The sequence below is a fragment of the Anas platyrhynchos genome, chromosome Z (genome assembly GCF_047663525.1).
Source record: "Anas platyrhynchos isolate ZD024472 breed Pekin duck chromosome Z, IASCAAS_PekinDuck_T2T, whole genome shotgun sequence".
Classification (NCBI taxonomy): Eukaryota; Metazoa; Chordata; class Aves; order Anseriformes; family Anatidae; genus Anas; species Anas platyrhynchos.
Window position 1 is genome coordinate 72,590,278 of NC_092621.1, and position 288,358 is coordinate 72,878,635.

The 288,358-nt window shown below is 38.7% G+C and overlaps 6 protein-coding genes and 2 long non-coding RNA genes across 10 annotated transcripts; 5 read left to right on the forward strand and 3 right to left on the reverse strand.

Moving 5' to 3' along the window:
- Nucleotides 1-4,452: 4,452 nt before the first annotated feature.
- On the forward strand, nucleotides 4,453-32,820 carry LOC106015500 (uncharacterized). The gene is made up of 18 exons (XM_072031387.1): nucleotides 4,453-9,963; nucleotides 10,483-10,648; nucleotides 11,142-13,259; nucleotides 15,670-16,718; nucleotides 17,258-17,350; nucleotides 17,906-18,077; nucleotides 18,860-19,002; nucleotides 21,414-21,548; nucleotides 22,043-22,139; nucleotides 22,385-22,447; nucleotides 22,979-23,125; nucleotides 23,525-23,632; nucleotides 24,208-24,281; nucleotides 24,533-24,643; nucleotides 24,918-25,033; nucleotides 26,445-26,583; nucleotides 27,886-28,006; nucleotides 31,429-32,820. Exons 3-18 carry the CDS (start codon nucleotides 13,103-13,105, stop codon nucleotides 31,515-31,517), a joined length of 2,814 nt encoding a protein of 937 aa, XP_071887488.1. The 5' UTR covers nucleotides 4,453-9,963; nucleotides 10,483-10,648; nucleotides 11,142-13,102; the 3' UTR covers nucleotides 31,518-32,820.
- Nucleotides 32,821-35,434: 2,614 nt separating this feature from the next.
- TEK (TEK receptor tyrosine kinase) lies at nucleotides 35,435-78,295 on the reverse strand. Its single transcript, XM_013095202.5, has 23 exons — nucleotides 78,067-78,295; nucleotides 65,592-65,903; nucleotides 59,779-59,889; nucleotides 56,471-56,623; nucleotides 54,080-54,211; nucleotides 52,953-53,093; nucleotides 52,109-52,237; nucleotides 50,239-50,393; nucleotides 49,206-49,347; nucleotides 48,653-48,814; nucleotides 47,680-47,814; nucleotides 46,706-46,999; nucleotides 45,363-45,662; nucleotides 44,792-44,949; nucleotides 43,335-43,545; nucleotides 42,165-42,275; nucleotides 41,619-41,809; nucleotides 41,099-41,212; nucleotides 39,714-39,784; nucleotides 39,061-39,101; nucleotides 38,235-38,331; nucleotides 37,653-37,752; nucleotides 35,435-37,543 (listed from the first exon to the last, which is right to left on the reverse strand). Exons 1-23 carry the CDS (start codon nucleotides 78,116-78,118, stop codon nucleotides 37,469-37,471), a joined length of 3,387 nt encoding a protein of 1,128 aa, XP_012950656.2. The 5' UTR covers nucleotides 78,119-78,295; the 3' UTR covers nucleotides 35,435-37,468.
- Nucleotides 78,296-86,815: 8,520 nt separating this feature from the next.
- IFT74 (intraflagellar transport 74) lies at nucleotides 86,816-128,607 on the reverse strand. 2 transcript variants are annotated; one of them, XM_038170174.2, is made up of 19 exons: nucleotides 128,224-128,604; nucleotides 127,630-127,765; nucleotides 127,068-127,116; nucleotides 125,460-125,558; nucleotides 125,223-125,283; nucleotides 124,737-124,796; nucleotides 123,630-123,691; nucleotides 112,330-112,468; nucleotides 111,199-111,261; nucleotides 110,169-110,312; nucleotides 109,463-109,503; nucleotides 108,207-108,286; nucleotides 104,917-104,970; nucleotides 98,857-98,954; nucleotides 97,721-97,847; nucleotides 93,905-94,068; nucleotides 93,049-93,174; nucleotides 91,093-91,153; nucleotides 86,816-88,791 (listed from the first exon to the last, which is right to left on the reverse strand). In XM_038170174.2, the coding sequence occupies exons 1-19, from the start codon at nucleotides 128,338-128,340 to the stop codon at nucleotides 88,676-88,678; spliced, it is 1,797 nt and encodes a 598-aa protein (XP_038026102.1). In that variant the 5' UTR covers nucleotides 128,341-128,604; the 3' UTR covers nucleotides 86,816-88,675. The 2 variants fall into 2 exon arrangements, 1 of the variants encoding a protein (XP_038026102.1); XR_005261575.2 differs by lacking the exons at nucleotides 86,816-88,791; nucleotides 91,093-91,153; nucleotides 97,721-97,847 and having other exon boundaries at nucleotides 128,224-128,607.
- On the forward strand, nucleotides 115,731-124,286 carry LRRC19 (leucine rich repeat containing 19). Its single transcript, XM_072030712.1, has 5 exons — nucleotides 115,731-115,861; nucleotides 118,240-118,332; nucleotides 119,777-120,287; nucleotides 120,470-120,679; nucleotides 121,943-124,286. Exons 1-5 carry the CDS (start codon nucleotides 115,829-115,831, stop codon nucleotides 122,266-122,268), a joined length of 1,173 nt encoding a protein of 390 aa, XP_071886813.1. The 5' UTR covers nucleotides 115,731-115,828; the 3' UTR covers nucleotides 122,269-124,286.
- A 92-nt stretch (nucleotides 128,608-128,699) lies between the features above and the next one.
- On the forward strand, nucleotides 128,700-146,009 carry PLAA (phospholipase A2 activating protein). Its single transcript, XM_038170173.2, has 14 exons — nucleotides 128,700-128,957; nucleotides 129,457-129,650; nucleotides 131,343-131,443; nucleotides 131,530-131,650; nucleotides 131,973-132,140; nucleotides 133,164-133,299; nucleotides 133,809-133,978; nucleotides 134,890-135,047; nucleotides 136,003-136,222; nucleotides 138,290-138,358; nucleotides 139,470-139,541; nucleotides 140,209-140,310; nucleotides 143,676-143,840; nucleotides 145,331-146,009. The coding sequence occupies exons 1-14, from the start codon at nucleotides 128,806-128,808 to the stop codon at nucleotides 145,894-145,896; spliced, it is 2,394 nt and encodes a 797-aa protein (XP_038026101.1). The 5' UTR covers nucleotides 128,700-128,805; the 3' UTR covers nucleotides 145,897-146,009.
- A 2,045-nt stretch (nucleotides 146,010-148,054) lies between these two features.
- CAAP1 (caspase activity and apoptosis inhibitor 1) lies at nucleotides 148,055-164,277 on the forward strand. Of its 2 annotated transcripts, none has more exons than XM_027446470.3 (6): nucleotides 148,055-148,288; nucleotides 149,434-149,634; nucleotides 151,154-151,238; nucleotides 152,144-152,219; nucleotides 158,509-158,582; nucleotides 163,182-164,277. In XM_027446470.3, exons 1-6 carry the CDS (start codon nucleotides 148,157-148,159, stop codon nucleotides 163,523-163,525), a joined length of 912 nt encoding a protein of 303 aa, XP_027302271.1. In that variant the 5' UTR covers nucleotides 148,055-148,156; the 3' UTR covers nucleotides 163,526-164,277. The 2 variants fall into 2 exon arrangements, with proteins under 2 accessions (XP_027302271.1, XP_038026669.1); XM_038170741.2 differs by having other exon boundaries at nucleotides 148,151-148,288; nucleotides 149,391-149,634.
- Nucleotides 148,297-148,889, forward strand: LOC119714455 (uncharacterized). Its single transcript, XR_005261685.1, has 2 exons — nucleotides 148,297-148,598; nucleotides 148,696-148,889. It is a non-coding gene; the product is annotated as an uncharacterized lncRNA (long non-coding RNA).
- Nucleotides 157,230-183,746, reverse strand: LOC140000676 (uncharacterized). The gene is made up of 3 exons (XR_011805800.1): nucleotides 183,592-183,746; nucleotides 158,769-158,916; nucleotides 157,230-157,546 (listed from the first exon to the last, which is right to left on the reverse strand). It is a non-coding gene; the product is annotated as an uncharacterized lncRNA (long non-coding RNA).
- Between the last annotated feature and the right edge of the window lie 104,612 nt (nucleotides 183,747-288,358).

Genomic DNA, 288,358 nt, shown 5'->3' on the forward strand with positions numbered 1-288,358 from the left:
CACCTCCCTGGGCAGCCTGTTCCAGTGCCTAACAACCCTTTCAGTAAAGAAGTTCTTCCTAACATCTAACCTAAAACTCCCCTGGCGCAACTTTAGCCCATTCCCCCTCGTCCTGTCACCAGGCACATGGGAGAACAGGCCAACCCCCACCTCTCTACAGCCTCCTTTAAGGTATCTGTAGAGAGTGATAAGGTCGCCCCTGAGCCTCCTCTTCTCCAGGCTGAACAAGCCCAGCTCCTTCAGCCGCTCCTCGTAGGACTTGTTCTCCAGGCCCCTCACCAGCTTCGTCGCCCTTCTTTGGACCCGCTCAAGCACCTCGATGTCCTTCTTGTAGCGAGGGGCCCAAAACTGAACACAGTACTCGAGGTGCGGCCTCACCAGAGCCGAGTACAGGGGGACGATCACCTCCCTAGCCCTGCTGGCCACACTGTTTCTGATACAAGCCAGGATGCCGTTGGCCTTCTTGGCCTCCTGAGCACACTGCTGGCTCATATTCAGCCGACTATCCACCATCACTCCCAGGTCCTTCTCTGCCTGGCAGCTCTCCAACCACTCATCTCCCAGCCTGTAGCTCTGCTTGGGGTTGTTGCGCCCCAGGTGCAGGACCCGGCACTTGGCCTTGTTGAACTTCATGCAGTTGACCTCAGCCCATCGGTGCAGCCTATCCAGATCCTCCTGCAGAGCCTTCCTACCCTCGAGCAGATCGACACACGCACCTAGCTTGGTGTCATCTGCAAACTTACTGAGGGTGCACTCAGTGCCGTCATCCAGATCATTGATGAAGATGTTAAAGAGGACCGGCCCCAGCACCGAGCCCTGGGGGACGCCACTAGTGACTGGCCTCCAACTGGACTTGGCTCCATTCACCACAACTCTTTGGGCCCGGCTATCCAGCCAGTTTCTAACCCAACGAAGCGTGCGCCAGTCCAAGCCAAGAGCAGCCAGTTTCTTGAGGAGAATGCTGTGGGAGATGGTGTCAAATGCCTTGCTGAAGTCAAGGTAGACCACATCCACAGCCTTTCCCTCATCCACCCAGCGCATCACTTTGTCGTAGAAGGAGATCAGGTTTGTCAAGCAGGACCTGCCTTCCATAAACCCATGCTGGCTGGGCCTGATCGCCTGCTTGCCCTTCAAGTGCCGCATGATGACTCCCAAGAGGATCTGCTCCATGAGCTTCCCTGGTACTGAGGTCAAACTGACCGGCCTGTAGTTCCCCGGGTCTGCCCTCCGGCCCTTCTTGTAGATGGGCGTCACATTTGCTAGTCGCCAGTCAGCTGGGACCTCCCCCGATAGCCAGGTCTATTGATAAATGATGAATAGTGGCTTGGCCAGCTCTTCCGCCAGTTCTCTCAGTACCCTTGGGTGGATCCCATCCGGCCCCATCGACTTGTGCACATCCAAGTGCCGTAGCAGGTCACCAACCAGTTCTTCGTGGATGGTGAGGGCCACATCCTGCTCCCCATCCCCTTCCACCAGCTCAGGGTTCTGGGTATCCAGAGAACAACCGGTATTGCTGCTAAAGACTGAGGCTAAGAAGGCATCGAGCACCTCCGCCTTTTCCTCATCTCTTGTAACTAAGTTTCCCCCCGCATCCAGTAAAGGATGGAGATTCTCCATCCTTTTGTGTTGATGTATTTGTAAAAAGATTTTTTGTTATCTTTAACGGCAGTAGCCAGATTGAGCTCCAGATGAGCTTTGGCCTTCCTAATCTTGTCCCTGCACAGCCTCGCTACATCCTTATAGTCCTCCTTAGTGGCCTGCCCAATTTTCCAAAGATTATAAACCCTCTTTTTTCTCCTAAGCTCAAGCCACAATTCTCTGTTGAGCCAGGCTGGTCTTCTTCCCCGCTGGCTCATCTTTGGGCACATGGGGACAGACCGCTCCTGCGCCATTAGGATTTGCCTCTTAAAGAGCGCCCAGCCTTTCTGGACCCCTCTGCCCTTCAGAACCGCCTCCCATGGGACTCCACCAACCAGTGTCCTGAGCAGCCCAAAGTCAGCCCTCCGAAAGTCCAATACAGTGGTTTTACTGGTTCCCTTCCTGGCCCCGCCAAGAATAGTGAACTCCACCATTTCGTGGTCACTCTGCCCAAGACTGTTCCCGACAATCACATCCTCCACCAGTCCTTCTCTGTTTGTGAAGAGAAGGTCTAGCAGGGCACCACCCCTGGTAGGTTCACTAATCAGCTGCGTCAGGAAGCTATCTTCCACTTTCTCCAGAAACCTCCTAGACTGCTTCCTCTGGGCTGTGTTGTGCTTCCAGGATATGTCAGGGAAGTTGAAGTCCCCCACGAGTACAAGCGCCGACGATTTCGCAACTTCTGTCAGCTGCCTGTAGAACTCCTCATCCGTCTCCTCATCCTGGTTCGGCGGTCTATAGCAGACCCCGACCAGGACACTAGCCTTGTTGTCCCTGCCAATCCTAACCCAAAGGGACTCGACCTTGTCATTCCTAGCCTCGAGTTCTACAACATCGAAAGACTCTCTAATATAGAGAGCCACACCGCCACCCCTTCTGTGCTGCCTGTCCCTATATACGGCATAGTAATTCGTGTTAAGAAGATGGTTGATATTAATGAAGAAGGGGGAGATGTGGGAGTGTGGCCATGGGGGTCAGCAAGCCCCATGCTTGGTGGGAACATCCGACTTAATGATGAGGCCATCAGGAATGAAAAAGAGGTTAGAGGGAATACAGAAAGGTGATTCAGGAGAGTCCATGCAGTCTCGGGTTGCTTGTTCTCCAGCCATTAAGGCATGGATGTTGCTGGGTGTTTGCCGTTGTTGTTAGATGCAAAGTTGTTTAACCAATGAAAAGCTGTTTTGGAAAAGGACTGCTGTGGGGAGAAGGGTTTAAGAGGGGAGCCTGTCCTCAAGATGAAAAAGGCAACCCGAAGAAGTTATGGCATCAATAGAGAAGTAGCAAGGAGGAATGAAAAGGAACAGGCTAGCGGGACGCAGACCAGGATGGGAACAGGCACACTGATCGCCTCATGAAGATGGGTTCGGCCAAACTCAGCAAACAGCTCCGAGAAGCTCGTCCAGAAAGTCGCTGGAAATGGGCGCACCGGAGCTGGGAAGAAGCTCCAGTTGAGAGAAGCGGAGCCGCGCACACAACTGCCCCTCGCTGGTCAGCAGTTGCGCGTTAGGGGGAATCGTACGTCCTTAGGAACAAAGACTGTCCTGGTAACCTTACAGCTTATTCTCCTTCTTAACAATCAGACAGTTTATGAGCCTGAAACATGGGACCAAACTGAGGTCAAGGTGTGGGATTGTGCAACTAAAAACAACAAGGTTGCAGCGGGATTGCTCGGCACCTGCGAGCAGCCTCTGAGGCCTTAAAGAGCCATGTGGGCCCACAGTCAGACACGTGCGGTTTGCCAGACAGTGAGGGAGCTGTGCGCTCCTTTACTGATCCGACTGCTACGCCATTGGCCCCAGAAAGAGCGTGCAGCCTCATCCATGGCAGGGCTTGGAGATGGCACGGGGTAAAGCCCTCAAACACTGCGTCTGACTCTGCTTTGAGCAGGAGCTTCAAGCAGAAACCTGTGCAGTCGCTTCCAACCCAACTATCGTATCCTCCTCCGGATTCACCAGCTCATTGGCTAGAAGCCAATGCCTTGCAAAAGGCACAAACCGCTTTCTTTTTATGGGGAAAAGCTCTTTGGAGACAAAGATCTCATCAGCTGTCTGTCTGGGATATTGCCTGAGCTCCAAGAGTGTGCTTTTCTCAGAGATATCAGCATCTCTACAAACAGCAGGGGGAAACACTTAAGTCCGACCACTTCACCTAAACCTTTCCACAAATTTTGTATCCAATACATCACATTCATGTCATGGGTGCTACAAATCACCCAGGGGAGATGGCAATGATTTGGGTGTTCTGGTGTCCCACAGACCTTGCTGAAGCTATTTGAAAATAATTTAAAAAGTAAGGTAGGAATTCAAGTTATTTCACTTCTTGCGAACACGGAGGAGTGGCTTTTAAAATGGGGGAGAAAATACAGCACAAAGAGCTCGAGGTTGGAGATGAGAATGGTTTAATGATGAAAGGGAAGGGGAATGGGGAGAAAAAGAAACCAAAGAAACAATAAGGCCGCGCGGAAGCACAGAGAGAAGGAAAAAGAAAAATTCTCTACTTCCCATCAACGAACCATGTTCGGCCACGCACGTCCTGGGAAGCAGGGCCTCAAAACGCGTAGCGGTTGTTCAGGAGGACAGCCCCCTCCCCCACGAGAGCCCCCCTTTTATTGCTGAGTGTGACATCAGGTGCTCTGGAATGTCCCTTTGGTTGGTTTAGGGCAGCTGCCCTGGCGATGTCCCCTCCCCATCACTTGCCCACCCCCAGCCTGCTGGCTCCTGGGGGCTGCAAAGGAGTCCTGATGCTGTGCCAGCACTGTGCAGCAATAGGGTTTGCTGGTTGAAACTCTTAAAATTTGCTGTTTAATATTATATGATAATCACATTATTATTGTGGTCTCAAGGGTTAAGTAAGCGCAGGAAGAGGTGGCCTTTCAAGCATTGGTTTTGATCACGTTTTGTTGTGGTCAGGAACGTTGTGGAGGGCAGAGCATGCGCATAAGAAGAGGGAGGCCGTCAGGGCCTCCCTGTGGTTGGGACGAGATCCAGGAACCCGTGGGTTCCTGAGCCTTCATCCCCACAACCCAAAAGACACTATGAAGGCACCAAAAGGAGGAGTTTGTGAAAATACTAATTATTATACCAAGCGGGGATATGTCATACATATGTATAGGCATACTCAGGTTTCTTATGAATATGTAAAAGCAGTGTTATATATATTTTAGAAAGCTCAATGGTTGAGTGTGCGTGTTGGTAGAGCTTAGGCTCCCTGTGAACCCAGCACAGTTTACTTGCCTTTTATAAACACTACTAAATTCAGATTGAGTTGTATCTTCATTTATAACACTCAACAAGCCTGGAGAATGGTATCAAAGGTCAGCTTGTTCTCCCTTTTTTGGCACCCTCACTACAGGTGCTGGGAAACTCCGTGGGTTCAGCTTGTCACTTCTGATGCACTTCTGTGAGTTGTAACAGGTCAAACTGGTCTCTGAAATGAGATTAAACCACTGGAACAAAAACATACCCGAAACTGCATGTGAATTTAACCAAATGTATGAAAATTTGGCCTCTGTAAAGGAAGTGATATAGCAAGCCTTATTGCAGCAGTTTACTCATTAAACAGATTGGAATAACAAGTGGGACTAATTTTTACTGACATTTCCTCTTCTTAGCTTTCAGGTGGCTCTGCAGGATTCACAGTGGGCCTGGTGCATTCACTCAAAACGCTCAAGTTTTCCAGCAGGTTGGCTGTTCCCCGAGGCTTTCATCAGATCCAGACAGGGTTTGTTGTGCACCACCATTAGAAGACTGAAAAAGCTTCTGTTTTTGTTAAAAGAAATGAGAGAGGCATAGAGCAGCGCAACCAGCACCGTGCATGAGTGAGGGAGAAAGACTTATGCTTCATCCAATGAAAGAAAGAAGGATCATGAAGTGGGAGATTTATCTTCTCCTTGTGAAGCAACTGGAAAGTGTTACCTCCTGCTCTGAGCCTAGGGTGATGTGGAAAAAGATGAGGAAATATTGAAATCAAGTTTTTTTTCAGCAGGTTAAAGTTATCAAGCCTTTTTCTTAGTTGTCAAACCCCTGTTCATAAGAGCAAATTCCTAAAACCCTGCTCAGAGTAAACCTTTGGCAAGGTATCGGCATGCTGGAAATGGCACTGGAGCTGCCAGTGCTTGAGGCTGCTATGCAATCACTAGTTTGCTTTTCAGTTTTGAGATGAAAAATTGTATGTCTTTCAAAGTCAAATACAACAGAATTCTGTTGCAAGATTTTAACTAGAAATCTAATTATCTGATTGATGAGCAAAATGAAATAGAGTTTTCTAAGCAGTTAGTATGAAACTCCTCACATTATATTTTGTTCTGGGGTTTTGATTCATTTGTTTTTGTTAGAACCTCCTCTGGCACTTGTTATGGGAAAGATCAGGTGAGGAAATCATAGAAAATGATCTAATTTGGGCCAAGAACACCCTCCAGGAGCAGGAGGTGTCCACCAGCTGTAGTGAACATTCATCTGGCCCCTTCTGGAGCACTCAAGGAGGGTAAAGAGACGAAGAGCTGGCCCTAAATAGAACATGTTTTTATGTGTAGGAAGTAATGCATTTTCAAAGGCCATGACATAAATTGAAGAAGCTAGAGGTCATTAACTTTGATCTTGTAGCAGTGCTTATTCATTTAAATGACAGGCAGTATAATTATTTCCTGAAAGGTGAAAATAGAAGAGAATCTGTGATCTACGGTTAAGTGAGAAAAGTACGGAATAAGACAATTAGGTTGTTGCTAACCAATTGCAGGAGAGCCAAGAACGAACACGCTGAAATTAAACATGTTTTACATTATATGTGTAATACAGTTATGCATGTGTCTCCTTCTCCATAAGGAAGCAAGATGCATACATAACATACACTTGGATTTAACTTCAATATCCTGTGGTTGATGCTAGAAGATGACTTAGGCTATATATATGAGCTAATGTCGGTTTTGAAAATATTTTTGGACATTGCTATGTAAGGGATAATCTAAATCTTCTCTGCTACCTCTAGCAGAGACGTACACCATGTGACTTCTACTTTTGACACCTGTCCCTTCTGCAAGAAAATGAAAGGTACCTCAGAATTCATGGCGTGGGGCCCAGGCTGCCATTCATCGATCACCCAGCATGTTGGCTTGGCTGGCCTCAGTACTCCAGCTGCACTACTGCAGTAAGCAGTACATGCTGCGTGCAGAAGTACAATGGTATGTCAGACGATCCAGAACATTGCCTATGCTTGTACTCCAGCACAACAGAAATTTAAACATGAGTGAAGATGTAAGAATTAAAGTTGTGTTTTTTTGGAGTGGAAAATTCCACTAACCCTGCATTTTTAAAGGTGATTGTGGAGGCATAATGATGCAGGGTGTGTTAAGCAGATAAGGGGGCAGGGGAAGGTCCCACTGTCCTGAAATAAGGAGGATGGCTAAGAAAAACAAAACAAACAGTGATGGAGTCAGCAAGAACAAGAAGCTATGAAATCATGGGCCCCTCCAATTTAAAAACAAAACAAAACAAAACAAACAAACAAACAAACAACAAACAAACAAACAAACAAAAAACTTTACATACAGGGCATAGTAACAAGTGTCAGGCAGGTTGTGAACCTGTAGTACTCAGCCACTGAGGAAACAGGAGGAAGCAAGCATCAGACAGTAGGGAATATAGGGCTACGCTGTACTTCTGTGCATTGCTGCTTGCAGGATGCCCACTATTGCAATCATGAATAAAAATGGTAATTCACTGAGATCCTCACCTGAGCCTTTGCTTTTGGCTGCAGATTATCCCTCACAGAGATGCTTGTCCAGATATTTTACCATGAATTTGCAGAAGACAGTATGCTCCATGTCACCCTGGCAGCATCCCTTGGGACAAGAGGGAGGCTGCTGGTCCCAGTGCTAGACAAGCAGCAGCAATCCCTCCGCAATGTCCAAGTCCTAGCAAGGAGCAGTCTACCTCCACAGCAGGTCACGTCACCGGGTGGGATACTTGTCCCTGCAGCAGGAGCTCCCTACTAGAATCACCTTCCACGTCTTCCTGGTGCTGCTGCAAGGCTCCGGCACTGTGGGCTTGATGACTTTGTTGGACACAGCTCCTAGACCCTCCACTGCTGCCAGGACACTGAACATGATCTGTAGCTGCAGCTCTACAGATGGCGCAGGAATGAGCCTCCTGGTGCAAGACGTCACCAGCTCCCAGCCTTCAGCATTGAAGGAGCCACCATTTCCCAGCCTGATGAGCACTAACTCCTCTGGGACAGCTGGCAGCTCAGACTTTTGTTTGGAGATGGTCCTGTCAAGCTCTTTCTCATTGGATCTGGAACTGCAGAGCCTGCTGACCTTCTCCTTCGGCTCCTTACTTGGAACAGAGGTCCTCCACCAGCACACACCTCCTGTGAGTGAAGGCAACACTGGCCCAACCAGCAAGGCATCAGAGCTGGATGGCTGTGTTTTGCCTCATTTTGTTGCTCTGAGCTCTAAATAACATTTGCTTTTGTCTTGCAGCACAAATTTCCTGGTAGCTCTTGACGTTGACTTGTCAGTTAATCACATGTAGGCTGCTTTGGATATGAATTCTAACTTTTTCCTGTAACTGTGCTATGCTCAGTTCAATGTCTGCCATTCTGTTTAACTCAAAATTCTTGCAAACAGGTTTGTGGGCTGTTGGTTATGACTGTGCAGGGAATTTAACAGTCTCCTCCGTGTTACTCCTCTCATCTGTATTGGGTGATTTATCACCTGAATACAGTCTAGCTGGGAGAACACTTGGACTTCTCTGTGTCTCCAGAAATCAAAGCTCTTCTCCCTAAGGTCTTTCACCAAAAAAAGGCTCACATGCTTACGTCAAATTGCAAATTTTAAAAATTAGTGACTGTTTCCCTCGGAAAAGAGTGTTTCTAGGCAGGGCGATGGCGCTCTAAGATCACAGTTCACTTTATCCAGCTGTGAACTGCCAAAGCTACGGACTGGGACCTGTATGTGCCACACCACAAATGCTGTTCCTTCCAGTCTTTGAATTATTCCATCAACTTTAAAACTCTTTCTTACATTGATAGTGTAATGATGTTTTCAGCCTTTGCTTTTTCCTCCACATTCTTCTGCAAGACCCTTTCCCCGCAGCACTTATTTTTTCATTTACCATTGTAAAAACAGAATGACTTTTCTTTTTGTAGTCAGCAGAGGGAGCTTTGTCACTTCTGCTTTTGAGGCCGGCTCTGTGCTTGTGTGAACTACAGTTCTGCTAGACTTCTGCTAGACGGCGGGGACTTCGCTCACGTGATAAAGCACCGAAGCCAGGCAAAGAACACAGGGTTTTGTGTTTTGAATGGACTTTTTCGTCATTTTTACGTTGTTTAGTTCACATAAGTTAGATTCTTTTAGTTCACAGGAATTAGCTTCTCATGCCCTACCATTTCTTTAAAAGATTCTGGCACAGTGACAGTCACATACGAAGTTTGACAGATATTGGTGGATCAAGACCTTTCCTAGGTTTTTAATCTGTTTATAATTAGTCACAACAAATACTACTCGAAGACTGCGCTCTGTTCTATCTAAACAAAGAACACTGCGTTTTGAAGCAACAGAATCTTCATTGAGTATGGACAAAGATGTTATAATTGTAAACATGCATTTGTATCAGTTATAACATCCTATAATTATTAAGGTTGGAAAAGACCTCCAAGATCATCTGGTCCAACTGCTCCCCTACCACCAATATCACCCACGAAACCATGACCCTAAGCACAATGTCCAACCTCAGTGAGGAGTTAGAGCGGAGATTTCCATCCTCGCACGTCCACAGGGCCCTCTGCACGTGAGTGTGCCAGAGGGAGGAACAAGTATGATGTCTCCAGGACATGACATCTTCATTGAGTATGGACAAAGATGTTATAATTGTAAACATGCATTTGTATCAGTTATAACATCCTATAATTATTAAGGTTGGAAAAGACCTCCAAGATCATCTGGTCCAACTGCTCCCCTACCACCAATATCACCCACGAAACCATGACCCTAAGCACAATGTCCAACCTCAGTGAGGAGTTAGAGCGGAGATTTCCATCCTCGCACGTCCACAGGGCCCTCTGCACGTGAGTGTGCCAGAGGGAGGAACAAGTATGATGTCTCCAGGACGTGACATCTTCCCCGCCATGTCCCCTGTGGATCCCCTGTCAGGCCAGGCTCTGGGGACAATGGTGACATCACAGTCCAGGAGGTGGCTGGGGACAGCAGCCACAGGAACCATAACCCCTGGGAAAGCAGCACTGTTTCTGCTATGAGGGGCACGTTGCTCATCTTTGTACCACTCCTAACCTCAGCAAGGATGACCAGACAATTTACTTTACCTTCTGATGGTATGTACCAATCAAAACCTGTTTCTGGTGAAATGGATTACCTCAGATACCATTGAAGTGATGTGGTTCTCCAAGAAATGCCAACTAACAATATGGAGCAGCAGTCTTGATACCTTTTGGACACAGAAAACTAGAAATATGCAGAATCTATGGTTCTGCAGATAACTTCAGGCACGCCTCTCTCCTCATAGATGAAAAAACGAGTTTTAATGAAACTCAAAATACAAACCACAGCTAGTAACTCAAAATACTACAGTTGATGGAGCTGCTAAACTTCTGTCAGAATTTCCCGTGATGGTGGATAAAAGTCATGTCTAGAAAATTTGGAAGAGGCGTACTTTGGGCCAAGTCATTGACAACTAAACATGGATCTGTGTTTTGGTAGAGGTAGTCATTTTACTAGGACGCGCACACATTTATTTGCAAAATGCATATGTATAATCTGTTTCTACATATGTCCAATTGCACAGTGCACTACCATTTCAAATGCTAGTGGTGTGATGTCCTTTACTGTTGTAGTGTCAGAGAACGCTGATTTGCTCCAAAGGAACGCAACCGAACAAACCAGCCAGGAAGACTTTAAAGTGCAAGCAATGCTTATTGCATCATCTACAGCTCTTGTCATCTACATAATATTTATTATATTATTTTGTGTGATTTTTATCAAGCACAGAATTCCAAAAGGGTAAGTTTTCCAGTCATGTACCGTGTCTGATATTTAGATCCCTTTACAGCACCTCTGAACTCTCAGTGAACCAGAGGCAGAAACTGCAATATGGTCCTACAATATTCTATCAATTACTAGATTGTGTGTTGGTTGGTAGAACACCTCCCCTTATAAATAACAGCCATTGACAGGACTGTATGCTTTTGGATAACGAAATTAAGTTCTACTGCAAACATCAGATTACAAAATATGCAAAAATGTGAAGAAAGCTGGGAAAGGCTGCACAGGCAAATGAAAAGTAAAAGTAGAAATTATTAAAAAAATATAAATTATGTTATTTCCAGGAGTCTGTGTACTAAGTATTTCATTATAAGATGAAATGCTCCTCTTTGTCAGTTCAAATCTTGAAAAAATTGAAGTTCAGTAATTTGTTGCCATCTTCAGTGGTATCTGTTAAGTTTCTGCTGAATTCCTCTAATCAGAATAACGTTTTTTTTGTTCTGTGTTGTAGGAATTTTTGTCGTATGTTCAGATGCTCACGTGAACAACAGAAACCAGCTTCGGAGGCACGGGGTGGGATAAAAGCATTAGATATGCAGAGTGACTCACACAAGACAGGCTCAATCTCAGAAACTGTACCCCTCATGAGTTCAGTAGTTGATATGCCATCAGTTTCTGATGAACCAAATCACAATGATAGTCCTTCATCAGAGGACTAAATGAAAAGTAATAATCTTAGTGAAATGATATAATCTTAGTGAAAAATGAAAACAAATATATCTAATAAAATATAAAGTTACCATGACCAATAAGCTCTCAAACTCATTTGCTGGCTTATGTGCAACTATGTTTTGAGAAATCAAGGGGAAGTTGAGGTTGGAAATTAGGAGACATTTCTTTCCAGAGAGAAATCCAGTCAGGCACTGGAACGGGTTGCCCAGGGAGGTGGTGGCATCACCATCCTTGGGGGTGTTTAAGGAAAGGCTGGGCATGGTGCTTAGGGACATGGTTTAGTGAGTGATATTGATGGTAGGAGGGTGGTTGGACCAGATGATCTTGGAGGTCTTTTCAAACCTTAATGATTCTATGATTTTATGAAATAGTGCTTGTGATTCACTAAATAGGTAGCTTGAAGTCTCATGACAGAATAGAATAAGCTTTATGCTTTGACAGGAGCAGGATATAAATTTCAGTTCTGAACACAAATGTTTGCAGGCAAGCATTAACTACTTCAGAATAAAGCACCAGGGGGTACAACTCTGGCAAGCTCCACATTCAAGTTGAAAAGGAAGAGCTGAAACACTGTCACAATTACTTTCAGAAAGGAATCCAACCAATCCAACATACGTGGCTTACACTGAGTAGAAATCTTGTGGTGAGATCTCTGAACAGTAATTATTTTCTAAACAAATATTTTCTGAGTGAAAAGTAGCAAATGGAATTTTGAAATATATCTAGTTGTTATTGTCTTTGGCATCCAATATAGCAGATTTCCTTTTTCCTGCCATGTTACTGGTCATCAGGAGACAGTTAACATTAGCAGCCCGTTCTCAGTTAGTTTTTTTCACTCTTTTTATAGTTATTACTTTCATGTTTTTGGTGTTTTGAAACTGTGTTTGATCACCTGAAATTAAAGTGTTGCCTTAAGGATGGTATTGAAGCTCACCCCACTATGTGTGTGTTGACAATATAGATGACATAACCTACAAGAAATAATAGGAAAAGAATGCAGAACAACATATAAAGATGCTATAAAGGAAACAAATTTCTACAAATATATTCTATGTTATATACATATATTCTACAAATTCCCAGTTAATTCACACCGTGAATATTGAGAGCAATGCTGGTCCCTTATTCTTGTTTTAGAAAAGGTTGGATGTGGTGCTTAGGGACATGGTTTAGTGTGTCACATTGGTGGTAGGGTGATGGTTGGACCAGATGATCTTGGAGGTCTTTTCCAATGTTAAGGATTGTATGATAGTATATGACAAAAACAAGAAAAAGGTTCATGGCATGGCAGCAGAGACCACCATACATCATGGAAATGCTTCAATAACGCAACCATAAAGCCAGCTAGAAAAGAGCAAGTGTTGGAAGGAGAGTGGCTTTAAGACACTCATAGTAAAACAGGTAGCCAACAACCACCTGTGCCAGCAAGAGGACCGGTGTGCTCCAAATGGCATAGCTGGGAGCCAGGCTGGAGATACCCTTGTAGAAGACCACGGGCAGGCTGGACGAGCCACCACATGCTGGCAGCGAGAGACTTTCACTGAAATCCCTCAGCATAAAGCTCTCAAAGACCCTGAGGGCTCTGTGGTGAAGGTCTCCTCACCTCGCTCACCTCTCAGGGCAAGCCCTCTGCCACCTCCCCTCCGCGGCAGCCCCGCCCGCTTCTCCCCATTCTGCAGGCGGTAGGGACGGGCTGTGGCGACGCGGTGCCGGGTCGCCCCTCGCCCCCCGACGGCTGTCATGTTTCGCCCCGCCGGCTACTTCTCCGGCTTACCCTGCCCGTTCCACCAGGCGGAGGACGGCAGCTGCCGGCGCCCGCACTGCCAGTACCTGCACGAGTCGTGGCGGCAACCAGCGGCCGAGAGGCATCCGTCTGCCGTCGGGGGACCCTCGGAGGGTGAGGATGCCGCGGGGAACAGGGGCAGGGGAACCTGTGCTTCTTCCATCAGGTGTTTCTGTGGGGTAGATGTCATTTGGAGAGGTAGTAGAGTAATAAAGCTGAATGGGTGAGGTGCAAGGGGGAGGGCGCTAAAATGATCTCCTGTTACAAATTACAAAGCTTAGTGACGATAACAGCCCTTATTAATGGGAAAAAAATATGCTTCTGAACTGGACTTAGAAAGTGTATTACTAAAAACAAGTGGTTCTCAGGTTATTTTGAACGTTGCTGGGTCTCTTCGACATCATTTGCTGTGGACTGCACTGATAGTGTACCTGTTACAGCTGCTTAACAAATCAGTAATTATCAAAGTATTTATCATCTGTTATATCTGTGGATTTTAAGTAGGTGTGACTGAGTTTCTGGCTTGATGCTAAGAGTGCCCACACCCCTGTTACAGTACAGGTTTTCACTGGGCATGTAGTGTCTTTCTGTGCATCAGGAGCTTCCTTTTCACAGTCAGTGCCTGGGTTTTCACACTTACCAATAAAGGGTAGCATGTACTAGATGTTTTATTTCTTTCTCCAAGTTTGCTGCACTTGAGCATAAAGACCTGCAGCCTAGTAGAAGGACTTGGATAATATGATGGTTGCAATGGGCAGTGGGAGTCAGGGTTAAAACAACCTGTGGCATGGAGTCCTTCCCTTCCTGACTTCCACCTGTGCAGCGGGATGTGACTTGCTGAAGGCTGAATCTGTTGGCATCTCCTTTTTAGTGGCCAGAGTGCTTCATTAAATGGCTTCTGCAGTCTCTAGCCAGCTTGAACCCTGAAGGCTTGCTGATTCTCATTTTACTCAAAGAATAACCCTATAGCATGGATTACTGTAAAGTTTAAAGGATGTCTTCTATAAAAGTCATAGAAATGTTACTAATGTTAGGCTATTTGTATTTCTGTTAAGAACAATTGCCACCTCAAAGTGGCTCAGACGATTTCTTTGAGGTACGTAGTAGTACTGGTTTGGGCAGGAATGGAGTTAATTGTCTTCATAGCAGTTTGCACGGGGCTATGTTTTGGATTTTGGGCCAAAACAACCTAGATAACACGTCAGTGTTTTAGTTGTTGCTGAGCTGTGTTTGCACAGCATCAAGGCCTTTTCTGTTTCTCGCTCTGCCCCACCTGTGAGCAGGCTGGGGGGTGTAGAGTAATTTGCCCTGTGATGTTGTGCTCAGCAATGAAATCTGGGGGGGGAAAGAAGGAAGGGGGCTGTGTTTGGAGTTCCAGTGTTTGTCTTCCCAGGTACTAGTTGTGTGGTTCATCAGGTGTGATGAAGCCCTGCATCCCTGGAAATGGTTAAGCACCTGCTGGCCAATGGGAAGCAGAGTACACATTCTTTATTTTGCTTTGCTTGTATGTTTAGTTTTTGCTTTTCCTAGGAAACAGTTGTTATTCCAGTCCATGGGTTTTCTTGGTTTTGCTCGTCCAATTCTGTTCCCTGTCCTACTGGGGGAGTGAGATGGGTTAAACCACAGCAACTGGGTGCTGAGGTTTTGTGGTACCTCCCTGTGCTTGCATGTTGTTATGTTAATGCCAAAGCTATGGATTTCTGAGTAGCCTGGAAAGAATGCTGTTCACCAGCAAAATGCAACTTTTTAGTAGGTCCCTGAAATGTTCTGTAATTATGGGTAGAATTGTTTTTGAAAAAAAGTGGTTACATATGGTTTTAAAAGTACAATTCTATTACATGCTATTGTTAAAAACACTAGATTGATACTAGCAATTCTCTGAGACCCTGTCAGCCAGTGAAACTTTGGGAAATAACCACTAGACTGTAATCAGTGAGAAGATGCAGGAGAGGATAGAGACAGTGCCTTGAGAAAATATTAGCTTACCATAACTCAGTCTCTAGTCTGTAAAAGCTGAAAAGATGGAGGTTAGTTTCTCACATGTCCAGTTGGAAAATTCAGCCTTCAAGGCCACTTAAAGTTTGTGCGTGACTGTAAATATGTCTGTCTTGAAATGTTACTGGGGACATTTGGGACAATGAGATTTGTTCATAATCAATAAAGCAGATTACGTATTTTAGCTGAGAAAAAAGAAGTAGATGGTTTGCGACTTAATGTGCTATCATTTCTTTCCTTGACATGGGCTGGTGATTTGCAAAAACTTAAAAGGGCTGAAATAGCAGGAGATAAATTCAAGATTGAAACTGAAGAACTGAAAGAACTTTCTCAATACAGTCTTCCAGGTTAAATGATTAAGAATCCTATAACCCTTGAAAATAATCTTAAGATACTTTCTTGTAAGGAGGCCATTGTAGTGCTTTTTTCTAGCACTTTTATCATATGATTTTGGTTTTCTGGTACAAAAATAACATCTCTTCCTTTAATTGGGAAAAATAGAAAATAATATTTATGAAATTATTTTCAGGGCTGTCTATCTCTTCCATAACAACAGAAGATGAAAATGCTAAGCAGCAGTTGGCTAAGCCAACAGAACTATTTCCATGTGAATATCAAGAGGCGAATTCAGAAGCATCTCCATTTAGGAGGAAATTCAGAAAGAGGTCAAGAAGCTGTTCCCCAGTGGAACCTGAAGAATCTGATGATGAATGTGATCTTGTCATTGATGAGCCAGCACTTGTTAATAAAAGACCAAGAAAAAATAGGAACTATAAAAACTTGAATAGAGAAGAAGAACTGGATGATGTAATACATGCAGAAGAATTGCGTGGTAGTATCATAGCAGATGGTCCTGGGTATACACCAGGAAAATCAGAAAAAAGAGCTGATTTGGAGAAGAGTGGCAAATGTTTAAATGAATCTGAAAAAGCAGGGAGTGTTTCTCTGAAAGCAAACAAAATTTATTTGCCTGATGTAAACACTGAAACACAGAAGATTTCTGAACAGAGAGAGAGGCATGGTTGTAACTCACAGAAACATAAATCTGCTTCAGCTGAGGCAGATGTGCAGAAGAAGATTCTGAAGCAAGAGAAAGCAGAAAGCAATATATTGGTCAAAGAATTTGTTCAGAAATATACTGGTAGTGAAAAGGGTGTGGGCAGTGGAGGAGTAACAAAGTCTGTCTTGTGTTCTAGTCACTCCTCTGGAAATGAAAGTACAATAAAAAGACCTGGAAAGCAAATAATACTAGATACAAAGAAAAGTTGCAGCACTGATAAAAAATTGGGGAAAAGCCCAAAGGATACATACTCGTATCCAACTGATTTCTTAAACGTGGACAAGGAGGCTTGCTCTGGTACAATTTTACAGACCAAAAACATTGATAAAAGCAGTTCTGTTCAACCTGTGTGCAGAAACAAGAAAGAAGGTGAAAAAATTCTGAGTTCATCTGCTGAAGACATGGAATCCAGTGGGGAGGACACAGAGATCTCAGAATCAGATGATCCTATAGAGGAGTGTCGGAGGATTTTCGAGGAGTTTGAAAAAGAGGCACAAAAGAAAGACAGTGATAAGCAGGTATTATGCTTCTCTTTAAGTTCTTGCTTCTTTTTTTTTTTTTCTTTTTTCCTGAGCATATGGAGGAGGAATGTTATCTGTATAGTCAAGTTCAAATGCTCTTTTATGTGTTAATAAAGGTTAAATAGTTGAGCCTTCCATGCTAGTAGATGAACTAATGAGGAACACTTACGACTCTAGTCTTGTTTGACACTGGGTGATCTATACGTTTCCAAAAGAAAAAAATCACCCCAGTGGCTCACTTCCTTGTAGTAGACTTCGTTTTACTGTTCTAAGCAAAGTTTTAGAAGCAACTGTATGTTCAGTAGTCTCCTGCTCATCTTATAAATGAATGTGGGAACTTTGAGTACCACTACCCTGCTTTGAAGCACTGTGGCTGAGCTGTGCTGAATGTAGAGTACCTGTTTAGTACTGGTGGAATTGTACTTTCCTGGTGACTTGTTTTGGCTTAATATCCTGAAACATTGGAGTGAGTGGGTCATGAGGGTATTAATGAAATCTGGAAGTTGGTCTAAGTAGCCTGTTCTTATTTTTAATAGACTCATGAAAAAAATGTGGATGCCAGTTTATTAGAAACCGAAGTTAATGTTGCTGGACAAAAGAGAAGAATTACAGACATCCCAAAATTTGATGTGAGTTTTAATCTTGTAATAAAGTGAAGTTTAACATAGCTTCACTTAATCTGAGTAGACTCATTTTGACTTCGGGTTGGCTGAATCTTGTAATTTTAAAAGTATTTTAAACCAAAATAGAACAAATGCTTCATCGTCTCTCCTTCTAAAAATGGAAGCAGATATGTGATCACCTAGAACCTGGAGTTAGTTCCTGATGCAGGTGAAGTAAGTTGCTGCCGAGGGCCGCTGAGGCTAATGAAAAGAGCCTTGAAAAATCACTTTGTTAAGGAGGCTTGTTCTGAGATTATAGATACAGCAGTGGGAAACCAGAAGTGATTTATACTTTCTCTGCTCTTAAAATGCTTTAAGTGGCAATGTTAATAGCAGCAGGTATAATTCTTTAAGCTCTTGCCCCTCAGTCCTCTTCCAGATTGGCCTTTTTATTCTGGGGCAACAAGTAGAGAGAGCTCTGAATCTGATAGCAAAATTCAGTGTTAAAAGTTAACACCGTCTTGCTGTGGTTTGGAACTGCTTGACTGCTAACCCATCTCTTTCTGTGTGTATACATAACAGGTATGTAACAAAAATGAAATGGAGCCTTTCAAAAGATCTCCTGTGCAGCAGGGTCCGAAGAATCCAAGAATCCAGACAGCACAGTTGAAAGCAAGGGAATTAATAGCTTCTATTGCTACTGATTCTGGACAGGAGAAGTCTATGTCTAAACAGTCAGCTATTCAAATCCAAAGTAAGAGATCAACTGGTATGAAAACTTGGTCTTTAGGTTTGACAAACTAAATTTCATTTTGCTTGCTAGCTGTCTTGGAGTATGTTCGCTTTGTGGTGATTGTCAACTGACTGATGGTGGACATTTAGCTTGGGAAATAGATGTCCTGTCCAACTACAAAGTTATTTGAAGTCCTTTAAAGTACTTCAACTGAGCTGAAGTGGTAACAGAAAAGTCTTTCAACATTTACAGTTTTGACCAAAATCCTGAAAAAACATTTGTTTCCTTGTATCGATACATGAGTTAAAAGAATGAAAATGTACCAAGTTTGATTTTGGTACTGATTTCAACTGTTAGGGTTCTGAAATAATTTGTTTCTGAAACACTTATTAATTGCATTGGAAAATTAGGTTAGAATGATGGCTTCCCTGATTTTTATTTTTTTTAACTTGTTACCATTTTTTTTGTGGGTTGAGGAGGGAGAGGGGACAGGGAAAGCAGATAATTATGTGTTTAAAAATCACTATCACTACAACTTCTAAATTGCTTTTTAACTTGACTTGTATGGTTGTTTCTATCTAAGGTCTTCAAAAATACTGGAGGATGCTTTGGATAAAACTTGTTGGCAGAAGTGAGGTCTTAATGTGTTTCCTGAAGCTCCAAGTTTGCTTCTGTTGTTTAGGTTATTTTTACCCTGCTTTATGTTAAAGGAGCAGTGAAATAACAGTATGGCAGATTAATGGTAACTGTTATTTAAATTCCATTACAGTTCAGATTCAATCTGTATTTTCTCTGTGTTTCAGCTTCTTCAGATTTGCTTGAAGTTCAGCCTGTTGAAATCGTCAGTGGTCAACTGCATAAACCAAGTAAAGGAAATGCTGAAATAGCAATGCCATGCAAACTGTCTGTTCGTTCAATTGAAAAGACCGCTCTCATGCTATTTGAGGTACCGTAGAGTTACAGAGCTTTGGTATATAAAAGGGAACAGAGGTAGAAAAACTGCAATTTCAGACACTATGTTAGAATGTAAACCCAATAACATGATATACCAATTAAGCTTTTTTTAAAAAAAAAACAAACACAACTGATCATTGAATGCATTAAATCATATTTAAAATCAAGATTACATGTATACGCTTGTGGAATGTTCTGCGGTAATGTTCGATGTGATGCATGCTGGTAGAACTTGAGTTAAATTTGTACTTGTTTGTCTTTGTAGCTGCTGCTTATTTCCTATGATGTATTTTTCTTAACAAAAAACGATTTTATATATATATATATATATATATATACTTAATATGATAATGTGTGAGAAATCACACAAGACTCTCCTAATATTGCATTATGCAGCATGTCTCAGTTGTTAAATATAGTGCTTTCACATGCTGTCAGTACCCCTTCTCCCAGGAATCTCTGAAAAAAGCAAGAATTTTTGCTTGCAGCAACTTCTCCAAAAGAAATTGTACCCATATTCAAACTGCTTCAGACCAATCAGCACATCCACAAGAAAACAGGGAAATGACATGGTCAGCAAGGTGAATTCCTTGCAGTGAGGGTGTACTAAATCCTGTGGTTTTCCAAAGGTGAAAATTCTTTAAATTCTCTTGAGATTGGAGACAATGTGCAACTCCTGTAGTCTTTTAGTGCTTACTTAGAATTACTAAAGAAATACTGATCATAGTAATGGCAGCTAATAAAAGTGCTGCTTTTCTCCATGGCTAAATCAAGTTGCTATACAAACTGTGTTTTTGTTTTCATGTTTGTACTAGCTTGCACTGTACAGATGTAAGCAATTCGTTGTATAAATTGCTAAGTCACCTGGAGAAGGCTTTGTGGAGACTGCCTTGTGGCCTTTCAATTCTTTAAGGGGGCTTATGAGAAGAATGGAGAGAAACTGTTTACAAGGACAGGTAGTTTTAGGACAAAGGGAAATAGTTTTAAACTGAAAGAGGGTGGGTTTAGATTAGAATTAGGAAGAAATTCTTCACTCAGAGGGTGGTGAAACAGGTTGCCCAGAGGAGCTGTGGATGCCCCATCCCTGGACATGTTCAAGGCCAGTCTGGATGGGGCTTTGGGCAGCCTGATCTAGAGATGTCCCTGCTCTACTCAGAACTTCAGACTCTAATCTTGAAATTTCTTTAAAGCAGATGTCACTGAAGATTTTCTGAGGGAAAATTAATTACAAGGTCGGTGCTTCATTTTCTTATCAAAAATGTCAAATCATATAATGGCTTGGGTTGGAGGAGATCTTAAAGATCATCTAGTTCCAACCCCCTGCCATTGGGGGATTGCCTTAACCCAGGTGCAGCACCTTGCACTTGGACGTGTTGAATCATACGTGGTTTGCATCAGCCCACTTCTCCAGCCTGTCCAGGTCACTTTGAATGGCATCTCTTCCTTCTTTGGTATCAACTGCACCAGTCAGCTCTATAACAAACAAATGTTATGTCTTTAGTCAGTTTGGTTATTGATGTTTTTCTAGTATATTAAGTATGGATTACTTCATGCTTTATATCTCTAATATCTAAATTCTTGTTTCCTGAATAGCTTACTCCATGGCTCAGGAAAGGTAAAACTAGCTTGTTACAATAATACGTGTTGCCTTTGCTACTCATATGCCAAAACTACTACTTTTCTTGGTAGCAGTATACAAATATAAATGCCACTCTAAAGTGAGCTTTCCTAGATTACAAAAGGGAGGTACAGAAATACTACTGCTTGCTTGATACGCACCATGTATCTTTTTTAAGTGTCTGGACCTTTTCAGCTGCAACAGTGCCAGAGTTAATCTAACTTACTGTTGAATTTTTAAATGTGATGATTTTAACTTCTGTGTTTTGTTGTAAAATAAGCATTTCAGGGTTAGCAAGACCTTAGTGTTACATTGGCTATGAAAGTTTATAAATTCCATCAAAACAAACTTTTTCAGTCTAGTTCATTTTGTCCTTAGTTTATGCTATGAATGACATACTACCTGCAATGAACACCAGATGGAAACCCTGACTGTTAAATTGTTGCTGAACTGCCAGTGCTCTCTGAAAGACTGAACTTTTTCTAACAAAAATGAAGTTGAAAAGTAGTTTTAATGTCTCACACAACTTACTTTGAGTCAAAAAGTACTTTGCTTAGTTCAAGCAGGAAAAATCTCTAGCTAGTATTTCTGATGGCTGTTTCTGGTTCCTTGTGTAACTGTTGTGTAAGTTTTTGTAATGACTTTTCAGTAATGTATGACTTTGTCTAAGGATGGGCAAAAGCATGCCTGGTTTTAGTTCTTTGGACTGTTAATATTGATCAGATTACTGTGTTTTTTTGTTTGTTTGTTTGTTTGTTTTGTTTTGTTTTGTTTTCTTTCTTTAGGGTTACGTTAAGAAAAAACCTTTCATTCCTGAATCAGCATCTAAAGTACCACGGGAGATAAGGCAGCGATATTTCAAACTTTTTTTTGAACATTACCTCAAAATTTGTAGCACGGTGGATGAAGCTGGTGGCAAGGTTTGTAATGTTTTACAGGTCTTTACAGTTCTTCCTCTTAAGTCAGTAGGTTTTAAATTGCACAACATGTTTTGTTTGTTTGTGTTTAGGACTAATATTTCAGCCTTTTCAGGAAGCAAAAGTTAAAATGTACTGGATCTTACACTTTCCTCATGTTATCAATCAGTTGCAGTTTTCCACCAGCAAAACCATTTTTCTTAGCACTGCTAATTATCTTTTAAAATTATGTATGTTAGTATTAGAAGGGATTTTTTTTTTTTTTTACATATGCATTTCTGTGTTTTTTTTTCTTGTTTGTTTTTGTTTTTTTTTTGTACTTCAGATTTAGGACACTATTTGAATGTGTGTCTCTAAATGTAGGTTCAGAATCTCAGATTCTAAATGGCAGTTCTTCCTGTGTTTGGGGTGGTGGGGGGGGAACCACAGCCAAACAAAAAATAAACACCGACCACATAAAGTACCCCACTAACACTCAGTCTTTCTTTTTTATACAGGCCCGGATAGAAGAGCAATCTATTTATGATCGTTGTGGCAGTAAAAACATGTACTTGAATTTTGCTGTAAAGACAGTGAAAAAACTGAGAGATCATGGTAGTTTTGCTTTCAGTTAAGATTATTAAATGGGTTCCATGTATAGAATTTAGGATGGGAGAGGGATTATAAGGATAATTTAGTTTCTCTTTACTGTAGAGATTTCTGATTATTTTCTTCTTCCTTTGTAGAAGTATATCATGAAAATAAAAATTGATATTTTCATTTATAAATACATGCATAGCACCTTAACGGGAAATCTGAAATTCAGAATTAATGCTAAAAATATCCTTTCCTGAATTCAGGGCAATCTAGTGACATCAAGACTCCCAGTGGTGCTGGATCTGTAAAGGCAGACAATGAGAAAGGTAAAGAAAGGAAAATGGAGATGTTGGTTGTGCACTTTAGCATGTAAATGGGCTTATTTCAAAATGAGAATGTTGGAAGTGTGAAAATGTTGGGGTTTTTTTTGGTTGAGTTTTATCTATTAACTACTACAAGGGTTCCGATGCAATTTGCTGTTTGTTTTTAAGGTTCATTCTTTGGGGAAAAATACTGAACTTCTGTTTGAAAAGAGCACATTCTTCGGTGTTGCTTGCCTAGCCTTTCTGGGATATCTAGTAATTTACCATCTCTATTGTTTTGTGCCTTTGTTTTAAGCAATTCTTCACCTCTGATAGCTTCCAATTGCTTTGATGGATAAGCATATAATTTTTGCATGTAAAGCAAGGTGCACATCTTCCAATTTCAGTTTTAATTTATTTTGGAAGTGCTGGGATATTCAAGTGCTGCTTATATTTGGTCTAATATTGTTTAAACTCTCGGTTGGTTTATTTATTTTAGGGTGTTGGTGTGTTTGTTTTTTTTTTTTTTTTGCCTTTTTTTTTTTTTTTTTTCAGAACTCACAGGTGATGTTCTGTATGAACTTTTAAAAGATTACCTTTTAACTGAGCAACAGTTGATTGAAAATAACTTCCCTCGACCAAATCCTGAAAAAAATGGTAGTGCTATATTTCGTGGAGTTAGAAAAAAAGTTGTTTCAGATAGTAAGTATAAAAAAAATGACTTTGAGTCATTGTTACACAGGAAACTAAAATATGCATGTGTACAAAATACAAAGTAGTTTCATACTTAGTTCCTGAACCTCAAATAACTTCACAAGCTTTTATAACTAAACTGTGATCAGCACAGCAGCTGATCTTGCACGTAAACCTGACACTGAAAGTGCTAGAGAGGAGCTTTATTTATCTTAAACTCATGGCAAGTCTTGGGAGACTCTGCTTATGTATTGATTTGCTGGTCTTGCAGTTACTGTTCATGTAACTTTCATACTTCAATGCAGTATTTTTCATCTTTTTTCAACTTGCTGACAAGCTCGTGAGGAAATACTGTTTTTTTTTTTTTTTTTTTTTTTTTTTTTTTTTTTTTTTTTTTTTTTTTTTTAGAGTTCCGAAGAACATGCTGTAGGTGTGGTGAAGTATTTACTGTTAGTTCAGGAAAACATAGACTTAAAGAATGCAACTACCATTCTGGTAGGCTATTGGAACAAAGAGGTAAGTACTCTTTGGTATTCAGTCTTTGTGGAAGCTGTTACAAGTCATGACGTCTCATCTCAAGACTGAATAAAATCAGTGTAAACTCTTTTGCACGAGTACCACAGATGAGGTACATTCTGCTGTTCTCTAAGTAACGTGTCTAGTTACTGGAGCTTGTTTTCTCTGTATATGCCATAAGTTCAGGAAAGTTGATGTTGATAAAACCCCATGTGAAGAACGGAGAAAAATACTCCTTGTGTGGCCCAGTATTGACTTCTAAATGAACCTTGTCATCTCTGCTAAGACTCCTTAAGAACTCAAAGCTATACTAAATGCTTCCCACAGTGAGAACCTCACAGGGAATATTACAACTTTCTCCCATTTGTTAGCATTTTCTTTGATTTACAACCTTTTATTGAGGTACAAGTGACATAGCACCGTCTTGATGGTACCGAGCAGTACTCAGGCTTACCTCTTTCCATAGTGCAGTCTCAAGAGAAAGTGGAAAAGGAGTAAAGGTGCTGATTTTTTTTTTTCCTTGCCAGTGCCATTTGCTGCAAAACTGCTTCACTTTCAACTTCTCTTTTTGGCAGTTGCTGGTGGCTTGGAAAAACACTATAGCTGTTGTGAAGGAATAGTTGGGTCTCCTGGGTGCCAGATTGCAAAGGTAGGATTAATGTTCTTTAATGCAGTATCTCAGATTTCCTTAGCATCCTGTTGACTTGAAGCTGGGTTGTGTCTTTTTGCAAGCTACCTGGTATAAGATTTTTGGGTTTCCTTGCCTAAGGCTTAATAAATTTGTTGGCACCTACTGACAGGAAATATATGTGCTCCTTAATCTATTAGAGAAACAGATTGGCAATTTGTTTAAGATAAGTTTAGCAAGCCTGCATGTAAACACTAATGGAAATTTTGCAGCTTCACGTTCATGATGGGAGAAAGGAGACATTGGATGGCTTTGTGAAGACATTAATTAAATCACCGCCTTCTGATAAAAAACATGGTATATATGCCCTGGACTGTGACATGGTATGAACAACCTAAAAATTTGGTTCAGTTAAAAGTATACTGCTACTTACGAGGCAATTTCCTGGGTGTAGTAGTTTGGCCCTCATAGCTCTGAGAGGCCTGCAGAACTCTGGCTGGTTACTGTAAGTGAATGGACCTTCTGTGTTAAATACGCAGCGAGCAAAGCTGTTTGGATTTCTTGATGCTGTAGCTGGTTCTACGTTTTGTATAGCCATGTACTATAAAGAAACACTGGTGTTGAATAAATGCTCATTAAATTTATTTTTTTCTTCAGTGTTATACAAGCCAAGGCCTGGAACTTACTAGAGTCACAGTGGTTGATGATAAGCTACAGGTTGTCTATGATACGTTTGTTAAACCCCATAATGAAGTTATAGACTACAATACAAGGTATGCTATTCTGTCTATACTACTTGAGGATTAGGCTCCCTAAATTGGCAGATGTGAACTTCAGATGTAAGCAGAAACCTGCATCTATTAAATGCCTATTACTAGTTACACAACTTGAAGACTTTCAGTCAGGAATGAGGCTTTCATTCTTGCAGACTTAATTAAGAAAGACGTTTCTCTTTGAACAATTTGTTTGTTTTTACACTGAAGACTCCCCACCTTCCTTCAAAAAAACAAAAAACAACAACAACAACAAAACACAACACAAAAACACAATAGGTTTAACCTTACAGGACTTGCTGCATTCCCTAAGAATTAAAGCAATTTCAATTTTTCAAATTTCATCTGTAAATGTCTCACTGAAAATCAGTATAGTCATAAGTCATCTAATAAACCTGTAAGAATGTTGTCCTGGTTTTAGCTAGGATAGAGTTAATTTTCCTCCTAGTAGCTGGTAGGGTGCTATACTTTGGATTAAGATGAGAAGAGTGTTGATGACATACTGATGTTTTAATTGTTGCAGAGCAGTGCATACACTAAGCCAATGACTTCAGCTCCTCTCTCTGTCCAGCGGGCAGGCTGAGGGTGCATCGGGACCTGGGAGGGGACAGACCCAGAACAGCTGACCCAAACTGACCAAAGGAGTATTCCATACCATATGGGGTCATATATAGGGGTGGCTAGCTGGGGTGGTGGGGCTGGCTGCTTGGGGATAGGCTGGGCGTTGGTCAGCAGGTGGTGAGTAATTGCATCGTACATTACTTCTTTGTACACAGTACTAGTAGTAGTACTATTATCAATATTATTATTATTATTTTCCTGTCCTAATAAACTGTCTTTATCTCAACCCACAGGCTTCACTTTCCTGTTTCTTTCCCCCATCCCAGAGAGGGAGTGGGGAGGGTGAGTGAATGGCTGTGTGGTGCTTAGCTGCCAGCTGGGTTAAACCACAACTGTACAGTTTAATAAGATTTGGCTGTATTTAGCCCACTTGTATTCTGTCCTCCTACTGGGTCTTATTTTTGAGATCTGGAAAAAAATAAGTTTTAGACTCCTGTTAGTTCCTTGAAGTCCTGCAACTGCTCTGAGAAGAAACAAGTTTTGAGTCTGCCTGTAAAAAATATATATATAAAAAATAAAGGAGAACCAGCATAATGTGTGCCTGCTTCCTTGACAGCAATAACAGTTTGCTCAGAGACTTGTTTTCAGTCTGTACCTAAAACATAGGCTCAGTTGCTTGTAGTGATACAGTGAAGTTGAACAAAGCTACATGATATTAAATTACCTCATACAGTCTAAGTGAAAAGGAGTAGAATGGAAAAAATGCCTTGTCAACTAGGGTTTACTTTAGGTGTTCGGGAAATATTTCTTAATGTCTCTGTTAATGATGTTGTTCTAAACCTGTCCTTAGTTTCTCAGGAGTAACAGAAGATAACTTGAAGAATACGAAAACAACTCTTCGGGACGTACAGGCAGTACTGCTGAACTTGTTCAGTGCAGATACAATTTTGATTGGACATAGCTTAGAAAATGATTTCTTCGTTCTCAAGGTAAAATAAGCTGTTTGAAGCAGATTTTAGGAGTTGAGTACTTGTCATGTTGTGTTATAATTACTTTCAAAAAGAATTTTGTGTTTCAGCAGACTAATACATGAAAATGAAATATACTTGATTGTATATGACAATTGTACTGAAGATAAAATTACTTTCATAGAAGGAAGAAACATTAAGATGTGGCATGGTAAACTTTCTGAGACTTGGGCTTTCTACTCTGCTGTTTTGTGTTTCTAACTAGGTAACCATGCATCACTGTAGAAGAATGATATCCTTATTATTGGGTTGATAGAAACCTGAAATTTATTGCTTTCTGATATTGCTGAACTTGTGACTGCAAAACTGTAGGAGGCACACTCAAATAATACCAGTGTATTGCTCTTAGAATCTCTGGAAACAACAATGCTGCCTGTCAAGTAATCACCAGTAGCTGCCAGAAATACATGGATTATGCTATTATATATCAAAGGTAGCAATATTCCATGAAGAACACAACCATCTGCAAACTTTTCTCAGCCTAGAGAAGAAAAGGCTTATGGGGAATCTTACCAATGTCTCTAACTAATAGAAGGGAAGATTTCAAGAAGACAGACAGGCTTTTTCTAGTAGTGCCCAGTGACAGCATAAGAAGCAATGGGCACAAACTAGGATGGGAACACAAGGGATGCCCTAGGCGTTCTGAACATCAAGCAAAACTTCTTTACTATGTGGGTGACCAAACACTGGCATGCCCATATAGGCTGTGAAGTCCTCCTCTGTGGGGGAAGCTGCCTGGACATAGTTCTGGGTAAGCTGTTCTAGGTGACCCTGCTTAAACAGACTGTAAGAGATGATCCCCAGAGAACCTTAACAACCTCAACTTTTCTGTGATTCTATCATTATTACTAGTGAAGGAATTAAAATTTAGTGTTAATAGAATTTCATGCAAGTGAAACCACAGAATCATGGAATGCCTTGTGTTGGAATGGACATTAAAGATCGTCTAGTTCCAGCACTTATGCCATAGGCAAGGATGCCACCCTCATATATACACAACTAACAAATGTCAATGCACAAACGTACAGCAATCACTGTACAACACTATTTTTCCACAGTTCTTGCACCACAGCTTGCTGTTCTACGGTGATTAGAGCAACATAGGACAGATGAGATAGTATTAAGAGTTCAAGGATTAGCTTGGATGTATTATTCAGAAAGTAAATGATTTTGATCCTTCATATTTTTTCTTTAATAAGTAAAAGGAGGTGCCAGACTGTAACTGGATATGTCATCATTGATGTGGCCTTTGCTTTTTTCCAGCTGATACATGACACAGTAGTGGACACATCAATATTATTTCCTCATCGGTTAGGTCCACCTAACAAAAGAGCACTTCGGAGTCTGATGGCTGACTACCTCATGAGAATTCATCAGGGTGATGGTAAGAGCATGGGTTTTTACTAAGCAATCAGTATGTTGTGTCATGAATTGGTAGACAGGAATAACCCAGGAAATTGTAAGATAAAGTAATACACTTGCTGTAATTTAAAGCTTTGTCTTGGGTACATTAGTTCCAGTAAATGCAGAGGATGTATAAGGTGATTGACTTGTCAAAGTGATCATCACATAGAAGTGTTACAGTTGCTTTGTCTTGTAGAAGGGACATTGGAAAAAAATCCTGAAGGTAGTGTGAAGAGGCTAACTTCTATTACAGATTCAGTTGCTAAATCAAGCTGATAGAAGAACTCTTCAATTCAAATACTGTGCTTTTCAGTAATAATATTAGAGTAAACTTCTAGGCTGTAAAAGACAAATGAATAAGCCTATTCTATGCCGTGTGTATAATACTTAGGAAATGGTACATTTGACAGATGTATATTGCATTGACCATGTACAATTGTTTTGAGTCTGATCTTACATACTCAAATTCAGTTTCTTCTAATGAACGGGCAGTTGCCTGTTTGCTCTTAATTGTTCTCCAGGAGGCTTCACTGATGAAGTTCTATTCTGCTAATGTGTCTTCTTTCCCAGGGAATAGATAAATAGTAGCAGTGAGCAAAACTAAGACTGTGGAGGAGCTGGGTTTTGCAACCGAAAGCTTGTAACATCTTCTGACTTACTTTGCACTAACAGTCTTATGCACAAGGCTGTGGTGAGAATGAAAGGAATGTCAAAGTTATTTGTACAGAATTTTAGATGGCTATCTCAAATAGTAAAAACTGCCATTTTCCAGACTGCTCTGTTGGAGTCTGGATTTAATCATTCTTTGATCACCAGTGAGCTAAATTTGAAATGTAACCTATAGAGCTGAACAGCTGCCATTTCTAGAAAAAATAATCCTGACACATAACTTCCCCTCCTTGTGTTTATGCTGTTTTTGTTTGTTTGGTTGGTTGTTTGGTTGATTTTTTTTGTTGTTGTTTTTTTTTTTTTTTTTTTTTTTTTTTTTTTTTTTTTTCTGCTGATCTGTCTCTTAGAAGAGGAAAATAACTAAATTGAAATTTGAATTATTTTTTTTTTGTTGTTGTTATCCCAAGGATTGTTAGAAGAGCTGCCATTGCTGAGGTAGCTTGTCTTACAAAATACCAAATACTTGATTTGGCTGGAAAACCATGGCTTTAATAACTGAGTTTTGCTAGACTGCTTGAAAACAAAACAAAACAAAAAACTGTCTCGTGCAGGCTACACTTCCTTGGGTAGTTAAAATAGCATCTGAAAAGTGGAATAGTAAGTCTGGGGTGTGAAGCAGATGCAACTTTCTCTGGCAAAAGATAATAGAGGGTCTGGAAAGGTCACAGGATTATGACTCCTCAGTTTGCTTCTATGGCTTTTTTAATATGTCCAGTTTTTATAGAAGCTGTACAAGTATAGAAACTTTTGCAGAGATATTTCTTGTATTTGCAGTGACATTGGTGTGTTACGTGAGTGCTTTCACCAGCTTGTCTGTCACAACTGTTTAAATTATGTTTTTGTTGGGAAGGAAGCATAGCCACATACACATCCAAGGAAATACTTCACTGCTGTATGCCAATATATATCTGAATTGCAACTACCAGTCTGAAGATCTTTCCTTTTGAGTCTAGGCTGCTATATGGAAAATGATCTAAAATCTCTGGCATTTAAGTTTTACAAGAGAAAGCTAGAAAGTGGTACCTCTATTAAGTCATCTTTTGTTATGATAGCACTTAAATCCTCTGCTTCTTTGGAAAATGGAACACTGTAATTAAATCTAAGAATTATTTTGTCCTTACTGTCAATGTATTGTATTGTTTGTTGTTCTCCCCTGCCTGAAGCATGTGGAATCAGTGCATTAATGCAGTGATATAACGCAAAGAAGCCATACTGTTTGCTTATTGAGCCATTAGCTCAAAACAGAAAGGGGATAGGATTTTTTACCACCTTCAAATTAAAAAGCTAACTCTATGATGTCGGGGTTTTTTTCCTCGACTCTTTGGGTTTCTGAATCACCAGCCCATATCCCAAACCTGTTTAAATTACATCTTCTGTACCTTTATTAAAACTTCCACTCTTGGAATCACAGAATCATAAAATGGTTTGGGTTGGAAGGGATCTTAAAGGTCACCTAGACCAACCCCCCTGCCATAGGCAAGAATACTTCCCACTAGACCAGGTTGCTCAAAGCCCCATCCAGCCTGGCCTTGAACACTTCCAGGAATAGGGCACCCACAGCTTCCCTAGACAACCTGTTCCAGTGCCTCACCACCCCTATGGTGAAGAATTTCTTCCTTATATCTAGTATAAATGTACCTTTTTTTAGTTTAAAGCTGTTACCCCTTGGCCTGTCACCCTGACAGAGTTCTTCCCCAACTTTTTTGTAGGCCCCCTTCAGGTACCAGAAGGATGCTATACAGTCTCCCCAGGGCCTTCTCTTCTCCAGGACTAATTTGCCTTTGTTTAGCCTGTTTAGGATTTAATGAGGTAAATGAGGTACACAAATTCAAATCTCTCAATTTGAAACCAATTTCTCTGTATGGAGATGGCTGAATACTATACTATAGCCTATACTATACCTATCCTAGACTTGCTAGAGTCTAATTTCTTCAACATGCAGCTTTGACTTTCATTACGGAGTGCTCAGAACTTGCATACTTAATAACATACATAATTACATACTGTTATCCTGATGGCCAATGTTTTCTTTTATATTGACTTAATGTTAGGAAGGGTATTCTGGTGCCTACATAAAGTGACAATTAATGAACATTGTGCGGATAGTTTATTTGTGTGGCTATCACCACTTTGCAGCCAGAATGCATTGAAACTTTGTTGCTGTACTAATGTAGTTACAGGAATGGTATAAAATATATGTAGACTTGTTATTTTAAATTGTTGACTTTGAATAAACATGTTCTTAAAACGTATATCAATATATAATTTAATTCCTTTAACACCATTTAGTTCAGATATTGTTGGTTCTTTCAGCAGATCTTTATCTCTGAGGAGAAAATTACCACCTAGTTGTAAATCAGTTTGTCTTCAGTTGCTCTTTCAACTTCTGATTTTGCACAAGATTTGGAGAGGCTGACTTTCCAAAGACAGTTATGTTGGATGCTCTAGTTTACTAACCCAGGCTCAATTGTATATTGAAGCTAGAGGACTAGAGGATGTGGCAGGAAATGGAATACTACCAGACAATATTGAGCTTCTAGACACAGTTATCTAGACACAGTTATCTTGAGTTTAGCAAGAACTTGCACCAAAAACAGTCTGGATGCTAGGTACTCTTTCAACGTTATTCACAGTTGTTCAGCTTCTTAATAAACAAGCCTACCATTATTCCTACCATTATTTTATAAAGAAATGTGTAATCTGACACTTCTAATATTTTTTATTCTCCCTTAGTTAATGGCCATAATTCAACTGAAGATGCAATTGCATGTATGGAACTGATCTTCTGGAAAATAAAGGAGGACAAAAAAAGGAGAAAATAGTGATGATTTTGACTTTGAAGGAACTGGATGGTGGGACTAAAATTCTACTTTGGTTTGACTCGCTAATGACTGTAATTTGACTCTAAAGCTTCAGTAGCAATTATTTTTCATGTGTAAAAGAGTGCAGTGGGAAAACTTAATGTAAAAATCATACTTCATCTACTTTTGATGCTTAAGATGAACATAAATGCACAAAATAGAAGTAGGATACACTGAGCGAATGCTTTTGTGTTAAATAGCAAATCTGTTCTGTTAAAATAATACTTTCTGTAATCATCTATCATTAATCATTAATTAATCATTAATCATTACTATTATACGTAGCTGTATATACCAATCACAGTGACTGAAAGCACTTGTTTAAAGTTCTGGAGATAATTTGATTATTTCTTGTTCAGCCTCCAGCAAATAATGCTTAAGTGCTCTAATTACTATTGTGTGATGAAAGGTTGATTTAAGATTTTTTTTTTTTTCTCCCTTTCCCTATCTGCTTCTCTCCACCTCTCTGTGCTTCCTGAGAGAGGGAAAATAAACCTAGCTACTTCAATGAACTACTATGTTAATTGACACAAAAAGGCACAGTACTAGAAATTGGATCATTTATGGAGCATAATAAACTGGTCTCTTTAAAAAATAAATAATAAATAAAAAAGACCATGTAAGACCATGGAAGCTTTTCAACTGTGAAAATTCAGTGTGCTTTTCTGGCTTTATTGGGGTTCCTAAAAGCACAGTTATCTCAAGAAATAAGCATGCTTATTGCTTCAGCTAGAATTGGACTATACTATAAGCTGTAATTCCTTGCCTCCCTCTTAAAGCAAAATGCAGCATCTGCTACCTTCACAAAGGGATGTAAGTTCAAGGTTTTAAAGTCTTGTTGCCACTTCCGTGTGAAGGAAATCAAATACAATAAAAAGAAAATGTACAAAACTGTTTTTACAGGATCGTAAAGATGAAGATATGGCTTTGCATTGATTCCTGAAAAAATATTCTGTGTGTGGGGAAAATGGTCTTGACTGAGGTGTCTGTAACATGAGTAGCATAGAGAAGATCTTGCAGTTGTCATGGACATGCTGTGCATAATAACAACAAGTAAACTGCATGACTAGATTTATATTGAAAAAAAAAAAACAAAAAACAATGTGCTTGTTTTTATGCTTTTTCAGTGTCTAGGGCATGCCTCATGTTCGGTAATATACTGTGAGGTAGTAGCTGTGGTTAGAAGTAGTGTTACTTGTTAATTGTCCTTTCTCCAATACTCAGATTGTGGCTTAAATAAAACACCTTACTACAGCTTACAGAATGGCTTTGAAGTTTTTTGTTTTGTTTTGTTTTGTTTAAGGAGGATATATTTGCTCCTGGATCCTGGAATGTCTAACTTTGAAAGTAGGTCTTTTTTGTGAAGATTGATGTTATTATTTGGCTTTGAGTGAATCTGAGGAATTAGATGAAAGCCTACTCTACAGAATTTGTTACTCTTTGTTGGATGACTAACACAGGTTTCTCTACTAACTGTTAGCGCTGACCAAGCTGATAACTCAGATTTTATAGGCAACCTAAAGAACATCCATTGTCTGATTTGTCCTCTTCATACCTTTTTTGTGTAGTTGACTATTGATAAAAATACTATGCACAACATGTCAAAGAATTTTAGTTTGTTTTTTTTTTTTTTTTTTTTGAAAAAGTGGCAAAGGGGAGCAATCCTCTGATCCTGGAAGTAATAAAGTTTCACCAAAACTGAAAGGTGTTGTGAACAGAAGAGCAGTTAGGCTTAAGTCATTGCTCCAGGGATTGAGTCATCTTTCTGCTGCTCTAAGCACACTTTTTCCTGTGTATGTTTATGATGAAGACTTTACCGCAAAACATGACACAGCATCTTCAAGAGCCAGAATTTTAGCTCATGTTTGTGAGATGTGGGAGACTTGGCATGGTCTGATTGTAATCTGAAGTTTGGAGGGACTTGCTGAAGCTTCTGCCTCCTACTGTGAGGATATCACCTATATTGTACGTTGTGCTGGTAAGGGAATATGTGAAATAGCTCTGAAATGTTATAAGGAAACATAATAGTAAATTTGATATATTTGAGGATTTTGATTTAGCAATCCAAACTGCTCCAGGCTGTTTGTTCCAACTGTTGTTTAATCTGAATTCCCCTGTGACCAAGCAGTGGCATTGCAGATGGTAATGGCTGATTAGTATGTGGCTTAGTATCACAGAATGGTTCAGGGAAAGACAAAACGGTGTGTTGGAAGCAGGAATGTCATGTACCAGCACAGGGAGGGAATTAACAGTAAGAGGCAAAACTTGTTTTGTTGAACTAGGCCTATGTAATTTAGTTGCTTTACATGGGCCTCTGCTTATTTTCTGTATTTCCTCTTTCTCCAGTCTTTCAGAGATCACAGAATAGCTGAGACTGGAGGGCATCTTGGGAGATCTAGTCTAGCCTTGGGACATATAGTCTAGCCTTCTGGTCAAAGCAAGGTTGTGTCCAGTTAGGTTTTGAGTATCTGCAGGGATGGAGACCACAACCTGTTTGGGCAACCTCTTCTATGGATTGAACACCCTTAATGGAATTTCCTGTATTTCCATTTGTGCCCAATACTTCTTATCCTGTCGCTGGATATCACTGAGAAGAGCACATTTCCATCTTCCTAACTTCTTTCTACCAGGTACTTATGCACATTCTGATATAATGGTCAACACTATTTTATTTTTTTTAAGCAAATGCCCAACCATTATGTTTTGGGCAGTGGAGAAGAGGCCATGTGTGACTTCAAACAAAAGTTTAAAGTCAACCTGTTCACAGAGAAGTAGGAATTGAATATACCTATCATTTGAGACGATGCATTTTTTCTTTTTTGTTACTGAGGAGTAAGGAGTAGGAGAAGTGCAGCCTTTGAACACAGTAGTTGGATTCAGCCTCAGGGCAATTATGCTTTACTTTTTGGCTGATCTAATGAGGGTAAAGGTTCTTGTTTGGACACTTATTTCCCCCCCCAACACACACACAATGGTGTCTGGTGGAACTTTGTTATCCTAGTATGTGATATCTGTTCTCAGATCTCTTCTTAGCTTTCCTGTCAAATATGCTGTATGCTTCTGTAGCTCTTGAGATTTCCTTGGAGTGTTAAGGACTTGTTTTTTGTCTAACTGAACTCAGTGTTGAACAATCAGAACTGTTGCACTAAACCAAAGTGAGAGATGGGGAGAATTTCTGCAGGAGAAGTTGTATGCAAGTATTTCTTCTATGTTTTTTTTTTTTTTTTTTTTTTTTTTTTTTTTTTTTTCTTTAAGGCTCCTCTGTCTCTGAATAGTTGTCTGATAATTTCAAACTATGGATAATGCTTGACTGTAAACAGTTACCTTTCCATTGTATATCACATACTCCTCAAAGCACGTCCAGCTTCACTTGTCTGAAACTCTATTCTTTCCCAAGCATATACTTGTCTTGAGTATGAGCTTATTAACAGTATGTGAGAAAATGTGGGAAAACTAAGGAAATACTATCAAAAAGCAATGTGTAGAAGAGTTGGTAACAGAGTAAGCTTGTGCAAAGAAGTAGGCAGGTGTAAATATGTAGAAGTGTATAAAGGATGTTAGGATGTGAGGTATTTGGACTAGTAACTGTTGGGAGTAGATAGTGTTATGCTCTTAACAGCAGAGAAACAAATAAAGACATCTTAGCATACAGGGGGGACATGGGATCTGATATAATGTGTTGTGGAAGGCAGAGCATACAACCACTAATGGGTAGGCTGGAAACCTTTTTATGCCACCAACCACCATAAATCAGATTTTCCAGTCCTGGTTAACAGAGTAATATACTGAATGTGGAACGCACAGTGTGTGTTGCAAGTGGAGAAGCAAGCAATCTATTAATAGCTGTAGTTCTGTGATGTGTAGATCTAATAGAGACATTTCAAGCTGTGTATTGAGTTTATTACTTCTGTATATTTTCAAATGACAATTTAAAAATAATCTTTAAATTTCATTAGAGCAAATCAGAAAGTCTATGTATACCACAATGTTACCACAATGTTAACTGAGGTTCCGAAGAACATTTACAAAGACATTTAAATGACCTTCAGATAAATTTACAGAGGACTTCAACACTTAAAATGCAGACAGCTTTAAGACCTACTGGGCTGGTGAATGACTGATCTTTCCTTACATGACATTGCTTAAAATAAAAGCTTGCCACAGAAAAATGGGCTTACATCAAGTAGTAGAACAGTCAGTAGTGTCTGCTTCTCAGGCGTGTGGGACAACAAGCTGTTTTGGACACATGAAAAATTCTTTACAGAAAGTGGAGAACTTCTACCAGAAGTTATTAGCTAGCATTGCCTGTCAGCCAGGGCATCTATGGAGGTCCCTTCGTGTTCATTTTGCAGACCTATAGAAACCTGGTCAGACAGCCAAATGCAATCCCCATACTTCAAAGGTGCCTTACCAAGTAATCTTTTATGAAAAATACCTGGAATTCATGGAATTTTTCTTCTCTTCCATTTTTGAAGAGTTCTGCTGAGGTTCCCTTAGTCCAGTGAGTCTGTGCAATCTCTGTAAACTCAGCTTGTAGCACTTGTAATTACAGTGCAAACTCTGCCAATCTCAAGGCAGTGCACCTGATCTCAGTGTCATTGTTTTCTGCTGGACTCCCTTTTAATGAGGCTTTTAGTGCTTTGTCTATTTGAGTCAGGACTGATACATGCCAGTTATGTATGTATTCTGCTCTGGTATCCCTGCCTTGTAACCAAGCCACCTACAAAGTAAGCATCAGAAGGAAACCTTTCTATTTTGTTCTCTCTAGCCTCTTCCAGGTGCAAGGGATCCACTCAGCTAGAAAGTCACCGTGATCCAACAGGCAGTTATGAGCCGGTGAGTCCCTGGGGGATAAGAGGAACATTTGTGCAAAGTATGAAATTAGCAGATGTGTGAAGTTTGGATGAGATAAGTCTGCAGGATCCCAAGTGACTGACTTCATGCCAGGAGGTAATGCCAATCCTGTCTCTGTTTGTCTCACTTAAGGGCTGGAAGATCTTTCAGGCAGACCAGATACCACAGTTTTGAAGCATTTTTGTAAAGCATTTCTAAGAGGCTATACCATACAACAACCTGTGTAACAGATAAAATAAGAAAAAGTAAGTAAATCCTGCTTGTACATAATAAGTAGTAATTTTTAATTATGCAGGGTAATTATCAAATGAAAAACAAATTGAAAAAGCCTCATTTATATCCAGGCTGATGTATTACGTTCTTCAGTCCTGCACTTCATGATAATTGCTGTATGGCTGCTTTAGATAGCATCAAACACTTCAAAATATATGCCTGTTTTTAGAAGTTAGGCAAATACTGTCAAACTGGACGCTGGAAAAGCAATATTATTCCTTATATCTTCCAAGTGTATTCAGCAGAATTCTTGAACAGATTATTTCTACAACCTTACTTTTACTTTCAAATAGGAACCTTAGTATTCTTGGTGACAATACTGGATTGGCATCTGCTTGCAAATACCACTGTCACATAGAACATAACATTCTTGTTTGAATCACAATTAAAATGTATATGAAATACTGCTGTAAGTTACTGACTTTGCTATCAGTAGCTCTTGAAAAGTATCAAACATGTCTAAGATGGCAACATGTAATTCACTACAATAATTGTAATGTATACACTTCACCTACATGACTAGAAAAGAAGAATACCCTGCATATGAAACAGATTTTATGACTTCAGTCTATTCCTACTCAGAGCAGTATGTACACTTCTACAGTCTGTGGAGGCAGGGGTTACTGTGTGATATACACATAGATATCTGTAGTAAAACAGTATAACTGTATTATATACAGTTAGAACTATACATGATTCTACACAGCACATCACATTTTGGGCTCCAGCAGATTGAGTTTTGGTTTTATTTAATACATCGTTGGTGGATGTAGATTTCTTCTGTCTTAAGCAGCTTCTTCAGCGGAGCAGTCAATGCCTGCATAGGTAAACTTCTCGTATAGGGTAGTGTTCACATAGGTCTGGGAAGGAAGCAAGCAAAGAGTGTGATACAAGTTGCATTACCTCAAGAATCCTAAACTGTATTGAAATTATTCATGGCGTAATTCACTTCTGTGGATTAATTCTTACCTTTCTTTCTTCTAACATCCTGTTCAGTGACACCAATATCTGAGCAAATGATGGTCTTTCATATGGTTTCTCTCTCCAGCACTGTCTCATTAGGTCATACCTTTAAAAGCAAACACCAACACAGGATGTTTTAGACACATAGGTTAGAGCCATTAGTTCTTGTAAATTTATTATTTATAAAATAATTTTATAAAATTTATATATAATAAATTTTATATTTATTATTTTTAAAAGGACTTGTATACATATCTGGATCTATATTTTCAACATTTGGTTTCTGTCTGGAAAAAAAATATTTTTCTATGGAATAATCAAGAACCTCAAGTGAAAGCCCAGCCATATTGCATTGAGAACAGTATATTTGGCAGGAGCGGGAAGCCTCAGAAAGGGCTCATTGCAAGTAACAGTGCATGCTGGGCAGGAAGGGCCTGAAATAATTATTTCCACTTGTGCACCCTTCAATTTTTAATGTAATGTTTGTTTTTATAAAAAAAAAAAAAAAAATCGTTTCTTGTAGACATTTGTTTATTTCCTATAGATTATGCTGTGTTTCATTTTGTGTTTGCCGAGGCAGTTACTTACACTTCATCATCACAGTTGAGAGGCTTTTCCAGTCTGTACCCTTGAGGCAATTTTTCATAGAGTTCTGCACATGTCATTCCACAATATGGTGTTCCACCTAAAGCAGGGTTTAATCATTGTGATGAACACTATTTTTTTTAATTAAAAAATGTAATTTCATAGCAGATAGGAAAAACAATGACTGACTCAGTAACAAGTGAATTAGTCCAACATTAGACAGTATGTTTTTATACCAGCCCTGTAGGTGATAAAAATTTATACTGGCTTTCATTTTTCTCTTCTAACTGCACATTATGCATTATGGAAGCAGTAACAACAAAACAGCTTTTCAACTACTCAAGAACAAAACCAAACCAATCAAACAAACAAAAAACCAACAAATCCTTCAAATTTCATTAATGTTCAAAAATTTTCTTTGACAGTACTTGGTGAAGTTTATCAAAAAGAAGTATTTACAATGTAAATATTGACTTAAAACTGAGGGGGATGATCAAAAACTACCCATCAACATGACAGCATTTTGGATTAAGGCTACAAGTAATGTGATATGCTGAATCTTACATTTAGATATGCCCTGGGTTTTACAGTGCCATGAAAATATGGTCATGATGTTTTTCTCATTTAGAATGGTATCTGAGCTGAAAATGTGATGATTGTATTTCCAAGAATACTGAAGCTAAATAAGGCTCTGTAAAATGAAACAGGAAAAAAAAAAAAAAAAAAAAAGCGGAGTGATGCAAAGCAAGGAACTGTAAGCAGACTGAATGAGTAGAGGTTGCTTGACCCAGATGAGTTTATTTGTGCAGAACAAAATCCACATACTTACCTAAGCTAACAATTTCCCATAATAGGACACCATATGACCATCTACAAGAGAGGAGTATTATTGAATGCCACCAGAATGCAACAAGATACCATATTTTAAAATGGTAGGTAATTTTGCTAATAATCGGAGAACATAAAGAAATGTGAATCAATCTCCCTATTTTTTTTTCTTACCAATTTTTGTTTAATTTTAGGGTTCATAGAACTGGAACACTTGGAACGAGATCTTTAGCAAAATTAATTCCCTGTATTTCCATCTGAGTTCTTGACTAGACTTAAGCGTTCTCAGCAAAAACAGCGTTCTTACTGAATTGCTTTGCTAAATATCAGTTCCAGGTTCCTGACTAAAATACTGATTTTCTTTGACTCAACAGAGAATTCAGAAGAATTTTTTATTTCAAGTGAGAAATGTACCTCTATTAGTAACCCAAATCTAATTAGCTTGTGGACACTAGTTCAGACATTTCTGATGAAATAGAAGTAACAATTTTTGTTGTTGATTTCCATTTTTTCTTGCCATTTACTTACTCATACTGACATAGTTTGTGAGTTTTTTTTGGTTCAGTGCATGTCTTTATACTTGCTATCAAACTTTCCTTGATATTGGAAAAAAAAAAGATTATTTTAAAAAAAAACACTTTAAAACATACTTACACATCACTATTAGTGGTATAAACGCTGTAATTCAAAGATTCAATTGCCATCCATCTCACTGGAAGCCGTCCCTGGAAATTATTTCATGAAAGTTGGTTTGTTGGTGGTTGGAATAACAATATAGAATCATAGCACGGTTTGGATTGGATTCTTTAAAGAACATATAGTTCACCCCACAACCCTGCCATAGACTGGAACATCTCCCACTAGACCAGATTACCCAAAGCCCCACCCAACTTGGCCTTGAACACTTGCAGGGATGGGGCATTCAAGACTTATCTGGGCAACCTGTTCCAGTGCCTCACCAATGTTACAGTGAAGAATTTCTTCCTTATATCTAATAAAAACCTCCCTCCTTTAGTTTAAAATCACTACCCCTTGTCCTGCCACTGCACTCCCTGAGTCTCTCTTCATCTTTCCTGTAGGCCATTCTTCGGAAGGCCGCAATGAGGTCTTCCTGGGGCCTTCTCTTCTCCAGGCTGAGCAGCCCCAGCTCCCTCTACCTGGCTTCACAGGAGAGGTTCTCCAGCCCCTTGATCATCTTCATGATCATCTTCTGGACCCATTCCAACAGATACCACAATTTAATCCCCAGCAATTGTTCTACATGTTATATTTATGAAAACTGACTGTAAGCGAGTAAACTTCATTAAGAAATTAGACTTATTACTTGTTTCATGACTTGATTTGTATGTTTACATACTGAAGGGACGGTTCAAGCTAAAGCTAACAAAATTTATCTAACCAGCATCTCAAGACAAATTGGAAATAATCCTTGAGTAATGTCATGAGTCTCTAAGCAGTCCCATTCCCTTGATCACCCAGTGTTATTACTGGTCTGTGGTTATCTGATGTTTATTAGACATCTTTCTCTTCTATGTCTTCCAAAGCATTAGCTCTGGAGGGCTGTTTTGTCAACTCATAGATCCTAGTGTGTCTGTTATTACCGTTTTGTTAACTTTGTGCTTGTTCAATAAAATTAAACTAGATTACCCCAGCCAGATAAACTCTGGCACAAAAATATAATTCTCACAGCTCCATTACACATCCATCATACATCAAATGTATATTCTATGCATTTCTATATAGAATTGAACTAAATCTCATTACTGATTACAAAATTGGTTATTTTACTGCCATCCATCTTCACAGAAGTAATTGTCAATTATATATATTATAAACTTGTTATAGAGCAGATTTACAGGTAATGCAAGTGTATTAATAGTTAATATAAATATTTCTACGTTAGTATATTCTAAGTATTTATACATGTATATAATTAATTCTGTAGTACCTATGAGTTTACATTTTTGTTTATATTACAATACAAAGTAAGAAACAAGAAAGCAAAAATGAGAACAGACTATATGGCTTTTGAGTCTTACCATGGTCTTCTTAACATAAACTTCTTGACCTCTGGATAAACCAAAGTCAGCTATTTTTGCAACATAGTTTTCTCCAACCAAGATGTTTCTTGCAGCCAAATCTCGATGAATAAACTAAAATTAAAAAACAAACAAACAAACAAACAAACAAACAAAAAACAGAAATCACTATGGTATCTGTGAACTTGAAATGTGTTATTTCAATGCTCCACTGAAAATTGGAAGCATTTAGAATAAAAGTGAAAACCAAAACAAATGTCTTAGTATGCCATTACCAAGAACATTTTAAACTGTAGCTAAAGATGAGAGCAGTTAGTTACATGATTTGTAAGTTTGAATGCCTCCTCCTTGATTCCCTGTGACATAGTATTTGATAGCGCTGAGTGAACACAACAAAAAAATGGTCACTCAATGTGTGCTATCGAAGCTAAAATTAAAACCTTATATTGATCTCATTTAAAAGCATAGTCCCTGAAAAATGAATACTCTGCCCGTGGTGGGTAGAAAATTTAGGACTGACCTGTTTCTGGCTCAGGTAGTCCATCCCTCTGGCAACATCTGCTGCAAAATGGAGAAGTTGCTGAGAGGAAAGTGTAGATGCGGTACTGTTGGCAATGGCAAATGCTGGATCTGTCTCAAGCACTCTGCTTTTCCGAAGGAAGTCCAGTAAATTTCCGTGGGGGGCATATTCAATGGCAAGGTAAAGATATCCTAATGAAAAATCAGATAGTAAGTGTATCACAAAGTAAAAGACACTCAGCAATAGTATTTGGAAACCTACACTGATGTAAAATAACAATAAAATAAACAAATCAGATTCATGGGGAAATATCAAACGGTGTAACTCCTACGTGTAATAGAGAATTTAGAACTACTGGTGAACATCATTTCTGATGGATTAACATGGACTTGTAGCTTTAATGTCAAGTGTATTTGGCTTTTTAAGTGTTGCACAGAAAAACCTGTTCATGAGCTGGTGTTTCTACGGACAATATGAATCTATACTGTTTTTGTTGTTGTTGTTTTTAATGATTTTTTGAAGTACATGTATTCAATAGTGTCTTACCCCGATGTTCACATGCTCCCAGAAGATTTATGATGTTGGGATGATGACCAAGTTTACAAAGGACTTCAAGTTCTCCAGCAAAGTCTCTGTGGTCATCTTTTGAGGCATACTCTGAAAATCAAATCAGTGTTCATTTATGTTTTCCTTTGAACTGAATTTAGGATTATATTGTTAATTGTGAGGACTCTGGGCTGCCTGGGGCACTACAGCTTCATTCCCAAAAGAAAGAGGAAATCTCTAAGATACATTAATATTTACTTGAAAAATATGATTTTTCATTCAAAGAGGAGAAAAAAAAAAAAAAGGAGAGAAAATAATGTTTGCAGCAGCCATCTCCAGAGAAAGAAAACATTTTAATATTACACATCTGTCACTTATTTCAAAAGTTAAAAAGTCATAGCAGATCATACTGCAGCTAGCTGCCTAAAAGTCTTTCCTTTTGTGTGCTTGTGATTATTTCTGCCTGCATGCAGACCTTGGCTCATTTTTTAATGTTGATTTTATTTGAGTGACTCCCAATTTGCCTACGTAACAATCTAGTGAATCACAAAAAATACATGTGTTCTTGCAGTATTCCATGCGTTGCAGTTCTCTCTGGAACATGACAGTCAGGCCCAATGAGGACAAAGAAAGCAAGTGACCTTTGATTTAGTGTATGTATGTACAGATGCAGAGATGTATTTATCTGTGACTGGATGAGGCAAGCGAGATACCTAAATGCTGTGCCCCAAGGCTAGCTTAGTGCACCTGTTTCTATCAAATGCATGTTTTAATGGCTCCTCCTCTGCAAATAAATTCACATGTGAAGTTTGTACTAGTCTGTGAAGTACAAAATTCATAATCCTCAATGATGTTAGCATTTAAAGAGAAATATAGACCAACATGACAGAGCAGAAATGTAGTCTTTGCTGGAACAAAAATCTTGGCCTAGTATCAGCCATTATAATGTCACTAGTAATTTTGAATATTTATTTAAACATTAGGAGGGGGCTACTAAGCACTTCTTAAGACAGAGGAACACTTGGAAAAAACAAAAACAAACAAACAACAAACAAACAAACAAACAAAAAAAAACAAACAAAAACACAAACAAACAAAGAAACAAACAAACAAAAAAACAGCCAAGAGAGCCAAGAGAAGTCTACAGTCTCGGAGTCTGATCTTTACTACCTTTCATCCTTTTAATCGCAGCATCCATGCGTAAGCCATCCTTCTTAATTCGTGCTTTCAAGACTTGTCCAAAGTTACCTTCCCCGATCACATCTTGAAATTTGATGTCATTCCACTCAAGAACTGGATAAATGGTGGGATCTGGGCTGTTTTTGGCTTTTCTGCTCAGAGTGAGAGTACCTGAGTTAAACTGTACAGCTGGCTCTTCCCTCTGTAACAGAGTTAAGCAGATGGTGTTAAGTATGATTTCTTCTTTACTGAGCAATACCATGCTTACCCTCCCTGAATACATATGTGCTCACTGGTGTATGCATACACACAACCTGAACCATCTCCTGCTTACACACGAGTGGGTACATTAGCAAACTACATCTACTTTAGACACTGGCTGCATCAAGCACTTGTGCCTAGATCTACAAAATTAATCAGACTCCTAATTTATCCATAAGTACCTTTGTACTAGGCGTCCTGAACAGTTTTCCAATTAGTGAACGTGAAAGAGATGGACAAAACTCATTTGAAAAAATTGATCTTAGAACCAGTTTTAAGTCTCAGGACAAGATTTATCTTTTTGTTTGTATTGAGTAAATTCTGTGTTAATCAGGCTCAGTAAGAAGACTGAAGAAAGACAATGCAAGGAAAGAAAAGAGACAGGAAATGATTCTCTGCTGTACTTGAAACATCTTCACTTCAGCCACACATGCCCAATAAACACTTTTTTGGGGAAAAGTTTCAAGACAAGGAGCAGGACCTATTCTGTGTGGCCTGGGGACTCTTTTTGTGGCCTGGAGACCATTCATCTTTTTGAATGAGTCCCCTTTTTAAGAAATAACCTGTGGAAATCCAATTGGAGGAGTTCCTTGTCCCAGCTTCATTCTCCTTTGTGGGTTCCCCTTTGAAGTAAGAGATAACACTGGAAAGCTGAGTGAGGCAGAAGCTACAGCAGGATACAAGTATATGCAGAGAGAGCTCTACGTGATACTACAAACTTCAGCAATTTCATCACTGCCAAAGATATGATGTTGCCATTCACTGATCCCTGCTGTCCTCTCCCCAGGTTAAAAAGATGTGGCAGATCAGTCACTGATGCTCAAAAGCAATGGTTAAAAGTACTGCAGTTTTCAAAATGACACAACTTCACAAAAGGAAAACAAGCTCTTCTATTCTGCATGGCTTGATACTTGTCATACACAGGGGCAACAAGACAGAAAAGAGAAGGATGAATTGTGTGTATCTTTTTTCAAGTCAGGTCATCTGTCTCGTAGCCTATAGCTATGATTGCTTTAGCTCTGGGTCACTAGCAACAGCACTAATGTCATACATGAAGAGGAGATTGTATTTGGAAAGGCCAAAGAAAAGGAAGTGAAAAAAAAAAAAAAAGAAAACCAAAAACCAACACTGCAAAAGATGGGGCAAAAATGTTTAGCCACACTGCCAGAGGAAAGCTAGAAACCCACCACCACATTTTGGAAAGCCTGAGCCATTCTGCGCTGGAAGTTGGCTCGCTTTAACTGCAGCATGATGAGAAAGGCCAGGAGAATAGTTACACAGGTCATCCCTGCAGAGCCAAGGATAGCAATAAGCAGCATTTTGCCTCCTTTGGATTCATATGGAGCTGTTGAGGAAGCACATAAAGAGTTTGTCATTTCCAGGTATTTCTGAAAAAGCCATGAACAGTGCATAGCTAGACACTCCCATCTTATAAACAGTGTAAAGACATGTAGGTATATCCCCTTGTTTTACAAAAATGTCACAGACATTGTATGCTCTGATTTTCAGATTTGTGAGCACCTGCTTATTTCAGGGAGAGCAAAGCTGAGGTCACATTCAGTGATCTAATTAACTCCATTAATTTATGAGCTGTTGGGCGCTTGCTAGTGAATACACACAAATGCTGTATGTTGCCACTTCACTGATGCCATGTAGGGAACTGAGAGTCAAAAAAAGGATATTGTGACTTTGCTCTATCTAACTGGTTTATACCATCAGCCCTGGTTTGTGCAAGCCCGGCATGCTGGAATAACTAACCTTTAGTTTCTGGAAGAGTCTTCAGTTCAAAGGATGTGTTTGGATTGCTCAAGCCGATGTTGTTCTGAGCGTTAATCTGAACCTGGTACACAGTGTTTGGCTCAAGGCCCTTGAGATGGTATTGAGTAATGGTGGTGTTCTTAATGATAATGTCGATGTGGTTGTACTCAGCCTTGCCATAAATTTTGTAGCTGATGATGATGGAGGAGATGGAGTGACCCTCGGCAGTTGTCCAAGAGATGACTGAAGATGTGTCAGTGATGTTAGAAAACTTGATGTTGTATGGTGCAGGAGGGATTCCTGGGAACAGACATAAACACACATTAAGTGTTGGAGAGCACATCACCTCTTCTGCCTTCCCTCAGAGGCCAAACACTTTACGCAGTGTTTTTGTTGTGCTAAACAGAAGAATTTTGTTGACAAGCTTTGGTAACTGAGCACAACTGTTTTATGAACCATGTGCAGTCACCCATATTGCAGTACTCCATACTTCCAGTAGAGGTTGGAGTAGTATTCAGTGTAGCCCTGTCCTTGCAAAAAGGATATGAATGCTCTAAGCTGTTCTGCAAGGACAGCATAATTGCTTTAAAGTTAATGACCATAACCCCCATTCCCCCGTGCCGCTCGGGGGGAGGAGGTGGAAGAGGGCTGATGGGGGGAAGGTGCTTTTGGTTTCTTTTCTTTGTTTCTCACTTCTCTAGCTTGTTATTAATACGTAATTAACCATATTACCTGGTTAAAATGGTAATATGGTTAATTATTTAACCATGGTTGTGACCATGGTTACTGTTCACACTCAGGAATTCAAGCACAGGTACTGATCTTGAGCGTAGCTACACTGAAACTACACTTTGCTCACAGGGATGTGTACCTTTCATTGCATCTTCTTTTTGTTCCTTAAAAGCTGACTCTTCCTGTATTGACATGGCAGAACTGCAGGGTCTGAGTGTTGTTTTTTTTTGGAGTTAGAAAAGAGCTTAGATTATGAAAATCAGTGTGTTCATCACTACAAGGAGAAAAAAATGCTATGTGTGTTAGAAGCACAAATCACACTGATATTAAGATGTGAATTCCCAAGCTTTTCACTTATTTTTCCTTTTTTTTTTTTTTTTTTTTTTCCTTCATAAAACTCATCATCAGTTCCTGACAATTCCCAAGGTAAGAATTCCTTTGAATACAGAGATTTTCTTTATAATAACAGTAATAGCAACCATGACAGGTTGTCATCAGGAACTGAGTGTTACCAAAACAAAGGATTTGTTTTAATGTAGTAATTAAGAAACAATCATTCTGACTGCTGGGGGAAAGAGGAAGAATTAAGCGGAAGTGAATCAGCTACTTACTGTCACTGAAAGTCCACGCATACAGGTAGTTGCTCCATTCTCCTTGGGACCTGGTGTTCACCCGTACCCTGCACATGTATTGCTGTCTGGGCTCAAGATCTTTAATGATCAGCGTGGACATATTTCCTGGCACTTGAGTAATAACACTGCTCTCGTCACCATTGTCATTCACGCTCTTCCTTTCCACTTCAACACGAATGTCGTCCTCTGTCCTCAGCGTTAAAGGATGCCATGACAAATTCAGTGATGTTGTGCTTTTTGGAAGGAGTGTGAGACCTTCTGGTGGAGGAAGACCTTGGAGAAGCCACAGTGAGACAGGGAACAACACTTCACATCTGGTATGTAAACCAAAGCAGGGGTACCAGTTATTCCCAGCCACTTGCTCTAGCTTAGAGTGACAAAGGGCAGTTCTCCCCTCCCACACCCCACCCAGTTACCAGAAATTTGCTGTCTTGTTTGGTAATTCCTAGTGGAATTCTCATTTATTTTGTACGTCAGTATTCAGTTTGGGCTGTCTCCTCAGTGATCTGAAAACTTATCTGCTTGTTCAGACATTTTAATTTTTAAAGTTTTAATTTTTAAAGTAAATTGATCTAATAGTAAGTGAAAGGACCGATCTGGTGTTAGAAGGAAGGACTAGCACGCAAAAGAAGTGTTTTCGATCTCCAATTCTGCTGCTTAGTCAGGCAAATTATGCATATTTTCCTTTCCCAGATCCTTCACCTCTAAATCAGGGAGCATAATAGAACTGTCTTACATACAGGGTGGTTTTCTTCACCCCTGTTTTTTTTTTTTGTTTGTTTGTTTTGTTTTTCCCCTTTGCCTGAGATTATTTCAAAAGGCTCTCCATATTTTTCACATCTAGCTGCTGACATTGCTCAAATGAAAGTGCTCTGGACGATCAGGGAGTAGACCACAGAAATAACCCTCCGAAATGACCCTTTTCTGAAAAGCCAAGGTGATGGATGACTTACCAAGTGCAGCTGTTGTGAAGCTAGCCTGTGGTCCGGGATGGCCTTCCCCACCTTCCCCTTGCCGACTCAGCTGAACACAGAACTGATACTCTGTTTTTGGTTCCAGATTGTCCAGTCTTTTGGTTGTGCCTTTTACTGAGATGGAGAAAGAAACAGTAAAGTTGAATACCCCATACTGAAAAATTATAAGAAAGAAAAGAGCAGGAAAATACATGTATTCCTGAATGACTAGACACGGAAAGTAAGATACTCAGGCTCTTCTGTTGTTCCAAATTCACTAAGATAAGCTATTTGAAGCATATAATATGTGGATTTTTAACATAAGCAATGTAAGCCCATAGTAACCGCTGGGTTCTGACCCAGCCCAAGGGATGTTTCCATCAACCCTTCCTTTGGGTCAGAGCAGGACTGGTTACTTCAGCAGTATGTATTTTGTGTGCAGATCTTGGGGTACCATGGATTAGAGTAATGATTGTTTACTTGTTTAATTTCCTGTAATGTTTCCTGTAGTATTTTAGACAAAGTGGTCATCTCACTCACAAGCAGGCTTCACTTTACCCATACCATTCCTGATCATTATTTACGTAAAATATTTGTTGCAGTGAAGGGCACAATAAGCATACAGGAATACAGCGGATGCTTCAGTACCTCTTCATCTTGCTCACTGCTTTTGAAAAACTGGAATTTGCACAGGACTTCAACAGCTGGGCCCAGCATTGAGTACTGTTTATCTTAGGGCAGAAGGGGGGAACCTTTTGATTACTGAAAATTGAATAAACACTTCCAACCACTGTCAGTGTACCACACTCACATTAACATTATACAGTACTGTTATGCAGAGCCACGTGGCCAGTCATAAAAGATTTAGCTTTTATGGGTTACAGAGACTTTTGAATCTGGGTCAAGGGCAGACACCAAATTATGTTTCAGTAAGTACGTGAAATTTGTGTTTGAGAGAATTAGAGAATCTTACCTTCTACAGACATCCAGGACTGATACCGCTTTGCTGGCTTGTAAAGGAGTTTTGTTGACACAACAGGTCCATCTCCAAGATGTAACTCAGCATTGATATCAATAATGAGAAAATTATGTCCACTGTCTGTCAGCCGTGGGGCATACTGTGGCACAGGAGGAACTGAGCAAGAATGCAAGTATTAAACCAGCCTTTTAATTCCCTACATCAGTAAAACTCTGGTATCTTCCTACATTTACAGGAAAATGGGAGATGCTCTTCCAAACTCTTAAAAAGTAGACAGGGGTTTAGACCCTAAAACTCACCATTTGTATTCTTCAAAAAAAATTTATAAAAAAATGCCTCTTCTTTTAATCCTTACCATCACACTTTTATACCCCAATACAGTTAATTAGGGTGCCACTTATAAGAGGCTTCTGTTTATATTCTGACTATAGATATTTATTCAGACATTTTTTTACAGCTCAGGAATGGCAAGCCCTGCCATGTTAGACTATAAATCTTCTTTTAAAAATAGACAGGCAAAGATATTAGAAAAGATTTATGCTCTTACCTTTAACTGTAACTTGAAACGGTTTCTCTGCCATTCCTGCTACTGTCTGCACGCTGCAGACCCAGGTTCCTGTATCACGGGGCTGGACTCGATTAATTGTAAACATAGCTTCTGAGCGATTACTGGTGACAATTAAGGAAGGCTGAAAAGACAAAAGACATGGACCTGAAAACTGTGGGCATTACGGATTTTTTCCATTCCACTTTTCTCGGTCTAGGAATTCATTTAGGGTTTAGTGGTGTCACTAGAGAGGTTCTATAGAAGTCAGTTCCATAGATTCACATATGCTTCAGTCCGTGAATTCTATTTCTACAGTTGAGGAAGCTCACATGGTGACTGCTGTGTTTGATCATGTATCTGATTTCATTCTCTTTAAATCCTAATCCATGTATCTGATTTCTATCTCTTTAAATCAAAGGCTGTATATGTATTCCTTCTTTTAGTATTTACATAGTAAACATAACTTCAATACACAACGTAGATTCAATAATTGAAAAAATATTTAAAATTATTTAAAAATAATAATTGAAAATTGAAAAATAAATAATCACTAGTATTTCAGAGACTATGATTAATTTCTACCCTATTTAGTAACATATTTTACATTTTTACCAGTTAGTCATAGAGGAAGAGCAGGATTAAAAGTAAGTTACTTATATATATTTCAAAGTATAATTTATCATTTTATCAACAAGTCAAGATTTTTTTCTCATTTTCAGGAATGTCAACATGATCTGATTTGGTTGTTCAACAGTTCCTAGCCTATGTGAGAGCCATTCATCTAAATCACTTTTTTTGTCTGTTTGTTTTTGCTAGCCCTGTAAGTCATGTGGATTCTAGCAAAGTTTTAAACTTTTTGGAACAGGAACTCAGTAAATAAAGAACAGCAAACAATGAGCAGTGTGATAAGCAATATGATAATCTCAGAATACTGGAATTTCATGTTATGCTTATAAAGCACAGTGTGCATTAAATACAGATAAAGTCAGTATAAATATCAGAAATAACAGGAAGCAATTAATCAGCAGCCCACCCTTAGGACAGTTCCATCTTGCTTCAAAAGTTTAAATTCTTCAGATTTAGGAAGTGGCATTCCAGTAGCTATACAAAAAGGCTTGAACTCCACACCAGAATTGAGTTCCACAGGGTCTAGTAAGTTTTCTATCTGAGGTGAAAGATCTGCTGAACCTGCAGAATATATATAATATTTTAATGTCATCCTTCAAACAGAACTTTCAAAAGGCAGCATCAAACACGCTTAGGCATATAATGCACATGTACACTGGAAAGCTTAGGCAGCATACGTATCTGATCCTCCCTCATGTATGTGACCATACCCACGGATATCCAAAGCTTACCAAAGTCAACACTGTTATAACAGAGTAAAGAGCATGTGAGAAGAAACAACCCCTCTATGCATTCTTCATTTCCTCTTTCGTTCCCTCTCTTTCTTGTTCCTTTTTATATTCTAAGCACACACACACTACTTATGGCAAAATCATGCACACAATTTGCAGTGAATGTGTAGTAACTATTAGCTCTCCATTATGTCTTTTCACAAGAGCAGTTGGATCACAATGGTGTAGTTCAGCTGGTTGGGTCAATGGCTTTGTTTCTTTGGCTGTTTTATTTATTTATTTATTATAATTTTTTTTACTTTTTGCGTGCGTGTGTTTGAAAACTTTTACAAGTTAACAATAAATTCATCACTTTATTTAACAAGCAGAAATGATAGTTGCTGAGTGCATTTCATAAAATGCTGTGTGCCCACCTTGCCTGAATCCAAATGTATTCTGAATGAAGTACATCCAGCTTTGCAAGCCTAACTCTGTCAAAGAGGCAGAGCTGCTTTAAACTCTGGGGTAGTCCTAGTGTTTCTGTCATCAATTTCAGATCATGAACCTGGTGGTGTAGGAGTGTGTGCAGCTGAGTAACAGGTATGCAATAAACCTTAAAGGTAAAACAGCACAAACCTATCCAAAAGCTGATAAAGAAAGTAGGATGTCCAGCTCCTTTCAGTAACTGATATTAAGGCTGATGTCAAAGCTTACAGAGTAAGGACTGTAACACTACATTTAATGAAAGCAAGTCACAGAATCCCTGAATGATTGAGGTTGGAAGGGACCTCTGGAGGTCACCTGGTCCAACCCCCTGCTCAAGTGACACCCAGAGCAGGTTGCTCAGGCCCATGTCCAGGCAGCTTTTGAAGACCTCCAGGGAGGGAGACTCCACAGCTTCTCTCGGCAACCTGTGTCAGTGCTTGGTCACCCACACAGTGAAATGTTTCCTGATGTTCAGGGGGAACCTCCTGTGTTTCATTTTGTGTCCACTGCCTCCTGTCTTGTCATTGGACACCACTGAACAGTGCCTGGCCCCATTTTCTTTGCACCTTCCTGTCAGGTATTAACACACACTGGTGAGATAGCCCCAAGCCTTCTTTTCGCCAGGGTGAACAGTCCCAACTCCCTCAATCTTTCCTCATGGGATAGGTGCTCCAGTCCCTTCATCAACTTTATGGCCATTTTTGGGCTCTTTCTGATATGGTTGCTGTTGTACTGGGGGTCCCAGAACCAGACCGAGCACTCCAAGTATGGCATCACGAATGCTGAGCAGAGCTGAAGGATCACCTCCCTCAGCCTATTGGCAATTCTTTTCCCGGTGTAAGCAGCAGATACAAGTCTGCTCTAAGTCAGATGTAACTGTAGCATGCCGGCCTATAAAATGCAGCATATAGCGCTCAGAAACACTGCACTACAGTAAAGGTATACAGATACATGTGGGCCCTTGGAATGTAATTGACAGCATAAGGATACCAGCCTGAAGTGGAAATGCTACACCATCATGAAGATCAGTTTCAGTTACACTGGGGAAAAGTCATTTACTACCGTGTTACCTTGCTTTACCTTCTTTTTCACATTGCAGACCATGCCATCCAAGGGAGCAGATGCAGCCCTTAAATCTGTCGCACGTCCCTCGATTGTGACAATTACATCTGAGTTTGCAATCTGACCCATAAAAACCAGGTTTGCACTCTGCAAGTACATACGTTGCCAGTTAGTATAAAGGTACTAGATAATGTCTTCCATAAATTTTCAATTTCATGCATAAATTCTCTCCAGTAGAGTTTACTTCCCTTAGTTGGGTTGAGTTTGAAACTCTATGTAGCAGCACTAAGTCATCCACAGAGCATCCAGAGAGCAAATAACATGAAATATAGAGCATACTTATATCCAAGCCTGTCATTTGTAAGCTAGATGGAAATATGGAAGCTTCTTCAACATCCACTGTGGTTTCACACTTGCACTGTGGTAGTGTCAAAACTTCATCAGCTTTAACAGGACCAATGAACCATAGAACTTACATGTGCATGAAGATGTGCATCATGTCCCAAAGAGATTTCAGTCTAATAGAAATGAACAAGGCTAATTATTGCCCAGTAGTTGGATATGTGATTGACAGTGAATAGCTCAGTGTGACATGTAGAAATATGGCAGGGCTATAGCTGTTATCAGAGCTGATGTTACAACATCAATTCATTTTGCTGAAAAATTTGAATAGTTTGCAACTTTGCTTAATCTTTCTTTTGAGGATCTGAAGTACTCCTCTGAGGTAATTAAATGTTATTATCCCTTTTTTTACAGAATGGAAACATTTCCCTCTCTTACTCTTCTCTGTTAGTTTCCTTCTGTGTTTCATATGTGTAGCACATTAAGGACTCTTCACCATTCTCCATATTTTTGACTATACCTTTATCACATTCCAGTCCCATCCATCCTGTGGCACAAGAACAACCATATGGATCTGGCAGACAGAACATATAGTTTTTGCAGCCATAGTTTTCTTTGCAGCTCTCTTCACATGTTTTGCCAAATGTATTGGCTCCACAAGCTATTGAAGAGAAGAGAGTGAAAGAAAGATCCAAGAGCAGTAAGTCTGCAAGAGAGCTAATGCTTCCAATGATACAGCTTTAGACAATAGAAAACATGAATTAAAATAAAAGTTATATTTTTACCATCCAGATACTAGATCTATTAACTTCCAAAACATCTTAAGGCATTGCTGCACTAAGGGTAAGTTCCGGCAGCTGAAACAAACATTGCTTTCTGTCATATAAGAACCCGTCATCAAAGCCTCTATTGCTTTGGATATTTGGGCATAGAGCTTCAGCAATAAATCCTCTTTATAAGCCTTTCTAATATTGAATGGGCAAACAATGCTTTGAAAACCAAATCTCCTTCTTAGAAGCCAGTGCATATAAAACTGCTCAAGGTTTTGCTTCTCTGCTATGACCAGTGAGTAATTAGAGTGGTTCAGGTGTCATCTATTCCAGTAGTTCAGTTGTAGTATTTACAGCACTGCAATTTGGTCAGAATATTTAGGTACATATTTAGCATTGTACTCATAAGTTGCTTGGACAGATCAGTGTGCAGTGTGCTCCTGCTCCAATTACTCCAGAATCCAAACTAATTGTCACAGACACAGATATGCCCAAGCAGACATATATTATTGATACGCTCCTCCAGAGACAATTCACCCTCTGACCAGGTGGCAACTTGTTCAGAAGTAGCCTCGGAATCTGTCACAGGACTTCATTTCCCAGTGCCAGCGTATGCTTAAGATCCCGCAGTCTATCATGCATTTAACAGTCAGTCAGCAGCTTCAAGCATGCTTATTTTGGAGGAATTGGAAACATTTGTCTTAACTACAAGAGCTGCTATGGTAATTCCAGGTTCATCTCACCCAACACTGTCTTGTCTCCAGCACCAGCTGTAAATGTGATAGCTATAAAGAGTGAAACAAGGCTACTGCATTCTGCCAACTTCTATTACAGTGCACAAATTAATAAGCAATCTGTGAAGAGAATATTTGCTTACCTTTCTCACATGTTTTTCCCATAAAACCTGGAGGACAGATGCATTCCCCAGTATCTTCATGACAAATGCCATTGTTCATGCAGGAAGGGCAGTGGGAGCTACAGGAAGGGCCCCATTTCTGAGCTTCACATCCTTTTATGCAGAAATATAATGACATGTTTGTTGTCTCCTCATTCAATAACCAGTCAAGCAGTAAAATAAGTGACCGTGTGATCCATATGCTCCCACCCCAAAATGCTGGCCAACCAGCTTAGTATGAAGAGACACTTTTTTCATTGTGGAAGTTTTCCTGTTTCTGGAGCAGATCAACTGTGTAGTACACAGATACACCACCTACCATTTTCAGAGAAGGAACTGTGAAAGTTTTCCTTTTTTGAAATCAGAGGTAGATTTATTTCTTTATTTATTTTTAGTTTAGGAAAGTAAGTTTGGAAGTTGGCAAAGATGTTTCATGTAATCATGTTTCATGTAAAAAACATGTTTCCCTGTTCTTATAGCAGGGATTTGAGACCTACAAAAGCTCCAGGCTTCACCTGCAGCTGGATGTACCAATATTAAGCCAGCAGGTCCAACCTTGCAATCACTGGCATTGTACCAGCATTTGGCAAGTGATGATTTTTTTCTGTAGCAGTATTTTTCTTGAAAGCTCAATAGAGCATGTTCACCTCTGTTATATCTTTACTGTCTTCACCGGGCCTGTATAAGGATCAATCAGCTGATGACATGTTTCTAGAAAAAATGGACTAATAGCAGTCAGTATATATATCAGTTTTGATGCAGGATGTCAGGATTTTCTTTCCCACTTCCTAATTTAAAAAGATACTGCTACCATGAATCCTGCCAGTGAGAGTTTTGCTACTGATTTAAAAGAAGCAAAACTTAACCTCTTAACTTCACTACAGGAGTGTGTTGCCTCATCATGCAAATGCTTAACAAATCCCTGAAAGATACAAAATTCACTGAGTTGCTTTTGAAATCAGTGTTGAGAGGACTCCACAGTTTTCAGTATTTGATTTGTAACAATGTTTTTTACATCACAGAAAGTGATCTTCATGACTTCCTCTACTGTAAAACTAGAACAGAGAAGATGGTAAACTGGAAACTGAAATAGGCTCACTAAAACTGGAGTAATTTAGCTAATTAAATCTTGGAACAGCTCTTTTAGATTTCAGCATACATTTAATGAGTCAACACGGTATTTAGAGTTTTGTCTCCCCCTTCTCCCAGAATGAAATTACTAAATGTGCATACTTAGGGAAAAACAAACAAACAAACAAAAAAAACAACCTTTGTTAAAATCATCAATCTATGCCTATAACTGTAACTCAGAGAAAGCCTGAACATGTGTCTGAGCAGTGGCTAAATCATTCCTTCTCTTTACTGTTAGTGTGCTCCCTACAACTCTCCCAGACTACACCCAAGGAGTTTTCCTAATAGGCAGGATGCACAAGGCTTTTGACCAGTTCCAAGGGATGGGAGAGAATTTGTGGGCACTATATGGGCAAGTCATCTGCTGTGCAACTTGGCACTGGAGCAGAGAACAGACGTTTTTATATTTTATTTTGTAAGCTGGTCATAGCTTCAGAATCCAAATCTGGGGCTTTACATTGATTCATTTGCAACTCCTGGATATCCTGTGGATGCTAGTAAGTAAAGTATGTTTTTACTTAAAAGAAACATTTTGTCCATCATATAAAATGCTTTAACAGCTATTTATTTTCACACATCAATTTTACATTTCTATTCAAGTTAATAGAATATAATTTTCTTTATATCTGATGAAATAGGGCATGGCAGCATGGGCTACCAGACATCTATAATGCTTAAGAAAAAATATCCACTTGCATTGTGAAGTGGTCCAGTTTTCCACTGGGAGTTGAGCTTTAATGGCTAACTATGGCAATTTTAAACAAACTGGGGTAGTTTGTGAAATTGCAATGCTGTATGCTAAGATTATTTTAGAATAGATGGAGTTTGGATATAACTTACCATAGAGAACAGAGACATTTGAAAATTTGTAATTTTTGCTCATAGCCACATCATATATTCATGAGAGACCCTGTGCTGCCTTCTTTGTTCCTAATTGCTTGATATTTGAAAAGCTGAGTTGCTGAGAAAAGAGCTGTCTCTCTTGGCAATAGTTAGATGAATTGAAACTAAATCTGAAGGTTGTGGGTTTTTTTTGTTTGTTTGTTTGTTTTGTCTCTCAGCTGCTTAAATCATGATCAGCTTATACTGAAGATTGTTGGGAAAAAAAATTCTTATGACATAAGCTGATGGCAGCTCATGCCAAGGAAGACTTTGGGCCTTATTTGGGCACAGTGTAGATTTCATGTCAGATTCATTACAACATTAAACAATTAATCATTAGCACACAGTAATGGAACTTACGTCTTACAATAAGCCTTGTGTAAGCAGAAGTAAAAAGGTTTCCTCCTATATATCTGGCAGAGTAAACCCCTGCATCCTGTGGTTGAACATGAGGATAGGAGACTTCCAGCTCACCCGGCACTTCGTGCCTGGGCACGGAGTGAATGAAGGAACCTGGGGAAGGAGCACACAAAGACAGAGGACAGAAGTCATTCAGCATATACAGCCAGAGCAAGGTTGAGTTGGTCACTGAGGAAGGACAGCTGGGATGAATTAAGCAGCAGAATATATTCATGAGTTACGAATTCGCTGGCAGCTCTTTAACTGTGCTAATTCTTGGTAGTTGGAGAGGTACAAGTGAAAAGGAAGCTGGATCTTGAGATGTAGCAGATGAATGGTGCAAACAGCTTGGAGTTAAGCAGTGCTTTACAAGAATGTTGCTAGTAGTCTTGTGGTTAAAAGCTTTTTATTCCTTGGGCTTCCTTGAAGTCAGGGTGATTCCCTGTGAGGAGCCCTAGTGTGGCTGGGAGTTAAACAGCAAATGCTGGGCAGGTCCTATTTAATCTCAGTAGCTCAGAGATTTACAGAAAGACAACAGCACAGCTTTATCATTTCTTCACAAACTTAATATGATTCTCTCTCTCTCTCTCTCTCTTTTTTTTTTTTTTTTTTTTCCACCATGGGAGCTTGTCTGTATTATTCTAGGTTTGCTGTAGTTGGTCATGCATGCTTGCTAAGTAAGGTGAAAACATTTAGTCTTCTCCCATCCCTCTGGATCACCAAGTAATAACATTTGAACATGGGTTGCTGTCAAACAGAAGCTCCATCCAGTGCACTTAGGACCCCAGGGAGTCCTCCCACCCCAATCTGTTGCAGCAATGCTGCTGCAGCCTGCTGATGCCTGTTCCAGCCGGCAATTACCAAAACATATGTGTTTTGCTCACACACACTGGCTCACAAAGGTCCTTGCCGTAATTGGACATAGACACCCAGTGTCACCGGCTGCTGGCCCTACAAAGACCCTTTGATTCCAGGCATGCATTTCCAGTTGTGAGGAGTTAGTCCTGTTGTGCTTCCTGCCTTCTGATCTGGCCTGAAGGTCACCAGCAGAATATAGACAAGCACAGACATGTTAGATGTGCGCATACATGTTGAAGGATAATTAAGACTACAGTTTAATAAGATCAGACTAGCTGTAGAGCAAGGCTGTGCCAGGTGAGTGTCCTGGCTCACAGCATACACTGGTGCAAGTGACACCTTTTGCCTGCTCTCTGTACCTTTCTCCAATGCTTGTTACTTTCCACTTTGCTTTCCCCCCATTGGGTCTGTCCCCAAACATACAGTTATTTCACTCATTCCCATTCCCCCTTGATCATCTCATCATAAATTTGCCCTTTTTTCCTTGAGAACCATGATAATCCCCCTTCTTATCAGCTCTGGTTGAAGCTCCTCAGTGTGTGGTGTTCTTCCTCATGTGGCCTCTCAGCAGCTGGAGAACTCCAGCCTTCAGTGTTGTCTCTGTTATCTGCTGCTTCTTAGGGTTTGTGCATCTGGTTATTTATTACTTCTCTTATTTCCCATCTTAGTCTTTTATGTTGAGTGGCCGTGGACCAGATAATACTACCACAAACCAAATGCTTATATGTTCTGCATCTCCTTACATTTATTGTGGTAATGGAACCTGGTAAGGAGCCACAGACCTTTTTTCACTATGCTGAAGTAGTGCACAGGCTGAAGATAAGCAGGTGCTCACTGTCTGGGATCACACTACCTAGCAGTCAAACTTCAGGCAGCCTCAAAAGATTAAAATTTGTTGAGAGTCACAGTCAAAACAGCAGGAAGACCATGACAACAAGTCTGATGTTTCCTTCTTCAAGGAAACAAGGCCAGAGAAGATGAATGCAAGGGATTAGTTCTGGAACTGTTTTTGTTTGCTTGCATGTCTTTTGAGTCATAATCTGCAAACAATGCTGACAGCAAAGTATTAAGAAAGCCTTATGCTAGCATTGCATTAGCAAGGGTCACTTTCTGTGGCTCTTTTTCTATGATGGCCCATGTTATGTCAATGTCTTAACACAATTTTGCTTAACAGACCAGTTTTGTTCACTGGAAAACCTTTGTGAGGGTTTGCAAGGGGGAAGCATTACTTTAAATGACTGAGGCAAAAGACAGCAACAGTTAAATGTATCAGGACATGCTTTTTCTGTTCTCTGCCAGGTGCTGTATCAGGAATCCTCCGGGATGATATTTCAGCTGCAGTCTCAGGTGGAGGACTTGACCTACTGTCCAGAGTTAATTTGAGGCTTTTTGCCAAATTTCCAGTTGGAGCCCCAGCTAAGGCAGCACCAGGATGTAAACACTCCTGCACCAACATACCAGCTGGAACTTGCATGGGAAAATGCTGACAGGGGGGTCACAAAATTTCCTTGGGGACCCTGAAAGGACAAGTGATTTTTTTTCTCCCAGCCTGCAGAAAGGAGCTGTGAGTGTTCAGTAAGTGGGACTGAAGCAGACTGACTGCATGCAGTCTTCTGCAGTGTGCTGGCACATACTGATATAATCCTGCTCTACTTACTCCCTGTCTCCTGGTAGTTCACTGTGAACTAGACTGTCAGTAGACAAAGATGGAGCAGAATGTTGTTACATGTGTTTTCCGCAGCTAGAATTTGCTGACATTTAACATTCTGGTTAAATATGATTGCACTGTGAATTTTAGCTACCTCCATTTCTACAGGAGGTACACAGCAAACTGCACATATTTCCAAGTGCTGGGCAGCAGCAATGTGCAGCTGAGCACTGAGTTAGTTACATGTGATTTAGGTGCTATGTTAGACAGAAAAGCTGGTGTCATAAATTCTACAACCTGACTGTTTTTGTAGTTGGATGAAGGGAAGATAAGGTTCTGTTCACAGTTCTGCCTTTCTATCAGCAGGTTACTAGTGCTTAATTTCTTAATCTAAAAAGCGTCACAGAAGCTCAATGGCCTATGAAAGCCATTTGAAGAATGGTAAGCAGTTAAGAAGCAGTAGAAATGCAAAGACAGATTCAGTAAATAAACCTTCAGAGGGAAAAAAAAAAAAAAAAAAAGAAAAAAAAAGAAAAAAAAAAAGGTATGAGGGGATAGAGAAAGAAATGAAAAAGGAATGAAAAAGGAACCAAGCAAAGGCATTGAACATTCTGGTGGAAAAGAAATAAATCAATCAATTTCACTATTTAGATATTGGAAATAATTCCTTTAGGGAACATTAGATGCATAAGGAGATATGCCTCGAGTAATGTCTTAGCAGGTGGCTAAGACAACGATAGTAGGAAGAGGAGAGGTTAATTACCATTTTTGTAGATCACTGCATCTTCCTCTTTTGCTGCCATTCTGATGAAGGAAATATTCACGTGCTCTCCCTTGTTTGCTGTAACAGTTAAGGCCACTGGGTGGAATGAAGCTAAAAAACAGAACAGGACATAAGTTTAGGATAAATAGCAGCAGTTGTTATCTCTACCTGATCTCTGGGCTGGAAGCTGGGAATGGTTTTACTGGATGACCCCCACTCAGATTCTGATGTTTAAATTGCCTTATTGCACACACTGACTGTTTAGCATCAGCCATCTCTACCCTGTGCTTTTGCAAACAGTAATAATAATCTAACAATAATCTGAAACATCAGAGTGCTACTAGAACCTGGAGCATTAAAATAGAAAAAAGAAAAAAAAAGAAAAGAAAAGAAAAAAGAAAAGAAAAGAAAAGAAAAGAAAAGAAAAGAAAAGAAAAGAAAAGAAAAGAAAAGAAAAGAAAAGAAAAGAAAAGAAAAGAAAAGAAAAGAAAAGAAAAGAAAAGAAAAGAAAAGAAAAGAAAAGAAAAGAAAAGAAAAGAAAAGAAAAGAAAAGAAAAGAAAAGAAAAGAAAAGAAAAGAAAAGAAAAGAAAAGAAAAGAAAAGAAAAGAAAAAAGAAAAGAAAAGAAAAGAAAAGAAAAGAAAAGAAAAGAAAAGAAAAGAAAAGAAAAGAAAAGAAAAGAAAAGAAAAGAAAAGAAAAGAAAAGAAAAGAAAAGAAAAGAAAGAAAAGAAAGAAAAGAAAAAGGGATTTTGGTTGAGTAGTTGGAAACACTTCCTAACTAGGAACTCCACCTGGCTGTAAAATGCTTTCCTAAGTTTCTTCATCCCTTGAGACATTTTTCAAACAGACTGGATAAAGTACTGGAAAATGTATTGTAAGGAACAAGCAGTCGTTGGCAGACAAATAAATAGGCTGAGTGACTCAGTTCTTTACTGGTTCAGCTTTCTGGTGCAGAACAGTTGAGACAGATCAGCATACTGCAAGGGTTGGGGGAGAGGGGGGGGAGGCAATAAGATAGAGTGGCCTGTCTTCGTGTTTGTTCAACTGCTGTCTGTAAATGCTGAGGGTGTTAGCCTGCACTGAGAATAAACGAAGAAACTGTTCTCAGAGCCAGTGTTGTTTTTACCAAAATACTCTCATCTGAAAATGTGACTTAATTAAAATAGAGATTTTGTGGGAGGAGCTTTCTAGGTCAGTGGTATTTTACAATTTTCTAGTGGATTTTTCAACTGGAATTGCATTCAACATTAATAATTGAATTAAACTTCCAAATATTTATTTTTTATTTTTAGTTTCCAGGGAAATAGAAATTCATTTGCCTGCTCAAAAAGGAAAAGAAAGTACTTTTATGTGTTTGTTTATAGCTCTTGATTTAAGAAAAAAAGGTTGTAGTAGATAGAGGGATTTTCAGAGAATTTTTGTCTTTTAGATGTCATTATCAGTAGAAGAAAGGTCAAAAGACCATTGGGGTAGAGGCAGAAGAATCTCAAGAAACTGTATTTTTTGTAACCAGTGAAATGTTCGTTTTAATTGCAATATATTACTTTAAAACAAGGTAGGTGAGATTAAAGATGCTTCCTTTTTTTTTAGATGGAAAGTTCCTAGGGAAAACTGAGGGTTTTTTTTAGAATAAATTCATATTTTCTTATAGTTTTAGTCCTGAGATTTTATGTCCTACTGTTATTAATAGATATGTCATGTGTCCAGAAAATTCTGAATTTTCCTGGAAGTTGCCTAATCAGCTCCTTTTCTGAGTCTTTTACATCCTTGTACTCTTCTTTGTACAGTGCCCAGGGATGTGAAGCATTGATTTTTTCTAGGCCATTTTCTCTTTCTACTATCGAGGCTGTTTAGCCTTAAGTGCCTCCCATGCATGCTGCTCTTAGGTCAGCCTCTCCTGCATCTTGTTTCTGCCAGCTTGCAGAAGCTCAGTGCTACTGCCCTTCCTTCCTTGCTAGGAAGGTGCACGGGACCTCTCCAACAGAAAGACTCACCTGAGCCTCAGCTGGGAGGGATTGCTTCAGAGCTGTTCATGGTCCTGTCCTGGTTGTCTCTGTACTTGTTACATGTACTTGTACATTTTTATTAAAGTCAGATTAAGTCAGATTTATTTCATGGGATATTTTGTTTAAGGAACACCTACACAAGTTAGTATAAACTGGTAGGCAATTTAATCATAAAAAAAAAAATCCGTTTATCTTTAATTTCTCTCTCTTTTTTTTTTCTTTTTTTTTTCATTTTTAGAAAGCTATCAAGGAACTACTTTGGTTCTTGCCAGTGGTCGCAGAAAACAAATCTGGAGTCTGTGACTGAAATTTGGTTGCGAATAAATATAGAGGGATAGGATCAGAAAACAGGGGTAAAAATCAACTAACTTCCTGTTATATTTTACATGTTATAGAGTTGTAAATAAACATCAGGTAGATGCTGCTCCAAAGCTAATATGAAGCTATAATGGTGTTAATATCTCCAGAATAGTATTTTGTAAAATCTGAGGAAAAAAAAAAAAAAAAAAAAAAAAAAAGTAGTATTTTTGCAATATTTATGGAAATAATATATTAATACTTTCATTTCAGAATGGCATTTTAATTTTAAATCAAAATGATTGTGTATCATTATGTGAAATAATAATAAGTAAAATTTGAGAAAAGATTAAAACATTTCTGTCAATCCAAGCCAGCCTTTCTGCCAGAATTTTCTTTCCTTGTGAATGTTGATGTTTAAAAGTTTTATTTCTAACTGAAATGAGCCTCTGTCATATGTTTTCACAACTTCCTCAGTAAGTGCTATCTAATTGATTTCAGCAAGACTCTTCCTGCATGCTACAGCAGGAATCCATCGAGCTTCTGCCAAGTTACCAAGGTACTGGTATCTCTGCTTATGTCTTAGAGAAACAGAGAATTTTCATACAGAATAATGAAAGAAGTTCTCATTAAAAACGGGCAAGCAAAAACTAAGAGCAGTCCCAACTTCTGTCAGCTGCTGAATTAGATGTTATTTGTGAATAACAAATACCTGTTGAAAACCGTGAAATATTTAGGAAACAAAAATTCAAGAGCTTTCCTAAAAACGAATGGTTAGTTACAAATGATCATAAGTGTTTTAGTTGTAGTGGTTCTGGACTAAATCTTGTGAAGAATTACTAATTGTTTTAACAAGATATTAAACTTTTGTGTTTCCATTTTCTTTCCTTTGTATGTTGTTTAGCTTAACCACAAGCCTTTTTATCTTCACAGTATTGTTGCAATGGAAAGGAACCCACGGTCCCTGGTAGGCTCAGTTCCAAAGTATTTTTAGACTGTGAGTTGTATTTCATGATTTCACATCTTGAGTGTGCCAATTCCTTATAGAGACATAATGAACTGAGTTGCAGGATAAGTGTTGTAACGTTCTCTCACTAGTGTTTCCATTATTGTCCCTTTGCCTGCTCTGGAGAGTTTCTGTGGAAGAAACTCAAAATCATATATGTGAAAAAACATATTTATGGTGTAGAGAAATTGAACAAACTGTGTATGACTAGATGCAGGGCAAACTATGTAGTGTTCTATTCTAGGTGTGTATGCTATATACAGTATAATAGTTACTCCCCATCTACATGAAAAGCATAGTCTGATCCTTATTATTGCATGCATGAATATTACGTGTGTAACCATAATGCTGAAATACTAAAATATGCAGGAAAATGGACTCCTTACTTTCAGAATGGCACATGTGTAGAGTGAAATAGGAAAATGAATATGTTATTCTTCCTATTATTTAGTGAACGTCTTCACTGTATCTTCACATCTGACAACAGGTACATAATAAAGCAGGTGGCTGTTTCCCCTGCCATGAAGTCAGAGGGGCTACCCAAGTGATTGATGCTCAGTGAGTGTTTCAGTGGCTTCTTGGCCAGAGGCTGTAACACAGTGGCTGGATTTTCAAAAGTGCTTCTTCTTCCCGTGTCTTTTGTGTCCTCAGTTGGAAACGGCATGTTTCAACTCTTGCTTAACTTTCAGTGTTGGACAACAGGCTGCGTCTTTAAAAATTATTCAGACAACAACAGTAAAGGGCAAAAAGGCATGTTTTCCAATTACAGATGCTCTGCCAAACTGCACAGTCCTTCACTGACCTTTTCTTCCTCTTTCTGTGGACTTAATAGCTTTGAGAATGTCTGTCATGCCTCTTTCTCACCCATCTAAGCTGATTAGACTGTTCAACACTGTTTCTAGCTCAAATTTTGTTAGTCAAGCTTTTGCAAGGAAAATCTGAGGAATAGACTCAAACTCAGAAATGATTCATAGAAGCATACCTACAGCTGACATGAATGCTGCATTATTTCTGGTTAGAACAACTTTTTGTTCTTTTGTTAGAACAAAATAAGAAGCTCTCAAAGTTTGATTAATTTCTCTGTTGCTAGCTGCACAGATAGCGACTGCAAAAAATTTATCGATTCAGAGGACACGCATCCACACATGAAGGTTGCTGTACACGGCAGCCAGAGCTGTGCTCAGCTCATCGGCATTCTGCCAGAGGGAGGGTCAACATGAAGATGTCATTCCCTCCTCCAGAGCTTTCCATGGGCTGTTATCTTATGTCCCCCTTCCCACTGCAGCTTCCTCTGAAATAAAAGAATTAACTGCCATGCAAATGAGGTGGACACTCAGAGCTTTCCTGGTGAAAGAAAACCCTTCAAGACAACATTGGGCCAGAAGAGACACAAGACAAATAAAAATGTGCTTGTCCTGCCCACCTTTCTTGGAACATTCCCATACCAAGAGAAACAAATAGACACCAGCCATAACTCAGACAAAAGAAAAATCTCTTTTTCTAATTTTTTTTTGTTGTTTTGTTTTGTTTTCCTAGGACTGTGTCATTTTGGGAGATGATAGTTCCTCTTCTTACTTTAGAAATTAAGACAAAAAATGTCAATTGCCCTAACAGCCCAGCTGCTGTGGTGTAAAGTGTTAGCAATACAGTAAATTGTGCTAAAATCAGTGGAAGTTCTAAAAACTTGATTTGCTTTGGGATACTGGCCAGAATTCCTTGATTTTTTCTGTAGTTTATGGTAATCTCTGTGCTTTATAATTTGTCCTATAAATATTACAAGGCCATATACAGGACAGCGTGATGGTCTTTGGGAAACCCACCTTTGCGCCCCACTATCTATCTCACTGCCAAAATTATTTTTTCTATTCTTCATAGCCTTACAACACAAAGCAAATCCAAAGTGTAGCGTGCAGTGTATTTTTGTGAATAACCTTCTTAGAATCAGAGAAACTTCCCTGGAGTCCCTTTCCATTGTTGTGCTGGATTTTTTGTGCTGACAGACTGTGCAAATCGGAAGTGTTTGATGTGTTGCTATGCCGAACTGTGGGCAGTTATTTTCCAGGCTTAGGTTTCCTACCAAGGAAAAGGACAGCAATGTATGTCTGTCTACATCCCAAACCTGTCAAGATTTGAGGTGTAACTGTGTTTAGAAATCAAGGGTCTAGAGTGTGAAAATTTCAGGGAAGGGGTTTTCATGTGCATTATTTTGTGGCATCAGTGAGTCTTTATCACCTGACTGCGTGTTCCTGGCAGTAGCCAGATGCAGGCAGAGCACCTATAGATGTCTGACTAACTTCCACGAGGAAATGACTAGCAGCTAGTATCAATCAGTTGTCTCTGCACTTCAGAAGAAAAACATGGACTTGAGCCCGGTCTATTTTTGTTGACTCCAGGCAGTCTTGCCAGCTCTGGAGCCACTTTCATGCCCACTTGTGTTAACCATGGACAACTGCTGGTGTGCACACAGTGACATGCAAAATTCAGCTCTGATCCCCATGCAGTACCTCCCAGCGGCATCTTCATGGTGTGTATCCTCGTCACCTCATCCTTGAGCTTGCCTTCACAGTAGTATGCTCCAATAGTCTCGCTGGCCTGTTCCCTTTTCCACACCACCGTTTTGGCTGTGGCTCTCTTTGAGTCTTCACTCACTTCCAGCGGCTCTCGGTGCTGGTTTGTCACATCCTCGTGGTCTCGGTCAATTGTGATGGACTCACGGGAGCGCCACTTGGAAGTAATACAGATGAGTGATGTCTCTGAGTTGCCCACCAGAGGGAATGAGTTGATCAGTATGAGGTCCAGTGCTGCTTCCACTTTACCTAAGAAAAAAAAAAAGCAAACAGCAAGTGAAGAAAATTTACTGCAGATTTTGAGTTCACAGCTAATCAAATCATCAGAGGAACTGTTTCATCCAGCATGCAGGCTTCCTCTGGTTGAGTCTTACACAGCTTTATGGCAAAATAAAATGACTGCTGATTAATTGTTCTGTTACAGCTAGTAAGAGTTTAGGATTTACTTAATATGTCAAGAACAGATAAGCTTTGTTCTTCTCAGAAGAAGAAATAAACCTGCCAGGCTTGTGTAAGTACTTCCTAAAGCTGTTTCAGAAGCCCAGGGAAAATCTTGGGCTGCAGAAGCAGATGGCTCCTTGATTAGCTGGACATGTACACAACTGCCTCAAGTGTGGTGCTTTACCACTGAGAGGACTGGTTATCATCAGGTCGTCAGCTTAACAGAGTTTCTGCTATGTCCTCTACATGGGTTTAATATGTATGAATTCGTATTAGGAGGATGTGTCATTCAGCTTTACGAATTAGCAGTATTTTGAACACTTGGAATACTTTTTCAAATATTTTGAAAAAATTTTTTTTTACTGCCAGACTTAGTTGTTCGAATGTGGATGGCAGCAGGGGAGTAAAAGTCTCCTATAATCAACGCTTTGCAAATAATAGGTGTGTCCCTTCACCTTTGAAATCCAGGGTAAGGAGAAGGGAAACGGTAACATTTTTTCCAGCTGAAACAGGAAGAATAATTGATTTCTTTTATTTATCACATCTATTTTCCTGCTTTGGATACAAGCATGCTTTGTATTTATACAGAGAGACTCAACATTTTAGTGCCATTCGGCTTCCAAAGGTTTCTTTCGTTGGAAGGAACGGGTATAGTCTTAGATAAGGGAGGCCAAAAGGTCTCAGTGCTTACTGCAGCCTTTGCGTGTGTCCCTCCAGCTCGGGGCCAAGGGAGGAGGTCCTTCTCTGCTTGCCATGCCAGCAGCCACTCTGGGGACCAAAGTATCTCAACAGTGCGCTGACACTCACCACACCCAGCCCTGCAACAGCCACCACCCCGCGCTGTGCCAGCCCAGATAACTCGCGGTTACACAATGGAGAAATGAAACCTCCTGGAAAGGATGCAGCATGCCGTTACAGTAAACACTGCATAAAGGTAGGGGTCAGCAGAGTCAGTTCATCCTGCTGCACGTCACAAAAGTAAATCCTTGGAGTGAAGCTAAAGAGCTGTGTGATACAAGTGAAGCCAGACTTGTGCATTTGTTCCTAGGTCATTTGTCTAAGTATGTTTCTTATCTGAGGAGCATTTGTGCTCTTAACTGTGGGTCTGACACACCAGCTGTAGGCAGATGTGGTTCAAAACTCACCAACATTGAAGGCAGAGAGCTTTATGTTAGCAGGGATCTGTCCCATGGTCTCACATGCCAGGTGGAGATATGCTTAAAATCATAAATCGCAAGGTCCCGATTTTGGCAGACTTCCATGGATCTCAGAATCAAATCTGGATCCAGACTGTGTGACTTGCTACAGTGATCTGAGTTGAGATCAAGAAGGGTGCTGCAGGTTAGGTTGCAAGTATTTTGATGTTTCTGCCTAGCATCCACAGGGCACAATATGCAGGCTGATGGACCCACATTGCTGGGGTCCCTCGGGAGCTGCTGTGTATGCAGGCCTCTGGTTCCATTTCTCTGCTCCCAGCACTTCTCTGTTCCTTCACTTCCAACACAAAGTGAAAGGTGACAATAACACTTCTTCTCGCCCTGTATCTCAGCCTTTTAACATGCTGAGAAGTAGTAAGAGAAATCTGAGTTGTAAGTGAAATCTGAGGACTAGCTTTTGTGTTGCCTTGAGTCCCTGTGCAAGATAGAGCAAGGCATTATCAGATTCGGTGCATTTGCTGCACAGTTTTCTGTTTCTTTGGAGCGATACAAATTGTGTAAGTCAAGGTGTAGAACAACCTTAGCTCAGGCCTATCACTCATTTTTACTTGTGATTATTCTGGAGGAATCCAAATCTAGTCACAGCTGGATGAGCAGTGTTGGTGGATTGTCTAAATATAGGCGTCCTTTGGCATATTAAACCCTGTGGAGCAACTCAAACACCTGTGTGATGCTGATGTAACACAGATGGAGTCTCATGTCTTTACGGAGCAGCATTTAAAGTCCTTTCTGTGTCTAATACGGAGTAATATTTATGCTTAAGTACTGAATCATTCCCCAGACATGATTTGGCAGCTAAGATTTCACAGTTGGAGTATATTGCATGCAGAAATTAAAATACATCCAGGTGAAAGTTTTGCACTAAGTAAAGGTAGACTTCAGGTGTATTTTGAAAAGATTGACCCCTGCAGCGTGTTTACATGAATGCATTTCACTAGTTCAGCTCAAGAGTCTAGCAGGACTGGCCTTTTGAAGTCAGCCTAAGGCCTCTGAGGTGACAGGAAAGCTATCCTTGACTCCCCTGGGAGTTCCTGTGCTCAGGTTATGGAAAAACAGAAACAAAAACAAACAAACAAAAAACAACAACACAAAGAACAACAGAAAAGTGTAAAATCTACATATGCTTTGTGCTTAGGGTTTCCTAGAGCATGTCTTCCTGGTAATGCATCTCAGTAAGGACCCAACCATCCTTGCTGAGAAGTAATTTTCATTACCTAGGGCTGCAAAAAGTAGACAAATCCTGCTCTTGGTATTAGTGAATACTTTGAGCATGCAAGGACCAAATAAGGACAACAGGATTTGGCTCTCTGAGAAAAGTACAACAAATACAGACAGGAAACAGCCTGTCCCTGTATCAGTGACAATACTCCATGTTTCCTTGAAAAAGTCCTTTGACTCCTGCCCTGGTCCTTAAAGGACTGACCTATCAGGAAGGCAATTTGCTGTGTGTGCAAATACATCTAGAGAAGGGAGAACACTCACAGAAGCTGGTGTTGAAAATGGGAGATGCCATGCAGAGAGGATTAATTGCCTGATACTTATGGCACATGTTCACTGTTGCATAGTGCTTTGTGCTTTCCTGGCACAGAGAAAATGGCATCCTCCCGAGCAGTAAGTTTAAATAATAGTGCACCCACTGAAACCCAAGTAGCAAAACATATGCAGGGAGACCTTTGCCCCTGCCTTAACTACAAGACTGTGCTCTCTCTTATAAATTAAGACTGGGCTGTACTGACTGGGGCAGCACCAGCAAGACTTTTTCCTTGGTCTTTCATAGCTTCTCCGGTACATAGTCCTCTGGGGAACAGAGTGGAACAGAATAAGTGTGTATCATGCTTTTTCTGCAGCCTCTATGCATTCTCATTCCCTATCAAAATGCCATTTGAACAGGCACACAATCAACGTGTTTTCAGTGCTTTGTTGCACCAGCAAAACTTGACAGAAGCTTGATCAAACACCTCTGGGAAATTCCCTGGAACATATCCCAGACACAGGTCTGCTCAAAGAGCAAGACATTCTCTAATAAAATTTGAAACATCACTTCCCTAGACCAGAACTGGTGCTAGACACTAGTTTGGGAACAAAACAATGAGGCAATCTCAAGACGAGATAACTTAATGCCATAGATGAACACATACAGCAAGTGCTATGAAAATAGAAAATTGCAGAAAACTGCTCAAGTATTTCGTGATTTATACTTAACATTTGTCTGGTTCCCGGGAAATCATGGAAATACTCATTACAATTTCTGCCTAACACGAGGCCTTTGAAAAGTTCCCTGTTAACTGGAAAACTGTCAGTACTGTGCAGTGGCTAATGCACCTCCACCACAGCAGTCATCCACAGCAATCAGCTTCATCAAGGTGAACAATGACCGTAACCCACTGCCCCCCAAACACATATTAACCATCAGTCCAAATTTGCAGAGTTCATTGTGAATGCAAAGTTCTGAGTAAATGTTAGTAGGGTAGTAGTGGGAGGAAAAAAATTGATTCACAGCACTACAGCTATTGAAGATCTAATGATGCTTTCATTTTCATGATATTCATTTTAATGATATTTTCATTTGTAGAGCTTTGTTATTAATTACTTGAGGTGGCTATGAGATGGAAGTCCTTCCCTTTGCATCTGGAGCATAATAAAGAAAAAAGAAGAGCTGTTGTAGGAGGTGGTTGGAAACATCAATTAATTAATTAAGAGAGGAGGTGAGGAGAAAGCAGAAAGGTTTTTACCTAGTAAATTCCAGCTCTTTTTTCATCAGGTATAGTGAGAGGAAAGAAAGGTGATGTAAGTTTGAACTGCTTACTTGTTTTTATTACTGTTATTGCTTGGATCGCAAATTATTTCTATTAGCTACTACCTGAAAATGTGAGTATAAATCATAGAGGTACTATACTAGAATCTGTGCTTAGTGTATGTTTGGTGTTATGTTGAGAGCAAAGCAATCAGTTTCATATTTCTGTTCTAATACTAACCACAGGGCTGAATAATTATTTTGAAACTGGTGAAAATGTGTATCACAGACTGTCAAGCCACCAACCCTGCTCTCTTTCATGTTTCCTAAAAAAAAAAAAAAAAAAACAACAAACAAACCACAACACCAAGAGGTTGAAAGTATGCGGTTTTGATATAGAGCAAACCTAACTTGCGAAATCACCCGTACTTCAGATTTCTCCTTGTATCTTGTTTTGTACTTATCTGTTCAGCTGCACACTCCTTGATTCTATTTTACTGCATAAAGCCACCCAACAAACTAGAATAATATAAGTAAGCTATTTAGGAAAACAAATATCAAAAATACAAGCAATATTGCTGAAAAAAATATAGTATTTGATTAACTCTTAGTGAACTACTGAATGAATTACATTGAAATCTATTTATTAACAAATTCATCAATTTAGAAGATTGAAATAATGCAGCTGAAATATGAAGAAGTTAACAAAATAGAGACCTGATCCGTTACTCCTAAGAAAGAAGAAATGAGTACTCCTTACTTAATATTAAAATTAGTCAGAAACTGGCCCCAAAAATTAGCTGTTTAGGAATATTTTTTATGTGGAGAATAGAATATATGTTGCACCCGAATTTGGCTATTATTATTATTATTATTATTATTATTATTATTATTATTATTATTATTATTATTATTATTATTTGGTGTGCGCTCAATATTTCTTATATAAATATTGATTATTTTTTGGTTCATTCTCCAAAAAAGTAAGTGATTTGGGGAGCCTTTGAAATCACATATTCATTTTATTTGATTTTATGTGACTCATTTTTCTTTTGGTGTCCTGGAAGCTTCGCCTGGCATGCAAAGACAACAGCAGCTTGGGTGACTTCTAACAATGAGTCAAATTCTCCTCTGAGAGCTCAGACCTCAACAGGAAGACACTGCAGAGATTATTGTTACTCCAAACAGATTAAGGCACTCCAGCACATAGCAGCAGCAGCAGGATAAAAACATAAAATAAAATGCAGAAATGTTCCTGAAAAACAGCTCATAAAAGAGCAAATAGGTTTGCCAATGAAATAATTTCTGTTGTACCAGGTGTCCAAGGAGAGGCTCATACTTTGTGTATCTCATGGATGCTACTAGGCAGCTGTGGGACAGCTTGTAGCTCAACCAATGTGTCTTATCCTTAGAAACAGGGCATTGTTTTGGGAGGAAAGGCATTGTGAAACTAAAAAGAGGCCAAAATTAGTGACAGAACATCATTTTGCTACTTAGTAGAAGTGGGAAAACCTGAGCACAAATGTGACAAATGTCATAGTCTGCCAAATCTCCTAGGGCTAATACTTTCTTAAGGGCCCTAGGGTACATCTGGAGCAGCTGAAGGAAATGTGTCTACTTTCAGAAGAAAGCAAAACTGTTTTCTCTACATTCCAGTAGTTTCACAACTTATCAAATTTTTTTAAGATGATAAGGCTAGAAAAGAAATACTCGTGCAATTTGTTTCCTGTTTCCCAACTGAGGGTGCCTAAAGACTTTTGTGTGGAGTAATCCAAAATAAAGAAAGAAGAAAAAAGCTTTCTCATGACTTCTCCTTGTGCATGGTTTTGTCTTCTGCAAGTAAAGCAGAAAACAAAATGTCAGCAGAAATTTCTTGAGCAAGCAGCTGACAACATGCTAGGTAATACTGAAAAAGGATAAAGAATGTGGGACAGCTTGGGCAGAACAGGCTAAATCCAGTGGGGTTTGCAGCCAGCCAAATATGGGTACTGTCATCAGGGAAGTACTTGCAGGCAAGAGTAAGTTTGTCCATATCAAGGATGGTCCTTGTCAGTTGCTTTATGAAGCTGCTCTGTGCACCATGTAGGCATGTTTTTTGGGTGCATGTGCTAAGATGAAGTGTACAAAATAACATATGCAATAATATTGCTTTCATAGGATGTATCAGAACAGATAGCACATGTAAGGTACTGTGGGCTTTGGCTGCTGGATGGCCATAAGCTGTTATGTTCTTGCCTGTCTAGTAGTGTATCCTCATGTTGCTGCTTACTGACTTTTCTGAGCAAGGTTTTTGCTGTTTCTGAGTACACTTTTTGACTGTCCCTGAGCAGTGGCAGGTGTAGGTTGAACAACTAGCAAATAATACAAGATAAAATTATCAGCCCTGTCAGAAGTGCAGATGGAACTGCATTGTCTTGAGAAACTTGCTAGACTGCAAAAGGGAGATTAACCAAGCCACCACATTAGACAAGGTGACACAGTGCAAAAAATAGATGAATATCAGATAAGCAAAAAACTGACCTTGAAGCAGAAAGTTTAAGTACATCACCCCTGAACAGTGAAATGTCAGATTTGTGAACCTGTCTTTCAAAAATCCCTTCAGAACTTAACAATGACCCAGTATCCCTGAGTTATAAAAGTGCTTGCGTTTTCTAGTGATGAATTAGAAAACGAATTTTCATGGGATTTGTTACTTCATTTTGATATGACCCTTTACCGATGTTCTTAGTACTTGTTCTTAGATTGGGTGTCAGAAACATAGAACATTGTAGAGCATTGTAGAATATCCTGAACTGGAAGGGACCCACAAGGATCATAGAGTACCACTCCTGGCTCCACAGTGGACAACCCCAAAACCAGACCCTGTGTCTGAGAGCATTGTCCAAATATTTCTTGATCTCCATCAGGCTTGATGGCATGACCACTTCGCTGGGCAGCCTGTCCCAGTGCCCGACCACCCTCTGAGTGCAGATCCTTTCCCTAACCCCCAGCCTGACCCTCCCCTGTCCCAGCTCCATGATGTTCCCTCCGGTCCTGTCACTGTCCCAGAGAGCAGAGCTCAGCATCTGCCCCTCCGCTCCCCTCATGAGGGAGCTGCAGGAGTTACCAAATCTGCACCCTAAAAAAACAGTCAGCATTTTAAACTCTCCACAGGAAAGCCTATACTTCAGACACGGTTTGGTTCATTGGCTCATTCAGTGAGTCTCCACTGAACTTGCAGTGGAACAGCGTCCTTTACATGATCTTCCTAGTAGCTTAGGGTAGATAATGTCTTCAGAGAACAGTCCTCCACTGCAGTATCTTTAATCACATTTTGTTTTCATCCCTCAGGTCCCAGGTGCATCTTACACAAATACGACATGAAGGACTTCCAGAAGCAGGTCTCCTGGAATAGACAACCCAGAACTGGTCATGGTGGGAGCTGACACTGGACCTGTATGTCCATCCCAGAGAGCTAGTAGAAGCATCCATTTTTGAAGTATTTGTTCTGTGCCCACACAACACTCTCCACACCGGAATGACTGCTGTGGAAATCTCTGTTTAAGTGACAGGACTGGGCCAAGCAGGCTGAAGTCTACCTGACTGATACAGAGTAGATCTCCCACACAGGTGGATCCTCCCACACGAAGGATCAGCTCCACATCTCCCCTGTCCTAAAGCCTGCTGCTCAGCTGCAGTCAGTCTCTCTGACTTGTATGCTCCCTCTTTTGCACCTAAAGCCTTCCAGATGAAATATATGTGGGGATCAGACAATCTCTGTAAAATGTTTCAGCTTCATATTTTTCCCCCCTAAAGTGAAATTTCAGCAAAAAAGTAATCCATCCAACCAACTTAATCATGACTAAATATCCAGACAATCAAATATGTATGTACATAATCTGTATCTAAACCAACAGCATATGTTAACACTTGTGAATGTAGCATGATTTCATTTCTCCCTTTTAGGTTTGATTCCTTTGGGTCTGATGCAATGCCTCTACACCCCTGACTGTTCCCAGCTGCTGGAATGGCCTTTGGGCACAGACGCTTGCTGAGAGCCACCCTGCCTCTCACTGGGGCTGAACTAGGCACACACCAAAAGCAATCTATATAGCTATAAAGAAAACTGAAGACATTTGGGCCACTTTTGTAATTCCATGTAGGGTAGGTGCACAGAGCTGCTGCCTGCACAGGCTGAAGCTGTTGGTTTTGGCTCCTAGCTGCAGAGTCAGGGCAGTGAGTTAGGTCACAGCTGGAATCTTTTTCTTTGCAAACATATAGTCAGCAGTGTAACTCAGAAAGAACAGCTCTCCTTTCTCCCAAAATGTAGATATATCCATTTGTAGTCATGACTGTCTTAGCAGACCTGTGTGGAGGTACCAGGAGTCAGCAGGTCACCAAGGTTCAACCAGTGATTCCTGTGGCAGGCCTTCAATTCTGGGTTCAGTGAACGCTATATCTCAGCAACAATCTAAATTCTATCTAAATTTGAGGCTCATGAAAAAGACAACAGGACAATTACATAAATGTGGCCAGCAGATGCAACTGCTGGATCTCACAAATCAAATATGCTTCAGGAGCAAGAGCCCTTTTTAGATTTTTTTTTTTTTTCTGGAATTTGCATTAGTAATTGTTTGATTGTAGAGTCATGGGGTCACAGAATGGTTTGGGTTGGAAGGGACCTCAAAGGCCATCCAACCTCCTGCCATGGGCAGGGACACCTCCCACTAGACCAGGTTGCCCAAAGCCTCCTACAACCTGGCCTTGAAGATGTCTGACTTGTAGGTGTTCGAAATGTTCTGTGTCAGTCTAAATAGTTTCAGAATACTTGAGATTGAAACCTCAGGCATGGTTTGTGTCTGCTTCTAGAGTTTTCAAGAGGCTCAAAAAAACAGCACCTCAGCCACAAGAGAGACTGTGGTCAAAGTTCAGGTGCCACTGCAGTCAGATGACAGCCGATCTGAAGATGCTCATGCAGTCCTAGTCTCTATTTATGGGAAGAATGATAGTCATGCACATTGCCACGGACATGTATGTGAGAAAGTGTATCAGAAAGTGCACCAGAGAAAGTGTTGGTTTTCTATACGTTAAGTTAAGGTTCATAAAGAAAAAACACATCTTGAGACAGAATTGTTAGAACTTTCCAGTCTGTAACTAGAAAATGCAATTTCTTTGTCATTTTGAAGGGCATACAGCATCATAATTGTGCTTGTGTGCATTTTTTAATGTATATTAAAAGCTGCTTCACTTTCTGAATATGTAAAGGAGTCATGTAATAATAATATTTATAGTTATATGTATGTTTTTTATGATAACACCTACTGATCCCATCATGGGATATAGTACTGAATTGCACTACACTGTTAGTTCCACTGTTACCCTTTCTTTAAAGGCTAATGTAACCTTTTGAGTCTTTTACAATATATGGATCCAGAAGCAAAATCACCCAGCAAAATAAGAAATCTAATGATCTTAGAAACCCGCTGGATCTGATGTTACTGGTAGCGCAGAGCTATAGCACCAAAATTTCCATCTTTGAGAATGGAGACGTCTGACAATGTGTTTGTTTCCTGCCAGAAGCACTCAACAAAAAGTGCTTGAAACTGGGTTTAATTGTCACCAGTTTCCACAAATCTTTCTCAGGGTGGCTGATTTGCCTAGACAAGGCTCACACACCATAATTTCTGAGAATTATCCCCCTGTGAGAAGCTGCAAGCAGAATTCCAGACCATTTGAGGAAGCTTGCCTCTTGCAAGGGGCAAGTTGTGACACTGGGCTACTTGTTTTGGAGTAGGTGACTCTGGAGCACTTTTCTGGTCCGTGCTCAGCAGGGGCTGTACCGCAGTGTGGCCCTGGGGCTCAAATCCCCATTGCAGGGCATGCTCCAGGATTGCTTTGATTCTACAAAGCGTTGCCTGGAGCAGAACCAACCGAAAGACACACAGGTGGTGATGCACAGTTTAGTTTCAAGAATCCCTCTGGAATTAAATTCAGTTTGTCAGTTTAGCTGGAGGCTGACCGTGGCAATCAGTGGCTCTCTGGGCACCATGACAGGGGGTGTATAGGGGTACCGAACACCAAACTTTGAGCTCTGGCTGCGAATGGAGTACTGTTATCAAAAAAAGGAGTTAAATCAAAGGCCATTCTTTGTAGCTGGGGGCATGCTGATGGTGGAAGAGGGTGGGGTGGTTTTGGAGCCTGCCCCGCGGCAACCCACGGGCAGCAAGGAGGTGAAGTGGTAGTGGGAGCAGAGCCCCTGCTGTGGGGCAATATCAGTGCCGCTTTCCTGAGCTCCGCCTGTGGTATCTGGAGGAAAGCGGGCTCGCATTGTCTTCTACCGCTCGCCCCAGGAAACATGATATCATTCCCAAACAAAAGCGGGAAAGCTGACAGATCTATTGAGATGGGTGTGACTGCGATACACACCTAACCAGCCAGCTCCTGTGGAAAGGGTTGTGACGGGCAGCCCATCAGCACCCCGCTGCCGGCACTGTCCACCCACGCCGCTTGTCCATACAGCCGGCTGCTTGTTTCTGCCATGCCTGCAACTTCATGGGCACTGCCTGCCCTCCATGGCATCGTGGTGTGTACAACATGAAGGGTGAGGAGAAAGAGCTGGGGCAATCGGTCTGTCTCTCCTTCTCCATCCATAATGCTTAGAGCACCAGAAATTGCCTTAAAGCGACGAGCTGGAGGTGAGCTGAGGGCCACATAGCGTGCAGCTAAGCAGTCATGAAACTTAAGCCACAGAAGAGGAACTGGTAAACAATGTACAGCCTATTACAGCTCTGGCTAGATAAGAATACTTACAAACACATATTCAACAGATTGTAAATACATTTTTTTTTTTTTCCTTTGTTAATCTCTTGCTTTTTCTAGGTGCCAAAATAATTAAAAAATCAGAAACATCTCAAGCTCATTAGTTCACTTAGCTATTAACGCGCTGCTAATCATGAAGGTCTAGAAACTGTAAAGTGAGTTACCCTGCAAGGAGGACTTCTGCCTCCTCATGCTTCTTTCTGTTTTTCACTGCAACACAATCTGCTGTTTTACAGTGCCTTGTATTTCTGCTGAGAGATGGACTGGAAGAACCTATGTGTGTCTCGGTGACATGTTTTGGAGTGAGTCTGAGGTTACTGTCTGAGATGTATTTCTGTTTAACAGATTATGCATGGTGTGTGAAAAGAAGCTGAAGAAACTGTCCAGAAAATCAAAAAATGAGAGGTGATAGCAATGCTTAAACGCTGAGCAACCGAGAGTCCCATGGGAAAAGAGCAAATCTTCCTCAGGACTATGCTTGTGATAGCTTCAGCAATGATCTCCCACTTGCCTGTTCTGAATGCTATAAACCAGATTTGCATTAGTATATTTCTGCTGTGTACCCTTCTGCAGATGTCTCTAATGACTAACTGCTGACTTGCTAAAGTAATCTCATTTGCTGATAATACTGAACCATTCTTCAGCTGTGCTTGAAGTGTTATTAATTGGCCCTATACAATGTGCATTCTTCCGTCCTTTTTGTCCACTGACTTTCATGCGGATTCCAGTTGCAGAATCCAGTCTAGAAGCTTGTACTGGAATAATACTTGTCTAAAATCTGGTACGGGAATACCTGGAAACGTCAACACTTCCTGTGGCATTTCCAGTTCACAAAGTGAGGCACAGAAGGAGTTAACATTTAGTCTGTGTCTAGAGCAGATAATCTGGGGGAATGGCACTGATAATTTCAATGTAATGAGCTTTAGGAAAAAGTTAATACCTTCAGACAGCAGAGAAAACCTGTTGCTGTGTGCATGCTCAGCACATAGAAAGAAGTAGCAGCAGCTTCTGGCCATAGCAGCATGCTCCCTGGTAGCTTGTACTCTGTCCTCCCCTCACTTGCTGTGTTCACCAGGGTAAGTGGTCCCACTCAAGCAAACACAAGTAGTTAAATCAATTAAGATAACTCCTAGAATGAGGAGCAGGGACTTGTGTTTTGCCTGTGTGTTGGAAGCAAGAACAGCATGACAGGTCGACTACAGACAGTAAAGCAAAAGCTTACCTGAAATCATCAGGCTGAATCCATAGAGAACCAGATGTGCTAAAGGGTCCATGCTTTCCAGGATATATCCATGCAGTTCTTGCAGCCACTCATGGAGTATCCTTTTCCTGGGGCAGGAGTTTACCAGCGACTCTCCTCCAGCATGCTACGCCGCAGCGTGTTTACAAGTCACGGGCAAGAAACCGGCGCAGCGGAGCAGGCTGGAACAGTCTCATTGCTGTCTGAGTACAGGGAGTTTAAGTTCCTTTTTCCTGTTTCCTTTGTAGATTAGGATGGGAAAGGCAGGATCTTAAAGGCATTTTTATATCAGCAGGGCTGCAGGGCAGCGCGAGCCCCGTCCATCCAGCAATACATCAAAACGGTTATCGAGAGCTGCTGGGGGAGCAGAGGATGGCTGCTGGCCACCGTCAGCAAAACAGGAACAGCGGTGGCATCCTCCAGCCGGCAGGAGACTGTGAGCAGAGCCTCCTCCTCTGAGCTACTGTAGGTGGAAAGTGTCACCCCCTTCCCTCAGCACAGATTTGCTGGATTCTCAGGCCCCTCTCATCTTTCCAGTTACTTTTCGACCCGTGTGGAAGCTGCTGTCTGCAAAGCGTCTCAGCACCCAGCAATAAAATTATGAAATAAACCCTGATGAAGCAACCAGTTGCATCCAGCACAGAACAACTCCAGCCACCATCCAGCCAACCACCCCATTACTTGGTGTGCTTTACTGGAAACAATTTTTCTTTACTTCTGACAATTGGAAACAGATTGAAAACTTGTTACGATAATAAATCCTAACTAGAGTTTTTATGACTTCAGTGGAATCAAAATGCCACATTACTTGGGGGGCTCAAAACTCAGAAGCTGAAGCAAAACAAGAGGAAAAAATACAAAGAAAACCACAAAAAAATAGTAAAATTAATGAAATAAATGCAGAGGCAGCACTCAGATAAATTAGTGTAATTGCAAATAAAGGGCAATCATATTTACCAGTTGACTAAATATAACCCATGACAATGCACCATTTGAAAGTCCTGTAGTTCTGCCAAGATGCTAACACCCAGAATGACTTTTACACAAGTATGGAAAAGCAAATGTTCAGCATCGTTTTAGAAAGGGGGTGCGGATTCATCCTACCTCAGTTTTATTTCCTTTGGAAGACCTTTTCCACTTCAGTTGGTGCAGATTTCACAGAGGAAGTCATTCACACCCAAGATCTAGTGACTTGTGGTCAGAAGGGTGTCACCTACAATGATTCAGTACATTAACCCAGAACTGCTCCTTACAACATACCCCCAAAATAAAACAGAAACCAAACCAGGTAGGAACTTAGATTGAAAATCTATTTGGAAAAACATGCACCACTAAAATTCAATTTAAGGCTTTAAGGAGGCAAAATATAAAGTATTTCCCTGGTCTGGTTCCTCTGACACACATACATGTGTTTTGTCCATATTTGATTTTTGAGAACATTTTCTTCCTCTCTGAGACATGAAGAGGAAGTGATTATTCACACTCCAGTTGCATGTTATCCTATATAAATCTAGTGGTATAGGTCCCTCCATTATCAGAACACTTAGTATATTGCCAGACACTGAGTAGTATTACCACAGTTCCCATCTACTTATAACTTCGCCTTTCCTCATTTTTTCTTCATTGGCTTCTGATTTGCTAAGAGGGGAGAGGGGATAACCAACATTAGTAAAGACTATGCTTCTCCACTGTTATTCTGAATTTAGCGTTCTTTCTTCTCTTCTCTTCTCTTCTCTTCTCTTCTCTTCTCTTCTCTTCTCTTCTCTTCTCTTCTCTTCTCTTCTCTTCTCTTCTCTTCTCTTCTCTTCTCTTCTCTTCTCTTCTCTTCTCTTCTCTTCTCTTCTCTTCTCTTCTCTTCTCTTCTCTTCTCTTCTCTTCTCTTCTCTTCTCTTCTCTTCTCTTCTCTTCTCTTCTCTTCTCTTCTCTTCTCTTCTCTTCTCTTCTCTTCTCTTCTCTTCTCTTCTCTTCTCTTCTCTTCTCTTCTCTTCTCTTCTCTTCTCTTCTCTTCTCTTCTCTTCTCTTCTCTTCTCTTCTCTTCTCTTCTCTTCTCTTCTCTTCTCTTCTCTTCTCTTCTCTTCTCTTCTCTTCTCTCCCTTAAATCTCATTCCCCAGTGCATAAAGAGGTCACTGAGAAGGAATGTGCACATTTCCCTTTATAATGCACCTAGACGGACAACAGCACATATGGACTGCAGATGATACTGATTTTATAGTATGTATAAATGACTGGGTCAGCTGTGGGAGAAATTCACTATTTTTTGAATGAGTATTCACCCTTATTCAAAAAAAGCTTATGCCTACTGGTCATTTAATGTGCCCTGACAATGTAGCTATCTCTGGGATACAAACAGCTAGCCTAGACACATAATATTTCACAGATACAAGAAGAATGCAAATTCGTGTTGAAACTGGAAGGGGTAGAATTTGATTGGGATACCAGCCTCATCAGGTACATGCATTTGGTTTTGTTTCATTCTATCATTTCATTGTTGAAATTTCGAATAGCATCTATTTATATGTGTATATTTTAAGATTCAGCAATTACTTAATGCGTAATAAGTGCTTAAGCTCACATCTGTTTCTATTTGGAACACATTTAAACATCACAGTTTGATTTTTGCTCCCATTGAAGTTAGAATTAATCATGTGACAAGCTTTTGGAATTTAAACTATTTCACTGTTCTGGCTTGATTTACCCATATGTAGATGTCTGACATATTTAAGTGTCTTCCCTCACCCCCAAAACCATATTGTCAGTAAAAGAAACAAGGCTGAAAGTGAGGATGGCAGGCAGAGTAAAACAAGGCATTGAGTTACTCCCACTTTCCTTGCACATGGGGCTAATAGAGGCTGTTGGCTTCTGGGCTGACCAATGGACATGCCTGTGGGACATCCTCAAGTGGGTTCACAGCAGTGTTTGCACCCCATAAGCAACATCCGTTGGCTATTCCGAAGGCACTGGGGGAGTCGGAAAGCCTGCCCAGCCCTGTGTGCTTTCTGAAGCATTCCCTCAGGAGCATCAGTCTTGTTGGTGAACACGTATCAGCATTCACATCTAGCCACACACCCATCAAGGCAGCGTGCACGCATCTTTAAATTAATTAAAGCAGGGAAACAAGTTGTCTTTCGACACGTAGATATAATCCTAACGTTAAACTTGGGTTTTCATAACTCTGTTTGCCGAAAGCTAATTTTATGATATGTCAAGTGCTGTGAACTCCTGACACCAGGCTTTCCTTTCTAGATAAGCAGCACGCTTGTCTCAAGGACAATCCATTCATGCACACTGCAGCACATGGAAATATGTGAGGAGGAAAAAGAAACAATGCTACTCTGCACTTCTTTAATCAGGTAGATGTGTTAGCAGAAAACACATATCCTCCCGCAGTGTCTGAATGTATTATGCTTTTTGGAAGCAAGCCATTACTTTGTCCTTGACATGATGTTAATATGTGCTAGCAGGAGGCCGTAAAGCACCTTTAGGAGTACTGCTCGCTGCCATCAGCTAAAGTGGAGCAGAGGCTCATAACTTATGGGGTTTTAAGCTGCCTTCCTTACACAGACCTGGCTGTCCCCCACAGAACAACCCATGCCACTGGGGCTGACCACAGCCTGACAGCCCCCTGGTTTGGGCCCTGGCAGTGGGGGCAGCAGCCGGGGACACGAACTGTCCCTGTGCTGTGTGCTGTGGACCCATGCCAGGCACTGGTGGTACAGAAGATGGAGGGGGAACAGGTTTTGTTGTGGTGTGTAGGTAGAGCTATATTTTTTTTTTGCTCAGCTTTTTTTTTTTTTTGTTTTGTTTTGGTTTGTTTTCTTGTCAAAAAGGTCCTTCTCTTGGGTCTTCAGGAGACCACAGTGTTGGAAGTGGCTGAGTCTGAGCAGTCTGCAGGATAGCCTTGGCCAAAGGGAGCTTTTGCTCTTTTGTTTTCCATGTAAATGAAACAAAATGGCATTTTCTACAGGGGAATCGTACACGGGACCCTTTGGGAACCTCAGGTTTCTCTCAAGGGGAAGGTTCAGCTGATGAAACAATACAGGAGTCCTTTAAGTCCTCTGTATCAGTAAAGGCATTGAGAAGGATATCAAGCGTATTGAATAAGGCATGATGCCTGCATTCTGGAAGCTTTGTGAGTCACTTGTATTTTGCTGAAAGAGGCTTTGTGTAGATTTTAGGGTGACCAGCTATTAGCAGAAGACAAACAAAATAATTCCTGTTTCCCAATTCTTTGCTGATGGATGGGATCAACTCTGTTTAAGAATTTCTTGGAGAGTGAAACTGTAAGAAGTGAGGGACCAGCAGTGATGCTGGCCACTGACGGTTCCAAATGTGTACAAAGTCACATAAATAAGAAGAAAGTTTTATCCCACTGTGTGGGTGAAAAGGACAAACCTGCATACTTGATGTCAGTACTTTTTGACCCCATTCTTTCCTTGTTTTAGAGCATGTCTGCTCTCTTTTTTAAAATGCATGCCAAAAGGGGTGATCCTGAACATGTGCTAAGTTAACTTAAGTGCTTGTGTATCTCTGCCAAGATTGGATCAGGTTCTAGGAGTACAAGCGTAAGGGAGTTTAATACTCCTGCTGCCCTAAAGTTAAAAGAAGTCTGGAGACAAATGGGATTCTGCAGCCTAGAAGAGAAGTCATCCCACATGAGGTGAGCAGAAACCACAGAGCTTTTATTTTTTCTCCTCTCTTTTCTTTATTACTGTTTTTCTACTTAATTTTTCTACAGTGCATTTTGAAGGATGAATGAGGCTGTAGTATGTTTAATGGTAACAAATGTAGATCCAAATATCCTTTAAGATGTTAACACTGAATCATCGCAAATTATGTCAGGCAATTAAAATAAGTCTTCAGAGAATAGCTGTAACTTAATGAGGCAAATTTCTTATCTGTGCAGTTTGGAGAAATAAAGATTAATTGTGTAAGCCACTTAATGTACAAGATGTTTGCAGATCTGACTATGGCTTCCAAGTCCCAGGAAATAGGTCACGCTAAAGAGATCTCAGGGGTGGTGTTTTTGTCCTTCAACATGACAAATATTTATTCTTAAAATCCTGTTTGCAGGATCCATTATTTTTCACTGAAATCATCTCTCTCTTGATTTGATTCTAATGATAACTTTGATTTGAATGGCTGCATTACTAAACTTTATAGTGATTCTGCCCAAGATTTGAATCAACTTTTAACTCATTTGTTATATTGTCAAACAATTCCCCCAAAATATAAACAATCCCTTTTTCATTCAAAAATACAGCGCAGATCACCAGCCTTTGGCAAGTGCAACTTAGTGAGAAATTTGCTGTCTCCTTCCTTGGCTTTCAAATTTACATCCCCTCAGACTGGCTAAAATCTTGTACTGGTTAACAGTAGAGTCACTGTTGGTGATCTGTTCCTTCACAGTTCCTTGACTGGAAAGCTCTGGCTTTAAATTCAGCCTCTCCTCTCTGAGATGAAGATTTCTAAATGGTAATGTTTTTGAGTATTTGAACAATACAGTTTTAGACATTCTTGAAATAGGGAAGTGTGAAAGAAATACAATTCTTTTTATTAAGTTGAGAACTTAAAATGCAGATTTACGTATAAATAAAGGACTTCAGTATTGTACACTAAGGTCAATAATGCTGAATAATTTTAAATACAGCAAACCTGAACACAAGTCCACCCATTAAACACCATTTCCTCATTTAATTTAGAGGAAAAACAAGGAAAAGGAAGGATAGTGAAAATCTGAAGGCATTAATCTGGTGTTTTGTCTCTCATGCATAGTATGAATGATAGTACTGTTTGATACTTTCTACTATAAGCATTTTTTTTTTTTTTTTGCTTTCTAATTTTCAGATGTATTGAGTCCCCCTTACCCTTACTGCAGGTGGGCAAACTCATGTTGTGTGTCCAAGACAGACCTCTTGCACCCTACTTGTTCTTTGATGCAGAGCAGAAATCTTGGTCCTGATCCAAAGATACCCATGGTCAGTGAATCAAGCTTAGTCACTTTTAATGAATGTAGCTTTCAAGGAATTAGTTTTACAAGAGGAAACAGAGCAGGTCATTTTACATTTCTGGCTCATTTTTTTTTTTTTTTTAAATGTGGGAGGCTTCCTCCATTTCACTTTTCTGGCATATTGTCTGGTTAGTCCTTCTTCCTGAAATGAGAATCAGTTTAGACTGCAAGTAAGGGCAAGAAATGCTTCTTCCTCTGCTCTAAATGTCTGCCAATCCCAACAAATGATTGATCAAAGCTGGAATATGAATTCCAATCATCTATGTGGTTATGAAATGCTGAATGGCTTCCTTCCTCCTAACTGAAAAAGATGACAACTATTTGTTTTGGAAATAATTCAGTTCTCCTTCCCATTGATTAACCTGCACTTTGCAGCATTTCTCTGGCTGGAGTTGCCACCTACTGCTGTCTACACCATTCGGCTAGTATTCACTGTTGTGAATGTATGCATATAAACTCTAGTTTTATGATCTCTTTTCAGGATCCAAGATTTTTTTATTATTTTTTTTTCACTCTAGACAATTGTGATGTCCACTCCACCCAGATGCCTTATCAGTGTGAGGCAAAAATATTTCTAAGGCAGTCACTTCAAAGCAGATACTAAGAAGAATGGTATAAGAAAGACATAAAACTATTAGCAAGCATCCAGATGCTTTCTCAAGGGTCTGGAGGGGGAGATGTATGAGGAGCAGCTGAGGTCCCTCAGTTTGTTCAGCCCAGAGCAGATCAGGCCGAGGGGAGGCCTCATGGCGGCCTGCAGCTCCCTCAGGAGGGGAGCGGAGGGGCAGGCGCTGAGCTCTGCTCTCTGGGGATAGCGACAGGACTCGAGGGAACGGCATGGAGCTGGGACAGGGGAGGGTCAGGCTGGGCATTAGGGAAAGGGTCTGCACCCAGAGGGGGTCGGGCAGTCGGACAGGCTCCCCAGGGCAGTGGTCACGGCACCGAGCTGCCAGAGTTCAATAAGTGCTTGGACAATGCTGCCAGGTGTAGGGACTGTTTTGTGGGTGGTCCTATCTGGTGCCAGGAGTTGGACTCCATAAGCATTGTGGGACCCTTCCAACTCAGGATATTCTGTGATTCTATGAAAGCAAGCATTTTAATATCCACCTGTCTCCTCAAAATAAGATTTTCTCATTGCTATTGCCTCATTGTGGTCTGGTTTGTTCCTTGTATTTTTGTTTCATGCTTGCAGCAGAAAAATGGAAATATCCTGAAAGACTTTACAACCACTTCACCTTGGGAATGTGTTCCTCCAGTTGTGAAGCAGCACATTGCAACATTAAGAAGCATTAACCAATACTATCAGACAGAAATAATTAAAAATGTATCAGTGTTCCGCGTGTCTGAAATTGCTCACAGGAACACTGCATATTGTTTTCTAAGCCCACTAACACAAGGAAAGAAACAACACAATTTGAAAGAAACAGCTTTGATTCTCTTTTATCTGTGGTGACTGGGAGTGGCTCCTGAAGACAGAAAGAACGTCACTCCTATCTTCAGGAAGAGCAAGAAGAGCCAGGGAACTACAGCCTCATCAGTCTCACCTTGATCTCTGAGGTGGTGATGGAGCAATTAATGCTGGAATCATTTCCAGACACACGGAGGATGCAAAGGTGACTGGGAAGAGTCGGTATGGATTTATGAAGGGGAAAATGTATTTAACCAACCTGACAGACTTCTCCAATGAAGTAATTAGCTCAGTGGTCAAGGAGAGTGGTATAGATGTTTACCTGAACAAGGCTTTTTTGATGCTGTTTTTCCATAACTTCCTTACAGATACAGCATGGGTTAGGTAACTGAGCAGTAAGATGGACTGAAAACTAGCTCAGGGCTCACTGTGCGATCTGTGGCCCAAAGTCCAGCTGAAGGCCAGTCAGTAGTGGTGCCCCCAGGGGTGGGTACTGCTGCCAGTACTGTTTAACCTTTTCACTAATTACCTGGATGGTTGGACAGTGTACCCTCAACAAGTTTGTGGATGATGCACAGCAGGGAGGGGTGGCTGATACACCCACTGGTTATGTCACTGGGAGAGGGACCTTGACAGGCTGGAGAAATGGTCAGAAAGGAACCTCAGAAAGTTCCAGAAAGGTAAATGCCTTTCTGGAAAAGGTCCTGACCCGAAGAGCAACAGCTCAGGCACCACCACAGGCTGGGGGGTGACTGGCTGGAAAGCAGCTTTGCTGAGAAGCACCTAAGGGTCCGGGTGTACAAGAAGTTGACCATGAGCCAGCAGTGCACCTTCACAGTGAAAAAGGCCAATAATATCCTAGATTGTATTAGGAAGATTTGTCTTCAGCAGGCTGAGGGAGGTGATCCTTCCCTCTACTCAGCCCTCGTGAGACAAGTGAGCAGAACAGTTTCTAAGTTGCTTCAACCCATACATACCACCACTTAATCCACGTCCTCTCGGGTTAGAGGCATAGCATAAAATGGGTAAACTATTGCCAGGTAGTGAGACCTGTGATATTGTCCTAAGAGTCTTGATATACACACAGTAGCTCAGATCATAGCTGGGAATGATTTATTAATGAGGACGGGATCTCCTGACGGGAGATTAGTACCCCCTTCATGGCTCAAAGATGAGCCCCTTCATGAGCCAAAGATGTTATGAGCATGACTGAGGACCAAAAGGATGAGTTATTAAAAGAAGGATTGATCAATAAGGTTCTCAGACAGAAATAGGCAACCCGGAGGCCTTCAAAAGAACAAAAGAAAAATCAGGGTGCTAGAGAAAGCATTTTTATCACAAGGGAACATTACAAAACACAACCAAATCCTGTAAATTTTATTCTGCTATCCAACAGAATCACTGCTAAAGAATAAAACCATTCCCTGCCTTGAGTGAAAGCGAATTTAAAGCGGCCTGTTTATTCAGTCTGCAACTTCTTTCCATTGTTCATTAAAATATGTTATTGTAGCAGAAGTGGAATTCAGGAGGCGATCTCACTAGGTGATGGTTTGATTGGTGAGAATATCAGACTTCAACTTTATCTCAGCAAATAATGGGCTCTCTCTGGAATAGCTGAAACTTTGTCAGGAAGGAAGAGACATTAGTGGGAATTTCCCCTAGATAACATCCCTTGGTTTATAGAAATCCTGTTCCATTATCTCTAAATATTATACAGACATAAATATAGAGGACAACAGCATTTACTGAGCTGAAATTGGAAACATGGTGTTCTCTGCAAAATCCTTCAGTATGTTTGTTTTACATATTTCTGCTATATACTCAAAATGATGGTAACAGATTTGGAGAAACTGAAGGACAAAACCACACTTATATTTTATATTTTATAAATTATATTGTAACAGACAGATAATTTTCTAATTCTTTGTGAACCCCAGTTTTATGAAATAAAGCACACAGTAGTCTTCTTTTACATGAGAACTCTTCTAAGGTAGTAGTAAGATTATATCCAACACCTCATTTTTTTTTTTTTAACTACTTTTTCTACTTTTTAAGACTACTGTCTGTCTAGGATTTTTACCTAGATTTTACCTAGTTTTTGTTTGTTTTTTTTTTTTCCCTTGGTCAGGACTAGTTTACAACGTGGAAGGTAGAGGAAGTTACCAATAGGTAGTTTATAATTACATTACATGTACAATGTGAGGGAAATACACACTTGGTAATTTTGTTTAATGTTTTCTGACATGTATATATCATAATGCACATTATTTATGGATCAGTCCTGTTTTTGTTCTACGTTGAATCTCTATTCAATGTTCTTATCTTGAAGTTGGGTTTACATATGACACTGCAGCTTGAGAAAAAAGAAAAAACTTGGAAAAAAAAACATTGCAGAAAATGCAAGTAATTTTCCCTTTCACTTCCTTTACTGGTGAATACCACAAAACTAAAATGCTCTGCACAAGGTCAGTATTAGCTATATTTCACTACATTTTATCATAGTTCTGCTCTTATATTAAAAAGATGAAATAAGGACATGCTCTACAAGTTAGTCAGTTTTCCCTTGGGAAATGAATATTTGCTGACAGATCCTTAAAGTAAATTTGCTTTAAGACTTTACAGTATGAAAGAATTCTGTCATAAGAGGCTGCTTATTGTCCTTACATACTTCCTTTACTTGTTATGAATTGCTATTTAAATAGCGAAGGCATATTACTACTTAATTTACATGCTTTCATTTAAGATAATGCATCTGAGAGTCCATTGGGCAGTCCTTATTCAGGGAAAAATCCCACTGATCATCAGGGGTAGGACTAAAAGACAATTAGACATTCATTGTGTAAAGCATGTGTAAAGCATTGCCTACAGCAAACTTCATCTTCACAATCCAGCAATGAGCTTCAGTAAAACATTCTGATGATTTTACACTTATTATGCAGTATTTCTAGTTCTACATGTTTCTACAGTTTGTGATTTTTTTTTCTAAATATTTTCAAACCTTGCAAAAAAATAGGAGTACTACTAAAATCTGTGATTTTTATAAACTTGGAAAAATAGTTTTAAGAACATCTGTCACAGTTGTCGTGAGCACATGAGCTCAGTGGCTCAGCTTTCCATGCTGCCTCTGCACATCCCTCATTGTTGGTCCATGGGGGCAGGAAGGAAGTGCCTGGGTTCAGCTCTTCGTGTTCTGTAAAGCTTCTATGAGAGCTTTGTTGTATTCAGTGACCAGCTTTCTCACGTTCTTCATTACTGGCTGGTAGTCACTCTCCTGACTCTTTGTTGCTATGACTGATTAAAAGAATTAAGGAAACAAACTGCCAGTATAAATATTAGCATAATTAGAGATCATAAGAGAAACATAATACAGTAAGTTTCCTTCTGCAAAAACTATCAAGAGTTGCAAATAATGGAAAAAACTCTGAATGGCTGTAAAAAAATTACAGCAATTTACTAGCTACCATCCCATGCCAAACATGATAAAAAAGAGCTTACATACTTGAGTCAATTTTGTTTTCATATGTATAGGCAATAGGTCCCTTGTGGAAGACTGCCCATTGTTACACTGCAAACAAAACCATTCCAAGGCACTCAGCTATTTAAAACTATATGTTTTGGCACTTCAGGTCTCTAGCCAGAAAAATCCCAGTCCAAAAAAACAGGACCCTTCTTTCCAGTAGCCAAAGCAGATGTAAAAACCTGTTTAAGTAAGCATCTGCACTTGCATAGGTAGGTGATACATTGTACCATGTTAGGCAAAACTTTTAATATTCTGAACATTTTTTCTCTTGGGTTCTTCTTAAGTTTTTCTTCTTTTTAGACTATCATAGGGTCCAAAATTCTCACCTTAATAAAATATTCCTGCATAGCCTTCTCCACAGAGGGAGACAGCTGCAGTTCTATTCTGTTAATGTCAGCAGTCTCTTCTGGTACTTGCTGGTGAGCCCTGTTATCTGTCAAGGAATGACTGGGGCCATGAGGTGGTGAGCCACAGCTCACTAGAAGGCTTCACTTCACTGACAAAGGAAGACCATTTTTCTACAAGCGTAGAAAAGGTCTGTCTGCATACACTCACCTAATCCTATCTCAAAGAACAGAAGGATGCCCACAGGTCAAAGGTACATAATATCCTAAGATAGCTGTATTTTCTCCTATGAACCTGAAAAAGCAAAGTCAGTAACATTTGTTCCTTATTGCTTTGTGCAAAGAACAATCCAACCTGCACTAAACTATTACTGTTTTTAATGTAAAAAAAGGAAAAAAAATTACTTCACTTGAAATAAATCATTCTACTAGCCTTTAAATGCAGTAGCAATTATTAAAATTATATATTTTCCACATAATATTCTGAAATAATTAAAAAACAAAATATATAAACATATATCAAAAGAAAATCACTACTAGCAAAGAGATTGATAATAAAATACACCTTTGTCCAAGATGTATTATGTTGCTTCTTTTTTTTTTTTTTCCTAAGAATTAGAGCACTTATCAGATGTAAGAAATGGGATATTTGTTATATGAAAAAATAAAGTTATATGCAGATCCTACATTGCATTTTTTTTCTCATCCTGATGGCTAGACTATTATAGAATTGCCTGAAATATTTTTTTTGGATGTTTTCTCAGGTGCATAGCAATATCCATTGTCAAACACACAGAGCTGGATGAAACAGTCTAGTTCTGCTTTCACTTTTACTACAGTACTTGTACTATAAACATATAATGATTCTATTCGTCATTGAGATTTCAAAATTTTTGTTTTCTAAATAATTTTTAAAAAAGGAATTTACTAAACTGAATTCAAAGCCCCTAACTTTGAATTTAAATAAATAAAACAGATATGCCACACTCAGATCTCTATAATAGCTATGGAAAATAGTGCAAGATAAGAACTATCAAATCTAAGAAACTTCACTTCTTTTGATAGCTAAAAACCTATCTTATGAAAATCACTTGCAGCAAGTTTTTGCTGGTGTTTTGGAAGGTCTTGCACAGCGAAGGATTAGTCAGGGAGACAGTGTAATGTACCTCTAATTAGCAGCATGTAATGAGAGAGCAACAACACAGTTTACCATCCCAGCCCACTTTTTTTCCTAGCTAAAGCATCTCCTTGTCAGATCTTACTGTGTTTAGCTGTTGTTTTTTTTTCCCCCTCTGATATGAACTTCCTCTTTTATGTTGTAAGAAACACCTAAATGCATAAAACACATTGTTTACTTTTTCGTCATTCACCATTCCATATACATTTTCAAATAATTCAAAACGCTGGATAAATTCAGATAAGACTGTACAGCTACAAAGTTGATCTTTATATGAAACCTAATTACAAAACTGACCCAACAGGAAAAATGCAGACAGCAAGACAAATCTTGTACTTTGGGACAGCTTAAAATTGTTTCAGACAACAGATGCAGGTTTTGCCATATATAATGTCTAGTGTTTAAACAGATATTGCAAAGCACAGCCTTTCCCGCCCTCCTCTGTCTTCTGCTCCCCATTCTGTCCTGTCTTATTCTGATGGAGGAAACAGCCTTCTTCCTCAATTACTACAGCGTGTGAATTTTACAGTATTTCTTAAATAAAAGGATACATTCCTTCATCATAAAGTTATTTTGCTCATGGTGCTGCCACTTCCTCTCCAAATTTGTAAGCTGAAAACAAAAAAGAGCCAAAAAAGAAAATAATTACACATGTACTTTCTACAAATAATCTCCCCCCAAATGCTTCAATACCTTACATTCTGTCACCTGATAAGATCAAGGTTACTTCACAAACAAAGATAACCAATGGCTAAATGATTTTTAAGCTGCCAATGACACAGTGGTCTGTATATAATTTAGCACTTCATACATTTACTTTTTCTCTATTTATATAAAAGCACTGCATAACTACAATGGTACATACAGAGAAATGTGTATGCAACTCTGAGGAAAAAAGATGGACATGGTAGAGAGATATTAATTCTCATTAGACTTCATATCATTAAAGTGATGTCTTCTTAAAATCAGTAAGATCTAAAATCACTGAAGATACAGTATTTCCTGACAATGTCTTGGACTTTGAGCTATACAGAAGAAATTTCCTTTCTTCCATAGTTAAGTTTCCTGTCTGATGCCAGAAGCTGTGATAAGAACGGTGCTGCAGTGAGAAGATTGCAAGAGTGTGGGTTAACTGCTGGCACTTCTTCAATAACTTCAGCATCAACAGGAAACTAATGTGGACATTATATCGATGGCTGCTTCCTTACAATACAGTTTTATAATATTTGTTTTTCTGATGCTACTGTTCAGGATTCTGCATTTCAAGATATGTAGATGTTATTTTTAAATAGAAAATCTGAAAATCATTCTGAGACTAAACTTTCTGTGAGAACTACTGCAGCAATTTAGGAAGCTATTGCTACACTTTATTTAAAAGCTTATTCTTAAACTAGAAAACATGAAATAGTTGCTATCTCACTTCAAATAAATTTTACAGCAAAGAATCAGTTATCTAAGTGCACTGGTTCACAGCATGAGACATTTGTGAGACGTTTCTGACTAAAAATTTTTCTTGTAACATTTGTAGGTGTAGCTACTTGCAATACAGCCAGTAATGGGGCCTAGGTTTAAAACGTGATACACATCAAAGGAAATAATCAGTGCACTTTTATAGTAATTCTTTGAAGGCCAAAACTTATACAGTTGACTGCTAGCAAAATCACCCAAACCCTCAAGATATGTAAACTCTATTTGTACTTCAAAATGTTTGATTTATATAGAGCAATCAGCTGTTTTAAGAATATACTTTATTTGCCCTTCTGTCAATGGCAAAGCTCTCAATAACCGAAAGCAATAAAAATGAGTGAAACACAGAAAATAATTCCCATTCTCCACTTATTTTGAGGTTATGCATTTTCCTTCTGTGCATCCGCACCTAGTGAAGTTCTGTTGCCAAAATGATAAGAATTAATTAGTGTTTATAATAGAAGATTCAAAACTGACCACAAGTTTGTAAACATATTCCTTTCTGATTCACATTTGAAATTTAAATGTAAATATATATGAAAGTTATTTGGGTTTAAAGAAACCTGAACAAACCCTAAAGTTTTAGTGGTCTACCAGGACCAGGAACAGAAGGATTGGGAAAAAGAAGGAAAAATAATAGCACAGGTTGCAAAGAAAAAAGTTAGCAGCATACCTTTTAAAAGGAAGGTGATCTGATATAATTATTAAGGACTTTTTTTTTTTCTTCTTTAGTTGCTTTCTATGTTAGTTCTCAAAACTTCTTAAGTAATGGAAGAGAGAGAATTCTGAGCAAAATCAATGCAAACACTTAAAAGATTCACACAATTCTTAAGCTCAGAAAGATCTGCTCTTAGTAACTTTGAAACCAAAGCTTGTAATAGATTTATTGGCATGATACTAATTTCTGTTTAAAAACAGAACAACACATGCTTCCAAATCTCCCTTAGAAGGAGTAAGCTGATTCATCCCATACAGCGCATATGAGGAAACAATGATAGGACAGAAACAACTGAAGTGATGATACATTTCCTGAGCTATACCTGCGAATGTGTCTCATTCTCTTGAAGCTCTCTCTTCAGGGTCTCATACTGTGCATTCAAGTGTTCCATTATTTTCTTGAAAGCACTACTACGTTTTGTTAATTTTTCTTTGTCATCCTGTAGTCTCTATTTGAAAAAGAAATACAAAGAGATTAATTGATGAGTTAATTTGCTGTGGGCTAAAAAGAGATTATTTTTATTCAACTTTCAAGACGATAGTTTTAATTCCTTTCAGAACAAGATCATATCAGAATGGCTTGGTTTGACCTGAAAGATCATCTGGTTCCAACCTCATATGCATAAATAAGTCACAGCTTTTCTCTAACAATGCATGCCCTATCATAATGATAACATTCAGCGGTTATGATGAACAAGTTGTAAGCTTAGACTGTACTATAAGAGCACAAGTGTGAATGATGATGTTAAGAATTTATAGAAAATTTATCACAAGTGAAATGGGAACTGTTCTAGATGGAGTTTGTATTAGAGCAAAGAAAGGACAGGATTTCTTTTTTTTGGGGGGGGGGGGGGGGTTCTGTGGTTAGATCGCTACATTCTCAATCTTACGGGTAGTCATAAGTTACAGCAGAAAGATCAGATAAATCGGTAAAATAAATGGGAAATTTTGTGGGAAGGAAGTTATCAAAAGGTATCCAGCTGATAGCCTGCCACATGTACCCAGTTAATAAGTCACATATATAAGCTAAGAAGCATTTGGATTCATTTGCACTGCTGTGCAAACCCTGTTTCAGTCACGATCCCCAGTCATAGGCCTGGCTGCCCCCCTTGCAGGTGCTCAAAAACACATAAATCCCCATGTGTTTCATGTATTTCTATGCTTCACTCCTAATATTACCTTTTTCTTCTCTTCTCCTGATGCTTTCAGAGCTGGCAAATTATTATAGACTTCTAACTCTGCTGTTGTTTGTTCAATTTTCTCTTTAAGAGAAGCCACTTCATCAGTCATCTTGCCCTCTAGGAGTTCCATCTTCTGCAGGTCCATCTGCAATTTTTGACTCTCTAGGCCAACAAATGCACAATCACTAAATAATAGGACTTTTTTTTTTCCCCCATAATACATTATCCAGATATAAAGATTTATGCTATGCTATACTTGAGTAATACAAACAGCTCTTGCTATCTTGATATACATAGGAATGTTAACATGAATGAAAGCACAAAATCCAATCTTCACAATCATCCTATATTTCAAATTGTTAAATTACAGTTACGGTAATTTACATAAGTTAACAATAAGTTACATAAGTGAACAATAAGTTACATAAGTGAACAATAATGGAAATGTGGTGATTTTCTACATCACACTGTTGTATTTATATTGTTAAAGTTGCACATAACTTCAGTCAATTTCAAGTTTTAAGGCAGTGGTAATACCTTACCAAAAGTTGACTTACAATGCAGACAGATTTTGAAATTTATTTTTGTTAGCTTTTTAGTATCATATTGCCTTTATTTCTGTTGTTCTAAACCCTAGTTTTATGAGATTAAATTGCCAGCTTTTCCTTGAGGAAAATTCTTCCGTATCTCCACAGTAATAAGAATTGTCGTATTTTACAAACTGAGCATGTGTTTCAATATTCAGCATTTACTTCTGACAATCCTCTAAAAAGAAGTAAGAGAGATAGGTAATGAAAGGAATTAGAAGCGTGGAAGGACTAGATAGGGGTAGAACTGTTTTGGATGGGTGTTTGCCTTCCCATTCTTATATTTTCCTGAATTTTTAAAGACATAGCTACATAATCCTATGATTCAGAGCTGTGTTTAACTCTGAATAATGATACAAATAATTTTTTTTTTCTAAATTCTAAAGTACCAGGTGAAGAGAGTTATTGGAAGGGATGAGACAACACGAAGAAACAGCACTTGGCATACACTGAACATTATGCTTACACACTCAGGTATGTGCAGATCCCCTGGAAAAACAGTAGAAATTTGTTTCTCCCATCTTCACCAAAGCAATAGAAATCTTTACAGCAGAAGGAAATGGATGTGCGTATGTGACAGGGGCTCACCTTTCTAAAAACTGTGGGTTTTAGAAACTGCGAACAAGTTCATTGTTGGAAGTATTTGGAAAACCTCCCCTGATCAAAATCCTAATATAGCAAGATTTTGGTACTCATTTCTCTTCCTCTGTATTTATGCCATATATACATTTCTTAGTGTGAAATATTAGCTTTAGTCAACTTTTTTTAAACTTTTTTTTTCTTATAATAAAGTACATTTGTGATGTCTTCAGAAACCTCAAAATAAGCAAACAAAAAGGGAAGCCAAGATTTTTGTGTTGCACATCCTGAGTAGCATGGTTCAATAAGGTAAGACTGAAAGGTTCCTACATGTGAAAAGAGCATATATATAGACTCTAAACATTTCTATACTGGCAAAAAGAAGGATTTAAAATTAAAAGTATTGGAACTAAAATGCTTGTCTGTGAATCAATGTTTATGCCTTCTTCCACTGTAAAGGGTTTAAGAAAAGAAGTTGCTTGCATCTAGAATAACTTACTATAGCTTCACTTTGCAGTGGCTATTATTGGGCAATATCAGATCCTAAAACAAAACTGAACAGACCGCCGAACTAATTCTGTTCCTATGGCACTGTGGTTTAAAGACAAACAAATGCTTAGCAACCTCAAGAATTCAGAGCTTTAACATTCGAAACAATAAAAAAAATGCATAAAGAATTCAAATCAGAGGGAAACAGCTGAAAAACAACTTTACATTTTAAAGACTTACTTAGACCTAATGAAAATATTTTTGCTTTTAATATAATTAGTCTAATATTAATATTCTATTACTTCAATGTAACATATAGTTGACTAAATAGGATTTATTTTACATGTAATGAATAATAACAACATACAAGCCAAATACCCAAAAGGACTAAAAAACTGCTCTGTCTATAAACTGATATTCTGTGGTGAGACAGCAGTGGGCTATTCCTTCCCATTCACACTTTTTGGAGAAAAGGGAATAAACTGGAAGGGATGAATGTTATCCTTATCTAGCGACAACCTAAATGAAAACAAAACAAAACAAAACAAAAAAACCTCTAAACTCCTCTAGGGGAAGAGACAGGAAGAGGATGCAGCCCAGTTCCTTCTGATACGCCATGAAGTTGCAGCGTCTCGCAGGCAGTGTGTACACAGTAGCAAACTCTGAGACCAAACTACTGTGACCCAGGGAAATGTTTTTGGGAAACTATGCCATCAGCACTTTTGTTTACTCTTCATGGTTTCCTTTCTTCCTTTTTTTTTTTTTTTTTTATTAAAAAAAAGGGGCTTGCCGATGGACTTTTTATATCTTTGTTATGGCACAAATATATGGAAATTCAGATTTTAGTAACAACAAAAAAATCCTGAAGATGACCATGCTATAATTCAGGGGCTACAAAGAACTTCAACTGTGCAAATGGAACATTCACTCTGTTTTTGAAAGAATCTAATGTTTATTACAGTATCTGTGACTCCTTGCTTTCAGAAATGTACTTCTAAATAATTTAAATTATCTGCTGAAAATTATATACAGCAACTTCTTTCTATCCCCTTGCAAAGAGAGAACTATGTATTTCAATAATGTCATCTACAGTGCTATGTGTTTCTGGAACATCCCTATATTGTAAAATCCAAGAATTACTGCTAACATGAAAGAACAAAACGTCATATTTGAACCTGTAAGGTCTGGTCCAGTTCTTTAAACTATAACTGCAAATTGCTTATTTGCAGACAAATGAACACTAAATGTTCAAATGCACAACAAAATCAGTTTCTGCAGTATTTTGTGAATAACAGCTTTTCATTTGCACGTATCTGCTTTAAGTTACAATATAAGCCCCTATTTTGAAAATTACTACTAAGTACAGCACGTAATAGCCTTCTAACAAAAAGATTTATGGTTCTTCATTCCTGCCCCTTCCTTTCAGCCAAACAAACAAGGAAAGGCTTGCTGAACCAATAATGATATTGGCAAAGGTTTACAATTAGGAGAACAATTCCACTATAAACAGTACAAATAAAGAACTAAATAGATACCTGTTGCGGAAATGAAAGAAAAGTATTGTCTGCTTTCTGAAACTACAAGTCCTACAAATTCCTACACTGAAAATTAATTGCTTGAATATTTCCAAAATTAAGTCAAAATGAAAATTCAGAGTCAAAGAATCAAAACCTGACAACATGAATTTGAGAGCTATTCACCATTGTTGCCAGTTAATTCTCCCATGGGAAGTTTCCCTTTAGAAAAGCACAAACTGTAAGTGATACTAAGAATAACATTTACAAATAATATGTGGTTAGGTGCAAGTCCCTAGTTGTATTTCTCAAAAACTGTTTTAACATTGCGAAGAATGTTTACTTCAAGGTGAATATTAATAAAATCAAGTTTCTGTCTCAAGAGACATTTTGCATATATACTAAAATACATCTATTGAAAACGTATTTCTGCAAGCAAGCTCATCTTTTATTGCTAATAGTAAGTAAAATACTTTTGAGGAATATAAACCACTTGTTACTCATACAAATTTATGTTTGTCAACTTACAACAGCATTTCAAGTTCAGTACAGAACTCTGATCTTGTACTTAGTGTAATTTTTCTTTTGCTTAGGTCATTTTAACTTTTTTAAGGAATGAATTTGAAAATTCAGTGTTGGTCGCACCTGTAATCAGATTCTTAGCAGTGCTCTGTGACTTCTGCATTTCATTTGATTTGAAAGTGAGGTCTTCCTGCATAATCTTCAACTCTTGATTGGTAACAGATGAAATTTGTTTCATACAATTCACATTCTGTGTAGTATAAATAACAAGAACATGCTGTATCTTTGAATCCACAAATGGTAACTGGACAATTACCAAACCCTCTTCTCTCCAAGTTCCTAGTCTGTTATTTGGCTTTTCTAACACAAGGACTGAAAATACTGGAGAAAGTCTGAAATAATTTAAATTTAATGACTTTTCATTCTGTCAGCTTTTGATAAAAAAATGTACTGATAGACCAATGAATATGAAAGAGAAATGCAATAAGGATAAACTGTTGTGCCACATAAATCTCTTCTAAACTAAGTATTAATTGCTTTACACATACCTTAACAGTATATTACATTGAATAAGACACAATTGAAGCGATGATATAATCAAAATATTACTCAGCTAAAAGATTTCTCTAACAACAACCACAATAACAAAAAAATCTGCAGGAACAAAAATGTTAATAGGAAAAATGTTTTGAAAGTTCAAAAAATGTCAGACTGCAAGTGGGAACAATTTCTGAAGTGTTTACATTAAATATACATGGTAGGGTATTTCAGGCATAATTCAAATAGTGAGGAGACAGATGAAATATTGTTAGTTTTACCTCTTAGTGATGATAAAATACCCATGAACTGAGATTTGCAGACTTTAGATAAACAAAATGTTGCAGTAGTTTTATTTGCAACATTCTGAAATGTTTATCATAAATAGAATGATATTGATTATATCAATGATAAGTTACAGGAATGATATATGCATTTCTTTTACTCCAGTCACATGCATAATCTAACATTCAAAAGAATGTTACCCCCAGGGATAAAGAGAAATTAATGACATCTTTTTACTACAACGATATATGGTACTTGTTTGATCTTCCTTAGAGATTATTATGCATATATTTTCTGGAAAAAAACAAACAAAACAAAACAAAAAAAAACAAAAACAAACAAACAAACAAAAACAATAACCTTGCTTTTACCATTCATTCTCCTGTTCTGTGGTTCTAAATGCCTAGGTTGCCATGGGAGGACAGAAATGCACTTACCCTGCTTGAGTGCTCCAGGAGTGCAATAATATTGGCTTCTATTTGGGCCTTTCGTTCTAGTTCTTGATTCTTCACATCTTCAAAAGTCTCAAGAAAATCTAGAGATCAACAAACATGATAAAGAAGACTGCTGCTAACAGAGGTATAGCACAAACCCTTGTAATTTTCAGTTAAATCTTTGTATTAAATTGACAAGCTGTACATATTTAGACTTTGAGATTAATAATTTACTTAAAAGGCAGGTGATACAGTCCTTGAAACTTGTCAACTTAAGAGGCTGGAATGTAAAACATTTTTTTTTTTTCACATATACACATATTTGACTCATTAATGATATGAGGTCACCATTTGCACAGAATCACACAGAATCACAGAATTGTAGGGGTTGAAAGGGACCTCGAAAGATCATCGGGTCCAACCCCCCTGCCAAAGCAGGTTCCTTACAGCAGGCTGCCCAGGTAGGCGTCCAGACGGGCCTTGAATATCTCCAGAGAAGGAGACTCCACAACTTCCCTGGGCAGCATGTTCCAATGCTCCGTCACCCTCACCGTGAAGAAGTTCTTTCGCATGTTGGTGTGGAACTTCCTGGGCTCCATTTTGTGGCCATTGCCCTTTGTCCTGTCCCCAAAAACCACTGAAAAGAGGTTGGCCAAAGCCCTCTGTCTCCCACACCTTAGGTAGTTATACACATTGATGAGATCCCCTCTCAGTCTTCTTTTCTCCAGGCTGAACAGACCCAGGTCTCTCAGCCTTTCCTCATAGGGAAGATGCTCCAGGCCCTGTATCATCTTTGTGGCCCTCTGCTGGACTCTTTCCAGGAGATCTGTCTTTTTTGTACCGGGGAGCCCAGAACTGGACACGGTACTCCAGGTGAGGCTTGACCAGGGCAGAGTAGAGGGGGAGGATCACCTCCCTTGACCTGCTGGCCACGCTCCTCTTAATGCACGCCAGGATCCCATTGGCCCTCTTGGCCACCAGGGCACACTGATGGCTCACAGTCACCCTGTCGTCCACCAGGACCCCCAGGTCCTTCTCCTCAGAGCTCCTCTCCAGCAGGTCGTTCCCCGACCTGTAGTGATACACGTGGTTGTTCCTTCCCAGGTGCAGGACTCTACACTTCACAGAATCACAGAATTGTCTAGGTTGGAAGAGACCTCCAAGATCACCCAGTCCAACCTCTGACCTAACACTAACAAGTCCTCCACTAAACCATATAGCTAAGTTCAACATCTAAACGTCTTTTAAAGACCTCCAGGGATGGTGACTCCACCACTTCCCTGGGCAGCCCATTCCAATGCCTCACAACCCTCTCAGTAAAGCAGTTCTTCCTAATATCCAACCTAAACCTCCCCTGGCGCAACTTTAGCCCATTCCCCCTCGTCCTGTCACCAGGCACGTGGGAGAACAGACCAACCCCCGCCTCGCTACAGCCTCCTTTAAGGTACCTGTAGAGAGCGATAAGGTCACCCCTGAGCCTCCTCCACGCTGAACAAGCCCAGCTCCCTCAGCCACTCCTCGTAGGACTTGTTCTCCAGGCTCCTCACCAGCTTCGTCGCCCTTCTCTGGACTTGCTCGAGCACCTCCATGTCCTTCTTGTAGCGAGGGGCCCAAAACTGAACACAGTACTCGAGGTGCGGCCTCACCAGAGCCAAGTACAGGGGGACGATCACCTCCCTAGCCCTGCTGGCCACACTGTTTCTTATGCAAGCCAGGATGCTGTTGGCCTTCTTGGCCACCTGAGCACACTGATGGCTCATATTCAGCCAACTGTCCACCATCACTCCCAGGTCCTTCTCTGCCTGGCAGCTTTCCAACCACTCAACTCCCAGCCTGTAGCTCTGCTTGGGGTTATTGCATCCCAGGTGCAGGACCCGGCACTTGGCCTTGTTGAACTGCATACAGTTGACCTCAGCCCATCGGTGCAGCCTATCCAGATCCTCCTGCAGAGCCTTCCTACCCTCGAGCAGATCGACACACGCACCTAACTTGGTGTCATCTGCGAACTTACTGAGGGTGCACTCAATGCCCTCACCCAGATCATCGATAAAGATATTAAAGAGAGGCTTCTCAAATGGGTATTTCGATCTTGGGCAGCCAAATCCTTGGTCCAGACATCACCCCCTCAGCCAGTCATTCACCTGTCCCGTTCTCCTCCTTCTTTCTGGGTCCCCGTCACCCAGACGGAGGACAAAGGAGAACACTACCTGCACCCCTGATCCCTTCAACAACCTTCCCACAGATGCAAAGTCCTTTTTAGTATTTCTCATTTTTCTAGTTGCAGCTTCCCGGGATCCAACCTGAATGACAACAAGAGGACAGTACTCCTCCAGTTTAATGAGCCTTCCTAATGTGTCTGACACTTGCTCCAGGAAGACAGCACACCTCTCTAGATAGGTTATCTCAGCGACAAATGAGGGCCTCAGTGCCCCTCAGCAAGGAGTCTCCAATCCCTAAGACTCTCCCTTCTTTTTTTGTGGCAATGGTTGTGATGCAGTGCTCCACCCAGCCCCAATCCCTATGCTCAGTACTTCCCCCAACCTTGACATGCTTAATATTTGATATTCTTTGATATTTGATATCTTCTTTGATATTGTTTAGGTGAGGGTTGCCAGTCAATGGGAAAGGAGTTTCATCACCATCATTTCTGACATCTTTCTGAATGCTTGTCCCAGCAGCTGTCAGTCTTCATTTTTGTGAGTGCTATTGAAATGGGCTACCAACTAATGGAAACAGGTAACTTCACTATCTCTAAAGGCTTGGACTAAATAACATGCACTGCTAAGCACCTGAGACTATTATCCACCTGGTATTATCTCCTACTTGCTATGCTATGTCCCTTTGCTAACATCTACCTTTTATCATCATTCCTGTAAGTGTCCAACTGAATCTGACAAGACAGCTGTAATGTTGCTGTGCAGTCTGTACTTGTGTCCCAGGCATATGAAATCATATTCCTGGTGACAGACATAATGATAAAAGGTGCTGGACACATCACATGGACAGCAAGATGACACCCAGGTCTGTACCTTAATGACCACCTGTCACCTGGTGGCTCTCCACCTGAAATATATTTAACTATATAGGAGCATAGAGGAAATGTAAAAGCTTGCTAAATTTCTAGTTGGACAAAAAATGGGAGAAGTGCGTAATTGAACAAGGGGGATTAGATGATAGTAAATGCAAGATGGATCATTTGGGAAGAGAGATATATAACAGGAGGGACTACTAAATGGAAATACTAACAAATCCTGATGGGATGAGGACTGACTAGAGCAATGTGGATCACGGAGCAACCAGTATTTTTCAATAATATCTTTTAAATTATCAACTAATTTAAGATTTATAAGTAAGAGAGCTGTTGCAATATCTGAACATGATCTGCATTGCTTTCCATCAAAGAATTAATACAAAAGCTTCACAGATTACAGCTTGTAAAACTTTCAGGGAGCGTGCTTCAATAATTTATATTATTGGAGCAAGGGGACAATACTTACATACTACAAAGGCTATCCCCGAGGCAATGATTTCAGGATGAAAGATACTTGGAATTCTTAGAGGCCAATTAGACTGCACATCTGTAATGTGCACAGCTAATTGCTAAAAGTAATTACTAGTTCTAATGCAAATTTAGTTAGCTCAAAAAGTTGAGATAAAGCTTTGGTCCTGCTGACAGACTGAAAAACACCTGTAACAAACAGTACTTGACAAGAATATAAGAAAGTTTACCTTTTGCCAGTACTGCTGTGAACTTGTAACTGGAGACATAGTTAAAGCCAAACCTAATTTAATTTCAGGCCAATAACCTGAAATTAAAGCACCTCCATGAAAAAAAAAGTTTTCTCAGACATTCAAAAACGTGAAATAAAGATAGACACAGCAGACTTTATTAGCTAGTAATTCTCTAGAGACTGAACTAGTGCACTATATATCCACAAATAAACCATTTTATAAAACAGAGTCTGAAACTGTGGAATTAGGACCTAGGCATTGCACCTATATGATTTCATCAGCATTTCTTTCCTTTGCCATTCTGGACCTTTTTAGGCTGTTTTTAAACCTTCTTTGCATTTATTCAAAGACTTTCTATAGGGTCCATATTTATCTCTAATCTCATTGTCTTCCTGCAAGAAAGCCTCTTTCCTTTTTATCATACCTGTCTGATTGATCTTGCTTCATCTAAGTCCTACATGTTCTACAGATTCACAAAAGCATGTCTCAGATGTTTGTATGCACTTGTCTTAACAGAGGGTTCATGAAAGACATTTTATAATCCTCCTCATCAACCTATTCCAATGCTTGGTGAGTTTTAACCTTATAAAGGGTTTCCTAACATTCAACCTGAAGTCCTTCCATGACTATATGTTTATTACTCCTTTTCTCCTTTTCTATCCCTCATCTATATGTACAGATACATTATTCACTTATTCTCTGAAACAGCCTTTTCATGTATTTGATGACTTTCCTAAATTCTCTATTCTTTAAAATTTCCTCACAGGTCATGTTTTCTGTATCCTTTATCAGTCACACCTCAGACAGACAACCTCTATCTTCACGTGCATTGAGCAGAACTAAAAACAATGCTCCGTCTGAAGCCTTCCTTAATGCACAAAGAACAAGATCACTTCATTCAACAAGATCATGTGATTTGTGCCTGAGGAACTGCTCCTTGTGGCTGATTACCCCTGCCCAGGTATGATCTTACACTTACCCTTGTCAATTTTTTTCTACATCTTTTAAAATCTGTCATATTTTAAATTCTAACCTTGTTCTCCATCATGACTTCAGTTTTTCCAATGTAGCTATTTTTTGTGAAAATATTTATTTACTCTATATCTTGTCATCCAACTGACTAAAAAAAATTGAACCAAACACCCTGCAAAATTCCACTCAACACATCCTTCCATTCTTCTTGACAATGAATCCTTAATAATCAATAATTTGTTAAGGAAATGCACAACATAGGCTAATAATCGGACCATATTTCCATTCCTTGCTTCTAAGAAAATTACCTGAGACAGAACACCTGCTTCTCCCCCCTTAGTCTGCTGTATTTTTCAGTCAAAAAAGGAAATTAGTTGTTTGTTCTTGACCAATCAATGTAATCGTTACTCATAATCATGTTTTGTAATATTAACGTTGTTTGCTTGATTATTTTTTCCACAGTCTTTCTGGAAATTGATGCTAAGGTGCCTGATGTATATTTTTCTGGCTACTCTTCTTCAAGACTGTTAAAATACTTGCTCTATTCCCAGATTTGTATATGTTAACCACAAATCTCTCAATTAATCTCAAACAGCTCTAGAGCTGCATCAGTATCCTCTGATAAAGTTCAGGTAATTTGAAAATCCAGTGACTCTGTACGTATGCTGCCACCCATATTCCCTCATTGTCATCTGAGACCTTGTTTTCAATCATGCTAGCCTTAAGTTACACTGAACAGTATTAGAGAGCACTGTTATACTATTAGACACTTCATGGCATATTTGTTGATCATTTTCCCCTTTGCTGAGTAGCAGACCAACAGTTTTTGTAAATTTCCTACTGTAATATAGTAGCTATGGAATATACTTTAAAAACAGTTCTCTCTTCATTCTTTTGCTAGACGCTGCTGAGATCTTCATAACATGAGAATTTTTTAATATGGAGCAGAACTTTAGTAGCATTCATCTTGAATAAACACATATGAAAAGCCTTAATTTTAAAGGTTTATGTGATATTTATGCATCCCAATTCTAAAGTTTTGCTTCTATTAATCAGACCTGACCAGCTGGTTTTATGTCTCTCATTTAAGTTCACTTTAAAATTAATTTCAGCACTATTTCACAAAATAAAGCTGTTCCTAAGACACTTAACATTTGATAAAAAGCCTTGAAAGACACTTCAAATATTTGTGAGTGTCCTGTAAATCTTAAATTATCAATTATCTTGTCCTGAGACAGAACACAGAAACTTTTATGCAAAGATCAGGAGATCAGTTCTTTTCAGTGCTAAATTAACAAAGTGAAAACAGTACAAGAAAACCTGTATTTTAGTGGAATTAAAGTATATTAGACATCTTACTGTCCATGCTTTCTTCTCTCTTCTTCAGCTCCTTGTATTTCCAATTTTCCTCTCCTGCAAGAAATGTAACATGTAAAAAATGTAAAAAATAAGATAATTATCTTAATAAACCAGTCTCGGTGCAATTTTTAGAACCTTTTAGAGGTCAGGATTTTTCATAAATAAGAGTAGGATAAGTACTTGGTTTGAACAAAGGAAGTCGGCACGATTTTTCTTAAGTCAGTTGAATTTCAACAATAGAGAAAGAATGCTTTCATGTTTTTGGGCAGCATGGTTAGTTAAGCTTTGTGTGTCTTCATTTAACACAAGACAATTCAATGGCACTTTCACATATTAAAATGGATGTTCATAAGGATAAGCAGCTTGTAAGCCAGCATGACAATCTCAGGAAATAAACAAGAAAACTGGTAGAGGAAAATGAAATGCACAAAAAGTTTTAAAAGACCCTTTCCAACATGTTCTTTACATTGCTATTAGGAGTAATGACTATGATATAATCAGTCCATCTTTGTGTCTAACAATTGACTATAAACAGCTCTTAATTAAAATGTACTAGTAAAATGGTAGAGTTGCTGTATTTGCCACAGGTTTCATGAAGCCAAGAAAATTCAACTGCTATCAACAACCTTAAGTTGCAAACATCTAAATTTTTAATTGTTTGAGTTTTATTCATTGATTAATTTTCAGCTTGAGGTTGTGACTTTAAAAAAATATAAAGAAAAAGAATAACAATAGATATAGATATAACAGAGCAAGCAAATTTACCAAGGTCTTTTTACTTATATACTCCCCTGCTTTCCTTTTTATCTAGTATATACAAACACCCACAAACCCCTAAGGGACAGTAATTTTTCTTCAGCTTCCTTGTAGCTGCCACTTTGTTCCTTGCTAGACTCTCTTTCATTTTGCAAGGCAAGTATCCAATACTTGATAACTTAAAGTCTGTTCTAGTCTTCAAAAAGTCTAATTACAATGAGCCATGAAATAGATCTATGCAATCATCCAAACTTTTAAATAAAAAGATATTTGAATTAAAGACCTTTATCTTTAAAATGCCTTTACAGATAATTTTTCTTTAAAAGCTGGCATTATTCCATCAATGGTTTAGCCTTTCATTCAATTTATGAAATACTATATCTATTCCATTATCAGGTAATGCTGACTTTGAGTAATCAATAAAACTAGATGCTAATATATGCAGCATATAATTAAAAATACAATAAACAAGATAAACAAGTGAAAAACTTACCCAGTTAAGTGAAAACTGAACAAAAAACCCTACTTATAGTTTACTTACTTTGTTTTTCCTATTCTTTCAAAATGTTCCAAGCACTGAAATATGAATCCTGAAATATTCAAACACTTCCTAGTTGTAACTTTTTTTTTTTTTTGACTGGTTAATTTTCCTTAAATTTTATTCAAAAAACTTGTAAGACCTGAAATTTTGTGAATGCTTTGAAATATGCAATTTAAATACTGAGCCTGAAGTAAGTTGACTGGAGAAGGAGGGAGGACAGGAATCTCAAGGACAAAGAAGTAGACAAGAGAGAATCAAGTGCTTTAGTACATAAAAGAATTATTGATTCTACTAACAATTTAAGAAAGGTCTTTATGAGTTAGTTACTCTTTTTGTTGCTACACACAGCATTCATGTCATAATCAAGTTATGCATGTTAACCATTTCCACAAATATGTTATAGGCACACATTCTTTATGCATAAATGGGGTAAAACAATGCAGATGAATACAACTAATGCAGGGTAGTACAATGCTGGCACTGTCAGATATAACTGTATCAACTGCAGCCTCAAACGCTAGGACAACCAAACTTTGAAAGCAGACGCTTTCCCACTCTGCATACTGCACCCTTTGTAGACTTAATATAAGGCGTTTGACCATGCCACAACTCTTATATTGAAACAGACCAGGCAGAACCCACTTCTAAACTGTAGCTATTTGCAAGTTGCAACTGATAAGCCTTAAACCTATTTTCTTCTACAACACTGTTGCAAATCAAACTCTGGCTCAACACACTTTTAGATAAAATCATGAGGTAGCTTTATTCTGCATATCCTGACTGTTACTTGTATGTTGAAGGAGAGCATGTGCCTTCTGCTGCCTGTGTGTTAAATCCTCTTTGTCAATACAACATCTAGAATGCCAAAAGAAGTACAGACCAGCAATGAATTACTTTATGTGCAAATCTAACTATAAAAGGTGAAAAGCAACTCACTTCTTACCTTCTGCATTTCTCCAAAGATACAACAACAACAACAACAAAATAAAAGCAGGATAGTAAAACTAAAAATTATTTTGTCTGGAAATAGCTAATAGAACAATTTTAATAAATTATTTGCATTAAAATAATGAAACATATGGAAAAATATTAAATACTTCATAATGCAAAATATGAGAGGGATCATTTAGGGTCATTTTTAGGAATACCTGTTCACTTTGAATAAATTCACAGCTAACTTTAACATTGTTTACCCATGAAAATGTATAAATTAAAAAAATCAAAATCATCAATTTATCAGTTCCACGGAAGTTAAATAGCTTGTTCTAAGGTTTTCCAAAATATATACACATATTTATCTAACTCCTACCTAACCAGAATCCACTATAATTAAACAATAGGTTTCCCAAGGTATGAATTTCCATTTTAAGGAGAATCTTCCAGAGCTGTTGAGGGCCTATACTCAAACTAAGCTACTTCTCCTGAACCATAACTTCCAGTGCTAAAACAAATCCCAACCTATGTTGGGATTAGCCTAATATAACGACACTGGGTGTTTGCAGAGTAAAGTTTCTAAGCTAACACCATTTTTAGGCAATTCTCAAACTGTTGCAGAGATCAACATAAGGAGTGTCCAAGACAGATAAAAAATCAAACTGAGTTCCAGCTACTTTACACATTGGTATTAGTTTAAACATTCTCACACTTTCAGACAGGTATTAGGACAGAAAGCCAGAGAACTGCACTATTTTTTTATACAGTAGTTTACCAAGCACAACAACGTTGATGAATGCTCCAGTATTAAGTGTGTACTGGTCATTTTTCAGCTTCTCTGAGAAGTCTGCACAAAACTTTCACAAAACTTTCTTCTGATAGTGATGAATAGGTATTTGCATAAACTCAAAAGACATGAAACTTTCTCCTGATAGTGAACAATTGGGTATTTGCATAAATTCAAAAGTTTTCAAGCACTTAACATTCACAGTGTAACACGGGCATGGCATCTTTTCCAAGTAAATCCCTGCATGGTATACCACAACTGAAGTGATATTACCTTGATGATTCTCCAAATCCGTATCAAGTCGTTGAATAACCTTTTTAAAGTGGTTTGTTTTTTCTTTTACTTCTGCCAGCCTAATAAAAAGATTATGAAATCCATGGTTAAAACTGCTTTGTAAAATACTTACATTTTTAAAGAAAAATGGAGAGAAGAATCAGAATCAAAATAACAAACCTAAGTTTTTCAAAAACAAGATAACATTAGGATTAACGTTATTATAAAACATACGTGCAATGTACCTTTCACTTTAGTCACAATCTGTATTTAATATACATAGTCCATCTTAGTAAGTATAAGTACTGCTGCTCTTTTCCATTAAAAGCAATTTTGCGTCATCAGTAGCTTTTACCTTACTCAACTGGCCCCTCTTCTGGTTGCTATGCAGCTCTGCAACGTACAATGTAATTGGCAAACTCCATCAAGTGACTGTATTATGTAAAAATTACCTATGTGCTCACTAAAATCTGTTAAGAAATTGCCAGATAAAACACTGTATCTATGGATAATTAATTGAAATGAGGAAGAAAAATACCTTAGAAACATTCTTCTGTAAATTCTCAAATAAATTTCTCTGTTACTGCTTCTTACCAAGAATTCTGTTAAGTAACTTATTAGCCAATCAAAAGGTGACAATGCATTAAAAATTAACCAATGATTAAAACTGAAAGTACTTGTAAGAAGAGTTTAAAATTGTTTCTAGGAGAATACAATAATTATTTAAAATCTTCTTTAAAGAAAAAAAAAAAAAACCCTCAAGATTACAGAAATATACTACTCTATCTGTCCCTCATAACATATTACTATGTATTATAATATTAAAAGAGCTTCTTGCAAATCTACAGAAAGGTGTAGTAACTGAGAAGTAAGAAGCAATGCCCTGTTACTCTTCAGAATTGAAATTTCTGTAAGCAACTTTTTAATTCTACAGGCTTAAGAAACTGAAACAACAACAACAAAATCTTAAAAATGGGCTTGCAATGAACAGCTCTTGGAATGTGTTCTGCAGCCCTAAATAAATTTATGTTAGTGCTATTATTAAGGCATATTCATGAAGATAGGAAATATCTTATGCTGACCTAAATGGTCTAGTACTACAAAAATCATTTAGCTGCAGCAGAAGGATATGTCCTGTTTATTGTGGAAGGTTAAAACCAGTAGAGGATGTAACATATGGTGAAATTGTTACAGGATTAATCTCTCTCTGTAGGGGCTAAGTGGAATATGAACAACAATAAAATGGGATTACTCACTGTCTTTCCATGCTTGCTATTTCTTGACTATCTTCTTTAACCTATAGAAAAGAATACCAACTGTAACATATGAAATAACATCTACAAATGAAGAAAGGAGAAATCTAAAAAATAATTCTTAATTCAGTACACGAGGAATAGAAACTAAGCATATGATTTCACAAACTTGTCGTCACGTTTTCCAACAACAGCTCTTCACTGAGAGAAGTGTTATTATTTAAATTTGATCTCTTCCAAATGCTCCCCTGCTTCCTCCATACATATTTAAAAATCAGACATACTTATGAGTGCTGTTCAGTACAATAATCCACATAGTATATATGCATGAATGGCTATATAACATGGCACGCTCCCTTACAAAGTAATAAGATTGTTTCTTGATTAGTACATCTGCACACTATCCCAAAATGATGCAGTTTAGAGTTACGCTATAATATCAATAGGATCATTTTTCCCATCCCAACAGGACTGATGAATTTGAACAAGTCAACCATCTGAGAAACTGACTGTGCCAATTTTGTTATGGCTGAACCTGAAGCATCCCTTCCAGCCCATTCATTACCTGTACTTAATTCCAGATGGTTTGTGCTGGTTAAAGACTAAATAATGGCAAGGTTCAAAACCAAGTATTTTTCTTTCTCCATCATCCATTAATATACTGACTGACTTAGAGAATCCTTTAAATGATACCATTTTATGTTCTTGCCTGCTTTAGTAATCTCTCTCTTTCCTCCTGTGGAGATTCCATGTTCTTGTCCTCAGCAATCATTTGATTTTGACGTTCCTCAAGCTCATGGAGCTTTTCATACAGCTGCACAGCCTCCTGTCTCACCAGGGAGTGTGCTATTTCCTGTTGGGAGAAACAAAACACCTACTACCAACTTCCAGACTGCAAGAGAACATTGCAGAAATTGTTTTAATTGAATGACACTTAACCATACATTGAAAGTGAAGCTCACTTGTTACAAACGGTACAGAGGCAGTATAAAGAATGAATATAACCTGTAATCTCAAAAATGCACTTTTGGAACAGTATATACCAGTCGGCATTTCTTGCTCAATGAGTTCATTCTCAGGCCAACCTTTTGAGTAGATTTACTGCTATTTTATCATTTCTAGGGAAACACAAACAATATACAGCATTCCAAAGGAATAGAAAAATGTCTACAAGTATTCAAAAGTGGTGTTTTCTGAAGACATACATGACTGTAGGTTTCAGCTTATGGATCCTTGCAGATCCATGAGAGACCCAATGTGAGAAGCTTCTAATTCTAGTAATGTAAAACAGCGTATTAGAAGTGTGTGTTTACATGTTTGTGGGAGAAAAAATATCTCAGCTGGTACCACTTTGTGCTTCAAATGACATTCGCGTTTGAAACAAGAAAATCATGCTCCCACATTATATTGAAAAATTAGGTATCACAAATTCCTTAGAAAAACGTGAGCGGTAATTTCACATTTATCTTCGGAGAGTAATTCTAAATCAGTCACACATCACACAAAACATTTGAAAACCATATGGCTAACTAAAGCTAGTAAGTTTTGTACTTGGTATCTAACAAAAACATTTTAACCCACAGCTAATTATAAATTATTGGTGGAAAACAGAGAGGTGGCTTTGCCTTCTCATTCTAGAGCACAAACCTACAGCATATGAAAATTTAATGAGAAAGGTATTATTTATTACAGTAGAGTTCAGCAAAAATTGGTACAGAAACAGCTTTTATCATACATACAGCTCTTAGAGACTCCTCCTTCATGTTCAGTGCGTCCAATTCCTGCTGTTGAACAATCAATTCCTAAAGAGGAAAAAAATGCAACATTTAGATAAAAAATTACTGCGAGATTAGATTGCTTTTTAAATTCTTCATTCTAGCATCCAGAAGATGCTGTAAAGTATCTCTTCTTAAAAAGAAGGTATCTTCTTAAAAAGATATCTCTTAAAAAGAGAAAATCTCTTCTTGGTCTTCTTAAAAGTTTAAAAATCAAGACTTCTCCAAATAGCTCAGACATAATATCCATTTATTTTCAGAAAACAAATTTTCCAATAAACTCTTATTCCTCTCACTTGCTGTTGGGCAATAACCAAGAATTGCTTGCCTTTTTTACACTTTTTTTTTTCTTTTTCTTAAAATCAGTACTGAAGGTGGAATTTATCATTTCTGCTTTAGAAATTTAAAGTCAGATTTTAAAATCTGAACTAGTCACCACAGTTTCAGTCAATAAAGGCACAGATAGGCCCTGACTAGTGATTCAGTTCATCCTGTGACAGCTAGGAAGCACTAGATTTAAAAGATACCAGTCTCTCTGGTATAGACTTTACAGGGAAATATTCCAAGACCACATGCCTGAACCTAGGTGAGGTTATTCTAACCCTAAAGATTTTATTGGTTTTGTTAATATTATAAGTAGCAAAGCCACAAACATTTTAAAAGGCCCAGCTTAATTTTCTAATATATGCAAACATACAAGAAGCACAAAAAATCGCAGATTCATTTTTAAGCATGGTAAGAAAAATTTCTACTAAAGTGAATGAAAAAACACTGTGATTCTCTTTTCCCTTTTGCTTGCTTTTTACATGTGATCAAACAACCAAGCACCACAGAGGGTTTTAAAATATGCATGTCAATCCCCAAACAAGAAAAGAAAATGATGAAAATAATTTGCTCTTAAGGAATACAAAATCACAAAGTATTTGTTTTCAGTCCATTGTTGTGTTTATTTTTCAGACACTTACAATTGCTTAAGATACCAGCAAGTTTTTTTATTATATTGCTCAGTTTTCACTTTAATATTTAAATTGTATCTGGAACTAATAGGACCAGGTTTAGAAACATTTTATGTTAAGTACTATGAAACGAACCAACCTGGGAGAGTTTTTCATTTGCAGTCTTCATCTCCATATACTTAGCCTGATTTTCCGGAGACATGTCTTTTATGATGTCATCTGCTGCAACTTTTTCACGTTCAGTATCTTCTTCCACAGCTTGAATTAACTTTTCTGTGCTGTAAAAGGTACAAAATTGTGCTATTTTTACTAGTTCATGTTTACTTTAAGAACACATTTAAAACTCTGCTATTCCTTCAGCCTCCCTAAAATGATCCTCTAACACAGAAACTTCACAGATTTCAAGAAAACAAGTTACCTACTTGTATCTGATCTCCTTGGAGTTGCATTAGCTATATAAACATTCATATCGTGGAATGCAGAAGATAAAGAATTCTTTGCCCTTACTGTGCCCATATAGTACTTCCCAACGTGACAACACTGTCAACCTGGATAATCCTCAAAACTGGCAGAAGTATATTTTTCCCCTTTTTCCTCTGCATCAGTGAATTCTTAGAATGAGAACAGACAGTCTGAAATAAAGAACCTGGAGATAATTTGTGAATGCATGTGAAGAGAACATACTATTCAGTTACCACAACTGCAATAAGCTGCAGCTAGCAAAGAAGGCATAAAGTGTTGTTCTCACTGCTTAACATAGAGTCTACTGATTTCTGTGAAACTCCTGAAAGCTAGTCAAGAAATTTGAGAGCGTAGCTGAAGATAAAGGAAATGAACTAAAAGTCCTGAAACACTGAACAGTAAGTCTTTTTCCTCAAAAGGCTTTCCTTTACGGTTCATAAAATATTGTTTACACTGCTAGCTTTCAGAATGCCTCCTGCAAAATTAGCTCTATTTTTCTCCATTTTTCATTAACTCTTCCTGAGTTGCAAGACACCAAAAATTTTAAATTGTGTGACTGATGTTATTAGATCCATGACAGCAGGCAAGAATGCCCTAAGGCTTCAAAGACAATGCAAAATAATGGAACTGCTCAAGGACAACCTTGGGATAAAAGAATAATGAACATTTCATTGAAGCATGTACAGTTGATGTTGGAATGGACCTCTTATGGTTGGCTTGTGCAGCGCCATTATGCAAAGCACAATCACATAGAACAGATTGTCAGTGTCTTGTTCAGGCAGCTTTTGATTACATTGAATAACGTAGACTCCACAACTTGTCTGGGAAACGTTTCAAAGTATGGCCACCTTTACCATAGACGAGTTTTTTTCTGCTTAAATGAAATATCCTGTACTTCAATTTATGCTTACTGACTCTTATCCTGCCCTTGGGCATCACTGAGAAGAGACCAGCTCCATCTTCTTTATTGCTGCATATGTGATAAGATACCCCCTAACCCCTCCATCAAACAATTCCATCTCTCTCAGCCATTTCTCAGAGTTTCCACCATTGCTGAGGATTGCTGAGGAAAGATTCAGAAGTGTAACCAATCTTGCAACTGACTTCAGGAAAGACGTATAATCTCCAGGAATCTGATGACGTTAAGTATAAATTGTCAGGATAACCACCTGTGTTGCAAGGAGTTTTGGAACCTGACGACGACGAAGCAAGTGGAAGTGATGATCTCCCACATCCCATGGCAAATTTGCAGTGCAGTGGGACTTGATGTATTGGATGGTTTTAACATGAAGGTAAATGGAACAGCCTCTTGAGAGTAACTATAGTTTGTTCAAACCTTGTCCAAAGAATGAGGCCCTTGCTGTAAGTACACCAGTATGTGAATGGATTATTATGTTATGCTTGGGAAAGGTATAATTTGCTAAGTGGAGCATGCTTTTAAATTATGCAAGTAGTTTGATCCAAGATTCTCTAGAAGGCATGGAACTAGAATTGGCAGGAAGCTTTCATGTGTCTTTGTTATTGGATGCTCCTCATGCCTTACCTTGGGCCTGTGAAAACTGTTGCAAGGTCCCAGCAGTGACAATTTCTCACAAATCAAGCCCAATTGAAAGCACAGCTGAATGAAAAAAGAAAAATTCCAAGGAAGAATTCAAGAAAAACTTAAGGTTGCTAATTTCCAGAACAAATGCCCACACCAGATGCAACTCCTCTGGAGAGGCTGATCATAATTAGTATTGATCATAGGGAACCTGTCTCTACGTACAAACAAGGTGGATTTTCCTGGAGCTCATTGGGGCATTCATAGAGGAAGAGAAGAATACAGCTTGATATATTCCCCGTGTTCCAAAACAGCATCTGGAAGCAGCTGTCACTGTTGAGGGCAGTAGCATCTCCATGCTCTACTGAACTTTTCTCATCTATGTCTGAGACTGCAAGTATGCCTGGTAGAATATGGAAAGAGTCTACTTTTCTAGCCTCACTGATGTAAAAGTAGGTGCAGACACATAACAGAGTAGTGTCTTTACCTGCAGCAAGTCTCTATTTTTAATGTGATGTGGACTTCTGGCTAGATAGCTAGATCAGTATCTTCATGAGACTAGAAATGACAGATTTAGCTGTGATGCACCATCTCTGATAGCAGTGTTTTGACAAAAAATTAAAGATTGGTGCTTTTCTAGGATGACTAAAGCTATCAGCAATGGCTGTAACAGGAGGATAGTTCATTACCATAGGCAGTGCAACACTTGAAGATTACTGGGGAAGCTGAACCAAGGTTGAGCCTTGTAAGTCACAGAACTTTCTGAGATATTAAGCAAAAATCAAAGTGGCAGTAACATTAAAGACAGATACTGAAGTAGAAAGGTTTCTACTCAGACCCATATCTGAGAGGAACGCAGAATAAGAGGAAGGTGAATCCTTCTGTAGATTCATGCTGTGCATTGGGTAGAGTGAAGTTGAGAGAAGGAGCATCATCAGAAGAAAAAAAATAGTGGACATACTGTTAGTGTATCAATATAATCCCTTTGTCAAACTGCATAAAGACATGCTCTCAGATCAGAGCAAATACTTTTTTTTTTTTTCCTTTTTTAGGATTTCTTCCTGAAATATAGCACATACAACAGATGTCTTTAAATGCTTGCAATCCTTTGTAAATAATGAGCTTTATTTTTAATGTACCCCATAGCTTTTCTTATGCTAAGATCTCTATTTTCTTTTCTAAGATCTCTACTACAGATCTTTACTAGAAATCTACTAAAGGTCTATTAGAGAACTCTACTAGAGATCTTTACTTCAGTATGCAAATCTCACAAAATTTTCTTCATTTGGAGATAGGTCTCATTAAAAAAAAAAATCAAGTCTATCTGTCTCCAACGTTTCTTTAACTGACAATATAACACAGCTTGCTTCTAAATACTCTGTGGCATTTTAACTCAGTGCTTCCTATGTGATCTGGAACTTGACACTTGGGCATACTTCCATTACTCTTCCCCATTGGCTGTGGAACCAATTAAATCTGAGATGATTATATGGAATTGCTCAACCTAGTCAATCGTTTGCTAAAGATGTTCTAGCTTCCTTATTTTTTTACACTGCCTGCTTATTCATTAGGTACAAAGGTTGGACAAAAACGAAGTGCTGTTACATGATATTATTTCTTGTCAGTGCACTGAAACATGTACATGCTGCCTCTAAGAAGCAACAGAAAGGTAAGACACTTGGCACACCTTTTTCAAAATGTAGGTGAAGATTTATTAGTATAACTTTTCTGCTAGACTGGAAACAAATATATCTCGAGGTATGTTAAAAGTTCAGGAATTACTGTGAACCTTCAACATGCAAAGCAAGTAAATTGTGCTTCAGTTAAAAGCCAGGGAACAGTCTGATTGTTTTCTGGAAACCAGAGTACTTGATTATACAAACCCCATTACCTCCCCAGATACGCCATTTTCTTTACAAATGCATCAAAAGCAACAGAAGTTACATTATTATTAAATGGTAGAAGTTTCAAAAACTCTCTGAGAAAAACCTTTTAAAGAAACGCTTCCGAGTTGAAATGACAAATGTCAAAGTATTATCAATGCATTGCCAGGCTCAGTTTCTTTCCAAGAATTTAAGCAGCAATTCTTAAAATCTTATTTTACTAAAAAGATATAGTGCAATTAAAATTACAGATGCTCTCCTGTTTTTCTATTGACTACTTGGGTTCCCCCATACACAATGCAAGAAATCAACATTGTAAGAACAACCTGAATTTTTCAACAGTATTAAAGTAAAAAAGAAGAAACTCTGTTTTTGACTTAGACATTTGTGCAGTACTTTTTTAGACAGAAAACAGATTTTTCCAGTTAACGGCATCCCTGTTACTCAACTATGCTAATCCTTCCTTTGAACTTCTGGAAAAAAAAAAAATCTTTCATTTTTAATTTGATTGTTATTAACTTACAGACTGAGCAACTTTTAAAAAAATCTTAGTATATTTTCCCACACTCCTAATGACAGCATGTTTTTTCTGAAACCTGCAAACTACAATATTGCTATTAATCTGTATTTCTAGATAGCATGGTTAAGGTCTTCTCTGTTTCTGAACATCTTGGAAGAGGTATCTCAGAAGTCCAAGTGTGTCACAAGTTCCAACTCTTACCATATTTGATATTGGGAGTTCACAAACTGCCACTAGCAATATGCAAATTGTCTCCAAAAATCACGCAGCCACCAATACTATTATTGACAAAAACAGTACCTAATACAGGAACTTAATACCACTGAGGCTAGCACCCCTTGCCCCTGATAATGTCCTTTTTTGTTTAATGTAAATTTCCAATAGCACTAAACCTACACAATGGATCAGAGTAGTAGATCAGGATACAAACAACCTCTTTCCAGGAAGTTATAAAGTTTCTGATTCACTGAGGTGAATAAGGTCAGTCTGTAGAGATACAAATGCATAGAAGCAAACAGATTTTTTTTTCTTTTATCTAACTGGCTATCTATATTTAGCATTGTTCCTTGTTGGTACAATTGAGCTTCCTTATGTAATTCTGTACCCATTCCCTTTTCTGTTAAATTCACTTAATGCTGCTCAAACTACAATAATCACTTTGAACACTTTATCTTTTTTGCCTTTTTTAATCTGGAAGATTGCAATCTAGGAATGAGATATTGAGGTACATTTAGTATACTGCCTTTTCTCTATGAGACTTCAGAGGCTTAAGCAAAGTGGAAAAATGTTACCAAAGGAATAATTACAAAAGGAATAATCTACCTTTTGCATAACATTTAATTCATATCTGGCATAAACATGGATCAGTTTAACATCTGAAAGACAAGATGCAGATCTTGCAAATAATGCCTGATTTCTTTCAGAGAAGTTAATATTGTAGTCAATACCATTTGTCAAAAAATCTTTCCTGACTCTCAGAAAACAAGGTACAAACCCATACAAAAACACCAGCACAAGAGACTGAACTGTGCTTACTTCGTTCCAAAGATCAGAGCAACCACTACACCTTTGTAGCACAGAGGTACATTGCTTATTTAATTTATTATAGTATGGATAACAAAGAGATTAGAAGACTATCCTACTCATTAAATGTTCACAAAACCTGTGACTTCACTTAAGAATATATGAGATACCTGGCCAAACAAACCAACAATCTAGTACAGCATTCTGCCTCTAACAGTGGCAAGAAAACAGGGACAGTAACCAAGCCCGGATACTTTTCTCAGATGATTCCTATTGTAGACTTCCAGTACCCATAACTGCTTTAATAGGGTATTAATGTGTATACCTCTGCCTACGGCTATTTGCCATATGGATATTTGTGAAACTCATCTACTAACTTGTCTACTCAATCCATTTGCTGTCTTCTGATACTGTCCACTGGATTTTAGGTTTGTCTTGATTCAGTGAAAGCTCAATGCATTAAAGCTGGTAACATGATTTTTCTCTTAACATTTCATGATATTTATGTAGAACAATTTTTTTTTTTAACCTTATCATGGAAATAATTTTATTATTTGCTAAACTGCTGATACAGAAGACACTGGTACTCAATATTTTAAAGCGTTATTTGCTTATTGCTAGGCTGTGAACATGAAGTTCTCTTGTCTCATGATCTGGGCTGGAACACTGTTTTTGAATCCAGTCACTGCTGACTGCAATGTTACATCTCAAACTGTAAGTTCCATGTGCATGTAAATTACCCTTATTTTTGAGATACAGTAGAAATTAAAGACTTTTAAAAGCCTGCAAACATGAAATTCCTGAGTATAGAAGCAGACAGAGATAAATAAAATGACACATTCTCCTGTGAAAAGGAAATTTGCTGCTACCAATCATTCTAAGCAGGGGAGTAGCACTGAAACATATTTGAGACGGTTTTGTATTTCAGTCAAATCCCTGCAGACAACAGGAGTGCCTCCTTTATATCTGCACAATTTTGCAATAGGCCTAAATCACAACAGCTATTTGGACAAGGCCAACCACTTGTTGAGAGATTGTTTTGAGAGATTTTTTCAGTTAGCACTTGCCCAAGTCAGGTCCAAATGTGTACAAGATATTTTGAAATATCCTTTTAGAGAATAGTTTAATGGATTTTGTATTTATATATAGGGGGATTAGGAGTCTGGCAAAAAAATGTTATTGAACTGTTTGCTCTTACTCACTGTCTACTGGTCCAGTACTGTATTTACTGTTTCATGGCTGGGACAAACATGAAGAAAAAAAGTATATGCAGACACTACACCTAATTTGTTTTAAAATAAGCTACCTAGACTCAGCCTGATAACAGCAGTAACGACTTGAGCATAGGCTACTCCCCTAGCAAGCGGAACAATAAACCAACCTGTTTTCAGTGCATACAATCTCCTTTAAAGCAAGTTAAATTACCTTGACAACAAACGGTAAGCTGCAGTGATGCATACATAAACCTATATGGAAATCTAATCTTTTCAGAAAAGAAAAATGTTTCCAGGTATTAAGAATATAAACACTCTCAAACCTGAGAAGTCTACAGCTATGCTAAACTTCAACTCAGAAAACCAAAATGAATTTAAATGCCACATTTATAATTACATATGTAGTCAATCCGGTTGAAGGTCTGCTCCAAAGATGTTTTCAATAGCAAACACAGCTACTTTAAAGCAACTCAATCCGTTTGAAAAAACACACATAAATTAATTGTCAGGCTTGAGTCCATTTTCTCTATGACAACTTCACTTGGTGGCTTCTCTATTTTGTGGCAAAAGAATCCTTTTCCTACTCTGTCAGACTTCATTAGAATTCCAAAATGGACAGCCCTATTACCTCCAAAACACCATGTCAGACTGGTTATATTCCAGGTATTATTCACATAAGCATTGCAACTATAACAGAGTTTAAGCACTAAGTTTACTGGCACTTCAGGTCTCTACACAATCGGATGATTCATTCCCCTGTATCACTAATCGACAAGCATATTAAGAACATCATAAACAAAAAGGCAGGAAGGCCAGCAGATTTTTTCTTGTAAAGGGCTGACATTAAATAGATTTTTTTTATTCCCTTAAAAGTCATAACTGGGACTCCATCACAAGATGTCCTTACACTATTTTAATTGTTGACATTCTCTTTTTTTCAACAGGTCATTTGTGAGGACTCTGGAAAGAACCTCTCTCGTATCCCCACTGATCTTTTGCCAAATGTTACCATATTAAGCCTCAAAAATAATAAAATCACTTTAAAAGACAATGGCAAAGATATTCTTCAGAGGCTTACTAACCTCACTGAACTTTATCTGAATGAAAACATGATTACTGTACTGTGTAATAACAGCTTCTACAATTTGACAAAACTTATAATTCTGGATATCAGCAACAATCTTATTAGCATAGTTCATCCAGCAGCATTTGCAGGACTAAATCAACTGTCAGTGTTGAATCTGTCCTATAACAGGATTACTCAATTAGATTCAGATGTATTTTCTTCTCTAAAAAGTCTCAGAGTTTTGAATCTACAAAATAACTTTTTGAAATCTTTTCATATAAAATCATCTTTTAAATTGGCTACAATTACCTTAGCTGGAAACCCATGGAACTGCTCCTGTGACCTCCTTGATTTACAGATATGTCTAACTGCTTCCAATGTGACAATGGGTAAGTTCTGCTAAGAGCAGCATTTCATATCTGTTTGCATCTTGTCTTAGCTTTTCCTGATGTGAATAATATCCACCACGTATTATGTATTTTTCAGTAATAAATTAGTTATCGGTGATTTTTTTTTTAGATAAAACTGTCAATTAATGGTATCTAATAGGCTCTCCATTGCTCATTCACAGAAAATGAAAACAACACTACATGCACATTCCCCAAAACAAAGGAAAAATTGTCCATCAGGGCTGCAACTATACAACTAGCTGACTGTGAAACTGAAAAAGCTTCTTTAGAAACCAGTATAACTTCCAATTCTGCCATTAACCGCAGAAGCACAGCCTTCCTAGCAGCTCCAACTCCAAACAACATCACTGAAAACAACGGAACACATGCAGGTAATATAATGACGCTTCCCTTCACTGCTTGCAATGTTTTATTTGCTGATCCATGATTTCATATGCTTTTGCATATGTACTGTAATTCTTCCGTAAAAGTCAGGGCTATGGAACAAGTGTACTTTCAGATTTTGTTAGACCATGTAACATGCTGCAGTGAATGTTATGCTCTACTAAGTAAGGCTGCAAAACAGATAAACCACACCTTAAACGACACTAAAAACTAAGGTGTGAAAATTTCTAGGGCTTGAAATTCTCCAGATGTCTGCATAAAAATAAATAAGTAAATAATTATTCCAAACTAACTGCTCACAAGATGTAGTCTTCTTAAAAAGTAAAAGATTGAGTGTATTAATTTTTATCCAGCTCTCAACTGTGTTCAGTGTAAGGGACACAGCTGTGCATATCCCATATTCTTTTAAAAATTCAGTAATAGCCTCCTTACATTATTTTTTTTGATGCTAGTTACAACATTGTTTGGTAAGATTTTACGTTTCCTTCTGGTAAAAATCAAATTTCTCTTTTTCTTCCATCCGAATTAATGTTCTCCACTTTCCCATAACGAAATACTCCACTTCCTGCTTTTGGCTAAAGCAGGAATATCCATCTTCTGGTTCACACACAAATCGTAAGCCACCACTGCCACTGACTTCTTTTGCTGTAGCCAGCATCTACAGTGTGACATCTATTGTGTGACAGTGGCCAGCACACAAAGTTAACTTGTATATAAAGACTACTAGTACCTACAGTCTATTGAAATTTACAAGAAATAAATAATACATAAATACATAATACATAAAAGAAATGTAACTGAACGGATTACACACAAACAATGTGGTATTTCAGGATACAGACATCACCACCATGTAGAAATTTAAGCCTGGGAAATATAATTTAATGTCAATTACTGATTTTTTTTTTCCATTCTCAAAGCCAGTCCTGGAATTATTTTTGAAAAAAAAAATAAAATATTTTATCTACACCTCCAGAACTTCAGATGACTTTTAAACAATTGTTTAATTTTAATAAATATGCATGGTGGGTTTACATTGCTATCAAATGTGAGATGTATGTGCATTTTTATTTTACTAGCTCTCCAGTAACAGCAGAAACTAACACTTCGGAGACATTTATTCCCATATAATCTTTTATTTTCTGAGTTCTCAATCTAACTATTCATAAATTAATGACAAAGTTCTTTCAGATATTACACATAAAGGTGACTGTTCTTTTTTTTTTTTTTTTCTTCTATCTGTTTTCAAGAGCTTCCACTCCTTGGCAAAAGTTGGACCTTCCTCGTGGGAGTCCTAGGGTTTGTCCTAAGCACTACATTCCTGATTTTTACTGCTATAAAATGCCCAACATGGTATCACTATTTGATCAGCTACAGTCACCGTCGTCTGGAAGAAAACGACCCAGAGATAACTGAACAGGAGTTCTCAGCTGACATGAATTCTTTTCCTGCAGTATCAGATACAAGCAATGAAGATCCCATAGTAATATTTGAGAAAACTACTGAATTTGAGCACGGCGAAGATGGATTTATTGAGGATAAATACATAGATTCATATATAACTGAGGAGAGCTGATATCCTATATGGTGGATGATGACTGACTTTTCAAACCCGTAGTATACTTGCTCCATTTACTTAGCCTTCCATGTTATGCTACTTAGGTACAATACAAATGGAACCTAAGCAGTCCATCTCCTTTCATCTCATCAAGTCTGAAACAAGCTATTGCTTCATGAATCATGAAATAAGTATTTCAAAACATGAAAGATCACTGATCATGTTACTATTTACTGGGGATAAAAAGCATACTGTACACTGCTTAACACGACCAAATGTTTAAAAAGCAGCTTGTGAAGCTGCCGTAATTACTGACGTTCAAGAGGTGAAGAAGACAGAGATGAAAAAATATTTATTTAAAGCACTGAAGAAGCAGACCACAGTCAGACCGGGGACTGAATCCGAATCAACAATGTCAAAGCTCAGTAGTTTATTAGTCAAAATGAGTATCTATCAGAGAATAGAGTTGCTTTTTTTTTTTTTTAAACCTGAATTAGCAGAGTAACAAAGACTGATTTCTCCACACCCTTAAATGTGTCTACATACAGTAAAATGATAAATATAATTATTGCATATAGAATCATAGAATCACTAAGGTTGGAAAAGATCATCTGGTCCAACCATCCTGCTAGCACCAGTATTATCCACCAAACCATGCCTTTATGCCTTAGTTTGATACTGAACCAAGTCTCTTCTCTGCACATTTTGTTAACACTTAAAAATGCATTTAGGGGTAGAACAGACATATTTACAAGCTATTGAAAACCACAGGATTAGTGAAAAGTGCATATTAAATGGAAATTGGTATTTTGAAAAGTATTTATTTACACATAAAACGTTATTGTTCTTCCTGGCGCCCAGTAGGATCAGACCTACTTCTTACATCTGCTGTCCCCAAATTAAACATCTCAAACTCAGCCTCTCAGCTTATCAGTACACAATCCGTTTTCATGGCTTTCAAACTCTCACTACAAGCATCTCGCTGATTTCATCTTCATTTCCACACATCCTTACTTTACTAGACAGGAATCTTAGTTCTAGCCCCCACTTCTGCTTACTTTCTCCACTCTGCTACTGAAACATAAGCTCCAAAATCCGGGACCTTAAAAGTAAGTCTTCACAAGCCAGAAGACGTCACTGCCACCTAGCTCCTCCTGAGTGAAATAGTAAGTATCTCCACAGCAGTTACTCAGAATAGTTTAAAGCCAGGAACCCCAGCTTCATCCTGATACTGGTACAGGATCTTGAAATTGTTTGGGGATGTCTCTTGTTGTATGGATTGTACTGTTAACAATTTCTTAATCAGATAACCTCTCAATTTTACCAAGTTCATGTATGATTTTAACAGCTTTTGAGAAGCATATATATTATGTACTTACGCTTGTCTTTCGGTGAAGATTTTATCCACACTCTGAGCATCTCGGTCATTCTGAACCTTTAACTTTAAAAAAAAATAAAAAATAAATGTATTTTGATATAATACATAATAAAAAAATACTTATACACAAGGGCAAAGTTTCCTTTAAGGTATCAAGAAGCTGCTAAGGATGCAGTACAGAAAGAAGCAGCAGATGTCTCCTGCTCCAGAGATGTTCCCAGGCTGTACTGAAGAAACAGCTTCTAAAATTGCAGTCTTCCACTGGAAACCTATGGAAGTAAGAAGACATCTCTCTCTCTGTTTGAAAAAGAAATGCTATCAAGTTTGTAACAAATCAATTCAATCAGTATTACTATCTATTAGCAATTAACTGCTTAAGCCTACAGACAGAATGCAAATATAATACTTTAAAGAGCATTCTTTATGATGCGGATTATGAGACTTTATTTTTCAATAAAGGAGAAAAATAAATGGCCAAGAAATACTCAGGTGGTTTTTCAAGCTACCAAACTAACCTTTTCTAAGACTAGCTGCTTTTGCTAAAGGACAACGTGATCACAAGAAATGGAAAGTGCTTAATACATCTATAGCCTTAATGCTTGCATGAAAACTCTCACTATCTTGGAAAATAAAGAAAACTAAAGAAGAACAAAGCTGATTCATTTTGTGGTTGTCCATGTTGCAGACCTAGTTCATGTTTATTATGCTGGAGGCATTTAGAAGGCAGAAGGAAAAGAGAAGTAAATAAATTTCCAGAGGATCAGGCAGCTTTAAAGGCAGTGCAGTCCAGTGAACTTGCCTTTCATAAGACTAGCATTCTATGCTTAGTCACATAAATAATGTATTTGAACACTTGAAATTTGAGGTGGGAACACAGCCTTCTCAGACCTAATACACAGAAGCATTGTCATGTGGTTTTGAAGACAATGCTTTAGATAGCCGTCTCACTACAAAGAACACTGTCAAGTACTATGGGCAATTTAACTGGAAAAAAATGTGTAAGTTTTAAATGAGTGATTTGTTTTTTTATATATGTCATGTTCAAAGTATCAAAAATTTAATATATGCCATTTCATTATTAAAATGTAGCAAGCACCCTAATTCTTACCATATTGTAATCATGAATCAATTCCGCCACATCTGTATTGGTGTTAAGTATATCCACAACCTGAAATGAGATAGAATTCCAACCTGTTGGCACTCTTCGTTGTTTTGTAATTATACACACAGAGAAAAGGAGCAACTTGCAAAACACTCATAAAAACACAACAGATATCTATTATTGCAAAAGGAAAAAAAAATGATTTGTGAATCTGCATAGATTACACATAGTTTTCAGAAGTAATTCTCATATGTAGCCGTACAAACCCACAAACAATATGCAGCAGTCATTTCTTAAATGCAACTGCTTCTCCTATCTTTCTTGTTTTCTTTAGTTCCCATTTTTTCTTTCCCAGTAACTGAATAAACACAGTACTAACCAGTAAACTTTTAAACAGGAACATCAATAAAAAAGATGTTGAATTTAAGCAAAAACAGGATGAAGAGAAGGAGACAAGGGAGTGTTCAGTATCAGAAGCTGATAGCAGCATACCATGTTGTAGTCTGCTAGCTGACCTTGAAATTCTTTGATTTCACCAGCTAGAGCCTCTGCCCTAAACACAAAACAAGAAGCCAAAATTAAGACAGGAAGCATCATATAATAAAAATGAAATAACAAAAAAAAATAATTATGTAATGATTTCCTGAAGGCTGTGAAACGTGAAAACAGCCTAGAACAAAGTCTTGTGGCTGAGAAAGCTAACTTCGTATTAGCTGCGACACAGCTCACCTTTTTTCATACGACAAATAGACTGATTTCTCCTGCTTGTACATTTCTACTTCTTCCTGCAGCTTGTTAATTTCTGTTGTGAGTTCATTTGTTTTGCTCCTGCAAAAATAAACAAAAGATTTACTCAAACTTAAATATACAGCTAAAACACAGCTAAAACAGAAACAGCATTTTACTCTAAGTGATGTGCAATAAGTATCTCTTTATCACAGAGTACCAAATTTCTAACAACTATTTCTGAGAAAAGCTAGAGAAATGAGGGGAAAAAATAAAGTGGTTCTATCACATAAAATTGTAAGAATAGCTGCCTGGAAGAGAAGGACCTGGGCCTATTGGTTAATAGTTGGCTGAATATGAGCCAGCAGTGTGCTCTGGTGGCCAAGAATGCCAACAGCATCCTGGCTCGTATAAGCATTGTGACCAGCAGGGCTAGGGAAGTGATTGTCCCCCTGTACTCGGCTCTGGTGAGGCCGTACCTCGAATACTGTGTTCAGATTTGGGCCCCTCGCTACAAGAAGGACATCGAGGTGCTCGAGCGAGTCCAGAGAAGGGCAACGAAGCTGGGGAGGGGCCTGGAGAACAAGTCCTACGAGGAGCGGCTGAGGGAGCTGGGCTTGTTCAGCCTGGAGAAGAGGAGGCTCAGGCGCGACCTTATCGCTCTCTACAGATACCTTAAAGGAGGCTGTAGCAAGGTGGGGGTTGGTCTGTTCTCCCACGTGCCTGGTGACAGGATGAGGGGGAATGGGCTAAAGTTGTGCCAGGGGAGTTTTAGGTTGGATGTTAGGAAGAACTTCTTTACTGAGAGGGTTGTGAGGCATTGGAACAGGCTGCCCAGGGAAGTGGTGGAGTCACCATTCCTGGAGGTCTTTAAAAGACGTTTAGATGTAGAGCTTAGGGATATGGTTTAGTGGAAGACTTGTTAGTGTTAGGTCAGAGGTTGGACTAGGTGGTCTTGGAGGTCTCTTCCAATCTAGACAATTCTGTGATTTTGTGAAATTATTAGAAAACCTGGACATGAAATAAAATGTTTTAATTAGCTTTTTGTTGCTTCTGGTGAAAGAGACGTGAATCCTTCTCAGATGGACCAGAAAAAAATAATCATCCACAATCTGTGGAAGGATGCTGTATCATCCCTGTATAGAACAACATCTTTTAGGATTGACTATTCAATACTGCAATGTGGCCAACTGACAATGGAGCACATGTTTTTGTCATTGTCATCTCAAGGCATAATTCAAGCAAACCACCTGAAGCACGCACTGAAAAAGTACTTAGTTCAGGATGCTATGTCTTACAGTTGGAGCTATGCCACAGGTGGAAGTTCAAAATCACTGATGCTTCTGGAACTAACGCTGCAGGAGTGCATTTAACTTAGCAAGCCTAGTAACAAAATGTCAAAGAAATCTTGTACTTGGACATAAGCATAAAATTCCTCTTCTCCTACAAACTACCTGCAAAATGACCTTCTTATGTGTTATAACAGACCAGATTTCATTAACAGTGAACACCACTCATCCCATGCTATTATTAAGAATAGCTCTACCTTTATGCCAGAAAGGGAACAGAGCATGAAGCCTTCCACAATTTGAATGTATTTTTAAGACATACCTCAGCAGTCCAAGATAATACGTTTTATCCATTATCTGCCTCTGAGGACCTGACAAAGGAGAGTACGATGACAGTTCATTAAAAAGCAACACATTCTGATTAACTGCAAAGCAGGAAAACAACATGCAGATTTTACAAGCAGAGACAGTAGATTTTACTTTGTTAAAACAAATGAAGGCAGAAATTCATTTTGGACTTTTATGAAAACAAACAGTATTTTTTTAGCTATTTGAATATTTACAATGCAACGAAGTATTTTAATTATTCTGTAGTGCTGGAAGAAGATAAAATGTATCCTGTTGCATTCTAATCTATTCTAATGATTTTTAAATAGATATAAAAATCATATGGGAAGCGTGGGCACAGAAAAGCCTTTCTCATCTCTAACGGCCAAAAACAAAGGAGGGAGGATGTATTCATCTTCCTTTCCTTTCTGTTACATTTTGTAGTCATAGTTATTCACCCTGCAATTTATACAACTATGAAAAGTTTTCCTTTAAACCATAAATATTTCTCCAGAACTTTTTTAGACACTTTGATAGCTATTTTCAACAAAAAATACCTTTCATTCCAGTTTTCATTCCACTTAATCCTTGTTGCGTCACTGGGCGGTCTGCAACTTTAATCTGAGATGATAAAATTCCGCTAGCAGTTGAAGGACCACCACGAGAACCAGGTCTTGAGGTACTAGGAGGCATCTAGAAGAAAACAAACAGACAAACAAACAAATCCCAATGCTGAATTGTGATTTTACTACCCTTCTGTAACTGCCAAAGCTTGAGTCACTCTCTAAACTCTCCAAGCGGGAAGCTTTTAGATTTACATCTGTTCACGTAAACAAAGCTTCAGACAAATGTCTGCTGTAGAAAGGTACAAGATCACCTCTTGAGGGAAGAGATGACTGCGATTGCTGCGTTCCTTGTTCGCCGTAGGTGACATCAGTACCAAGATCTCCCAGATGAAGTCTTGATGGAAGAGTGCCCTTACCTCTCTCAGCCCAAATCACAAAGCAAAACTCTCTATGACTGGAAATCTTTCAACTCTTCCTGAGAAAATCTCTCTCCGGTCATGGAGATTAGATACCAAAAAGACACCAAAAAAGATACCAAAGTTGACGTTCAACTTTTTTTTTTTTTTTTTTTTTTTTTAAACATACCCCTGTTCCTATCCTGGTTGCTGATGGAGTCCGTGACGAAGAGGCCGGCCGTGCTGCCAGCCCCATTCCTGCTCTCGACGAGGGCCGAGCTACGGGCGGCCTGTGACCACTGGCCATATTTTGTGGCCTTTGGGACCCCTCCCTGGAGGGCAGGGTAACAGCCCTTTCACGTGGAAAGCTGGCTTGGGACGACCAGAGGCCGACTCGTTAAAGATTTAATTCTCCCCCCTCACAATAGCTGAACAAACACCCTGCGGGACGCCTGGGGCACGGCCGGCCCCTGGCCCCCGCTGTCCCCGTCCCCCTCAGCATGCCGCCGCCATGTCGCGCACCGCCACGGGTCTCCCAGCAACACCGCCAACACCCCCCCAATCAAACTACAACTCCCATGCTGCCTCGCGGCGGCAGCGCAACCTCTTCCACCCTCCGCGCATCGCGTTGCCTGCTGGGACTTATAGTTCCAGCTCCTCCCCGCCGCCGGCACCGCGGGCGGGCTCCTCTTCCGGCGCGGAGCGCGGCGCGTTCCGGCAGTGGCGGCGGGCGGGTAGCTGCTGCGTCAGGGCCTCCGCCGGTCTCACGGCCATGGCGGGCGACGTCGGCGGCGCCTACCGGCTGCGCTGCTCGCTGCCCGGCCACCAGCAGGACGTGCGCGGCCTCGCCCGAGGCATCTTCCCCGACGGCGGCTTCGTCTCCGTCTCCCGCGACCGCACGGCGCGGCTCTGGGCTCCCGACGGGTGCGTGGGGAGGGGGGGGTGGGGGCAGGTCTCACAAATGCAGCTGCGTGTGGTGAAATTGTGGTTAAATGCATAATGGTACCTGGAGGTGGTGCCTGGACGCTGGGCTGGTGGGAGGTGGCCCCCCCCCCCCCCCACGGCAAGGGGTTGGAACTGGGTGGCCTTTAAGGTCCCTTCCAACCCAAACTGCGCTGTGATCCTGTGAAATTGGGGGCACGGTGTTTGCAACTGAGCAGTAAGCAGCAAAATGAAGTTATGCCAGGGTTCTGTGACTGGAAAAAAAAATACATGGAGAGCTTTAAACACTGGTTTTTGGCCTGGAATGCTGGAGGGCAGTTTTTCTCCAAGTTTTCATTCTTTCTAGGTCTTCCAGAGTAAGCACGCTGCAAGGATAGTTACTAATTCAAGAGCTGGAGTATAAAATGCCCGTTGTAGTTCCGTGCCTCAAAATAAGTGCTTTTTCTGTCATGACTCTCAACTGATTATTGCATATGTTTAGTCTTAACAGGGGTTTTACTGAAATGCACTGTATGCGTGGCCACTCAAATTTTGTATCTTGTGTGTGCATCATACCTCCAAGTGACCTCTATCCTCGTGGGCTGATTGCAACTGGTGGCAATGATCATAATATTTGCATTTTCACAGTTGACAGCACAGCTCCCCTTTACGTCCTTAAGGGTCATAAGAATGCAGGTATGTAGTAATATTTCTTTTGAGTTTATTATATAAACGTTAATGTGGTTCATTAGACAGGAAATGAAGTTGTAAAACTCAATTGTAATTTTTTGATACTTAATGTACCTAACTTTCTGATTATGGCTTGCGTAAAATAGCTTTTTTTATAATTTCATTTCACACAGTGACAGCTTGTCACAATGACTTCTGAGTTAACACTGATCAGTGTTTGAGCATTTGCAGCAATTCACAGAATGGTGGCCCTGTTGTCAAGGGTTGAAGCAGTTAATTTCATCTTCTATGAAGTAAGATATATACATGTATATAAAAATACACAGAAATAGAAGAAGCGAGCTTCCTAAATAAAAAAATGTTCACTGCCCTTTTCATTATCTAAATGGGGATCTCATATTAATTGGTGCTTTAAATATGTGGTGAAGCCTAAAAGGTCACTGCAGAAACTTCATCTCTTTAGTCAGGTCAGTGCAGCGTGTAACATATTAAACCGATAACTTTTCTTGAGCCATCAAATAAAAGGTTGAGCAATTTTCACAGTAGCATGCTAAGTTTATTTTTTCATGAGCTGATCTAGTATATTAAAGACCTTTGAACAGCATCATCCCTTAGTTATGGGGTGTCAGAAGTAATCACTTCAAGACTGGAAGGTTTTGGGTCTCTTTTACTATATTAAAGAAGGGCTCTTGAGACCAGCTTGAAAGTAACATGGAAAGTAACACAGCACCAAAAATTTCTGTCTCTGCATTATAAGTCTCTTGATCTGCGCTGAGAAAAAGGTAAAATGATACCAGAATAATGTCAGTGTGTCAGAAGGTATGGAATAATTTACACTCTATAAAAGGAAACCTAGGATGATTGAGTAGATAAAAGAATAGTTGGCATGTTCCCTCCAGAGGTACAAAAAGGGATGAGGCATTATATGAGGTATGTATGGATTCCGTTACAAGAAAGTATTTGAGGCAATTCTTACAGTAATGCAAAACATTAAAAAAAAAGGAAAATCAGATTACAGAGTCAAGAAACAAAAGGCCATGCTTTCTTTTTTGAATTTTCAGATGGACAGTGAATTCTGTTTATGGCTTATATAGTTTTGTATACATTGTATAGTTTTTATTGTTGTTACTTTGTATAGTTTTTATTGTGCTTTATTAGCACTATTCCTTTTCAGTTTTATAGCTCTGCATTAGCAGAGCATTTGCAAATCATATCCCTGTTAAGTAAATCTTCAAATATTAGTACAGTTTCTCGGTGGTATGATTTTGCCATCCAAGAAGAAGAGTGAAGTATTTTTGGTATGAAGTCTTGTTCTGTGAGGACATAACCTGATAATGTTGATGAAATCTTGACTTTGTTGGTAATCTTAAATCTAAATCCTTGTATTAATACTTTTTCTTGATTATCTGTGCTGCTTGTCAACATATTTTCTCTTGAGAAGAGATCAGGTACTGAAAGAAATTATGGAATATGAATGGTAAAAAGATTTGCGGTTTTGTCATCTTAAGTGAGGAGATTTTTAAGTGGTTCCATTCTAGGTTGCTGTACCTCTACACTTAATCTTTCCCTGAACTCCTCAATGCTAGGTATGCTTTTAATACCAAGCAGAAGTCCTTAAATAATTAATTTAAAATTGCTAGCATAAGATTTGCTACAGTGCAAGAGACGTGTCATTGTTGATCTGAATGTTTATTCCAGTTTGCAGCCTTTCATCTGGAAAATTTGGAACATTATTAAGCGGATCATGGGATACAACAGCCAAAGTCTGGTTGCATGACAGATGTATGATGACATTACAGGTATGAAGTTCTTCTGCATGAATATAAAATACATACTGACTTTTACAAGTCTAACAATATTGTTGTCCTTATGTTTCTTTTTTCAGGGTCACACAGCTGCAATATGGGCTGTGAAAATACTGCCTGAACAGGGATTAATGTTGACAGGTTCAGCTGACAAAACCATAAAGCTGTGGAAGGCAGGCAGATGTGAAAGAACATTCACTGGTAAATATTGTTGCAGTTAGTAGTTTCATCAAGATCTAAAAAAACAACAACAAAAAAAAAACAAACCTCAAAGCCTTATGTAAATTGAACCATTTTTAGGCAGAATTTCTAAAGTATCTCAGGTTGCCTGGAAATCACATTGCTTCTATAAGCATTGTACTTATTTCCACAGGATATTAAGCAATGACTTTCTTTTTTTTTTTTTTTTTTTGAGTGCTTCCATAATGAAAATCAGTTATCAGTATATATAGGTGTGTGAAATGGTATGCTGCTGGTAATGGAAAGAAAAGCTGCATTAAATGTTTTCCTTTCTTTTACAAAGGACATGAAGATTGTGTGAGAGGGTTAGCCATTCTCAGTGAAATGGAATTCCTTTCCTGTGCTAATGATGCTAGTGTCCGAAGGTGGCACATCTCTGGCAAGTGTCTGCAGGTGTATTATGGACATACAAATTATATATACAGCATATCTGTTTTCCCTCATTGTAAAGGTAAGTTTATTTTTTGAGATTTAGCCCATATCGTTCCAAAATAAAATGGCAGATGAGGCATTCAGTAGTTCAATGGAGCTGCCATAACCAAAGAACTCGGGTAGTGTTTCATTCACTTTTTTCTTTTTTTTTCCTTTTGTGTAAGTAATAAGAAATTTCTGTGATTGACAGAAAATCATGTCTCTGGCAGACTTGCTCTTTGAGGTGAGATGAAAGGTCCTAGATTAAACCTAATTATAAAGCTCAAGTGAAACTTTGGCAAACAAATGGACAAAATACCATCTGGGTTGCCACTTGTATTTCAGCACTGTTTCAGGGTGTTAAAATGGTTTGTGTGGCTTAGCAGTTTGACGTAATACAAATTTCAGTACTTGCACACGAAATTTTAAAAGTAGTTTATAAATAGTTTAGTTCAGGGATTTTCTTTATATGCCTTATGCATTTGTTTTTAGAGCTAGAGGTTTGGAGGTTCAGAACTGGCTGTTGCAGAAGAAATTCTAAGTCAGTGACCTTTGTGTAGTGTATGCGTACAAATGGACTTGCACATTTGTTCGGAGGGTAAAGTGAATGTGTAGGTATGACATGTGTACATCATAAATCTCTTCTGTCTTGAAACCCCTCGTAGAGGAGATGCCTGAAGTTTGGTCTCTGCTTTTGAGAATGCCTTATGCATGTTTCCTGAACTGTGGTACTCTGGAAGTGGTGTAAGACAAAATAATGATAGTTCCCAAGTTCTTTGTTTAAACAATTTGAAGGAGGAGGTGATCTTTTGTCACAGACAATTTCATACCCTGTCTGGCTGCTCAGTTTGCAATTCATGCACTTCTTTTTTTTTTTTTTTTTTTGAGAAGATAGCTCTGCAGTGGCTTTCTTTTAGCTCTCTTCTTGTGATTGAGAGAAGTATTGAATTGTAGAAAAGTTCTTTTGCAATTTTAATTTTTAGATACTAAGTTGTAAAAAGGCATCTAGTATCATAATACATGAAAATATGCTTTAAAAGATTTTTTATTTTTTCCTTTGCAGATTTTGTAACTACTGGAGAGGACAGATCTCTTAGAATATGGAAACAAGGGGAATGTGCTCAAACAATCAGACTCCCAGCTCAGTCTGTCTGGTGCTGCTGTGTGTTGGATAATGGTGACATTGTAGTTGGTGCAAGGTATCCAGGTTTTACTCTCAGTACATCTTGAAATCTAAATTTGCAAAACTCTGGGTGAAATTTTGTGCATCACTTTGATTTTCATTTCTGATTATATTTGAAAATACAGTCATGAAAGTGTGTGTGGGGATTAAATTTGTGCTATAATTCAGCCAAAAAGTCATTCTTTTGGTATTGAATTACACAGTTAAAGAGTAAGTTCCTTGGTAATGTGGTAAACTATGAGTAGACTGAGAATAGACTTACAGATACTGTATAAAGAACACATTTGATAGGCGTATCCTAATTTGACTTTAAAGCTGTACTACAGATTGGGTTTCAAGTTAACCCATGTAAGTCTTTCTATGGGCTTTTTTTAGCATGAGGGCAAATTCTTTTTATAAAAAAAATGCAGAGGGTTATTAGAAGTGATGATGGTTTCTCATGACATGGAAGTCACTATTAGAATGCATGTAATCATTTGCCATTTAAAATAATATTTCTTTTTGCATGTTTTTGTCTCTCTTCAGTGATGGATTTGTACGGGTGTTTACAGAGTCTTCGGAAAGAACAGCGAGTGCTGAGGAGATTCAAGCTTTTGAAAATGAGCTTTCCCAAGCATCCATTGACCCTAAAACTGGTGATTTAGGGGATATTAATGCTGAAGACCTTCCTGGAAAAGAACATCTTAAGGAACCTGGTAAGTTATGTTACCTCTGTTATGTCAGAGTTGCCTCTGGATCTTAGTTCTGAGGTACTGAAACTTTCCATAAATTCTGTGGTGGGGGGGAAGCTTTGACCATGTTCAATAGAGTTACAAGAGAAAACGGCTTGATTTTGCTCTGCTTTCCTTTCATCTCCTCTTTTGGAGTCAAGACTAGTTTAAATATTTAGGTGTGTGTGTCTGTATGTATACATCCTAACGTATACATGTGTGTTTTCTAGACTAAAGTGGCTAAAATACTTCTCTTACAAAATAACTTAGAAAAAACTCAGTTACAGGACACTGCAGTGTATTCAAGATGTTTTGGATCTATTATGCCAGCTGTGTCAATAATAAAAGACAGTCATGTACTTTGCAAAAGGACTAGAACTTTTTTCCTAAGGAAAAGTAGACAAATACTATGCTTTAGCTTTCATCTTGAAGAACAGTTTGTCTTGATCAACTCAGTTTACAGTTTCCAGGTACTCAGGAAGTTACTGAGGATACAGTTGGAAGCATTAGTAGTTAAGATTACTCTTAAATAGACAAACATTTTTCCCCAGGTGAAATAACCTCACCCCTTGGCTCTGATTGGCAAGTGGTATAAATCTTAAAATTGAAGCTTCCCATCTTGTTAGACCATGGGACAGTATCACCTTTCTTGATTGTCACCTCCCTGGGAAAATGGTGAACTTTTGAAATACTTAAGGACTGCTTTCATGACTTAGTCTGGTGGCATATACCAATACTGTAACCATAAAATGCTATTCACAGAATTTCCATTATTCTTGTTGTAACAAGTATTATCTAGTTTTCTGTGCTGTGACCTCAAATCCTGGTGAACCATCTCTCCTAAAGTAAATCATACTCTTAGATTTCTTAAAACTGTTAAATATTCCTGTCTGCAGGAACAAGAGATGGACAGACACGGCTCATTAAAGACAATGGGAAAGTTGAAGCATATCAGTGGAGTGTTAGTGAAGGAAGATGGATAAAGATTGGTGATGTCGTTGGTTCTTCTGGAGCCACACAACAAACATCTGGAAAGGTTTTATTTGAAGGAAAGGTATATGCAACCTTTAATAAGCTTTACTCCTTTCAACATTAGATGTGTAATTTCACGTTTGAAAAAAAAAAAATAATAATCCCGGTCTTTACTTAGCTAAAACGTAAATTAGGAAACAGGAATTTGTTGATACTTCTTTGTACGTCTTTGATCTATTAAAACCGAGAGGTAGAATTATGAATATTTTCTGTTTTACCTTTGAAATGCATTTTGTAAAACAAGCAAGCTAGCAGAAACAAATTACGTTGCAGAAAGGTCAACTGCCAGCTATTAAAGAAAGGGTCAAGATCTCTAGTATTTATTGTTAATACATTGTAAAGTTAGTTTTAACTGCCCTTCCAAAAGGAGAGAACCCTACAATGTAGAATGAGAGGTGCAAGGGTCACCTGAAATATTAGGTAGCAGGCTTCATGTGATCCTTTTCTTTGTCTTTTGAGAGTAAAGACAGATAAAAAGTAAACATTTCCTTTAGTGACGTGTACACAGATCTGTCTTGTGCCACCACTTAAAAAATGCCTTTCAGAGACTCATTTTCTCTTGTATGCTTTAAAGAAGTCTTAGGATTTGGTTCTTTTTTAGTAGTAGAAGTGTTTGTTCTGGCCTGAAGTTTTCTTGAGGCATCTGATGACCCTGTACCTCTTTAGGCAGCCACAGCTGACCATGAGTGTTACGTGATGCATTTTGTTACTTCGTAATATATCTGTACATAAATTGTCATGATCTATTGTTCTAGCCTGCTTTTCCTTAGATACAGAATTCTGGGAAGTGTAAGGTGCAGCTTCAGTGGCTTTTATTTCCAGCCTCTGTTGGAGACTGCTGTTGATACAATCTGCAAGTAGCATTATTAATGTTTTCAGGCTTAGCCCTGGGTCATTATTAGTCTGAGTGTGGTACATCTCTATGCCAAATGTGTTGACAAAGTTCTCATATGTTCTTGTTTTTATTCTACTTAAAGGAGTATGATTATGTTTTCACTATTGATGTAAATGAAAATGGACCTTCCTACAAACTGCCATACAACATAACTGATGATCCTTGGCTGACTGCATACAACTTCCTGCAAAAGAATGATCTAAATCCAATGTTTCTGGATCAGGTGGCCAAGTTTATAATGGACAACACTAAAGGACAAACACTGTTGAATACAAATACACAATTTTCAGATCCCTTTACAGGTAAAAATTTAACCTTCATGGTGCACAACGAAAAAGTTAAGTAACAAAGGGGTAAAGATGTGTAACATGTTATATTATGCACTGAGTTTCCCTGTAAGTATATTTCTTCACAAGGGTAGGGCATGAACATGGCAGAATAGCTTAGAGTATTTTGTACACTGTAGTGCAACTTGAAACCTATTATTGAGTATTTGACTAGCAGCTTGGATCATTTCACAAGCAGACGTCCAAGTCACAGAATGGCTGAGATTGGAAAGCTGCCTTCTGGAGGCCACCTGGTCTAACACCCAAGCTCAGGCAGGACCACCAGGAGTCAGTTGTCCAGGTGCCTATTCAGTACCTCCAGCCTGGGAGACTCCACAGCTTCTCTAAGGAACCTCTTTCAGTGCTCAGTTACCTGAACAATGAGGAGGTATTTCCTGATGTTTGGACAGAACCTCCTGTGTTTCATTTCATGTCCATTGCCCCTTGTTCTGTCACTGGGCACCACTGAAAAGAGACTGGCTTTGTCTTCTCTGCACCCTTGCTCTAGCTATTTATATACATTGCTAAGACTCCACCTGAGCCTCCTCCAGGCTGAATAGTTCCATCTCTCAAATCTTTCCTCATAAAAGAGATGCTTCAGCCATGATTCTCTTCATCATATTTGTGGCCCTTTGTTATGCTCTCCGTTATGTCCATGTTTCTCTTATACCAGGGAGCCCAGAACTGGACACAACACTTCAAACATGGCCTTCTCAGTGCTGAGTAGAAGGGGGAAGAATTATCTGCCTTCTCCTGCTGGTATTACTTTGCCTAGTGCAGCCTGGGATACCATTAGCCTCCTTTGCAGTGTGGCCAGATCACGGGCTCATGTTCAATTTGGTGTCCATTTTCTGACAACCTGCTTTCAGTAGTCCCTAGCACATACTGGTGCTTGGTGGTTGTTCCTCCCTGGATACAGGACTTAGTGTCAAACTTAAAAGAGGTTTCTGGCAGCCCTTATATCCAGACTGTCCAGATCTCTCTGGATGGTAAAATTGTCCTCTGGAGAATCATCCAATCCGCTCATTTTTGTGTCATGTGCAAACTTGCTGAGGATACACTCCACCACATCATCCAGATCATTAATGAAGATGTGAAACAAGATCGAAGCCAGTACTGGCATTTGGGGTACGGTGCTAGTTACTGGTTACCAGCTAGATGTCCTGCCACTGAATACCAGCTTCTGGGCACATCTGTTCAGGCAGTTTTTAGTCCAACTCAGTCTGATCATCCAGATTTCAGTGTCCCAGTTCCTCAACTTCAACTTCCTGTATAGGACTTTCATGTCCTCAGATCATGGAGGGCATGGCACAGATAGATGTGACAAAAATGCAAAAACTTGTCAACGCTGTGAGATATTTGTCAGATCAAATCTTTCAACAAAATGCTAATCAGGCTGGTTGTATTTTTCAGCCTAGGCTCAGTTTCCCAATGTAAGAAAATCCAACCTTCTATATTAGGGTAACAGGTAGCCAGATGCTGTTAAGGCAATGAAAGAAATACAAAAAATCAACTAGACAAAGGATGAAACTGAGTGAAATACATAAATGACCCTTTTTCAGACAGTGAATGAGAACTATAAAAAGTTAATTACCAGTTGAAATGTGCTGATTGATTGCATCCTGTCTATTGTATTACAAAATAAACCAGATTTGAACCAGTTTTACAAAGCTGAAGGCAGGAACAAAATGTGAAAATAATTCTAGATCTACTCCTGCATTGAACTACAAATAAGAATACAGGCCGTTAGTCAGGTTCAAATGTATCTCATGGAACTGCAGTTGTATAAACATGCATATACCTTTGATTTGTCTGTGTCCAAATGCACAGTGTTTATATCCTAGAAAGCAAAGTTTGGGTCCTGAAATTGTTAGGAAGACTTTGTTCAATGTTGGCAGAACTGTGTGTGTGGAGGGGATTAAATTTGTCATAACACCACAATAAGACATGAGACATACTTGATGTTTTTAGCTTCATTTTTGAGTTGCATCTGTTTGAAAATATTAGTACTTTAGTAACATCAAGCGGTGTATGTTCCACCAGGTGCTGGACGTTATGTTCCAGGCTCTTCATCTGGATCAAGTACGGTACCTGGGGCAGATCCATTTACAGGTAATGTAAAATTCATACCTCTTACTGAAATTTGTCTTGCCAGCATTTAAGGTATGTTACAACATTCAGTTGCCGTGTGTTCGGCCCCAGAGCCCTGTTTGTTGCAGTGCTCCCTTTGGGGCAGCTGTGTGGGATAGACCAGTTAGGTGGTCTCCACTGGTGTGAAAAATGTCAAAGCCTGTCCAGACCTGTTTAGTAGAGGAGAGAGCTCTCTGCTTGTCTGGTCTGCCTCGTGCCACTCAGTCCTTTATAGTAGAGGACTAAGTTCTCAAACCTTATGTTTTGTCATCTCTTATATGCATGACCAGCTTGGGATTGGCTATTTTCGTAGAGTTATTTTTTTTATATTTTTTTATTTTTTTTATTTTTTATCCTATTACTCTTGTTATCTTATGTGGCTGTTACCGGTACCTTCCGTGCTAAATTTCAGATTCCAACCCTTCCTGTCTTTGCTAGTTAAAAGCCCTTCTCATAGTGATGAGCCTGTTTACAAAGACACACTATCTTTCTTAATAGTTTTTGCTCCTTGGAGAGGGTCCTGTAATCATAGACTTGCCCTTGGGGCTCTTTAGCTGCTTGATACTCTCCAGGTCTTTCATGGCATTATAATTGATGCCTGGGTGGAAGAGTAGCAGGGGTAAAAATTTGAAGGCCTGGCAAGCTGTGTCAGTCTCTGTGACTTTCTGGATCCTGGTTCCTAGCAAACAACCAACCTCTCAAGGTAACAGGTCACATCAGTAGATATATATATCCATACCCTGCAGAAGGAGGCTGCCCACCACTGCTTGCCTTTCCAATTTCTGCAGATACTAGGTGCAGTCTCAGCTGGCTCTGTTCTCAAACACCGTGTTTGTCCTCAACACTGCCAGGGCACAGTATCTGCTCTGCAGGTGCAGATCTACATATTGAGCAGAAGCCTTCCTGCTGTTGCCAAAAGACACGGTATTCAGATAAAATCCTTAAATTTCAGGAAGAGTTGAAGGACTTCTTTTTAATTATTATAGAGCAGAATAACACCCTTAGTAGTGATATTTCAAAACTAGTGGCTGAAAGTAGGTATGTTACCTCTTTACCACTGGTGGTGTTTAAAAAGTCTAACCTCCCCATTCAGGTGCTGGTCGCTATGTTCCTGGTTCCGCATCAAATGCAGTAGCCCCAATGGGTGGGGTTGATCCATATACAGGTAAGAAATGAGGCCTGTTTATAAAATGCAACACTGATCTCTTTTTTTTTTTTCTTTTGACATGAATTCTATGCTGTTGCAAATTTATGTTTAATTAAGCATAATGAGCAGATTGAAACCAATTATTTTAGAAATTACTGAGAAAATAAGGGGAACAAAGCCTTTTACGTGTAGGAATCAGAGAATCAGAATACCCTGAGTCAGAAGGACCCATTGTATCTACCTCCCATCTCATCCAAAAATAAAATCTGAGCGCTTCTTGAGTCCAAATGCTTCTTGAGCTCCAGCAGCTCGGTGCCGTGACCGCTGCCCTGGGGAGCCCATCCCAGTGCCCGACCCCCTCTGGGTGCAGACCCTTTCCCTAACCCCCAGCCTGACCCTGCCCTGTCCCAGCGCCGTGCCGTTCCCTCGGGTCCTCTCGCTGTCCCCAGGGAACAGAACTCAGCACCTGCCCCTTCACTCCCCTTCCGTGGAAGCTGCAGACTCAGTCTCCTTGTCTCTAAGCTGAAAGCAAGTGACGCCAGAGGTCCTCGTGCATCTTCCCCTCCAGTACTCTTCACCATCATTGTTACTCTCCTTTGGACACCATCTAGACTTACTAGTAGGGTATTGTTCTATGTCAAACACTTTGATATGCTGTTGAACTTCTTTTATTTCCTTTATGTAGGAACGGGCGCTTACCAATCTGCTGCAGCAAAAGCTGAAAATATTTATTTCCCGAAGAAAGATGCCGTCACCTTTGACCAGGCAAATCCTACACAGATACTGGGTCAGTATTTTAATTTCAAGGATGGCTTTTTTGTTTTTGTTTGAAGTGACTTAATTTTTGATCTTTTCAAAAAGCTCAATTATTTCCTATGGCTTTCGTACTCATTCTCAGTTTTGACTTTTTAAAATTACATTAATTACTTTAATGATTTGAAGGCTTAGGAATACAATTAATTTTCAGAAGAACTCCTATCTAATGCAGAATATAATTTCTTTTCCTCCGTTAGCTTATGTCTGCTGTTCCATGTCTTGTTTACCAAGCTGGTACATTTGAACACTGAGCATTTTTTTTCAGCTTCTGGATATGTGCATCATATGCAGTCCCTTTCTGGTTTTGCACATGAAAGTTTCAGTTCGCTAGGTTGCCATACAGTGTAATCTAAGCTGTGTTAAAGTGAGGCATTCTGCAGTTTCACAGGTTCAGAGGGTCTCTTCTGTATTTAAGCAGAACATTTAGCATTACAGAAAAAGAAAATAGTGTATAGTAATACTACGCACTTCACACAGAATCACACAGAATTTCTAGGTTGGAAGAGACCTCAAGATCATCGAGTCCAACCTCTGACCTAACGCTAACAGTCCCCACTAAACCATATCCCTAAGCTCTACATCTAAACGTCTTTTAAAGACTTCCAGGGATGGTGACTCCACCACCTCCCTGGGCAGCCTGTTCCAGTGTCTAACAACCCTTTCAGTAAAGAAGTTCTTCCTAACATCTAACCTAAAACTCCCCTGGCGCAACTTTAGCCCATTCCCCCTCATCCTGTCACCAGGCACGTGGGAGAACAGGCCAACCCCCACCTCTCTACAGCCTCCTTTAAGGTATCTGTAGAGAGCGATAAGGTCGCGCCTGAGCCTCCTCTTCTCCAGGCTGAACAAGCCCAGCTCCCTCAGCCGCTCCTCGTAGGACTTGTTCTCCAGGCCCCTCCCCAGCTTCGTCGCCCTTCTCTGGACCCGCTCAAGCACCTCGATGTCCTTCTTGTAGCGAGGGGCCCAAAACTGAACACAGTATTCGAGGTACGGCCTCACCAGAGCCGAGTACAGGGGGACGATCACCTCCCTAGCCCTGCTGGTCACACTGTTTCTGATACAAGCCAGGATGCCGTTGGCCTTCTTGGCCACCTGAGCACACTGATGGCTCATATTCAGCCGACTGTCAACCATCACTCCCAGGTCCTTCTCTGCCTGGCAGCTTTCCAACCACTCAGCTCCCAGCCTGTAGTTCTGCTTGGGGTTATTGCATCCCAGGTGCAGGACACGGCACTTGGCCTTGTTGAACTTCATGCAGTTGACCTCAGCCTATCCAGATCCTCCTGCAGAGCCTTCCTACCCTCGAGCAGATCAACACACGCACCTAGCTTGGTGTCATCTGCAAACTTACTGAGGGTGCACTCAATGCCCTCGTCCAGATCATTGATGAAGATGTTGAAGAGGACCGGCCCCAGCACCAAGCCCTGGGGGACGCCACTAAGTGACTGGCCTCCAACTGGACTTGACTCCATTTACCACGACTCTTTGGGCCCGGCTATCCAGCCAGTTTCTAACCCAACGAAGCGTGCGCCAGTCCAAGTCAAGAGCAGCCAGTTTCTTGAGAATGCTGTGGGAGACGGTGTCAGAAGCCTTGCTGAAGTCAAGGTAGACCACATCCACAGCCTTTCCCTCATCCACCCAGCGCGTCAATTTGTCATAGAAGGAGATCAGGTTCGTCAAGCAGGATCTGCCTTCCATAAACCCATGCTGACTGGGCCTGATCACCTGCTTGCCCTGCAAGTGCCGCATGATGACTCTCAAGAGGATCTGCTCCATGAGCTTCCCTGGTACTGAGGTCAAACTGACTTCTGATAAATGTTGCTGTTGCCTTCTATTTCTCCCTCTTTCCCCATCTTTATTGCTATTCTACAGTCTCTTCTGTACTTCCCATAGCTATTCTACAGAATCTGTACCATCTGTCTTCAGTTTGTTTCGCTGTGTTTCTGTGGAGTGCTTTAGTATGATTATGTATACTAGTTTGCATCCACAGTGCAGGAAAACACAGTACCTGCCTTGAATCTCCACATTAAAATTCTTTTACTAATTTTTTTTCCATTTTTTCCTTCCTTCTCTCCGCTTTATATGCAGAACTTGAAAATGTTATAGGTAGTCTGATGAGTAAACTTAAGAACTGCTTTTTAAAAAACGTATACCTTCACCTTTATCCAACTTCTTGAAGAGGACAGGCTGCTGACCGTTTTTTCTATTGTCCTACATATTGTTCAGGATTCGTTTTCTATTTAAAAGTATTGGTCAGTCTTCAGTTTGTCATACCCTCTTTCTCTGTATTCTTTATGGTGGGCAGGTATATGCTTGTTCAGGGTGATAAGAGATTCACAAACTTTAATTTTTTTTTAAATTGTCACTAATAAAAAGATCTAGCCTCCTCCTAGTTTTGCTTACATTTCGCAGTAAAACTTTGTCCAGAACTTACTAAGAAGGAGAACTTCAAGAATGGTTGACTTCCATATTCTGTTGCAGCAAAGCAGCGACTTTTATTTAATCCCCAAAACATACTGCAATTGTTTATTTCTGTTCGGTGTTCTTCAGGGATAATTAAGTATAGACCTTTTTTTAGGCTTGAAATCTGATAACTACATTTACTGAGTTTCCTGCAGTCCTATAACAGTGCATGGTTAAATACATTTGTAAATATAGCTGGACAGGGCTAGATTTAATAGCTGTATGTTTTTTTCATAATGGGCAAACAGTTCACTTTTGTGCATGCTTTAAGACTCATTACATGAAGGTGTACTAATGTAATATTGCCTGCTGGCATGTTTATTGATTATGGCCCTCATCAATTCTGGAAAAACCACAATTGCCAGGTGCTCAATGCTGTACATTATAATACCACTTCCAAGACTTGAATTTTAATTTAGATTGAAGCTTGAATACATGACAAGGTGCAATCATGTTTTGCGTGTGGCACTTAAGCAAATGAAACTACAAATACTGATCATACTATCCTGATACATTTCTTTCAATAGTTCGTTTCTACTCCCTAATCGTAAAGAAGAATCACATTTCAGTTTTGACAGCTATTGGTCTTAGGATGCTTTTCTGCATCTGTGCCTACACATAGGCTAAGATGGGAATATTGAAGCATAATGATTCAATATTGAAGAAGCTTTATAGTAGCACCTGTTGTGATGATTAAACTTAAAATTAGAAACATGATGAAATGATGAGAAGTAATGTTTCATGAAAGACTTTTAAACAATCTTAATAGTTGTAACTTCTTTTTGAAGTGTTTCGTAGTGTAGTATTTTATTGAAGATCTGGATTTGTTAAGCTGTAATGTCAGAAAACTGTACCTTTCTATTGGTCTTACAGGCAAACTAAAGGAACTTAATGGTACTGCAACTGAAGAACAAAAGCTTACAGAAGATGACTTGATAATGCTAGAAAAGTTATTGTCTGCAACATGTAACAGCTCTGCAGAAACGCCTACACCACAACAACTTCAAACGTTATGGAGAGCGGTTAACTGGCCAGAAGGTAGACACTTGAAATTATTTTTTATATTGTTTCATCAGTACTTCCACCATGAACCAGAACACTATTGCTGGCTGTTACAGTCTGCCTCCTAGAGTCTATAACCCAAACAGAACCCAGAAGAGGACATACAGTTATTTACAGAACAGAGAATTGGTAGTTAGCAGTGAGTTTGCTTTTGTTGGCACAACAGTAAAGATAAAAGAGACACCTGATATAAACATCGATTGCAGTTATTTCATTAGTAGGAGCTTCCTCAAGACAGAGCTGTGAAACTTATTAGGAAGTAGAGCAAAGAAGTGCAAAGTTGGAGTCCTAACTTGCTATCAAATGAGAGATTAAATTACAGAGGTAAATTATAGGAAAAAGAAATATCTCAAATGTGTATCTTGTTTAGTATGGTGGAAGTTGGAAGTTTCTGAAGTTAGTTTATGTGGTCTGGATTACTGAAATAACATTCTTTGACGAATGCAAGTGGAGGTGATTTGATTTAATAACATAACATTTTCAGTACTGATGGACCAGTTGGAAAGGCTATTTTGTTTGTAAATATTCTGGAAAAAAAGGATGTGTTGCATGTACAGATAGCAGTTCATTTTAAACTGCATATTTAGCTTTCTTAAAATGGAGGTTAAAAGTTTATTAACAGGAAGAATACTGTTTTTATTAAAAATTGCTGTTCATCGGATAACATTACTTAAGCTATATTCTGTAGCGCTGGGAACTGGTGTTGGCTAATGTCTTCATATCAGACTTTATATTGTACAAAGTCTTAATTCTCAACGTGCTGCATATCTGCAGGAAAAACTGCTCAGTGGGTAGCTCAGCAGGTTCAGCTTCCTAGCTATGTTTGTAAGCTTGGGATAGTGGTGGTAGCCATGAAGAGCCAAATATATTTGAAATTCAGAGAAGTTGAGAGGAACTACTGAACAAACTAAATTTAGGTTCCTTAATGATATCCAGCTGATCAGTTGAGAATATCTTTTATTTTTCTTCTAAGTTATATCCAAAAGCTGAAGATAGCCTAAAAGCATCATTCTCCTGCAGACAGTTCTGTAGTTACACTAAACTGTAAGATACAGAGTGAGGACAAATTGATATGCTGCCTGTACAGGACTATTCAGTAACTGAGTTAAGTTTTGAGAAACGTTTTTGGATTAGTCACTATGCGTATTTTGTGTTCAGCGTTTGCCTTCAGCATTAGTGATCAGCTTTTAGGAAAGATTTCTAAGACTTGTTTGAAAAGAACTGTGTCAATCTGAAGGAACATATTTTTTTCTGTCATTACTGGAAGTATTAGTAGCATGGTTTGTCAGTGCGACCTTTTTATGACTTTTTGATAATTTGTGGTTTATCTGACTCTTTCTGCATGAAACTGTTACTGTCTGTTCTGAAAGCTAGGGATTTAAGAGTATCTCCAACAGAAATAAACTCACCAGCATGTTTGCACATAATGCAATTCTAATACTAAAACATTTTTTTTTGTTTCTTAGATATTGTCTTTCCAGCCCTAGACATTCTTAGATTGTCTGTCAGGCATCCCACTGTGAATGCGAACTTCTGTGGTGAAAAGGATCATGTGCAATTTATCCGCCTTCTCCTCAAATTTCTGAACCCTGGAGGAAAGCAAGCAAACCAGCTGTTGACACTTAGAGCTCTTTGCAATTGCTTTGTCAACCAGGCAGGCCAGAAGCTTTTGATGGAACAGAGGGATGAAATAATGACACAAGCAATAGAAGTTGCGTCGGGCAATAATAAGAATATCCACATTGCATTTGCCACACTGACGTTGAACTATGCTGTATGTTTACATAAAGTCAACAACACTGAGGGCAAAGTTCAATGTTTATCAGTAATCAACACAGTTATGGAAGTTGTTCAAGATCTTGAAGCTGTTTTTAGACTGCTTGTGGCTCTGGGGACGCTAATCAGTGATGATACAAATGCTGTGCAATTAGCTAAGTCTCTTGGAGTTGACTCCCAAATAAAAAAATATGCCTCTGTATCAGAACCGGCTAAAGTAAAGGAATGCTGTAGGTTTGTTCTTAATCTGCTGTAATTGTGTTAATTAGCACTTGGGAAATACAGTGTATGCAGAATATAACTGAGAAAATACTGTGGATGACTTGATTTGTTGTGAGTTACAGAGCAAATAAAACTTTTTACACTGTTTTTCATTTGACTGCTTTTCTGAAGTCTGCAGTGCATGGGATCTTTGCAGGAAGCCCTTCTGTTATGGCTCAGATTGAAATAGATCTGCAAGTGCTTAAAGGTCATCTAGATGTGATCCAGTGATACCATCTCATCTGCACCCAAGCCAAGTTTCCCCAATTCAGTGTAAGGACTGTTTCTTGACCACGGTGTTTGGCAGCAGAGAAGGAGCCCTGAGAGCTGTTAAGTTCAATGGTGCTCTTCATCACTTTATTAGTTATCACTGGCTGTATTAACTCTGGTCAAATATGCTAGTAAGGAAGTGGCATTCGTGTAATTTTCCATCATCTTTTTTCTACTTCCTTATAAAACCTAATAGGGCTCTTCCTGTATCTTTTTTTTTTTTTTTTTTTTCTAAACCTAGAAATAGGTGGCTTTTTGAGGGGTAGAACATTGAACTGATGTATAGACATAGTGCTTCAGTGATAAGTGAATATCTTGTTTGCAAAATTTCCTAAACCTCTACAAGTCTTTTACATGACTTCAGCTTTTAATGCACAAGAACATCTTACTAGTATAGCAACAGTCTTATTTTAAAGTATGGCAGAATATATTTAGACAATAAAAAAATGGGTTATGTTGAGAGTGGGAGGGAAACTTAGGTGTAGACTACAGACAACTGTGGAAACTAGAAATGTGCAGTTAAATTTTATGAAGTAGCTTTAACAATACCTGTGGTGAATTTGAAAAGGGGAGATATTTTACGGGTCTTCCAGCAGATCTAAGATGTTCACTTTGAAAAGGGGATATTATTTTTTACTAGTCATTCCAACTCTATCTGCTTAAAATTTAGTAAGATTACTAGTGACAATTTCTGTTTTCCTATGCATATTTTTGTGCCTGAAGGATTGAAAAACTGCATATATTACACTTTTGTTTAGGGTTAAGATAAAGCTAGGATGGTCAGTGTTCCGCATGTCTCTTAAGAAAAATAAAAGATTTAAAATAAGTTGCATTTTATATAGACTAATGGATGGGAAACATGGAGAAATGGCATATGAGCTCTTCATCACAATACTTGTCTGCATCAGCTGTGCCAGCTATGAAAGGTGTTGTGACCAAGAGCCTTTTTTTTCCCCTCAATCTCCACTAAAGTATATGAATTACTATGTTACTTCCAGCAAACCTTGTTTGCCAGATCTATGTATACACATACTCAGCTCTGTAGTTGCACTCTTGTGTCATTACAGTTCTGATGGATTTTCAGATACATACCCTTGTCAACAGCCTTGATCATGGCCTTAGCCACCATTTATTCATGTTTGATCCATTGTGGGCTCAAGCATGAGACACTCCATGACATCATTCAGGATTTACAGTGCTTACCAATAGGGGGGAAAAAAAAAAAAACAAAAAAAAAAACACCTTCCTAGGAAACTCTGAAACTATCCTAAGAAACTATCTTCAGGAAATATTTCTGTGAAATGATGTGCCTGTCTGTTGAATTTTGGTTGCCTGGTATACAATTGTTCTTGAAATTAGTTCTGACATATTGTGTGCTCTTTAACTGTGTTTGTACTTGTGCTATTCTAAGAAACCTATACTCATTTACCTTTTTGCTTCTGTTATTGTGGGATTACTCTGTTACTGATTACCTCTACATGAAAATTGTCATGAATTTCCCAGACCAAAAATAATGTTTATGTTAATAAACATACTCTGGCAACTCCAATAACTGGTATATTAAGAGATGATACAAAATGCACTTAGATTTAATTTGCAGGGAAGTGATTTGGCATAGCAGAAAATCCTTCACTGGGGGCTGCGGCAGTATGTATCAAGATAAATCAAGCTGCGTGAAAACGTTTGGATAGAAGGCCAGCTTCTGCTACAGAGTTTTGTGATATCTGGCAGTTTGGTAATTTTGCACAGAGAAATTGGGAACATTTGATTCCATCTCCACAGGAGTCTTCTTTGGAGAAGACTCCCTCACACGCCTCTGTAAGGGGGTGAAGGGGGGGTGGGGGGGGGGGCGCAAAAGGGGGCCGGCGCCGCCATTTTGCCGGTGCCGGGGCGGTCTCGGCGGCCCGGAAGAGGCGGCCGCCCCCGGCGGGAAGCAGGCGGGGCCGCGGCCCCTCACGGCCCTGCCCGGCCCTGTGGCGGTGGCGATGGCGGGCCGAAAGTCGTCGAAGGAGAAGAAGCGGCGCCGCTCCCGTTCGTGCTGCCCCGAGGGGGCCGCGGGGCCGGGGGGCGGCGAGAGGAAGCGCCGGAGCGCTGAGTCTGCCCGCGGCGCCCCTGAGGTGCGGTGGTGGCGTGCGGGGAGGGGTTGGGAAGGATCGCTGCGGTACCTCTGCCCCGGTGGGACAGGGGAGAGGGAAGGAAGAGAAAAAAGAAAAAAAAAAGCGGGGGAGGAGTCCTGGGCTGAGGTAAAAACGGCTGAACGGGTGAGGAGGAGAGAAGGGAAGCGGAACAGGCAGTGCGGTGACAGCGCTCGAAGGGACGCTCCCCTCCGAGGGGCGTCCAGATCCCCAGCCAGCTCCTGAGCGAAAAGGGTGGCTTCCCCCTCATGGCACCTGTCTGCCCTCCGTGCTGCTGAGCGTGGTGTTGTAGGTAATGCTCCACGGCTACCCTGGGGCTGTGCCCCCCAGCTCATTGCAGCAGGGCAGACAGGCGGCCTTGGTGCTGCACAAATGCTCCTCATCCACAGCTGAAGCACTGGCGTGTTAGCCACAAATCTGAAGCGTGGCACCGTGTGAGCTGCCGTGAGGAAAATTTTCTCCATCCTGGCCTGACCCAGTCCAAAGTGATGTGAGGCACATGCTCAGAGGTGACCCAAATCACAATCACTGTGTCCTAGCCAGTTGTGCTCAAATACGAAGATAACTGCGTGACACACGATCGTGAGTGACTGTGTCTTCAAAATATATCTGATTTTTATGGTTCAGTCTTTTTTTCTGATATGGAAGATATATTTTCTCATGCAAAACTCCTTTTTTTTTTTTTTTTTTCTCCCCGGAAAACTGCCACATGGAATCGTGCAAATTTCTGTCTTAGCAAGGTAGTTGCAGATTATCGACTTGGTTGTTAAATTGCTGAGGAAATCAGATAAACTGATTTATTCTGCCTTAAAGCATGCTTTGGTTTAGAAGCAGCAGCAAGATACCTTAAGATGATAATTTCCAGTTAGTATTGAAAAATACTTTTTGTCTCTTGAAAGTTTAAAAATTTTTCCTAGTGTAAAAATGATTTCAGTAACCAAAAACATAACTGTTGTGATGCAGTTACCCTGTAAGCTAAAACAGTATTTGGAAATTCAGAAATCTACTTTAAGATGTCCCTTGCAATTATGAAGGAAAAACTACTGCTATCACAGATGAGGTGTTAAGTTTCCTTCTTTTGCAGTTCACTAGAAGATGAAAATTCTACTTGCCTTCTTGATGTTTAGGAAGAAAAATGCAGTGTGCCATCTGGAGAAAACGTGGAAGAAGCTGAACAACCCAGTGATGTAGAGGAAGGAGGATTAGATCTCAGTGTGTCACTCAAGCCAGTTAGTTTCTACATCGCAGACAAAAAAGAAATGCTTCAACAGTGTTTCTGTGTCGTTGGGGAGAAGAAACTACAGAAGATGCTGCCTGATATTTTAAAGGTAATAAAATACAGCTACTTGTATGCTGTCCACAAGCTTGAATGGTTGCGTAACATATCACATCTCTCAAGTCTAGTGGACTTCCCATCTTAAAAACTGTCTGTGTTTTTCTTAAACGAAGATTATGTGAAGTCTCTGAAAGTGAGACACTTAAGATTTGATACACTTATTTCATCCTACTCCATTTTCCACAGCTCAGCTGCAGCTGAATGCAGGCTGATTATTTTTGTACTGTCTATCTGTACTGTTTATTCGTAATGTAAAAGGAGTTTCTAATTGCATGGAGTAAATTCAGTAGTGTTGTTCAGTAACAAGTTTGCTGATTTGTTAATAAAAGTCTGACTTCTATTTATGTGTTATCTAAATTTCTTTATAAGTTGTTAATGTCTGAAATGAGGCCATAATGCCCCTTCGTGATAAACAGCTTCTGGAAGCTGTTATTTCTCTGGAATTTAATAGTAGTGCCTCTAGAGTTTTCCTGACTTAGAACATACGCTTTTTGAGTATTGAGAACAGTGGGACTTGGTGAAAATAGGTGAACGGTCTATATGGGGGAAGAAGCTTCTGCTTAAATGCCGTTTGTGCAGTGTTTGTTAACTAGTAGTTTTTCAATTTCTGTCTTAAATTTTATCTAAATCTGTGAGACCGGTTTCAACTAAGGTGAGACTTACTCATTTTAAACTCTTATTGAATTGCTTACAGTCTCTTCTGTTTCTCATATCTGGAGGAAGAAAAGAGGTCTAGAATGGCCAGAGGCAAAGGCATAACTGAATTGGAAAGGCAGTTGTCTAGTGGTGTAGAACCAAACCTGCAGTAGGATGGTGTATATTACAGTATGCTCAACACTTAATAATGTTGGTACATGTAAGTGTGCATAGCTTATTTATGAGTGTGAAATTATCACTGTTTCACCAAGGGCATACCCGGAAGTACAAGAGATGTGAAACTAGCTGGATTCAGTGTGCGGTATGTATCAAAAATGAGAAGTGGATCATAGATTACAACTTTCTTACAGTTTCTTGCTTAAGGCGTGCAATATGATGTATGATTCCTGTTTGTGCATTGTTGACACTTTTGTTTACTTTGTTTCATGAACTTGGGTTCAACAATTGGCTTTGATCTTTGCAGACTTAATTATGTAATTCACCTGCTCCTGAGTGATGGAGAATTAGGAGTGATCTGGGCTGCTGTTGTTTTACTGTTTTATGCTTTACACCTGCAGTCTGTTATTTCTACAGCTCAGTGTCACAACAGCAGTGAAAACTCGCAGGCAAAGCTCAAGTAACTGATACTGTATATTGCTTAATTTTGAAAACAATACCAAAACAAACAAACAAATATTTTTGGTGGTTGGCCCACCTACCTAATGTTCTTTGGTAGTTGCATCAGTGCATGTCAGAATAGAGAAAGGACTTGAAATCTGAGTTTCTCAGTAGGGCTGAAGAACTACTTAGCTTTCATAATTTTTCTGTCCTCAGAAATCTTAGTGGCTTGTGGTCTGTCTTATCTGTCTTCTTAGAACTGTTCCATGGATGAAATCAAAAGGCTTTGCTTGGAGCAGTTGGAGCTGTTATCTGAAAAAAAACTTTTGAAGATACTTGAAGGTATGAATGCAACTTTTAGGCACCACTGTACACAGAGAGAATAAGGAAAACAAAAGTAGTCTGCATTAAACTGCGCCTGTGTTTCCAGGTACTGACACGTATATGTATATATATGCTGGTCTTGATCTTTTAATCTTGGGTGAAATCATCCAGTAATTCTGAAGGTATTAGGGATACATTCAGGTCATAGTAGTACTAGCTTCCTTTCCCTAGTACTTAGACTAAGAACAAAGCTTTTGACTTGATGGATGGTAAAAACAAAGGCAGAAATTTAGAAGCATTGTTTGAAATCCACTTCTTTAGTTAAATTGGCATTAAGTTGCCCCCTGGTTCTCTGGAGGGGAAATCAGATGTACTGCAATACCAGTTCAACTGTATTAACAATTGCACTGGAACAATCAGTGTAGCTAAAGGATTCTTAGTGCATGCCTTTGCTCTGCTGAGACACACAATACATATACTTTGATTAAGGATATGATATTCCAGCATATCAGTATCTTACTGAATTTCCACTTGGTATTTAAGGGCCATAGAATTCATTTGTAAACAAACTGCTGTCTCCTCAATTAAGTGGAGCCATTTGAATCTTGAGTGGTAGAGAGTACCTTCTATTACTTGTCTCCTGTGCTTTATTTTTAGTGCCTATAATATTGCAGTAGCAGTATTTATCCTCTGTTTTTCCATAATATAATGTAACTGAAAAATGGCAACTGTGTGGCTAGCAGGCATCTCATGAATAATCTTTTTGATTCTGTGTAAGTCTGATTTTTAGAACATCTGTTTGAACTGGGGAGAAAACCCTTTTCTGATCTCAGTAGAGTTAATCATTAAAAAATAAGGCTAACTATGTAGCACTAATTGTACTAGATGCCTAAATTTGCATGTTTGAAATTGTGTATATCTAGGCAAGAGTGGAGCTGATTCTGATACTGACGAGGATGGAGATGGAGGAGACAAGACTGGAGGTGAATCAGTCAGTCAGTGAGTAAAAGAAAACAGTTCAAAGCTTAATTTAAAAATATTGAATGATACTGGATTTTTTTATGAGAACTGATCAACTGTAGCACTGAAAGACCTCTGCTATATCCTTAATTATATGTTTGGTTTTTTTTGGTAGAATGACAATGAGCTGTTACTGCTAGGAAGCGTTGCAGTTACATGGCCTAGTTATTTGATAACATCAGATGTTTCATAAGCACATCACTGAAATTTACACTGGCATTATTGCCCATCAGTTAATTTGTGGTAATTGAACATATGCACAATCCTTGCCTGCAGCCAAAAGTGAGGTAATGTGATTTAGGTTAATCCTCTTCAGTTGAACTAGAGCAGGTTGAACAAAACCCCTCCCAGTGAAATCCATGACCTTTGTAAAGAGTGTTTTGAGTTTAGCTGAGATGTATCGTGTTCCTTGCATCCTTGTTTCTGGTCCACCATTCCTGTCCCAGCTGAAGCAGTGCTGACGCTTGCCTGTTCCCATCTTTCCTGCTGGGGATGTTGTATTAATGTTTAGAGTTTGAAGTACAGAGGTTTCTAGCTGCTCATTCTTAGGCTGACATCTGTCAGTTTTGCAAAGGCCAACATTTTTAACCTTTTCTTAAAATACTTGTTTGTTTGTTTGTTTTTAAAAAAGACAACTTTTGTGTAGTGTATTACTAAGTCACTCCTTTAATAAAGACAGTCTTTACAGAAGTAGTTGAGGGGGAAAAGAATGTTAATAGTTATCACCCAAAATGTGTCAAATTTTGGGTCTAAATGTGTCTGTAGCAAACAAAAAGCATGTAGGAAAGCCAAAAGCTTTTTCTGGTTTGGTTGCTGACCTGTCTGCAGCTGGCCTGCAGATTCCGTGCATAAACTTAACAAGCCTTTTGAAACACAGTGGCCTTACAGGAGTGTTGGGCTGATTAAGGTATCAGTTAGCTGCTAATTTGGTGAGTTCATCTAGATTTATGAAACAGAAAGGGAAAGGTAGGAAAGACAACGATAGTAATCCAAATTTTGTGTGCTGGTCAGTATATTTTATTCAACAGAGACCTTATTTCTTTGGCTCAGAACAAATTATGAAATTATCGAATGAAGTCATTTTCTTTGATCACATCTCATCATATACCAGGTTTGTGAAAACACAAATATTGTAGAAAGTGGAGTGATAGATACTAAGACGAGTGATGCTTCAGTTTTTCTCATGTGATACAGGTTTAATACCCTGTGACACTTTTTCTTCCTGGGTTCCGTTTGGAACTCATTTGTGACCGTATTTCCCCCTTTGCATTCTTGCACGGTCTGTGAATGGTGTCAGTACGCACCTTCATGTAAACTAATTTTGCCTTTTGATCTTTACCCTCTGCTGGCTATTTAAAGTACAAAATAACAATATAAAATACTCTTTATATAAATGAATCCCTTTGATGATGATTGGTGCTTTGCAAGTGAACTTGTGAATTAAATTAGAAGAAAGCCGTGTTTACTAAGGAAACCATCAAAAATGTCCCAGGACTTTGTCTGGAGGAATTTTATGTTTTTTTTTTTTTAAGATCTAATTCAAAAGATGTTTACTATTGCCAAATGCATATAGTATTTCACATCTTAAAGAGGTATGGGAGGTTCAATGCTGCTAGATTTCTGTAAGGCAATTCTGTGAGTTCAGAGTGTTTCAGAGCTACAGTTTAGACATGTTCTTTAACCAAAAACAAAAGTCTTGAGTTTTTTTCTAAAAGTTCAGCTCTGAAAAAGCTTCAGCTGTTTCCATCATCACGTAAAATGCTCTGTTATTTTGTCACCAGCTTCTTCAGAGTTAAATGCTATGAATTCTGAAATAAGCATGCAGAAAAACAGCAGTATCAGGGCCTATGTTTGCCAAAACTGGAAAAGGCTGCTATAATAGATGAGCTAGGTCATTTGTGAGCTCTGTATGGATTGTTTAACAGTAATTTTCATATATCTGTGTTAGTCTGCAGTGGAGTACCATTAAAACAAGAGAATTGATTTATGTCAAGTTTTCCAACTGAATGGTAGACATTTAATTGAAAGGATTTAGCTAATTAATGTCCTGAAAAACCAGGTAGGCATCTTATTCATAAGCTATAACTAGGTGCTTAAACTGTGTCTTTCAAGTTCCCTTAGGTGGCTATTTAAATAACCTCTAATAGAAGGACTGAAAGTAAATTATTGGCAGTAGTAAGAAAAACATGTATTAAAAGAAGAGACATACTATTACAATTTATAGTGATATGTTCACATGTATAATGTGAACAAATGACTTTTTGCTTTGAAAATTTAATATGCATGAAAGAAAGGGATTTTAAATTTATATACTATGCCTTACTTTTAGATTAACATATCTTCTGCTCCCATCATTTGGTGACATGATTTTGTGCTGCCCTTTCTTAAATCCGTGCCTCAGTATAGATAATTTGTAAAAATATTTCCTGTAAATAAACAAAGTAAGATTAACAAACTGAGAATGAAATTGAACCATGAATTGAACTGCATCTACTTGGCCACAAGATGGTGCAGAAAGCCTACTTACGAAACGGTGACAGGTCACAAGTAATACAGTCCAATCCAGCCAATTCTGGAAAAGCAACAGCAAAATATAAAATGTGCTGTATAAGTACTTTGGGGATCCAATAATTTCTTTCTGACAGCAGGTAATCTTTATAAGAATATCTATACTATAATCAGTGATACTGTCAAGACAGCATGAAGAAACTTTACAACAATTTTTGATGTGTGAATTCCAATTCAGAATTAGTTTTTTATGTAGCTTTTGAAATGGGTATATGTAACTTCACAGCCATTTCTTTGAACCATAGAAGTCAATGAGTTTTCTGTCAAATGAGTGATTTTAATACCTGATGAAATTTGGCTTCAAAGCTCCTTGTGGTATCAAGGATGTGAAACTTGTCTTCTTTCATCCTGAAAATTCTTGTGCAAGATCAGACAGTAATTTTGCTAAAAAGACATGTTGCTGTCCAGTGCAGAGGTGACTGCTCAGTTCAAAAGGATGAAGAATGTGTGTTTGTGGGGGGAGAGGATGGGGCGTGAGGAGCCTAAGCAGCTTTTGCTGTTGGTGTTAAGCAGGTGTTATGGGGGCATCGCAACCTGATTGTGTTGGCCAGTAGCTGGTCTGTGACCAACATGTCTCTGTAGTTGCTGTCACTAAGGTGTTCAAGTCTGCAAGGTTTGCAGCCCCACTCCAGCTGCTTGCTCTGACCTCCTTGTGTACACACAGACCTTTCCAGTAGCTGGTCCAGAACTGTGTTGTCCCCAGTAGGTGACTCCTTGACTCTTGATCTGCTGGGGAACTGTCAGATCTACTGTCCTTTGATTCAAGTACTTGCAGACCCTGGTCTCTGGAATTTGGCCTCTAATCTTGCAGTCTCTTTGGCACCTGACTCTCAGATATCTCATCCTACTTAATAGCTAAACTTGCCTGAGGTTTGCTGCACACTGATGCACGACACCGAACTGACCTGAGGAGGCGTGCACATTTTCCATGCTGTCTGTTTTCTGGCAGCACAGTATTGCAGGCCCCTGTCACCTGTGGTCCTCTCTGCAGCTGCTGGCTCTTAGGCACACACAGACCTCTCATTTGGAAGAATGGTTAGCTGTGGAGTTCCACAAGAAGGCAGGGCATACTGGTGACCAGGTGCAGGGCATTGCAAGACAAGTGTGCTGACCAGCAACCTGTTTATATTCATCTGACTGATTTTGTCTTATTTTCTCTCTTTTTTCCCTATGCTTGTTCTTCACCAATCTACCTAAGTCTGTCCCTTTCACCATCCTTGGTCCTTCCTCTAAACATCTGATAATGCCCTGCATATTACCACACCCTTAAACATATCCCCAAGTAAGTTTTACACAATCCTGAAATGTTCTTCCCCAGCATACCATAATGAGCCCCATGCTGCTGTGGGCAGTAACTCCCTTTAGTCTGTAAGGTGACTTCTCTAGCTGACTGCCCTTAGTCAGTTTCTCTCCTGGCAAACAGGCTGCTGCTTTCCTTTGACAGCCCTCAGAGCAACTTGGGCAGGGTGATCCCCCTGTGCTGATCAGGTTAATAACACCCTTCTCCTCCCCAGATCTTTAAAAGCACAGACAGGAGAACACAACTGAGTACGATGAGCCTCAGCTTTGGCTCAGCAGGTGACAGGAGAACAAAACCCGAAATTTCTGGGAAGGTGTGCTGTGACAGCATCATGGGCAGGTTTAACTGGTAGTCTGTGCTGACGTCTGGCCTAACCCCTCCCAATAATAGAGTGAAGGTAGGAGGGGAAATGTTACTCCCCAGGAGCTGTGACACTGCTTCAAAGCGTAGCACCATTCAAGCTTTGGTTCCCAGCTTCAGTCTGGAGCTGACACTGGGTGCTGACAGGAATGGTTGGGGCTAGATGATCTTCCAGGTCCCTTCCAACCCAAACCATTCTGTGATTTCCCCCACTCTAAACTCCACAGGCTCACAGGACTGGTAATTGTGATGGGTCTCAGTTATCTCTAACTTTATGTGTGCAAAACTTTTCCTTGCTGCCCACCCTTTGCTGCTCCACTTAATAAATGGCAATGTCATGTTGTTACACTGAGAAGTTTGAGACTCTGTTTAACATGTCTAAACTGTCACATAGAGCAAAACTAATTTATTTGTAGAATTCCTCAGCTTATTTTACATCTAGCATGTGAGGGCTGTAATCAATCTTGCAACACCTGTGGCCTTTGTGGTACAAGATTGATGACTCAAATAGAAAATAAATGAGCAACTATTTGTGAGGAGGCAAAGTTTAAATGATTTTGTGAAGGGGTTAGCGAGTATATACAACTTCATGTTCAGCATACCTATTTGAACATGTAGTTTGCATTCAGTTCTGCCTGGGAATGGAAAGTCTATCAGAAATGAAAGAATTGGGAAAATACTTCCTGAGTTGACTAAGCAGGAAAGCAAATTTTAAGGATACGTACTACTGAGATGTTTTGAGAAAAATGCATCGCAGTAAATAATCTATTAATATTTTATTAAAATAATATTGAGCAGTAAATTTATTTTGGGGGTTCATTACTTAAAGTGAAGAACACTTAAAATATTTCTTCATGTGTTGTGTACCTCTTTTCTGTGGGCATGTTCTCCTTAATTATTGCACTATTCCATACACATTTATATTGCATTGGGTGCAAACATGGGAGAAACATGGTCAGTTGATTTGTAACGTCTACTACCATAGGAAAGGAAATAGCCATCAAAATAACTCCGTCTCTCAGACCAAGTCGTCAAGAAGTATAATGGTGTTCTCCCTCCCGACATGGTTGTTGGACACCTGGAAAAAAAAAAAAAAGCACACACCAAACATCCTTGAGAGTCTGGACAAAACAGATCTGTATTCAATTACAGAAAAGGCCTTCAGGCCATTACTGACAAACAAGTTGTTAAAATCATTACATTTAAATCCGTGATACCAGAATCTTGCTATCGTTTTTATAGTGCTGTTTAGCTCCAACGGGCAGGGTGGTTGCATGTTAACTTGTAAGAAATCAATGCCACAATGACGTTCTGGGTAGGAAATTGGCAATACTACTGTCAAAATGCTTGCTAGACATGGTAATTGAAGTTATTCTCTGCGTCTAGGTACTTCTCTGAGGGCTGTCCTTTATTTGCCCTGTATATTTCACAGTATTTTCATGATTTGTCCAAGTAGTGTGTACAAAATGTGTGAAGGACATGAACATTTCACAGAAGTACCTTTTCCTTATCCCAGGTGTAAAGCAGGTGAAACCTTACAGGTCAAGGGTAGAAATCTTTAAATTGAAGAAATAAACATGGATATTGAATACAACTTAAAGGTTAAGTTGCATTTCCTTTTAAAAAGCAGCCCATAGTGAAAACATGAGATTGTGATGTAGAAAAGGTGGGTGGTGGTAGGGTGACAATAACTTCATGAAAATAGCTTCTTAATTTCAAAAGGAAAGAGTATTTGAGTGCAGCTGAAACAGTAGTTTTTCAAAATATTTAACTCTGTGACCATTTATTCTGAGCTTTAGAGACAAGCTTCTAGAGAGAGCCTATCAGTGAAGATTGGTATTCTAAGGGATGTATTGAAAGAATTACTTCATTCTTGCAGGTTACTAGGGAAAGCAAAGAAAAGTTCATTCTCAAATGCTTAGAGATAGCACATTCCTATTGCCCTACCACCACATAATTTCTTTTTAGTTAATGTTTCTTTGAAAAATCCTCTTAAGTTGTAAAAGACGTAGATTAAGATGTGGTGTCATTTGTTTCCAGGCAGGACAACAGTATAGACTCTACTTCTTCCTTAAGAGACGACAACAAACTGGAAGGTCAGGAATCAAAACAAGGTATGTAGTGGAGAAAGATGAAACTTTTCTCTCTTAATCATAGAAACATGGTTTGAATGGTTTGGGTTGGAAAGGACCTTAAAGATCATCCAATTTTGACCCCCTTGCCACGAGCAAGGACACTTCCCACTAGAATGATGTTGGACAGTGACTAGTTCAAAATAACTACTAACTCATGAGCTGTACCTGCAATCACAGAGATGCATCCTCAGAGAAATCACTTGATGAACAGTTTCAACCTCTCCCTTGGGCCCAATTCCATGAAAGTAGAAAGGAACACTGAAGAAGACATTGTAGAAAATTTGGCTTCTCAGCACTTTAAGTCTGGAGGTTTCTGTGGGTAGAAGCAAACAATAGCTCTTCAGAGTTTGGTAATTTAGCTTCCAGAACATGACTGAATGATCTTGCAAGGTTCATTTGGCTTTTCTCTTCTAGTTTATCAGCTGAAGAGGAACTTCAGTTCTTTCAGTATCTTGATCTGTAGGTGATTGCTAGTACTGCCATTGCTGTTTGCTGAATGCTCTGAGATTCAGTTTTACTTTGTGTTGAAATGATCTTAAGAGTACTCTGTTTTGACATTCATGGAAATCCACTGTAATAACTGTTTGCCAAAGAACTGCTTGTAATTTAATCATTGTATTCAGTCTGGATACGTGATAGGTTGTTTTGATTGTGCAGAGCTGAGGTCTCTAGGAATGGTGCTTAACACCCACTACTCCTGATGACTGGTGCGTTTTGTAGTGTAAAAGCAGAGTAGAAGTACTCAACTCTTTGGATCTGTAAGAGGGAAAGTTTTGTCTTGTGTGTTTTTTCTTTTTAAATGCAAAGTGCAGTGGGTGAGACATTCAGGTACTACAATATTGGAAGAATAGAAAATATAAAAGTAGGCAAGTTAGTGGTACTCATTTGAGTAACTGTTGTGTAAGGAAACTGTTTCTTTAACCAGCAGCAGTATTTGTTTTATTCCAATCATTAAAACAACACCATATAAAGACTGCCAGTATTATTTTGTAGATGAAGCACCAAATTGTAGGCGTTTCTGTCTCAATCTATTTTAATTTGGACTATATCTATTTAGTAACATCAGAAATAGCTTTTCCAATCAGAGAATGTTGCAAATTATTATAAGCTATATTTCTCTTCTGTGAAGATCTAGTATTATGTGGTTCCTGCAACTCCTATTTTACAATTCAGAATGCTCTCTTTAAAGATATCTCCCCTGTAAGAACTGTGTGAAGGGTGTTTTTTTAAGAATTAATTAGTGAGGGGAATTAAACGGAGAAGGGAATTATAATAACGTAATAACTTTTAGGAGCAGATTGCTGTGACTTGTGAGAAATGCTGTAAGTGTTGCCTGGTGTACTATATAGAGCAGCCTTAGACCTGACAGATTTCTGCAGATCTCTTCCACTTTTGTATTATCAAAGGGAATTAATGACTGTTCCTGGTGATTCTTTCACTGTTGTTTTTTATGACTTTATCAACCAGAGTATCATGATGGCTTAGGGCTATAACAGTGGCTTCACTGAAGGTGCTACCTTTAAAGAGTTTATGAGAATATCAATATAAATGATAAAATGTAAGTCGAATCCTTCTTCTGCAGCTTATGATGCTGTGGGAAAAAACAGATTGAGGGGTTAAACAAAAGGGGGAAAAAACAGATTGAGGGGTTAAACAAAAGGGGTTAAAAAAAAAAAAGAATAAAGCATGATAGAGTGAATTTCACAAATGTAGCTGAAGGAAAAAGTAAGTTATCAAAATGAAAAAGGTAATGAGAAATGCCAAGCAAGAGCTTTATTACTGGGTAAAATTAAAAGTGAAAAAGAAGGGAAATGAAGCCCACCAGCTAATTAAACAACATTTGTAGGCAAATAGACATGTATGAATACTGTATATTATGCAGTTTTGGCAGGCCTGAATTCTGAATGGAACCCAAGGCTGCTTTAAATGACTTGTTTGTTTAATATCTTACCAGTACCACACAGAGTTTTGCGATGGGTTGACCGCAGCTATCAGCTAAACACCGCAGAGCAGCTCAATTACTCCTCCCCCAGTGGCACAGGGGAGAGAATTGGAAGAGCAAAAGCAAGAAAAACTCTTGGGTCAAGATAAAGACATTGTAATATGTAAAGGAAAGCTGCATGCACAAGGAATGCAAAATGAGGAATTTATTCACTACTTCCCATTGACAGACAAATTTTTAGCCATGTCCTAGAAAGCAGAGCCTCAGCATACATAACAGCTACGGAACACAAATGCTATAACCGTGCAGATCACCCCTTCCTCTTTCTTTTCTCTAACTTTTATTGCTGAGCGTGATGTCATATAATATGGGGTATCCCTTTGGTCAGTTTGGGTCAGCTGCCTTGGCTCTATTTATCTCCCAACCTCCTGCGTATTCTTAACCTACTTGTTATGGGGTCAGAGTGAGAAGCAGAGAAAGCCTCAAGGCTTGGCAAGCACTTTCAGCAGTAGTCAAGACAATGGTGTGTTATCAACACACTTTTGATATCAAATTCAAAACATAGCACCGTAGGGGCATCTGTGAAGAAAATGGACACCTGTCCAGCCAGGCCTGGTACAAAGTCAGTTTACCTTTGGCAGTGAGTTAGGTAATATGAACATATTCAGGAGGTAACTTTCACGTGTTGAGTTGGGACCCATTGATGTGCCTGGTTTTTGATCCATGGAAATGCTGTCCAGTTGAGCAGCATGTTAGGTAAATACTGACTGATGCAAGACAGAAGTACATGTATTTCCATTTCCTTATCCTGTTGATTCTCATTACTTCTGATCTTTCACGTATTTTGTATCTTGCAGGGCAGAGTTGAGAAGATAGTGTACAAAGTTGATTTTTTAGTATAAGAAATGGGTCAGACTGCATCTGAAATTGAAATACTAACCTTGAAGCTACTGTTACAGTAGAAACATGGCAAAAACACTTAAGATTGAAGAAGGCTCTGGTATGCACATCTCATATGAGTATTTTTTACACACCGCTGTGAGGATTTTATATAGCTTTGGAATCATTTGTGCTTTAGGCTTGTGAATTGTAATTTATTTTACAGAAATTGAAGACCAAAAATTCTATGTAAACTTTATTTATGTGGCTAATCCTGCATTTTCCTGAGCCGGATACTTTCTTAACAGTTTTGATGAGGATATTGGAGATGCTGCATACATTAGCTGTGTATTTCCCACGTCTGATGTATTCTGAAGCATGGTGGGCAGTTTTTGCAGTTGTGTACTGTAAACAGTGTTATGAAGTGCTGGAGGGTCATGGCTGATGATGCTGCAACACCCTGAATCAGGAGTGAATTCTCCGGCAGGGTAATGTGCAGTATTCCAGAACAGGGACTTAAATGTTATCCTAAGTCATAGTTAATCCCCATACTTGAGCAGGGTCAGCAAGAGCAGGCTGCTAAGGATCCTACACAGCTGCGTCTTGAGTGTCTCCAAGGATGGAGACTCCACTGCCTTTCTGGACAATCTGTGCCAGTGTTTGACAACCTTCACGGTGTGTTTAAAAGAAAAAAGAAAAAAAAAAACAACAAACAAACATGGTTGCAGTACTGTCTTGATGTTTATTAAATATTTTTTCTATATAGAGGATTATTATCGCTTACAGTAGCTTACACAGGAATGCAAACTTTCTTCAAATATTTATGATACAAAATTATGCTTATTTCAAAAATACAGGTCTTTAACTGTAAGCCTTCAATATTAATTAACAAGGAACGCAGCTGTACTTCTGGACAGTGGTGCAATTATAAAGCCTTTAAAGGCAGTAACTTTATCATCATTTGGTTATAAATTCTTTATTTGAAGCAATGAATGGTAAGTGTCGAAAGATACAAAGGTTGGCCATGCACTAATAATTTTTGAGGCCAAGGTGTCACAAGCAGTAGTCTCTCTATAGCCAAATTGTAAGATCAGTTACTTGAGCTCTGACAGAGTTTGGCTTTTATCTTACAGCACTGCCTCATGTAATTGCTCTTCTTAGTAAACTCCCAACTTTTTGCCAGTGTTAAAAGCCAATACTGTAACTTTCCATTTTTACTGACGTGAGTTAAATATGTCTGAAATAGTTGTATGATATATTCTGAGTAGTTACGTTGTAATAGGATTTTCTATTAGTCTTCAGTATTCTGCTTGACATAGTGTCTCATTTCTTTTAAAATAAGTAAAATAGTTTTAAAGTGTTTTTAAAATTGCATTTTGAAAACTAAGCTTACTTTAAAGATAACAATAACCAATTCTGCGCTGCAGAAACTTCCTTGTGATATAAAACCTTATGGCTTTTTAATTGGGGAAAATAGATCATGTAACTCCATATGATGGAATAAATTTTCCTGGTACTACAGCTTTGCAATACTGTATGTTCTTCTAAATTGGCATAAAAATGCATTAACACTTGTCTAAATTAGATCAGCCTTAAAAGATGGAGAAGAAAAAGAGGAGGAATTAGTTGTCTCAAATTCACAGATCTTTTTGCCACCCTTAATCTACAGAGAAGTGCTTTAAGCAGAAGTGATTTTGTAAGTTGAGAGAAAAATTGTTCTGTTAGGTCATTATATGATTGTTACATTTGTGTTACAGGCAAAGGAGAAGATAGCGATGTCCTCAGCATAAATGCAGATGCATATGATAGTGATATAGAAGGTCCGTGCAATGAAGAGGACAGCTCAGATGTGCAAGAAAACACCAGCAGAAGTGGAGCCGGTCAGATAGATGACCTTCAGAAGGACATTGAGAAAAGTGTGAATGAGATACTGGGGCTGGCAGAATCTAGCACAAAGGAGTCCAAAACGGAAAGCGTAGCTGTTCCTCCCTCGGAAGATGTTCAGCCATCAGCACAGCAGCTGGAGCTCCTGGAGCTCGAGATGAGGGCCAGAGCTATTAAGGCTCTGATGAAAGCTGGTGATGTAAAAAAACAACCCTGAGGTTGTTCAGATTAAAGCTTCAGTATGTTTTGAAGAACATTGTATCTTTTCTCTTCAGCGCTAAGGTATATTTGGGTTGGGTATGACATTCCTCATTCAGACTCTTACCGTGTATCCCAACCTGTGGCTTAAGGCATTGATCGTAGTTTTCATTGCCTTTGGTGTGCTGCTTCCATCGCTGGCACAGATGGGCTGGTTTGATGCTGCACTGAGCAGTGTCTTTGCTGCATTATCTCCTCGAGGAGGTACAATGTACAGAGCTATGCTGTGAACCTGGTGCCTTCAGGACAGGTTAGAAAAATCAAACTCGTTATGACCCCATGGTTAGAAATTAACCAGTTATTTTATTTATTAGCAACTTCTGAACTACTTGAGAAACGTGATTTATATACGCTTCTTTTAAAATGCCATTTTGAAGAGTTTTTTGTGGTGTGACAGCCTTCAGCATTCTGCAAGGTGCTCTCAGATGCTTATTTCTCCTTGAGGCCCAGCTCACAGTAATGTAAATGTTCTAGTTAAGTTGAACGATGATTCATTTTGAGAAAGTTAAAAGCATGGTTAATTTTGAAAAAGCTAATTTGTTTTTTTTTTATTATTATTAAATAAACAGTTAAACATATTTTCTGAGAAAGTGCCTGAAAGTGACAAATACCAGTGTTTTTATACTGCTGGTTGTCTAATTGTTACTCTCCTCCACTGTTTGTCTTCTGTGTCACAACTGAAATAAAGAAAATGGAGTTTTTTCTTGGTTATGAAGCTTTTTTTTTTTTATTGAATATTTGGTATAATATTTAGTACAATGTGGTAGATTGGATTATTTAGAAGTCCCTAAATGTTTAGTATTTAATTGTTTTTCATTTCATGTCCCCTGTAAATAGTATTATCTACATAATTGCAGAGTAAATGCTTGTTAGAAAAGGCACTTATGTATAATTTTATATACAGTTTCAAAATCATAACTCTACATTTTTTCATTTTGAAGGTATTTATTTTTAAATAATTTGTATTATAGAACGAAAACTTTTCCTTCTATCATTTCCTGAAATAATTACAAAAATTCTAGTTCTGTTGAGTAGTGCTATTTTCCTACTTGGCTGCTCATAAAATTCTTATTTAAATGTGTGTGTTTACATATAAATCATTTTTATTACAGTATGAGGTTTGTGATTGTGGTCCTTGGTAAGTAAAATGATGTTGTAATACGTGATTTTCCTTTGATTGTAACTTGGAAAGCAAAGTAGATAATTTGTAATAGTGCCATAGATATTTAAGAGTAATTTGTGGAGATTATTATTACAGCAGAGGTTGTCATAATGAGTACATTCTTAACTAACCCACAAGGTTTATAATTCTTTTCCTTTTCTCCCTCCCCCCTTTCACTTTTGCCTTTTCCCCTTTCCTTTCCCCCTTTTCCACTTTTTTCTCAGTTTTGTTGATGGTCAAGTACACTGTCTTTAGTAGCAAGTTTCTTACAGATCTCTTAAAGTACAATTGATTTTTTCTAGCATCAACAGTATAAAGAGTAAAATGGTAGTAACATAATGCAGCATAAATTTGGTTATGAACTAAACCTCTCATTAAATACAGCTGAGAGAAGTATGGTTGCATTCAGTAAACGATGGCAGTAACCTGAGTAAATTATACCTGACTGTAATCACTTATCCACAGCAACATTTTTCTATTATTTTTTAGAAATCAGAAGACACAAATTAGAAAAAATAAATAAATAAATATGTATACATCCAGTTCAACAGATAACTGCCTCGGAATACGTGTTGTCTTCAGTAGATGTCATCTAGCTGTTTGGGAAACCTGTGATTTATTTGAGGAGAGAAACTAAAGCAGATAATGGGAGAAAGATAGTTGGGAAGACTGTGTGCTGTCTTCTTTGACTGTAAAGACACAGGCTTATAGAACTGCCACATAGACTGTGGCAAGAAGTTTTACTGCTGCTGTATATAGATAACCCCTGTCCTTAAGGCACTGAATTCCTCCCTTTGCCTCCTGTGGAAACTGAGAAATCTCACCTGCAAGGACATTCGCATCCTAGTTGCCCTATACAACCCTATACATGTCAATCAGTAGCAAAACTTGATACTTATTTTTAGCCTCTCTTCTTTCATTTCAAGGTTCATTTGCCAGTTCTGCAACCTGCCATTGTATTGATGAGGCTTATAAAATCACAAGCTATATGAATAAACAAAAATTAATTTTTAATATTGAAGAAAAATGGACAATACGGTTGATTGACAGAACAAATGCTTATAGACTTGTATCTTTCCTTCCTTTTCTACTGGAACTCTTTAACACCTATGGTTTCATCAGTAATTTACCCTTTCACCTGCAGAGTTGATTCCTTGCTGACTGCAAACTCCTGTGGCTCCAATGTACTTCTGGCAATCACTGAACAGCTAAAGCTTACTTCATGCAGAATTCTTTTGAAGGCGAAATGTAGATCAACTTTAAGTTGAACTCAGTTTCACACATCACCAGAAGGGCTGAGGCGGTCAAATGTATGGCTTTCATACAGTGATGCTGCAGAATGATCCATTTGCGGTTGTTTGGAAGCGAGGAAGTACTGCTGTAATTTTAAGTAATGATAAATTAGAACACAGGTTTCCTGGCTAGTTGTTGGAGGTGACTGTTTCTGAATTGAGCTTCATTTTCATGCCTTTTTTTTTCAGGGTATCTTTTAAAAGATCCCTTTGTAGTGTGTTGAACTGTCAAAGGTTGTTATTTCAACATGTAATCTCTATCAAGAAATTGCATATGCTAAATTTTTTAATATGTAGTATGACAAAGATGAAACAGGTTTGCCATGCACATAATGGAGGTGTGTAATTACAGCTCAGTTAAATTTGAAATTAAAAGAGAAGGATTCCAAGAAAATTAAATTAAGCTGTTTACAAATTATGTGTGTGTATATATTCAGACAGACTTCATGTGATTGATTGCACAAGTGCTAATTAATTTTTAGGATATTGTACTATTGTTGCTTAGATTAAAAACAGATCAACTAAGTTATATGGGTTTCTGCACTAATTATGTACACAGCAAACATCAGTGCACAATTAAAAAAAACAACGGTATATTTAAAACACATCTTACACTGCTGTTTTTTTTTGCTTCTAAATATCTGATTCTTTTTCCTTTGAAAGTAAATCTACTTCACTTGGAGGAAGAGACAGTTTGTATGTAAAATGTAGTCATTAGTTATTAATGAAATATTAATTTTACTGGATTTTGATCAATCAATTGGCCAAATATATACCGGATATTGGTCAGCATAAGCAGAAAAATCCTTTATATTATATTATATTATATTCTGGCCTCAAATATAAATATATTCTAATTATTTTTGGCTGTCCTAATAGACGAAGCACTGTGTGTTTTGGAGGAGGAGGGCTGATTGTATTAGGTAAATAAAAACACATGACTCCCAAGAAAACCGAAAGTATCTATTATTCCTGTTAACAGGTTTTGATGTTACTTTTGTGGTGATGTCACTGAGAATAATAATTAGACTTGAAGATGCCACTTTTGAGAGACAAATCATAGGCATTTCTTGAGGAAAAAAAAATTAGCACTGTTTTTAACTCTTTTCATGACAGTATTTGCTCCCTCAGAAAAATATTTTGCCTGTTACTTGGAGCCGTGCATTATAGATATTTTTAAAATTATATGCCATAAAATATTTTCTTTGCTGTTTAAAATGGTTATAATTATTAATGATGGTGAATGAAAGATTTGATCGCTGAGTTCAAATTGCTTCTAAGCAGATAAAAGGGTAGCACATCAGATATCAAATCATCCGTGTGGATGATTTAAGATATTTCTGTTCTAACTTGGTGCTGTTGAAATGTCATATTAAACATGAATAGTACATAACTGCACTATGAATCTCACCGAGCTGGGTAGCTGGAAAACACTCCTCTGCATCAGTGTCTATGTTTGTGGGAGGACGTTTTTAGAAAAAGCAGTCACCACCTAAGAACCCTCTAACGTGACAACACATCTCTGCATGCTGAATCCTTGCACATGCCAATCTACAAAGATCCATATGTCTTTGCTTGGTTATTGCTATTAGTTTTTAATGTTAGTCAACAAAACTGGTTGTCTTAACTAAATTACTTCGTTTTCATCTATGGATACAGCAAATCAAGGGTTTTCTGTAGAGCACTAAATGAAGAAAGGCTTTGTGCATGTGAATAAGTAATAAGTTATATGGCATTTTACGTGCCCATCTTAAATTTATAAGCAGTGATTTAGCTTTATGGGATCATTGAAGTAGGTAGACATGCCCTTTTCACAGAAGGTAGTTAAAGAGGAATTGTGAAATAGATTCTTTAATAAGGAAGGGAGATGAGGTGGTTAATTCATGCAGTGACATAAAGAACAACGCAACTTTGGGAACAAAAGCACCAGATTAAAAGCTGATTATGAAGTCCTGCAATTTATTCTCAGTAATACAAAGCTTTATGTTTATTGCTAAGTCAATCTGCAATCTGTGGAGAGAAAAAAAAGCATACCTTCTGTACAACAAAATTTAAAAGTTAAAATGCTGCAGGTTTTTTTTTTGTTGTTGTTGTCTCATGTTTTATGGTCCTTTCTTGTCATTAATATTAAAATATGCAAACAGGATAGATAAAAGATTAAGAAAAATCTGAAGCTTGTAAAATGTTTTAGCCATATACCAGTTAATCACACTGACTCTAGTTAGAGAGGGAAAGACTCAAAACCATAGCTGTAAATACTGCGCTATTGTTAAATTGTGGAGCACAAGTAATCTCTGTTAAAAAATGTGTGCTCATACAGTACACCATTGCTTTCTTAAACGTGTGGGAAAAAAATGTCATTTTTCATGAGATCTGTCTTCATTGTCAGGTTCAAAGATGAATTTTTTTCTTTTGTCTCTCATGGTTCTGAAAGTTGCACTTGAATTGTGACAGTGAAGTGTTGAATCTGTGATCTTCCCACCTTCCATTTTCTCACTCCACTCCACCTAATTTTATTTACAAAATTCCACCTTTATTTCCCTGGAATACTGTGTGCAGTTCTGCATGTCTGCTTTGGAAACATCTACTGGCAGTGGAACAACTGCAGACTTCAAAGGTCATCAAAGGAACAGAGGATGAGAGACATTAACAGAAAAGTTAGTTTAGTCAAAAAATATTAAAGCTTTGAGAGAATATATTTTCTTCCTATAAGACAGGCTGAAATAGAATATTGGGAAAGACAGTGAATATTAGTGAAGAATGAATGCTTATGAGGTGGGTAGGAAGGCATTTCAGTTGCTTCTCTGTGGCTGTCTCCTTGTGTCTACTCACTTCCACACCACTACATGACACTAGTGTTGGCATGGGTACACGGAAAGCTGCTCGAACCAGGATATCCTGTGGTTTTTGCTCCTCCCCGCCTGGATCAGCATGCTAATACAATTTGCTATGTTGACACTTGGGAACGAGTGGCTTGAAAGTGGAAGGAGAGTAGGGGCTGCGTAATGGGCCCTGCTGCTAGAAAGCTTTTATTAAATACAGATTTGGGATTTGGGGGTTAACAGTGCTGTACTTAGGTGAAAATACAACTGCTGAAAACGGTGCTGATTGAATGACAGAAATGTGATAACCAGCCCAGCATCTTCCACTTGAAATCTGAGGCATCAGAATTAAAATCTGCAATTAAATTCTGTCTTGTGGAGGTGATACAGATCTTCACCCAAAAAATGCTAATTAAACTGCTCCAAAATAAAACTACTTTAGTTATTAAATTTCCCATCTATGTGCTACTGATAATTGATATGTTTTTTAAGTAGAGGCATTGTAATTGGTACCATATGTAGTCTGCACAAAGCTAGCATCTCATAATGGTATGGAAGTAAAACTTTATAATCGTGTCCATGCTAGGGGGCTGTATTGCTTTAACAATGTCAGTTTCAGAGAGCGATATACCAAGAGCACAACCAGAGTTGTATAAACAACTTCTAAGCACATTTTTTCCCTGCATAAAAAGGGATGGGAACAGAATAGTAAAGGGGAATGACTTGCAATTTAGACAAATATAAGGTAGGAGCAAGGACATTTTGTAACGTGTATATTTAGATGAGATGTTGAAATTTAAGGATGAAGAGGTGTACTTGTCCTGACTTGAGACGAGTGAATCCTGGTTACTTCAGACCTAAAGTGGCACTTGAGAGTAAGGACAAACAACGCAGTTTGGTGGAAGTGGGAACAGGTAGGTTGCTCTTTGTCAACATTTAGTGACATTAGCATTTTCTCTTCCGTAAAGGGGAATTTCTACATACTGCATGTCCCACTGTTTCTGCACCAGTTTCTGCATCACTGCAGTGTAGTGAGATTACTCTCTTACAAATACAGGCACTCCTTAAACTATATTTTTAGGAAGCTGCCTGCTTTATTGCCCAACCACAATTAAGACTGGTTGTTTGATTAAATATCTTCTCCAATTTATTTGCCAGACCTCATCAGGATGTTGGTGTACACAGATACTGAAACTAGAGAGGATGTAGTATTGGAAAATGAACAGAATGGGCCACTCGGCATTATAAAGACAGGTAATACCTTTCCCACCTTTAGCCCATTTAAAATGAGGTATTTAGGCCATTTAGAAAAAGGTATTTAGGCCATTCAAATTAGTCTTGCTAAATATTGGCGTCTGGTAACACAATACAAGAGCTTAATCAGTTGTTTCATTAACTAACCTAATCTGCACGTGCCTTTCAGGAATGCAGTGGTTGTATCTGCTTTGCAGGAGAAGTTTAGTAAGCATTGCAGCAATTCTGTGTTTTCAATGTTTAAGGGTATGCCTTTATATATGTATTGGCATGATGTTCATTTTGCAAAATAAACTTTTACAGAAGTTGGTAGATAATGGACTTAATCTCCATTTGGTGAACCTTGGTCCTGTAGCAAAAATAGTGAAGCTGTGCATGTGTCCATTTCCGTCCACAGGCTCAGATCATTCTAGTGTGGTGAAACCTGTTCTTTTAATCCTTGCCGTGTTGGGATGCTTAATAAAAACACTGGCTGCACATGTACTAAGAAATGAAATTTGCTAAGATTTTTGTTATTTCATGACAGTATAGCATGTCAAAAATGATAATAGTTGAAATGCTTTTTAGTGGACCTATGTGAAAATATGTGACTTCATTGCCATATGCCTAAACTAATATTGAAAGTCATATCAGGAAGGCAAGCTATAAAAAACAGAGGAGGAGAACAGCTATTGGGCCACTAGTTATAGAATCACAGAATGGTTTGGGTTGGAGGGGACTTTTAAAGATCATCTAATTCTAACCCTCTGCCATGGGCAGGGACACCTCCCAGTAGACCAGGTTGCTCAAAGACCCGTCCAGCCTGGCATTAAAGAATTCCAGGGATGGGGCATCCACAGCTTCTCTGGGCAACCTGTTTCAGTGCTTTATGACCCTCAGAGTAAAGAATTTATTCCTAATGTCTAATCCAAACCTGCCCTTTTGTAGTTTAAAACCATTACTCCTTGTCCTATCACTACATTCCCTGACAAAGAGTCCCTTCCTTCCCATCTTTCTTGCAGGCCCCTTTTAGGGACTGGAAGACCACACTGAGGTCTCCTCAGAATCTGCTCTTCTCTTCTTTAGTCTAAACAACCACAACTCCCTCAGCCTGTCTTCGTAGGAGAGGTGCTCAGCCCCTTGATCCATTCTTGTGGCCCTTCTCTGAACTCATTCTAAAACATACATGTCTTGTGCTGGGGGTCCCAGAGCTGAATGCAGCACTCTCATGAGAGCAGAGCAGTCAGGGGGAATCACCTCCCTCGACCATACTCGGCCATACTGCTTCTGATGCAGCCCAGGATACTGTTGGCTTTTAGGTAAGTCTGAAACAGCTGGCATTCTGGGCTGAATATATATACATACATACATATATATGTATATATATTTAACTTATTAATTACTATATATTATACATGTATATGCCCACATATACAAATTAGGAGTTTTCATTCCTTATTCCTTTATATGCAAAAGATAGAAAATGATTACTGTTTGCAGCTACCTTTATTTTTATTGACAAAATGTTGTAATCAACACTTTGTCTCACTACTTCATTTCATTTTTTATGTATATCTCAGTAGGGAACTCTAAACTGTATTTTTACAACGTCCTCTCTCTGCTAACTTTTATCTTTAGCTACTGAAAAAGATTAATAATCCCCATACTTTAGCTGCAGAAGTTTAATAAACAAAGCTTAATTAAAACAAGAGAAGCACAATAAACCCAAAGGGTTCTGCTTTAGCACTAAAGATTCATGTCATTTTTCTTGTTTGTTGTGTGTTTTTAAAAATTGGGGTGGGGGAAGGACTGGAAGAGAACTTCAGGTTTTTATATTTAATTGAACTAACAGCATGTGCTGACAAGTAATAAATAACAGTGACACAGAGTGACTAAATAAATTGGTTTCCTCAAGCAATGATTCATTCGCTGTCTTTCATTGCCATCAGGTTAAGAGACAGCTTCTTTTTGTCAGCCTACAGGAGAAATGCTTGATAGTGTAATAACCTTCTTTCTACTCCAGCCAGAGCAACCTTTTAAACGCATGGAATTAATATAAATAAAAATGTAGCAATTAAAACGTGAGCTTCCTCTTGGCTTACCAAAAATAAATAAATAAATAAATAAAAAATCCCTGCAGAGTCAGTTATCAAAAATGCATCTCACCATGATTCAGTGTGCTTTATAGGAAGAAAACACTGCTGATAGGCAAGGTTCTTTTACTTTTTTAGAAAAAAAGATTGTTAACACTGAATCATGATTTTAGTAGGCTTCTACTTAGCACTCATCATTCAAGAACAGGATGAATACAGACCAAGTTCTCACTAAAATTCTTTTCTGTCAAACTTATAACCACTTATGAAATAAATTGGTCAGTCCTTTGAGTGCACCATTTAGAATGTTTTCGTAATAGCTTAATATATCTTGCACTTTACTAACTTTAAATGGGGGTCACTGCCACAGAGACTGGCAAGCAAGAAACTGAACAGGAAAACTAAAACTCAGCTTTTCTGAACTTTCCATCACACAGTCCAATAGCAGAATAATAGACCAGCTTTGAATGGATAGAGCCAGAGTGAAATTTATATAGGGCTTCTGTAACTTGCACATGTTATTCAGACTGAAGAATTTATTGCAGTCTGCGCTGATATTCTGCCCATTTCTTTAAGTGGATTCATTTCAGGATTTTGGGTCTGAAGAGCCTATCTGGTCAAAAGACTTTTTCATCAAAGATAATTGGATCAGCTGTGGTAGTACATTTGCAGAGGAAATGGCGGTGTCCCACAAGTTGCCCTTGTCCAGAGCCTTGTTGCATAAGGTTTTGCTTACCCCGACCATTTCCAAAGCTAGGAACTGACCTCTCCCATGGCTGCCCCTGCAGCTCAGCCTCATACCCATTAGAAATCCAAATGGCTCTTAGGAAACAAGACCCATTAACGAAAAGGAGGGAACTTAAATGTACTAGCCTTTTAAGATACAACCAATCTTGCCAGTTGGATGAATAAATGTTATGAAAGACATTTTAAATGCCCAGAAGGCATCCTCGGAGTTTTTTGCACCAGACACCATGCTTATGAGAAATTCATTCTTTAGGGCTACAAAGATGGTGAAGAATCTAGAAAGAAAGATCTATTAGGAGCAGTTGAGGTCCCTTTGTTTGCTCAGAGCAGAGCAGGCCATGGGGAGACCTCATGGCAGCCTGTAGCTCCCCCACAAGGGGGCAGGTGCTGAGCTCTGCTTTCTGGGGACAGCGACAGGACCCGAGGGAAGAGCATGGAGCTGGGACAGGGCAGGGTCAGGCTGGGGGTTAGGGAAAGGTTCTGCACCCAGAGGGTGGTCGGGCACTGGGACAGGCTCCCCAGGGCAGTGGTCACGGCACCGGGCCTGCCCAGAGCTCAAGAAGCATTTGGACAGTGCTCTCAGACATATAGCTTTATTTTTGGGTGGTTCTTTGTGAAGCCAGGAGTTGAACTTAACAATCCTTGTGGGTCCCTTCCAACTTGGGGTATTCTGTGATTCTTTGCCATCAGAATAACTCTACAGTTTCCTCTGCCAGAGATCTTCTCTCCACCATGCTAACACCTCCAATATAAATACAGCAACATCCAACATAGGCTATGCTATGAAGAAAGATGGTTGCGACTTATTTTCCATACTTTGGTGTTAGGACAGGTGCTGCCCTTAGCATCAACTTCTGCGAGGGGAGGCTAAGGCACCGTGGCCACTGCTGCCCAGCCCTCCCCACCCAACTGTCCCAGGGGGCTGCAAGGTGCCAGGAGGATGCGAGTGGGCACTGCAGGTAGTGAGGCGAGGGCCCTGGCAGCGCTGGGAGTTGGTGGCTCACCACCTGCCCTGCTGGGAGCACATGACTTGGGTAGACACAAAATGGCAGCTCTGTGGTGGCGGAGATGATGTGCAGCACTGGAGATCGGCAGCTACTTGGATAAGGCACATAATGGAGGCAGTTGTGGGGCTCGGAAAGGGAGTGGAGTGTCTGCAGTTGTCAATGAGTAGTCTCTGTGAATACATTGCAGCTTTAAAAGACAGGGTCATTTTTCCACTGCTTTATCCAGAAGTCTTTGAGAGATTCAATATTCAGCCCCCAAGAGGCTGCTTATTCTATGGCCCACCAGGAACTGAAAAGACACTGGTTGCTTATGCTCTTGCTAACGAATGTAGCTGTGGTGACAGGAAAATATCCTTTCCTATGAGAAAAGCTTCTGACTGCCTGAGACAATGGGTGGGGGAATCAGAACGTCAGCTTCATTTGTTATTTGAATAGTATGGTTCTGAGTCAGCATAGTGTGTACCAGGCCAGCTCCAGAAAGAGGATGCATGAGGTGCCTAAACCCCCAAAAACTGACCAGCACGCTCTGCTGGGTGCTCTGGGATCTACAACTGTGGCAGAATGGTTTCTGCATCTCCTGCAGGGAGAGGTCAAACTCCTTGCAAAAGGCAGTCATGATTACTTTTCTCCTGAAATCACAGCAATTAACCTTTCCCACCTCTGACCTCCTGAAGTGTTCAGGATGAATGAAGTGTTCACGTTACTAAAGTGAACATTAAATCTGCTGAAAAAAAAAAAAAAAAAAAAGAGAGGGGAGAAAATTCGTGCAGACAAAGTCCAATTAGAGTTGAAGCTGGCCAGGTCTGTAGGACATAATAAAAAGAGATTTTTTAAATATGTGAAAAGAAAAAGGAGGACCAGAGAAAACATAGGTCCACTACTTGATGGGGAAGGTCACCTCACAGACAAGGACTTTGGCAAAGCAGAGATGTTTAATGCCTTCTTTGCTTTCATCTTCAACACTGATGATGGGCTTCAGGACTCCAGGTGCCCTGAGCCAGAGGACTATGACGGTGGTAAACCGACCTGGAACATGTGCGGGATTTGCTGCTCCACCTGGATCCATACAAGTCCATGGATCTGGATGGGACTCATCCCAGGGTGCTTAGATTGCTGGACGACGTCATTGCAGGACCTCTCTCAATTATTTTTCAATGGTCTTGGACATCTGGAGAGGTCATAGTTGACTGGAAGCTGGCAAATGTTGCACTGATTTTCAAGAAGGGCAAGAAAGAAGACCGTGGCAACTATAGGCCTGTCAGTCTCACGTCAGTGCCTGGTAAAAATAGGGAGAAGATAATCCTTGAAGTCACTAAAGGGCATCTGTGGGATAATGCAGTCATTGGTCCCAGCCAACATGGGTTCATGAGGGGTAGGTCCTGTTTGGCTAACTTGATTTCCTTTAATGATAAGATCGCCCTGCTGGAGATTCTCCGCAGAAGGGCTACGAAGACAGTGAAGAGCCTAGAGGGGAAGGCATATGAGAAGCAGCTGAGGGCACTGGGCCTGTTCAGCCTGGAGAAGAGGAGGCTGAGGGGAGACCTCATCATTGCCTACAGCTTCCTCACGAGGGGGAGTGGTGGGGCAGGTGCCAATCTATCCTCTTTAGTGGCCAGTGATAGGACCCAAGGGAATGGTGTCAAGCTGTGACAGGGGAATTTCAAGCTGGATATCAGGAAGAGGTTCTTCACTGAGAAGGTGGTCACACACTGTAACAGGCTCCCCAGGGACACAGTCACGGCACCAAGCCTGTCAGAAGTTCAAAAAGCATTTGGACTGTGCACTTAGTCAAATGGTCTGAATTTTTGGTAGACCTGTGTGGTGCCAGGAATTGGACTTGATGATCCTTATGGGTCCCTTCCAACTCAGGATATTCTATGATTCTGTGATTCTAGTGCAGCACCAGAACAGCATGAATTGAAATTCCTCATATATCATGTTGTTTTTCTGAAATGACTGTACTTCATACCTCAAGGCATTGTTACCATATTTTCAGCTAATTATTGCTCTCTTCTGTTGTGTTTGTAGTACTTAGAAATGCTTAAACATTAAATGTGCAAACGCTGTTATCTAACTCTGTCATTTATCTAACCTTCCGATTCATGTTTCTATCAAATTGTCACAGAGCTGTGAAGTGCAGTTCTGCCCTGCAAAGTGTTGGTTTAAGCCAGGGACACGATAAGGGGCTGCTCTGTGTGTGTACCCAGTCAGATATGAAGCAGCAATGCGTTGGCAACAAACACAAATTGCACTCCTGTAATGGCACTGGCCAGTTGCAGTCGAAATGGCAGCATGCCTTCCCAAGACAGAAGATGGTTTCTGAACAGCATAAATTTATTTCTTGTTATGTGCTGCAAAACTATAGACCCAAGGCCTGATTTGCTGATGATCTGTGTTTTCATTAACTCTGCAGAGCTATTGGAAGGAAACCAGAAAGAACTGCGTTAATGCAATCTCTCTGTCTTTAAATCTTTAGTATCATGTCAACTTTTATTTGCAACCTCCATACATTTGTTTCCTTTTGACTTAGGTTTCTTTTGCTCCATAGGCTTTCTTCCTACTCTCTATTTTTACATCTTATTCAAAGACCAATATCCATCTTTCATTTTTTTGGTCAGAAGAAATTTTATCCTATTTTCATTCCTTTTGAAACAAACAAACAAACAAACAAACAAACAAAAAGTTATTTAGTGCTTGATGTTCCCAGATAAAAAAAACAAATGCCATCTAGATCGAACCTGCTTACAGGATTTTAACAAATTAAATACTTATGTTCAATCTGTTCAATCTGCAAAATGACCTTTTTTTTTTTTCTTCTTCTTCTTTTTTTTTTTTTTTTTTTTTTCTTTCTGTCTGAGACTTTCTTTTTCTCTGCCACTGGATCCTTTCATAACTTCTCTCAGTAGACTGAAGAATTATCAGTTTTGTGCTTCCACAGTGGTACTATAGTTTAGTGGAGGCCTGGTTAGTGTTAGGTCAGAGGTTGGACTAGGTGATCTTGGAGGTCTCTTCCAACCTAGATGATTCTGTGATTCTGTACTTAAGGACTGTGACCAGTGCATCCACTTGCCTCCTTGACTTATGAACATTGGATCTTCATACCTCAGGCCAGGAAGGACCTCAGGAGATCTCCAGTTTGATCCCTGCCCAGAGCAGTCTCATCCATGGGGTCAGGTCTTTATCCCATGGGGGCTGGAGATCCTCCAAGCAGGGAGATGACACCACCTCCTTGTGCCCTACTCCCCACATGTAGAAAAAGCTTTCCCTTCTCTCCAGCCTCTCTGGCCCTGCTCACTCACTGCACAAGACCCGCAGCCTTCTCCCCAGGCCTTCTCCCCACTGGCATCGCTCCTGGGACCCTGCCTGTCTTGGGCAGGGCTGCGCATTGCCCCCTACCTGAACTGCATGGGCGTCTCTTTGACTCCTTCCTCCTGTCAGACATGGTCCTTCTGTCTGGACATCTTTCTCCATTCCTTTATAATTTGTAGGTTTTACTACTAAGGCATGTGCTGCAGCTGTTTCCCACATTCTGAATTACCGTTATTTTGGATGTGGGATTCCCAGCACTTTTAATTAGTGCTTTGAATTTACTTTTGGGCGCAGTGAAATACAAAGGTTTTTACTTCTGCTTTGCCCGTGTATCAACTCGATTTATGATGAAAAGCTTCCTTCTTTCTCATTTCAGCCTCTTCATTTAGAATGAACAAGAATCTTAAAGAACTGCCTTTTGGAGCAGGTTACTGAGGTGAACAACTGAGGCACACAGATTTGGAGACTGATCCACAAGGCTGGTTGGGCATGTGATGCTGAATATTAGAGAGACTAGCTTTTTCAGCTGCTACTCTCGGTTATGCCTACAGTCCCAATCTTACTTTTTATTTTCCCAACAAAATGGGCATCATTTTGCCCATTTGGACGTATCTCTTTTGCATCTATGGGAGAAAAATGGTTCTCTTTTTTGGGCAAACTGACGATCTATAAAGCTTCTCAGGCCAGCGCATTGATTTTGGTCCTACAGACTTGCCTCCAGGGCTACAACAGTTACAGGAAATACTAATGGGGTTTTCTTAAGGACAGAGTTCATGCATCTTCACAGGGTGGATGTCTCCACCCTCAAGTTCAAATTAGTTTTTCTTTTTTACTTTTCCTGCACTTCTTTATCTCCTTGCACCCATCTCTTTGGTTTTAGGTTACGTCTTCATCTCTCTATGAAGGCTTCTGCTAGCAGTGTTTTCTTCTTTTGGTCTGCCCAATGTACCTTCCCAAATAACTAGAAGTTTCTCTTTTGTCTTTGGCAGTACTGACAGTTCTTGGGGTAATCCTGAGGCTCATGTGGAGGAAAACAACTACAAATAACCACCTTACCTGCCACTTTTCCTGACCCTGTCCCTTTCAGACCCTTTCTCTCTTCTTTCTTGGGTTGTGAAGCACAGCCTAGTTTTAATGAGTCCAATCTTTTCCTCAGTTAATGAGAACAGAAAGGATTTGTGTTGTTCACAGCCAGCGTGTATTTTACTGGCAGCAACTAGAGGTTGTTAACATGCTTTTTGGTCTGTGCGGAAAAAAGTATTGAACAGGTGCTTTATATATATTACAAAAAGAAAGAGGAAGGTTATATTATTTTATATTATTTTATACAGAGAATTTGTTGACCTGGGTTATTAAATCCAATGGGGATCATAATGCATTTTCTTGGAGTTTTGACATAATATTGTCCTTAAAACAAAACTAAGAAAATCCAATATGCAACTACATTAGGAAAAATATATCTTCATAACTTTTTAGGGCAATAGAGCTTTTCTTAAACTCCAGAAAGGTAGCGTGCAATAGATATTTGACTTGACAAGGTTGAAAACAAGTGCCTCAGTAACCAAAGGGTGCACTGTTCCAAGCTAAGGGAAAAACTGATCATGAAGTGTGTAAGCAATGAATGACATTAAAAATCTTTTCACTATTCTTTGTTACTATTACTAAAGATTAGAAAAGTGAAGGAGTGTGTTTACAGCAGCTCAGCACCCTTCTTTTTGAAGAACTGCAATGCTCCACAGCAGAGTTTTTGTGTTTTGTCACCCTCCCTGTAGCATACTCTGTTATTCCACAGGAGATGAAATATTTCTAAACGACTAGCATATCACTCTCCATTATGTATGCTTAAGAAGTAGATTTGCAAGTTACCTTGTATTTATATATTATAAAATAAAACTAGAAAATTTGCCTGAACAATGTTGTGCCTGTTTATACCATATGACATTCTGCCTCAATATTTCTTTTTCATTTGATGTATTTTTGTTATTGAAAATATTTATTTTGCTAACACTGCTAATGAATGCACTGCTGTCATGTCTGGATACAATTTGCAGGATCCATCTGCAAAGAATGAGGAGCAGCTCTCTAAATAATTTACTAGACTATCTACATTTGTATGCTAGTCACTCTGCAGAATTTGACTGAGGGGTGGTTTCTTCTGTCAAATTTTAGGCCTGCTGTTATTGCAGGATTGTAAGTTTCTGTAACTAAAAAATGTGGCAAACTGTTAACTTGCTGTGAAAGTTTTGCCAAGAGTAATAGGGTGTTTACAGGTGAATACAGAGAATTGAAAGCACCCTATGACTGTTTCCTGTGTGTGCTTGTATGTACAAGCATGTTCTCATGTGCATAAATAATAAGCCTCTGTTTCTTACTTTTGCCAGCAGATGGAGATAACAAAGGCCTCCTTGGGAAAGGAATAACTAGAAAACAATAGAGGAGTCTGGATTGATGAGGTCTCAGGATGGGAATTTTTGAAAGAGGAGTGACAGATAAATTGTGGCAAGTATTGATAAAGTCAGTGATTGTCAACAATATTTTTCTTCAACAAAATTATTCCATGATAAAATACCGTGTATGCAAAGACTAAACAGACTGAGAAAAGACAAAAGAATGAAGTGCCTGAGCTAAAGGCTCTTCAGAAAAAAGGGTTCTCTGAAGTATTTCTGAATCATTGTCTTTTGATCAAAGCGTGGGTGGATGTTGCATAATGGGGCTGGGGACAAAACTACTGCTGGAACTTCATGGTGAAAATTTTCCCTTGTCTGCTTAAAAGTGAGTCTCTATACAACTGTAATAGCGAGGTGAGAGAGAAGAATAGGGTATTACAAACACCTTGGTGGACACGTGAGTTTCTCAGGTTGTGAGTGGAAAAATTCAGTGTAAGGATAGGAACAAAGTTTGCTCGTGTATGTTTGATAGGAGATGGTCAAAGCATGATGTATTTCTTTAGTAATAGTTTTATACCACACAAATTCACGCCTAACTCTTTAAGAGTTAATGAAAGATCAGAACAGTGCCAAAGCCCTTCTGAGAAGATGAATTTCTCCTTGGGAATAGGCCCTAGGTCACTATGTTCCTGCAGTAGTGCTCCACGTAGCCTGGGTAGTTCCACAAAGCATGGGTGCTGCAGTGGCTGAGATTCTGCTGTTGTCCTAAAGTGTCCCCATGTGTTAAACTGGTCAGTGAGGTAAGCGGACTTTGAGAGTATACCAGATTTTCCCTTTGGCAGGGTTGCCATTAACCTAGTGCTGCTTGCTGTACAGTCTGACCGAACAGTTGTGTCAGCATATCTGAGGGGCAGCACAGGGCAAAGAATAAGAACAGACATTTTGGTAAGGAACTCCTTCAGCTTTTTCTTCAGAAAAAGCCTGTAACACTGTGTCCTGACATCCGTAAGCACTATTAACGTGGAACATGCACTTGAAGCTTGTCTGGTGTTTTCACTCTGATGGAAAGCTGAACTCCACACGCTGTTCCCCCTCCTCAGATGAATGGGGTGGGAGTGTGGGGGGGAAGGCAAATACAATGGGAAAGGGCTCAAGGGTTGAGATAAGGATGGGGAGATCACTCAACAATTATTTTACCAGGCTGCAGCTCCGGCCTGGGGCCTGCTCCTGCGGGGGCTCTCCATGGGCCGCAGCCTCCTCCAGGCCACATCCACCTGCTCCACCGGGGGCTCCTCCACCCATGGGGGGGGCTGCAGCGTGGAGATCTGCTCCATGGGGGACCCATGGGCTGCAGGGGGACAGCCTGCTCCACCAGGGGCCTCTCCCTGCACAGCCCGCAGGGGAACTGCTGCTGCCTGCCTGCAGCACCTCCTGCCCTCCTGCTGCACTGCCCGTGGGGGCTGCAGGGCTGTCTCTCACCCCTCTCTCCCAGATGCTGTTGCCCAGCACTTCTTTCCTTCCCTTAACTCCGCTCTCCCAGAGGCCCACCCAGGCTCATGGCTTGGCTCTGGCCAGCGGTGGGTCCCTTTTGGAGCAGCTGGAGCTGGCTCTGCTCTGACATGGGGCAGCTGCTGAGCTCTGCTCACAGAGATCACCCCTGCAGCCCCCATGCTAACAAATATTTACCGTATAATCCCAGTTACCAGATGAAAGCTTTCAACAGAGGAACTGTTAGCCAGTTTTCCATTTATTTATTTATTGTTTGATGTATTGTTTGATGTTTCCTTAACAGACCAAGTTGCTAAATTATGGCTAATGCTCTTGAAATTATTCCTTACTAAGGTGACCTGAGCAATAAAGCCACAAAGTCACTTTTGGTGAAACCTCACAGGTTTTTGGACAGCAATAGTCCTGGACATAGAATTAACAGGCCAAGAGAAGAGGAAAACAGAGAGATGAGCAGGCATTTGCCATCACCAGGGCTCAGGGGCCTGGAGGCCATGGCACCCCCAGTACAGAGCGGTTCTGGTGAGACATGGATGCTTGGAGTGGCATGGACCTGGCACCGGCACCGGGACACCAGGCTTAGGCAGTTCTCAGCTTGTAGCTGACAAACTCATGAGCAGCCTGGCTGGGAGCCTGCCTGCTTGGTAAGGGCTTCGCATTCTGTGGCTGTTTTTGCACATGGAGTGGCTTTGCAGGCGCTCTTCAGAGTGATGTTCCGGAAACACCAACAGTCAAAACAAAGCTGTATCTTTAGCAGACATATTACAGTAATTAGCATATAAACAAATACGAGAGAAAGACAAAAGCAGCACAAGCAGTTTTGCTTCTAATGATGTTTCTTCAAATCCAGTAATTTCAAACTCTGGTACTGGGGCTGTGTCTGACTCTGGGTCCCATCACCTGCTCCTGACCCCCACCCACAGGCTGACTACCCATCCTGGCCCTGCCCTTCCCCATCCCCATGGACTTGCCCACTGCCCTGGATACCTTGAGAGATTTTTTTTTTTTTAATAAGAGGCCAAACCAGCATTGCTCATGGCTCAGCTCTGGCCAGCTGCAGGTCCCTTTTGGAGCAGCTGGAGCTGGTTCTGCTCTGACATGGGGCAGCTGCTGGGCTCTGCTCACAGAGACTACCCCTGCAGCACCCAGCTACAAAACCCTTGCTATGTAAAACCATTACAGGTATTAAAAAAAAAAAAAAAAAAAAAAAAAAAGACACTATAAGATTTTAAAAAAATATGTGTTTTACACATGGGGTTCTTTTCATCTGCTTTCTGTTCTTTTAACTTTGGGCTAACATCTTCAAACTTTTCTCCATAGATAGAAAGGCTTGCTTTTGGAATATGAACACAAAACAAGAATTTCCTTGTGTCAAGTGGCTCCAGGCACAGAAATTGCAAGAACAACATATTTGGTGCTGTTCATAAGAAAATCACATTTATTCCAGCAAATTGACTGTTCATTCCTTTGATGCTCAGACTTGTTTATTAATATCACTATGCTGAAAATAATATGGGCAGATAAATCAGTATTTGGGATAGTGTCATATAGACATAGATAAATCAGTATTTGGGATAGGTGGTGGTTTATCCCTCTGGCTCTTATCCTGGCACTGAGAGCTATGAGCTATGTCTAGCTTCTTTCTCCATCTCACAGCCTTCTTTGTTCCTGCTTTCTGAAGGTGAATTTTACAAAGAGAAGAGTACTTTGCTACTTCTGCCTCTGGTGGAGCCAGATTGCCTGTGCAGTCCCTTTACCCTGCCACCCTGACCTGCTGTAAGTGAATTCTGCATTTTTCTTCAGGTAGCCCTGAAGCCTTGTACCCAGAGTAAGCACTGTGGTGGGAAGAGGAGGGGTCTGCAGAGCTTTTGAGAAATGTGCATGCCCCTTCTGCATCCTTTAGAAAGCTGCTAAAACGCTTGGTTGGCTGGTGATCTTGTATTTTATTCAGTTCCATTATTGATAATGTTCCATGTGGCAATAACTTCACCAAGAGATACTTAATGAACTTAAAAAAAGTTTTGAATATAAAGGTTATACTATCAACAAATGGTGGTTTGCAAGAACTAAATAGGATTACGAAGATTATCCTTCTTTAACAATGCCTTAAATTTTTATCTCCTTAACCCTTCCTCATTGCTTTCTCTCTCAAGACATTATGGTTTATTGTGTCTCCACTAGGTACCTTGCATATGATTTACACACTGAATTGCTCTGCTTTCAGAGCAAGGTAATGATATAATATCCCCATTTATATTCAGAGCAGTCAACACTTTCTAGCTCTCTGGATAATAAAACCACCTGCATTTAATATATATGGAAAAATAGGAAGGCAAATAGCAGATACAGCACAATCAGATAAGTGTAATCAGATAAAATATCACAATATTATAGCAGATCAGCATCTGGTAATGACTTGAATTTTAAAAGACTGACAAACAGCATGGCCTAAAGCAATCAAGCATACCTCATTCGGAGCTACTTATCCCAGATTTGATTGCTCTTCTCATATGTTTCTGGCAGATTAAACATTCAGGCTTTCTTATTTTAACTCTTCTGTTACTGTGCCTGTTTAAGTGAAAAAGCACTAGCTTATATCCTCCTTCCTCCCGCAGTGAGCAAGCAATGACGAGCTGCGTCAGAGGAGCGAGCCCCACTCCCCGCGGACGTTGCAGTGAACTGCATCGAGCAGCTCTTCTTCTGCAGGGTGTGCAGTTGTGCAGCAGCCTGCGTCCTCTGCTCTGCAGCTGCTGCTGGGGCTTCAGTGTCTCTCCTGGTTACTGGAAAATTGGGGAAATATGAAGTTCTTTGTGTGTGTGTGTCTGGCAGCCCCTGGGTCACTGGGACATGGAAGACTTCATGCATGCATGCTTCCAAATGCAACAGGGGTCTTATCTCCTCTGGGGTGAACTGGCCCTGTAGAACTGCTGCTCTGTGTAGGTGGGACATCACCCATTCTCTAGTTACTTCTAAATCCATATCAATAGCAAGGCTTGGTTGTTAATGCAGGTGCTGTATTATTACCCAAAAATTATGTTAGTAGAGTGTTCCTCTCTCCTTCTCTCTAGCCATTTCCCTGACCTCTTTATGGCATATTCTCCTCTCATTTGGACAAACTCTTCTGTTCTTGATAGGGCTGCTGATTGTGAGGCATATTGTTGCAAGCTCTTCCTTGCACATCTTGGTGAATGCAAGCAAGTGTTGAGGAGCTGCTATAATTACTTCCTTTTGATATGGTGTCCCAAGTGATGTTGTTCCTGGAAAACATACCCCTTACCTAATATCTTGGGTGTGGAGAGCTCATTAGCTCCTAATTACTGAGCTTGCATTTGGACTTTGTGTGTTGCAAATTGAAACACTGTGTGTCTCCACAGTATATTTGGAGCTGCCTGCTTACTCTTGAACTAGTTGTTACCCAAGTCTTTTTGTCTTCTTATTTATTTATTTTTATGCCACAGTACCTTCAGCTTACTGTAGCACCAGAAAGCTTTTTACTATAGCTAAATGCATGCAGCATCCAAGGAAGAAAGAAAATAAAGACATGGAAGGCATGACTAAATTGTTACAGCAAACCAGGAGCAGAACAAGTAAAAAATGTTAAAATGCAAGTCTTGCTTCCTGTCACACTTTAAAACTTTATGAAACATACACACAGGGATCTATATATATATTTTCCTCTTTTTAAAATAAGAAAGAGTTCTTAAATCTAGAAAAAGGAGAGTGAAAGTGCTCCTGCCATTGTTTTCTTTCTTAGTGTGTGTTTTTGTATGGCTTCATTACTGCTGGAGGTCAGCAACCAAACACATTTGGCATTCACTGTGTACAAAGAAAATAAATGAGGGATGATTTGTCATGAGTTCTTCATATTAGCAAGATGTGTGGCACAGAGAGAGATGAGATACGACCTGTTCTTTTGTCTTCCAGCTCTCAGTGCTTGTGATTCCCATTTCATGGCTCTATTCAGCTCCTTCAGTCTGCAGTGTTCTGCTGCAATGACTTTGTCTTCCATACATCAGCCTTCATTATGGCATTGCAGCTGGCCTGGATGGTAGCTGAATCAGTTTTGGTGGAGCCAGTATAACACCAGTGCTGTTCTTTGCCATGAGTATGTGCTATTGCTGCACAAAAACTGACTAAAGAACATAGCAGCCAGAACAATAAATGTGTTTGCAAGAAGCTATCAAAATTAAGTCCGTGAAGTCCTGACAAATGGCAAATCTTTCACTTTTTCACTGGAGACAAGGCTTTATGGAGAACATATCTGTCAGCGTGCCATGTCTTTAGAAAGGTGGTCCAGGGACTGTCTCAGCAACCCTGTCAAGGGTTACCTTCATGCCTACATTCAGATGGGGGAGAGGAGGGAAGTATTTTGCTCTCTAACAGTTGAGGAGCTTTGACTTGGATTTGATATTTTGCCTAATGGATGGAAGGTGAATCAAGGGAGAATCTCTGGACTATTATCTTTTGGAATCCAAAGCACAGCAACTAGTAATCAACATAATCATACTGCAGTTTTTCAGATACAAGCAACAAGCACTGGCCAGCTGGGTTTGGAAGTGCCTCTGAAAATGCTGCCTTTCTGCAGGTATCAGTTCATTAACTCTGGCTATCTTGCCCTGAGGTTGAACTTCCATGAAATTTGCTGGGGCCTGAGTGACAGATCCCCTTAAGTTTCTCTGAAAATAACAGACCAAAAACTTAGGTCATGGATAATTTCTAGAATTTCTGGAGTATTATGTATATGAATATGCAAAAAATTAGTGTGGTTTTGTATGCTAGGAAATGAGGTTTGTCTATGCAGCTTGGATGAATCACCTCCTCCAGTGTCAGAAAACGGAATGGTACAGAAGTTTTGAGAAGAGACAAAGGAGTAATAGTCTCTGTGATGATTATCACTCCTTTTAAAGAGATTTCCCCTGCCCCAGCCCCCACCTGTGCTCCTCCTTTGCTTTCATTCACTACTGGGGGACATTTCCTGATTTATTACTTAAAGGGCTGCCATCTCTCTTCAAGAAAAATATTTTCTGTAGGTAAGATCTCAGGCAGCCCAAAAGATATTTCAGCCTACAAATCAAATATCAGCACAGGGAACTTGACATCTAAATGTCAAAAGAGTCACTGTTCCACACACCTCTACAAAATTCCACTCAGTGCCCCTCCTAAAGCTGAAATGGAGTTGGACCATTTGGCATTGCAGGTTTCCATAGAGAAAATGATGCATTAAATCACTGTGAATATTCATTGTGCTTCCTTATACACACTGATATGCAGTAAGACTGTCTGTCTGTTTGCAGTCTGAGGGGAATACACAGTTATTATTGCACAGGCATGACTATATTAGCATGAGCAGAAATTACTCAGGTTTACTGGGGAGAAAAATAGTCCTTTGCTTACCTCCCATTTCACATCTACCCCAGACATTTCGCAGCAGAAGTGTGACCGAGCTGTTTGCAGCTCTTCTGGACCCAGGATGAGAACTACTGATACTGAAAGCTAGTTAGCACTTCTGCTGATCTCAGATAGCTAATTTTCATTAGTAATTGAAGCTGAAAAGCAGCTGATAATGTGTACCAAATGTACCTTTACTTCTATCTCTAATTGTTGATTCCTCTATAAATATCCTTACAAGACCTATTTTTCAATTAGTGGGAAAACTGGCATTCAGTTTTCAAAGGAACTCAGATATGGTTTTTAAAATATTAAAATTTTGTTGAAATCTCATGATTTGTATGTATTTAGGAAAGTAGTATTGGAAAGCAGCTAAGTAGGCTGAATGATGAGAAGGACAATTAACATATTTTCAAATGCATCAATATTATGGCTTGGCATGTCCTTGTTCCTGTTTAAAATTAGTAATGACAGATACAGAGACCCTATTAATTTCTTAATAGTCTGATATGCACAGCTGAGCATGCAGCATAGAATAGTATAAATTAGTATTTGGGTTTATAAACCTGTAAACCTTGTTTGGGATGATGCAGGAGAGAGCATGATGCAGAAAGAGAGAAGACAAGGGTTGAAGTCAAAGCACTGTATCTTAATTTTCTGCTCTCTGTCTTCTAAACCCTAGAGGACAATGGCATCAACTTCCAAAATAATTCCCTAGTTTTTCTCTATAAAGAATGCTGAACTAAATCCAAGCACTCTGTTGCAGGACCTAAGTTTCTTTAATTCTCTTCTTGATCTGAACCTCAGGAGATGTTTGAAATTTAGAGGTTCCTCAATATATATGTATTTTTTCTCCTGAATACTCTTTAAGCAAGATGTATATTGTGATGTCAAGACTGAAATACAGGAAAATCCATTTAAACTCAAAACTTTCTCACTATGAGAGTGTTCAAATACTGGAGTGGGTTTCTCAGAGAGGCTGTGGATTCTCTACTCCTGGAAGTATTCAAAACCCAACTGCACATGATCTTGGGTGATGTGCTGTAGCTGACGCTGCTCTGAGATGGCGGGTTTGGACTGGATGATCTCCAGAGGTGTCTCCAACCTCAGTCCTGCTGTGATTCTGTGATTTTGGATAGTACCATCCATTACTTGCATAGGAAAAGAAAAGCATGATTGGATCTTGATTTTTTTTTTTTTTTTTAATTAAAAGAAATCATCTACAGCAAAACTTCCTGAATCGTAATAGTGTAAAGAACTATAAAAATCCTAATAGGAGAAGTTCTTTCAGAACTGATGAGTAATCTTTTAACAGAAAAAAAAAAAAAAAAAAAGTGATAAAAAGTGATATATATATTTAATCCTGAAATTTCCAGGATAAATAAAGATCAAGCGTATATACATGTAAATCACTTTAATGAACAGGTTCAAACAGTATCTGTTTTTAACAAAATGCAAAAGGCTTTTATTTACTTTAACTAGAATTTTCAGAGACAGCCCAAAGTTAAAGACGATTTTAACTTTCACTCTAGATAGCATAAGCAAATGGCATGATGTAGCTGTCGTTTCATTTTGTAATTTCATCTTGTTATTTAAGAAGAAAACTTAAAAGTTCACTATTTAACACTTATGCCCTGCTTTTATTGCAGGACTGATGGATCTATATTATTCTTTTGAAAGCCAATTGAACACTGAGATCTGTTTTCAATATACTTTGGTTGCAGAGTCACAGTGGGCACCGCTACAATTTTCTTATGTATTGATTTAATTTATTTATTTATTTATTTTTTTAAGTAGACTGATTGAGTGGACAATCTGTATGTAAAAAGTGACTTTGGATTTTATGTTCTCACTACTGAATCTCTCAGTAAATGGGAATGAAACTGTATGGGAAAAAATATCTGATCCTGGATGAATATCATATGTCATGGTATTTTACTAATATTTATTTTAACTTTTCATTCACTCCATCCTGAGCTCTCTTTCTTCTTGGCAATGTAATAGCTGAATAAACTGGAGACCAAACTCTTACATGCACAAGTGACTAATTTCAAGGAGAAGACCATGACTGGTGCAAAGTGACAAAAAGGTGTGGCTTGGGAATAGTCTCAATAATAGACTGTCATGCAAAATTAGATAGTAAAAGGATATAGTTTGCACTTCTGACCCTCTTCTGACCACTGTAAAAGATTGGAGTTCATAGTGATCCGTGGATTTCTCTCAAGAGCTATACATTTTAATCCAATGAGGTGCAGACCCCTCATTTGATGAAGCTTTTCTGATTTAAAGGTGTTGCTAATTAAGGTGAGGATCAGCTGTCACATGCGAGTCAGTGGTTTATTTCAGCTGTGGTGAAACATGAGGGTATTTATGATGCCTGCCATAAAGCTTCTTGGGAGTTCAGTCATTAAATGCAGTCACTCTGATCCTGTTTTGTCCATTATTTGTATCCTCTCATTCCAGATGACAGAATCATTTTTTAAAAGTGTGCCATACAAGCTGGTTGAATGGAGAACTGTGAAAGACGTTAATAAATTAGAGGTGGATTTATTAATTCTGCTCAGGGCCATACTAGCAGTGCTGAATTGAAGGGAAATTGAACTTGTCCTTTTAGATGGGAGAGCACAATGCGTTTTAAAAAAGAGAGAAAGTAAAAGTAAGGTCCATTTTAGTTGCATCCCAATTTCAAGGTTAGAAAACTTCATATTCTCCTCTAGTGAACAATGGCAGTTACCCTCCCCTGTACTACCATCAGCTTTTCAGCAAGCTAAAGCAGCAGAGAAAGGAAAGATGTGCAGGGCCTGACTGAAAGCTAATGGAAAATGATGCCTTGAATATTACAAAGTAGCGTGTAGTTTCTTAAAATATTTTCTTCTGGAACTCTCTAAGGTAATGGTGTCCTACTCCAAATATATTCAATGGACACCAGTTGGGAGGCAACAGAGGGGAAAGCTCATTTCTCCTCTCCAAAGTTTTTATGAGATTTGAACACTACTAACATTGTACTTTCCTTGGACTAATGAATTACATCTGAGGTGCTCTTTCTACTGGGTGTAATATGTGATTTATTTTCATTTACATTAATTTGCCTACATGAATGACGACAAGCTGCATTAAACTGTTAAATGCAGACAATGCCCAGCTGATTTGATACAAAATAAAAATGCTGAATTAATATATATATATATATATATTTACCTGTCTATCAACTTATCTATATGTTTACCTTCCTATTCACCTATAGATATGAAAAAATCCACTTAACATGGCTGTTATTGGTATACCAAATGGTGGAATGAAGTCATTGGAATTTTATATGGGATTTTTTTTTCAAGTATTTGAAGGATTTTGTTTCATTTTATTTACACTGATGATGTCTTAGTGACACAATGACTAAGTATTAGGAAATGAAAACCCTCACTGGGGTAATCCCATTGCAGGACAGGAAAGGCAGTCAGAAAAGTCCCTTCCATTTGATTCTGAAACGTATTTTACCGAAGACAGCAAAAGATAATGCTCAATTTATGCATCTCACTGCAATATTGGTTATATCTGTCTGTACCTGAGTTGACTGTTACTGGAGAAGGCAGCTAGGGAGCAGTGTGCTGTTGTAAATAAGTGAGTAGATGGTGAGCAGATTTAGTAATGAGCCCACTTTCTATGGCAAAACGAGAGATTGTTACGCAGTCTGTATTTAAAATGAGAGATGAGGTTAAGCCACAGATATCAAACCAAAATTATAAAACTTCTCTAGAATTCAAGGTACAGAATTTAGATTGTGGAGGTGGACTAACTTAATTGGGTTAGAAGACATAGTCAATGGGATTTTTGATCTAGTTTTAAATTCGTAGTTAGTCTTTTTCAAAGAGCAGCAGTAAAACTCTTTGGGTCACATATTGATTCCTTGGATGCTGCTATAAATTCAAAAAATGCCATTGCTTTCATTGCTTTATGATGAATTTACATCAATAGGAGTGGAATCTCACCTGAAAAGTCTATTAAAATTATTTCTTATTAAAAGTCCTTCTTCTCTTTAGTGCAGTAAACTAAACACAAAATTGGCTTTGATTTTGACTGTTAATATTATCTATCTATCAACACTGAAAAACCCTCTGCTAGAATTGAAAGTCTCAGTTCCTGTGAAAATCTGCAATTTGGTCCCTCCATTTAAAAACAAATAGTTTAGGGAAAATCGTTTCCAATATCCTGTGTTGAAAATTAGTTATGTTTTATCTGGAAAAAGAACTACGTAAGTTTTCCATGCAGAAAGTAGAAACTTTCTTATCAAACAAGGCTATTCTATGTCTTGGAACAGATTGTTCTTAGGTAGGAATAGTTACCCTCCACAGAATATCAGTGGAGCTATTCTGACTTACACTTATATAAGAATATACCACATACATTTTTTCTTTCATTAGAATAGGTCAGAATTATCTTTTTGTTTATTTGTTTGTGTTTCTATGTTAAAGAAATACCACGGGTTATTCACCTGACACCACAAATGAATAAAAACATAGCCCATTTTTAATTAATGAGCTCTGCCTTAATGTGATCGTTACAGGTGGATAACTTTCACCTGGAAGCTATCTGCTAACCTAATAACACCAGGAAGATTGAGTTGGCATGACATTTTTCTTCCAAGACTGGAGTATACCTATAGGGTAATCTCTTTTCTTCTTTAAAAATGTAGTAGAATGTAACATTTTGGAATCAGAAAAGCACACACCTCTTTTGTAATAATTTTTTTACCCTCAACTGAGTAGAAAGTACTTGTTTCTGAAGCAGCACATAGTGATTTTAAAAGTGATGTTGGTACTTTTGTTACACCCCCTCAGGTATTAACAATTATGTATTTCTAAAAGACAAGCATTTTGTAAAAAATACTCTGGATAGTCTGGAAGAAAGATGTGTTATCTGGGTTATATTTTGACCCACAATTATGAAATGACCCCATTGATTTCAGTGGTTACAGACCTTTGATTTGAATTCAGTTATGTAAATTTTTTTTTTTTTTTTTTTTTGGGTTGCTTGTTTGGTTACAGTTTGAGGTGGTGAACATGTGAGGAATTAATTTCCAGTTCCTGATCAGCCCAGAGTGGTTGTTTGGAGTTCGCTTCAGCTCCCCCTTTACTTAATGACGTAAACTCTCCTTGACTCCTGTGTAGCAGGATGAAGTCTGTAGGGTCCAGTCCTTCTATTGAGTGCTTCAAAGTACTGCTAAGTGGCCTTAGCCTCCATTAAAGTCAATCAGAGTTAAAGATGAGTGTTTGCTCAATGTAATATTGACATAATTAAGACCTATTGTAGTGTTTTAAAAGATGTAAAACCATTTTTCTGCTCCCCTGCATGGAAGTGAATATCCTCTCAGTTGTATTGTAGCATGAGAGGCATAGCTCACAGACAGTTGTAAGGAAAAAAAAATATTTCAGATGTAACCACTGCAAAAGCATGGGAATAAAAAGCTCACAAAATATGGTGATCAGCCAAGCCAGCTATCATTGGGAGAGGTATGAAACACTGTCTTGTACCTCATGAGCTAGCAGTGAGCCAGCAGTGTGCCCAGGTGGCCAAGAAGGCCAATGGCATCCTGGCCTGTGTCAGAAATGGTGTGGCCAGCAGGACTGAAGAGGTGATTACCTCCTTGTATGCGGCACTGCTGAGATCACACCTCAAGTACAGTATTCACTTCTGGGCCCCTCACTACAAGAAAGTTGTGGAGTTGCTCAAGCATGTGCAGAGAAGAGCAATGAAGGTTGTGAAGGGACTAGAAAACAAGATGTATGAAGAATGGCTGAGGGTACTGGGATTGTTTAGTCTGGAGTATCATCGCTCTCCACAGCTATCTGAAAGGAGGTTGCAGTGAGGAAGGTGTCAGTCTCTTTTCTCAGGTGGCAAACGACATGAGGAAATGGCCTCAAGAAGCACCAGAAGAGGTTTAGGTTGGACATTAGGAAGAATTTCATTATGGAAAGAGTAGTCGAACATTGGAACAGACTACCCAGGGCGATGGTGTAGTCCTTGTTCCTGGAGGTATTCAAGGGACATATGGACGCGACACTAAGGATTTAGTGATGGGACAGGGTAGGTCAGGTTGTTGGTTGGACTTGATGATCTTTAAGGTATTTTCTGACCTAAATGATTCTATGTTTCTATGATCTCCTGAGCTAGATCCTGAGGTGATACAAAAGGGTCCAGTGTTTTTAAGTTCAGTCTAGATTTTTGCTACTTGCAGAGAACCAGAGTATCACTAAGGTATGGACTTTGGTTTGAGGCTGAGCATGTATTAGAACTAATAACAAATCATCACTGTTTGTGTTACAACTACTACTGTCTTGCCAGCATAGTCAACTACAGTGTTCATTGTGTTAGGTGTTGTACTGACTCAGAACTAAAAAACAAAGAAATTCTGTGGTGAAGGGTTTGCCAGATAAGCATAAGATAAGGCAACAGCAGAAAGGATGGAGTACAAAAATGTTCAGTGGGTTAGAAAAGTGGGATTGACAGAACATTGGGAGTGTTATATTACAAGCCTCCTTAAGAAGTTCTTACCACAAACAGTTCTCCCAAGAAATCCCTTCTCTGTTGCACCATATTTTGTATACTACTTCTGTAGACTTTGTTTTTTTTTATCTTCTTAGTGTATCACAATTTTGTACAGAAAGTGTAAAGGTTAGTTCCAGATAGCCAATTTGAAAGCAATAAGCTTAATATATTCCTAACACTGCACTTCCTAAATATGCATATATATGACTTATAGATCAGTTTCAGTGCATGTCAGTCCCTTTAAGATTTACTTTTTTTTGGTCAAATCACCCAGAGCACCTTGTCCCTTCTGTGGAAATACAGTTATATGCAGGGAGCAGCAGTAGGCTAAGGCATAATATTGCATGTAGAGAAAATCTCTTTATGCATGCTGTGGCCATTTCTGGGCACTCCACCTGACATGCAAAACACTTGTACTGTCCATCCCCCCACCAAAGTGGCAACAAACCAGCCACCAAATAACCCAAAAAGACATCCTGCTGCCAGTGCTGGTAAAGAAATACCCCTCCAGACCAAAGTGATAAACAGGAAATTAACAAAGAGATGAACAAAGGACAAACCTCTTTTTCCTTTCAGTTCGAAGGGAACATGAACCACTTTGAGCCAACTGTCCTGCTCCTCATGGATAGGAACTCATTGGAATGTCTTAAAGCTGTATTTGTACTAGGAGGTGAGAATGAAGGACCTGATGATATAGGAATAGATGTGTACACATGGAGCAATCACATTCTCCTTTTGCATGACTAGGATATGTGAGTGTGTCCCTCAGCCTGAACTCTTGTGAATTCTGCACCCTTGAGCTGTTCCTGTGGATCTTGTGAGGCTGTGAAGTAGTTTCCAAATACTAAGAGAGGCTTGCTTATGTGTCACTGGAGTAAAAGAAATTGCAGTGAAAAGGTTTCCAGCAGCAGGAACAGAAAGTTTAACTTTCCTTGTCTTTAAGCTGTTGCTTTAGCCACACCTGCAGGAAACCTATACTGAAAACACAAAAAGGCCAGTATAATGTAGCACAGAGTGTAGGTAGCTATTCACCGTCCATTAATCTCCGAGTCCTCTTTCATGAGATTTGTTTTGTGCCTTCTTGGCATTATAATTGCCTTAAGAGAAGTGTGCAGACTGCATATTGTGCTTGTTGTTGTCTGCTTGCCTCACTTTGGATTAACTGTAGAGCGACCTGAGGCTGTTTGGAAAGAATGTTTAGCCACATTTTCAGGCTGTCTCTAATGTTCTGGAAACTCAGAAGCTTTTGGTTGTGAAGGGGGGCTGTGAATGCAATGAGTTGATTCTTGGTGGTAATCATGGGAGCTTACACTGTGTGGAAGGCCAGTGCTGGTCCCATCAGCTTGTTCAAGACCTGTTTCAAAACTGAGAGTGTGCCTGTTTGTCATGCTGACTGCAAGCTGTTGGCAACCACCCTGACCAGAAGTTGCAGTCTCTTGCACTCTCTGTGATTACATTCACAGCCAACTAACAGGAACAAACACTGGTTTGAAAGCAATGTCACTTCATTAGGCCGACATGGTGTTCTTGGCAAGGCTTTCTGCATTACCTTAAGAAGAGTGTTTTCAGGGCCTAACAATACTGGAACATAACGAGCACATAATTTGTTTGCAAAAAGAAACGTGAGTGTAGGTTTCTCTGCATAGTCTGTGTGAACATATCAGATGTACAATATCAATAGGAAGGCCTAGCTGCTCAGTATGCACTGATATTTTCATTTTTTTCTACTTGAAATGCAGGGCAATTTCAGGACCATAACCCTTATGTGAAGGTAGCTAGCGTTGGATCAAATGCAATATTTAAAGTTTTCTGCATTATTTCTTGTTTTACAGAATTGGTTGTCAATCGGATCAGTGACCTATTACTCAAGGTTCTTCACTGTCATACTGCCACTAAATAAAGCTGTGTTATCATCCAGGAAGGAAAAGGTCTCTCTGTGGAAAGTGATCGCCAATCTGCTCAGCTGCACCTGAATGGCTGTGAAAATGTGAAATTCCAGATTCAAATTTAACTTTAGAATTTCTAAGTATAGTTGAGAAATCCAGTGCTCACTGGGTGATCACAGTGTCATACTGTTTTAGTATGTCTAGGATTTGGTGCATCTGTCAATGACATACCTTCCTTATTCCGTTGCAGAGGCCTGAAACTCAATAGTTGAGGTCCAAGACTCTTGGCAAGGAGGACTGGAAATGTTCACTGTCATACCTTGATTAATGTTGCCGCTATGTTTAATTTTAATGCCAACGATGAGACAAGGGTGCTCTCTGAACAAATGTCGCCCATTTTTTTTCCATGTGTTAAGCCAAAATTGAATTTGGTATTCTGCCACCTTCTCAGCCAAACTGGAAAGAGGGTACAGTGGTTTGATTTGGTTACTATGTACACAAATGTTGGAAGAAATATGAATACAGAAGCCTGTATTCAAGTTACCCTTCCTCACTGAAGTTTGATATACATTTCCCCAAATGGGTATAGAAAAAGTTCTTTGATTTTAAGTGCATGAAACCTATCCGAAGTATTTGTGAGGACATCTTTTAATTAGGGACCAATGCTGGGGTATTAATAGACATAAATTTTACTTGTAACTTCTTATGGAGCATCTGCTTTACTTGGTCATGAGCTTTTGGCTACCCACCTTTGCAGATATTTGTTTGAATGGCATGTTGGCTTCTTCCAGGAATCACAGAATCACAGAATCGCAGAATTTCTAGGTTGGAAGAGACCTCAAGATCATCGAGTCCAACCTCTGACCTAACGCTAACAGTCCCCACTAAACCATATCCCTAAGCTCTACATCTAAATGTATTTTAAAGACTTCCAGGGAAGGTGACTCCACCACTTCCCTGGGCAGCCCATTCCAATGTCTAACAACTCTTTCGGTGAAGAAGTTCTTCCTAAGATCCAACCTAAAACACCCCTGGCGCAACTTTAGCCCATTCCCCCTTGTCCTGTCACCAGGCACATGGGAGAACAGACCAACCCCCACCTCACTACAGCCTCCTTTAAGGTATCTGTAGAGAGCGATAAGGTCGCCCCTGAGCCTCCTCTTCTCCAGGCTGACCAAGCCCAGCTCCCTCAGCCGCTCCTCATAGGACTTGTTCTCCAGGCCCCTCACCAGCTTCGTCGCCCTTCTCTGGACCCGCTCAAGCACCTTGATGTCCTTCTTGTAGCGAGGGGCCCAAAACTGAACACAGTACTCGAGGTGCAGCCTCACCAGAGCTGAGTACAGGGGGATGATCACCTTCCTAGCCCTGCTGGTCACACTGTTTCTGATACAAGCCAGGCTGCCGTTGGCCTTCTTGGTAGGTCAAATTTGGTAGGTCAAATTCATGCCATAAGGCATTAGCAACAAGGAAGCATGGCTTAGGTGTGCAGTTTTTCTAGTGCTGTAGAAACCTCATCTCCAGAAATAAGCTTTGTACCAATGCTACCACCAGTTTCTATATGCATTCTTATGCTTGAGTATGTCTCTTGACACTCAGTGTAATACTTCAATAACTAAAACAGATCCATGTAGAACTTATGTCAGAAGTGCTTGTTATAGTCAGGAACCATCTTGGAAAATGGTGTGGATCACTGAAGGTATAAAAGTGCATGTTAGAAGGTTGGTCTGTTTATAGACAGCTAGCGTAATATGCAACAATAGCTGCCCTGCCAGCCACAACAGCAGAACTGCTTACAATGAATGTTGACTTCTTCGTCTTGTAAAAGATGTGCATGTCTTTAAGTAACACAACATGAAAATGGCACCAAAAATACCAAGAGATCTCAAAGAAAAGAGAGATTAACTGTTAATTAACTGTTAATAATCAAAGGAAAATGGGACTGGTAATTCATTAACTCTGCCTGTTGAAGTTACACTGGAAGCCATTGACAACAGAAGGCAAAGGCGTATTTGCCGTGCCACTCACAGGCATGCTTACACCAGCATTTCTTTGACATGGTTGATGTGCATCAAAGATGAATTAAATCTTGACTTTTACTTTTTGCTAGATTAAAAAGGCTATTAAATTAACTAGCTCTTAGGGCAGATAAGAGATATTCAAAATGATGACAGTGGTCATCAGCAAAAGTCTATTCCAGACATTTTTACATTTGTTTTCTTTCTGCATTAATCAAAACACAGGACTTAAAAGCTTTTGAATGCATAGAATTTTATCAAAATGTCTGTTTTCCAGCACTTGAACCTGCCAGCTCAAGGCTAAGAACTGTGTTGAAGATATGATTCAAATCATTGCTCTGCCTGCATTGGAACTGAGTAGTAGTAGTAGTAGTTGTTGTTTTCTTCCCATACATCTCCAAACAAAAGTAGAAGTAATGCATAAATGTAGAATTATGCATCTGCCTGTCATACTGCCAGCATTTCTTTCTCTGCATGGGAAAAAAACAGGTCCAAATAAGTATGTCACCATAAAGTGCTTAGGCTTCTATGAAATGTTGAGTAGCCATGGTTGTCTTGAACAGTTCAACTCAACCTCCATAGCTTCCTCTGAGGAATTAGCAAAACCATGGTCAGAGTTGCAGAACTGGAAGAGAGTCATATTTTGTGACCACCTTTTCAGTTCAAGTATTGTATTACATGTGATAACTTTTAAAAGTATTATTAATCTGGTATGACCTTTGTTACCTTTGGTATTAATTTTAACATCTGAATGACAATTAGATTTATTTTATTTCTTAATATGATTTCCCCTGTAATGATGTATTTACTTTCTTTGTTGTGGGAACAAGCCTATTACCTCTTTCATAATTAAGTTCAAGTAGTGCTATCAAAGCTACATTATAAAGTCCTAATTAACTGTTAATAATTACAGTGTTCTACTGAAACTACTTTGTAATTAGGAGGCTACCAGCAGAGATCTGGTTGCCTGCCAGTGTGTTGGCTTGATTTTCACATGTACTGGAGCTCCTCTGTGTTGTTTGGATGGTGAAAATTTCAGCTAATATTGGGCCTGACAATTTTGTTAATCTGTGAGTATTTCTTTTCCTGCATATTGCAACTATCTGATTCTGATTTTTCAGAAAGATAGGAGTAGGGTCATTTGGTGAACTAATGCATGGTGCAGAAATTCAGGGAAATTTGCTGTCAAAAAGTATTACTTAATGTTTTAAACTGGCCTTGGTTGTTCGAAGTGTACATTAAGGTATATGGACTTCTTTAATGAGTACATATAAAGGCTACCCTTCTTTAAAGTGTACACCTTTATCTGAACTGATAAACTGCTTATTAGCTGATGAGAGGAGAATCTGAACTTACAGATTTTTTCAGGGATATGAATCCTATCAAGTGTTCTTGGACTGAATGGACCTGTAATCAAGAGATTATATTTTGAATAGTAAGATTATAAAGTCATTCTTAGGGATGTTCTTATAGAAGATGTATCTATATGATATATTTCTGCCATTGTGTTACACAAGTTCTGCCACAGTTTTGAGTGCCTGCCACCTAGTCTGCAGTGGCCAAAACCTTTGGCTCATACCCAGCATCTTTTAAGATGTTTTCAATGAAAGACTCTTCAAGCTTGTGTTGCTGCTGCCATTAAACGTAGGGGCAGTGTTACTCCTTTGACAGCTCTGCCTTACTGTACCATTTGTTTTTTACTGTGTTGGCAACATCAAAGTGAATGGCATCTTTCTTTTCCATGTTTAATCCCCTGACAGAGCAATTCATTAGTTTTCAGAGAGGGCAGTTGGACTGGCATTTCTTCAGTACCCCCATACAGTACCCCATAGTTGGAAACATGGTGGCCTTGGCTTTTCAAACTTGAACCCAGTAAAAACTATGATGCCACCCAAATAATACATCAGAGTAATAAGTTTATAAAGAAAACATCTCTGGGGGATGAGTGGAGGAAAATAATACAACTTCCTCGTAAGGGGGTGTCGAGGGGCAGGAGACCTTTTCTCCATTAACACTAGCGACAGGACCTGCGGGAACGGGGTTAAGCTGAGGCAGGGGAAGTTTAGGCTTGACATCAGGAGGAAGTTCTTCACAGAGAGAGTGGTTGCACACTGGAACAGGCTCCCCAGGGAAGTGGTCACTGCACCGAGCCTGACTGAATTTAAGAAGAGATTGGACTGTGCACTTAGTCACATGGTCTGAACTTTTGGGTAGACCTGTGCGGTGTCAAGAGTTGGACTTGATGATCCTTAAGGGTCCCTTCCAACTCAGGTCTAGGGGTGGGACATTTATCATCTCCATGCTCTCTTGTTTTCTCTCTATGCTTTGTTTTCCCTTGCTGTCAAACTTGTGGAGTTTAAAGGAAATTCTGGAGAAATCAGTCTCACTTAACATTTTCATTGCATGGACTAAGGCAATGCAATGGACTAAAGCAATTCCTTTCTAGAACAAAGTTGGTGTGTGAGTGGTTGTTATTTTCCCAGATAGCATAGTTTTGAGGAGGTAAAAAGTCAACCCATACAGGTGTGTGACAAAGTATGAACTTTCAGTCCAGAGGCCGTAGAAAGAACATGGTTATTTGGAATGAGTTCACTCTTTAATAGAAAGTAATGCATTTCAGAGAAACCATCACACATAATTTGGTGCAATTGAACTTCGTCTTTAACCTTTTACTATGATTTATGTGATTAGGTCACCAGAGGAAGTGGTTTTGGAAAGCATGATTAAACACTTTAAGGAAATAATTTCTATCTTCAAGCACTTTGTGTAACAGCACTTTTCAAGTGTTTGTCCTTCCTCATCAGCCTGGCTGAATTAGAATGTAGAAACATATCCCTTGAAATGCTATTTTGCTTTTTAAAAATAAAAACAGGTGAGAACAATGGAAGCTGTTTATAAATTATTGTTCTGATACAGATTTTCTTCAGTTTTTACTCCATAATTTGAGTTGCATAATCTGTATTGCTACTCATTATATGCATAACATAGCAAATACATTTTCCGTGCTGTTTATCTGCTGCAACTTACCATTTTAAAACCAGTGTCTGAAATTATAGCCAGCAGATAATGCCTATGAAGAAACCTAGACACCAGAGCACAGTTCAGAAAGAAGTCATTTTCAAATCAGTTCAATTCAAATCTGCTTCATACCTCTACCTCTGTAAAGATCCCATATTTCTGAAGAGGATTCTATGCTGTCCACACATGTCCTATTCTATTTGTCTTCTGGCATCAGTGCCAATAGGCAGTGAGAGCTACAAACTATTCCAGTGGTGAGCATGTTGTGACCCATCAAAGTTCACCAGCTCACTGAACAGTGATTAACATTTAAAATGTATGCAAACTAGTCTCCTAATTAAAGTTCAATAATGTAAGGCTTTGAACCTGTTCATTTCCTTTGGAAATAATCAGAGAAGAGAAGCAGGGTTCTTATCACCAGAAGTCATTATCATAAAAGGTCAAATTTAGCACTTCTCCACTTCACATCTTCACCATGTTGGCTATTCATCAACAGAAGCAGGCACAGGTCAAAAAATATGGGCATTGACTGGGAATATAGAAATCCCCCTGGGACACTGAGGTTTATTTCCATCTGGTACTTGGAATTTGTTCCTTGCAACCAAGGGATCTGGTTGCAGCTCTGTTGTTAGATTTGTGTCTAAACATGAAATTAAAGTTAACTTTCCTCCATCAACTTACATTGCCAGTTGCTGTTGAACTTCAGTGAGTTTAGCTAATATTTTTACTGTTGTATCTATAAAGTTAGCCTAGCAACCAAGCCTAATCCTTGAGACCTCAAATCAATGTAGGAAATCTTGTCAGTGTATCTGAACTTCTTTACATGACTCCTATCCATCCTTCTTTCAGTATCCCTCTACAAGCGGTCAATATCATGCAAGTTAACTTTGGGGAATGAGTACTAGTCTGGTAAAGAGTATTTGCAGGAAATGTAGGCAGGTGGGTGGGGCTATTCTTACAGTGCCTGTTCTGTAGTGCAAAATTGATATAGTTAATGTTCCTTAATGTTTTTTATCTCTGGGAGGTTGTTAGGAATCTTTCTCTCTTTTGCGTCTATGTGTGTATGCAAAGATAAAGGCTAGCTGCAAAATCATAGCCTAAAGTTGAATTACATCACCAAAGATCATGGTAGAAATAGAGGCATAATGTTCCATAAAGGGTCGTACTTTGTCTGGTTCATCCTTTGCTGTGGGAAAAAATAAAATAATAATAACAATAAAACAAAAATAATCTTGTTTCTATGTGGTGCAACTTTAGTGTGACACTAATGAAGATCCAATTTCTGCAAAGCACTGAGGATCTTTGCTACCAAATTAATTCAATGCCATCTAGGGATATTTAGCAGTTAAATTTTTGTTGTTGTTGTTGTTCTCTTGTGACATATGAATTCCATTATCTTACCATTCATTTGCAAGATATCTACTGTATGAGACTTTTTTTCTTGTCCTTTTTCAAAACAACTGAATACCTGAGAGGAGAAAGCGTAAAGACAGATGTTTAATCTTCTTGCTCCTTTCTTATTGATATGTGCGAGCAAAGGATTTGAAAGGTCCCATGAGACAACTCAACAAAGGAACAGAGCATGGGCTCAGTGTCCTGACAAATATGCCTTCACTCAGTAAATCACTGCAGATTAAATGCCAGTAGTACAAAAATTCATGATAGCCTTGCTCTTTTCACAACAGGGCTGGTATGTGTACTTGCAAGTCAGTGCAGTTCAGGAACATAATGCATTGCTCCATAAACTCCTTTGTGATAACATGTTTGTGGGATATTAAATGTCATATATCAGGAACCCTCATAAAATGTTCTCTGTGTTTATGATGATTGTTGCATTAAAAGAGAAGTGATTGAAAGGACAAAGAGCGAAAGTTTATTCTTTAATCCATTCACCATTATATGACTATAAGGACAACAAATGTCTTCTCAGACATCCTTGTATAAGTGTTTAAAAGCCAGCTTCTTTTGCTACTAAGTGGCCTTGAATTTGGATTGAATTTGCCTCCTATCTTTGTTTTTGGAGTGCATAGTTTAAGAAAGCTGAAAGTGTTGGAGCTGGGAAACAACCCTCTGCTAGTAGGGCTGCTTAAATGTGCTACCAGTTCTGGAATCTAGAAATTACAGAACTTCTTTGTAAAAATATCCTTTAAGTCAGTTTCTCTTAAGCAGTACTGAGTGAACTTCCAATTTTCTTCTTGAGCAACCAGTATTCAGAGCAGCAAATCCAGCTTCATCACCCACCCATTCTTTGCAAACAGTATTATCAGTCAAAAATTCCTTTTTGAGTACATGATCCTAAAGGTTAATAATTATGACTATAGGGCAAGGAGGGCCTGTCACTCAACACAGTGTAGGGCTCCAGAAATGACCACTTGAGAGGTGATTTAATTTGTTCTGTTTAAGAATGAGGCATCTCAAAACTTACCTTTCAGTTCTGCCTGTGCAGGTCCTGTGGAAGAGATGCTGGGGAGCAGACGTGGTTGCTCTGTCACCCAAGGAGATGGGAAGGGTCTGTTCTTTCCTTAGCCACTGTTTGGGGACTTGCCTATGGACTTGGCTGCCTTTAAGACATGAGAGGGGTTTGACTTCTTGAAATCAAGCATGATAAATCTCCCCTGGCCAGCATGTGCTGTTATTGGGGACACTGCTGAATTGACGCGATTTGAAGCTGAAGTTGCTGATTGAACTGCAACACAAGGTCAGCGGTCAGTGTGGGACAAGCTCTGTTTAGACCTGAAGGGATTGCTGCTGGGAGTGGTGCAGTTACTCACCCTCGCTGGCCTTGTCAACTTGTCCAGTGAGATTGACAGCAAGTGCAAAACACACCTGGTTCTGAGAAGGACATCTTGCTAATGTAACTGGACGCAGGCCTGCAACTCATTTTTGCATACAGTTTCTTTTCTGTGCCATCCCTGTGGCAACTGGCTACTGTGCTGAGGATTGCTTTTACATAGTGGAAGATAAATCTTGTTCATCTCTTAATCGAGCGTGGTTTGAAAGGAAGGTGATCTTATATTAGGTGCATGTTCAGAACAAATGGGGTAGTAATTCTTCCTTCTTAATGGAAAAAACCAAGCATGCGACCTATTCCTATGCTAAACTCTGTCAGATCATCACTCTACTACAGATTTTTCATGGCTCCAACTTGGTATCTAAATTACACACTTGGCAAGCAATTACTAATTATGATGCATTTCCCTATTAATGGTTACTTTTCTTTTCCTTTCAACAGATTCCAATTGTGTACCAAGGGACTAAGCCAAAACAGGTGCTGCTTGTGACACTGTAATAACATTCCCTTAAGGACAGAGACAGCGGAGTCCAGTGCTTTGTATTCCATGCACTCTCTGCAAATCCTTTGCTCTCTTAATTGGGTCAGCTCCTGTGACCACTGCAATAGCTACATCTGATGGCAGAACAAGACTACAGTGGGCAGAACAAGAGCTTTGGTGGGACATAGCCTGTCCATCTTCCACATTTCCCCTCTAACAATATGCAACTGTCTGAGTCTACCTGTCTGTCCTGGTTGCTGTGGTGTCTGAGCATTTGATGAGGAGGATTTAAGTGTTTTAGAGACTGTAAGGCCTTTCTTCTAGTTGTCAGAAGCAAGTGGAAAGGGCTGCTGGAGGATTTTGCTTGCATTCATCCAAAATAACTGAATCACAGTCCTCCAAATTGCCCCAGGAGCATCTAAGTGATCTCATGGCACGGAGAGCTCTTCTACTAGCCTGCCCAGCCTACTAAAGCCAGTGGGTTTTTGACAAATCCACTCTGACAGTCACAGAACAAGAAGGCAATGGAGAGATGAGAGAAAACTTTGTGGCTCTGTGATCTCAGACTCTAGGTTTAGGAGGTAAAGTGCCATGTACCATGCATAATGTTTGCATCATTAAAAATAAAATCTTCTAAATGTAATTACTCAAACACAGGCCATGATATCACCTGCCTGATATGTTAGAAAACAATTCAGTAACTAATGCTGTGATATTTTTACTATTTAGACCAAATTTAATGGAAGAAATAAATTAGTTAAAATGTTTTCATTTATTTGCTGGCCTAGGGAAAAAGAAACTTTTTGTTTGTTTGTTTGTTTTTCTGAACTTTTCAGATGTATCACATTCCTTACATACACAAAGGAGGCATAATACATATAGTATGGAAAAGTGTTTCTAATATTATTATTAAATTTGAGCCCTATTTTCAGCACAGCATAAGAACCTAACACAGAGACTGTTGCTGTTCAGTTACCAAAGTTGTGTGTTGCTGTTTTTTTTTCCCCTCCAGGACAGAATGTACATCACAACTGAGATCTAAGAGCCGTAAAATGTCTTAATTCTTACATCAATGGTTCCTATTCCCTGCAATCAGTTATTTACATCAAAACAAAGCATGATACATTGACTTTCACTTACATATGTATGTAAATGATGTTCTGTAGATTCGGCTTAGTACCTGCTTCTTCCCTCACACCTCAACCCTCAAGCTTTCCACATCTGTCCCAAGAGAAAAAGACTGTTGGTGGATCCCTACAGTGAGTCCCTAAAAAGTGTCCCTGTAGTGGGTCCCTCTAGAGAAGGAGAGTGCTGGCTCTAGGAGGACATCAGCATGGCATAGGGCTCAGCTTACAATAGAGGAACATCAATTCTACTGAAGTTTGCATAAATACAAAGCAGAAAGAAAGAGAAAGAGATCTCCTGAAATGGCAATTACTTTTTAACTATAAAAATTTGAGAAAATAATAGAGACAGATGACCAAATTTAGTAAAAATAAACCTCACTATTAAAAACTAATTAAACATTTGCATTTCAGAGTTAAGTTTCTGCTTAAAAGTTTGGGGAACAGCAGGTTGACAGTGAAGATTATTGAATGTAATTTGCTGAAGGTTTCTAACCAAATTAGTTATATGCAATGTATGGAGGGTTTACTTAGCTCTGCATAGCTGCTTTATTATTCTTGTAAAGTGAATCGTTTATAACTGTTCTCAGAGATCTTTTATCAGCCACTTATCTCCTTCAGCTGGATTTGTGATGTGGAGGGATAAAATGAATTGCTGTTTAATATTATAAGAACTAATCAGACCAGAACAGCAGGAGAATAATGACAGGTTTAATAGTTAAATAATTTACATTTGGCAACAAAACTACAACTCAAAATATAAGGAATTTAACCTTTATTCCATACCTGAACACTGAAAAGTGTTGGTGGTAGTGATCAACAATATATATTTGCTGCATAATGTAATTTTGGTTGTTGCTAACTAAAAAAAAAAACTGTTTATTTTAGTGAAAAAAAAAAGTTTCTTACCTAACCAGTTCTCCTTCCCAGATAACCTGTGGTATTGACAAAATTTTCATCCATCAGACTGGATTTTAATCCTTAGAGGTTTTGTGCACTATGACAACCTCTAGACAAACTGAAGTGTTCTTTTATGGACTTCACCTGCAAATTTGTACCTTTGTGACTGCTGTCACTACTTTAACTACAGCAGGTGGAAAAAGTGCAAAAATACTACTTGTGTGCTATTGGAATTAGTTTTGGTAATGCACCTGTTCTTGATATTTTCCTGCACTGTAGTCAGTCTCTTTCATATTTCAAAAATCTTCTAAAATTAAAGAAATTCGTATAAAGAATGCTAGAAGAAAAAAAGTATTTATGGACATCATAACATAATTCACAAATGTATTACACATTTCTTATTACTTTTCCATAAATATAGTATACTCTTCTGGGTGAGAAATTACATGTGAAGAGTGTCATAGACAGAGCAACAAGTATACCACTATTCATGTATTCCTGTAAGAAAGAAAACCTTCATGCAGACTGCACAGCTTATTTCTTCCATGAAGTGTTTCCTCCAGAGATTGTGATGGTTAGGCATGGGTTATGCACATAAGTACAGTACACGTTCTCTGTATTTAGATTATTGACACTACACTACAAGAAAGTATTGCCTCTAGATTTTATTTTTCTTGCATGCTGTACAAGTACGTGGACCTATGACTCTGATTCACAACACAGATACGCTCTGCTTATTGGGACAATGGGCTCATTTTACTCTTACCCAGTTCACAGTTTTAGCCCTAAAATTAAAAAAGGGAAGAATTCTAGTTGTAAGGAAGTGGCATCTGTTTTTCTTTAAATCCTCTATAGGGGATGCAATGAACCTAAAACAGAAGTCCAGATCCTTAAAATATAAACCACTGATCTCTTGTGAGGCACCAGCATTTTTGCTGTCAGATATCTGTAACTACACTCATTCTTGCATTATTGTGTGCTGATCTTGGGGTATCTCATCCTGTACTGGATACCTTGTCCCAGGTTTGTTTGCTGTAGATACTGGAAAACTTCATTGTGCTCTTAATTTTGCTCCTGTTGTGTCTGTACAGAGGAAAGAGTTCACTTTTCTCCCCCACTGAGTTAGTTGCCTCTTTTTCTTGCTAGGTGTAACAAACCAAATTTTCTTTTTATTAATTAATCAATTAACTAATATTATAAATACAATTAATATAAAATTAATTAATTAAATGTTCGTTAGTTAATGTAAAGTTTCCTTACAGTAAGGGAATTGTGTTATGTGTTGTGAACTATAACGGACCAGGTCTATTTTTGTGCATTTCAGTACTCCTTTGAGACTCTAGGCAAATTCATCATCATTTGTTTTTGTCACATGCTAATAAGATTCTGCCCCTCTTAAGGCCAAAAAGTCCCTATTGCTAGTTTTTTAATGTTTATTGTAGAAGGAAGGATTGGTGCCTTCTACCTCGATGCTATAATTATGTGATCTGAAGATAGATAAATTAAGTCCTTTAGTAAACGTAATAGATCTACCATGGAGCCTCAGTTTCATCAATTTTACTGTCCATGGGTTGTAGCTTTCCTTTCAGTGCTGATACCACCCATTTCTGGCACTTCACTGGCCAGTGTACTTTTATCCATTTTCAAGTAAATAAACACTTCATTTACATAATTCTTCTGCTTCATCACTTTCCATTTTTTCTCTGAGATGTTTACCTGAATTTGGTTGTTCTTGTCTGCCTCATCCATGATGCATGCAGTTTGACTGAGGATTGAACGCCTTCTCAATTGGGATGCAATCCATTCTATCTTTTTTTTCCTATGTCTTTTACAAACGCTGGATAGTGTCTTTGTGTGTGAATGCATGAACACAGTGGTCAAAGTCATTTGGTTGGAGATTTGTTTTTGTTGGAGATTTTTTCTCAGAGCACAAGAGCTCTCTATCCCCATATGTAATAAATCAAGCAGGGAAGGTAGGAAAACTCCATGGCTGAACAAGGACCTGCTGGTCAAACTTAGACAAAAGAAGGAAATACACAGACAGTGGAAACAGGGACATGTGCTCTGGGAATAGTACAGAAATGCTCTCTAGATGTGCAGGGATGGAATCAGGAAAGCCAAGACACTGACTGAGCTAAAGTTGAGGAGGGATGCAAAGAATAACAAGAAGGGGTTCAACAGGTACATTGGCTGCAAAAGAAAATGTAGGGAAACTGTAGTGTCTCTGACAAATGAAGATGGAGAACTGGTTATGACAGATGTGGAGAATGCAGAGGTACTGAACAACTTCGTTGCCTTGGTCTTCACTAATGGTTAAGCTTCTCACATCTCTCAAGTCCCCAAACCCCTAGGTGGGGGCTTGGGGAGCAGAGTCCCTCCTGCTGTAAGCAAAGAGCAAATTTGGGACCTCCTGATGCAACCTAACAACTACAAGGGCCCTGATGACATGCATCAAAGGGTCCTGAGGGAGTTGGCTGATGTAGTCGGCAAGCTACTCTCCATCATATTTGAAATATCATGGCATTCTGGAGAAGTCCCTAGTGACTGGAAAAAGGGAAACATCACTCCCATTTTTAAAAGGGGTAGAAAGGAGGACCCAGGGAACTACAGAACGGTGAGCCTCACCTCTGTGCCTGGCAAGATCATGGAACAGATCCTCCAGGTGTTAATGTTAAGGCAAGACAAGAAGGTGATCCGAGACAGCCAGCGTGGCTTCCCCAAGGGTAAAGCATGCTTGACCAATCTGGTGGCCTGTGATGGTGTGACTACATTAGTTGAGAAGTGAAGACTGACTGATGTCATCTACTTTGACTTCTGTAAAGCCTTTGACATAGTTCCACATGACATCCTAATCTCTAAATTTGAAAGATTTAGATTTGAAGGGTGGACCTTCTGGTAGATAAGAAGCCAGCTCGATGGCTGTGCCCAGAGAGTTGTGGTCAATGGCTCTATGTCCAGATGGAGACTGGTGATGAGCAGTGTCCCTCAGGGGTATGTCTTGGGACTGGTGCTTTACAATACATCAATGACATAGATGATGGGATTGAGTGCACCCTCAGCAAGTTTGCAGACAACACCAAGTTGAGTGTTGTGGTTGATATCAAAGAAGGCAAAGATGCCATCCAAAAGGACCTGGACAGGCTGGAGAATTGGGCCCATGTGAACTGCATGAGGTTCAACAGGTCCAAGTGCAAGGTGCTGCACCTGGGTCAGGGCAATCCCAGACATGAGCACAGAGTGGGAGAAGAACTCTTTGAGAGCGGCCCTGCAGAGAAAGACTTGTGGGTTCTGGTGGACAAAAGGCTTAGCATGAGCCAGCAATGGGTGCCTGCAGCCCAGAAGGCCAACTGTGTCCTGGGCTGCATCAACGGAGGGGTGGCCAGAAGGTTGAAGGAAGTGATTGTCCCCTTCTACAGTGCTTTTGCGAGGCTCCATTTGGAGTACTGTGTCCAGGTTCGATGCCTCCAGCAAAAGAAAGATGTGGGGCTGTTAGAGATGGTCCAGAGGAGGGCTACAAAGATGATCAGAGGGCTGGAGCACCTCTCCTATGAAGACAGACTGAGAGAGCCAGGGTTGTTCAGCCTGGAGAAAAGAAGGTTGTGGGGAGACATCATTGTGACCTTTCAATACCTAAAGGGGTCTTATAAAAAGGATGGGGAGGGACTCTTTACTCAGGTAGATAGTGATAGGACAAGGGGGAATGGTCTTAAACTAAAAGAGGATGGATTTATGTTAGACTTTAGAAAGAAATTCTTCACAATAAGGGTAGTGAGGCCCTGGAACATGTTTCCAAGAGAAGCTGTGGATGCCACTCCCCTGGAGGTGTTCAAGGCCAGATTGGATGGGGCCTTGGCCAACCTGATCTAGTGGGAGGGGTCCCTGCCCATGGCAGAGGGGTTGGAACTGGGTGATCTTTAAGGTCCCTTCCAACCCAAACTATTCAATGATTCTGTGACTACTTTACAGTTAGTCTGAATTGCACTTGCTCATGTGCCATGTGTTCACAAAGTCCCGCTTGTCTTATACGTTATTTTACTCCACATTCCCCAAGAGTTTTAGCTATGGAAGACTTTTAGCTTTGTTCTGATTGTGGTCATTTAAGTTTGCCTTATGCCTGCTACCATGTGCTGCTCAGATTAAAGGAGTGCAGTGAAAGTTGACACCGCTATTTATGTGAGTTCTAATGAGTCTTGTAAGTGATGATTGTTAATAAAGCAAATAGCACATTCTAGAACCTAGCTGAAGATAGGAGTCCCCAAGATGGTGACAGAGGTCTTCTGCTGAACCTGTGCAAGGATAGTGCAGAATATCTGTTTTCTACTATTTTCCCAAGGTGATAGTGCTTTTGAGCTTCCTTGAACTGTTTGAGGCAGTACCTGAACCCAGGAAGAGATTAATTATTTCCTAAAAACATAATGACAAGTAAGCACTCATCAAGATATCTGAAAATTCCAGGTCTTATTTCATCAGTTCACCTGCTGACAGACAGAAAGGAGGCACGTAGAGCTTTAAGCAGATATTTGGTCACCACATCAGAAGAAACTACATCTTAGTCTTTTCTAGGTGAAAAGTGAATATTTTCTATAACCATAGATCTCTCAGCTGCTTGAAAAGTGCAAATTGTGACTCTAACCTTCTGTCTTTACTCAGGCAAAACCCCAATCAATGTTAACAGAGATTTTGTGTGTACTCATTACACAGGATTAGATTCCCTATTTTGTTTTTTATCAGTTCTGTAGTATAAAGAATATTTTTATTAGCACTTTTCAAGATCCATAATATATTCTTCTGTGTTTGCAGCATGTAGCAGAATGTAATAAGATTTCATTTTATGCTCAGAATAAAAAACATCCTAGACTTGTCATGACTATTATGGTGTAAAATAAAATTATTACAAACAACTGCTAATCCTGTTGCCCTTTGATTACAGTCAAGTGTTTTATAATATTACAGTCTTGCTGTGCTATGAATAAGTCAGGGTAATTTACTTTGAACAGTAAATGCTCAAATAAGAACTTTTTTTAAACATTTTTTTTTGTTCTTTCATACTCTTCTGCTCTCTCTCTCTCTCTCTCTCTCTTTTTTTTTTATTTTAATTTTATTTATTTATTTATTTATTTGTTTGTTTCAGAGAAGCTTCTGCTTTTCTTTGGACTCTCCAAGATCAGAGTGTTTTTACAGATTCTCTCATTTCCATAGATAAGTACTGCAGTGCCACAGTTAGAATTATTCTGTTGAGAAAGCTTCCTTGTATCATCTGCAGCAGAAAATATATTGGTCAAGTGAAACCTCTCCCTGCCAGGTTACAGTACATAGATTTTACTATGTAATTTTGGAGGTGCAGATGAGAAGGCTTTTATTGTACAGCAATATCCACAGGTAATTTGCTTTTCATAAATAGCTTTGTAGATACTGGATGACTCAGGAGACCACTCATGAGGTAACCTTAGAGTAATGTGATGACCACTTTTGGGTCAGTGGTTCGAATCTAGTCTATGTAAGGATCATTTAAAAATCATTAAAATTCAGTGGCCGGGTGATAATTCAGGACTTGGGAAATCAAAATTCAGTTCTTGCTGTGCTACGAACTTCCTTTGTTACCTTGGGAAAATCACGTACAGTGACATTTCTGAAGATATTTTTTATTTCACTACCTCCATGGATCTGATCCTTCACTTTTCTTCTCAACCTCCATATGTTGTGTGTCTACAAGTATTGTTCATTATCCCAGATAACCCTTTTTTCTTCAGACTGGCAGATATTCCCTGGCATCATGCCTTAACACATGTTTTTGTTGGACATAGCAGCAAGGAGCAAAGGAACTGAATATCTCTTTTAGCAAAGGTATGAGGCCAGGCAGGTTGAAATGACAGTTATTTTTATTGCCCTGCTAGGGTAAATGGTCTAGCTATGGACTTCCTTCTTTCCAAGGGCACTTCTACGTGCATTGCAGGATCAGACTGCTGGAGGGTGTCCTGTACTGCATGCCATACAAAAGCATAGTCTATAACATACTTAATGAGGTGAGACTCAAAGCACCTGAAATGAGGAGCCAGACTTTGTTTTTCAGGGAGGACAGAGAAAGACTGGGGACTTAGTTTCTGGACATGCCATAGTTCAATGTCGCCAATGTACTTTGCCACACTCCTTATGAGACAGAGCTTGCTCCTTTTGCCTCTTTATAAACTTTTAATGGTATCTATGTAAAAATAGATGTACTAAATTGTATCAATGTCAGAACCTTCATAGCAAACACCTGCCAAACCTTCCACAAAGTGAAGCAGTGCTTTGTGTTAAAAATGGCTTTGCGTCCTATTCTTAATCACCATACAAGGAGAAGGGAGGGAAAGGCACGCCATAACCTTTAATATATGGCAATAAGTAAGTACATAAACAAACAGGAACAAATAATCAAGCCAGTACATCTACTTTCATGACAATTGACAAACTAAGTACTTTATGTAGCCTTGTTAAGCCCTAATTACAGACATTAGCCTCACACTGTGCCAAAATGCACTGCCACTGCCAGTTTTAACACAGGGCATGAGGTTATCTAATAAATATTATTTGGTGCTAACCACTAGAAAAATTAGTTTTATGTATATATTTGACTGTTCCCATGCAGTACAACCTACTTGAAAGCTGTTTTTTTTTTGTCTTGAAAGTATCATTATTTACAAAAATATTATCTTTTTTCTTTAAGTGCAGGGCACCTGGACAGGTACCCACTGATGTCTGATATTTTTCTTAAGAGTCAGTGCTAAACAAAGCCATGTCAGCAGCAGGGATAGACAAGTTAATTAGCATTTTATACTTTCTGTCACTCACTTTTCAAATACAGGACTATTGCTTTAACTTTGCCCTGTTGAACCTGTACAATATAGGACTGCTCACTTAAGATAACTCTAAGCATCAAGGTGACCTCAGGTAGTCAATCATAGGTAGTCCTGTTTTAAAGGAAGAAAAGATTGATCACAGCATGATTCTGGTTAACAGATTAACACAGTCTGACCCAAAGTGATCCATATTTATTTGTATTGGAATTTTAGAATAATTGACACTTTGTAACCTAGGAGTACTGAGCAGGTGATCTTACAAAGGCAAATATAAAAAGAAAAGATGAGATGCCTTGTATTTGGTGATGCAAGAATGCCTATAGAACTAAATATTTTTGGACATTAACAAATGGAAATAGTGCACTGTGCACCTGATTAACAGTGCTGCTGTTATTTATTTTGCTATCACAATTGTAATCATGTGCCCATTATTCCTGAGTTGCTAAATATACTAACACTAAAAAGGATGGCCCTTTTCCTCGGGAACTTTCAGACAAGACAGAAAGGCAGGACCAAGACAGATGTATTCCCTGACTGCTAGTTTCCAAGGAAACAACACTGTATCAGTTAGCATAGCAGATAGTTGCCACTTTCAGGGCCTTTGTAGCCTAATTGTCAGCTATTGTTCTATCAAGACCGTTATTAAAATGAGGTTTCATCCCCAGTCCTTGAGGAAAACATGAGAAATCTACTGTTCCCTGTCATGAAAGTTGGAAAATATGGCCTTTGTATAGTACTAGTAAAGCAAATGCAGTGTTCTCTCTCATATATTCATATATTGCAATTTATTTATTTATTTATTTTATTTCCAAGTCTGTACTTACCGTACTCATTTTATTACTTATCTTCTCTTACTTAAGACATCAACATGATTTTTTGTTATACTACAACTTCCAGAGTATATTTTTCTGCAGATTCATTGCTAGTAATTTGTGTATGGATCTGACTTGCGTATGAAAGAAATGAGTAAGGGTCTTGCAATTTTGAGGAGTTCTGAGTTGTTCTAATTAGAACAACCATGGCTTAACTTCCAAAGTATTTGTGTGAACTAACAGCTGCCATTTTTTTTTTTTCTTTTTTAAGTGGAGGTGCAACAACACCTTAACAAAAGTAGCTAATGAATAAAATTAATTGCACTCTAAATATTTTTTAGATATGGTATGGGACCAGAATACTGGAGGAAAAAAGTCAAAATTTTTGAGGGCATTATTCAATGCAAAGACTCCGAAACTAGAAGCTGTACCTGTATCCTCCATTTTGCAAGGTACAGGAGAAAGAACATTTTCTGTGACACTCTCTATCCACAGTGAGATTTCCAAATACTTCCCAGTTGTTAATCCTGTCTCACTTTTTGTTATAATCTCTGGACAGCATGCATTTCTTGCCCTTCATCTGGAAGGGACAGTTTGTAAACAAATGGAGCAAACAAAAAAAAAAAAGCAGAAGATGAAATAAATTAATTCACATGTGAGATGGTAGGGGCTGACAGTAATGTGATGTAGTTTCCTGTAATAGGTCTGTTCACAAAAGCAATTAAGGTTATCACAAAGAGTGAGGCAAGTACAGTATGACTAACTCAATCCTTACCATTAATGAAAACACAGTTAAACACATATGGCATCCAGTTTGGACAGCTTCTGTAAAGTTTACATGGAAGTGCCTTGAGAGATACCATTAGTGTTGTAAATTTAGGAAAAGGTGTCATTGCAATGAATACCAAAACCATTATAATGACTCTGATTACTATTTGTCATTGTAATGACAAAAACATTATAATGACTTTGCTAGGATTACCTTTCTGCAAGATAAAAAATTATGAATGAAATTTCAGTCAAAACCTCAGAAAAGTATATCTGATAATCTTCCATGTGAGCAGTATTATTTGCATGGCAAAATGGTATTAGATCTATGAGTATGCTTCATTTCATAATAACTACACTGAAGGAATAACAAGGGACAAAAATACTCTAGACCTTTCTGATTGCCCATTGGCAATGTACAAGTGGTAGACAATAATATTTGGTCATTGTTATTCTGCCAAGTCAACTGTATCTTTTGCTGAAAATCTCTCCTTCATGAAATGAGAAAATAAAGAGGCATTGTTTTGGACATTCCAAATTCCAAAGAGAAATTCCTATTCCAAAGAGAAAGCTGTCTTTGCAAAAACTGCGGGGCACATTCACCCTCTATTATGTCCAGTCGTAAGAGAGACTTTGCAAAATGCTAAGCCAAAACTCTGTATCAGTGCGCTTCCAGGTTGTGGGTCATTTGAAAAAAGACTCTGGGTTCTTCATCATAAGTTGCTCTGTAACCAGTACAAAATTAACTTTGTTGTAATTCACAGACAGAAGAGTAAGTAAAGCCCTGAAAGTCCCATCATATAGGTAATTTTTATCTATCTATCTATCTATTATCTATCTATCTATCTATCTATTTATTTATTTTTGGTGGGAAGTGTATTGAGTGTTATTCTGAATTTAGGGAGCAATGTCTGTAAAGGTTAGCAGATAGTTCTTCTGTCTTTTAGAGTTTTGTCTTGGGAAAGAGGAAGCAGAAATCTCTTCTGTTCTCATTTGCTGATGTCAGCTGTGATGTGAGGACCAAGACAGTAAGGAATGCTTTTCCTCTGTCTGTAGACCTAGCAGAGATCATTGCTATTCAGTCATGCCAGGCTGAAGACACTCTGTTTTCTTCTATGATGTATATGTCACTTCTCATTAATTCTGAGAGACCTGCTACTTTAGAAACCAGGGTAAACAGAGTCGTGTAGTGGATTAGATCTCTGCCGTGAATAAATTTATTTCCCAGCAAATGTAAAAAATGAGCAAGGCCAAAACCCCTCAGAGCAGAACATGTCACAGTGATTGCTAATACATTACCATGCAGAGAAATGCCTAATAAAACCCCTATTAGGATGTCATACCTGCTTACTACTGAATTCTCCAGAAAGTTTATTTGATATGTCTAAGCTAATTATCAAAGTCTTAGTGATAAGAAGCAGCTCACTGGGCCTGAATGTGTCAGAACAGAATGACTAAATTGTGAGAATTCATGGGCTTCTGCTTTGAATAATTAACTTGACTCTTTGTGGAGAGCACACACCTTGGAAACTAATTTTCTCCTCGCACAAAGCGTTTTGTCCTTGTGTTGCCTTTGAAAAGTAAACTGTTTAACTGTGAGGCTGTTCTCATCTCCATTCTATTAATCTCTGAGCTTTCTTCCTTATTCTCCTCTCCTCCGTACCTTGTGTGTTGCTGTTGTTGTGCTGACAAGGCTCTGCTCTTACGATTGAAATGTGAGGTCGTGTCACTCCCCACCAAGTGGGACGTGTATCTGTTCAGCATTGGCTTTGTGGCACAGGGCCGTTTTACCACATGGTGCTGATTGTGCTCAGGAGAACAACAGCTTTGTCTTGGATCAGTACAAGAAACTGGTGGCTGTTGGCATGCACAGGGAGTGTGGCTGGTTTGGCAGGAGGCAGTTGTGATACAAACTCCTGCTCCTCCTGGGTGAAATCCTGGCAATGCTGAAGTCACTGCCAACCCTCTGCTGACTTCAGTGAGACTGGGATTGAATCTTCTGGCTCACAGGTACATTTCTGTCCCTGCTCGGTCGCAGTTCCTGAGGACAGTGCTGTGTTTGCTATGATTCACGGACTGAAGCAAATAATCCCACTCTGCTCCCCCAGCAAACCCAATTCCTAAATTGCAGAAGTCATCATCGTGTTTGGCAGCTTCAGCATAGGAATGTAAGTGTGGAGATGAAGAAGTTTTTTAATCTTTGGTCTTTCCTTCTTATTATTAAAGAATAGTAAACCTGTAAGTCACAAACTGCTACCCAGCCTCTGGATTAACAAATCATTTGCATCATGCTTTGGGGAAAGAGAACTGCACAGTGTCTCGGTCTGTTCTCACCTCCTGTGACCGTGCCAGATGACCTGTAGCTCCAGCTACAGAGCACTTGGTATGGCCTGTGGGCCCTTTGATCTGGGTGACACCAGCAGAGGAAGAATCTATGTTGTGAATACATGTACCTCTTCTAGGCAAAATGGCAATGTATTCATCCAGAGAGAATTACTGGTGTGTTTCCTTTTTCAGCCTTTTGTTCAGCTTGTTTTCTGAAGTGGTGGAGTATCTCAGTGCGTGCTGAGCTGTCTATAGTGGCAGAATAAACTAGTGGTATTCCTGTGCTATACTCTCTTGGAAAGCACACTTTCCCTCAAGTCCTGATGGAATATATTATGAATAGGAGCTAATCAGTCTCTGATGACAGTGCTGTGCCTCTAGGAAATGGTGGATGTGCTTGTCATTCCAAACACTTCTTCCCTGGTTCCCTTGAAGCCTGTGAGATTTAACAGGCATCTTTCTTTGCCACCCAAGTAATGACATTTGCAAGATAAGAGTGTGGTCCTTCACAGCCTTTCTTACAGCTAGGAATACAGATTTTCTGCTCCAGCGGAGCTTTGATTAAAAAGAGACAAGGGAGATGTAAAGCTATCTTTAAACAATCTTCTCAAGGTCTGTGCCAGACCTCTACTGTAATTACTGTGTTTTAAATTTGGTCCAATTACATTAGACTATGTGAAAATCCAGGGTTTACTATAACTAAGGATCAGATGGAATCTGGATAACCTGGAGCAGAAATCCTGAAGTGGATTTGAGTGATTTAGTGATATGAGTGGTCACTATGCCCTGCAGTGTATCCCTCAAATTTGCAAATAATGAGGGAAACCCCCCAGTCATAATTTGGTGCAGAAAAAAATGAGAAAAGCCTACTTTGTGAGAAGGGGCATGCTCCTAACTAGGTGAAGTTAAATTAAGCCATCAATCCATCACAAGCATCAGGCATCCAGTGTGAGCCAGGAATTTGGTCACTGGACAAAAGGTGCCTCCCAGATCTATAGTTTCCATACCGCTACAGTCTGTTAGGACTGAAGTCCATCTCCATTTCCTATGCTGCATTTAGAGGCTCTGTTCATTTGCTGTGGTAAATGAAACTTCACATTCTTTTTAGATCTTTAGGTTGCTTCTCTAAAATCTCTGTTGGACTGGCACAGATTTGACAGGTTACCATCTCAATTCTGGGTTGCTACTTGGAAGTGTTTTAAAAAAAGTAGAAAGTGTTTGTTTCTATAGGTGAAAATGGTTGTTGTTCCAAAACATTTTGATGGTTTTGCAGCAGGTTATCTGTGAAAAATTACACAACCATCAGGGACCATAACTCAAATAAGCAGGACTAATATCCTTCGACTGTTTGGCGTTGCTCTGGATGTGAAATGCATCTCTGTGAATCAAAGCATGTGAGGTGTATCTGTATACCTAAACCGTGTTATGAAAATATCTCTTCCTATACCAAATTATTGAAAATAAATGTATTCATGAAATGTTTGTCCTACAGAGTTCTCCTTGGTCACATATCAATGCTGCTGGGAGAGTACAGCAGTGAGGCACCAGTATTGTGTATGCCCTTATATAACTTACATACTTTGTCTTCAGCTGCTGGCCAAACTCATGGGGAAGTTACTGATCTAAAATTATGTGGTATAGGATAAAGTTATGCTGTATTTCCTCTGTGCAAAACCCAGACTTTTAAGAATAGTATGCTGGTTCAGAACAGAGTAATCACACATGAAAATTTCACACCACTGAAGATGTTGAACATTTGTTTGGTGTTATTGTTGTTATTTATTTCAGTCAGTCAAAAGTTTCCTTTTCTATGGAACAAAAGAATTCTTCAATTTTATATCAGATCTTGTATTCTGAAATAAATACAAAAAGTAGCTTCAGAAAATGAACTGAGATTTTACAGCTCATACATGAGCAAAAAAACCTTATTCCAGACTTTTTCCAAGAAACCTATTTTCCACATTGATTAGTAGTTGATTTTTTTTCCCACTTGAGAAATAATTTGCCAGAAATTTTTTATCTTGCTTGAATGATAACTGACCTTATTAGCAGAAGTTATTATACTCAACAAAACACAACAAAAGCTGAAACAAATACTAGTTCTGACATCAGATTCAACTGGGCAGGATTTAGTTTCAGAATTACTCACTGGATTAATTTTGCATGCATGTGGCCATCTTCTGGATGAGCCACGTTGTTGTGGGAATGCAGCATTCCTTTCTTGTTTGAATGGGGTAAAATTGTCATATTTCAAGATTCTTTGATCAGCAGTAAGTTTCAAATATATAAGTTCAGGTTTAATTTGACACATGTTTTGGTGTTTTCTAGAAGCACATTCTTAGATTTATTATCAGGTAATAAATTTAGATCAGTAAAATTTTGGCTAGCTTGCTTAATTACTTCCTTATTTTTGTTAAATTTTTAAAAACAGGCTTTGCAACATGGTAAACACGGTGTGGTGAGTGGGGACGCTTTCTGAATTATATGAGTTTTACTCTGGGGAAAAAAAGATATTTGTGTTTTCATTATTAGTACTGTGACTGTGGTTCTAACTCTAATCCATCTTTGCTCTTTTTTCCTGCTGGATAGGCTAAAAGACAGATTTAAATGAAGTATCAGAGAGAGACAGAAAGACAACATTAAATTTGTTCAGTGAATGACTACAGGCAAAAGGAACAAGAGGAAAACCAGTATCCATCTTATTTTGGTTCTGGGTGGACAAAGTACACGCAGGATCTGCAGGACCCTTTTCTCTGCCTGGGCACGTCCTAGCAAGCTGGCACCAGGGGCCTCTGAATTCCCATGCACATGTTCAAGGTTAAGTACCTGCTAGGCACTGAACTATACTATCTGCTGGAATAAATCACTTTCAAGCTGCTCTTGAGTCCATTGAGCTCAAAACTTCATAGCCCAAGCCCATGAGCCATGCCCACCCATGCAACTGGAGAATTTAGGATGTTACTTGCATTGGGTGCTTCTTCATCAGCAAACCACATTGTGCTCAGCAGGCTGTGAAGGCATCAGCTGGCCAACATTTGGATAAATGCTGGGCCAAGCAGAAGAAGTCTCTACCTTCATGTACTTGAGATGAGAGAATGGATTCTCTTTGGAGGGAATAGGTGGAAAGACACTGTACTCCTGAGCGAGTCTGTCCACTTGTCTGCTAGCCTTGTGAGGTGTGAGGGTGAAATTTAATCTAGCCCTACAACTGGAATCTTATATATATATACCTGTATACCTAAAATTTTCCTGTGTTTGGGTGGATGGCAAGAAGCAGCAGACTGCTCTACAAAGGTACTTGAAAGGAGGTGCTTGAAAGGAGGTTCTAACCAATAAATGCTAATATCCTGAGGACCTCTTCCCTATAGTAAAAGGGTAGCAGATAGACTTTTGTGAAGTTTCCATTTGTCTACGTGACTGAGAATTCAAGGGACAACAGAATTGGTAACATATTTGTTATATTCATGTGTAAATGATTTCCTTATCTAAACTTCACAAAGCATAATTCTTACAGACTTGTTAGCCAATAATTCAGAGGAGACCAAAAATAACAATTAAAGGAGTGTTTAAGGATGTAATTGTGGAAGATGATTGATTACAATAAAATCGTTTCATCTGGGGTTTTACTGCAAGGCTATAAATTATAGAAGAATAGGGGCAAGGGGAGTTTGTGGACAGTACTGATGGTGGGAAATCAGAATAACATTTTATCTGCCCCTCTTTCTGTTATGTGAAAACATTTGCTGAAGTAAAATGGGAGGATAAATGACTCGACCCAATTTGGGTGGTGGTGTTCCACTTTTCTTCTTTGTGATATTGTGCTATTTTGCACTTTTGTACTATTTTCCTATTCAGGGAGAACACATAAAAATAATTTGTATGTGACAACAAAGAAGTTTGTTGCAGTTCTGTGTATGATGGATGTTGCTGGAATATGGGTTAGCTCCATGACGCAGATCTGATTTACAAAATTTTAGCAAATGTCTGTAGTATAGTTCAGATATGTATAGGTGACTGGGAAAAGACTTTTTGAAATTCCACTGTAAGAAATAAAGAAAAAAGAGCTTACAGAGAAATTTGAATTCCATTTGCATAAATAACAAAAGTAGAGGAATTTCCTGAGAGTTATAATATATTTGTAACCAGCTATGTATTACACCTCTTCTATATGTGAGAAAATAAGGATGCTTTGAGGGTCCACTTGTGTCAGTAAGGACTCTAGGCAGAACTTGATTTTTCCCTTTCTTAGACTGCCAATTATAGCAATATTCACTAGTGCAACTTCACATTTCTCTGCTGCTATCTTGGTTTGGGTGCATTTTTACATTTGTTTTGCGCTAGCAGAAGTGATTATCTGAGTGATTATTCAAGTGAGAAGATAGATCACTCTCAATAATTTTATTAGTGAATAAAGCTTACATGACTAGAATGTAGACATTGTCCCTGAAATTACCGGCTGAAATTGATAAAGCCTCATTGAGGCTTTCTAATTTCTGAGAAATGTTATGAAACTGAGCTCATCAAATATTTTTATATTTTTTTCTTCTTACTTCCAATTTTTTCTTGATTTTTTTTCCTTTTTTTTTTTTTTTTTTAATTTGACTTTCCCATCACCTGCTATTGATGACCCAGTGAGTGCTAGTTCTTTTTGAACATGAAACATTTTTGAACATTTTGAACTTTCTTGTTATTGCAGTTTAAAAGGAAGTAAACCCTAAAAGGCTTTTCTTAAATTGAACTTTTCTAGAACAGACTTCTGGTTCACAATAGAATCGATTTCCGTGCCAGTAAAAGACTCAAATGCATTTTGTCCTGCTCCAGTGGCTGTATGACTCTGTCTGGGAACTTTCCACTGGAATGATGCTAGGTTAAGCATTGTAGACAGTGTTAGTGTTCTCTGTAGTTTAAGCTACCTGAATTATCCCTAAAATGGCAGCTTTTTTACTTCAAACATCAAACAGTGAGAAACGTACTATTTCCCCTGTGTAAATGAATTTCTGCCAGTTTCAAAAGACAGCTGGGAATGTTTCTATTGAGATAAAGTGAGAGGTAGCCCAGAAGATATTTTCACCTTTTTGAAGCTTTTTGAAGGATCAAAGCTTCTGTAGGAACTCAGTGCCTGTGACAAAACCCAAAACCCCATGAGTTTTGTATCATTGCTGTTTTTGTGGCAGATACCTTTTAATGCCTCTGGATTGCACACATTACAGGCTTTTTAGTATTCTGTCCCTGTACCACCAGAACAACTAATCTAGTATGCCATATGAAGCTTAGGATGTCTTGTCAGAGGGAAGATGGCTTTAGGTTGAAGAGACTGTGAAGAAAGCTCCGAGGTGCACAACCTAGGTTGTAAAAGACTTCGCTCTGAAGAGAGTTTATAAAAATATATACTTTTTTTTTCACCTGACTTAAAATTGCAACATTCTCCAGCAGCCTCAGCAAGCGTGTGAATATTTCTGGGGACTGGAAAAAGTTGACTAAAGAAGGGTTCAACATAGTAAGTGGCATAATTAAGAAGCTGAAAATTTGATGCAGATACTGCTGGAGGTATTTCACTGTCAGGATCTGGCAGTGTCACCTTGAGATCTGCCAACAGCACTGAACACTCTATGGAGCTGCATCTGTTCAAAAGCTTCAGTTTGTGCAGAATTTGTTGGCTAGCTAATTAACGAACAGGATTTCTTCCATGGACACCATAAAGCTGTGCTTTACAAAGAGCCTGGGTCCTCCCTACTTCAGAGAGTGCCTTTTCCCTATGGTGTTTGGCCATGCTTACCATGTCTGTGGGCCCTGCCTTTTCACGGGGTTGAGGAAACAGGAGCATGCACAATCACATGGCCTGAGGGATGCAATTTCTTGTCAGCTCATCTGTTTCCTGTACTTATCAGTCTTGCAGAACAACTTTGAAGCACAGGATGATCACAAAACTGATGGGAATGTGGACGAGTACTCAAGAGACTGCCTTGTGTCAAGGTCTGTGCCGTTGGTATTGTGTACCTCACCTTGTCTTTTGCTGCCACATCTATTTCTACATGGCAGTCACACTTCTGGCTGCCATGGAGAAAAACATTTCCTTCCAGAGGGGAAACTCCCCACCAAGAAACAAAAACTTTGGTTAGAAATACACAACATAAACTCCCCATGAAATTGTCCTAAATGCCAGGAAACTCCAGACTCCAGCTGGAATACTTCTATGATTAATTAGTTATCAGCCTTTTATCACAGAGTCTGCCTTGACTCATTTAGGGAAGCATAATCCTTCCTGCGAAGAGATCATGTAATGAAGTAGATTCCTGACAAAGCACTTTGCAGGAATTGATGCTGCACTGTGCAGGCCATTGACAACTGATGGCCTCAATGTACTCTGCATGGCAGCTGCTCTCGTCAGCAAAGTATAACCCCCCTGAAATGCCAGAGATCCTAGCTAAAAGAGTGATAGAAAAAGTAGCTATGTTCCCATAGCTACTATTCTGGAGAGGAAGTGTACTAATTATATACTTGTAATATTTTACTGATAGAGAACTTGAAACTGATGATTTTTTTTTTTTTTATTTTTTTTTTTTGGGGGGGGGGTGGATGTCAGTTAACAGCTGTGAGCTTTAGTATACTTTAATTTATTGTGAGACTGCTGAGCTTGCACTAGTGCAGAGCACAAATTGACAGTTTAACAAGTATTATTTCTTTTAATTAAAGATTAACTACCCTTCTAAATTCATGAGCATTAGAACTGGAAAAGACCTGCAAGTACTGTTAAGAACAAGATAAACCCTAGTTCCAATTTTATTTTAGAAAAATAAACAAGTATCAAGAGTTCCAACTTTGTAGTGCTAATCCAAAAGATTAGCTTGATTGTAGGCCCTGCAGAGTGAGGACCAGTTAGTCTTGCACCCCCCCTCTAAAAAAAAAAGTGAAAAAAGATCCTTCCATGTTGGTTACACCCTTACCACAGCTTTTGGCCTGTTTCCCTGTTATGCTTTCCATTGTGGATGTTTTTTTCAGAAACAGAGGGCTGAGGAGCAATGGCTTGGCTTGTCACCTATAGCAGGGGGCTTAGCTGAAACCTGCCAGGTTATAAGAGTTTGCACAATAAGTTAGAAGCGTGGCACACCTCTAAGTGATTTGCAATACTGACTGTGCTTGCAACATGATCCTCATTTCTATCCTGCCACAAAAGCCTTGGGAAGGTGTAAAAAACAGCTCAGCATTCCCCAGGGTCAACATTTTGTTGTGATTGTTTGTACCAAATACTGGTTTGCAACAAAGGAGTTAAGTTTGTCCACACCTGTGGCAACTAAGGCCTGTAAATCTTTACCTCCATACAGTTGAGATGAGAGAGCAAAACTAAAACTGTACTTGTGAGGAACAAAGAAGTCTGAGGTGACACCAACCACTGTGAAGGTTGTGATAACAAGATGATGGTTGTCATCAGTAACTGGTGAACTACTTGGCAAGCCATATCTGCCCCTAGTGTAACCCACAAAAGAGAGATTTCCTCTGCATTTGTCTTGTCTATTTCCTTCCTCCCTTTTAAAACAAGCAGGCAAACAAACAAAACCCTCCAAACCCTTCAGAGATATTTACCCTATTTTAAAAGGGAATCTTCAGGGTAAAGATTAGGTCTTCTGAGGTCTGAGGGGAAAGTTTGTATTGGATGTTGCTGGCAGGGTTTTGGCAATAGGGTGACTACAGGGGTGACCTGTGGGTGGAGACCCAGGCTGTCTAATGCCTCTTCATTTCCAGCTCAGGCCAGAAGTGAGCCCATCAGCAAGGCTGGTGGTGCCTCTCTGAAAACAAATTTAAGAAATGGCAAAAAATGCCACAGAGGCAGAGCAGGAGGGAACTAAAATAGTGAGAAACAGCAGAGGGAACCCCTAGGTCAGAGAAGGGAGGGGGAAGAGGAAGAAGATGAAGAGGAAGGGGAAAGAGAAGGGGAAGAGAAAGTAGGAGAGGGTGAAGGAGGAGGTGGAAATGGAGAAGAAGGAGGAAGAAGACATGAGGATGTGCTCCAAGTGCCAGAGCAGGTATTCACTGCAGCCTGTGGAAAGCTAGTGCTGAAGCAGATCAAAAATGTAAGAGGAAAAGAGATGCAGAGAGAGGCTGCTAGGTACTGACCATAGCTCTCTGCCTTCACCCCATGCTCAGGGCGGGCAGAGGAGTCAGAATTGAAGGAGAGAAATTGAACCTGGGAGAGGGAGGTGGAAAGGTGTTTCAATATTTGGTTCTTACTACCCAAACCTGATTTAACTGACAGTAAATTAAATTACTTTTCCAAAAGTCATGCCTGCTTTGGTGGTAATTGGTAAGTAATCCTACTGTCTCTAATTTTGACTAATGACATTTCTCATCCTGTTTTGTCCCCTGGAGAGAATGAGTGGCTGGGTGGGCACTTTCATCTTCCCTTTAGCCTGGGCTAAAGATGTGCTAGCCTTTCAGCCTGGTCTTGCACTTTGGTTGCTGCTCTTGTGGACATGGCACTGTCAAACATCTCAAGTCTTTCGTGGTGGAAATCTCTTGAGGAATATATCCAAGAGCCTTTGTTGGACTTATCTGTATGGGGAATTTTACATGTGGCAAGATGGATTATCTGTATCTAGAACCATTGTGTAGATCCTGGTTTACACAGAGGGTATTAGGGATGGATAGTGTGATGTCTGTCCATACTTATGCTTAATGTGGACCAGGTTCTCCTGGCTTATTTGCATTAGTAAGCATCTCATTGATCATAGTAAGTACCATTTTTCTCTCTTTCCTTCAAGCTCAGCCGGGCTTGCACTGAAAAACAAACAAACAAACAAACACTAAAGAATCTCTTGTTCCTTCCATACATTATTTAGGGATTACATTTTTGTCTTTGGTCTAGAAAAATATCTATCTGTGTGTCTTGCAGATTTGGGCTGAGGCATGACTGCAACTAAGAAGATGCTACAAAAAAGGCATCAAATATCCAGAAGTAACTCTAATTAGATATGGTGTTTTTCTAATAAAACCTTAATACAGGTTCAACTTCCTGAAATAAACTTCTTATAGAAATTTGGGGAAGACTTTTTTGTCAGGGCTGACACTTTTTCTTCAGATGAATCCTGCTTTCAAAGCAATATATGTTGCCATAAATATGGAAAGGCTGGCATGTTTTATATTTGTTTGCATTAATAAAATATTATTAATTTTGAATCCTTTTTTGGATGTCTCTGAATATGAAGGGTGTTTCATCAGCCCAGCTACCATTTTTTTTCTTTCTTTCCTTTTTTAACATCCCTCCCTAACAGTTGAACCTTTTCTGACTGCAGTATGTTGAGACACGTACAGTTCAGTGACAGAAGATGCAATCAATTTCAGGATTGTAACTGGCCTAAAACACCTCTTGACTGTCTGTTCTCTCTCTCTCTCTTTATAGAAAGTTTTATCTTCAGTGACCCGAATGAATTTCTCTTTTAGAGGCAATGTTACTATTACATGCCGTAGATAACTTTTCTCTGTGCATGCCAGTGTTTGTGCCTTCACATACTTGCTGAATTCAGAAGTCACCTCTCCTTGCTTATGATTCTTTCCAATCATACTTGGGAAGGGGATAAGAAAGATTTCCAGATTAAAATACAGTTATTACCTTTTGATGTAATGGCACAGATTAAAAACACGAGCATAGCTGAGTTGCAATAGACACAATTGAAAAAACTTCATCATTCTTGTGCTGTCTTTAAGGGTAATGATTAATGTACCGTTGTAGGATGATATATATGCCCATAGATTACTGTTTGAATTACTGTGCCTGCTTTATGACTTATTGTTTGCCACAGATCTCTGAACATTTTACTTAAAGATCAGAGAAGAATTAAAGCATTTTCTTTTTCTCCCCAGCAAGACTTAAAAAATAAAAAAACAAAAGGAGTAGGATGGGGAGAGACAGATGACTCATTCTGGCCTCAAATTAAGTACCTTGAATCAAATCAATCACTTGTCACTGAAGCTTACAAAGACTTGAACACACTGGAAAACAAATTTGAGGAGGAGATACAAGACAGAAAGTTCTTATATTTATTGGACATAGTGCTATGTCTAGACATAGTCCTATACGTTTCTGTATTTACTTTCATGGTTGCGGACATATCTTCTGATACAACAGAGGAGGGACACAATGAGAAAACAAAGTGTGTATGTTATATACATTTATTGGACAATGATGTTCTGTCCTTTGTTACCATTAAAATGATGGGCAGAAATACATGTATAGAGCAGTCTGTGATGACTAGAGCCTGTGTACTTGGAGGACAAAGCTCTCTCCTTTCCAGGAGCTGCTGCAGAACAAGCTGGCTCTTCTGAGGTAAAGTAAATTGTATGATTTTTAAAACTTGGAACTTCATAGTCTACTTTAGTGAAACTGCCTAGTAATCCTGTCTTGCCAGTTATGGAAAGATTGAGAGATGAAGCATACTCTGCTTTGTTCTGTGGTGTTTTACTCTTGGTGAGTTTTCTTCCTTTATTGTAGGACACAGAATAGATGAAAAGGCTTGACCTGTGAAACTGATAACTTTAAGGAAAAAAAAAAAAAAATAAAGGAAATCCTGTAAAACACAGGCTTGCAAATTATGTCTCCTCTTTTCTCTTTTGATGGATGTTCTACTGGAAGTAGAAAGCCACCACAGCAATGGATTGGGACAAATCACTGCAGCTGAACAGATTTTCAGTGGGCCAGGAGAGCTGCAACAGGTGGCTTCTGCTCCCAGCGGGTGTACTGGCCATGTGAAAAGTATCCCCACCAAAGACAATTTACAACTAGTTTTGGAGCTGAACTGGAGAATATAGAGGGAACTTTTATACTAATAATTTTCAATAAGATGCAATTGTAATGAGCACTGCACTTACAGCAGATATGAAGAAAGAGTGAGAAAAAAATGTGATATTTTCGAAATATTCTTCATGCTTTTTATTAGATGGATATTAATTTTGTTGTGGATATTCATTTAAGACATAAATGACAGGATTTAAAACAAAAATAATGAAGAAATTTTAGGAAGCATTTATGAGGCTATAATTTTGAATCCGTGGGCATAATTATAATATATATATCCTTCAAAATCAGGGAGCAAAATGTCCATTACATATTATTTCTGGCCAATGAAAACTTACTATTCTTGACTTTTGAATTCTGAGAAGTTAGAGGCTCTTCTGGACAACATTAATTAAAAATAAATAAATAAATAAATAATTCTAGAGGTAGTGAATGGTTCGATTCATTAGAACTGGTGTGGAAATCTTCACCATGGTGGTAAATTCCAGCATTACAGAAATTATTATCATTATCCATTTGGTCTAAAAGGCAAATGCAAATTAGGGAACAGGAAAGAAATTTCAAAAAGAGTGGAGTAGACATATTTCAATGACATATCTTGTTTTATACATTTTTCGCTTTGTTAAGTCACTTTAATATGAAACATTGGTGATACGGTTTAATAAGTGATTAAATTACTAAATGATAATAAGTGATTAAATCACTAAATAAAGTGATTTCCTGGAATAAAACAGGAAATGCAAATTTCATGAGAAGAAAACTGCAGTATGCTATGTTTTGAATTAATTTAACATTTTCTTTTGATCTTGGTGACATCGACATATTTCAATGACAAAGTAACAGCTACATAGTATACTGCTTTCTGTTGGCAAAACATATTTTGAAAATTCTCCTGTGAATTTAACCTTTTATTTTTTTCCAGACCACATAGGTAACCAGCTAACAGATACAGTGTTTTGTCTAGTTATTCACAGTTGCTCATCAACTGTTACCTGTTGTTCACATGTCAGTCTTTTCTCAGGTCATTTGTTGGACATTTGTGTGTGGTTTGATTATTTGGGATAGATACACTGCTCTGTGACAGCATCCATCCAACATCTTGAAGTAACCAAGAACAACCCAAAAAGAGTTTTCCCAGCTGACTGTTTAATTGATTAAAAACCTTTGCAAGGGTGTAATGGCAGAAAATAAAGTTGTCCAGACTGAACTTCTCAGCTTTTCTTTGGGTTTTAACGTTTGCTATCACTCTTCACAGGCTTTACTATCAGGCACCACATTATAAAAAGTACTTAAAACTATTAGACCTGATGTTTTAATGAATACGTGATAGATGGAAATGTATATTGTCTTGCAACAGGATTTGCCTTGTGCACTTGAGGTAAAGTTACCCATTCTCAATATTATGTTTAATTAGATCCCTGAATCTTGGGTATGAGGGTATGACTCTTGTGGTAACAATGCTGAGTATCTGAAAAGAGACAATGTATTTCTGGTAAAAACTGTATGCTTACACTGAAACCTTACTGAATATGATTTATTTATTTATTTATTTATTTATTTATTTATTTTTCACAGAGCAGAAGCAGTAATTTTTATTTCCCATCCCAGGTACTTGTTCTAACTGGAATTTGAAAACTACATGTGAGATCAGTGAAGAATATTATGAATGTGTGATTTTTTTTTTCCCAGCTTATTTATTTATTTTTGCTTAAAAGCTATACTTTTGATGTCATTTAACTTTCCCTCTCTTAATTGATTAGTTTCCAGTGTGAATGACAAAGAATAAGGAAGAAAATATACCAAAACCTTTTCCTTCTTCTTTCCCTTTTCTATTAGACCCTCATTTTCAGCTTTCCCTAAAATGTTGGAGTAGCTGTTCACACATGAGGGCAGAAACATGCATATGTTTGTGTGCACACAGACACACACACTGAGAGTAGAAGAATGGCCTGAGCTTGTTAATGTAGATGTGTAGATCACGGGATATGCAGATCGCAGAAGAAAGGCATTCTGATTAGCTTTAATTCCATCAGGATCATTTACCTTTTGAAGGATAGGAAAGAATGCACTGAAGATCAAAATCATCAAACTTATTTGGCCTCATCCAAGATTTATGGCAGCTGCTTTCAAGGGCAGCTAAAACCAGCCACAGAATTCATATCCATATCACTTTTTTTTTTTTTCTTCTCTTTCAATATTTTATAAATGTTATAGGCAAAGTCAAGCTTTGGAGACATTAAAATTAAAGATTCCTTTCCCTTCTGGTCTCCCTGAATCTTCAGTAAGATCTTCTGCTGATAATCTGATAATCACTGTTTAGTAACTTCCTTGAACATCATCCCTCTATGCTTCCTTTTTCCTGCATAAGAAAATGTTTTTTTTTTTTTATATATATATATATATATTTTTTTTTTTCTGTCATCTCTCTGTAAGTAAATAAGGTTCTTTGCTTTCTTTCAGATTCATGGAATCATAGAATCTTAGAATGGTTTAGGTTGGATGGGACCATTAAGGATCATCTAGTTCCAACCCTCTGGCAATGGGCAGGAACACCTCCCACCAGACCAGGCTGCACAAAGCCCCATCCAGCCTGGCCTTGAACGTTTCCAGGGATGTGGCATCCACAACTTCTCTGGGCAACAAATTGCAGTGTCTTACCACCCTTATCGGGAAGCATTTGTTACTTATATCTAATGTAAACCTACCCTATTTTATAGCCATTGCCCCTATGCATATTGTTGTAAAAAGTCCCTCTCCAGCTACTCTGTAGGCACCCTTTAGGTACTGAAAGGCTTCATGAGGTCTCCCTGGAGCCTTCTCCAGGCTGAACAAACCCAGCTCCCTCAGTCTGTCTTCATAGGAGAGGTGCTCCAGTGTCCCGATCATCTTTGTTACTGGTCTCCACTTGGACATTGAGCCACTGACTGCTCTTTGAGTGTGACCATCCCACCAAATCCTTACCCAACCAACTTACCACTTACCAAGTGGTCCATCTGTCAAATCCATGTATCTCCAGTTTAGGGACAAGGATGCCATGTGGGACAGTATTAAACACTTTACACAAGTCCAGGTAGATGGTGTCAGTTGCTCTTCCTTTAGCCACAAACACTAAGACCCTGTTCTACAAGGCCATCAGATCTGTCAGGCATGAGTTGCCCACAGGGAAGCCATGCTGGCTGTCACCAATCATCTCCTAATTTTTCATGTGCCTTAGCATAGTTTCCAGGAAGATCTGCTCCATGATTTTGCTGGGCACAGAGGTGAGACTGACTGGCCTATAGTCGTGTCCACTCCCCTCCCCCCCAGGTCTTCCTTTTCTCCCTTTTTAAAATTGGGAATATTTTTCCCCTTTTCCAGTCAGTGGGAACTTCCCTGAACTGCCACAACTTTTCAAATATTATGCATAGAGTATTGGCAAAATCACTCACCAGTTCCCTCAGGACCCAAGGATGTACCTCATCAGGTCCCACTGACTTGAGTATGCAAGACTTTCAGGAAAGGCATGGAAAACATCTTAGATCCTCTTCTACTCTACTCCTTCACAGATTATTCCACATGTTTTGGAAATTTATACCAGTCGATAAGTTAACACAAATACATTGCCCAGTCCCTAAGTGCAAATTTTATTGTTCCAGACAAGTTTTTTATCAAGCCACTCATAGCATTGAAGAATACCAAAGTAAATGAAGAAATAAATAGGGAGATAAATATGTAACAATATAGAGAGAATACATAGTCTGAGTAGAACAGAAGAAAAGAGGTGAGTAAAACCAGGAAAAGAGCAATAGAAGTTGGGGAGAAAATGTTAATGTATTAATTCTACCAGAAGCAGAATTTCAACAGAACCATTAAAAATAGGGTAGAAAGGAGCCCATTTCCCTCTCAGCCTTGCCTTATTTTGATAAGAAATAGCCATCTGACAAAACATATTTGCATTAGTGTTTCCTTTACTAAGATATGTTAATAGAAATCTTGTTTTGTGTTTGTTTAAAAGTGAAATCTTCTTCTGATACTAGCTGTAAAAAACAAATACTAAAGGATGAAATAGGCTTTAAAATCTATAAACTAAAAAAGTTGACAACAAAAGATAAAGTCACTGTCTCCTGTTCAAATTGCTCCTTTTTTGAGTATGTTGCTTCTCATGGGTCTTACTTGTCAGCTTTTTTTTTTCAGAAGAAAGAGATGAGATAGCTAGACTTCATTTTTGGTCCCCCATTCAGTAGTGTTGAAGGAGAAGGCCTTCTTTTAAAGCTCTGGAAAGCCATCTGAAAACTTATCTGTATCCTACTGATTGGCTGCTATGCAAGAAAAATTGCTTAAAGCAAAAGACAATCAGTGCAGTTAAGATCCTCTGAACATGGTAAATTTTTTAATTCTTACTATATTGGCTTCTTTAGGCAACAACTGGGTTATTCTACTCTGTAGTTTAGCAAGATGGATGAAGGGCAGGATAAATTGCTTTCAGCTTTCCTAAGTAAGAAGTAAATTAAAAGTTCTTTTAATCTTTTGATACTTAATCTGACACAACCAGAACATCCAGGACATTTTTTTTTCTTTTTACCCCAGAGATTGCTGAACTCCTGCATTAAGCCATTTTTCCCTGTTATTCAAATTTCTGCAGATAAACTTGTAGTTACTAATTTCTAAAATCCTATTGCAACATTGTCTGCAATGCTGTATAAAATGGACAAATGCTGCTTTTTAATAAAATGAGCTGAATAAGCAGAATGATCAACAGAAGAATATGTAGAAAAGAGTGACCTGGTAGGAATGAAATGACTTAGAAAAGTGGATTTCCTACAACAAGGCTACAACACAATCACAGAGGTTGTACTGGGGAATTCCTCTCTAGAGGCATTCCATGGAGGGAGGTGGGACATACATGTATCTCTCCATCACCTTGTCAGATGTGAAATGCTCAACACAGTGCAGTCACTGATTCCTTAGTTTCAGTGGGTCATAATGCAAGAATTCATTGGATGACTTTTTTGCATCACTTGTGATGACAAATGCAGATAGAAAAAGAACCATTAGCCATTCATAGAGATTTCCACTAAGGAAAAAGAGGTCCGGTTTATTGAACAACAACAAAATAATCAGTACAGGTCATCTACTTTGCTTTATTAATCAGTCTTGCATTGCCCATCCTTTCAACAGCATAGCAGATAAGAGAAAGTGGGAAGAAAACTATGAGAAAGTACAACTTATTGTTTGTAATTGAGAGATTCCATCACAAATAATCAGAAATTTGGGCATAATTTTATGTTCGGTTGTCCAGACTATTGAAAAATAAACATCCCTCCTTCCCCCTCCCCCCCATCGTTCTTTGCAAGTTCCATTTTAGTTCATCTGCAACTCAGCTCATTGATCTGTAGTACGTTGTTGAAAATATGAATAGTAATAAAAGAAGTATGGGAAGCATATTCTGTGAATGAAGACTATATCTCACTTCTTCGGGAATGGATTATGTCTTTTGACTCTGATAAACTCAAAAGAAAAAGGGATAAACAGTTTCATATCACATTAAAAAACAAAACAAACAAACAAAACCCACTAAATTCTGGATGATCTATGCAGAAAACATTAATCTCTTGTTATCACATGAGCACTCAACAGATATGGATTTAGACTCTATGATGCCAGTCAATAAAATTTATCATTTTTGATACAAAGCCATTACTTTAGTACAGTCTCACTTTTAATATACATACACTTTCCAACTGAACTGAATCCTGTTATAGGTCTTCCCTTGTCGCTTCAGAAATGTACTTCACTATCTGAAGCACACAGTTTCCTTTAGTCTAGGGAAAAGATTTTTATGCAGATGCGGATAGTACAGACAAAAAGTTTACTTTATAAGAGTTTTTCTCCTGGCTCTTTCAGAACTGCTCATGTTCTTTAAAAGTCTTCCCAGGCCCTTTAGGAAAATATCACTAGTATGTTTTTTATATTTTGTTGATCACATTAGGTGTTCAGATACCATCATGAGAAGTGCAGTGTAAGAGAGATAGACAACATAATGAATGAGATAGCATGATGGCAGCATCTGCTGTATTTTAGTCTGTCAGTGTTCCCACAGGCGCCCCGTGGTGTATTCACTGACATGCTGATGTCTTGCTGAAAAACACACCTCTTCAGGGCATCGAAGTTGCCCTAGAATACACAATGGGTACAGTGCACAGCCTAAGAAATGAAGACAAAATGTTTGCTCAGCAGCACCCTTGTAGTGTAAGCCATCAGAGCTCACAGTGGAATTCAATTTGCAGAGACAGGATCTGTGATTGTACTTCCGATAATGTAAAAGTGATAATATTGCCAAGTAAATATTTGAAGGGCATATTTCTCTGCCATAAATACATGAAGGACAGATTTCTTTGCAATAAATACACAATAAGAATGATTTTTGATTCCTGTCTATAGTATCTAAAGGACGCACGAGGTGGTCATTGTATAAAATAACTTCAAATAATCTCTATAATCATTTTATATAGATACATTACTTTCTCTCCCAATGTAAATGTGAAAACAAATGGAGCCAGGGTTAGTTAACAGTGGTAACAGAGCCTGAAGTGAAGTCAGAATCTCCCGTGAGCCAGTCCAGCACCCTAACTAGAAGTCTCAGCAGAGCAGACCTTGAGTTAGAATTTATATTTCTTCTTCCCAGCTCTCATCTCCTTCATAGCCTTACTCTTGTTAAGACCACAGTGATCTGGCAGGAATGTGTCAGCAAAGTGAAAACTTTTTTCTTTTGTTATGTTTTCTTATTTTTTTTTTCTTTTTTAGCCAAAACCTCTTTTTTTTTTTTTTTTTTTTTTTTACATGAAGGAAAATAAACTGGCAGACCTGTTTGGTTTTTTTGTCTTTGATTGTGTTCAGCAGTGGCACAAAATACCTCCTTCCCAAACCAAACCAATATCTGTATCTTTCTAACGTGATCTCCCTGGATTCACTGTGATGTATATTACAATCTTTTTCTTTCCTCCTTCCCTCCCTCCCTCCCTCCCTCCCTCCCTTCCTCCCTCCCTCCCTCCTTCCCTGCCTCCCTCCCTCCCTCCCTCCCTCCCTTCACTCTCCTCCTGCAGCTTGGGATGCAGTGACCGTGAGACGGTGGAGTTCAAGATGGAACTTGGTGGTAGAAATAAGACTAAAAGCAGGATTGCTACCTTGGACTTTCGGAGAGCCAACTTTGACCTCTTCCGGGACCTGCTTGGGGGTATCTCATGGGATAGGTTGCTAGAAGGGAAGGGTGCTTGTGAGAGCTGGGCAACATTTAAACAGCAGTTCTTCCAAGATCAGTACTGGTGCATCCCTAAGAATAGGAAATCAGGGAAGGGGAGCAGAAAACCTGCATGGATGAGCAAGGAGCTCATCAACAAGATCAAAAGAAAGAGGAAGATCTATGAAATGTAGAAAAAAGGCCTGTCCTCTTGGTAGGAGTATAGAAGTGTTGTCAGGGCCTGCATGGATGAGACAAGGAAGGATAAAGCCCACCTAGAGATGAGGCTTGCTAAGGACATAAAGGATAATAAGAAGGGTTTTTTTAAGTATGTAAACAGTAAAAGGAAGGCTAGGGATAATGTGGGTCCCTTGCTGAATGAAAGGGGTGTCCTGGTAATGGGAGACACGGAGAAGTTGGAAATACTGAATGCTTTCTTTGCTTCAGTCTTTGCTACAAGGACTCCCCCCGGGACTCCTCAACCCTGGAGGGAGTAGAAAGAGTGGGAAGTGGAGGGCTCCCCCCTTGTTGACAAGGGAGTGGTTCGGGAGCATCTGGGAAGGAACAACCGCATGTATCAGTATAGGCTGGGGGACGACCTGCTGGAGAGGAGCTCTGAGGAGAAGGACCTGGGGGTCCTGGTGGATGACAGATTGACCATGAGCCAGCATTGTGCCCTGGTGGCCAAGAGGGCTAGTGCAATCCTGGTGTGCATTAAAAGGAGCGTGGCCAGCAGGTGATCCTCTGCCCTGGACAGGCCTCACCTGGAGTACTGTGTCCAGTTCTGGGCTCCCCGGTACAAGAAAGACAGGGATCTCCTGGAAAGAGTCCAGTGGAGGGCCACAAAGATGATACAGGGCCTGGAGCATCTTCCCTGTGAGGAAAGGCTGAGAGACCTGGCTCTGTTCAGCCTGGAGAAAAGAAGACTGAGAGGGGATCTCATCAATGTTTATAAATACATGAGGTGTGGGAGACAATGCAATATTGCCAACCTCTTTTCAGTGGTTTTTGGAGACCGAACAAGGGCCAATGGCCACAAGATAGAACACAGGAAGATCTGCACCAACATGCGAAAGAACTTCACTGTGAGGGTGATGGAGCACTGGAACAGGCTGCCCGGGGAAGCTGTGGAGTCTCCTTCTCTGGAGATATTCAAGGCCCATCTGGATGCCTACCTGTGCAGCGTGCTCTAAGGAACCTGCTTTGGCAGGGGGGTTAGACCCAATGATATTTTGAGGTTCCTTCCAACCCCTACAATTCTATGACTCTGTGGTTCCTTCCTCCCTTTCCCTTCCCCTTCCCCTTCTCCTTCGCATTTCCTTCTTTTCTTTCTTCCTTTCTTTCTTTTAAATGACCATTGCAAACTGTTACTGTTTAAATAACATGGTTTAGAGGTACTGAAGGGCACACAGATAATGAGCTGCACAGAATAATGCCCTGGGCAAAAGAGTGTTGAGGAAACAACATTGAAAAAAATATATATATATTTTTTATACTGTTTTCTGTCATTCAACTGTGACATTCAACATTCTACAATTTTGGATATTTCTTTGACTAGTAATCAAATTTGTCTTTGGGGGCTTAAAAATATGGCTGGGAATTTTCTTCAAGAGTGGTTAATTCTATTCTCCGGGTGTTTGAATTAAGAATTTTAGCAGAAAAACATGCAGGTTCTTTTTCTCTTTAGACACAGTGAATCAAAGAGAAAGTTATACTAATTTTCTTCACAGAGATGGATGAGATCACAACTTTGTGTTTTGCTGTGCCTATGAATTTCTTTTGGGTGAAGGTAGCCTTTTTTATTTTATTTTTTTTTAATTTTTTTTTAATTTTTTTTTTTATGTTAAGCTGAGCAAGCAGTTCAGGCAAAATTAACCCCCATATAAACAATAGAGTTAGACAGCTCTGCATTGGCCCTGAACTCCATTAGTGTTTTTCTGTCATTGCTTCAGCAATATTTCTCAAGGTTTTCTTCCTTTTTTTCTCTAGAATTCATATGAAACAGCTAACCATAGCTGTTTCAGATGAGCATAAATACTATGCAGCTTGGTGGAAGCAGCAACTGAGCTCAGTTCAGGAAGTTTAAATGCCATTTAATTTTGAAAGAAGTTGGGAGGTGAGGGTGGAGGAACCTTGAAAGGTTGGGCTGCAAAATAAAATAAAAAAAAAAAAAAAAAAAAAAAAGGCTGAATTTTATGTATTTTTTTTCCCAATAGTTTTCTTAAAATCAAAATATCATCCGGACCATGCTTTCTTAGTGTTTTTGTTTGTTTGTTTGTTTGTTTGTTTGTTTGTTTGTTTTTCCAACTGTTTCTGATGTAATTTGAGCATCATTAAAATATATGTGTTAGTCTTCGAATCAAAGCTGGTGAGTACACATATGTATGTGTACTCATAGTCAGACTGTGTTCTACCAGAGTAATTTGAGCTTCACAATCACTTAGCTTCACAACATTCATACATGAGACAAAATAACTTCTAACTCCATTTTACATGTTGGAGAGCTCAGGCAGAAGTTAAATCTTGTTTCATTCCCACAGTGAGAGTTTCCTCAAGAACCTGCTCCTGCTCTCCTAACTCCTGGCCCTAAACTCTGCTGCTGTCATCTTCCTCCCTTGTGTCTGGTGAGCATATGGATGTCAATGACTGTTTCTTTCCCCTGCTCTCTGTCTTCATCTTTCCAAAGATTCATCACAGGACAGACACATCCACCCATTGGCCAGAGACTTTGGTGCGAAACAAACACCTTACAAAAACTGCACATTGTCCCCAGACCAACATACTACTTAAGCAGGCACTTAATCAAGTGCTTGGACATCCTTGGGGAATTTAGGGCACCAATAGCTAAGCACACAAAATTCCTACTTGTGCAGTTAAGTACCACTTTTCTCTGCCAATGAGCAGTTTCTGTCTGTAGATGCTAATTTGAGGCTGATGAAGACAACTGAACATGAACATCTAGAGGCTGGGCTGAAGCCTCGTTTATAAATTAGCTTGCAAGTTAACAAAAAAGATGCAGTTTGTGAGATTATAGCTTTAAAAACTCTTTTTATTGCAGATTTTTTCTAACATTATAATTGTGTTGGGAGATTCTAAGCATTGTATAATGACAAGAGTTTTAACTAGATGAAGGAGCATAAAATCACAAAAGAAAGAAAAAGAGGAAAAGAGATAGAATTCTGCCTTTTCTGTACATGTAGGTCAGTGGTATGCGAAGACTGTAACTAATCCAAAGGAACAAGGAAACTGCTGAAACATCTAGCATTGAAAACACATTTTGAGCTCCAGTGCAATGCTTTAGCCATATTTATTCCCATATGAAATGCATGCAGAGAGAGAATAATTTAGTAACGGAAAATATGAGTTACTGAAAAAGGCGCATAGTACAGGTAATGTTGGAAAGCGGTGTGAGTGCACATGTGCATACAGTGTACATACGAGTACAGAGTATTAATATAGGTGAAATAAAACAAAATTACTTCATTCTAAATCTTGTATGCATTGCAAAGCTTCTTACAAGGCTTACAAGGTCTCTACAATCCTGTAATATAACCTGAAATGTCAGTACATTCTCATTAGAAGATTTAGCTACTATATCTGATTTGCATATGCTATAAAAGAAAAGCCTTGCACAGTGTGTTCAGCTAATACAATTGCTCTTTGGTTATTAAAAGGAAACTTCTCAAAACTGTTAATGGAAGGGCATGACAATGAAAGCGAGCAGATTGCTTAAATTAGGTGTTTTAATAAAAAATGGAATTTAAACATAGTTTGTAATTGAGTCTGGGAACAAGTGGGTGGCCGATGTGAAGATGGGCATGTCTGAGATGGGAAATGTCTGAGCATTTTATGAGCAAGAACATCAGATACCAGCTATATCAGTATAAATAGATATTGCATCTAATCAGAGCTGTCCCAAAGAACACCTGGAGTTCCATAATGACAGCCTGAACAGCTTTGATGAAGTGCATTTTTATATGCAGAGATTTCAACAACTTTGCAGAATAACAGTCGCTGAATTTTAGATCCACTTCCTACCTGTCTGTGCATTTGTATAAAGTTCAAGACTGGCAGGACTGCTGGGAAACATGAGAAAATGTGAAAAGTGGCAATTCCACTGGCTTCTGGGCATATGGGATCAAATCATTCACATCAATGCCTGTGCAAGTAGATCAAAGCTATTAGTGAGTTGTATGTGATTACTGTATTGCTGAAATAGATATCCCAGCAAAATCTCTGTTGGCTCTGGTCTCATTATAGAAGAACACTCTTCAGATATGGGTTGCATGTGTAGTATGGTTCCCTTTCCTAAAACCTGAACATCCTATAGTCTTTTCTAGTGTGTTGGGTAAGAATTTCCTTCACGGTAAGGAAATTCTTGTTTACTTTGACATACTATTGAATTGAAAAATTTATGATGACCTAGCTTTCAGTGATGTGCCCCTTTGTGTTCCTCCATCATGTCCCATGGGGCAAAGTGATATTTGAGAGGCTTTCTTTGCAGTGAAAGGTGTCCTGCATGTCTCAAAATGCTCTGTCCCCTCATCTCTGCGTAGGCAACTGAAATATGAGTTATATACAATTCTATATGGTTTCATTTCCTTCCGTAATGACTTTTTGAAACAGTTATATTAATAAGCACACATTTCCACCTTTTATTAGGAACCAGTATTAAATTATATTTGCTTGGCCTATCAATAGTCCTAATATCTATCCTTAATTTTGCAAGTCTGGGCTGCCGGGAAAATTTCAATAACAAGGGCTTCTTTATTGTCTCAACACTTTTCTCATCTCATATTAAAAGATACACTTTTGAAGAAAACGTGGTTTTATAGGAGCAATTTATTTTACTGAAATTATGACCAAAGTGTTGATAGAAATTCTTCCAAAACCAGGCACAAGCCCAGCAGGGCACATATCTTGCTGAAATGTTTTTGCTGCATTTGTCAGATTATATGTAATGTTGACAGTTGTAACATTTTGGAAACAGCCAAGCTTTTGCTTTTCTTTAATAAAAATAAAGGCTCAGAACTCAAGCATTTTGTATTTCCTAAGTTGGAAACTAATAGTTTTAATAGCTTTTGATCTTCTTACTCATAAAAATTCCCTTGCTTTTAAATTATATGAACATAGAATACATTTTAAATGAAAGGGGTAGTACGGACAAATACTTTGGTCCAGCAAACAAAACGGAGAAGTTTGTGTGGTATCAGTTACAACCTACCAGGGAATTCTGTAAACTCACCAGTAAGCAAACAATGAAAACTGTATGTTATTTTGTCTGAGCTTTATGAAATTAAATCTCTCTTGTGTCTCACTGTCTGGGACTATTGAAACTTTTTTTTTTTTTTTCCTAATCAGTACAGTGCCCTATATTACCCACAGTGAACCGTTAAGCAAACAAACCCTGAAAAAATATTTTTCACTGATTCTACCATATTTTTCTGTATGTGTATTGTTCACAGGTAGCCATGATTTTATTTTATTTACTTATGGTTGCTGAAATAATTCCTGTGAATGCATTGTCTTTTACAGCTTTTTCCTGATAAGACCAGAGGAATATACTTGATATTCCGTATTTATGCTGATTTTTGTATCCGTACTGCTGGTGTACATGCATACCTCAAAGACTGTCTTACAAGTTAGTTTTCCTACTTACTCTTACATAAGACTTTGCTCTCAACTCGAATACATTCCATTCACTCAGGGCACCCCTGATTTAGGGAGCTGATCAGATGCTTCCTTTTTGTTTTGAGAGGGGACCAATACCACTGTTAAAATCAACTATTTATGAAATTTAACTGTTTACAAAGGATTTTTAACTTTCCCTCAGTGATTTTATTTTTTAACAATATTTCAACAATATTTCAACAAATAATCAAGACAGTAGATTTTTCCTTTTATGAAAGTTGATAGGGTGACAGAAAAATGTTTTGAAATTTTGTTTAAAATATGACTGTTTTTATTGCTGTCATTTTTATTTATTTATTTTCCCCGTGGATAAGAAAAATCTTTTTTGTCCTGGCTCTGTAAGTGTAAGGTTGGGCAATGTTTCTATTAATGTGGGAGTTCATCTTTGCTCTTATGCATATTTTTGTGCATGGAAGGAAAATCTGAACTTTAGAAGAATGGCATTATAATATTATGGTATCATTCACACTGAACTTGAGGAATTAATCATAATTGTTGTACATACTGGAATAAAAAAGTGAGTGACGTTTCAGTGGAGGCGTTAGAACAAGGTTTGATTTGATGTGGATGTGTGTCAGTGCTGACACAGAAATTTCCCCAGATGTCTAGAACCTGTATGGACAACAGGGCCTCATATAAGGAGAGGAAAAAGCTGATCTACTAGGTGATTTAATTAATACAGCAGATGCGTTAATGTATTAATGCACATAAGCAATACTACTGAGTGTAGTGATATGCTAATTTACAATTGTTGTACTTATTTGCCCTGGCAATTTGGGTGACTACAACTGGTAAGAACTTACAGGCTGTTTGTATGTGTGGCACTGGTGTGATACCATTTTGTGGTTAAAAAAGAAAAAAAACATGGAAATTGTGGAGAGCCCAATTCTTGCTTTTGTTGCAAGAAACTGTGAGAACTGTTTGTTCTGCAAATCCTTGCAGAAGTTGTGTCAGCCTGAGGTAGCCAATTTTATCACACCTACAGCTCAGCCAAGTTCATACAAAGTCGTGAATTGAAGGCAGGATTGACTCTAGAGTAAACGAATTAATCCGGCTCAGATTATTTCTTGTATTTAGATTCATCTGGTGCCAAGCTGTAAGTTTACCACATAAATTTGGATTGGCTTTCATAGTGATTTTGAAAGAGAAAAAAAAAAAAAGGAATCTTTTTTTTTTTTTTAATGTGCAAACAATTTTCATTCCATGTGTGCACACATCCATATAGATGGAAACATGCATACATATGCATGCACATCTATACATCCTTCTTTCCTTTGGGGATGAGCTTCAGTTTTTTTTTTTTTTTTTTTTTTTTGACACCCCCCTGTCCCCTCCTTATTCAAGATTAGCTTGACAAGAATGCACAAATGGGACCTTACTTTCCCCTAAAATGCACTTGGCAATCTTAACTTTAATTATCAGTTGTACGAGGTCACTTGTGGGTCACTGTGGCCAAATGCATTTTATAAACGACTATACATGTATTGTATCTACAGGGAGACCTATGGGTTTTATGGCAGCAGCCTCTCTTCTTTCTGCAACATATTCACCCCAAATTTATAAAACCATAATCAAAAAAGAATGGGGATTTGAATTCATTTATTATTTAGCTGAGGACATTTTTATGTGGTAATAAACTCCTTTTCAGCCAAAGGTATATTGTACAGATGGACCCTGTTGATGACAAACACTAAAACAAGAAATACCTCACAACCATTAAACTAAAATAATTATGAACTGTAAATCAATGCTATAAAATTAAACGGGGACCATTTGATGGATGCAGGACAGAAAGGACAAAAAAGTTGAAAGGGCAGAGCATAACATTTGAAAATATTAATAAAATCCACATAGACACAAAAAAAGCTCCTTCCAACTGTAGTTTTTTTTTGTTGCCTTTGCCCCTTTCACTCTAGATGTGACCATCTGTATGTGACCATCCCATTCCTCTAGACTGTGAAATTCCTCTATTTAGCTGCAAATCTGTAGCCAGATTCCTCTGTAGGTCCGTCATATCTTGCTATGAATATCAAAAATTCATACTCAAAACCTGTCCAGATGAGTAGAAATATTGTCTTTAACTCCAGTAAACTTTATTTAAAAGCATCAATAACATTACTGCTGAAACAAACTCTGGCCAGCCTAGCAGGTAGCTGGATAGCTGGATATAGCCTATGAAAGGTGGTACTGTTCCTGTTTTTCCTCAGAAAGACATGTGGATTAAGTTGCAGATTTTTCCTGATTTCCACCTTTTATCTGAAAAAATCTTCAGGATCAGTGATAACATAAAATCACCTTTGCTTGCTCATCAAAATCATTTATTTATTAACTTATTTTAAATTTATCTGAGAATTTATCAGTGAATTTATCTGCTACTGCATAAGTGCTTTTAATTTACTGAAACTATCCATAAACTTCTGTTTAACCTCCTAGTATATTTGAATTGTTCTGTATTTTAATGATAATTTTGATGGATTTTGTGCAACTTGTGTATCTCTGAACAGAAAAATAGCACTCCTGCTCTATATTGCACTGAAAATTTGCCTCCATTTTACAGCCATACACCTGAAGATACAAGCTTCTTCAGATTTCTGACAGTCATTAAAAATATTTGCCCCTCCAGAGGCTGACTCAGAGCCTAATTCAGAGCACAATTAACGTCCCCCTGCTTGCTCTGCTGGGAGCTGCAGGGATGAGCTGCTGTTGGATCATACAGGTACCTCTTCAATGAACTTTCTCTTTTATTTGGTTATCCTCTGCATCTTGCTACATGCCTTGGCTCAGGTAGGCTCTTTCTGAGGGAGGTAAACTGTTTCTGCAAAGCACGCTCAGGAGATCTGTTGCCACCAGAGGCTGGGCAGGTGGATTTCCAGGCAGGAAGTAGAAGCCCGTTGGTTGTGCATGTTGGTTTTCATGGTTTCCATCAGAATATGACCAGGCTTTTTTAAGCAATAAAGCCTTTTGGCCTTTAGAGCTACTTCTGAGTCCTGTGTATGGATATATTACAATTTTCCTTTCTTGATAAAAGGCAAAAGGGAAAGCTTACAGTCCCCTTGGGTTCAGCTGTATGTAGCCCTTGCAAAGGAACTGAGCACCAAGGTTACTTATGTTATGTCAGGATATAGGCTATGAATGTTGCAGAGTCCACTGTGCAGAGAGGATTGACACCTTTTCAGGGGATTTTCCTTGTTTTTTCCTTTGCTTTTCCCAGCAAAGACACCAGCAGCAAAAGGCTGTGAGCAGAGCTATGCAACTGAAATGGACAGTTCTTTTACAAGGAGCCCCACGCCACATGGTGCCAGAAGTAGCTCTGTTGATTGTAATCTTTAAATTGCACGCAAAATGGGGATAGTGTAAGGGATACCATGATGTCAAATTCAGACAGAAATTAATAGCCTAGCTGTGGGGTAGGAAAAACTCACTCACCTCAGCCTGGGCTGTTGCTGTTGTTTGCTGCCCATAGCTGAGATAAGTAAAGACAAGGTAGGAGTCTCCAAACACACAGTTATGCAGTCAAGGTTGCACCTTGTTTCCTGCTCGGCTTTGGTGGTGGTACATGGAGCTTGTGGCAAGATGTGGAACTGGAACTCTGAATTGTTTGAATCATGGATTGTTTGAAGAAACAAAATTTGCCATAGTTACAGTCTCAGTATGTCACTCAAGAGAAGAGGGTGCAGGTACAGTGTGGAATAAAAATCAAAATGAGAACATGTTAAACCATAATAATTGAAGGAGAAAGAGGGAGGAATCAAGGAAAAGGTTTAAAACTCTTCAAATAAAAAATGAATTTTTATTAAGTTAGGCAGTTGGTTGTTGTTTAAGCACCAGTTGCTGAAAGGCTTAACAATTAAGCAACAAGTTTGTATGTTCTGCATTCAAAATTGTGTTCATCCACCTGTACCTTGTAACGCTGTAATTCAGTTGGGATGTCTTAGTGACATGAGGTACGGGCACACAGCTCGCATAATTTGATAATGTCACCTATACCCAAGGGTGGACTGAAAGGGAACATTGTTCCTGACAAACTGAATCTCTTCATTTATCTGCAAGCTTGCTGCCCAGTCTCCAGCAATAGATGACACCTGAGGCTTAAACAGTTTTAAAGCCATCTGCAGGATGAATGTAGTATCCAATGATTTTTTTTTTTTCCCTTTTTTTTAGCTTTAAGAATTGTGCCTATTCATAGCAATCCTGATGAGATGCAGCACAGGAATTTCTAAGGTATTATGTCTGTATAAACAGTTTGGTACAAGCATCACCAAATAAGAATAAGGGTGGCAAGCATGACAGTATTGGTTAAAGATGATGCACAACACTCAGAGAGGCAGGGAAGGATGCTCAAGTAAGAATAGGGATGTTAACTGTAAATGCTTTTTAGCAGTGCTGATGGCACAGTCCTGCAAGAATGCACCACTGTGGTTTCAGGGGGTTCCTGCAGTTTTGTGACTGTCTGCTGTCCCCTGGTAGTCTCAGATACTATGTAGAGGTATCAGCTTGTTTTGATGAAGGGTGTGTGGCACCTTTGCAGATTCTGGATTTTCCTTTTCAGCCTGTACCAAGATGTGCTTGAAGCTGAGTAGTGTTATCTGTTCTTGTCTGAATACTGCGCTCCTGAAAGATTCCAGAACATTTTGTATTATGATGTTTAATACTTTCCTCTATACAGTAAAACCACAAAATGGTATGAAACTCTATTCCTGTTAATCACTTTTCTCTATTGTCTATAAATCATATTCCTTCCTCATTGTCTGATTTTCCAGTTGTCATGGTTTAGCCCCAGCAGGCAGCTCAGCACCACACAGCCTCTTGCTCACTCCCCACACTGGGACGGAGGAAAGAATCGGAAAGGTAAAATTGTGAGAACTTGTGGGTTGGGATGAAGACAGTTCAACAGGTAAAGCAGAAGCTGTGCGCGCATGCAAAACAAACCAAGAAATCCATTCACTGCTTCCCACTAGCAGGCAGGTGTCAGCCACTCCCAGGAGATCAGGGCCCATCCCATGTAACTGTTTCATAGAGCCATAGAATCACTTGGATTGGAAAAGCCCCTTAAGATCATCATGCCCAATCATCAATGTAACAATGCAAAGTCCACCAACAAACCATGCCAAACCAAACCTAAGCACCACATCCACACATCTCTTGAATACCACCAGGAATGAGCACTCTACCACTTCCCTGGTCAGCCAATTCCAGCACCTAACCACACTTTCCATGAAGAAATTCTTCCTGATGTCCAATCTAAACCTCCCCTGGTGTAACTTGAAGCCATTAGCACCATTATTATTAACAAAAACCCCAAACACAGCATCATACAAGACTCTAAGAAGAAAATTAACATTATCCAAGCCAAAATCAGGACATACTAATTTAATTTTATTTCATATGGTTTCTTTCTTCTTCCAGTGTTCTCTGTAATTTTTTTTGAGCGAAGGTCTTGGAAATGCAGAACATCAGGAAAACCTAATGCAAAATGGGTTGGTGGAAATTTTGATAATGACCTACTCAAGGAACCTTAGGTGGCTAAATGCTCTACAAGTGCATTTTTAAATCACTATTTCAGTAACAGTATTAATTTATTTGGAAGAACACATATAAATGGAAGTTTCAGGCTGTAAAATTCTCAGGGAGCTGAGAATTACCTCTAGAGACTGAAAGTCAGTAACTTTGACTTCTCTGGTTTTCTGAATCATGACCAGTACCTGTTGCCCCTTCAGATTTTTCTGTTGTTATTCCCATATGGGATCAAATCCTCTGTAGGGGCATATTTACGGTAAAATCTATAGCGTACCCATGGCATGCAGTGTGCATACTTTCCACTGTGTCTTTCTCTCAGTGTGTGTAAGCATAGGCATACTAGCATTATAAAATCACAATATATACGCAACAATGCTGATAGTTCAGTTCTGCAGAGGAGGATGATTGTGATTTCAGGGGATATTTGGAAACGAGATAATCTGGTTTATATTTTTTCTTGTGATTTGTGAAAATATGATCCTTGTAAAACAACTGTGGATTCAAGGGAACAAGATCTCAGCTTCCTCTTCTGAAATGCTTTAGTTGCTGATTGAAGTGGAAATGAATTACTTTCCCTTATGCTATAGTTTCTTCTCTTGTAGGGTGGGAGGTAGAGGAGCACATTGTAGTTGAGCAAAACCAAAAACAAATTTGATACCTATGTGGTATCAGAACTAATTTCTTCACATATTAGTTTGCACTCCCTCTTCCTACCCCCCTTTCCCCCCCCCAAAAAAAAAAAAAAATTTTAAAAGGAAAAACAAATTATTAATCTTAGCCTAATTTTCTGTTAATGTTTGCCAGGAATTTTAGATGTCTTGCTTTTATTTCAGCAAGAAAAATGTGGTTTTGGAAGGAAAGTTTCATGTTGTCAAGTCTTGAATTTTTTTTTGGACAGTCAGGACAAAAAAAAAAGGAAAAAAATAAAACAAAACAAAAGGAAAACCATTCTACCCAGTATCTCTTTCGAATCATAAAGAACAAGCAAAGAAAAAAAAGCACAGCTTCAGTTTTGCAACACATAAGCAGGTTGTGATGTCTAATCTATACTGTATGTGCTTTGTGGAAAAAGCATAGGGGCATTTTGGATAAAAAAGGGACCTTTGTCTTCAGTCTGAAGAAAAAAATGCCTGTATTATCTTTTCAAATGACCCATCTTTCTTATGTAATAAAGCACTTTTCTTCATCAAAATAACATGGCAAGTTCCCAGTGAAGCAATCATACTGAAAAAAAAAAAAAAAAAAAAAAAAAAAAAAAAAGGTCAGTGGAAATGATACCAATCATGGCAAGATAGTACTCTCTCTACTAAGGGAGAAAAATGACTGGAAAGCATACTGTATGTTAATGTTTGGTGTCAGAAACCTATGTTATGACCCTATTTAGGTACATATATTGTGCATCTGTGATGAAAAAATTTATTAAGGAAATGCTAAGTTGCCTAGTTTTTGCATTTAGAAATACAGAAGTGAGGAGGGCTTATTATACAACCTTCATTTTTTCCTTCAATACTTGCTCATTGTGGCACATCCTTCTTCTCAGGTTTACATAACATTTCTTAGAAATATTAGTAAGCCCTCCATTTTTCTAAAACTCCAGGTACACCTTGTACTTGTAATTGTCAGTAGTTTTTTTTTTTTTCTTTTTTTTTTTTTTTTTTTTTTTTTTTTGTTGTTTTTGTTTTTTCTTTTTTTGGTCCAGGGTATTTATCAGATTTGTCAGTCTAAAATAACTTTATTTCTGCATTGTCTTTTGTGTCTGTTGCAGCCAATTTTTGATGGGAGGCTGGTATATTCTTCACCCATCTTGTGGGCAGATCTAATTTGCTACAAATGACTGAAAACACTGTTGTAGCTACAACATCATTTAATACTAAATGCTAAGAACATACAGACTCTGAAATGTGAATCTATCTTGGGCCCTGCAAGGAAGGATCTGCTTATTTTGACCTTTTTATGTCAAAAGAAATATTTCTGGAGTCACGGCAGTTTTTATAGCACATACACATTTCTACATGTTATGTGAGGTTTCAACTCTATATGCTTATCTGAAGATTTTTTTTTAATAATATGTGAGTTTATACTCATCTCATATGATAAAAGTATGCAATATATTCATACAATTCAATATTTAAAGTTATTAATAAGAATGACATTGAAGGAGAGGTAAGTAACTGTAATCACAAGAACAGCTGAAGAGAAAGAGGCAGGCAAATTAAATGTTTTACTAAGGCTGACAAAGAGATTTGCCCAGAGAGGCTGTGGAGTCTCCTTCTCTGGAGATATTAAAAATCTGCCTGGATGCCATCCTGTGCATTGTGCTCTAGGTAATCCTGCTTGGCAAGGGGGTTGGACTAGATGATCTTCAGAGGTCCCTTCCAACCTTAGCCATTCTGTGATTACGTGATGTAAATTTGTGGGGCTCCCTGTCTGATGTTCATGCCCCTACTGTATTGTGTGATCTTAACTAAAACTAAAACCAAATTTTCCAAAGTTAATTATTTATTAGTTGTATATTCAATTGCACATTCAGACCTTAAAAGCATCTGATAGCCCAGACAGGCCATCACTGATTTTGTAATTTAAAATCTGACTGGGATTTCTGCCAGCACAGACAGGCTTAGAAAAGTGGTTAAAAACTGACTCTACCCTAGCATAATTTGTTCTTTTTCTTACATTTCAAGCATAGTCCTCATATCTGCATCTTGATTATATATCTCCATATATCTTGTGTCTTTGTTCCCCGAGTCATTCTGTGCATATTCTTGTAGATATGGTAGACAGAAAGAACGGTGATTCTGTTGCCAAAGTTCAATCTACAAAATGGTTTGTTTTCTAAAACATCCAAAAGAGCTGCCTCTGTCTTTTCCTTTCCCAAAAAGGCTTTCCCTGGGTCATCTAAAACCATGCAAGGGCTCCTCTCAAGCCTTGCTCCTAACAGTTGGTAAGGAGCTGGTGGTAAGAGGGTTGATCACTTTTGCTGGGCTTGTTTGAATTAATTCTTTAGGATTCATAGCCTAAGTTGAGAGGCTTGGTGAACAGGAAGAAAGTGGCTTTTTCTAATTTCATTTTCATGTTTTTATCAACTTAAAGAGATTAGTCTCATTAGTACTTCACAGACCGCAGTGGTGTCTTTATAGCATTTTTCATGGGGAGCATGAAATGATCCTTAATTTCATGGTCTTATCTTGGGAGCAAGAAGTAAGATTTCCAACTGGAACTCACCTGAATTATGTCTTGTGTTTAGCTAAGGATATTGTTCTCCTGTTGAGTGAAATAATAAAATTGTTATGGTAGAGCCTTGTGTCTTTAAGTGTAAAAGTATTATTTAAACAATAAAAGGAATCTTTCAATAAAGATTAAACAATGTATATTTGCACCTGATATATTACCTCCATGAGCTCCTGAAACAACTCTATTCTAAGGATCTTCATTTTTTGAAAGGCCAACGTTAATTTGTTTGTAAGGTCATGCATAAACAATTGATTACCTTGCAGTGTCATCCTGTTCATAAGCCTGCTTGCATTTTAAATTGAATTGGTTTTCTATTCCTGATAATGTTGCCTCGCCCTTCCATGGTGCAACTGCTTCATTAATTACTCTTTTGCAGCCTTTCCCTAACTAATGGAATTTCATAGTATGACACCTACTGCTACTGCAATAATAGATTTGGAGTATGAAAAAGTCCAGTTACTGGTGGTGCCATTGCCTTTGTAGAGTTTCACCATTTGCAGCTATTTTTGTTAACATTGTGTAGTGGGTTTATGTGGCAAGGTTTTGGTAGCATGGGACTGCATGGATGGCCTCTGTGAGAAAAATCCAGAAGCTGCCCCATGTTTGCTAAGAGCCAGCTCCAGCTGCTCCAAAAGGGACCCACTGCTAGCCAGAGCCAAACCAACAAGTGATTTTCACACAGAATCACAGAATCACAGAATTTCTAGGTTGGAAGAGACCTCAAGATCATCGAGTCCAACCTTTGACCTAACGCTAACAGTCCCCACTAAACCATGTCCCTAAGCTCTACATCTAAACGTCTTTTAAAGACTTCTAGGGATGGTGACTCCACCACTTCCCTGGGCAGCCTGTTCCAATGCCTAACAACCCTTTTGGTAAAGAAGTTCTTCCTAAGATCCAACCTAAAACTCCCCTGGTGCAACTTAAGCCCATTCCCCCTCATCCTGTTTGTGCCTATGGGAGAGCAGATTTAAGAAAGGGAAAAAAGCCTGCTGCACAACAGCATCTGGGAGAGAGGGGTGAGAGACAGCCCTGCAGCCCCCACGGGCAGTGCAGCAGGAGGGCAGGAGGTGCTGCAGGCAGGCAGCAGCAGTTCCCCTGCGGGCTGTGCAGGGAGAGGCCGCTGGTGGAGCAGGCTGTCTCCCTGCAGCCCATGGGTCCCCATGCAGCCCCCCCATGGGTGGAGGAGCCCCCGGTGGAGCAGGTGGATGTGGCCTGGAGGAGGCTGCAGCCCATGGAGAGCCTCCGCAGGAGCAGGGGGTCTGGGGGGAGCTGCTGCCCAACCGTGGGGGACCCGTGCTGGAGCAGTTTGCTCCTGGGGGATGGATGGACCCCGTGGCATGGAGCCGTGTGGGAGCAGTTCCTGAAGAGCTGCTCTGCTGCCTGTGGGGAGTCCTCACAAGATCATTTTGGAAAGGATGGCATCCTGTGGGAGGGACCCTGCGTGGAGCAGGGGCAGAGAGGGACTGTGAAGGGGCTGACTGACCACAGCCCCCATTCCCTGTTCACCTGTGTTGCTATGGGAGGAAGATGGTGGATGGGGGGAAGGTGTTTTTAGGTTGCTTTTAATTTCTCACTGCTATAATTTGTTAGTTAATAAATTAAATTAATATCCCTATGCTTAATCAGTTTTTCCCATGATGATATTTGTTGAGTGATTTTCATGTCCTTATCTCAACCCTTGAGTCCTTTTCATTGTATTTTCTCCCCCTTCCCCTTTGAAGAGGGGGGGGTGTGAGAGAGCAGTTGTGGTGGAGCTCAGCTGCCCAGCAGAGTAAAACCACCACACATTGTTAGTTCTTTGATACTCACTTAGTTTCCTCCCAACCTGTAGCTTTGTTAGCAAACTGCTTGTGGCTTGTGCCATTAGCTCCTGTGATTCCTTTGTGATGAAACTTGTCTGTGCTGTGGAAGGGATGCTTTTCCTCCTAATATTTAGCACTGAAGTAGTAAAGGCCATGATTGTGCATGACCCCTTCCTTGTGTAATGACGATCTTTTCTGCATATCAAAACTTGAAATAAAGCAACCTGTAGTAGAAATAATGAGCAAAAAGAGCTTTCATGGTGGAGCAAGCAAGGTCCCATATCCTAAAAGCAGCACTCCTTTCCTATGTGTGATGTTGAATTAAGTGATGAATAGATGTGCCCCATTGTATAGCTGAAACGTGTTTATATTTACTTGATATTCTCTTTTTCACCTCCTTAAATCCCAAGAAGCAGCTGTAAAATTTGCCATGATCAATATAGTTGTGAACAGGTTAGGAAGCTTCTACAAATGCTCATATGTCAAACAGGTGGTGTATATCAGGAAGGATTAGTTGCTGCTTCCTAACTATGGTCTAATCTATTTTTCATTTCTAATATAGATCATTTTCTTGTGAATCTCTGCACAATAGTTGCATTGGCAGTAGTAATCTTTACTAACTGCAGTGTTGGCAATCTTTTTTCATTACTGACTATGGACCATCCAAGGACAGGGTCATAAGACATCAGATGGATGAATTTCCCTGTTCTGTAAGTATGGTTCTGCTTGTGACTCAGGGTGGTCCTCTGGTTTGGATGAGTCATATCTGAGCATGACACCAGCTGACACAGAGCAAAGTAAGTGGCAGGAGCCCCCTGCAGTTTAGAGAACCCTGTTGGGTTGAATGGCTGGTAGAGAGAGAAAAATCTCAGCAGCTCTGGAGAATTCATTAGCTTGAAATGACAGCTCCAGGAGAAGCCTGGTAATTTTTGAAACAGTAAGACCATTAAAAAAAAAAACAAAAAAAAAAACAGAGATTTCCAGAGCTGGACTGTTAGCATGAAGTCAGGTAAAAAAAAAAAAAAAAAAGGATTAAAAATCCAGGGTGCTTAAGGCACCATGAAAGTACTGTAGTGTGTTGCTCACCAGTTGAGACTGGTTAGTAACATTTGTTGTGGATTAGGGTGAGTGTCTGTCAGCACAGATCTTCTTCATCTCATATGTTCCTTCTATCTTCTCTACTGTTACTGTGATAAAACAAGCTAGCTTTTCAGCCTCCACCTCCTAGAATGGAAATGGTAGCTTTGGAGGATTTTTGACTGTCACAGAAATTATGTCAATTTTGTGATGCAGAGCTGGGGGAAAGTAGAAGAAATAAATATGAACTGCCTAAGTATGCTGTTTGAATGTCTTCCTGAATTAAAGTCAGACTGTGCTGTAAACAATTGTTATTTATCCATAAGTAGACAACAGATTGTTACTTTATTTATTTATACAATGTAGTTCAGTGAGTCTGCACAAGCACACTTTCTGTATGAGCACTGAAAATGTCTGATTATGAAACACTTATTTTCCTACAGTATCTAGGTAACAAGACACAGAAAAGTGGGTAGCCTAATGAGCACAAATACCAGTGGAGATACGATGCTTTCAGCAGAACATTGCTGCTGGCACCTGTTGTGGTGAAGGTGAGCTATTTGCTTTCCTTTAAATTCTGCTGTTGATCCATATAAATTGGATTGGATTTTTAGTCAATAATGGACTTTAGGCTCTAGTATACTGCTGGGGATTTCACAACCTTGCAGTAATCTCCAACCCCCTCTTCTGTCACATTGGCATTCTTCCATCTCACCATGTATGCTTTTCTAGAGCAATCACTGTTCAGGAACTGCTTTGCAATGTTCTTGAAGTGTCCACCAGGTACCTTTCTGTGCTGTCATGAAGACCTGCAGAAAAACATGATGGTTTACTTGTGAAAAGAGCAACACTTTTTTTTTCCAACACCTATCCAATAGGATGCAATGACTGGAGACTTCTTGTGGCAGAACTACACAAAAAAAAAAAAAAACAACTAGGCTATGCCTGGAAAAGTTTATAGACACAAGACAAATTGGCAGAAAGGAAGGTTTATGCATTTCATTGATGCAGAAAAGATGCTTAAAGCAGGATGATGACTTGTCAAGGAAGTCTTTAGGAAGCTGGAAAACTGTGACTTATGCAAAAGATCTTTTCTTCTAGCACAGGTTCCACTTCTGTTTTAAGCATCTCTTTACTCATGAAAACACGTATTTTCTGCTGTGTTTTCATGATTTTTTTATGCAGCTGTTCAAGCCGTAATGTTAAAGCAGGTTACTTCGACGTTATGACAAAATGTTGGATAAAGTGGATTGTTCTCCCTCTCAGACATTCGAGAATGAATTAAGTGCTATGGGAGCAATTCATCCTTAGATACCAAGTTTTCTTAAATTTTGTATTTATTTCAGAGTACTTAGAATATTCAGATTTGTATTTTTAGGTCTAACATTCTTTTTATCTGGAATCATCTCTAATGAGTTTAATGTCAGGGTAAAAAAAAAAAAGTTATTCTCATCTTTCATGTTAATGTAGTTTATCTTAACTTTAAAGTAATGGAAGTTACATAGTTTTCATGAAAGGTAAATGCTGGCCAACAAGACAGCAGTGAATTATCTCCTTAGCTACTGAGCACTTATGCCATTCTGGTTCCATGCCTTTATTACAATGTTGTTCATAAAATCATCGTTTATAAACAAGTATCTCTCAAAGAAAGAGAGATCATTCTCTTCTCCAGAGTTGGAGAGGAGGAAACATCTCAAACGTCATCTGAAGCATTTTCTTCTGGCCACAGTTTTTGTTTTATTTCTTTCATGACACAACCGTAGAGGCTCCCTAAGGCATGTCACAGATTTAAGATTTACAATCCAGCCTCTGCAGGGTTGGGCTGTGACACCCATGCCAAATGTGGTCTGCTAAATTACTATCAGTGCTTGCACATTTATGAATTATCTGTTACTTTTGAAGGAAGGCAGCAGAAGTTTTGTGATGTTCTGAGGTCCAGCTATTACATTGGCAAAGATTTCTTTGGTTCATTTATTTATTTTTATTGAATGAATGCTCACCACCTGATAATTAACACAGTCAGCAAATATTTAATTCTTATTTTCTTATATATCTCTGTATACTTGCTTTCCCTCTTTCTATTTCTTTTTAATGCAAATCTGATGCATATCTTGATGTCACTCACCTTCCCCCTCTCTCTTCCCCCAAAATAACATACTGTTTAGAGCCTAGCTAAGAGACTAAAATACGTTTAATGCCAGTCATCAAAATTTCCAAAAAGTACTTTCTGTGTGCTTTGAAGTCAAAGAGAGATGGTTAGGTGTCTGTGTAAGAGCGGACAATGCCTGTGTTTTTCTGTTTGTCTGAGACCCTGTTCTAGGAATTTCCTGCCCCATGTGCAGGCCATCTTGCAGATGGGGCTTTTTTGTACTGTAGTTGCACCATACAAATCTTAGGTGAGAATAAGCCTCAAAAGTGATAGCCCTGCACCAATCACAGTATTTAAATAGTATATGCAATGGGAATACTAGCCATCTTGCTAATTAAAGAATAAACTATGAAAAGTTTTAATGACTTAAAGTTCACTCTGAATGCCTGTCACAAAACTGGGCCTTGATATCAAATTCACTCATTCCTGTGGCCTATTCTTGGAGGGAAGTCATACTCTTCACCTCAACCACCATGGTTAGAAATAAAGTGAGTACTAGCACTGAATCTGCAGTTTTATCCTGCTGTTCTTCCTTGTCAGTCTCTTAAAACCATAGTGAAAATTGACAAAGATTCAAGTTTTTAATGCCATGCCTACATTCTTTGGAGTTGCTGCTAAGTGAAGGTCATTTCTTCATCATTTTTGCTTGTTTGGGTGCAGACTGACCTTTCCTTATGTGCAAAATGTTCAAAGTGTCTGAATTGACTTTGCCTACAGTAATAAAGGTTTTTTAAAAAACCCACTGTGCTCTAGTGTGCTGGACAGAGCTGTCATATCATTCATCTCCTGGATGCCTCTCTCACTTTCCTCCATCTCTTTTGCTTTCCTCAAAGCTGCCTCATTTCCCTTCACCATGGCTGACAGGATCACATATACTTACTATAGAATTAAACGATAACTGGCAAGTAACCAGTTCATTTCCACGGATTTTATTGAATGGTGAGAAAGTTGTGTATTATTTTGGATTTCAGATATCCTCCTGGAAATGGCAGTCATTTGCATGCTGGAAAGATATTTAGTTCAAAATTCTCACTTTTTCTTTTAGAGAGATATTTTAATTCAAGGGCTGGCTGCAGAGCTAAAGGTTTGATCCTGCAGTGTGCTGCAGTCATACATCTCTCTCTGGTTGCAGAATACACAACATCAGATAGTTTTATTCCTCTAAATCCTTAGTATTTCAGGAAATCACAGAGCAGAGTCACTTCTCAGGTAAATTAGTGTAATTTTGACAGCGAAATTGCTAAGAACTGCCTCTGATGCACAAGTCAGCCCAGTTTACCTCTTTCCCTCTTTCCTCAATTTTTAAATGTATGTGGCTGTCCATGACCTTGGTGATATATATATATATCACCATATATATATATATATATAGCTAGTAAACAAGAATGAGCAACATTAAGGGTAGTTTCAGTGTTTGGCTTGACAGAAATATTTTGCTTGATAGCAAAGAAAATATTGATAGTGCATTTCTAAATGTGCAAAATGTATCCAGAATGTGGATAAAGCTGTGCAGAAAAGGAATTGGAAAGTCTTTTTCAGAAACTTGGGCAAGCATTATGAAAACCACAGTCACATTGCAATTTTTTCTGCATGTCAAAATGTAACTACAAGTACTTTATCTTCTTGATGAAATCACCATTTATAAGTCATTTTTCATCAAAAGCGTATGAATGGTAGTTGATCACTGCAAATGACTTTGCCATTAGGGCCATAGCTTTGGTATTTTTCTTTCCTTTTCAGTATTAAAACTGCTTTGGAAGGCAGTGTAGAGGAACCTGGATGAATCAATAAGTGATTAAACCCAACTTTACATAGATACATGCATTTGCAAAAGCTCCGTACATTGGCTTCTTTGTAACTTGAATTATTTTCAACAATGAAGGAAACATTTGTCAGAGACAGAAAGAAATGGCACAAAAAATATAAAACATGAGCTGAAATGCCCTTGGAAATAAATGAGAAATAACTTTGGTTCCCAATCAGGAATCCAAGCCTCAGGGCAATTTTACATTGTTTTGTGTGCATTAAGGGGTGACATGCACAAATTATGTGTATGTATATTTTATCACATTGTTATTGGCATTGTAGAACTATCTAGAGGCCTACAAAAGTGAAACTGTTCCATCCAACACCAAAAATTTTGCAAGATCATTAGGTCACTCCTCATTTTCCCATGCACTAAGAGAGGCAGCATGTAGCATTGTGGTGGAAATGCCATTCCAAGATTGATAGAACCACGAGTAGTAGTCCACTTCCAAATATTGTAATTTGAAAACAAAGGAAACAGATTCTTTCTCTCTGGAAGACCAAAGAACAACAACAACAACAAAAGTGTGATAAGTTCATGCTGAATTTCTGCATACAGAGTTTAGATCAGGTTTTCTTGGCAGTAATAGGGACAATACTCTCTGGTACCACAAGCGTGGGAAAAGGGGGCCTGGATAAACATTTTCTTTTATGTCATGGGAACATGAACACATCAATTCCTTCTTCTCTTTGGAGTAAACAGTGTCTGTGTATTACCACAGGCTTTTAAATTGTCTCCCAACAATTAAAAATGCTCCCTCCAGCAAAGAAAATAGTAGTTAGTAATGAATGTGTGTGATTTGGCTCAGTAATCCTTGGGCTTGTACAGTCACTCATCACTGTTTTTGTTGTTGCTAGTTTGTTTTGTTCTCCCTTCTTGCTCCCCCCCACCCCCCCCAAAAAAAAAAAAAAAAAAAAAAAAAAAGTCAATTTGAGTATTGTTTGTATTTGCTGGCTCCTGAGAAAACAGTAACCTAAAAGAGCAAAATTTTTCTTGTCTTTCTCCTCACTGTCAGCACAGGTTTTGTAAAGGTTAAGTGAGCCACATCCTTTCTGACTGTCTGAGTACACACATAGGCAGAGCTGAGTGGCAGCCAAACACCTTGAACTTTGCAGCACTCAGGTACTTGCTGGGGTGAATTTCAAATGCACAGTAGAGAGTCTGGCTATACGTGGTGATATTTTTCTGCACAGAAACTGGAAGATATGAAAGCATTTGGTTAGCTTCATTTGCAAATTTCTGCCCTTCCAAGAGCCACCTAATACAAGAAGCAGCAGTGCTTCACTTGTGTTTCATGAAATTTCTAGTACAACTTCATGGAACAAGAAATTCTAGTGAGCAAAAGATTTATGTAAGATTTTACATGTATTTCTTTAAGCTTAAATACTTACTATATGGTTCTTAGGCACACAGTAACATTAGCAACACTAAAATAACATGCAAATATAATTGTATATTACTGTTTATATATTTATGACAGTTATTACTATTCTTTTATTTTTTTTTTTTTTTTTCCCCTTATGACAGTGAAGTTCACATTTTTCATCTCAGTCTTTGCTGACTAGTTACTCAGATGAATAGGATGATTTATGTACAGGAATGCTGGTGGACTGGAACCTGGTGATTTAGGTGATATAGTTGTATGCCTAGTCTTTCATGGGACTAAGGCCCATCATACACACTAGAAATCTCTAAAATCAGGGAGGTCATGTGTATGAGAGACACCTTTGTCACAGCAACAGAGCAGCTGGTGCTTCCTGCATGCTGGCTAGGACATCAGGTCACATGTATGGTGGCCCAAAGCAGGGAAAAGGGGGGCTGACACCGTTTTGTGTACATAGAATGTGCCTGTCAATATAAAAAAAAAATCAGACACGAGTGGGTGAAGTGGAGTGTGAATCCTGCTGTGCATCTCAGACCAGTGCTGCATGACAGGCTGGGATGGGAAATCAGTTATTAGCAGGATGATCTGGATTACATTGGGAAAATAGCTCCTTGTTACTCTGCTGAAATTAGGCAGGACACCAGTATTGAGAAAAGATAATGGGGCTGTGAAATGATTAAAAGAGCTCAAGTTTCTTATATGTGACCCAGAAGCCTGTTATCTCAGTCAATTTCAACAGGAACAGTAATTTATCCTGATCGATGCCACCTCTATGTTGCAAAAAGCAATAAAAATACAGTGAGATTTGAACTAAAAAACAGTAGGTTTTAGGTGATTTTTTAGTCTCAATTAAAAGATATGAAGTCAGTTTTGATAAAATAGCTGCTCTTTTCTTGGACTTTTTATAGTTTATGTTAGAAACACTTTGTGTTTATAAGTGTGCCCACTATCTCTGTTTAAAAAGGGAATGGATGCAGATTACAAAATAACATTTAAATAAAACTATTATTAACATTATTTATTATATTTTGTTTCATACAGGATTCTTTAGCATCTCACTGTGTGTGCAGCTGTGTGTTGCCATTGCCAGTACTCCAGGCACAGCCCAGCCCACAGTGTTCTGTTCCGTGATGGAATCTCATGGTAAGTTTTGATCTCATCTCATGATCAGGAGCAGATTGGGAACAATAAACATTTAAATAAAAAGGTCCTTATTGTGTTACCAGGTCATGACAAATCCCAAACTGAATGTCCAAAGTGAAATCAGCAATCAAATCTACTTAAAAAGTAGTTATGAAATGAGGAACTTAATTCTCCTTCCTGTTGAATCCTTCTTACCCTTTGGCATATTGCTGGCTTACTTTGATGAGCCAGAATAAGGCAACATACAGTGGGATTGCAAGAACAAATAAAATAATATGGGTAGCATGGAGTAAAACAACTGTTTTGGTAGTATCATTATCACAGCTGGTTCCAACATATCAAATTCTTTTTTTTTTTTATTTTTCCTTGTTATAATTTACCATGGTGTGATTCTCTTTTTTTTTTTTTTTCCAAGTGGGGTGCATCATGATCTTTCTTGTAAACTCTGCCCAGTTAACAGTTGAAGAGTGGAATTATCAAATTTTCCTGTGCTACCATTTGTTATTGTGAACACAACAGAAATGAATAATCATGAAAAGGAGAGAAAATTGTGTACCCCTGTGATGAAGTGTATCCCATGCTATTTTATTTCTTTCATTTTTTCCCTCTTAAGGTGAGGGATATTTTGCCTTTTAAAGTGTGGATTTATTTATGTATTTATTTGTTTGTTTATTTATTTATTTAAAATGTTTTATTTATGTTTATAATCATGGCAGGTGGGTAGTTCCTGTCTTGAGCCACTTCAATTCTTCCTGTAGTATTTGCACTTTTCCTTGTTCCATAGTCATCTAATTTATAAAATACATGTAGAATTCATGTAATGTATACTGCAGACTGGTCTATACTATGCTATGGAAGGTAAGGTCCACATGCAGGAGGAGTAAAGTAACCCACAGGAAATGTTTTCCCATCAGTTCAGAACAAAAGGCCTTAGCAACTATCTGTTGTTTACTACTATTTATATTTACAACGACTGTTTTTTGCCATTGTTAATTTTTTGCTTCCTCTTTCCTCATGATGCCGGATCTGAGGGAAACAGTGATTGTAAAAATTATCTGCTGAGCCCTGCAGCATCACCTGTTCTGTTGACTGTGCAGAGCAATTTTCAGTGTTGTTAACTATGCAATGTCTTTGTCTTTACAGATGCAGAGAGGACACACTTGCTCAATTCTGTGACTAATATTTGATCTGACCTGTTAGTTGGAATTTAAATTATTAAAAGTAACAATGGAAACAATGTAAGCGAAGCCGTGTTAAGCACTGCCAATCACCTCACTCCTCTGCTGTGGTTCTTGCAAGTAGTCAGTGCTGGAATTGACCCTATTCATCACCCTGTTCCTCTTGTAACCCCTGAGCAAAAGGCAGGTATCTCTAGTGCTCTGTTTGCCTGGTTGAAACTTCCAATCCATTTCATTTGATCTCAGTGCTCATTCTGACATGATCAATCACCCTCTGCTTTCTGAGTGCCTGCAGCAAGGAGCTGTGCTCGCCACTGCTGCTCTCTCCTGGTTTTACCTTCTTTCTCTCACCACTTGTTTTCCATGATTAATAAAATTAATGCTGTTTTCTCTCTTGCTCTTTTCCAGTGGAGTGTTACAAGGCACTGGCCTTGACCTGCTTCTCCCTTTATTTGCTGCTCCTCATGTTGCAGACAAGCTGGATCTGAACCTTCTGGTCTGTTACCCAGTGCCTCCAATATCCTTGTGCTGTGTTTCAACCCTGTATGCTGCTGCTGGCCTAAGGTCCTTAGTGTCAGTGGAATTTTATTTTGTTATTTTTTACCCCAGAGCTTTTCTCAAAGGTTTCTCATTCTTCCAAATTGCTCTCCCTTTGTCTACCTATTGACAGCTCCTGAACAGAGCCGATGGAGATGCTTATGGTCACCCTCCCTCCACTGAAGGCATTACCCTGGTGTCAGTGTTGTCTCTCAGCAATTGTACCCTGTTCTAACTGCATGGTGATGGGTGATCAGAAGGCTGAGTCCAAAGTTTTACCCTTTTCCAGGGAAATGGCACAAAATCAATGGTTTTTGCTTTTCCAAAATTTGTTCCCTCTGTAGCTGCTTTGTCCTTTTGACCTTCCCGGAAGGTGCCTCTTGAGGGGGCCAGTGCCCTCCAGGTTTGTGGAGGGGCAGCAACTTCAGAAATTGCAATGAAGCAGGAGATAACTGGGGAACTGATGGAAATTTCCTCAGGGTATTAGAACACAGAAGAGTAGATGCTCCTGGTGATGCCATAGTGATAATTATTGGATAGTTTCCTACAAAAGAAAATTCCTGCTGAGTTGTCAAGGTTACAGATGTCTTTCTGCTTGTGTTTGCACATTGTTCCTCTCATAATAGTCAAGCAGAATCAGATTTTAAAAGTATTTAGGTATAGATTTCCAAAAGCATCTGTGTGACTCATCTCCAATACAATTAGAATCCTCACATGTGCTACTTTGTACCTTTTAGAGTGACCGTATATTGTAAAGACCTGCTCACTAGATACTAAAAATGAATCAGTTATAGTTTTTCCTTCCTTCCTTCCTTCCTTCCTTCCTTCCTTCCTTCCTTCCTTCCTTCCTTCCTTCCTTCCTTCCTTCCTTCCTTCCTTCCTTCCTTCCTTCCTTCCTTCCTTCCTTCCTTCCTTCCTTCCTTCCTTCCTTCCTTCCTTCCTTCCTTCCTTCCTTCCTTCCTTCCTTCCTTCCTTCCTTCCTTCCTTCCTTCACTCCCTCACTCCCTCACTCCCTCACTCCCTCACTCCCTCACTCCCTCACTCCCTCACTCCCTCACTCCCTCACTCCCTCACTCCTTCACTCCCTCACTCCCTCACTCCCTTCCTCTTTCCCTCCTTTTCCCTCCTTCCCTCCTTCCTTTCTCCCTCCCTCCTTCTCTCCCTCCTTCCCTTCCTTTCTATTTTTCACGAAGAATACATTATAGTGAACACAAGTCACATTTTAATTACAGTTTCAGTAGTATCAGTTCATTTCCTGCCTTGCAAACTGTGACTAGACATCTTGGAGAAAAACATAGTGAATGCAGTTTATTTATTTTATTAATTCAGATTGTGAACTTACACTGTCATCCAAAAACTGCAAACAAACTGCAATGCACTTTTCAAAATAGGATGTTCTTTGAAAACATATTCCATTCTAGAATTCACATTTTGGCTTTTCCTTAACATTGACTAGGAAAGAAGCACTAGGTCTTTTGCAACAAAAATAAAATGATATATTGTTTTTAAAAGTGTAATTAGTTACTATAAAAATATCTGGAAAGGAGCTTGTGGTAATGGAACCATTAAATTTCAGAAAACAATTCTGATAATTGGCACACACATTAAATACCTTGTGGAACCATGTCTTTGATGTTATTGCTGAATTTGGCTGTATTTCACTGACATGTTTTATCATGACAAGATATTCAGAGATTTAGTAAATTTCTGACAAGTTTGCCCAATCCATTATGTTGCCTGACTGATAAAAAGGTTTCTTTCTGCATTTGGTATTTAAAGTCCAATTATAGAAGAGGGAGAAGTGTAGAGAATACAACTGAATGTTTTCATTTAGTCTGAGTGATGGCATAAGTGTATATATATACGTATATTTGTATATATATATATATATATATGTATTAAATTAAATGGCTATGAGATTTAGGGAATAAATTGTCTGAGATGTTGTGTTACCACAGGTAGATTATTGGCCTCATCTACTATAATGTTTTCTTTGTTTTATTATTGTACTGTATATCAGAACATGAAGAAAATCAGTTTCCTGATGGATGGTAAGATTACTTTTTAAAGGGATCATAACTGATCTATCCACATTTACTTCTCTTGCAATGAGAAGAGATTTACTCCAATTTTCATGCAACTAATGAAAAAGCAGTAACATTAACTTCTCAGCTTGGTTTTCTTTTGAAGTTATTTGTTCTATTTTGAGAGGGGAGAATGAGGGAATGGGTATTTGTGGGAAAATCACATCTTTACATGCAATCATGACAAAATATGTTAGCATTTGATATTTAATGGGATTTGTACTCTACTTTGAAACTCTTCTTATCATCAAGTTTACATTGTTAAGCTTTTTCTGGACAGAAGACAACAAAAAGGTGTGACTTCAGCTGTCATTATAGTTAACTTCAACGTGGGAAAGACAGATGCATTTAGAAAATTGAAGCAAGTTTGAAGTCAAAACAATAAGGATTTTAGGGACAGATGGATGCTTGTTTTAGAGTTACAAAGGGCAGAATGACAAATCTATCTAGGCAAATGATGCTTTTTTTTTTGCTTTTTTTTTTTTTTGCTTTTTTTTTGAGAAAAACGTGTCCCAGTTTCTATATGCAAGTCAGTCTGGGAAAGCAATAAAGTATATGTGTAATATTAAATGATATTTGTGAATCAGTAACCTCTGTATTCTGCTTGGTAAGCGACTTTGAACAAGACTGCCCTGGTTACATAAATTATGTGTTTGGTAGCAAAAAGACGGGGCAGCGATGACAGATGGATGAAATAGCCCCTAACAGAAATGAGCTTCAGAAAGAGTTACCTATATTCCTACCTGGAACTCTTATGCTCAATCATTTTTTTCCCCATGAATAGATTTTGAAGAAAGTGCAATATTTCAGATGTTGCTATCTAGGTAACTGCAAGCAGTTGTCTGCCCTTTAGCAGCAATCATCATTGACTGTATCTGACTAAACATACAATGAAACTGTTTCATTGTACAAATGGCTTGATGTATGGCAATCCATATTTTGTGTTGACCACAAACCAACTGATGCATACTCAGCATGCAAATAATAAATAGAAGTAGAAATCGGTTGCATAGACCTAAAGTAGTAATGTTTTGTAAGAGAGTGTTATATCTTACAAACAAGTTAAAAATTCAATTAAAAAGTAAATTAGAAAATTATAAAGTACCTATCTAGAATATCAGGGTTAGTTTTATGTTAAAAATTAACAGTTTCCTCCTTTGCTTCAGCTAATATTCATTTATGTGACTCACTTGACTCTCAATTTTTAAATGAACTGTAATCTTTTCCAAGAGGACTATAAGTTTTATTATAACTATTCTATGAGCTGAGTATATTAATCAAGGGTTGCTTTAAATAGGAATATATGTTTCAAATGGATAAAGAGTTCTTTGAACTATGTGGAAAAAATCTGTTCTGAGAGAATATACAGATTTACTTGTCATAGTTGTACCTATGGAAAAGGCAGTTCATGACACACGCCCCTTAAGTACTTTTATTCCCTGAGACTGTCTTGTTTTCATGCAGTTTCATGAATTTATAGTGGCCTAGATAACTTGCCACAAAATCAAGCACCTTCAATTTCCTTACTCATTTCAACCATAATTCACCTCTTTGTCACCTGAGAGGTACCTCTGTTTTCCAGTATTCTCTCATTTAAGTGCACACAGAGCATGCATAAAAGAGATGTGATGCTTGTTTGAGGGTTGGGGGGACACAGCTGAAAGTGTTTGTGACCTTGTTAAGTCACATCATCACAACTAATAGCCTAGTGACACACACAACGCTGTCTGCTTTTAATATTCTTTATTGTGTAATGCCTTTTTTTTATTAATTATTATTATTAAGTGTTTAGTCACACTTCTTCATAGCTCACCACACCCCAAGGACATGATACTGTCTCTGCCTTAAACTGAAGAGATGTGACCCTATGTAAAACTGACTGTGTAGCTAATAAATATGATTTTTTTTTTTTTTTGAGAAGCAAACAATGACAAGAAGGAAATTAGATTGTACATATTAGAAGCATAAATACAGGTGATGTTAAGCCTGTGCATTGTTTGAAGCTTGAGCAAAGAAGGGAAGTAAGAACAAACCATGAGGTTCCCACAGGTCAATGTCCTTGTTTTCTATTTATTTTCACCTCTTCCATGAAGATAGGCTGAGAGAGCTGGGGCTGTTCAGTTTACAGAAGAGAAGGCTCTGGAGTCACCTTGTTGCAGCTTTTCAGTACTTGAAGGGGGCTTATAAAAAAGATGGTGAGCAACACTTTACTCAATCAGGTAATGTCAGGGCAAAGGAGGAATGGTTTAAAACTAAAAGGGGGGGATTTAGATTAGAGGTTAGGAGGAAATTTTTCACTCAGAGGGTAGTGAGGCACTGGCATAGGTTGCCCAGAGAGGTTGTGGATGCCCCATCCCTGGAGGTGTTCAAGGCCAGGTTGGATGGGGTCCTGAGCAACCTAATTTAACGGATGGCATCCCTGCCTATGGCAGGGGAGTTGGAACTAAATGATCTTTGATGTCCCTTCCAGCCTGAGCCATTCTATGATTCTGATTCTATGATTCTATGATCTGCTGTAATAACGAGAATAAACACTTCTGTTTATCTAGAAATAACGTGTGTCAAATCACAACTGAGCTTATAAACCTGCCCTTTTTTGATAAACCTATGAATTAAATTTCAGTAATGGTCAGATTTTTGTACTTCCTTGTTGTGTGTGATTTCTAGAGGTAGGAAAGCAGAGTTTAATCTTACATTTTCTTGAACTGTAATGTCATGCAAGGCACAAAAAATTGGGGCCTTTCACCTGGTGCTGCCCTGCTTGTATTCTTGTGTTTTTAGAGACAAGACATTGCACATAATCCATTTCACCCCACAACTGCAGTGCTAGCAAAGGGTGAGTAGTATGCATTACCAAATACTACGCAGCTTGCTTATTCCAAGCAAGCAGCTTTGACTCAGGACACTGAGTTGGCCTTAAATTAAGCCAGATAAGCTCAAAATACATGGATTTTAATCATGACCAGCATGCCAATTTAAAATAAGCAAATGACTTGTTTTCCTTTTTAATAGATGGAAAAACTGAGGCCAACACAGCAACTGCTGTGCCCCGATTAGGTGGGTGGCAGACAATGCAATTCAACAGCGACTGCAGTTCCCTTCAGTTCCCTTTTTCTAGTGCTCTGCACTGAAGCATTTAGAACACCTCCAGATGTAATCCGACTGTGTTTGATATAAACACCTAAGTATTATATAGAACTTACCTCACATAGCAGAACTGACCTGGACCTCTTTCAGGTGCTGCTGGTTTAATTTTTTAGAATCTCACAGGAGATTTGACTTGAGTTAGGCCCTAAATATAGGAGAAAAGAACCAGAAGAAAGGGTTCTGCTCATTCAGGTGGTCCATAACTCCTGAATGATAAACTCTTATGTCTTACCTCCCATTGCACCATTAGCCCTGGAAGCCTTGTGCACAAGTCAAAGTGCAAGAGCTAATGTGCCTGTTAACAGCAGGGGCAGAGCAGGACTGCTTGTGTTCTGTGGACAGGGAGATGAGGCTTCCTTCTCTCTAATTTGAGTGTGAAATATAGCTGCTGGAGATCAGCGGCATCGGCTGTCAGCGAGACAGCTGCTTTATCTCTTGTCAGACCAACTTCCTCGCAGGCACTATGGTGGGCGAGTAACCTGACAGCTAATTATGCTGTGTGAGTTCCTGCATGTTCGTTAGTGACAGATGAGCTTGAACGCTTCTTTGTACTGGACCTATATGGTCCGATGCACAGGTTGTCACTCTAGACCTATTGCATTTTGTTTTCTTTTTTTCATAGTTAAATTGGAAAGTCAAGAAGAGTTATGCCTGGTCTTGTTGCTATTTTACATGGGCATAACTTTACTTATGCCAAAGGGATTTCACTCTGGGTGGATTTTGATGCAGTATATGCTCTAATTTATGTTCCAGAGCTGGCATGGGGTTTGATTTTGTACAAGTGTTAACAGCAAGTTTCCCCCTTCTCTCTGCTACCTTTCAACACACTTCAATAAAATAATATTGCTGCTAAGTCTGACATTAAAAAGTTCAGGGCATGCTAGTCTGATTATTGAGCAGCGTTTGGTTACTGTAAAGCTAATGATCAAATTTGAGTTGAGAAACCAAGAGGTGACTGATTTAAGATCATGAACATTAGGGTCAGCTGCAAATTTGAAAATGGATCCACAAGAAATGTATGCTATAATGTGATATTACACAGCTCATTTGAATGTGTCTGTAAGGTTTTGGGGTATTTCGTCTCCAAAATTCTGCGTGGAAGAGGGATACATTTTGAATTTTATTATTTTTTTCCCTCATTAGAAAAAGAAACGGGTGAATAAAGTTGTATGCATGCTTCAAGCTAATGATCTCCTTCCAATCCAGCTCCAGGTATGCACACTTCAGGTGGATTAAGTCACTGCTCTGTGGGCTGTTTTGCTTTAGCTTTTTGAATGGTCTGGGAATAGCTGTGTGAAATGCTGGATTGACAAGTTGAGAGATGAAAATCTTAAAGCATGCAAAATAAATCTAAAAATGCTTCATAAATAGCAAACCTTCTTGTTATGTTATGAGTTTAACCAATGTTTTACAAAATACTTTGAAGGCTCGAAAAGCCATTTTGGCCCTACCTGAACGAAGTCATAAGACACATGAATTAATTCAGCAGAAACTGATCATATATTTAAATACTGTATGAAACAGTGATGTCTTCTAGTTCAGAGCAGTCAGTACTGACTACTTTTAAGGTCTCCTTATCCTCAGAAGGCCAAAATTGATTCTTAATGCTTGTGGACTTTTGTTTTCAGACTGATGCTTCAGGTGTGTGTAGAGACTCACCTTCTAGCATGACTGATGGAGCATCTTGGAAAAGCCTTACTTTTTCTGTAGTGAAATCACCATACCAGTAACAAAATGCAGACTGTGTTTATCTGTTCTGTGGAATATATGTAGTTTGAATATAGCAGTAAGCACTAGTCAGTTGCTGCTGTGGATAACTTTTTTTTTTTTTTTTCCCCACAAACATCTCAACATATCAGTTCTCGGCCAGTAGCAGTATCAGCCTGGCTGGATTTGTTTGTTGCCTCATCACAGAAGACTTTATATTTCACTACCACTTGCCTAAGCCTTTTTTGTGTCATTTTTTGATGCTAGTCCACTTAAGGGCTGTATGTGAGGGGGCAGAAATGGAACCAGGTGCTTACAAAAGGAAATAAACCAGTTTGGGCTGATTCTTCATCCTCTTTGCAATCCTGCATACCACATGAAACAGCTGCCAAGATGAAGTATGGCTTCTGAGAGACTAACGTCTTGTTCTGAGGAAATTACACAGGGAATGAAAAGTAATCTCTCTTCAGAAAACAGAGTAAGAATGCTAGCAATTATGTCTCAGATAAAATAAATAATATATTTAACTTTCAAAGGTTCTGGCAAGCTGTGATGGGGGAAAAAAAATAAAGATTCTACTTTTGTTTCAGGACACCAAGTCTCATGACAGAAATGAAGTGAGAGTATGTTATGTAAGTAATTTATTTGTGCATCTTTGGTATTGCAGCACTAATAGGCTTGCTGCCAGGTATTCCAGGCTGCAGTTTGTCATGTCTGACTCTTTAGTCTTTTCAAGCAATTGAAGAAATGGCCTTCTGTGGGCTGTCAGTGACAGATACCAGCTCACTCACATAGATAAAGCTCAATTAGCTCCTGGAGAAAGCATCTTTTAAAAATGTAATGAGCTGCACCAGGGAAGATAGGTAGACAAGTGTTATACAAAAACTAAATAAAATGTTAACACGGACAAACAAGAATACCACAGTAGCTACGATAAGCTCCTTTTATTCTGTGCTTTTTATTATTTAACACTTTTGTGATTTAAAGATCATTTATTAATCTCTTGATTTTTTTTTTTTTTTTTTTTTTTTCCAGAGCTGGTTATTCTGATAGCTGTTGTCTCATCATCATATAATCAGCTGCCCTCTGGCTTAAGATGTCAACACAACACTAAGTATTCCCTGAGTCTAACCTAACGCTGGAGACCATTAAGGAAAGCATATGCAGCTATTTGCTATGTGACTCCATTGTTTTTGAGATAATTAATGCATATTTATTGAAAAGGACATATTACTGATAATTTAAGAGTCTGTGTTTACAGTTCATTCACAAAGACTCAAGAATATTTTAAACAGGGCATTAATCAATCATAAGAGAGGAGTGTAAATAAGTTGGAAAGAAATATGAGAAGTAGTCTGGAAATACTTGTCAATAAAGAGGAACAGCTTCCACAGAGGTAGTGGGCACCTTGTACCCAAGGATTTTTACGGCTTTTTAAAGAGCTGACTTCCAGCAGAGCTCAGAGCTGAAATGCCTTTAAAAATACAGCTCTGTAGACTACAGTGTTGCTATAATTATCAAACCAGATGTCTGCTTAATGAATTTTAGTTTATTTTTGCATATTTCCCCAGTGTTCTCTCACTCAAAAGAAGCACAGAAAGAGCAGTCTTCAAAAGCTAGCAAGTGGTAGGTCTGGCAAAGATCTGGGATTGTCTAGGCTTATCAAACTTGGCTGGTCAGAGATAGCTGATCTGTACTGTTGGCTCTGGAAACTAGCCCAAGCCCTGTCACTTATCTTTTTCCCCATTGATCTGCAGACTTTGCAGTTGATTGTATCTTATTTCATACTTGTTGTGATCTGCTCTTGTATGGCTGTGATATTCTGATAATAACCTCAGTTTTTCTTGTTAGTGCCTGCGTTATTTTGAAATTATGTAAAAACACATGTGTCTTTAATATGTTGAGAAAGATAAACAGAAAGAACAGGTGACAAATTGTTTTTCCCTTCAAATTACCTGCTAGTATAATTTGGCAGGGTTTTAAATTTCAGGAATTAAGTAACCTTTTATTTTTCCAAGAGAAGAGTCATTCTTGCAAGACTCTAATTCAGAAATTATGTAAGCATCAGCCTAAATTTATTCATCCGATTTAATTCGATTCATTTCAAACAGGTGACATCCTTTAAAATATTTCAAAGCATGTACCCTTTTAAACAAAGGGTAGACAATTTATAGGATTAAATAATCATATACAGATCCTTTTCCAAGTTTTTAAAATTATTTAAACTTTTTCAAAACCTCACACTCACCCCTTACAAATTAAATAAAAGTTATTAACAGCAGTTTATACCACGTACATTGAGGTGTGCTGAGGTGTAGTGAGAAACAACATCAAAATCATGCAAACGCTTAATCTCATTGAAGAGCTGGCATCAATATAGTTTTCAGGGTGAGTTACATGCTTAAGTAGCTTTTAATGATCTGTACCTCTGGGTCTTGCACAAGGTGTATTAAATGTCTGCTGGAAGGTGGAAGGTCTGGCAGCCTCCAGAGCCATGCTTTGATTTCACTCAAAGTTTTGCTCATTGAAGAACACAGAAAAATTTGCTCCAGCAAAACATTATAAAATAAACTGTCAGTATTTTGTCTTTGAACTCTCTTTAGTTTCCTCTTACAAAGCCTCCTAAACAATATTTTGCTTTCTTTTTCCCCTTCTCTCTCTTCTTCAAGTCCTATATTTGGAGAAGAACTTGAAGAGCATACTGGTCAGCAGTGCAGACCTTGGTTGTGAAGGTCTTCAGGCAGTGATGTGTGATGGTGTGATATAATTTGTCACCTGCTACAATCTGAAGACCTCATTGCAGCCTTTCAGTACTTAAAAGCAGACTAATGATGGAGAACACATTTTTCGTTGTGCAGATAGTGATAGAGCAAGGGGATATGGTTCTAAAATAAAAGAGGGAAGATTTAGATTAGATGTTAGGTGTAAATTCTTTGTTCAAAAGGTGGAGAGGCACTGGAACAAGTTGCTCAGAGAAGCTGTGGATGCAGGTGTTCAAGAGCAGTTTGGAGGGAACCCTTGGCAATCTGGTCTAGTACAAGGTACTGTTGCCCCTGGCAGGTGGGTTGGAAGTAGCTACAAGATTATTCTAGCTTATTTTTTCACATATTATTTACTGTGCATACGTCTGCGTAACAATGCAGTGACCTCTCCCTGTCTCTCTGCCTCTCTCTCTCTTTCTTTTTATTTATTTATTTATTTATTTATTTATTTGTTTATTTATTTATTTATTTTCTTTTAATTGTTTGATTTCTCAGTCTGAAGAGCAGCAGAAAGTTTTTGTTGTCTCTTTGTGTGTTACATTGCAAATTCCGGAAGATATTGTTCATTTTGTTGGTTTTCTATAGGCAAGTCCACAAGTACTTGTGTCATTGCCAAAGTCCAGTTACACCACAAAAAGGAGTTTCTCCCAAATGAGTTCATAAATCTCAGCCAAATGCTGTTTCCACATCCCTCCTCATCACCCAGAAACTATATAATTATTATTTTATAATTTTTAAAATTTATTTTTTAGTCTGGGCTGAAAAAAAATCATTATGCTTTTTTTCTGAGATGTAAAATTTTGTAACATATTCAAAATATACTCAGATAAATGAAAATACATGTTAAGATGTGAATTTTCATTTCTGTTCTAAAATTACACCATAGCCTGCAGTTTTGCTGAGACATTATGTATTGTGTTACTTGGATCTTTTTGAAATCTATAGAGATTTTAAAATACAAAAATGCATTCATTGATTACTCATATTTTTCCTTGAAAGCTATATAATCTTGGGTCAAATCCAGGATTTTGTCACTAATTTCAGTGAATATAGACCTCAAATATGTTAATATCTAATATAAGGGACAGAGATTACATGGGATCAGGGCACATTTTGTTTTAGAGAAAAAAAACAGCGGAGGCTCTAGAGAAAATTTTCAAAGGTCTGGCTGAAGCCTGTGATAGTTTGAGATGTTTATAAATAAAAATAATAAAAATAAATTGTAAAATCAGGTTATAGTTTTGTTTAGTTAATGGAAATGGTGTTTTCTTGTGAGTAAATGATGTTATTAGCTTGGGGCTTTAATGTTTGAGTCTGATAATGCAAATGAAGTTTATCTTTCTAGACTTAAGATAGGAAAGTACACAGTGGATCAAAACAGGCTTCTAATATTTAATTTTCAATATCATGTTTGATCGTAACCAAAGAGTGCTTTTTAAACTGTAACTGTCATCAGCTTTGAGATATATTTCAGATGGGGGCACATTGGTTGCACCCATGAAAGAAGGGACTCTTCACTGTTTATTTAGATGTGTTTAATATCTGCATGCAACTATATTTGTACACATATACAGAGTCTCACACACATGTTCTTTTTACATTACTCCTTTTTAATAAAAAGTTAAATGTATCTGTCAAAGCTATTCTCTTTGTTGTGCTTATAAAAAAGAAATAAAGCCCCTTAAAGAGCAAATCTGAATTAGGGCTGAATCAAAACAAAAACAGTTTGTTAAAAAATGGTGTTGATTATGAAGTTGTTACAAGTTTCTATAACTCATTCATGAGAACTACGTAGGATGTCTATATCTTTTTGTGTTTTCCAATTTCATGAATGGTTTAAGCCCTGTGATTGTTCTGGTCCTGTTGAAACAAAATGTTTATGCAATAATGATTATAAAAGAAAGTGTCTACCAGTCCTCAATGACTCTGTGGCTTACACCGAAAACAGTGCCAGTCAGCACAATTAGGCCATCAGAATAGGCCACCAGAATAGGCTATCTCTACTGTAGTATTCATTGTCCTGAAGGTTTGAAATACGCTTCTGAGAAGCCAGTCATGGCTGGAACTATATTTAGCATATGGATAAAGCAAGGTGTGCTTGTATGGACTGGGCTACTGCTCTTTGTGAATAGCTAGTATAACAATATACTCTCACATGCAGAGGTGTTGAAAGTAATTATCTTAACCAGCATATTTTTATGGTGGATTTCAGTCCAGTTTGAATATTAATACCAGAGTTATAAGTCCCTTAACTGAAAGTAAGGGCTTATGCTAGAAATACTGGTACAAGTCAACAACAGCAATGGAAATGTACTATTCAAATAAAAGAAGCAAAGGAGATTTCAATCTGTTTTCTGAGTGACCTGAGCACATACAAGGTGATTTATGGACAGGCAGACTACCAAACTAAATGCCTTTTCTAGCAAAGGTACATTTTTCAACACAACAATTGCCCTCATATGTGATTCTGCATTCTGCCACTGTACCTGCTGGGACAATATAAGCCTTTTCTGATAGAGTAACATTGCAACCCAAGATTAAAATCTAGGAAAAGTGTCAACAAAAAAGAATGATAACATGATGGAAAATACATCTATCAAATGAAAATGCCTTGCAAGTAATTTTTGTAATGGCCAATTCCATGTAATTTTCTGTTTCTTTTTTTTCCCCTTCTAAGAAAAGGGGGTGATATGGAGATCATTTTAATATTTTGGGTAAGTATAGTAGACAACTAGATATTTGAAACTAAAAGCGAAACTAAGTCATTTCCACACAACTGCAGACAGACTTTGAACCCACCCCTAAGAGAAATCTGGCCATTATGCACGTTTCTAATTCAGTGTTTGAGAACAACTTATTTGCATTAAATTGGGAATATGTTGTTACTCATTGTAGCAGACTTTTAAAACTATATGAGCATGGTAAGAGCATAAAGATACTATCCTCATGAATTTTTTTCATGTACTAAGAATATCCAGCTTGGGGTCTTACTGAGCTAGAAATGTAGTTTTATGCCTAAGTGCATGCTGGGGATTTCTGTCTATGAATTTTCCCAGTTATTTTCAACCAATATAAGATTTAGTCTTCCAAATATACAGCAGTAAGAGAATTCATGGGTTAATTGCATGCCAGCTGCAGATATGTTGCCTTTTGTTTGCTGCGAATATACCACCAGATAAACCTGAGTTCCTTACCATTTTGGGAAGGACTGAAAATGCACATAAAAGGAGGAATGTAGTACACTTATCAAGATGCTTTGTTCAGGCAGGAATTTAGAGGTCATTCAGGTGTTTCTTAAGTTATGTATTCTTTAGATCATCTGTAATGGTTTTGCTCACCTTAGAAGGAACAGCTGGAGAAGATTCACTTCCTCTGTTAAAACTGAATCTTAAACCTTAGACTCAAGCCCTCTCTTCAGCTGTGCAGTCTCTCTCTGTAATTTTTTTTGGGGGGACTTTTTTCCCAATTATAATTTTTTCTTAATTTAGATCGATATCGTATTTTCTATTGAAATAGAAATAATTGACATAATAATATCTGTTGATATAACAGAAATAAATATTAATTTCAATTTCATTTCAAAATATTTATTTCAGTTATTTATCTCCAATTCTTTTCTGCTTTGAATTGCAATAGAGTGATTACAGTTTTCTTGCTTGTTTTCTTTTCTTGTTTTTGTATTTTCCACCTCTAGTTGTTTTTTCAGTTGGTAACAGAAAAATTAAAGTGTAAGTTCTGTCAGCTCTGACTTGTCAAAACTTTTAGAGTCAAAGATAATTATAACCACAACTAGTATTGTTTCTCTGCTGATGTTTTTGTCTAATTTTGCATGACGGTACACTACATTAGCTTGGTTCGACCTAGAACTATTTTGCAGGCATGTAAAATATATTATTAGTTCCTTAAAATATATAACCACCTACTGCATTTGACCCAGCTTGCCCAGTAGGATAATGGTTTTATTCTTTTGTTCTCTTTTGCAATAACTTTTGTAGTGAAAGTTTTAAAGAAAAGGAAGTGTTTTACTCCTTCTCAAAGACATTTCCAGGGAAGGAGAGTTGTTTACTTTGAGGGTTGATTTTCATGATCCAGCATGTCTGTATTGGGTGCAAGCTACTAGCTGACAAATTGGTGAGATTTGTTCGCTGGTATCATTTGTGTATATTTCTCCATTTCTTCCCTAGCATTATACTGTTCATATTGGATGAAATCATATTTGAAAATCATCTTTATATCTTTAAATCACCTGCATTTGGTGTGGGAAGTTTAAGAGAATTTATGCAGTGGAATGATCCTGCAGATCCACCCATTACTGTGCGGGTGATGGAGCACTGGCCCAGTTTGAGCAGTGAAGTTACGAAGTCTCCCTCCTTGGACAATTTAAAAGATGTGCCTGGACATGGTTCTGGGAACTCTGTTCTGGATGTCCCTGCTTGAGCAGGTGGATTGGATCAGAGGGCCTCTACAGATCCTTTCCAACCCTACCCATGCTGTGATTCTGTGAATTAGAGAAATCATAGGGATAAAATAATTGAACAAGATTCCTCCACAGCCATGAAAGTGCCAATACACTAATACCAGTATAAGAAAATCAATGATCTTTGTAGGACCTAGGAAACCTACAGAATCTATAAACAGTTATCAACCCTCAGGCACCAGTACAAGTTGGGAGCTGACCTTCTGGAGAGCAGCTCTGCAGAGAGGGTCCTGAGGGTCGTGGTGGACAACAAGTTATCCAAAAGCCAACATTGTGCCCTTGTGGTCAAGAAGGCTGATGGGATCCTAGCCTGCATCAAGAGGAATGTGGACAGCAGGTTGAGAGATGTGATCCTCCCCCTCTACTGGCACCGGTGAGGCCACACCTGGAATGTTGAGAGCAGTTCTGGGCTCAGTCCTGGGCTACAAGAGGGATGTAGATCTTCAAGAGAGGGTCCAGCATAGAGTCACAAAGGTGATTAAGAGATAGGAGCATCTGTGCTATGAGGAAAGACTAAGTGAGCTGGGCCTGTTTACCCTAAAAAGAGAAGATTGAGAGGGGATTTTATCAACCTCTGTAAATGTCTGAGGGGAGCATGTAAAGTGGATGGCACCAAACTCTTCTTAGTGGTGGCCAGTGATAGGATAAGAGATAATGGATATAAATTTAACCACAGGAGGTATCACTGCCATATGAGAAAGAACTTTGCAGTTCAGGTGACACAGCACTGGAATAGACTACCCAGAGAGACTGTGGAATCTCCGTCTTTGGAGATATTCAAAACCCATCTGGATGTGATCCTGTGTAACATGCTCTAGGTGACCCTGCTAGAGCAGGGGGTTGGATTAGATGATCTCTGGAGGTCCCTTCCAACCTCAACCATTCTGTGATTTTGTGACTGTGAACAGTTCTCACCTTCCAAAGCCAACAAGACACTCCTATGTAGGTCATTAAACTACCTTATTTTTAAGTATGTTGAGGCAACTAGAACTTATGGTAGCTTCTACCTGAAACTCCAGTACCACATTTAAATTTCAGTTTTAATGTGTTCTATATGTAGCCATGCCTATGTATGCACATGTGTAAGAATGTGTCTGTGTGGTCCATAGACTATATATTATGAAACCTAGAATGTGATAGATATTATTACTAGATAAAAAAATTAAAGAAAAAATCAGAAAGAAAGAGTGATTTTATTTATTTAACTTTAAGAACCATGGGCTGCAGAGAGAAAACAGGAGGAAGCTATATTTCTTCACTCTATATTTTAGAATCTTCACGTACTGTTTCTGGTGTTGCGTACAGTCCCCTAAGATAGCTTGCAGTTTTTCAAGGCTGTGACGCCAATGTATAAACATCTTGCCTTTTGGTGGTATGATCCATAATATATTCATGTGCTCTATTTAGATGAGTGTGTTCAGGGACTGATACTGCTAGTTACACAAAGGTAGCTGTTGACTTTTGTTACCTTCAATTCTGATTATGATGTGTTGTAGTAAATGCCTGGAAATCCAAACTGAGAGAAAAATATTTTGCCTAGTAAGGATTCAGTGTTGGATTTACACATGAACTTAAATAAAAAAATCTTAAAGTTCAGAAACCAGTTTGGGGGTTGATACATTGCAGTTTTCTGCTAGATAGACACAGTGACAAATATATATGGTATTATGGCTATATCCATATCTATGGTGTCCAAAGATTTTGGAGCAATTTGTAGCATAAACATTTCGGTGCCCTTCCAGTATAAAAAGGTTCACTGACAGGGGAAAGTTAACTTTACAGAAAATTACACTGAGCATTATTATTAAATATATTACTGTTGTATTAAATATTTCATTATATTTCATAACTATATTAAATATTTTAAAATATATTTTAAAATATTTTAAATATATTATGATTATATTATTAATTATGATTATATTATTATTATAACTATACTAAAATAGCATTATTACTATTACTTTCCATTACTTCCTTCTCTAAGGAAGAGAAGAAGGAGAGAAAGACTTCCTTAGAGAAGGAAGTAATGGAAAGTAGTAGCAATAATGCTTCTGATGAAATTTTGCCATTGGTGAATCCATTATTATATTCTATACTGCTGTCAGCAAGGCTACAGTAACACTGCATGTTGTTGGACTGGTTTTCTCCTGTGGTACCTCTTAAAAACCTACGTGCAGTAACAGTCATTAAAAACTTAGTTTTTGGAACTAGACCTTAAGAATTTAATAAATTTACAAATAGGAAACATGTATTGTAACATGATAACTCACAATTTTTGACAAAGTTTGAGAAAATCATCAACTGCTGCAAGTACACTTTTTGAAGGTTAGTGTTTTCATTATTAATGGTTTCTTAAGTGTATCTCAGTCACGTGTTGTCAAGTCTGGTGCTTTCACAGTAGAATAAAACACATATGCAGAAATGGCTGCTATCCCTTACCCGTTCTATGCTCTACATATTTTGTAAATTACACAGCTCAAGCATGTTTATAAATATATTTGTTGTTCCCCATAAGTCATTGATTGGTAGTCCTTGCAAAAGCTGGAAACATCTTGTTCTTTGACTCTTGTTATGTCACCTTCCAATGCAGCAATATGCTGAGAAATACAAAGCAATAAAGCTTGTTATTTACAAGGCTGTGTCAAGCCTCACCTTCAGTAAATACTTTTACAAAATTTGTGGGGTATCATTTGTTCATTCTATTATTAAAGCAAGGCCTTCTTCTTGACAGAAGAATCAACTACTTATGTACAGCCAACTTTCACGTGTTTAACACAGTTTTCAACATCAAGTAAAAATGAATGCTTTCCATCTAAGTTCAAATCAGCAAACAGCAAGTCAATCTATAGCAAAAAGTGTATTATCAGGTATAACCAGTATAGACAGTGAGAATGGTAGTTCTTGATTAATTGTATAGTTAAATAGTTACCTCATTGGATTTAACAGTGTAGTCAAATCAATGGAGCAAACCTGTCTTCTGACTCTCATATCAAGTTTGGGCAGAATTTTACCCTTTTACTGTAAACATATATTGAAAGCAAGAAATAGGGCTCTTCTGAATGAAGCCAGTAAATATTAGAACAGCTTATATAAAATGACATTTCAACACATCATCAAATCATGTGCTTTTTATTGAAGAACAAATTTGAATATTCAATTACAGAGCAAAAAGAATCTTTAATAATGTACTTCTAAAAATTTAAAAATTGACTTCAAATTGACTGGAACTTGTACCTATGTTCTTTATCTGTTACATAAAAGATTGACATAGGTTGACATGTTGCATAAAACGTTGACAAGGTGTGATGTGGGCCATCTTTGCTTAGATTACAGCTACCTTCTATATATTTTTATACATTTATATATTTAATATATATTCCTTTATGCAGCTACATTTTTGACATTCTGAACATGTTAAATCTCAGCTGTTCTAGAAGACTCAAAACTAATATTTTTCAAAAATTTTCACTAAAAAATGCATTCAGTCAGGTCCTTATATAACTGAAAGTTGAAATCTTGCAGTGGTTTGTTCTGTGATACACATGTATTTCTGACTGGAACTGCTGCATTCAGTGTATATGTATATTTCCCAGAGGATTGCCCTCACTCCCAACCATGAGTAAAATTGTATTTACTATAACATAAGACTATTTTTCCCCTTTGTCACTTTACAATCGTTGTGTTCCTTAACATACTTGAAGCCCTGTTTTTTATCTAAATTAATTTCTAACTTTTTGTGCATAGAATTGGATCAGTAGTAAACAGCAAGTTAATGCATTTGTTCTTGCTACTCAGAAGCAGCTTGTTTTTTTTTGTCTGACTTCTCTGGAATGCAGGAGTAAAATCCCTAGCCTCATAATCCTTATCAGCCTGTACCATAGGTGTCTTTGATTCATATCCACTTCATCTCTGCTAATGGAAAGGAACATGCCCAAATAAGTACATATCTCCCTCTTTTTTTATTTATTTATTTTTTTTCTTTCAATTTGCAGATGTGAAGTAAATAATTAAAATGTTTAAAAATACAAACCTTTCATATATACTGTGAATGGCTTAAGAATAGACTTAGGATAGATTGCTTCTTCCTTCCTTTTTTTTTTTTTTTTTTCAGAAATGGTAAAACAGAAAGAGATAACAAACAGGTTGAATAGCAGGATGAGAAAATATGAGGCCCAGTTTCTTAAATATTTACTTGTATGGCTTAAGCTTTCTCTGAAGCAAATTATATGGTAGTTGCTACGGCAAGATACAGTACTAGTCAGCTGCATGCCAACTGTGCAGCACAGCAATTATGTTCTGGAAAACGAAAAAAAAAAAAAAAAGAGACATCTCAAAAGGCATGTTTATTTTTATACAGAATTAATGATTTTTTTTTCACATAAATTACCTTTTTAATTCAGAAATATTACATTATTTTGGATTGGTAATTCCAAAAAACGTGTCATTGTTGCAGACATGTTATTTTATTATTTGCAGTTAATATAAAGTCAAAAGAAACAGAAGTTAGTCAACATGTATTTTTTATTTTTTCTTTAACCAAATGGAAAACCTCTCAAAATCTTTGTTGAAATTAATATTTTCAATGAGATTAATATTATTCTAAAAAAAAAAACAGCAATCTCCTGTTTGAAATTATCACATGGTTACTTTTATTTATTTATTTATTTGTTTGTTTATTTTCACTAGATAATCCTCTTTTGTATGGAGAGATGAAATCATCATCACCTAGGATATTTTACACATGTGGAAAGTTTCTATCCATGTCATAGACAGAAGAATTTGGGCTGCGTGATTTAGGCTCTGTTTATATATATAAAATTAACTACACAGCTCTAAGTTTATCTCCTATTCAAAGATGCATTTTGAAACATTGTTTTGTTATTAAAAATGGCCTTTTCTGCCTGTTGCAGCCTGTATTTTATTTTTAGAATCTGGCCCAAAAATGATTTCATAATAGATCTACCAAGAGAAATCTCAGGCTTGCTGCTGAAAGAATAGTCTGTTTGCAAATATGAGGGTTAAACCAAAACTAAACAAAAAGATCTTTTGTTTTAGAAGGCTAAATGTCCTCATGCTGCCATTTAAGTATATGCTTTTTGTGGAAGGTATCTTGCTAAAGTATAAAGCTGAGCAGCCTTGTACATGTTCCTCTGAATCCATCTGTATATAGTGCATGCTTCTGTTGGTAGCTGAGATACAGTAAACCTCACAGAACCTGAAGTCACAGCAATTTTCCCTTTATTTCTTTATATTTCAGCCTTGTTTACATACCAGGAATGTAAGTGACAAGAGATACAGAGCCAAACAAAACAAAACAACAAAAATTCTCTTTGTTGCAAGCAACTTCTCATGGGTTTCTTCCTTATTGGATCTCCTTTGTGTTCTTGCATGTCTCACTTTTGCTCATCCTGACTTTGCCATGCTAAGTATGCTAGTCCATTCCTTAATAAAAGGAGAAGTTATGTATCATAAACAAAACACTTTTCTGTATGCCTGTAGTTGTAGACCCTCAGTCATAGAACAGAACAGGTTCAGTTGGAAGGGACCTCCAAAGAGCATCTAATCCAACTGCCTGACCTTTTCAGGACTAACCAGGACTAAGCATGTCATTGAGGGCATTATCCAAATGTCTTCTGGACATTTACAGACTCAGTGTTTGGACACCCACAACCTCATGATAAATAAATTTTTCTTATTTCTTTCTGCACTTTTCCTCTTAATGCATGCAAATCCCAGTAGATAACCTTGCTAAATGTTTCATTACTTCTCCTATTTTTAGGTTCATTTCTGATCAACATAGCTTTGTATATAGTGTGACCTGCTTAACACAGCTTGCCCGCACAATATGTAGGAAATTGAATATATCACTAATTATTCTGATCTAATGAATGTTTATATCAATTTTGTAAAAAATAATGAGTGTTTAGACAATAACTTGAAACATACTTGTTTAATAAAACCACACAAAGCAGAGCATATCCTTTGAGTGAAATGATCATGTTAGAAAGAGCACTTGGGCTCTTTTTTTAAAGGAAGACAAAAAGTACATGCAAAATCTCAGTGCAACAGAAATGGAGGGGGAGAGAAATGTAATGAGAGTGGTGATGGCCTAGTAAAGTTTTTTAAGGAGCAACATCAAACATTGCGCCTTTGTGAATGAATTTACTTCTCCCCTTCCCTCTGAACAGAACACTGCTACTTTTACCACCTAATTAAGGCACCTGTACCACTTGTGCCTGCCACCACCTCTTCTGCTCACTTTTCTATTCCTGCACTCTTCCCAAATGTATTTACACAAGAAGTAATTGCAATGTAATTCAACATGTCATGATTTCTGGAATATGTAATACTTGGCCTTCCACTTCTGCATTTTCTCCTCTTCCAACAACTCCCCACCTGATATTTTGTTGAAATATATGAGACAATACCAGCAGGAAGTAAACATGAGGTATTTAAGGTACCTACAAGCATGCATGAAAAGATTTATTATAACACCTCCCTCAGGGAAGGTGTTGTGAGAGTCTAAATATTGATCTTCCAGGTTTAGTCCATAAAGAGTTGCAATATTGCCTAGTTTTTTTTTTGTTTTTTTTTTTTTTTTTTTTTAATAATATATATATATATATATATATATATATATATATATTTTTTTTTTTTCTCCTAGTAAAAGACTATGGGTATTTGACCTTGCAGACAACTGGCAGAGATTTACAAACTGAATGTCTGTTGGCATCTATCGTTTTACAAGAAGCGTTTCCTTGTTAGTGGTTGTAGAGCCTTCCTAGATGCAGCTGTGGGAAGGAGGAAGAACAATCTGGTTTAATACACTTTCAGCAAACAACTAGCCAAGACTAAGAAGTTATCAGAAGAGATTGATAAAGGTTCTGGAACTATATTTGGAAGTTTTCTGAAAGAACATAATAATAATCAGCAGATAATCAGCATTTTGAAGACAGCTAAGTTTGTATTCAGATTATTCTGCCTCTTATATGTTCTGCAGAAAAAGGAATTAGACTTATTATAGCACAAGGAATTTGGAAATAGCTTATTCATGGTGCCAGCTCACCTTATAGAAGATATTCAGCTGGGAAGAATAGTAGAAATAATAGAAATAACTCACTCTGTTCTCAGAAACTTAAACCATTAATGAATATTAACATTAAATGTTAAATTTCACACTTAGTGGCAGCAAAGGCATTATTAAAGTCAGGATGTAATCAAGGAAATAAATGTTTTAGAGAAAAGAAGGTGTGTAAAGGTTTACATGAAAAGAAAGCGTGTTCATGGTTAGTGACAACCTTACTAATAGTGATAATTACTTTCCACTGTAGCTGCATCTATTATTTCAACATTTTGTTGCATTTTTCTAGGGTAGTTGTGATTTCTGTCTACATTTTGCATTTGGAGAAACAGCAGCTCTCTAGTCATGCAGTACAAAAAGCATACTGCTTTTTGTGGTGCTAAAGGAAGGATGGAGTGTTATGGTCCTGAAGCCACATCTCTCTCTTTCTGTGCCTCTCTAACATACATTTTGCTGAGTGATTACAGCTTGGCCATGGCCTTGTCAGGGTGAGGAGCCAAATGTCTCTGGTTCTGAGAATGTGGCCTCTGTTAACTGATTCTCTGTCAGCATAATCCTTAAGGTAGTTCTTGTGAAGAAAAGAAGGGCAAATCTCCTTTAAAGGGGGAACTTATTTTCATGACCTGTTCCATGATATGATTACATTTTATTTAAGAACCTTTTAATTTGGATGCAGGTTTTTGATTAATAAAATGTTTAGAAGACAACATGATAGGAAAGAAAAAACAACAACAAACAAACAAACAAACAAAGAAATTATGGGTAGCTGAAAGGCATGAGAAGAAGTGAAGAAATAATGAAGACAATTGGTATAAATCATATTTCTATTCTGGAGAATAAGCAATACAATATAGAGAGTCTTTCAATTCTTCGTTATTGATTCAAACATAAAGTTAATTCATTGCCCCTGTATAGTTTCCACTGGGCAAAGTGCCAGTCCCAGAAAGCAAAGCCCACAAATTGCATTGGCTCTTTTCTAAATCAGATGTCATAGATGTAATGATCAAAAGATGGTCATTAGGCATACAGTTAAAATTACCTTCTCTTGCTAAAAGTCATTGATGCACTTGGAACAGCACCAAACATCGTGGGTAGCATGCTGAAGGAAACACATGCGTTGCCATCTTCATATATCACCATGGCAGAAGAGAGGGCAGATACCTGTAACAGATTTATTTTTATGTTTGTTGGTCTTTGGATGCTGATGTATCATGGCAGAGTTGAGGGAATTTGCAACAAACACATTCTTCCATAGATTCAACCTCTCTTTCTACTTTGCACTGTGTCTTCTGGGAAATTGTCAATCACTGAAATTTTTAATTTCCTAAGGCAGAACTCACACCTGTCCCTGTATTGAGTGGAAGGCCTAGGCAACATTTGGTGCAAAGAAGTAGCAGACAAGTCTTGTACTGGCTGCTTGTGTTGGGGAGAATTTCAATTTGATTATACTTATGATGAGTCACTTATTTTGTAGTAAAGGTTTCTGTGAGTGTTTTATATCAAACAGTGAAAGCAGAAGATCTGGTAATCATGACTGATTATTTTATTTAGAAAGGCTGGCTTCTATTCCCTGATTTAGGGGCATGTAACTCCTTACAAGCAAAAGGAAGCTGTAAGGAGAGGGAGTGAATGAACAACATTGCTGGAGTTGCTGGGGCAGTGAATCGACAAGGCTCCTATGTTCTTCATAACTGAAATGTGTTTCTTCATGTCATACAGGGATTTTGTTTTGTGTGGTCTACAAAAGTTAGCCTGATTTACTTGAAAGATATGGCGTATGATTTATTTTCTGTTAGTGTATACATACTGAGGGCTAAACTCATATCTATGTGCATGGAAATCTGGCACAGAAAATGCAGTTGCTTATGAATATTGGAGAGGGCACCAGAACGGGCTTGAAAATATGCTGGAACAGTTTCAGTTTAGCTGTGTAGTTTAGTAGATACCCTCCATACCTTCCCTCATTTTTGTTCATGAATCAGGACAAGAAGAACCTGACTCAGTGCTGTTGTCACCATTGTCCTGTCATCTGCAAAATACAGTTGGGTATGAACAGAAATGAGGTGCTTGCAGTGTGTGTGTACCAGTTTGCTACACTGACTGATTTGGTAGTTATTAAGTTTAAATTCAGATTTGCATACATATATCTGTGCAAAAATATGGAAAATGATCTGCTAGCTCAGACACCAGCCTGGAGTTTAAGAAAAAATAATAATAATAAAAAAGAATAAAAATCATGTACAAAATAGTGCTGTTGAACAAGTGTTGGATAGGTGTGTTTTATCAGAACAAAATTTTGCATTTCACACTGCAATGAAAGCACATGAGTACTTATCATCCCTGGGTGTCAGAGAAGGTTGGGCTAACAGCTTTGAAAATAAGCAGCTTCAGTGGCCTTGGTATTGGTGGTATTTTTGGGGAAGGCAATACTGTATTGCTTTACTGGGGGAAAGGGGTTTTTGGTATGAGCTGAGAAGTCAGAATGCTATTAGTGAAGTAAAATGAAAAGGTTAAGGTTCCTTCAAGAAGAGTAGTACTAGGATGTAGAAAGATAAGTAATAATGAGGAAATAATGAGGACTGTTTAATCGGATTTGGGATTGCGTTCAATGAAAGTATCAATTTTAGTTGTTTGAATACACTTGTTGAAAACACTCTAAAGGTGTTCCCATCTCTCAAATGTACATTTTCATGCCTTAGTGTATTTAAATTTCTTTTATATATCACCTTAATAACTGTGCCAAATACTTACTTGAATATGATTTTAAAAAGCATATCTATAATTGTTTTTCCTTTGTACTTCTGACTTGTACTTAAATTTAATTTCTCTTTATTCTACTTATATATATATATTTAATTAATTTATTTATTTATTGTTCAGCAGTAACTGCATGTGCAAAACTGTGTAGAAAGAATTGGTAATAGGGAAAACTGGGCATGTTCCTGCTGGCAAATCTACCCTACCACTGTTCTGGAATGCTCTTTTCTAACTGGCTGTATGCACGAGCAACTTGTGCAGTACTTCTACTCTTCTGATTTTAATTATCAAGTATGCCATGTGTCAGTGGACATCAGAAAAGCTGCATTATCTGAACAGTGGAAATTCTTATTTTGTAATTCATACAAAAGACACTGATGGATGAGGTATGAAAGAAGAAGAAAGCAAGAAACCAAAGTCAATCCAAATGAGACTGTGACTGGAAGGCAAGATCTCCTGAAGTGCCCCCATTTCAGCTTCAATTCAGCCTGTATTATGTAGATAAAGATGAATGTGAATTTTAAATTATACTTAATCTTCATTAAGGTAATTATCTCTCTTAATGAAGTATTTGCTAGGTGGTGGTTGTGCAATGGACTATGAAAACCTAACTGAATAAAATCAATTTTATTTTTCTGACTGAATTTTCTGTCCATTAATAAACAAGGCATGGAAGGTATACTTTTTTTTTTTTTGGAATAATGTGGTGTGCTCATAGCTCTTTTAAGATTGATATCACATGGAATAATGAATGTAGACATTGTTTTTGTTTTTCTTACCTGTTATTTTGACCCAAGCAGGCTATTTCAACATTTCCTTCCATATCTTATTCTACTTTTCCTCCCATATCTTATTCTATTTTTATATTTTTATTTTTTATTTTTTCCTGCAGATGCCAAGTAAACCTCATGCCAGATTTATTTCACACCTAAATGTGTGGATTAATGGAATGGTGTATATACAGGAAGGTGTGTTTTATCCAGACACTTGGACTATTAATCACCAGATCATGAATTAAGCTCCAGCATGCTTATTCGTCGTAATATGTGTGAAAATTGCTTATTTACTTCCATGCTGTTACAATGAATAGAAACAGACTTGTTCTAAATGGCAATGTACTGCAGTGTGAAGCAATTAACTTAGTTATGTGTGCCCTTCAGTCAGGATCATTTTTTATTAACTGTACAATCTCACAGAGACAGAGCAAAAGAAACATGGGCTGGTGAGCACCTCAGCCAGGAATGGCGGAATATAAGCATCCTCATAATAATGAAACAGAAATGTGGGCTGAGTATATAAATAAAAATAGCAATAAAAATGTCTGATGTGTGTGTAACTTTAAGAGAGACTGAGGCTGAAATTTGAAATTTTAAAATATTTATTGATGATTTCCTTTGTAGAGATTTCTGAGTTCCACAGCCCCATACTTTCAAAACCCATTTTTACCCATTAGATGTGTATGTTCCAGGACAGGTGATTATCTCCTACTTTAAGGTCATACCATCCTGGCTATAGTGAAATTCTAATATTGAGCCAGAAGAAGTACCAAAAATATAGGCACCAAATTTAGTGTGTTATTTTACAGTTGAGAACAATCAGGCATCTAAGTCACAACAAACCTCTTGCTCCTTTCATATCCCACCAAACTCTCATGATATTTGTCATCGTATCAGTTATGTTTGCAGGCTCAGATTAAGGTTCTTCATAATTTTAAAGGCCTTTAAGAGTATATTTGTTCTGTCTTTTACTTTCAAAAGTACTACATAACTATTGTACAGAAACATGATTCCCCAGACGCATGTTACAGGAGCACAGGAAGTATCCATTATGCTAACTGTTATGGTTTTATTTACTTGTCTTTTTGTTTGTTTCTAAATCTGTCTGTCTATGTATGGTATAATTCCATGGAAACAATTGCACCAGGCAGGAGTGCAATGTGCTCAAATGCAGATGTATTATGTATAATTACACTTCTTGTAATAGTGCTTGTATTTTTTTTTCTTGTAAAGGAAGAAGGACAGGGTTGTATGAAATCATCTTTTTGCCCACTAATACAGAGTTTTGCAGAAAACTATAAAATAAAAAGAACAAACTAATTCCCTTGTCAGATGACCTATGCCTTTGTTACCTGAATAACAGAAAGTTTTAGGTCCTTTGGTTTTCCTTTAAGTGTAGGCTGAAAAGCTGCAGTGACCTGAAATTGTCTAATGAAACTCTAATAGCACAAAGTGAAATCCTGAGAATATAAGTATTCAGGTTCTTAAGATCTTAGTAGGAAAGTAATTAACAAGGAACAAAAGATGGCAAGTAATGCTCCAAGCAATGAAGCTCTGCCATATTTCAGGATTTTAAAAGCTTTCAGACATTTCTCATGTACTGCTTAAAATAATGTTAGGGAAAAAAACAACAAGCAATCACAAAGAGGTGATCTAATTTCATTATTTTTCCTTACACTTAATTGTCCTATATTCTTGAAGGCTCTAACATTCTTTTTTTTTAAGTAAAAACCGAAGAACAGAGCATGCTGAGTAAACACACTGGAGGTAGCACTAATGTTTTTTGGAAGTAAGGGTGTGTTTCCACCTGGTATAACACAGTCTCATACTACTGAGTTTGAAGTCAGTACAGCCAGCCATGACTTTGTAACCAATGGATATTGATGCTGCCCTTGCTAGATTGACAAGAAAAAGTGTTTGTGATTAGTGAAAGGAATAATTTTAAAAACAGATTTGTGTTTGTTACTAGGTGCCAAGGGGAGGGTCTGTGTATGCAAGATGCAGTCTCTGTCCTAATGGACTTTACTCCTGGGCAGATGGAAGCAAGGGGGATGGCAAGATTTGTGAACAATGGAATTTCTTTCCTGATATATGGCACAAGCAAACTGCACTCATCTGAAACTGGCTGCATTCCAGTTTGATACAACCTGTGTAAGACATATGAAGAGGTTTAGATCCTCATTCTCACGTGCTGATGAGTTGCATAAGAACAAATGAAAGAAGGTACAGAAATAGAAGCAGATAAAATAAATTAGAAGTATGGTGGTTGTTTGCACTGTGAAGGAAGAAGAGAGATATCTGGCCTACTAAAGTTGTGAAGAGCCAAGAAGATTTGGAATTGTTGACCTTTGCAGATTCAAATGTAGAATTTGGCTATCTTTGGCTGAAGAGATTATGAAGAGCTAGTCAAATGATTTGATTTCCATACAGCATAGCCCTTGGCAGCAACAAGAATAGGAATGGGCATTTGAGAATATATATATCTTAGGGTTGCTGATGAAATTTCTTATCAGCTGTTAAAAAGATTTCAAATGTTCTGTATTTTTAATTTTAAAAAGTCTTTAGATTGACAGAAACATTCTGATATGCTTACATAAGTCAGCGAGAAGATGAATTGAAATACAACTTAATTGATGCTGCTTTGTTTTTCCTACGCATTTGTGGCATCTCAGGTGGTCATTGATGCATCTCACTAATTCTTTTTGTATATGATACCTTAAAGTTAGCACAAATGATGACTACAGTAGTGGTTGCTCTGCAAATACAATTAAATACTTAGTTTCAGTGTTGCCTTTTCATTATGTGTCACCTGCCATTTAAAGTTTTTTTGGATACTGGAATCTTTTTAAAAACACTGCTTCACAATACCTGACTAAATATAGTCTTATCCCAAGCTCAAATACAGGAGTAAGAGCTGGTTCTCCAGATGACATTATTTCCAAGACAGCTGTCAAAATCAGCCTATTCAAATATTAAAAGTGCCCTTATTACCTGTCTGTCAAGAAGAGATAGCTGATTCTGTCATAGCTGAAAATTATTTTCTTCTCCTTCACAACCCTTTTGATCTCTCAGGATCGGAAAATCAAAGCTACTAAAACCTTTTGAAACCCTTCGAGAAGTGCACTGTGGTACTCCAGCCCCTGTCATAAAGTCCCCTATGATCACGGCTGTCTGCACACCTTCTGGGGGAAAGGAAGAACATGAAATGGTGGTAGGAGTAGTACGCAATGCTATGGTACCTACCTTTGAACCTGGAACAAGATGTGGGCTATGACACCTCTCCCTTTTATATATGGAGAGAAATTTTTAATGTGGAAGCAAAAGTAGCTTTGGTGCACCTTTTCCATGTCTATAACATGAATGAGATCAATCAGTTGCACAGGTTGCCCAGAGAACTTGTTGAGTCTCCCTCCTTTGAGATCTTCAAAAGCCATCAGGACATGGTCATAGGCAACCTGCTGTAGGCAGCTCTGCTTGAGCAGGGTGTTAGACCTGATGACCACCAGAGGTCCCTTCCAACTTCAACCATGCTGTAATTCTGTGACTCCATTATTATTTTTCATATTTCCTCTCAGAGATTTCATCTGAAGCTGTCAATCAAGTAGTTTTCATAACAAGTAAGTAGTTTCCTAGAAGAAGCTGCTGGTAGTACTAGAAAGGATAAGGATACTTTTGTGTGGTAACAGAGCCTGTAGTTCCCAGAGGACTTTTTAATCATAGCTGGGCAGATTGTAAAAGTTTAAGTTATTACAGACTTCCCTACTTATGCCTGAGGAACAGGTGAGAGCTGGGCTGCTTGAAGGGCTTTACATGTCCTGAAAGCCCCTCGCAGAGCGAAGGGGATCATGAAAATCCCACTGTCTTCTTGCAAAAAGCCACCTGATGGGCTATCACCAAGATGCCAGAAGCCTGTCTGTGGGACCAACATCAGGAAGATGTCAGAAATGGCTGGCTAATGACTTCTGTTATGCAACCCTTGGTCTGACATACTTGTCTTTTATATTTTTCTGGTAACAGGATCATATTCAACCA

Bases quoted from the DNA above. Each gene is read 5' to 3' on its own strand.
- LOC106015500 (XM_072031387.1), top strand. From the start codon at position 13,103: ATGTTTCGCCCCGCCGGCTACTTCTCCGGCTTACCCTGCCCGTTCCAC. The intron at 23,633-24,207 runs GTAAGTACTCTT...TCTTTTTGGCAG, and splicing joins TAGGCTATTGGAACAAAGAG to TTGCTGGTGGCTTGGAAAAA. The intron at 24,644-24,917 runs GTATGAACAACC...TTTTTTCTTCAG, and splicing joins ATGCCCTGGACTGTGACATG to TGTTATACAAGCCAAGGCCT.
- TEK (XM_013095202.5), bottom strand. From the start codon at position 78,118: ATGGACCCTTTAGCACATCTGGTTCTCTATGGATTCAGCCTGATGATT. The intron at 53,094-54,079 runs GTAAGCAAATAT...TCTCTTCAATAG, and splicing joins GGGAAAAACATGTGAGAAAG to CTTGTGGAGCCAATACATTT. The intron at 42,276-43,334 runs GTAGTAAAGATC...TTTGATTTTCAG, and splicing joins TGCGATTAAAAGGATGAAAG to AGTATGCCTCAAAAGATGAC.
- LRRC19 (XM_072030712.1), top strand. From the start codon at position 115,829: ATGTACATGCTGCCTCTAAGAAGCAACAGAAAG. The intron at 120,288-120,469 runs GTAAGTTCTGCT...GCTCATTCACAG, and splicing joins TGCTTCCAATGTGACAATGG to AAAATGAAAACAACACTACA. The intron at 120,680-121,942 runs GTAATATAATGA...TCTGTTTTCAAG, and splicing joins AAACAACGGAACACATGCAG to AGCTTCCACTCCTTGGCAAA.
- IFT74 (XM_038170174.2), bottom strand. From the start codon at position 128,340: ATGGCCAGTGGTCACAGGCCGCCCGTAGCTCGGCCCTCGTCGAGAGCA. The intron at 125,284-125,459 runs GTGAGCTGTGTC...TTTTGTGTTTAG, and splicing joins TATTTGTCGTATGAAAAAAG to GGCAGAGGCTCTAGCTGGTG. The intron at 111,262-112,329 runs GTTGGTTCGTTT...TTTCCTCTTTAG, and splicing joins CAAATGAAAAACTCTCCCAG to GAATTGATTGTTCAACAGCA.
- PLAA (XM_038170173.2), top strand. From the start codon at position 128,806: ATGGCGGGCGACGTCGGCGGCGCCTACCGGCTGCGCTGCTCGCTGCCC. The intron at 128,958-129,456 runs GTGCGTGGGGAG...GCATATGTTTAG, and splicing joins CGGCTCTGGGCTCCCGACGG to TCTTAACAGGGGTTTTACTG. The intron at 131,651-131,972 runs GTAAATATTGTT...TCTTTTACAAAG, and splicing joins ATGTGAAAGAACATTCACTG to GACATGAAGATTGTGTGAGA.
- CAAP1 (XM_027446470.3), top strand. From the start codon at position 148,157: ATGGCGGGCCGAAAGTCGTCGAAGGAGAAGAAGCGGCGCCGCTCCCGT. The intron at 151,239-152,143 runs GTATGAATGCAA...GTGTATATCTAG, and splicing joins ACTTTTGAAGATACTTGAAG to GCAAGAGTGGAGCTGATTCT. The intron at 152,220-158,508 runs GTGAGTAAAAGA...ATTTGTTTCCAG, and splicing joins GGAGGTGAATCAGTCAGTCA to GCAGGACAACAGTATAGACT.